We start from the raw sequence: 287817 nt of genomic DNA, 5'->3' as shown, positions 1-287817 counted from the left end.
TATGTTTGTTAAGTACCAAAAGTTCCATTTAGATAGATTGAGGTACGTTTTTACATAGAGTCACAATAGTTAGACCCACATTTCCTTTTTTTTTTTTTTTTTTTTAGTATCAGCCTCCCACATCTGTACAAAAATTAATAATACAGTAATACATAGGTTGTGTACTGTATATATACAGGAAATTTCCCTTTAAATCTAAGAGCCTGTAATAAACTGGAGACAGAAGAGGAGCTCATTATAAATTAGAAGCAAATAATTGCTCTTGGGAATTCACTATTGTATCAACATGAAACTTTTTTGTTTTGCTATTGGGCATAAAGATTACATAATAATTGAAATCTTTAACTCTTATTAAATTACCATATTTTCATTCTCATTTGATTATCTAAAAAGTTTTAGTTTATTACATATATATTAAAACTAAGCATCATTTTAATGCCGTTGCACTTAAAAAACGATGGTTTCCTCTAAAATTTTCTATATGCAATATACGTTCATTATTAGAATGTCAAATGAAATCATTGACATATATTTAAGAAAAATTATATATGAAAATAATTAGTTTTCTAGGCATATTTGCCAGAATGCTAATTGAAATGGCAAAATATCCAATGGGAACATTTTGAGTTTTTGGTAACGTGAATGTGATTTTATTTTTGAGTTGGGGACTTGGGGTGGCAACAAGTCAGATGAAGACATTTCCTCATGATATTTTAAAGTTGGAAAAGAAAGACTTCCAGATTGGAACTTCTAAAGTAAAACTTCCAAATTGACTTTTAACAAGGCACTCTGTGAAATTTTTAGTTTTTAATTTAATTTTACATGTGACTTCTTTTTTAAGAGCCACTTTTATTAACTTTAACTTAGATCCTTGTATGCTAAACATTCAATATTTCTGAACTTGGTTTTCCTATACCTAGTGGTAATGATGGCAAGTAATCAAGCCAACAGGAGCGTATTCATTAATTTCAGTGATCCTTGCAGGTTTGTAGAACATTCCTGCTTCAAGAGTCTTATTTTTGACACCATGTAGAAATAGTTCTTTATAATCTCATTACCAGTATTTGCTTATTCTGAATAGTTTTCACATTTTCTTTTCTTATGAAAAAATTTATTGTCAATCAGACTATGTAACATCCAAAGTAAAATTTTGTTGAAGGCTATCCTTGTCTTAATTATGTATAAAGTATAAATAATACACTAAGTTCTTTTGACATTTGTAGTAGCTTAAGTGTAAAATTATGTGTATTTTAATATACATACTCCAAGTAAAGTTTCACAGAGACAGCATGCTGAAGGTTGGCCGTGGCTCCCAAACTTGAGTGTGCATCCCGGAGGGCCTGCTGGTCCCACCCAGAGCTTCTACTTCAGTAGGTCTGTGTGGCCTGGGAATGTGCATTCCTAACACGTGTCCAGGTAACGTCTCTGCTGCTGTTCCCAGGGTCACACTTTGTGAATCATTACCCTGAGGCCAGAGCACTAACTTTGGGGTCAGATTCCCCGTTTCCCATTGGAGTTATCCGGGTGTGCCTGCGTTTCCTTAGCTGTGAGAGGGAGGTTCATGCTGCCTCCCTGGGACTGTGAGAGACGAGAGTCAAGTGGAAGCGCCCAGCTCCGCGTGCCCGCTTCCTTGGTAAATGCTGGGCCCCTGGATCACCCTCCCTTCACTGTCCTCAAGGGGAAAGTGAGGTGCTGAGCTCATTGTCTTCTCAGGCCCTCTCCGCGCTCGAATTCTGTGATGCTGACAGTTCTCCAGTTCAAGAGGAATGCCAACCGCCACCTGTGTCCCAGGTGCTTCATGGAGAGAGTAGTGACAACGGTGATGCCGCATCGACCGTGGTTCCGTGTTTGCTTCTCTTAGGCCCTGGCATCTAGGCTAAGGGAGGTTTTCAGCTGGGTGTAGAAAGCAGCACTGCGCAGTGGGCATTCAGGACAGGTCTCTGGAGGCCGCGGCTGTCCGATGAAGTGGCTAACTTTTCCAAGTGACTGGCCTTATGAGAGTCTCCACTGCGCTGCCTCTTAGAACACATGTTCCAAACACGTAGTTTTCATTAACTGCTTGATTTTCAGACAGCATTCAACAAGCTGCAAAACAAATCCAAACGAATTGCGAACATGATTTTTATAGCATGTAAACTCGGTTTTATTTAAAAATGGTCGCTAGGTCTTCACTATTGTGAACTTGCAGCCTTAAAATTTGAGGACGCTAAAATACTATTAGAGTTTCTCATCTTTTAATTCCATCTTGTTAAAATAATTGCCACAAGGGTCCCCTGGCCTTTCCCTCGCTATCTAACTCTTCTGTGCTGTAAATATGGAGAAGAGTACATACCGTAAGAAGTGTATGTAACTAATTGGCTTGAATAAAACATTTGAATTCATCAAAATGGCCTTAAACTGCTGACCGCTGAGTGCCAGCAGAACGAGCCCGGGGGCCTGGGTGGGGTGGCTTTCCCCACACGTTGGGTCCTGTAGCTGCATTTGAAATATCTATTCCTAAAAACCTCAGCAAAAATAGGTTAAAAAAAATGCAGACAAGACACTGACAACGTTAAGTTCTTTTATTAGTACAACATGATAATAAAATAAATGCCAGGATTCAATGCAGGATAAAGTTCAACTGGTATAATCTAAAGTGGGTCTCAATATCCAGATTAGTGTTAGTGGTTAGGCAGAAATACTTATGTGGGATCAGCTAGAGACAGGGTTGGGCAAAAGTGGGTTTATAGTTGTTTGTATGGAAAATAATAAAAAATAATACAAGAATAAACTTTCACGTACTCACAACTATAAACCTTCTGCCCCTGTATATTTAGTTTCCATTTCTTTATAGTCATTCTGGTAAATTCCTAAGTTTGTTTTGCATCTGAAATATTTCCTATATTAAAATTTTATTGTGTGTGTGTGTGTGTGTGTGTGTATATATATATATATATATATATATATATATATATATATATATATAATTTATCTTTATTGTTGAAAGTATTACAGGTGTCCCATTTTTCCCCCAATGATCCCTTCCACCTCCAATGATCCCTTCCACCTCGCTCCCACTCCTTCCCCATGCCTTCACCCTATTATTGTCTGTGTCCATGGGTTATGCATATATGCATATAACTTCTTTGGTTAATCTCTTCCCACCCCCCACCCCCCTCCCCTCTTCCCTCTGAGATATGATCGTCTGTTGCCTGCATCAATGTCTCTGGGTCTATTTTGTTCATGAGTTTGCTTTGTTCATTAGCTGCTTCTTAAAGAAGACCCTTCAACATTTCCTATAGTGCTGGTCTGGTGTGAAGCTCTTTATCTGACCTCCAGTTCTAAATGATAGCTTTGCTGGGTAGAGCAATCTTGGTTGTAGGTCCTTGATTTTCATCACTTTGAATATTTCTTGCCACTTCCTTCTGGCCTGCAAGGTTTCTGTTGAGAAATCAGCTGACAGTCGTATGGGTGCTCCCTTATAGGTAACTAACTGCTTTTCTCTTGCTGCTTTTAAGATTCTCTCTTTGTCTTTAACTTTGGCATTTTAATTATGATGTGTCTTGCTGTGGGCCTCTTTGGGTTCCTCTTGTTTGGGACCCTCTGTGCTTCCTGGACTTGTAAGTCTGTTTCTTTCCCCAGGTAGGGGAAGTTTTCTGTAATTATTTTTTCAAATAGGTTTTCAATTTCTTGCTGTCTTTCTTCTTCTCTGGCACCCCAGTAATACGAATGTTGGGCCTCTTGAAGTTTTCCCAGAGGCTCCTTATACTATCTTCGTATTTCTGGATTCTTTTTTCTTTTTGCTCTTCTGATTGCGTGTTTTTTGCTTCCTCATGTTCCAAATTGCTGATTTGATTCTCAGTGTCCTCTACTGTTGACTCCCTGTAAATTGTTCTTCCTATCAGTGTAGCCTTCATTTCTGATTGGTTCTTTATTATGTCATTGATGATCTCACTAGTTTTCTTAATAGTCAGATCCTTGAGCATCCTTATAACCGTTATTCTAAACTCTGTATCTGTTAGCTCGCTTGGCCCCTTTCATTTAGTTCCTTTCCTGGAGATTTCTTCTGTACTTCCTTTGTGACATGTTTCTTTGCCTCTGCATTTTGGCTGCTTCCTGGTGTTTGTTTCTATGTATTAAGTAGAGCTGCTATGTCTCCTGGAATCTGTAGAGTGCCTTTGTGTAGTAGGTGTCCTGTAGGGTCCAGTGGCTCAGCCTCCCCAGTCACCTGAGCTGGGCCTTCTAGGTGCTCCCCTGTGTGGGCTGTGTGCACTGTCCTGTTGTAGTTGAGCCTTGGTTGTTGTTGGCGTCCCTGGGAGGAACTGACCCCCAGGCCAATCAGCTGTGAGGACCAGCTGCAACTACAGCCAGAGAGCTGCTGTGCTGGAGACACCCCTATGGAGCAGGATTTACTTCAGTGGAGCTTTGGTGTTCACCAAGTGTGCTCCTTGAGTGTGTCACTCGTGGATGTGGTAGGGTTGTAATCCAACATGGTCACAGCTGACCACCGGGTGCACTGTTTCTGGGGCCTCCCAGGAGGTGCAAAGTCAGCCTCTGCCTGTGTCCTATCTAGGGCCACCCAGCATGAGCGACACAGCAAACCATAGATGGCTGATACTTGTGCTGGGCTTAGAGGTGTCCAGGAGAGGCCAAGCTGTGAGCCAGTGCAGGCTGCCGCTAGTGCCAGGCCTGGGACCACTTATCAAGAGGTATGGGGCGCACTGAGGCCAGCTGCTGCTTGTTTGAGAAATTTTAGAAAGGTCCTAAGCATAAGGCTAGAGAGGCCACTTGCATAGAAAAGCCCCTGAAAATGTCCTGGATGAGCCTGCAGGTGGGGAGGGGCGGGGCCTCCGGGAATCATGGGGCGGGGCCAAAGGCGTGAGTGAGGTTCAGAGAAGGCGCCTGCCCATTGGCTCTGTGGGGGAGGACTCGCCAAAGGAGCAAAGGCCTCTGCCAGCTCTTCTTCTGGGAGGAAGCCGCCCCTCCACCTCTCACCCTGATTCCAGGCAGGTTAGTTCCTCCCCGTGTCCCAGGTCCTTTCAGGCTGCTGCCCGGCGCTGGGCTCAGAGGGAGCATCTGAGTGAGTCCTTGCGCGGGCCCTTTAAGAGGAGCTACTGGGGCTCCCACAGTCTCTGCGACCCTCAGCGACAGTCCTCGCTGGTTTCACAGCCTGAAGTTGTGGGGATGTCTCTTCCCAGCCCTGGAGCCCTGGGTTGGGGGCCCGATGTGGGGCTGAGACCCCTCGCTCCTCCGGGAAACCTCTGCCGCCAAGATTCCCTCCAGGGTTTACCCCGCAGCACCAGGTTTAGGCCCACGGCGAGTCTCAGATTCAGCCCCAATCCGCCCACGTCTCCTACCGTCTCGGTGCCTGTTCAGTTCCCTGGTTGTGGGGCTTCTGTGCAGCCAGATCTCAGGAGGATCTGAGTGATGGTGGTTCTGTATTTTAGTTGTAATTTTGATGTGGTTGTGGGAGGCGGCAGGGACCTCGGTTACCTTCGCCACCTTGTTGTCTCTAGTATATTCTTAATCCCCTTTGGCTAGTAAATTAAAGTGGAAGTTGTCAGAAGCCAGCATACTGTGATTTGTATTTTTACATAAAACAAGAATGTATAGTTTTGGTCAAGTTGCAGCATTGGATTTTTATCTGGTAGATCTATGTTGAGTAATCAGTACCTATGTGCAGATACTCCCAGGGAAGGAGCAGGTAGTATAGAAATCATTTCATATAATAGTTCAAATACCAGACCCAAAAGGCCAGAAGTAATGAAAGAGTACTTTAGAAAGATGAAATGTTTATGATAAATTAAGGAAATAGTCTTTTAGATATATTCTCCTTGGTGTGGATAATTTAATGCAGATTTTTACCTCAAGTTTGTTATTAAACCTGATCATTTAATTCCTCCATCTATTTAATAAAACGAATATTTTCAAACCCTGGAGTATTTAAAAGTTAAACATAAAATTAATTGTAATTTCTGCTTATGTTATTAATTCAGTTATAATTTGGGGCCAAAACTATCCCTGTTTTGGAGGCAGTTTGAAACATTTCTTATTTTTATACTACGTAATTTGGGAAAGATTATTTTATAGACTGTGGATAACCTAATGTAAAATATGCATGATTTATTTTAATTCATTATTTGTGTAAAATCATTTGTGTATTCTACTTATAAGTATGTATTTTCTATTTCAGTAAAAATACACTAAAAGCTCAGATCCATCTTTGTACAAGCAAGTACTTGATTTCTAAAGTTTCCTTTTATTAAAACATTTCTACTCATTTATTCTTTCATGCACCAATCTCTAAGATACATCTCTTGTTCTTGGTAAGTTAGATCTTCCTGTGGAACAACATGGTTCCGCTTAGACCAGACATGCTCAGCGAGTCGCATCTTAAGCACAATAAGATCTAAAACCAACATAAAAGGTGAAATTTTTGAATAGTCAAATTATTCTTGGGAAGGTTTCATGGAGGAGATCTACATCCCATCTCACGATAAGGCCCTTCCAACGAGTCTTCCTCGAAGTTGGAAAAGCTCACTCTTCTACTGAGTATTATAGTAGTTGGGGGTTCCACCAAGAAAAGAAAACTACTCTTGAGCACTTTAAGTAGAGGGAATTTAAAACTACTGATTGCTCAGTATTAAGAGCTGAGAGGACAAGCAAAAGACTGCTGTCACTCAGAAATTAGCAACAGCAGGAAGCCAGCACCATTCCTAGGCTGGCTGGAAAAAGGAACTAAGTGGGGCAAACCCAAGGCCAGGGTCATCCAGAGGAAACTGAACCATAGCAGAGAAGAGCGGGGGCTTTAGAGGCCATGCAGCTGGTGGCAAAGAGGGCAAATAATTACTTTGGCTTTTCTTTCTGCCATTGACGTGCATTGGCAGGACCTGACTGGAAGCCGGAGGCCCCAGCAGCTTGGGAGGTGTAGCCCTTGGGTGTCAACCCTGAGTGAGGGCAGAAGTCCAGCAGGTCCAGCATCGGCACAGGCACCGAGCTGCTGACTTGCATTTGGAGGCCAGATTGTGCAGAGAACCCATGTCCTTAGAGAACAGACTTGCAGAAGGCGAAGACGCCGCAGGACAAGGAATACTCTGGAAGCAAGACTGGTTTTGTCCATGTTAAGTGCACCCTAGAGAGACCTGGGGGAAGGCCTGCCCGGACTTCTGTTTCTCACCCGCATCCCTCCCCTACCACTTCCCACCGCCCGCCCTCCCCGGCTCCTCCTGCCCTCAAACTGGGCTGGTGGGAAATGTGAGCCAACAGTATTGCTTTTTAAAAATCAAACCAAAATAGAACATGAAAAAATGGTTAGTGCCTGACAGGAAGAGAGCTAACGCATTCAGGATACTGCCTTCGTGGAAGTGTCGGGAAAGGGTGTAAGAACAGGAATTTCTTCGTTTCTTAAAAGACTTATCAAAGACAAAAAATAAATCTTAAGAAGATAGTGTTCTCAAAACCTCTATTTAAAATTTCATCTACCTAATTATTTAGAAAAGTCACTTAATCGTATGCCATCCCTTACCTTTAGAGAAAAAAAATAAATGTAGACCAGTTCACTAATTATAGGATCATTGCTTTACAACTGGAAGCATCTCTACAGAATATCGAGGGACTGAATCAGGGTGACCCTGTGTCCCACTTTGCTAAGGACAGTCCCAGTTTACATTTGCTGTCCTGGTGTAATTATTAATAGTGCCTCCTTTCATTCAAAACTGTCACAGTTTAGATAAAAAGTTATATGACCACACGGCCACCCTAATATACCTGTTTCTGACAACTCGGCCACTGACAGAGTTCACACTCTCTGGATCCCGATCTATTGTTCGTCGCACTGGGCCTGTGTGCTTGCTTCAAGGAAGCCATGCTGGCCAGCGTGACGCTGGGGGCTCCCGACCAGGGTGTTGAGTCCTACCCTGGATTCATTTCCCCCCTGGAATAAAATGCGAGGGTTCTTCATGGGGGTAAGCGAAGAACCAGGTCACTCAGACCAATTATCCACTAGATTATCGGCCCAAATTTCCTTCCTAAGGCCATAAACCAATTATTAGGAGGAAGTAGATTTTTTAACAAAAATTTATTTTTATTTTTCCAGCTCTGTTGAGATGTAATTGACAAAATGAATTGTAATATATTTAAATCATACAGTGTGGTGATTTGATAGTCTTACTCACTGCGAAAAGAGTCCCACTGTCAAGGTAATTAACACGTCCATCACCTCACGTAGTTGCCTTTTTTTTTTCTGTTGAGAACTTTTAGGATCTCTCATCAAATTTCAATTATTCAATAAGTTATCAACTCTAGTCACCCTGCTGTACTTCAGATCCTTGGAACTTGTTCATCTTATAAATGAAAGTTTGTACCTTGTACCAACTTCTACCCATTTGCCCCACTCCCTAGCCCTTAACAACCACTAGTCTACTCTGTTTCTAATAGTTTGACTTTCTTCTTTTTAGATTCCACATATAAGTGATACCATATAGTAATTGTCTTCCTTCTGTCTGGCTTATTGCACTTAGCATAATACCCTTTAGGCTCATCCATTTCAAAACTGGCAGGATTTTCTTCTGTTTTAAGTCTGAATAATATTCATACACACGCATCTTTATCGATTCATCCATCACCAGACATTTAGGTTGCTTTCACACCTTGGCTATTGCAAATAATGCTACGATGAACGTGGGAGTACAGATACTTCTTTGAAATAGTGATTTTATTGCTTTAGATCTAATTCCAGAAGTAAAATTGCTGATTCATATGGTAATTATATTTTTAATTCCTTACTGTTTTCCAGAGTGGCTGTATCAGCTTACATTCCCACCAACGGCCCTCTTTTTCTCCACACACTCACCAGCTTTTATCTTTTGTCTTTTCGATAATAGTCATCCTAACAGGTGCAAGGTGAGATTTCACTGTGCCTTTAATTTGCATTTCCCTGATGATTAGTAATGTCGAACATCTTTCATGTACCTATTGGCCATTTATATGTCTCCTTTGGAAAAAGGCTTATTCAGGTCTTTTGCCTGTTTTTAAATTGGGTTGTTTTTGTTTTGTTTTTATTATTGAGTCTTACTAGTTCCTTATGTATTGTGGATGTTAACTCCTTATGATTTGAAGATGTTTTCTCAGTTGCTTTTACATTTTGCTGTGGTTTCCTTTGCTGTGCAGAAGCTATTTAGTTTGATGTCCTTTTTGCTTATTTTTGGTTTTGTTGCCTTTTGGTATCAAACCAAAAAGTCATTGTCAAGGCCAATGTCAAGGAGCTTATCCCTATGTTTTCTTTTAGAAGTTTTGCAGTTTCAGTTCTCATGTTCAAGTCCTTCATCGATTTCCAGCTGATTTTTCTTAAGTGTTGTAAGATAGCGGTCCAATTTCATTCTTTTGCAAGTGGACATCCGGTGTTCCCAGCAGCACTGGGACTGTCCTTTCCCTATTGTGTGTTCTTGATGATTTTGTCAAAAATGGATTGACCATGTGGATGGGTTTACTTCTGGGCTCCCTATTCTGTTTCATTACCTGCGTGCCTGCTTTTATGCCGAGACATGCTGTTTGGATCACTGCCGCTTGGTGATACTGTTTGAAATCAGGAAACGTGATGCCTCCTGCTCGTCTCGCTCAAGATTGTTTTGGCTGTTTGGAGGTTTTTGTGGTTCCATATAAGTTTAAGGATTGTTTTTTCTGTTTCTGAGAAGAATGCCATTGGAATTTGGATAGAGAGTGTATTGAATCAGGAGGTCATTTGGGGCAGTGTGGACAATTACTTCTTCCAGTCCATGAATACAGAATATCTTTTAATTTATTGTGTCTTCAGTTTCTCTCATCAGTATCTTGTAGTTTCCAGTGTACAGGTCATTCACCTCTTTGGTTAAATTTATTTCTAAGTATTTTAGGAATACTTTAGGAATTTCGATGCTATTGTAAATGGAATTACTTAATTTCTTTTTTCAGTATTTTGTTGTTAGTGTTTAGGAACACATCTGATTTTTATACATTGCTGCCTTGTTTAATATGCTCCTGTGAAACTCCTGAATGCTGAGCCCTGTTGGCTGTCAGAGATGGGGGGCGGTGGGCCTGTCCCTTATGTAGCAGCCATAAAAGTCGGGCACTAGATATGTGGTTCCCCTTTGCTCTTCAAAGAGAAACTGGGAGTTTGGGGTTCCCTCTCCATTGTAAGGTGCTGTGCTGGGGTGGGGTTTATGGTGAGAGTGTGTCTCAGCCTTTCCTACCCATTTTGGTGTATTTTCTCAATCATTAATGTGCAGAGCACATTGAGTTTGGGAGTCACTGAACTAGGTCTGGACTTCACACAGAAGGAATTGACTCACGTGCAGCTATATCTTTAGTGTGTCCAAAGGGGAAGGGAAAGTCATGAGCCTCCTATCCAGCCACCCTGGCAGTGTCCTTGGCATGACATTCTTAAGTGGCAAATAGCTATTCCTCTGGGCCGCGCAGGCCTTCCTCTTGTTTGAGCACCCCTATTTGAATCTTGCTGAGCACCACGAATACTTGGTTTTAAATTGGCAGTGAAGAAAAACACTTAAAATCAACTCTGGCCACATCAACCCAAATCACCTGCTAAGGAAATCTAAAATATATAATGGATGCCGCTTCCATATTAAGGAAAAAGCCTTAACAGGTAAGTCACTGTACATTCAAACAGAAAATAGCAGGTAACCATGCTTTTGTTAAATGACCAACTACTGCATCACCTCTCAGTGTCTTGAATTCCAGAAACATAATCAAGATGGTGAGTCCTAAAATATATATATATATATATATATATATATATATATATATATATATATATATATATGACTTTAGTGGGTTCATTTTAAAATTGCTGTAATGAGGGAGCAGTTTTCACTCCCTGGAACAGAAAACATTTCTGATACAGACCCGCAAAGAATGCAAATAGTTAGGCCTCTGTAAGGAGTAAGAAAACACATGCACATAGGAAAGGAAAGAACACAAGGAACGTGCTCAGTGAGCAGCGTGAAAATGTGATCAGGGGCTCTCTAAACATCAACTATGGAAGTTCTGTAAATGTGATGGAGAGAAAAAGAAGACTCACCTTGACCAACAGCATCAGCTGGACCTGAAAAAATCCCAGAAGTTCAACTAAGTGCATTGAGGCCCTTCACCAGTTAAAACGGCATGACTGTGAGACCTTTCGTTTGGGTGCGTTTAATTCAGAGCTGTAGTGCTAGCCCCACTCTCCTGGACAGTGCTGAGAAACCACTCAGTCCTGGATGTACTTGTGTGAAACTGAATTTACAGCTCAGATAACTTTCTCTTGACACCCATCTCAGGTGGGTTATTTAAGTATACCTGCCCGAAACTACTTCTCAGTTCAAGTCCCGCTGGATCCTAGTGTCCCATGAGAGTAACTTACTGGGGCTCCTAATACAAACAAAATAAAACATGGAAATAGAAGCTGATTCCATAGTCAAATAAACTGGGAAACACACTCACATGCTCCTGTTTCACTATAGGGTCACATGAAACACTAATATCCTATATAAACAACTTCCTAAAGGGAATGAGGTCCGATTTTCAGTTTTTTTCAAACATATAAGCACTGATCTCCCCCCCAAGGCCTTGCTGTTTTGCTAAACATCCATATATGTGGAGACGCTTTTGTTGCACAAAATATGCTTTAAAAAATGCTGATATCGAAGATGGCAAACGGCTGACAAAAGGCCAGGAATCTTTATGCATTTCTGTGTCATTTGGAGTTTGGGGGAGAAGAAATGTGTCGTCTCCTGAGCTAATGAAGAGGCTGAATGGATGTCATGTTTTCCTGGCACAGATGGCCGATTTCAGGCGCGCTGGCAAGCAACTCCACAGCCCTAACAAATACAAAGTACCTTTACCTTCAGCTTGTAGTAAAATATGACGCATCCCTAGATTGGTAAGCAGCTCAAAAATATCTCCTATTCCTTTAAAATTAGATTCAGAAAAACCTGAAAGCTTTGCGACTACTGCCAAAATGTTCCAATGTTTCAGAGGGTGTTAGGTTAGAGGAAGTTGGGAGAGGGTGGGAAAGGAGGCAGGTGCTTGTCACCAAAAATAAGGCTCTATTTGCAACGAGCATTTGTAGGGGCAGCACTTTGTTATTAGTAAGTGTATTTTTAAAATTGGAATATTTTGTTGAATTTGTTTTTTAATTCTAATCAGAGGATATTTTTTGCGTTGCTTTTCAGAGAGCGTGAAGGGGGCAGGGGGAGGGGGAGAGAGAGAGACAGACAGACAGACACATCGATTGCTTGTCTCCCAAACATGCCCTGACCAGAGCCAGGGATCCAGCCTGCAACCGAGGTACATGCCCTTGGCTGAAATTGAACGTGGGACCCTTCAGTCTGCAGGCTGACATTCTAGCCACTGAGCCAAACCGGCTAGGGCTTGTTGAATTTTAATTATAAGCAAAGTACATTTTCCTAAATGTAAGAATATCTATCAGCCAATTTGAGCCGTAGTTGTAAAAATTACTGCCCTTAGCATATGGAATGTAACAGTGGGAACAATAACTTTATGATACATTATTTTTCTTTGCTGAAGACCTGTTGGGCTTAGCAAGGGAGATAAAGGGATGAAAATCTTGACTGGGGGTGGTGGTTTTGTTTCTTTGCTTGTTTTTTGCAGATGATTACAAGACACACACACAGGTAAATTAAACTTTCAGCTCTCTTTTGTTCAGCAGGAACCTTAGCTACTGGAAATAATTCTACTTGCATCTTAATTTTGCTTCCTCAACAAGTATGTTAAGCATTCTTTATTTTTTCTGTCAGGAGTGGGATTCGAACCCCTGCCTCCATGGGAGATGTGAAGCATTCTGTAAAAACCTACCCTTAAAAACATCATAAATATATTACACAGCAGCTCTCTAACTGAGCACTAATTCAACCCAACAATACTCGTATGGACGCCTACTGTTCGTATTTCAGTGCATACCCTCAAGAGTAAGATTCCCTTTCATCTCAAGGAGTTAATGATCTTTGGCGGGGGGGGGGGGGGATAAGAAAATCATTTGAAAACAACAAAACTAAGCAAGTTACAGCGGTTGCCATTAGAGAGGGTTGAAAGGAAAGGGTGTCCCAGCCACCGAGGGCCGAGGAAGGCTTTCCACAGAAAGGGGCATTCGACGTGGGCCCTGCAGGCTGAGTCGGATTTTGAGAGGCGTGGTTGGTGGGCAGGAACTGGAAAGCAAAGAACAGCATAGAGTTTGAAAAATCTGTGAGTGTTTGAGGAAAAGCAAGTCCAGTTTGGCAGGAAGCTGGGAGTAAGCGTTTGGGAGTCATGGGAAACAGAGTTAGAAAAGCAAATTGTGACATACTTTGTATCAGACCCAGGAACAAAGGAGTCTCCAATCAGGACTATACAGCGAGCCATTGGTCACGTTTCCTTTCCACTGGGGCTGCGGCAGCTCCGCTCCACCAGGCCCGGGCGGAGAAGCAGCCCCTCGGAGGGGCCGTGGGTTCTGGCCGTGGGCAGAACTGCAGTAGCTCTCACACTGTCTGTGAAAGCAGCAGGTATCTCTTCCACTCAGGTTTCTTTTGCAAAAGCAAGTCATGTGGCCAACCCCGCCATCAGCAGGGTGGGGCTATAAAGGAAGGGACAGCAGCTATTTTGAACAATTTACCAAAACCTTTGAAAACCAGTAGGAATCTCTTGCACTTAATTCTTTAGATGGTTGGGGGCGATGCCAAGTTTCTAGACAAGAGTGTATGGTTTGATTTTTTTAAAAAATCAGGGTGAATTGTAGTGTGTGCATCAGTATGTGCTTGTATGTGTGTGTGTGTGTGTGTGTGCGTGTGTGTACATAAGAATTCTCAAGGGTGCTTGTTATAAATGTAGGTTCCGGGATTCCAGGGGGTCTGATTCAGGCTGCCCAGGAATCTGCACTTTTAGCAAGCAGCCACTTGAGTCATAGTATGTAGATGGGCCACAGACCTCATTTTTAAAAACCCTGGATTAAGGAAAGAATGGAGAGTGAGCAGGTGCTAATTTACCTGCAACTAATTTACCACATAAGTTAGTTTTAGCATTAGGCCAGCAGGGGGCGCTATGGCAGCACAGACGCTGGTGGCTTGGGCTCCGCTTCCTAGAATCTGTGACGCTAGGTCTAGTTGAAGGGGATTGTTAACCCAACCTACGGGGCAGTGTTTGGGGAGCTTCATTTATTACTTTCATAGCTGTGAACCTTCATAGAAAGAACTGTTAAGGTTTCTCTTTAATTATTAAGGCATGTAGTTTTTTTTTAACTGCCAGTTCCTATAGTCAAAAGAAATTAATTTGTAGAGTTTAAGGGAATCATTACCCATTTATTGATTTCAATTGAGGCATAGAGTGGAGATTAGAAGAGAGGAGAAGACAGAAAAGAGGAAAGTGCATCCGTAGCGAGACTACAGAGGGGCTCTCCGGGACACAGGACGGGGGCATTGTATGTTTTGTTAGATGCTGTCAGGTTGTCTTCCAGAAAGACTGGGCCAGCTTTACTTCTGCAGCAATAATGCATGAGGGTCTTATTTCTTAACACTTCTGAAAAACCAGCACATACGTAAGCTTTTTAATAATTGCTACTTGACAGGAAAAATATGGAATTTTGAGGTAGTTTCAACTTGCATTTTTCTCTTGTGGGAGGATGGGTACTTTTTCATATTTAAATCTTTTTTTTTTTTCTGTGAACTATATTTTCCTGATTTTCCCCCAACGGGTTACTGGTATTTTACTTATTGATTGATAGAAGCTCTTTTTATGAGGCCAATCACAGATTTAGTTAACAATAGAATAAAGAAATTGTGCTTTTCGGTAGAAGAATGAATGAATGATGACTGATGAGTGATAATGGCCTTCAAAGCAATCCCTCCCCTACTTGCACACTCAATCCACTAATCACATAACTTACTGGCATCTGTCTCATCACCTTCAGGCAGTCTGCTGTGTAGAACTGTTTGCCTCGAAAGTGCCAAATTTCTTTCATTTTATAGTTCATTTCAACGTGGAGAAAAGCCAGAAGTCAAGTGGTGATGAATCAGGTGAATGTGGTGTTTGGCACATTTTTACTGGTCTTCAATTACCAAATGGCAGGTGGTGCTCTCCGATTCTTAGTGCTTCTAATGGACCATTTTCAAAAAATGTCCTGGCTGTGCTAGACCGTGAGGACTGTCAAGATTCAACAGGCTCGGGTGAGAGTAATCATGAGTCCAACCATTGATACCTGACTGCTACCAGGCTTCACTCCTTAGTAATTATGTTTGTTTTGTAACAAATTCATATACCACACAATTCACCCATTTAGAGAGTAAAATTCAATGGTTTTTAGCACAGTCACAGAATTGGGCAACCATCACCACAGCCAATTTTAGAACTTTTTCATCACTCCCAATTTCACCCACCTCCTTCACTGTGACCCAGTCTCCCCCACTCCCCAGCCCTGAGCAACCACTAATCTACTTTCTGTCTCTACATGTTTGCCTGTTGGGGACATTTCATATAAATGGAACCATATAATATGTGGCAGTTTGTGACTGGCATCTTTCATTTAACATAAGGTTTTTAAGGTTCAGCCATGCTGTAGTGTATCTGCACTTTATTTTTTTCTATGGCCAAATAATATTCCATCCTATAGATATGCCACGTTTTGTTTATCCTTAATCAGTTGATGGACAATTCAGTTGTTTCTTTCTTTGGCTATTATAAATAGTACTCATAAATATTTATGTACAAGCCCGGCCGGGCATGGCTCTGCGGTTGAGCGTCAACCTAGGATCCAGGTGATCGGGGTTCGATTCCCGGTCAGGGCACATGCCCGGGTTGTGGACTCGATCAGTGACTCTCTCATCATTGATGTTTCTGTCTCTCTCTCTCCCTCTCCTTTCCTCTCTCTGAAATCAATAAAGGTATATTAAAAAATATATATTTATGTACAAGTTCTTTTGTGGACACCTGTTTTCATTTCTCTTGGGTATATACCTGGAAGTGGAACTGTCAGGTCGAATGGTAACTGTGTTTAACTGCCGACTGTTTCCTGCAGCAGCTGCACCATTGTCCACTGTGACCAGCCATGTAGGAGCGTCCCAGTTTCTCTATATCCCCACCAACATGTGTTATTCTTTTTTTATTTTTTTTGTCATTAAAGCCATCTTGGTAGGTACAAGTGGTAGTTCATTGTGTTTTTTGTTTTTGATTTTTTTAGGGGTCTATGATCTAATTTTTATTGTGGTAAAATATGCATAAGAAAATGTACCCCTGTGACCACGTTAAGTGCACAGTTCCGGGCAATAAGGGCATTGAGCACATTCCCATTGGTGTGCCTCAGTGTGCCTTAGGCTCTCACCCCCATGGCTAAACGTTGAGCATCTTTCCCAGGCTTGTTGGCCGTTTGTATATCTTCCTTGCGGAAATGCCTGTGCAAGTTTTTAGCTCAGTTTTAAATTGGGTTTTCTTTCTTGTTGAATTGTAACAATTCTTTATATATTCTGGATAATTGATCCTTATCAAATATAAGGTTAGCAAATATTGTCTCCCATTCTACAGTTTATCTTTCTACTTCTTTTATAAAGCTTTCTCTGATAGATCGAAGTTTTAAATTTTGATGGAATTAAATTTATTTACTTTTTCACTTGGTGCTTGTGTGTTTGGTATCAAGTCTAGGAATCCACTGCTAAATCTAAGATCGTGAAACTTTTCTCATGTGTTCTTCTAAGAGGTTTATGGTCTGGCTCTTACATTTAGGTCTTTGCTTCATTTTGAGTTAGTTTTTTAGATGGTGTGAGGTAAGGGTACATCTTTTTATTGCACTTGTTTTTTTTATGCAAAGCATTGTGAATAGCACAGTTGTCTACCAATAGAGACTATTAAATAAGTTGTGGAACAAAGGGAGTACTATGAGGCCATGAAAGAGAATGGCACTAACTATGTGCTGATTTGGAACAAAAAATATTGTTCAACAAAAAAAACACACCCCAAGGTTTAGAACAGAATATTTGGAACGATAAGTATCTATATACATATTTCTGGTCTAGGTAGGAAGAAGCTCTGCAAGGATTCATAAGAAATCAGGAATAGTAGATTCCTGCGGGGAGGGTGGACACTGGGTGCACAAGTCAAGCGAGGGAGAGTTTTCCTGTGTACATCTGATTTACTGTGGTTAAAAGAGAAATGTATCACCAAATAATTGGGTAACTATATGTTAAAATTTAAAAAGTACTTTCTGAAGAAAAAGGTGGGGTTGGGGTAACAAAGCCACACTTTCCTGTGTATTGAGCATATTTTCCCCCCAGTTGAAACCCAAGTATTTTCTTAACTGACTTTCTCATGACTACTAACCTGCTACATGCAGTCACACCGTAGCTGACTGAGGTGAGGGCTGTGGTTTGTGACCATGCACCAGAGCAGCAGACTGGTCCCCGAGGTGCTGAACTCCAGGCCCTGACCCCATTCACACAGTAATGAGCCAGCGTCCCTCGGAAGGCTCACTCGTTCAGGATTCTAACGGGAAAGGCTGTCTCGAACCCTCTCCCCGAAGGAACATAGACCTGTGTGAGCACCGTGCCAATTGTCAATTGTTTTACAGATGTGGGCACTGACGCTGACTTACTTACACTCTCACCCCTAGGCGACTGGGAGTGAGTGTCCTTGAGAAGAGTGACCCTCCCTAGCACATCCCTAGCTGTTCTTTAGCCTGGAAAAACCAGACAGAGCTCAGCACCTCACGGCTGGCGGGCCACCCAGGCTGGCTCCAATGGCAATTTTGAAAAGTTTGCTCCTGTCTTTAAACGCTGCTAAAGTTCTCTCTTGGCAGCTTTTTTCTCCACCCTTTGAAAACCAGTCGCGGTTGTGGCCTGATCTGCTGAGAGTGCTCACGTCTTCGGTGTAAAATTCCCCAGTGAAAGTACCCCTCCTTTCTGGCTCCCGCGGGCAGCCCGGCAACGGGAGCAAAACTGGCCCCAGACACGTGCACTTGGCAGGAAACCTGAAAACCCCCGGGGGCCCGCGCCTCTGAGCCCGGCCGGGGTGCGCGGGGCCCGAGGGGGACCCGCACTCACCTGCGACGCTGGGGCACCCGCGCGGGCCTGGCCTTCTCGAAGCAAATGCCGCACGTCCAGAAGCCGGAGGCGCAGGGCCAAGGAGGTGACCCGCGTTCCTTCGCTTTTTATCCCCCGTGGAGTATGAGCCAAAAATACCGTCTCCGTAAGTGGGGCACGGCGAAGAATCCCAGTCCTCAGAGACGTGGTTGAGGAGGGGGAGGTACGGGGGAAAGACAATATCAGTAATAAAAGCAAACTTGGGAAAGCAAAAGAAGTCCCGCAAAGGAAAGAAACTGGTCTTGGAAACAGAGTAGCAAGTATATTATAAATATAATAAAACCACGCGGTGCTTTTCTAACTCTGGATAAAGATGTTTTCAGAAAGACAAACTCCAGGACGAAACTGATGGAATTCAATTTATTTTTTTCATTTGTTGCTTGTGTGACAACAAATGGAAAGCTCTCAACAAATTACCGGGTTATTTGAAAGACCTGGGGCGGGCGAGTCCAGGTGCAACTGGAAGCTGAGAGGAAAGCCCTGGCTGAGCCCGGAGGTGCTGGCCACATGGCAGGAGCACCGGGTACCTCCATGCCCCGAGGAGTGGCAGGGAGGGCACAGGGGGGGGCTTTGAAGTCCTGGCCTGCTGCTGCCAGGACCCCGTTTCTCCTCTAACGGTGCAGGAGCTATGAGGGGAAAGGGCCACGCGGGCCAGCTGGCTGTTTGAAGCTGCACGTTGAAAATGGGGAGCGAGCTGTGGGCGGAGGTGGGACAGACAGACACCCACGGCGCTGCTCCTGTCCCGTGGTTGGCAGAGGACTCCGCAGGCATCGCTTCCACTCCACCTGGAGGTAGAGTCAGACCTTGTACTTTATTGTATGAAAAGGGCCCAATCACTAGGCTTTCACGGTGGGGTCAGTTCTGCGGGCTGCGTTTGAAAACTTGGAGGCAGTTGGAAACATTTCTTCACCCGGATCCCCAGAAGTCACTGAAACGCAGCCAGCTCTCCCGGCAGAGGTAAGCTTGCCTTTTCATTTTTGCAGAAGGCTTAAAGGGGAGATTAAAGGAACTCCAGTTTAACCCTCCACTCATTGCTGGCTTCCTCTTATCATTAGTAAGAAACCAGCAGCCTCTAAAAATCTCCAAATAGGTGAGCTCGCCTCTGCCAACGGGACGCTCAGTTCTTTGTTGGAAAGTGCTCTGGTTTGATGTGTTTCCTTGTATTTCACTGATATTTACTCCTTAAAAGCTTGGTGTTGCCCCTCTGAGCAAGGCCAACTCTTTCTCAGGATAACCCTTCAGAGGGGAACCTGGCTTTCATCGCGTGTCCACCCTGGGAGCTCTTTGCAGTCTGCACACGTCGTGCCTTTTCCCAGGCTTGTGGCCCCATCTGCATGCTGGTCTTCAAGCTGCCAACCTCACCTGCAGCCTGGCTGTACCTTGCTGCGAGATGTATCCAAAGGCAGCTTTCACTTTGCCAGTCACCTGTTGAATCACCACAGGGTCCCTGTTTTATTAAAACCAATTTCAAGCCGAGGCTTTCCCCCCACCAGCCCTAATTGGTCTATGGAACCTTGCACCTCTGTTTCCCAGCGAAGCCGTCTGCTTTGGTAAGGCCAGCCTTGGCCATGGTCCCCTCACTCACTTTGCCCACCTATGCTTCCAACTTAGGCTGCCTGGTGCTTTCTTATCTGGCAAGCTTTAGGATGGCGTCTCCAAAATCATAATTCTCGGTGGCTTTAAAGTTTCAACTTCTCCGTAAAGCCCGCCCTGGACAATGCTGGCTTTCGATGATGTGACATATATTTTGAATTCTTTCTGATAAGTGAATGTTGCAGGTTAGGTCCCCCGGGAAACAAACTGTAATGGAGGTTCGCGTCCAGGAGTTTATGGGGAGTATCCTCAGACACCCCCCAGGAGGAAATAAGAGAAACAAGATTGGATGGAGGGAAATTTGAACTGTGATGCAGTTTCAACAGAGGCTTTAGTCAAATTGCAGGACCTGTGGTGGGTCTTCAGGGTTGTCCCCATGAGGCAGGAGCCGGCCTTTACATCCCTGCGTGGACCAGTCACTGGATGTGGGCTGCCCCGGGGAGGGATACAGCCTCGAGCAGACAGCTTCATTCTGCTGAGGACAGTTCCTGGGGAGGGACTCTCTTGAGTCCTCAACAGGCAAAACTTTCAGCCCCTGAGAAAATGAGTGTGTTGGTGCTGAGGCAGAACCGAGGTGGCAGGCAGAGCACCTCCACAACATGCAGTTAATAACAGCCTAGCTTGCGCTTGCCTAGGTGCGCAAGAGTTCAGGCCATTCTGATGTGCCCTCCTCCCTGGTAAGAGCCACTGTTCTAGCCTTTTGGGGTGGCTCAAGGTGCCAAGGGTTGGGGTGGTCTTCATTATTAACACAGCAGCGCATATTGAGGGAGGACAGGTGGGTGTGGGTCAAAACAGCTGAAGACAGTTAAAAATGAAAGTGATGTTACTATTGCGTGCAGTTTGGGTATAGTTTTTATCTTAAAAATTAGGAAATTCCTATAATTTGATTATGAGAAAAAAATACCTGAATGTAGTCCAATTGATTACAGGCTTTGGAGAGTTGATCAGTTTAATTTTATTAGTAGTACTACTGTGTATGTTATATTTATTGGCATACTCCATACAGAAAGATACACAGACCCTAGGGGCACAGCTTGATAAACTTTCCCCTGGTGAAGACACATACGTCCAGCACCCAGACTGAGGCGGAGAACCTTACCATACCCTAGAAGTCCCCATGTGTTCCCTGCCAGCCCCCAGTCTCTGAGAAGGGCAACCTCTCCTGACCTCGCCGCGATTAGCCAGCTCGTTCTTGGCGTCTGTGCCAGTGGACTGCAGTGTGGAATAAGCTGTGGCTGGCTTCGTTTCCTCAACACTGTGTTTGTGAGAGTCATCCCTGTTGTTATCTGCAGTTATCCATTCCCTCCCTTGATTGCGTAGTGTTTCCAGTTTGAAGCTATTATGAACAGTGAGGCTATGGGCACCCCTTCCCCCCATCACCATTTACCCCCCGCCCCCTTCTTCCACCTCCATCACCTGCCACCCCCACCCCTCAATCACCACACTTGCCCGTGAGCTATGGACATTCCTGTGCCTCTGTTTCAGCCAACATGTGCAGATGCTTCTGCTGGGGCCATACCTAGGGGCGGAACTGCTGGACTCTACCTAGACATACGTTTAGTTTTAATAGGCATTGCCAGTCTTCCAAAGTGGTTGGACCAACTTATAATCAACCAGCATCTCTAATTGCTTCCCATCCTTACCACCACGTGCTTTCATCTGTCTCTTTCATTTTAGCTATTCTGGTGGATGATCATAATTTTGAGTTCTCCTGATAACTAACGAAGCTGAGCATTCTTTTAATGCTTACTGGGCATTACCCCCCAAAGACTGCTAAAGTCTTTTGCCCATTTTTCTATTGGGTTGTTTGAGCAAAGGCTTCTTTATGGTGAGATGTCATCAATGTATATTTATACATAAATAAAGATATAAATATATATAAATATATTAAATACACAAAGTATATATATTTATATGTAAAGCTGTTCATGATATAATAAGGGAAAAATTAAGATTTATAATGGTTATAATGCAGCTAGATTATAAAAAATAATTATATTTTTTATTTGTAATTATATAAACTTGAAGAATAATAGTCTAAAATATGAACCAAATCTCTCTCTGGTTGGGAAGATTATGGATCATTTTAACTTTCGACTTTATTTTTACCCTCATTTGTTTTTGTCTAAATTTGTTTTGATAATAAGCACGGATTACTTTTATAATGAAAAACAATGAAGCTGTTTTCACTTGAAAAGAACAATCAAAACCCAAAATGAAACAAAATCTTGCAAGCATGTGCTGATTTGGCTCAGTCCTCAGCCTCTTCCCATCTGGGACACTGAGTGGCCCTGAAGGAAAGTGTCCTCTCTGGGCGTTCTGCAAAGTCTGTGTGAGGGGAGAGCGTAAAAGTGAAGAATAGCTTCTATTGCAGAACAGCCATGGCTCGCGCACCCTGCGGGGCCGGGATGATCCTGCCGTAAAGACTGAGCTAATTACTGAAATTGCCTTTCTTTGTGGGAGGGATCCTTCAGTGCCGTTGACTGGGTTTATTTGGTCTGATTGCTGGAGTCCTGCTGGCAGCTGGGATGAGGGAAGCACATTATCACAGGCGCAAATGTGATGTCTTTGTTTACACTTCTTGATGCAAACGGTTGCTTCCAGCCTTATGTAAGCCTGAACACAGAGTTCGACCGAAAATCCGAGCGCTGGGAGCCTCGCCACCCCTACCTTCCGTTCCCATTTTGTTTTGTTAATCCTACTAAGCATAAACCAAAACCGACCGACCTGCTAACTTACAGCTTTAAAATTTTTTTTGAAACAATTTCAAATGTCTAGAAAATTTAGGAGTATAGTACAAAAATTTCCCCCCAACCATTTGAGGGTAAATGGCCCACGTGACTCTCCATCACGCCAAATATTTTCAGAGTTCCTACAAAGAAGGGCATTCTCTATATAACCACAATACAAACATTAAAATTAGAAAATTAACATCGCCAGGTTAATACCATCCAAATCCAGGTTTCTTCAATCGTCCCAATAATGTCCTTTATGGCACAGCCTTGGGATTGGGCCCTAACTTCACATTGTTCAAAAGTCAACTGTGTTTCCAAATAATAAAGTTTGAAAACATGATAGATTTTGACCTTCTGCCTAACCCCTTAAAGCGAACTTTTTAAAGGTAAGATGCACCAAGGAATGTCTCGGTTTTGTCGTTATTACGTGTTGTATTTTAAAGTACGCAATACATTAGTAAGATTTTTTTAAATGAAGACAATATAAAGCCATGCAGAGCAAGTTCCTCACCTCCCTGTCTCCCGATAGGTAACTATCAATAATTCCCTGGTTTTCCTAAGGAAGAAATTTTGAAGGAAGCAGAGGACTTCAGTAAAATTATGGAAAAGTCTGAAAATTAAAAGAGGGGAGCAAAGAGGAAAGTAGAAAGGCCGGGGGCGGGAGACCGTGGTGGAAGTGCAGGGAGAAGATCCAAAGGCAGAGGAGAGGAATTTTATGTGGGGCTTGGCTGGCATTCTCTGGGTGCCGTCCCTGTCCCAAGAGGATTATCTGTCCCACATCCTTGTGTCCACCCTGCTTCCCCATGCAGAGCCTGACCTTGTTTATTGGACAGCTACTCGGGCCCTCAAGAGCACACACAGTCTCTGCCTGTGGCCCCCCTCCCTGTGGGGGCCATATAGGGGAGGAGAGACCCAGGGGTGACAAGAGCAACTGGCCAACAGCTGATCAGATTTTAAAGAGGTACAGATTTTCAATATATTTGCTAAAAACCTTTTGATGGTGTCTTTCAAAGAGCAAAAGTTTAAAAATCTGTGGTAGTGGAATTTATCAATATTTTCTTTTATGGATCATGATTTTGGTGTCAAATCTTAGAACTTTTTGCTGAACCCAAGGCCACAAAGATTTTCTCCTATGTTTTCTTTTTAGAAGTTTTATAGTTTTAGCTCTCCATTGAGGCGTATGGTCCATTTTAAGTTAATTTTTATGCGTAATGTAAAGTAGGGTCTAAATTCATTTATTTGCATATGTACATTCAATTGTATTAGCACTATTTGTTGAAAAAACTCTTTTCCTCAGTGGATTGTCCTGTCATCTTGGTTGAAAATAAATCATCCGTTAACTTAAGGGTGTATTTCTATAGTCTTCTTCTGTTCCAGTGATCAATGTGGCCATCTGTATACTAATATCACACGTTCTTCATTACTGTAGGTCTTCTGCATTTTCATATACATTTTAGGATTAATTTGTTCATTTTTCTTTACAAAAATTTTTTTTAATTTTTTCAATTACAGTTGACATACAATATTATATTAGTTTCAGGTGTACAACATAGTGATTAGACACTTACATAACTTATGAAGTGATCACCTGAATAAGCCTAGTACCCATCTAACACCACACATATTAACTTGCTAATTTCTACAAAAACAGTCCTGCTTGAATTTTGGAAAGGATTGCGTTTGGATCTATAGATCGATTTGGGTAGAATTGCCATTTTAAGAATACTGAGTTTTCCAACCTATGAACATGGTATGTTTCTCCATTTATTCAGATTTTTTAAAAGCACTGGTTTGAAGTTCTCAGTGTGTGACTCTTACACTTATTTTGTTAGTATTTCCCTAAGTATTTTATTCTTTCTATCACTATCGCAAGTGGACCCTTTTTCTTAATTTTATTTGTAGATTGGTTGTTTATAGCATATAGAAATTCTACTGATTTTGTGTATCTTGCTTGGTCTTGTATCCTGCAACCTTGATAAACTTATTATTTCTAGTTGATTTTTTGGTAGGTGCCACAAGATTTTCTACACACATCATCTGTGAAAAAGTGCAGTTTTCCTTCCTCCTGTTCAGTCTGGATGCCTTTTCTTATTCTAGCCTATTGGTGGGTAAAGGCTTCAGTAACATTTTGAACATAAGTAGTGAGAATGGACATCCTTGTCTTGTTCCTGAATTTAGGGGAAAACTTGCAGTCTTGCTGGCCAGTGTTGCTCAGTGGTGGTAACTATTTGATTCCGGGTCAGGGCACATGCCAGGGTTTCGGGCTCGATCCCCAGCAGGGGACGTGCGGGAGGCAGCCGATCAGTGACTCTCATCACTGATGTTTCTGTCTCTCTCCCCCTCTCCCTTCCTCTCTCTGAAATCAATAAAAAAAATAAAAAGCACTTTCAGTCTTTTACCATTGAGCATATCATATAGATGTTGGGTTTTTTAGAAGCTCTTTATCAAGTTAAGGAAGTTCTGGTTTTTGTCTACTTTGTGGGGCGTTTTTTTGTTTTGTTTTTGTTTTAAATATATCTTTATTGATTTCAGAGAGAGGAAGGGAGAGGGAGAGAGAGAGAAACATCAATGATGAGAGAGTCATTGATCGGCTGCCTCTTGCACACCCCAGATGAGACTGAGCCCACAACCCAGGCATGTGCCCTGACCGGGAATCGAACCCTGATCGCCTGGATCCTAGGTCGATGCTCAACCACTGAGCCACGCCCGGCCAGGCGGGATTTTTTTTTAATCATATGTTTTTCCTGTATCTGTTGAGATGATCATGTGGGTTTTGTCCTTTATTCTGTTAAAATGATATATAATATTAATTTATTTTCAGATGTAAAACCAATCTTGCTTTCCTGAGCTAATTCCCACTTGGTCACCATATGCAATTTAAAATATATATATTCAGTTTGCTAATGTTATTTTTTAAAAAAGAATTGTATCAGTTTTCATGAGGGTCTATAGTTTTCTTTACTGCTGATGTCTTCGTCTTTGGTATCTGGGTGCTAACACTGGCCTCATGGATGAGTTGGGGAGTGTGTGCCCCTCCCTATTATTATGGGTTGAATCGTTCCCCCCCCCCCCAAATTCATGTGTTGAAGGGCTAACCCCGCACCTCAGAGTGCGACCTTATTTGGAATAGGGTCTTTACAGAGGCGGCCAACTTCAGATGAGATCATTAGGGTGAGCCCTAATACAATGTGACCGGTGTCCTTATGAGAAGAGCAAATTTGGACACAGGCATAGAGGAAAGCCAATCTGAAGGTGGCACGGGGACAAAACGGCCACCTACAAGCCAAGGAGAGAGGCCTGGAACAGATCCTTCCTTCACAGCCTCGGAAAGAACCAGCCCTGCTGACCCCTAGACCTCAGCCTTGCGCCTCCAGAACTGAGACAGTACATTTCTGTAAAGCCATTCAGTTTGGGGAACTTTTTATGGCAGCCCTAGCAAACTAATACACAGATTTTTCAAAGGAGTTTGCGTAGGATTGGTAACATTTTTCCTTAAATATTTGATAAAATTTATCAGTAGAGTCGTCTGGACCAGTGTTATGTTTGTTTATTTATATCCTCACTTGAGGATATGTTTATTGATTTTAGAGAGAGAGGAAGGGAGAAAGAGAGAGAAAAAAAAATCAGTGTGAGAGAGAAAGAGCCATCAGTTGCCTCCGCACTCGCCCTGACCGGGCATCAGACCTGAAAGCTAGGTATGTGCCCTGACCAGGAATCGAACCCACAACGTTTTGGTGTTTGGGACAACACTCCAACCCACCGAGCCGCCTGGTCAGGGCAGGGCCTGTTTTCTACTTTGTGGGAAGATTTCTAATTTGTCATTGGTCTTTTCAGATTTTTAAATTCTTATTGAATCAGTTTTGGTAATTTTTGTCTTTCTAGGAATTTATTTTATCTAAAGTTGTATAACTTGCTGGGATTAAGTCATTCTTAATATTTCTTTAGAATTCTTTCAATTTATAGAAGTATTATATATCCCCTTTTCATTTCTAATTCTGGTTATTTATGTTTTATCTCTTTTATTTTGTCAGCCCAGTGAAAGTTTTATCAATTTTATTCATCTTCTTAAATAAACTTGATTTAGTTAATTTTTTTCTCTATTGTTTTTATTTTATTGATTTTCACTCTGACCTTTATTGTTTCCTTCTATGTACTTACTTTGGGTTTGATTTTTCTCTTTTTTTCCTACCTTCTTGAGGTGCAAGCTTGGCTGATTGATTATAGATCTTTCTTCCTTCTGATTTAGTCATTTAATGCTATAAATCTCTTCTAAGCACGCATTAGCCTCACTCATGCAGTTTAACATGTTTGATTTTGTTTTTGCTCTGTCTGAAGTATTTTCTAATTAACCCTGTGATTTTTTCTTTGACTCTTGGGTTATTTAGAAGTATGTTTTTTAAAATTTCGAGGGTTTTCCAAATTTTCTGTTGTGATTTCCAGTTTAGTTCGATCATTATTAGAGAATATATTTTGTATGATTTTAATCCTTTTAAATTTATTGAGATTTGTTTTATGATTTAATATGATCTATCCTGGAAAATGTTCCATGGGCACTTGAGACCATTGCGTAGCCTGCTAATGTTAGAGGAAGCATTCCAGTATATATGGTAGTCAGCCAGGCACAGTTGGTTGGTAGTTGTTCAAGCCTTTATATTCTTATTAATTTTATTTCTAGTTTACTTGCTGAGAGAAGAGACTTGAAATCTCCAACTATAATTACTAAGTTGTCTATTTCAATTCTGTCCACTTCATGCACTTAGCACTTTGTTATTAGGTGCCTCTGTATTTATAATTGTTACAGGTCCCTGATGTTTTGATCCTTTTATCATTACATGATGTCCCTTTTATCTCTAGTAATATTTCTTATCTTAAATTCCATTTTTTTCTAATATTAACATAGATACTTCAGTTTTTATGAAAACCGTTTGCCTGGTATATATATTTCTCCCATTTGTCTACTTTCCCATTTGTTTACTTGGAATCAAAAGTGTTTTTCTTCAAGACAACATATAGTTGCAACTTACTTTTTTATCCAGGCTGACTGAGATTGCCTTTTGATTGAAGTGTTTAATCCATTCACTTGTAATTTAATTATCGATGGGATTGGATTTATGTATGCCATTTGCTGTTTGTTTTCTGAATGTCTATGTCTTTTTTGTTTCTCTCTTCCTCTTTTGCTGCCTTTTTTTTGTGTGTTAAACACATATTTATAGTATGCCATTTTAATTCCTATGTTGTTTTATTAACTATTTTTAAAAATTAATTTTCTTAGTGGTGTCTAGATTATAATATATATCTAAGCGTATAGCCTGCTTCAGTTTAATAATGACAATTCCGGTAAAATATAGCAGCTTTGTTCCAATAGGGCTCTATTTCTTCCTCTCTCTTCTGTGCTATTATTGCCACATATATTGTATCTACATAAGTCATAAATCCAACAGTACAGCATTATAATTATTGCTCTATGCAATCACTTTTAAAGGAAATTCAGAGAAGAAAAGAGAGCAATACCTATTTATGCAGTCTTTTATGTTTACTCACATATTTATCATTTCCAGTGCTCTTCACTTCTTTCTATGAATTCAAGTTACTACCTGGTATCATTTTTTCTATTAGCCTGAAAGCCTTCCTTTAGTATTTCTTATGAGGCAGCCTTAAATGCTACAAATCCTCTCAGTTTTTGTTTATCTTTGACTTTATTTTGCCTTCATTTTTTAAAATAGTTTTGCTAGATATGTTGGTTAATACTCTTTTTTCTTTCAAGTCTTTGAATATGTCATTCTACTGCCTTCTGGCTCTATTTTTTCTGATGGAAAGTCCGCTGATATACAGGTTGCTGTTCTGTACATGACAGTAATTTTTCTCTACTGCATTTGAGATTTTTTCACTGTTTGGCTTTTAGCAATTCAACTCTGATGTGTGACTCTCTTTGTGTTTATTCTACTTAGGTTTGTTGGGCTCTTTGAACCTACCCATCAGTGTTTCTCAGCACATTTGGAAAGTTTTCAGGAATTATTACTTCAAATTTTTTTCTGCCCCCTTTTCTCTCTTCTCTCCTTCAGAACTCCCATTACATGTATGTTGATAGTCTTTATGTTATCCCAAGGGTCTCTGTGGGCCTGCCCATATTTGTTCAATCTGTTTCTCTTGTGTACTTCAGAAAGGATAGTTCCTTTTAATCTTCAAATTTATGGATTTTCTTTTCCTGTCATCTCAAATCTATTCTGAAGTCCATTTTTCATTTTGTTTGTGACATTTTTTCAACTCTAATTTTCATTAGGTGGTTCTTATAGTTTATATTTCTCTATTAAGTTCCCTATTTTCAGTGTTTTTGCATTTTTCTTTAAATTTTTAAATTTAATTTTCATTAATTCTTTGTGCATATTTATAATAAATGTATCAATGTAAGTACCTCCAAACCTGTAGAAATTTTTATGGAAGAGTTTATTAGAGCCAAACAGAAGACATGCCTGGAAGCAAGATCTCAACACTAAAAAAAAATGCCTCCTAGAATGACAGTTTACAGTTTCTTTTATGCACTTGGAATTAAGGAAGATCAAATAAAGGTGGGAGAAAACTAGGCGGGGATTGGATTACAGGACAGTTAACAAGATTATGTGCTCTCTTGAGGGTAGTGACACTTCAGGGGTCTGTAAAAGAGAATCACTCTGGCATTTCAAAGATAGATGCACAAGAACAATGGACAAGGCTTACCTAAGGCAAAGATAAACCTTTTACTAAAAAAGTTATCTGCCTGGGCTACCCACCTGACCTGCCCAGTTAGGAATTTGTGATCTGATCACTCTGTGAGGTTACCTTCCATCACTCAGCTGTAGGTTTTATTACAGAACTCCTTTTTTGTCCACAACTGCTTTGATGTGTTTATCTGCTACTTCCAACATCTGGGCACAGTCAGAAAAAAGCACAACTAATTTCTGCTTTTATTCCTGAATATGATCACACTTTTCTAATACTTTGTATGTTTCATAATTTTTGTTAAAAAATGGTATTTTCTTGAAACCCTAGACTCTGATGCTTACCCCTTAGGTTCTCTTTTCTTTTCTTTCTTTCTGTAACTTTCCTGTACTTAAACTGTAGAATCTGTCTCCTGTGTGGTATGTGGCCACTGATTTCTCTGCTCAGTTTTTTTACACTGATTTTATGTTTTTTAGTTTAACTTCCTAGGGGTCACTGCTATGTTTGCATAGCTTAGTGATCAACCAATGATTTAGGCAAAAGTTGTGCCCAAGTATCCTGAGTTGGTGAAAGTTCCACCCTTTGCTGATGGGTCTGTTTGTGGGTTGGGGGGTGCACTCAGAGTTCAGCCAGGTCTCAAGTCTGCCTCGGCTCTCACTTTCCTTTAGGCCTCTCAAGTCTCCCCTGCACATGTGTGTCATTTCCCAGTCAGCCTAGGATGTGTGGTGAGTTTATCAGGCCCTTCTATAGACTTCTCATGTCTAGGATCTCCCCCTTAAATTCCTACCTGGTCTTACAATTGCTCCAAATGGGACCACAACCTCACGTTTGCAGAACTACAGGTTTTTTCAATTCCTTTTGTACTGGCTTTGCTACTATAACTAACAATACTACCAATCAGAGTTTTTGCTCTCTGCCCCAAATCAAGTCTGCCCCCTGGCAACAAGGCTGCTGATTTTCTTAGCCAGCCCTGACCTAGTGGTAAAACCTACTGTCTTTGCCAAGTGAGGTGGGCTGGGGAATCAAAGCTTCCCAGGCCAGGAGCCTCAGACCTCTGCTGTTTGAGTAGTTTTTCATGAATAAACACTTTTCAGTTCATTGTTTTTGGGGGAGAGGATTTCTAGCCTTTTCAGGCCACCATAGCTAGAAGTTTCATCTCTAATATGTTTGTAGTTTTATTTTTTTATGTTTAAATCCTCCTGGATTTTAATTTTGTTTATAGTTTGAGATAGGGCACTAACTTTATTTTTTCTTCAAATGAATAGCAATTTTCCAAACCCCTGGCTGATTGAACCCATACCCAGTCTCTGTTGGTTTGTATATAATTTTTAAATGAGTCTAATGTTATTTGAGTATATGTATGTGTATGTCGGTGCAGCTATGGAGAAAATGCTATGTAGGTCCTCAAAATAAACTGAATATGCCAAGATAAGGTATACGAATCTGTGTGTAATAGATGGAATTCATCTGCAGAAAACTTCTCGGAAATTACAAATGTTTAGTCTGGTTTTGGTGCTGTTTCATGTCTGAAATTGACCTATTTATGACTCTTTGTACTTGGCTTTCACATCCGTCTACATCTTTTCCTGTATCTAACATCAGTCTGGCTTTTGGTTTTAGCTTTTCTACTATCTTGGTATACTTTTGACACCAGTGCAGGGCCCTTAGCACGAGTGAATCCAGCAACTTCATCTCAGCGAGCTGAGCTCTGGGCGATTTGCTCAAGCAGGGGAACGAGAGGGAACCTGGTCTTGGCGCTCAGGTGGCACGGGGCCTTCTCTACTCTTTGACCAGCATGTTCAGTGTTTCCATATATGCACTTCAAGTGTTTCTAAGGACCCAGAGCCTGTACTTGGAAATATTTTTTCTCAAGAAGGGACAGAAGGCTGGACTTACACTGGCACCTTCACTCTTCTTCATATAGGCATCTTTTGGTACCGATGGCTTCTACAAGAAGTGCCCTGTTCACTTCTTTGTCATGATTTTGCCTCACAGAGCCATCCTGAAGAGGCTAAAGGCTGTGAAAGAGTGGGTGGGTGGCTTTTGAAGTATTTGGCCTATAAGTTCCTGCCTCTTTTTTTTTTTTTTGGAATGACACTGGTCTTTGTTGCTGATGTGGATGAAAATGAGAGGTCGGTATCACTGTATAGTAAGATGGAATAAGGCTCCCTTGGCCTAACACACTGTTTCATCCCCAAAATACCAGGACAAAAAATTGTCAAAATCAAGCTGTAATAGAAGAGATCACCTAACTGCTTAAGTCTTCTCAGAAGTAATAAATATTATGATGAGACTTGTAAAGATGTTATTATATAATGACAGAGATATGATTTTTCAAAATCTCACCAGATTGTTACCTTAGACACCGTAGCATATGGTGCACAAATTATATATATATAGAATTTGTCTAGATTTGAGTACTGATTATATCACCAGTTCTGATTTTACACTAAGCCTGTCAAATACTTACACTATAACTTATGTAAGGAAAATCAACTTTTAGTAATGATTCTTCACTACAGGATATTCAGCAGATCACTATTGAATGAGGTAAGAGCCTCACCTCCTTCTGTAACAGTTCCTTGCTCACATTCTTTAGGATATTCTTAAGCACCATGGCTCAACATGAAGATGTGTCCTGATGGAAAATGGGCTTTGTCCCTTAGGCAGCTATATTTATCTCCACAGTAACTGGAAAAAATAGACGCAAAGCACACCATATATAACCTACACTACTAAATGATAGTTATCAATACCATCATCATACTTATTATATGATTACTTTTTGTGATATGGCTAATGTGAATTAATTTTTAAGGACATGAGCCCCCCTAAGTGAAACCTGATAGGGTCAGGTTTCTTACTCTGATCAGCTAAGGCCCAGACAGACTAATGCAGTCTCGCCTCATTTGACACTATCCTGGGAGAGAGCTCAGCCTACCTGAAGCACAGTTGAGTCTTCCTAGCTGTACTGTCATTGGACTCAGTTACTTAATGCTGTGACGTGTTCTGCGGGCACAGCGGGCTTCCCAAGGGGAGTGTCTGGATGCTGTATATTTGGGTTGGAAGACCATCTCTGGCTAATTACATGTGCAGCATTGCAGGGCGTAGCATACAGGCTTTGAGATTTGGACCCAGTCCCATCATTTTCTAGCTTGTGAATTTAGCAAGTTGTTTCATTTCTCAGAGAATCAAGTCTCTCATCTGTAAAACAGGGATGGTGATACCTTGCAGGATTTTTGTTAAAAGTGGGGATGACACATAGGGAGTACTCCATATACTATAAGTAATGCGTAATGCTATTGTTTAAACACGTAAGTGGCATCCATTAATGATTCCTATCATTAATGTGAAGGATTAAAGGGAAGTTTTATGTGAGGATTAAAGGGAAAGAGTATACGTGAAGGACCTAGTACATATCAGACCCTTAATGATTGGTAGACTTTTATGTAAATGCAGTTATTTACTGGGATCCTTTCAGTGGATCTCTCAATTTGGTGTTGAGACATTTTGTTCTTGGCTCTAGTGCTAATTAGCTGTGTGCTCTTGAGCAAAACACTCTGGGCCTCAGTTTCCTTGCTCAAAAATTAGATATTTAGATAAATGAGGAACCCAAGTGTCCCTAAAAGAGATACTGCTTTATGCCATATAAGGAAAGAGCTTTGGAATACAGGGAACATTGCGGAAACCCAGCTAACAGTAACATATTAGGGTCATTAACTTTGCATAGTGAACAAATTCATTACAATTGAAAATGGGAGCCAAGTGCTTTATGTGCAACCACTTTAATTCTCTGAGATTTATTCGCTGTGCACCTGAGTCCAGGAGAAAATTGCACTGAGCTCTTTGAGCTCCTTCAAAGGAGGTTTTTGATGGAGTCTTTCATGTTTTGCTTCCTTCTCACATCAAAACATTCAACATGCTTTACATGTACAAGCAGTCCCCTCCTGGTGTTGAGGAAGCCATGAGCACACCCCTTCAACCTTCCTTCTAATGACATTAGAGAGCAGTGTAAACCCACCTGCTGTTTCATTTCTTTATTTTAAAAAAACAAAACGACACAACTTTTTTTGCTGGTCAAAAGATTGAGTTTGCCTTGAAGGAAGCTTTTGTTTAAATTGAGAAGCTATTAATGACACCCTCTCCAAAGCATTTTTTCAAATTAAATACCGGCCTGGGTGGTGAATGAGAAAGCTGCTCTGCTTTGGGGATTTGGAAACAAATGCCATGACTGGCTTACTCAGATGCCTTACCCAGCACATACATTCTTCATGAGTCATTTGTTCATTTCGGGATGCCTAGTGCCTGGTACATAGCAGCTTCTGAAATGTTTGTTGAACAAATAAAGAAATAAAAGAAATATATTCTCATGGTCTCCAATGAGAATAGCACAAACTGTCTTGCATGTGTTCGTGGTAGGTCCTGTTTTTACTAGAAAGTAACTGGGCAGGGCGCCTGGGCTTTGGGGAATTGGGTTTGGGAGTAGTTAGGGAAGGGGAGAGATGGGCTTGGCACTTGGTGGGCCTCTTCCTTCAGATGAGGGGTGTGGATGGGGTGGTGTGGAGAAGAGGTTAAGAACCATTGCTGTGGGCTTTAGTATTCGGTCTCCAGCCTGCCTCAGGCCTGGTGGCCTCTCCATTAGTAGTGTGATATCGGGTATGTACATGCTGCGAGACCTGTGAGCCCTGCCTGAGCTATTGAAAAGAAGCAGCGGTTGCAAAAGGAAAAAGTCTGAGACTGAAAATACTTTTATATGATAAAATTCTCATTTAGGACTTGATTCCACTCTGTACTGGTGACTTTTCTAGAAGGGAAGACACCCCTTCCCTTCTAGGAGACCAGGAGCTTCATTGTATCCCTGGCCATGCGCATTGCTCATGGTGGGACGACAGAACCAGAGTCCAGGAGGCATGAAGTGGAAGGAAGGGTATTGGACTAGAAATCATGGCGCAGCTGGTAAGCTGCGTGACTTTAGGCAGATTGTTTAACCTCTCTGGGCCTCTGTCATATGTTTGAATGGTGAGGAGTTTGGATTAGGCGGTTTTTTAATTTAGCAGTGTACACTGTGCTGTGTGCCCAGTACTAGAGGCACAGGGTGAGGTCAAGTCACACACAGTCCTGGTTCTCATTCTGGCTGACACTGGCTGTAGGAGGGGTTAAGGCAGATGCCAGCAGGTAAAGAGAAGGAAATGACTAATATTGTTTGCTAGGCTTGGGAGCTGACATTTGAAGAGTAGAAATTCATGAGAAATTTATTAATTCTGTCACCATTCATTCATTCCTCAAATATTGGCCAGGTGTCTGCAGTATACAAGGAATGGAGAGTTAGCCGCGAAGAAAACAGACAAGATCTTTTCCTTCATTCAGTTTAATCCAAGGCGGTGGGGGGATGGGGGAGACATGGTAGGGGAGGTTGGAAAGAACACCTATTTGTATCCAATATTTTTAGTGAACATTTAGAATTGTCTCCTTTCACTCTCCCAATAAACCCACAATGTAGGTTGTATCCCTGTTGTACAATGTGAAAACTGAGGTCCACAGCAATGAAACCATTGGCCAAGCTCACACTAATAGGAAATCATAAGGACTCAAACACACCTCTGTGTTCAGCATCTATTTGTGATGCAATTTTGTGGGAGGTGAGGTTTCACAGGCCGCTGAGTGGACGCATGTTTTGTCTTCCCAGCATGCCTTCTTTGGTAACAGCTTACCTATTTTTCCTCGGACATCTAACCCCTGCCACTCTCAATCCATGCATTTGAATGGAGTTCTGGTCCCTCCCCTTAAGGGCTTCAGAGGCCAGAACCTGACTCAGGCTTCCTATCAGAGCGCACATCCTTCTGGGCACAGTGACTGCCCCAGGGCCTGGCACACATGACAAGCTGCTGGAACTGGAATCAACACCTGGGCTTTTGCTGGAAACACTGAAGAAAGAGTTGTGCTCTTTTCCCTTGGATTGTAAACCCAGAGGAGCTGATGGCCATATTTGCCCCCACATGGGGAGAGGGCACTGACAATGCAGCTAACAGAGGAAAACAGGCCACAGCAACATTTTCCAAACAGCATCTTTCGAGCCCTTGGATCTAATTCAGCCTGAAGAGAGCATTATTCCTGTACTTTTCAGTTCTGTGAGCTCATAGATTAGTTTTTTCCTTTTAAGGTGGTTTGGGTTACTGTCACTTGCAACCAAGAGTTCTAAAGAATATAGCCTCCAAGAGTGCATGGAAACTTTTAATTTCCCTTTCTCCCCAGTATGTTCTTCACAGCACTTGCAAAAGTCTCATCCATCTCACCTAAACTTTTGCTCTGGGAGGTTAGCAGGATGTGGTCTTTCGAGTGAGTCGTTTGCACGCTGCTGTGTTTCAGACCTCTGTCCCCAGGGTCATATATTTTTGCCCACTAAGCGACGCAGGCTTCACACACCCAGGTATGGATGGGGCAGCCCCCCTACTGAGCGTTAACCAACATCTCTCCCTCTGTCCACTCCAAGGCCTCTGTCACCCAGCTCTGGTTTCTTTTCTCCCATGCTCAGACCCCAGACACAGCTCCTTCTGACTTTGGGGATGTCACAGTGTGACCTCAGGGTTGGATGGAGGTTGAGGATGACCACGGGGGACAGTTCCTTCCCTGGGCCTACTTTCCAGCAATGTCCTTTGCAGGCTCTGAGCCCTAGAATCCCGTCCCTGGCCCACCTGCCTGATGCAACCCTGGTCATTACAGCCTGGGGAGCAAAGCAGCAGTCTTCACTCCCTTACCCAGCACAGCTTGGAAAGGACTCCTGTCACTTGTTAAAATGGTAATAATCAAGATTATTGCAATGAGGTCAACTCTGTTGTGATAGGAGAGAGAGACTGAGCTAAACTCTGAATAAAACAAGAACAAGTGGGGATTCATAGCCAATGAGCAGAGTGTTAAGGGTCAGTGGCTGGAAATTACTAAGAGGAGACATCAAGCATAGGGGGGTTCTTGCTAAACTCATCTAACAATATTCTTCCTAACGACAGGCCAAGGACTTAGACTTCAAAGGTGGGTGGTGAGGGACTTGATCAGATACCAGGGATTGGGGTATGTGTGAAGATTCAGTAGGGTTCTTTGCCAAGTTGGGTTTAGGCAGGACAAGGACAGGATCCAAAGAACAAGGCTTAGCTGAAAGAGGGTTGAGAGGAGCCTGATTTAACTTTGATCAAGGAGAGAGTTTTTGTCACAGCTTTGATCTTGGACACACAAAATGCTGAGGGACGTGCTCAGAGACACAGGCAACGATTGACTTCTAGAAGTGTTTGGGAGCAGAACATTAATGGGACCAGAGAGGAAGAGGACCCTGTAGTAAATGTCAAGGGTGCTCTAACTTATCTTCTTTGCTGGTCTCCTAGGAAACCCCCATTATTAACTTCTTTACCAAGGTCTAAAAGACCTCCATTAAAATGCAAATAAGATTTGCTAAGGACGTCCCAATGAGCCCTTTACCAACAATTAGCACCTTAGCTGCCGCTCCTTTCTTAGGTGGGAATTAGCCCTAAGAGAAGGGGACATAAGGCAGCTACATTTTCATGGGAGGAAGTAAGAAAATGATCTCCACCTGGGGTGAAGCTGGGAATGCAGACAAGGCAGGGAGCCAGAAGCAGTATGAGATTGTGGATTTCTGAAAAAGGGAATGACTTTTTAGGGGACACAGAAGAGAGATGAAGAGGGAACAACTCAGACCAATTTCACTGGCTTTCACTTTCACTTGGGGTTGAAATTGTCCACATTACGTAGTGCTGATATAGTAGGCAGTTACACAGGAATGAGCAGTGGAGGAAGATAGGCCAGGTACACAAAGTCACCAGGGTGGAAGGCCCCAGGTGCCTAGCAACAGGCAAAACTAGGGAAACAAGTATTGTAGGGTGGGACCCCAGGGTGACCTTTCCTCCTCTGGCACATTGCTGGTCATTCGGTTCAAACCCTCCCCTGACCTTTCCTCCCCTGGCATGTCTCCAGTCATGTGGTAGATCCCCTTAGAAAAGCCACAAGAGGTGCTGGAGAATAGCCTCGTATGACTCCCATACAAGCCCTTATATGACTACTCCCTTAAGCATTAAGCCCTCAGGACAGTGAGGTTCTGACTCACATCATATAATCTTAGGAACAAAGCCTCCAGTCTGTTAGCCACAGAGAGAGAGTTTTGGTCAAACTAGAGATAATATCTAGGTCTCAGTTGTGTTTTAGCTACAGGCTCAGAAAAGCAGCAAAACCAGATGAACTGATGCCATGGCTGACATCAGGACCAGCTGTAATGACTAATGACCCCCTACCCTAGCCCCAACCAATCAGTAGAGACCAAGACCCTGAAAGAACACACCTGGAAAGCTGATGAATATTCTATTGAGATCCTCCTCTGAGACCTTCCCTAAAATCCCAGTCTTTAGAGAAGCAGAAAAAAACCCTTTAAGACAAAGGACCCAGCTCATGCGCTCGCTCGTGCGCTCTCTCTCTCTCTCTCTCTCTCTCTCTCTCTCTCTCTCTCTCTCTCTCTCTCTCTCTCTCTCTCTCGTGCTGGTGCGCATATACCTTTCCTTCCCCTGTAACTTGTTTCCTGAGCCCATGCAGCCCAGCTGGCTCACTTCTTCTACCTCTGTGTCTTTCTAAACAAACTTTCACTTGTATTTGAGTTCTTGGCTCTGAATTCTTTCTTAGCCAATTTCAAGGACTAAGGTCTGACTTCGCCGGTAACATCTGGTGTCCTTCGTTAACAGTACCAGCCTTTCTTAAGGCATGACTGACCCACTCTGGGGTCAGTTTCTTTTAAAAAATACATATTTTCAAGTCCAAGGCCTCCTGCCCCCTTCCCCTCAACAGCTGTCTTCTTGGCCCATTCAGATTAACAAGGCTTATTTCCTGGCTGCCCAACCAATCGCCCTAACTTCATGATTTTTAGCTTTAAACAAAAGGTCTTCTGGAGGCCCCTGCATAGTTTACAGAAGAGAAGTATGTTTCATACATTCCAAGTTGACAGTTTTTTCCTCATCTGAGACATCTAAATTGGATCCTTCAATTGATTCTTAATTCTTTGAAGGCAGATCAAATATTTAATGCATAAAGCTGGCATGTTAATTTTATATCAAATTTATAATAGGGTTACTATGCTCTATATAACATCTTATAGAACATAGGGACCCTTTGGGTGATCAATATATTAGGTTCATTTATGACAGTTTTATAAGGATAGAAGCATAATTTTGTTCTTTTAACATTGTAGACATTTATAGTTACTTCACTGTATTTAGCTGGTCATATCTGTAATTTACTTGACATCAGTATCTTGTTCATCCAGATTGCTACCCTCTCTCTCCCCCTCCTCCACATCTGAATCTCCTGCGTCTGCCTGAATTCTGTTTTCTGGTTTTAGGGTGAAATCAGGGACTTCCTTGATAATTAGCCCAAATCAGAATCCCTTGAAATATGTGAGTATGGACACATTTTAAGCCATGGAAAGAAACTGAAAGGTTAAAGTTGGTGGTGCACAGGCAGGCTAAATAGCCACCTCAAACAGTGAATAAAGAAAAATTGAATTTATTTAGAGAAAAGGGGATGAGGGATGGGGATCTCTAAAGGGAAAGGTATAGAGTCAATGATGGCAGCACAAATAGACTTGGGACAGTGGAACAAGGAAGGGCATAGACGAACAGGAGAGCCCAGGCTGGGCTGCTCTGGCTCACTGGGAAGTCAGAGAAAAGGGGCCTTGGAGACAGGTTCAGGGGGTTAGCCCGAGATGGGCTGCTCTGGCTCACTGGGAAGTCAGAGAAAAGGGGCCTTGGGGACAGGTTCAGGGGGTTAGCCCGAGATGAGCTGCCCCTTCCCATTGCTCCCCTGGCTGCAAGTCTGGGGGTTGCCTCCGAGGGAAGAAAGGGGAAGGAAATGGCACTTTCGTGCTCCCCTAGGGGTAGAGGGAGCTTGCCCTGGGTCCTTTGTCCTGAGCTTATTTCCTTCTTTCTTGCAGGCAGGGATCTTAGGGGAGGTCTCAGGAGAGTGTCTCAATAGAATATTCATTGGCTTTCCAGGTGGCTCTTCCAGGGTCGTGGTCTCCACCAATTGGTCGGTGCCAGGGCAAGGGATTATTTGTCAATTAACTGGTCCTGAGGCAGCCAAGAGTGCCACTTGTCTGGTTTTACCTCTTTTCTGGGCCTAGAGCTGAACCACAACTGAGGCCTAGACGTTATCTTTAGGGAGGAAAAGGTCAGGGGGTCCAAACCGCATGACCAGCAATATGCTAGGGGAGGACAGGTTACCCTGGGACCAGGTTCTTGTTTTCCCAGTTTTGTCCCTTGCTGGGCATCTGGGGCTTCCTGACCTGGTGAATTTCTTCTGTACCTGGCCCATCGTCATTTCTCTGCTCATGTCTGTCTAAGGGAAACCAAGAAGCTAGTGGTTTTGAGACATCCTTAATGTCACAGGACATGAACAAGTTTTTAAATGCAGCTCAACCCTCAGCCTTTGGAATTTCCCCTCTCTGCCCAGAGCCGCAGTCAAGGAGAAGGCGGGGTTAGTCTGGAGGGCCACCTTCAGGTAGGGAGCACATATCTCTGTAAATGCCCCCTTTGAGCCCCTAGACTTCTTTTTTGGACTTGGCTTCCTCTGTTCTTTCTTGAAACAGCTGGTGGGTGTGTGCTTGCAAGAGGGAACAAACAAGCAGGCTTGGCTGAAACCTTAACATTAAAATGAACCCGCCCCAGGAGGTGGGCCGTTCTCTGTGTGGTCATCTCTGAATTTTGCTTGTTTTATTTTCTCATCATATTACCTCAGTGGGGGCCCACTTCCCTAAGATAGGGCATTAAGAATCCTTTGTTCATCCCTGAATGAGGATGGTCTGTGAATTTCCCTGGAAACACTGATACCATCACTTAAAATACGTTCATGCTGGAGTTTCCTGGCAGCAGTGGCATCTGAAATGGTGAAAGCCCTCTGGAGACTAAATTAGGGACTGATATTTAGCAGTGCAGAAAAATGCCAAAATAGGTTCTTCTGTTCCTCGAAGATTGGTTTCACAGGGAAGATTTTCATGGTGCCAGAAGCCACACGCTAGGCTCTAATTGAGCATAATTATTACCCTGCGTGCTGCAAAGTGCTGGACTTGAGGCCTCCTGTAGAATCTCATTAATTTTTTGATTGGGCTCTAAAAATTGGTGTCCCCGACAGGGCCAGAAAGAGTTGTGTTTAATCTGCCTGGTCTTTAAATGAAGAAATTGCTGCTGTCCAGTTGGCTGGTGCTTCCTCCTAACCCTGGGGCCTTGGCCGTGATCCAGGGCTTCAATGCACCTTCTTTGAATTCTGTGGGGGTGCCTGCTGGCCTTGGAAGAGTTCCACTCAAGGAAACTGGAGTGGACAATGGACAATTCATACAGATGATTTAAACGCACACCGCAGATACCACTGGAATACAATGTAAGCCTTTAGTAATTATTTGGTTATTTTAGGTGAGAGGCTTGGAAAAAACCTAAATTATTTGGGCAATTACTTTTTCCTTATAATTTGACACGTGCAATGGCCTGAACTTCAGAAATGCCACCCAGAAGCCTCTTGTGCCCCCAAGCTTCTGCTTTCCCCCTGACTTTATGTGGGAGACTGTGGGAATATGGCCATTCATCCCTAAGTAGACCCTCATAGGTTCCGTAAATTTCTCAAAGATAACTTAATCATGCCAAAATTGTCCCAGTTGATAGTCTTAAAAAATCTTTCTAAAATATTTGTGTCTGGTGTCCTGCCTGCCTAAATGCAATCCGTGGAGAAGTTAATTTTGCTGGTTAAGTTTGTCCAGGCTTTCAGGACCTTTGTCTTGATCAGTAAGTCTCATAGTTCAGGCTGCCACTGTGTAAAGGAATGAAAACTGGAATGAATGCATACTGTCCCCAGGACTTTTCTTGAAAGAGGCATGTTTTAATAATTAAGCCTAGATATTAGATTTTGTTTTCTATTAGAGCTCTCTCCTTCTCCTCTTAATAGAAATAATGCCAAATTTCTGTTAATTGAGCATCCCTATCATGTGCATCCCAGGGAATTTAAAGGTCCCTGAGTTTCAGGTGGTCCAGGAAGGTCCAATGGCTATGCAGCTCCAATGTCGTCTTGTACTGCGGGGGATTCATTCCTGTCACTTCTCACCACTTCAGGTAGAGGTTGGGGAGGAATTCTTCTTGCTAACTTGCAGATGTCATGTCTGCTATGCCAAGGACTCAGCGGGCTACTAAATCATTATTTTTATGGAAAAATCCATTCCAAGTTCCAGCTCTGAATTTGAGATGCTGGGAGCCCGTCTCTGACCCAGCTTCTCTGTTAGAATGGCAAGAAAAGTTTCCAGTGCATTCCATAGCATCCGTGCCACACCCCACCCTTCATCTTGTCTACTCCAGGACTGGCCATGCACCGGCTTTTCATGTCATGAAGGAGACTGAGGGTCTCTATTCAGTGGGCAACTCCACTCCCTCCGTGTACTGAAAATATTTTCCTCTGATATGTTATTGGTATTTAACACTATTTATGGTGACTTTTATCACTGAGTGGTTTTAAAATATGCAATCTAATAATTCAAAATTTTCATTTGCAGATTCTGTGTTCTTTCTTTAGGAAAGACTACCCCAGACTAGAATAATTAAAAGAGTAGAAGAGAATAAAAATAATTTGTTTCTGTATGTATTAGTTTTCTATTGCTATGTAACCACTAATATGGTAGATTTAAAGAACCCAGATTTATTACCCAGTTTCCCTGGATCAGGAGTTCTGATGGCTTAGCAGGGTCCTGGTCTCAGGGTCTCCCAGGGCTGCAATTAGATGTCGGCCAGGGCTGGGGTCTCCTCTGAGGCTGTGTTCGCTTCCAGCCGCCCATGGCAGAATTCATTTCCTTGCAGCTGTGGGACTCTTGGTGGCCTGATAATTCAAGGCCAGCAGGAGCATCTCTGACCTCTAGGTTCTCTGCTAGAGGCTCACCTGACTAGGCCAGACTTGCCCACGGTAATTTCCCTTTTGATTAACACCCTTAATTACATCTGTATAATTCCCTTTGCCTTTGCCACTTAACATCACCTCACCATAGGAGTGACATTCCTCATAGTCTGCAGGCCCCACTCACACTCAAGGGGAGGAAATTATACAGGGTTTGTACACCAGGAGGTGAGAATCTTGGGGGTAATCTTAGGATCTGTCTGCCACACTGCATTTTTATAGTTTTCAAATGAATGCTTAGAACTTAGATCATTGGTATATAGAAGTAAGCACATACAAGAATTCCTGTTATAACACAAAAACTTCATATTCTGCAATACCACACACTAAAAAGAATAGGACTTATGGAAAAAATTATGTCAGGGGAAGACCACTCAAAGCCTAAGCTACTTTGTAACTAGAACACTAAAAAGGCAGTAAGAATCCTAGTAAACCTACTAGCATAGTTTAAAAGGCAGTTTAAAAACTCAATAAAAAATAATACATTACAGTAAATATATAATTCTACCTAACAAAGAGAAAAAAATGAGTATAGCGCGGTAGAAGGGGGGTAAGAAAAGATTGGGGCTGCTAAATACAGTAATAATAAAAAGTATTCAAAGACTGGGGAAACCTTATAACACGTGTGTTACTAAACTAAGCCAAGAGGAGAGTGTGGGGTGAACAGGAATTGTGTGCAGAATTTTCTTCTCCAGATTGCGCATTCAGCTGTTTTAGCACATTTGTGGGCAGCTAAACTTTAACTTGCCAGGGAATGTTGACTTTGACAACGACTTCCACATTATACTGACATGATTTCTTTATTTACCAAGTGTTTGAGCTGGTTTGTTACAGAAACTCATGTTGTAGCAGAAGAAGCTGTAAATAATTTAATTTCTCCTCTATTGTTACTACACTATTTATTGAATAGTCTATCATTTCTCCTCTAGTAATTTTTTAAATGTTGGTTTTATTTGATCAAAGCATAGGTGTGCGTAGTCAAATAGTTAAAGACTGACTGCAATAAAATAGCCATTTCTGTGGGTCTGCCACCATTCCCTACTCCTTGAGGCAGCATTTCAAACTCTTCAGTGGATTCTTTTGAAATGCACTGCTGTATCTCTAAATAATATGCTTATATGGCTGTTTCTTCTTTTTTTTTTTTTTCCAGTGTTAGCCATGATCATTAACTCTCCATTAGGGAAGATTAAGATTTAGCTCATGTTCACTCCTCTGCCTTGCCCTATCCACCAAACCACCCATTCTTTCATCCCCCTAATGTAATTCTACTGCAGTTTTTGTTTGAGCTCCGTACAGGACGTGCACTGGTACGACTATGAAATGCTAATCATACCCAGTCTGCAAGGTAGCTGGAGATTCTTTTTCCTTTTTGGCCTAACATTTTGTATTGCCTAGAGTGAATAATTGAGTTTAAAAAACTTGTTTAGTTTTCATGTACATATTAATACTACCCTAAACTTTTCCCTGGGTATGTAAAACTCTTTGAATACATTCAAGTACATTAGACATTCTCTTAATTTAATCTTTTTAAAGAACCTGCTGTGGGTCCCTCTGACCTGCTTTATTCTGGATTGGCTACTTTTTAGCTTTGGCTGCTCTCTCTGAAGAGGTTTCCTTGAAGCTTCCCTTCATTGTCATCTTGGCTGTGTCAATCAGAACATGTTTTATTTATTTATTTAAAATATATCCTTATTGATTTCAGAGAGAGGAAAGGAGAGGGAGAAAGATAGAAACATCAATGATGAGAGAGTCATTGATCAGCTGCCTAGCCCACAACCTGGGCATGTGCCCTGACCTGGAATCGAATCCCGATCATCTGGATCCTAGGTCGATGCTTAACCGCTGAGCCATGCCCCACTGGGCCAGAACATGTTCTATTTTACCCAGACACTTGATTGATAGTTTGGCTGGCTATAGAATTTAAGGTTGGAAATATTTTTTTCTCAGAAGTATGAAAACTTTGACCCATTATCTTCTTGCTTTAAGCAATACAGTTGAGCAGTCTAATGTCATTCTGAATCTTATGTCCAAATCATTTCTATGAAACTAGTTGTTGAAATTTCTGGGAGCTTACAGGATCTTCTCTGTCTCTGGCATTCCAGGATTTTGTGATGCTGGTACCTTGCTGTGAAGTACCATTTTCAATCTCTATACTTGGCATTTGTTAAGTCCCTTCCATGTAGAAATACATGTCTTTCAGTTTCTAGAAAGCTTCTGGGATTATTTCTTGGATAATTTCCTTCCCTCCATTTCCTTTGTCCTCTCATTCTGGGAATTCACATTATTCAGATATTGGATCTGCTAGACTAGTCTTCTCGTTGCCTGTTTGCTCTCTTCTGGGATACTTTTCTCTGTGAGCTTCTTTTTACTCCTTAGCAACTGGTAATGAAGTATACGTTGGGCTTGACTCCTCAACAGTCATCCCCCTTCCCTCATCTGTGTAGTAGCACAGATTGAGCCCTGTGATAGTTATTGGTGTTGTTTTCAAATATTTCTGGCTCTCTCTCCTTCTGGCCACTTAGCCTCCTTGTAATTGGGTGGGGGAGTATGCTCAGTCCTGGCTAATATGTTGTAAATGGAAATGCTGTGTGTTATTCAGGAGAATTGAATTGCTAGTGCTACACTTTCCAGAACTCTCTTTTCCTCCAGTATAGTGATCAGTAGTGGCTGCTCCTTCCATCCAGGTCCCAGAGCAGATGACGCCTAGCAGAGCCCCAAGTGGACCATAATGGACCAGATCAAAGCATAAAGACATCGGGAGTATTTCTTACCAGAGTAAAACTAACCTGTTCTGAAACAACTTCAGCTCCAAAGGAAGGGCCTGGAATTTCCATCCCACTTGCCAATGATTTGTTCATGAATGTGGGCCCAAGGCAACCAGCAATCCTCTGGTCATCTGTTTTCCTAAATTGGCTCCTTCAGACTAATGGAACAGAGTTTATTTGACAGTTGAGGGAGAAGAACTCCTCCCTTTCTCTCTCTCTCTCTCCCTCTAGTCCATCTATTGAGAACACAGATGTGATGATGAGGAGACTCATCCTTAAAAGTTAAAATTCAGCCAGGAGACAAAAGGGTCTTGGATCCTTGATGAGCCCGTTGAGCAACTGGCTCAACCACCTCTGGAGTCTGCCCCATGCTCTTGACTCTAGTTGTGAAGGGAGCCATTTCGCTTTAGCCATTTTGAGGTTGGTCTTTTCTTACTTACAGTCCAAAACATTCTAATGAATATGTGAATAATAACACCTTCAAAGTTGAAGGAGAGCTAATTAAGATAAAATGCAGGTAGTAAGCATTCAATGTATTAATTTATATTAATCTATTTCTTTATCCTGTGCCTCCTGTGTTTAAAAATTAGCCTTGTGCATTAAAGTCATTAAAGGAGAGACATTATAAAATAAAGTGAGCAAGTGATGCCACCCTCTCACATCTAATTCCTGTGAGTGGCTAGGTGTTATTTTTGTACTGTTCATTTATGATTATTTAATTACACTCACCCTGGTCCAAAAAGGATTTGAGGTAGCTATTTATTTGATTATCACAGCCTCAGAGTTTGGAAAGATCTGTTTAAAGTAAAACCACAAAGAAACCACTAGAGCAGTAACTATAGTAATGATTAAGGCCACCCTCCCACTTCCCAATTCTGTGCTTGGTTTGTAAACCCATGTCATGGATGCCCCTGTGACAGCGAGGAGACTTGCTAGCCCTGGGTCACAGCTAGGTGGAGGTGTGGTCTGACAATTAAGAGCAGGAGTCAGCAAACTGCAGCTCATGGGGCAAATCCAGCTGGGTGCCAGAGAACTAAGAATGGTTTTTATATTTTTAAAGAGCTGCAAAGACAAAAACAAACAAACAATAAAGACACAGCCTGTCTGTGGTAATAAAGCAAAAAATATTTATTCTCCAACCCTTTGCAGAAAAAGTTTGCTGACTCCTAGTTAAGGTCCAAAGCTAAAGAACCAGACAGGCCTGGGTTTGAATCCTGGTGAGTCCCCTGTCAAATTACTCAACGTCTCAGGCCTGTTTGCTCGTCTGTACAAAGAGGATAATGCTTCCAGCTTCTCAGGCTCGCTGTGAGGACTGAAGTTGGGTTTGCAGAATGCTGCTCAGAGAGGTAAATATTTTTAACATAAAGCTTACTTATCATTATGATGTTTAGTTGCGCAAAGCCTCCTGGTACCCCCAAGAGCAGACTGTTTCCACCCACGCGGAGCTGCACAGGCGTCATTGCCTCCTGTGTGTTGACGGTTCCCTGGCCTTTCTCCTCACTCCGCCCCTGGCTATAATCGGCCAGTCACTTGTGGCCTAGCATCCAATCAAACCATTTTGCCATTTCATACTCAGACACTCCATACTTTTCACACTCTCTGTCAAACCCATATATTTTCATTAAGAGTTGATGATAAACTCTGGCACTGAAAGTTTCACCAAGCCCATGATTAATGACCATGTGGTAGGGAGCTGAGTGGCTTTCATCAACAGCTCAGGCAAGAATCCTCTTGGGGAGATTTTGGGGCCTCTCAGCAGCACCTTCCAACACTTATCAACTTCACTGCCTGCCCAGAGCCATCTGGAGCAGGCCCCCCTCCAGGGACCAGTGAAAGGTAAACGCCTGGGTGTTGGTAACCTTCTCTGTCTTTTCAGTGCCGCGCTGGAGGTGAATATCCAGGCAGAAGGCAAGTTGTGATGGTAGACCAGAAGGCCTAGAAATTTGGTCACTTTATTTTTATTCAGTTCAGTGGTAGGATGAAAAATCTATGGGTTCATTTTTTCTTCCTTTTTTATTTTTGGTTCTTTTGTCTCCTTTTAAAGAATTCTGGCTGACACTCTGGAGTCTGTCTAGGATCCTTGCAGACAGGGCAGAGAGAGCCACTCTGGGAGGTCTGCTCCAGGAGCTGGGATGTGATGGGAGCTGGGAGAAGCCAGAGGGCCAGGATCCCACCCTGGGCAAGGAGGTCTTGTGGGGATGGGCATCTGTGGCCCTGTCTCATGGCACCGCAGCCTAGTGGACGCAGGATGTATCCATTCCTGGGAACTCCAGCTCCAAGCCCAGGCTCTAGAGATTCTGAGTGGTTGGGGGGATGCTCTTACCCTCTGCCAAGGCAGGAGAGACCTGGGAACACTTCAGGGAGCTCTGCCCATTCCCAAGTGAGAGATGGGGCCATTCTGACAGGAGGCTGGAGGCAAAAGGGAGTGGATGACACAGGGAATGTCATGGCCACACATTTGGAGAGGGAACCCAGCATCAAGACTGTGGAGGCAGCGATTGCCCATTTCTGCCGGTGTATGCGCAATAAAAGCTCAGAGAAGCTTCGAGGTGAGGAGTTTGGTGACCTCGTGCAGAGGAGATGACAATCTGTGAGCCTAGGAGCTGTTCTGCTCTGGTTTAGGAGGTGATTGTGTCACAGGGGAGGGAGTGCTTGTACCCTTCTCAGGACACCCCCTTGGTGCATTGATGTCATGGGGCCTCACCCCTCCTCCATGAGTGGGACTGCTTACATCACCTTTACCTCCATCTGAGGGTGAAGAGACCCTTGAGGGGCCGTCCTGGTCAGCCCAGCAGAGGGAAGCCAAGCCTGGCATTGGCCTTTGCTAATCGATGCAAATTGTGCACAGGTGGCCCAGGCTACTTAGTGATGGAAACTGACTGGGAGTTGGGGGTCATCAGGGGTGTCCCCTTTTATCCTTAAACTTCGGTTATTTTTCAAAGCCTTTCAAATGCATTGTTTTCCTTTTTCCTATTAGATTTTCTCTAATTTGAGTGCCAAGCCACCAACTTGTCAAAACAGTTGGCTATTTATTTTTGCCTTTATTTTCCACACATTCAAAGAGAAGGGAGAGGATCTACTTTTTGGGCACTGCTTCCAGGATGGCAGTAGACAGAATGAGAATGGAAGAGTCTCTTACTGCTCCATGGAGAAAGAGCCTCAGGATAAGAGGTACAGGGCAGCCCTGAGAGAAGGTAGCAGAGCCCCAAAACCCAAGCTGCTGTCAGAGGGGCCACCATCTGGCTCTGGGGAACCTGGGTCCATTGCTTCCCTCAAAGTTCTAAGACCTTAAGTTAGAGCTCACCTTTGTTTTTACCTTGCCCATCTTTAGGCTCCCCTGGGTTGCCCTTCCAAAGTCCCTTCTAGTGAGGGGTCGAAAGTTGACGACAAACAGAAAAGGAAGGAGTTAAAAAAATAATTTTTCTTGCCCTAGCCAGTTAGCTCAGTGGTAGAGCATCAGCCCTCGCACTAAAGGGTCCCCAGTTCCATTCTGGCCAAGGGCACCATGCAGGAGGCAACCGATCGATGTGTCTCTCTTACATCAATGTTTCTCTCACTTGCTCTGAAAAGCAATGGAAAAAATATACTCAGGTAACGATTAAAATAATAATAATATAATAATTTTTCTCGACTTCAAAATTGAAAAATCCTTCCCAGTTCTCATATCCTTTCCTCCCCTCTCCCATCCAAATTCCTTTTCCTCTACAGCCTACTGGAAGAATAATGTGCTTTTGGTTGCTTATGTACTAAACTGAGATTTTTTTTTTCTGTTAATCTTCACCCAAGGATATTTTTTCCCATTGATTTTTAGAGAGAGTGGAAGGGAGGAAGGGAGAGAGAGAGCAAAACTTCGATGTGAGAGAGACATATTGATTGGTTGTGCCCTGACCCAGGCTGGGGAACAAACCTGCAACCCAGGTACGTGCCCTTAATCAGGAATTGAACCCTGGACACTTCGGTGCACAGGCTTGTGCTCTAACCACTGAGCAACACCGGCCAGGGCCTCAGTCACTGAGATTTTTAAATGTTTCTGACACCAGGGGGAAGGGAGTCTGATTTGACCTAGGTTGTAAATGACCAGCAGTTTTGCTTTTGAACAAAAAGACAGATGTTCAGAAGTATACTCCTGGGGTGTTGACATTCCTTGGGCTACTTCTGATTTATACAACAGTGATGTTGGAATTAAATGAGAGAGTTGCAAAGAGGAACATTTGCTGGACATCTTTGGTCCCTTAGTGATAACTAGTCTTACCACTTCCTTCTGTGAAATGTAATAATGTTTGTCTTTGATGCAGAATTAGATTCTGTTCAAACATAGAACATCACATAGAGAACTTTTCTGGGAGGAAGGACGTGACCCACAATTCTAACACTCCTTTCTTGTGCTTCTCAAATACACTGAATTGGGCATCACATCATCTGTAGGGCTTGTTAAAGCAAAGATTGCTGGGGCCTGAGTGTTTGCATTTTTAGCAAATTCCCAGGTCTTTCTTATGCTGTGACTCAGGGACCACACTTTGAGAACCAGAGCATCAAGACAATTGTGGGTTTTCCATCTTAATTTCTTTCGTCAATAAAACCCATTAAGTGCTTTGTTCTCTTAACTGTTTCTGAAAATATTCCCAGAGGGCATATCATTTCCTTTCATTAATGTGAGAAATAGCAAATACCAAGTCCAGCATCTGCCTGGTGACTTTGCAGCTGTGGGCCAGGATGTGGCTGTCCCAAGAAGGCCTGGTTAGGGGACTTGGCCAGGATGGCTTCCAGAGCCTAAGAGAGTCTGTTGATTGTCTCCCCAGCCGCTGCTGGGATGTCCTGGCAATTCCTGACATTTCTCCTTGCTCGCCCAAAGCAACTTCCTTTGTTATCAGTTCCAGGGAAAATGGGGCCAGTGGATGGAGAGGGAGGTTGAGTCTTTGCCAGAGCCTCTGGATTGGAATTTTCCTGTCGTAACCGGTTACCTTAGGCTATGTTCTCCAGTGCTCCCTTAGTGGCAAATAAGAAAATACAAAGCTCAAATACTATAACCAAAAAAGGAGTCTGTACCCACTCAGGTAACTGGAAAGGCCAGGGGAGGACTCTCAAGCTGTTCTCAGATGAGATCTCTATGCACCTGTAAGCTCGACTGTCCATATTGGCACTGCCACCTGTCACCTGAGTGCCCATGTGAGCAGGGAACTGTTTTAGGCACTGGGGAGAGGGGTCCTATTTACATAGAAAAAGGGAGAGGAAAAGGAAAGAGAGTTCTTTGCCTTTTTATGTTTATCCCTTCACGTAAATGTTTTCCCCTCCTAATTCCCAACCGTCTGCAACCAGCCTGTGAATCCTTCGTCACCCGCCATCCATGAAGCCTTCCCGACTCCCTCAGGGAGCGGGCCTCGGTCTCTGACTGCCACCCAGTTTCCTCGTGGGAGGGGGGTAGGATGTTAAACATCTGGGTGCTAGCTCCCTGGCTTCTCTGGGCAAGTTACTTCTGCAGTCTGCGCCTTCGCTTTCTCATCATAAACGAACATAACGTGTCCACTCCTAGAGCTGTGACAGGGACAAATCTAACAATAGTAAAAGTGCCAGGATCGTGCCTGGCACAGAGGAAGCTCAACGAGTGTTTTCCTTTATTCCTTTGCTGCTTCTGCGCCTCTCCCCATTTCTACTTTGTCTTAATAGTCCTGGTAACAGAATCCTACAGCCCCCTTTTTCTAGGCTGGCCCTCTTTTTTTTCCCCATTGATTTTAGAGAGAGGGAGAGAGAGAGAGAAAGAGAGAGAGAGGAACATGGATTTGCTATTCCACTCCTTTATGCATCATTGGTTGATTCTTGTATGTGCTCTGACCGGGGATCAAACCCTCAACCTTGGCGTATCTGGACAATGCTCTAAGCAGCTGAGCCACCCAGCCAGGCAGGCTGGGCCTCTGACGACAGAAAATGCCCTGAGCCACAAATTGTAGAACTTCATGTTGGGTATATTTTAGTGCAATTTTTTTTAAAAAAATTTACAGTCACACTCTGGTTTGAGAAACACTATCTTAAAAAGGAATGGCTTACTCTACGGCAATCTCACTGCTGATTATTGCTCTGAAAGAGAATTTTCCTTATTACAACTGGGAAAGGAAACTTTAAAAAGATTGTCACTGAAAGCAAAACACAAAGTAGTTCTCTATCTGGAGGGCCATACACTGTCACTGAGAGAAAGTGGATGGCCACGGAAGGAAGTGCAAAGCGTCTTGGGAGAGCAGAGGGAAGCCAGGGGGCAATTATGGCAGAACAGGGGTTGTTAAAGGCTGTTAGTCTGGGAGACAAGAACAGCTCGACCTGAAGGTGTTTTTTAGAACTCAGAAAAAAGCAAAGGGGCGGAATCCAGAGCCGCCTCCCATCAGCCCTGTTCACTCCAACTTGTGTGAGGTGATTTCCATGTGGTGAACGTTAAGCCTCTGTGATATGTACATTCATTATCTGTGTGCATTTCCTATCTTACCAGCTTGACAATATTCTTGAGGGCTGGATCCATATCTGATTTAAACCAAAGCAAGACTCTCCCTTTCATTTTGTTTTGGTGATAAATTGTGATTGTGAATTGAAAGCTATGTCAACATTACATATTTGTCAGAGATTCTTTGCAGAATACATTTTTCAGATAGAACCTGAGGGGAAAAGATGGAAAAATGGCCAAGGGAGGCCTGTCAGAAGGAACTGGCAGAGGGAGTGAAGTTAGGGCCGGAGGCTGCTCCGAAGGCTGGGTCTAGGCACAGGAAGCCCGTGTGATTTGGAGAAGGGAGTGAAAGGCCGAGGTCGGGGGAGCACGGGCAGGCTAAATAGCCATCTCAGATGGCGAATAAAGAAAAATTGAATTTATTTAAGGAAAGGGGATGGAGGATTGGGAGATCCAAAGGGAGGGCTACACAGAACGGAGTCAAAGGGTCTTGGGTCCATGACAGCAGCAAAAATATACTCAGAACAGTGGATCAAGAAAGGGCACAGAGAGGCAACAGGAGAGCCCAGGCTGGGCTGCTCTGGCTCACTGGGAAGTCAGAGAGAGAAGGGGCCTTGGGGACAGCTTCAGGGGTAAGCCCTGGGCGAGCTGCTGCCGCCCATTGCTCCCCTGGTTGCAAACCTTGTGGGGTCCCTTAGAGCGTGCACTGGGTCCTTCATCCTGAGTGTATTTATCTCTCTTGCAGGTGGGAATCTTAGGGGAGGTCTCAGGGGTGTCTCAATAGATTATTCATCAGCTTTCAGGTGGCTCTTTCAGGGTCGTGGTCTCCACTGAGTGGTCGGTGCCAGGGCAGGGGGTCATTAGTCAATCAATGTATCTGGTCCTGAGACAGCCAACGGACCACTTGGCTGGTTTTGCTGCTTTTCTGGGCCTGGAGTTGAACCACAACCGAGGCCTCGATGTTATCTTTAGGGAGGAAATGCTCAGGGGGTCTAAGCTGCATGGCCAGCCATATGCAGGGGGAGGACAGGTTACCCTGGGGCCCAGGTTCTTGTTTTCCCAGTTTTGCCCCTCTCTAGGCACCTGGGGCTTCCTGGCCTGGTGGATTTCTGTACCTGGCCCATCTTCCTTGCTCTGCTCATGTCTGTCTGACAGTAAGTGGTATAAACATTCACTTCCAGGTGCAGTGCAGAGCGTTTCTTACTTGAATTTGTCAAAAACTAGACTTTCCTTGAAGCACAGGCAACAAAGAGGACTGTCAATATGAGTCTGTCATTTCCTCTCTTGTCAGGTACTTAGGAGTATCAGGAACCTGGGGGCCCATAATGCAGCCTGGCTTCTGTACCTGTTCTGAGATGTCTTAAAATCTGCTCTAACCAGTGTCCCCATAAGTGAGCTCTAGTAGCAACATCCGATGGACCTTTTCACTGCCTTAGGTCAGGGTATTGGTAAACTTCTTCTATAAAGGGCAACACAGTAAATATTCATGGCTTGTGGGTCATACAGTTTCTGTTGTAGTTACTCAGCTCTGCCATTATAGCATGAAATCAGCCATAGATGATATGTAAATAAATGAGCACAGCTATGTTCCAATAAAACTTTATTTATGGGTACTGAAATTTGAATTTTATATAACTTTCAGTTATGAAATCTTTAAAAAAAATTTAAGCATTAAAAAATGTAAAAACCATTTGTGACTCGTGGGGCATACAAAAACAGGCTGTGGGCTGGATTTGGCCTGCAGCCAGTCCCTGGCCCCACTTTTAAAACTCCCCAGCTTTCCCGGCAGGGCGTGGCTCGGCGGTTGAGCGTCGACCTAGGATCCAGGCAATCAGGGTTCGATTCCCAGTCAGGGCATATGCCTGGGCTGCGGGCTCGAGGCAGCTGATCAATGACTCTCTCATCATTGATGTTTCTCTCTCTCACTCTCCCTCTCCTTTCCTCTCTCTGAAATCAATAAAGATATATTTATAAAAAAATAAAAAAAATAAAAAAAATAAAACTCCCCAGCTCATCCTTCTGGGTAGCCAACATTGAGACCCCCTAGCCTACACTTTGAGTTTCTTGAACCATAGACCTAATTTATCATTGTATCTTCATTTGGAGGTAGGTGCTTGATAAAAGTTAAATGAATTTATCTTTGTGGATCCCCTTGGTCTCCTTGTTGATGGTGAATAAAGTAAGATAACTAGGGAGTGGGGCAGGTTATGGTTGTGGCTGGGATGCAGGGGAGGCAGAGGTGTTGTGGTAGGGCTTTGATCTCCACAGAGGTGTGGCATTCACCCTCCTTTCAAGACAACCTGCTGTGGGGAGGGTAGCTGGTGGACAGTCATCAGCTACTGCACTTTGGGTTCATGCTGAAGCCTTGTGTCCCCCCCCCCCCCCCAGCTGCTCCCAGCCGGTACTGAGCACGATGCAGCCTCTGAGCTGGGCTGTTGCTGCCTGGAGGCCCTCCCGGTGGGCAGTCTGCCCTGGGGCTCCGTTCCAGCCTGGCTGAGGCTTTCTCAGACCTGTGCTGCAGAGTGGCAGCCCCTGCCTGTCTCTGTTCATAGGTGTGAGACCTGCACGGTGGTCTGAAGGCGTCCCCAGCTCCATCTGCTCGCTCTCTCCTTTCCCCTTCCTAAGCATTTCCTTCCATAAATCTCAGAGGCCCCGGACTGATGCAAGGGACTCTCAGAAGGGACCCTTCGCGAAAAGTTGATAATTTCATTTTATGTCAAATTTAGGATTTCTTTTTTTTTCTTTTTCTTTTTTTGTTACCCTCTCCTTATTTCTCTGAGGATAGAATCAACGGGGTTGGCAAATGGCTATGCTGATTTTAATGAACTTAATGAAAGAATCACAGTCAATGTGATTCTTCCTGAGTTCTCAGTTATTCTTGGCTTGAGACTGGTGAGTCCTTAGGGAACTTTTATGTTAAACTCACAGCTCCAAGTGAAACTCATGCTCATTCCACTTCTTTGCACTAAAAGGGGTGGAGTTGCCATGTCCTCAAGGCGCGTGAGGAGCCTTCTGAGGAGGCCTGGGAGCTGTGCCGAGCGGGAAATCTTAAGATGCTCCAGCTGGGATCACTGAACAGGGATGAGAAGTGGGGTGAGCTGGGCAGAGTGGAGTGTCCCCAGCTTTTGTCTGTCTTCGTTGTCATCCTGTACAGTCTATTGTACAGAGAGTAGGTACTAGATTTAAAGTTCATTTGTGGGGGAAAACGAGGGACAGAAGACAGACAAATCGCCAGAATCCCTTGCCAAGTCCCTGAGGTCTGCTGCTAGAGTTCTGTCCCTGAAGGGGACTCATGGGGGACACCTGGCCTGAGGGAACTGGGGAGAAGGGCCAGTTGGGAGAAGCGCCTCCGCACACTGGATGGAGATGAGTGAGGCCACAGCTCAGCCCTCCCCCTCCCCAAGCACGCTCACTTAAATGCAGAGTGATGGCCTGTCTCCAGCTTCTGCTTTCCAGTGGGTGAGGGCTTCCAGCATGGCTGTTGCTGGGTTGGGCTCTGGGCTGGGTGGAGCTCGAAGAGGCCATCAGTAAGGATTGTTTGAGTCGGTCTGGGGAGATGGGATCTGGCGGGGTCTGGCCTGCGGCTGCTGGGACTGACCACACCAAGGTGCACCAGGGGTCACCAGCAGCTTCTGGCTTATGTGCTGCACATGCCTAGAAACCCCAGGAGGTGAGAGCCTCTTCTGACAGTATTAGTCAAAGTCCTTGGAAAGTGTTGATTGAGTTGGCCTGAATTTTGTGCCCAAAACTGTGTGAAAGAGACCTCACATGGAAGGGGCTTTTTAGCAAGGAAGGGGGAGTAATGTTTCTAGAAGTGTTATCGGAGAATTGCATGGGTGGAATTTCTCCGTTGCTAGTGGGAGTGGGGTTCTTATGATATCTTGAGAAAAATCATTTTCTAAGACTTGCACTGGAGAATGGGTGATTTTTATTTGTGTAGAGTTATGTCCCTTGGTTTCCAAATTCCAATTTCCCTTAAACCAGTCCTGGAAAAGGTGCAGCTAGGGCTTCAGCAGAGCTAGGAGCAAAGCCAGTGTCCAAAGTTTCTGTTGCATGGTGGAGTTGAGTCCAGCACAGCATCAGGCTAATTGCAGTCCATCAGTTCATTGTGTGTTGGGTCCCCATGGACACGAGCCATGTGACCAAATGCAGAGTGTGAGAGCACACTCCCTGAAACAAGAGTCCCGAGAGAGAGAGAACTCCCTTTGGGAGCTTATGTATCTCAGGTTTCTGGCCCTTGCAGTGGCCATGCCTATCCTGGCCAATGCCCTGTTCCCAAGCATGACTGACAGAGACCCACCCTCCCTACATCATTTAGACTTTCCCGGGCATGTGTCTATTCTTTCTTTGTCCAGTCCTTGCCCCCAGCATCTGCAGGGAACAGACCCGGAGGGTGTTAAACTGCAGCTCTCTGGCACAGATGGCCTGCCTGTATCACCTGGCCTTCTCTTTGCTCCTTTCCTGTTAATTAATTAATAGCTAGGTCAATTACAACAGTATCAGAAGGGGTAGAGGAAATAGCTGCCACTCTTCTTCCTATGTGACAGGCAGCGGGTCAAAGGCCAGGCCTGCTAATGAGATGAGAAAGCAAGCGCATTGGGGAGGTAGCTGTCCAAAGGTTAGGGAATCGGCCAGGGAAGAGAAGGCCTGTGGGAAGAGGGCAGAAGAGCTGATATAAACTAATAATAGCAAGTGCATACTGAATGCTGTATTGGGTGTGATGCTTTCACTTACAAACCACAAAAAATCTTACTCAACAAGTTCAAACAATAAAAAGGCGGGAAGCACAGAGGCTCCAGGCTGCTTATTTCGGCAGCGTGGCGAGTCGCCAGGACCAGGGCCTCTCCACCTTCCCACTTTGCCCTCTCACATTCTGGCCCCGGCTCAGGCTAGGCCACCTCACAGTCCCACCATGGCTACAGCAGCTAAGTGTCACCGCTGCATAACCAAATCCAGTGGCCTCCCTGCCTTGAGTCACTCCCCTTTTTAAAGTTGTGATAAAATACACCTAACATAAAATTTACCCTCTTAACCGACTCTGCAGCCCAGTGGTATTAAGTGCGTTCATATTGTTGTACAACTATCACCACCATCCATCTCCAGAACCCTTCATCCTGCAAAACTAAACGTGACGCCCATTAAACAATAGCTCTCCATTCCCGCTGTTAGAGAGCAAAATTCAACTGAGTGAATGTGAAGATCTAATTGGCTTTATTAAGATTCATGGATTGAGCAGCATCTCATCTAGCAGCTAGAAGGGCAATCTGACCAGCTGTACAAAATGGGTTTTACAGGCAGAAGGAGGGTGGGACAAGAAAGTTAAGAGAGTGGATTATCTCCGGCAAGGCCACCTTCCCTTAGGGAAGGCACAGGTCTTATCAGGCTGATGGCTTCACTAGAGCTGACCACTGAATTCCAGATTGATTGTTCTAAAATTCCATTCCTGGGAGAGGCTGAAACTGCAGTTGGGTGAGGTATTAAGCTTTGGGCTATTCACATGGCTAAGCAAAAGTGACTCCATTTTGGCTGTTGCTTTTTAACACCTCCTTTCCCCCAGCCCTGGGCAACCACCATTCTGTCTCAATAATTTCAACTACTCTAGGTACTCATATAAGTGGAATTGTGCAGTATTTGTTTTTGTTTCACCTATTTTTGTATGCTCTAGGAGTTAAGAATATTTTTACATTTGTACATGGTTATGTTTTAAATTGTTATAAAAGTACCTACATAATATCCTCAATTTTGCCTCTTGGCTTGTAAAGCCTAACATATTTAATCTTCTTTTTACAGAAAAGCTTGCCAATCCCTGGGCTAGATCAATGGCTTGCAATTTATTCTGTGGTGCCAACCTATCTCTGGTAGAGATAAAAGGGTGATGTGTCCCCTCTCAGCCCCTACCCTGGGCTCCAGCTTTGCCCAGAGTAGCTTGTTTGCTTTGCATAGTGGCTGACTACATCAGCCCTCATTGGAACACAGTGGTCCCCGCTAAAACTTCAGAAAGCCTCTGGGCTAGATGTTTTCTGAAGTTCCTCATGGATCCAACATCCCAGAGTCCTCCCTTTCTAGCACATTCAACTCAGAGAATTAGTCAAAGTTCATTTGAAGAGTTTTTAGTAATTGATGTTAAAAAAATTGGAAGTAATATATGAAATGGAGCAAATAGTAATTTGGCAAAAATAGGAAAAAAATCAGGATATGTCAGGACAAAATATGCTACTTTGACAAAAGAATTATTTTAAGCTGAATGCATTTGAGTTCTGGAAATCCCTTATCTACCTAAAGGCAGAGCCTCCCAAAAGAACTTAATTGCCATAAATTCCCTCCCAGGGAGCAACTCTAATCTCTTCTCAGAGAGAAGGGTCACTGCACCCAGACATTGTCACAAAACTATCATATCTCCCACCTATTCTCCTAAGGGCCCATTTATCTTTTAAAAAAGTCACCTGTGTTTCCGTAAGTGTCTTTTCTTCTCACCCCTTCTAAGAAGTCATCTGTTCCCCTGGAAGTGCTTCTCTGCCTGTCCCCATTCCCTTTTAAGATGATACTGTGGGGAGGAAAATCTCTTCCCTCTACCCTTCTAAACTGCCTGCGGGAGCCCCTGAACCTGTAGTTAGGCAGGCGTGAGTCGAGTAGGAACAATAGGCCAGACCCTGAAGGTCACCAGGGCGGGAAGCCCGGGGTGCCTAGCATTGGGCAAAACTAGGGTGGGACCTCATCCCCCAGGGTGACCTTCCTCCCCTAGGATATCACTGGTCATGTGGTAGACACTTTAGAGGAGGAACAAGGGGCCTCATATGACTCATACAAACCCTGGCATGACTAGTCCCTTAAACATTAAGCCCTCAGGACAAGAAGGTTCTGACCCCCCTCCTCCCAGCCCCCCAGCATAAAATAATCTTAAGAACAAAGCCTCAGGTCTGTTGACTACGGGGACAGTTGTGGTCAAACTAGAGATAACATCTAGGCCTCAGTTGTGTTTCAGCTCCAGGCCCAGCAAAGCAGCAAGGCCTGGTGAGGCAAAGCCATGGCTGACATCAGGACCAGCTTATATTAATCAAATGTGTCTGCTTTTCTCTTGTTAATCCATCTTTTGTTTTGTTAACGGTGAACAGCGCCAGATGTTAGACCTAGGTCCTTGAGTTTTGGCTAAGAAAGAAATCAGAGTCAAGACTCAAATACTAGCAACATTTTTATTTTGAAAGTCACAGGGGTAGAGCTGAGGCCTTTTTCTTGAGGGTTTTTATCTGGAGGTCCCAGGGAGGGTCTCAATAGAATATTCATCAGCTTTCCAGGTGTGTCCTTTCAGGATTGGGGTCTCTACTGATTGGTCAGCACGAGGGCTGGGGGTCATTAGTCATCACAGCTGGTCCTTATATCAGCCATGCATCTCCCAAACTGGTCTTGCTGCTTTTCTGGGCCTGGAGGTGAAATACACCTGAGGCCTAGGTGTTATCTTTAGGGGGTAAAGGTCAGGGGGAATCTAAATCACATGACCAGGGATATGCTAGGAGAGGAAAGGTTACCCTGGGAGCGAGGTTTCTGTTTTCCCAGTTTTGCCCCTTGCTAGGCACCCAGGGCTTTCCTTCCTGGGGACCTTCTGTACCTGGCCCATCGTCCTTGCTCTGCTCTTGTCTGACTGCCTATAACACCATCAGTATATAAACTCAAATCCCACTGCTCATTTGGGTACTCACTTCCTTCTTCCCGGTGTCTGTAATTCACAGGCCCCTGAGCACTGAACTTAAGAGGGTAAAGAAAAAGTTTCCCATCCTCATACAAATGCAAAGAGTATGCTGAAATATCAGTGGAGGTATTTTGAAAAATTCCCTACAACAGAAAGCATATTTTGACGAAAATCTTGAAAATTGCAAAGTATCTTTTTTAAAAAAAATATATCTTTATTGATTTCAGAGGGGGAGAGAGAGAGAAACATCAATGATGGGAGAGTAATCATTGATCAGCCGCCTCCTGCAAGTCCCGGACGAGGCGATGGGCCCGCAACCCGGGGAATGTGCCCTGACCGGGAATTGAACCGCCACCTCCTGGATCCTAGGTCGATGCTCAGCCACTGAGCCACGCCCGGCTGGGCGCAAAGTGTCTTTAAAGAGAGCTGAGAGCTGGGCCCTGGGCTAAAGTTTTGGTGCAGACATGTACCCCTGCCCCACCGCCATGGCTGGGTGCTCCATTTGTGCGCGGTACCTGGGAAGGGCTGGCACAGCTCAGGAAAGTGGGATTCAGGTTGTGAGAGGGATTATTCTCCTCCCTGCTAGGAAGTGAAAAAAATGTCACTTTTAAAAAGAAAATAGATTTTCAGATCCCAAGTATTTCTTTTCCCTTAAGGGCAAAACTTTCACTTTGTTGAGTCTCTTTGATTTTATTTATTCATTTACTTTCCTGAAATTTCTGACTCTTTTAGTAGGCTGACAAGGCCCACTGCCATTCATATTCAACTTATCTGCATAATAGTCTCATTTACAATTGACGACTGCATCAAGGGAGCTGTCCCTGGGCGGTCCTTTTGACTTCAGCCAGCAATGGAGCAGTTTGTGAGTTGCCAGGTAACGGACGATGGGAGGGACTGCCCCAGACTGTAAAACTCAGGCTTTCAAACATTTGAATGGCAGCAGTTCCACTCTTATCAGAGCAGTGGCATTATCCCAGAAGCTCCTCACAATAAACTTCTGTAGGAAATTAATTAAAGGAAGGTTTGATAGTTTTATTCCAAGGAATTCCAATGAAAGTAATTCTACATACATAATGCACAACTGGCTTTTCCACATAACTTCCCAATGAAACATTCAGACTATTTAGTACCAGTCTCATGAATCAGCAAGACCATCAGCTCCTCAGGAAGAAAGGACTGACTTTGCCAGAAGGGGAGGAAAGGAGATCGGCGTGAAGTGTTGGTCATAAGACTATTTAAATTGAAGATGAGGAAGCTTCGGGGTCACCCACTATCTTTCTTGAAGAAGGAGCACTTTTGGAAAAGAATGTGATAGGAGCTACTGTAAAAGAAAGATTATTTACTGGATACTTGTTACAATGGTAATGCAGGCTTTATTTAAAAAACTATTGCAATATGAGTCAACTCTTGCTATAGGGGACAGGGATTGAGCTCAACTCCGAATACAACAAGGACAGGTGGGATTTAGGGTCAAGGACCAGAATGAGGGGATTGCTGGGTGGAAAATAACTAAGAGGAGACATCAAGGGTAGGAGGATCTCTGTTAAACTGGCCCAACAGGATCCTTGCTAAAGACAGGCCAAGGAGAAGGCGCCATCATGGGAGTGGACATCCACCATAACAAAGGCCAAAAGGTTCAGTGCGAGGAGCCCAAGATCCAGGACATCTACCCAAGGCCGTTGATCAAGCTGTATGTGTTTCTGGCCAGATGAACCAACTCCACCTTCAACCACATGGTGCTGAAGAGGGTGTTCATGAGTCACAGCAACTAGTCACCTCTGTCCCTTTCCCGACGATCCAGAAGCTTTATCAAGCTTTCTGGCCAGGGGGGCAAAACCTCTGTGCTTGTAGGGACTATAACCAATGACGTGGTGCCTAGGAGGTGCCCAAACTGAAGGTGTGTGAACTTCGTATGAGCAGCTATACCCGGAGCCCCATCCTCAAGGACGGGGCAAGATCCTCACCTTCGACCAGCTGGCCCTGGACTCCCGAAAGGACTGTGGCACCGCCCTGCCTTCTGGTCCTTGTAAGGGCGGAGAGGTGTACAGACATTTCAGCAAGGTCCTGGGACCCCTCATAACCACACCAAACCCTACCTACCACCCAAGGGCCGGAAGTTCAAGCCGAGAGGCCAAAGGGCCAACTGCGGCTACAAAAACTAATCCCAGATCCTACCTTATTAAAAAGATTTTGGATGCTGGAGAAAAAAAAAGACAGGCCAAGGACTCAGACAGGATGGCAATGAGGAACTTTATCAGATATCAAGGGTTGGATGACTTAGCAGGATTCTTGCTAAAATTGGGCTCACCAAGAAAGGGCACGAAAGCCAAGGTTGAGGTCTAGTCAAGAAGAGGGTTCAGAGGACCCTAACTAAAGTTTGGTCAAGGAAAGCCTTTGCCATTCTCCTTGAGCAATTTTGTGACGAGCTGTAATAGAAAGTGGGCTCCAGCGGAAAGGGGAAGGTTAGCCTTAGGCACTGGGAAGAATTTTCAGTGAAACTTGTTACTTGTGAGAAGACAAGAACTAGTGACGACCGCAGAAGCCTCGGCTCCTGGGCAGCCTTTCAGACTTCGATGTCTCCTCTGCCTGGGTGGATTGCTGTGGGTGACTTCACATCTCTACGAAGTCGGGCTTGGAGCCTCAGATCAGTTATTGTGTGTCTTGTCTCCTAGAAGCACTGCCCCCAGTTCTTTTGCCCATCACAGGGAAGCTGGCTGAGCTGCCAGGGTCTCTACACCAGCAGAGGTATAGGAAAGCTCCAGGGAAAAGCAGGCCCTGACCCCAGGATTTCCCAACATTAGCATTTCATAGTAGTATTCCTGCTTGTCTGGCCTGTCCCATCCTTTGGTTTTGCAAATCTCCTATGCACTGGTTCTTTGTCATTTTTCCACCTACCTAGTTCTATCTTCCTGAGTCTAGTTTATTCAGTTGGTCTCTGCTGGTCCAGTATGGGACTGCCAGTACTTTTGTGAATATATGTCTGAAGCCGGCGAACTCTGAAAATCTGATGGGTTTCTTCTCAGAAGCCCACAAATGCCTGTATACCCTATTCCTACAATTCCCTTATCAACAAGGCACAAGAAGGGCATGAATTTGCCCTGATGAAATTGAATCTTTACTTGGAGAGATGCTACAGGTCACATAAAATCAAGCAGAAGGCAAGTGAACATCACATCTTTAACCTGGCTCTCTGAACCTGGCCTGAGAGCTATGGGGTTGGTGACTCTGCTGTTATGTGAGGCTGCTGCCATGTATTATTAATACGTTAAGCGTCAGACTAAAAACCCGCATTGGAAGTGAGCCTGGCCTGCTCCTTGAAGCCGTCTGTGTGGCCTCCAGCAGCAGAGGGGAATTGAGAGCAGCAGCAGCTCCACAGCCCGCGGAGCAGCTCTGGACTCCCTCAATCCGCCAGCGCACAGCTTGGAGAAACATTTCACAGCCCTGACCTTCTCTCTTCCAGAACGCCCTGCCTGGAGCTTGCCTCTCTGGTTCTGGCCCCTGGCCTGCCATGGACCTTCAGGAAGATGTACTCCAGACTACACAAGTGGCTCTAAGCTTCTGATCCCTGCTGATCCCTGCCCTTTCCCTCGGGTTCCTCTGTGCCTGTTGTGTATTTCTGAAATCATGTGATGTTTGTTCATAGCTCTTTCAACCTCTGGCTTGGATTTCTCTTGGTAAAGATGAATTCTCCTTCCTGTTTGGGAATTGAATGTTCAGTGCTTTAGCCTTCCTCCCCACCCCCCTTCTTACCCCAAACCTTTCAGAGAACGGAAGATGGCTGTTTCTCTAAGAAAATGTAGGAGTGGCTCTGTGTCATTTGGCCCCCTCTGTTTCCTGCGATCTTGACTTGAGGCCACCGACGGTCTGAACGTCTGGGGAGGGGTCGACATGGTACTGGTGTTCCCTGTGCTGAGGAGGCTGGAGGGGGAGTAGCCTTGTTGTTCGTCCTGCCCTGAGCACCTGCTCATAGTACATACTTTAGTTACCAAATCTATCATTAATTGATTCTACAAATGGCTTTGATTCACTCCATTTTGTTTCCTTCTAATTTCCTTGTAAGAATACTGGCTGAATGCTTTAGTCCTTCATGAAATTGGCTTCTGACACGGCACCTCTCACTTTCTCTGGCCCCGGTACTTGGTATCTGTGTTCCTTCCAGCTTCCATCTCCCTCAGCTCCATTTGTTAGTTCAGCTTTCTTCATGGTGGCGATCAGAGGGGCATCGTTTACCCTCTCCCTCCGTTTCCAACTTCCCCACTATGACTGGAAAAGGGAGTCCCTACTGGGTGGCACAGCCATGTCTCCCATGTGATAGTATTAAACTTTCCCCATTAACAGTCGATCCATGCCCAGTGTTGGGAATGTAACACAAATATATGAAGTATCGTGATAAATGAATTGGACCTAGATGGCTACAGTGTAGAACCAACTCTTGGAGTGTTCACATAGGGCATGCAGGAGGATATGCATTTAACACATCTGTGTCATGCTTCAGTCGAGAGAGAGACACAGGTGAAGAAATGGGTTGAGCTTGGCCATGCCTGAGGAAGGCATCCTCAGAAAATACTCTCACTTATCAGCAACTTCAGAGCTAAAGAAGCAGCAGAAGCCAAGGATCTCAGATGCTAGTGCTCATTTCTTTTCAAACTAGGGTAAGAGTTCAAACATTGGTTGGTAGCTAGGAGTATGCGTATCAGCCAACACTCACAATTGAGATCCCAGAAGTCAGCCTGCACGGTAGACCTGCTGCAAATTTAGAAATGCACGGGTATGTTTGGAAAGTCCAGCAGGTCTCACTTGCACAAAAGATGGAGGGGCCTTCTGGGAAGGAACTACCCTAAGTGAGAGTGGACAAGCATCCAACTGATCTAAAGACAATGGGTTAAGGAGGGAGGGAAGGAAGATTTTTTTTGGTCAAACTTTATTGGGATATAATTTACATGTGCTACAATTCACCCATTTAAAGTGTACAATTCAATGCTTTATAGTATATTCACACATTGTTTGCGGGTAGTTTTTATCGCGCGCTCTGCTACCAGTCAACGTAAAATGTATAAATACGTTTCCCACATACAATGTGTTCACAGAGGTCTATAACCATCACCATAATACAATTTAAAAGTTTTTCCTCACCCCCAAAAGAAAACATATACCCTTTAGCTACCATGCTACAATCTGCCCAGTTCTCCAGCCCTCGCTAACACTAACTCACTCTCTGCCTCTGGATTTGCCTATTCTGGACATTTCCTATAAATGCAACCAGACAACATGTGACCTTTTGTGTCTGGCTTCTTTTGCTTGAGATAATGTTTTCAAGGTTCATCCATGTTGTAGTTTGTATCAGCACTTCTTTTATGGCTGAGTAATATTCCATTGTAGGAATATAGCACAATTTGTTTATTCATTGGTAGATTAGGTCATCAATTTGTGTTTTTCTACTTTATTGGGCTACTATATATACTCATGTACAGATTTTTGTGTAGACGTGTTATTTCTCTTGGTATAGACTTAGGGGGGAAACTGCTGGATCATATGGTAACTAGGAGGAAGAATTTTGAGTAGAGCATGGTACATGCCCCTCAGGTGGTTCTCTTAGATTCATGCAGAGTCCTAGAAAGAGGAATGTCAAATACAACGTCAGTCCTTGCAAGCTGTGGTGGGCACCTGTTCCACAGGTAGAGGTCACTGACTGGAGGAGACTGGGGCATGAAGAAATGTTGGAGGACATAGCACTAGGAGGGATGTGAGCAGAAGGCACACAGTAGTTGCTCACATAGTGTGTCAGGCCAATGTAGCCCAGAGAGGCAACTGGAAAGCATGAAGCCCCAAGAGGCTGACAGCAAGTAAGGAGGCAATGGAGATGCCCTGGAGTGGCTGCAAGGACTGCCTGGGTCCATATGGGAAACACCCTCATGGGGTTTCCCAAATGTGGGGGAGGAACGTGAGTGGAGATATGTTCTCCTTGGAGCAAGGAGAGAGTTTATAGTTTCCATGAGTATAATCCTACAATAGAACTGTGCCTGTGTGTGTGTGTCTGTGTGTGTGTGTTGGGGGGTGTTGCTCGGAGGAATGGCGGTGTCCAGGCACAGGAGTGCAGCCTGGGCGGAGACCGCAGTGCTTCTGGCATGCCTGGAAACCACCAGAACTGAAGGGCCGTGAGAACAGGAGAGTGGTTGCTTTCATGGTAAACGTGATCACATTCCATCCTCTCCACCTCTAGGTTCTGACAATGTAATTCCCTAAACCTGGACATATCTCTAAGATTGGGGAGAGGCCTCAGAATGACAGAGGCAGAATTTCTCATCAGTTTTGCAGGAAAGTAATTAAGGATAGAACTTGTTCATTGATAGAAAATGAGAAGATGTTACATTTCTCACACTCTCAAGTTTATGAACTGAGATTCCCATCGGTTCCCGATCAAAAGAAGGGAACAAGTAATGTATTGCAGGGGACAATGAATAGATCTGCTCTGTTGGAGTGGAGTGTTCACGTAGAGAAAAGAGGCACTGAAGATGTAAAAGCAAATCAGAGCCTAATAGCGAAGGGCTTTGGATTCCGTGAAAGAATTTGGACTTTCTTCTGTTGCGGTGGGCAGGCATTTGAGCCTTCGGCCTGGGCAGGACCCAGAAGCTCTTCTCTTCTCTCCAGGAGTTGATACCTTGCCAGAGCTCCTGCGTTCTCAACGAGGGGACTCAGGACTGTGAGGTGACCACCTATTTTGGAATTCAAGCCTCATGGCCAAATAAGAACAGGAAAAATGCTCAACTTCATCAGCCATCAGTGAAATGCATATCAAAACCACAATGAGTCACCATTTTCTACCCACTAGGATGACTATAATGAAAGGACAGATAACAAATGTTGGCAAGGACACGGAGAAATTGGAGCCCTCATACATTGTTGGTGGGATGTAACATGTTGCAGCTGCTTGGAAAAGTTTGGTAGTTCCTCAAAAAGTGAATCAGAATTACCACATGCCCGGCCAGGCGTGGCTCAGCGGTTAAGCGTCGACTTAGGATCCAGGCGATCAGGGTTCGATTCCCGGTCAGGGCACATGCCCAGGTTGTGGGCTGTAGCCGATCAATGGCTCTCTCATCATTGATGTTTCTATCTCTCTCTCTCCCTCTCCTTTCCTCTCTCTGAAGTCAATAAAGATATAAAAAAAAAAAAATTAAAAAAAAAAAAAGAATTACCACATACCTCAGCAATTTCATTCCTTGATGACCACCTAACAGAAATGGAAACATAGGGCCACACAAAACCTTGTGCATGCGGTATTTATAGCAGCACTATTCATGACAGCCAAAAGTAGAGACAACCCAAGTGTTTATAAACTGATATATGTCAAAATATATATCCATACAATTGAATATTATTCATTCACAAAAATGAGTGAGGTACGACATGCCATGACATGGGTGAACCTTGAAATCATTAAGCTAAATGAAAGAAGCAGACACAAAAGGCCGCGTATTGCTTGGTGCTATTCATGTAAAATGTCCAGAATAGTCAAATCCAAAGAGAAAGTGGACTTGTGTTCTAGGAGCTGAGGGGAGGAGAGAATTGGGCTGACTGCTAATGAGTTCTTTTGGAAATGATGAAAATTCTGGAATATAATAGTGATGGTTGCACAACCTTGTGAATATATACTAAAATTCACTGAATTATACACCTTAGAAAATTTAAAAACAGTGTAATGGCCAGCAGAGACCTCATAATTCCTGCAGTCCGGATATCTGATAGACAAACCAATTGCTCTGGTTTGCCTGGGACTGAGGAGATGTCTGGGATGCGGGAGTCATCACTGAAACTAAGGAAGTCCAGGCAAACCAAGATGACCTGGTCACCGCGTGTGTACTCAGGCAGTGCTCAGGGGTAACAATGATGGTAGGCCAAGTTCACATTAGCATAGCAGTTTCTCAATCGCAATGCGTTTGGCCCTGATCACCCCCTCGAGAAGTAGCTGAGGCCGGCTTTACTTATTTCCTGTTTATAGACAAGGAACAGAGGCTTTTATGGGCTTAGAGCAGTGGTTTTCAACCGGTGTGCACAGGAAGTTTTAAAACATGCAACACCTGACGACTTAGGGGCACCGGCCTCTTTTCCCTTAGACTGTCAAATAAAAAAATGACAACAGCCAACACAATAGCTATCCAGTATGAATGAATTAAAATCAGACCTATTTTTTTGTCAGATTGGAAAACATATTTTTTGGTGTGCCGCAGAATTTTAGTAATTAAGTGTGCCATGGGACGAAAAAAGTTGAAAGTCGCTGGCTTAGAGGTAGGTTTGCCTAAGGTTGTATGGAAACTAAATGGCAGGGCTGGCAGTCAAGCCTGATTCTCTCAGTTCCAAGTTCAAGCTCCTTCCTACAGGTGGGTAGTTTCCACCCACAATGCCGAAACTACTGTATGCATTTTTCTTAAGTAGAACCATGCTCCAGGCACTGCATCAGTCACTTTCACATACGTGAAATGCTGCACAGCAGTCAGTGGGGAAATGTAGCATCTAAACCCCGGTTCCTGGGGCTTCACTATCCAAGTTCATGACCCTTCTCCTGCCTCTTCCCAACCCCAAGCCTCCCTCATCTGTGGAATTTAAGTTCCACATTGCTGAGAATATTTTTATTCTTTTGATCTGGTCAGCATGTGAAATGGTACAGACACTCTGGAATACAATTCAGCAGTTTCCTATAAGGCTAAACAGACACTTAACATACAGCCCAGCCTTCTTGCTCCTCAGGTAACTGAAAATATATGATGTCCACATAAAAACCTGTATGTGAGTGTTCACAGCAGCTTCGTTTGTAATAGCCAAGGCTGGGACCAATCCAAATGGAAATGATTAGAAAGCACTGTGGGACATCCATGCCCTGGAGTGAAAGGAGTGAACTATTGATATAAAACACTTGAATAAATCTCAAGGGCTGAGTGAAAAAAAAATTCAAAAGGTCACATGCTATAAGATTCCATTTATATGACATTCTCAAAGTGACAAAATAGAGAGGCGAAGAGCAGATTCATGCTTGCGGGGAATTAGGGATGGTGCGGGAAAGAGGGTGGTGTGACCAGAAGGAGAGAGTGTAAGGGAAAATTTTTAGGTGATGAAATAGTTCTGTCTCAGGAACCAGTGGTGTTACATGAATTTACACATATGATAAAGTGGCAGAGAACTTTTAAAAGAATTTCTACACACAAATTCACACATACACACACTTCTAAGGCTTAAGTTATTTTCTTTCCACAGTTTGAAAAATATTACTCAGAAGTCTTTTTTTCCTCTAGTGGTGTCAGTGAGAAGTGTGATATTGTAATAGACAGTTAGACAGACATGAGCAGAGCAAGGACAATGGGCCAGGTACAGAAAGTCACCAGGGGGAAAGCCCCAGGTGCCTAGCCACAGGCAGAACTGGGGAAAAAAGGACCTTACCCCCTAGCATATCACTGGTCATGTGGTTTAGACCCCCTGACGTTTCCTCCCAGGAGATAACATCTAGGCTTCAGTTGTATTTCAGCTCCAGGCCCAGAAAAGCAGCAGAACCACACAAGTGACACCAAGGCTGCCTCAGGACCAGCTGTATTGACTAATGACACCCTGCCCTGGTACTGACCAATCAGTGGAGGAGACGGCGACCCTGAAAGAGCCACCTGAAAAACTAGAATAGTCTGTTGAGACACTCCCCTGAAAGCTCCCCTAAGATTCCTGCCTGCAAGAGAGAGAGAAATACTCTCAATGCAAAGGACCCAAGTGTGCTCTCCCCAAGGGGGTCATGCCTGCGCCACTCCCTTCCCCCCTTCTTCCCTCTATGGGACCCCACAAGACTTGCAAGCAGGAGAGCAATGGGCAGCGGCTGCTCATCCTAAGCTAAATGCTCAACCTGTCTCCAAGGCCCCTTCCCTCTGACTTCCCAGTGAGCCAAAGCAGCCCAGCCTGGGCTCTCCTGTTCTTCCATGCCCTTCCTTGTTCCGCTGTCCTGAGTGTATTTTTGTTGCGGCCAATAAATTCTTGCTTTCTTTTCTACACTTTGTCTCTTGACAAAAATTTTTCCTTCAAGAAGACAAGAACCGAGATCTTCTTGTCTTGCAGGTAACAATATCAAGGTGATTTTTGTATCTTTGTAGGTAATCAGCTCTATTTTTAATCTTAAATTTCTCTCTAATGTGTCTAGTAGGTGTTGAATAATAAATAATTCATCTAGTGTTTGTCCTGGGTTCCTGGCTTGGAGCTTCTTAAATCCTTGGGATTTCCTGAGTAATAGGAGTCTCTCTGTTATGCTAATAAGGTGACTCCTGGTAGGCCCCTAGATAGTGTCAGGATGAAGGCTAGTCACCAGAAAGACCAATCATGTCATTAGGAAGTTAGAATTTTGAGCCAGCCTGACCTCCAGGAAGGGAAAAGGTCCTTGGAGATTGAGTTCAGTCCTGTGGCCAGCGATTTAATCAGTCTTGCCTACCTAACGATGCCCCAATAAAAACCCTGGATACCAAGCTCAGGGGAGCATCATGGCTGGTGAAGGAATCACTGTTTCAGGAGGGTGATGTGCCCGGTTCTGCAGGGAAAGGGCACAGAAGCTCTGTGTTCTGGACCTTCCCAGACCTCATTCTTTGCATTCCTTCATTTAGTTCCTCCTGACTTACATCTTTTATAATAAAATTATAATTATAATGATAGTACTTTCTTGAGTTCTGTGAGTCATTTTAGCAAATTGCAAAACCTGAGGGAAGTGTGGGACCCTCACATTTGTAGTTGGTCAGCCAGAAGTACGGTGGCCTGGGACCTCCTGAACTTGCAGTTGGTATCTGAAGTGCGAGCAATCTTGTGGGGGATTACTCTAAGTTCAGGAGGTCAGTGGGAAAACCAAATTGTGGATACTCCACTGGTGTCAAAGTAGTGAGATTTGCTTTACAATTTTTTCTGGCATTTACTTGACTTTTTTTTTCTAGTGATTTTCTACCTTTACTTCTGAGATATTCTTATTAATTATTCTTTCAATTATTTCCTGACCTGCATTCTAGGCACTGGGAACCACTCAGGAGGTTTATTTGGGGCAGTGTCCTTGGGTCAACACCTGGTGGGGAATGAAGGGAGTAGAATTGGGCAGAAGTTGAACTATGGTGCAGTCCCAGCAAAGGACTCAGCGGATCTCACTGAGCATAAGGATGGCATTTTAGATTTGTCCCTAGTTGAGGCAAGGGGATTGGCCTTTCTGCCCTGTATCTATAAATCACTGGCTCTAGGTTGCTCTCTGAAGGGTGTGTGACCTTGGATGAAGCAGCTCTCTTAACCCCAAAAATGGTCCTTGGAGAGGAACTAAACTGAGAGCTGTCTGTCACCTCAGGGAAATAATGAGGACATGTACACGTCACCTATTCAGTGGGGGAATTTGGGTCAGAGGTTGGCAAACTGCAACCCAGGAGTCAAATCTAGCCCACTGCCTGTTTTTGTAAACAAAGTTTACAAGGCGTCCTCCCCGTGTGTGTGTGTCTTTCTTCATAGTCTCCTCTCTGTCTGTGTTTTTCTCTGTGTCTCCTCTCTTATAAGGACCCCAGGCATCTTGGATTAGGGCCTACCCTAAAGCTTTCCCTGTAACTTGATTATATCTGCAAATGTTTTTCCCCAGTAAAGTCATATTCAACAGGTACTGTGATTTAGGGTTTTAACATGTCTTTTGGGGGGAAGACACAATTCAACTTATAACAACCAGAAAACATCACTTGCAATTTAAGGAAACTTCTGCATGATGAAACCTCACGTCCATGTTGCAGGTGTAGCAGAGAAGTAGCTCTTCCCATAGGCAGTGAGAGCTGAGCAGAAGGGAGGTGAGTCTTTTGTCTGTTGCTTCGGTGGCCAAAGGCCAGGAGATAGCAAATAGATTTTTTTCCAGTGCCTGACCACTGAAGCCTGAGAGTTGCTTAAGCTTATCTACTAACCACCTTGGCAGGCTTGTAAAACTTCTGCAACATCCTTCAAAAAAGTAAAGGAAGGAAGGAAAGAAGGAAGAAAGGAAGGAAATCCAGCAGCTAGCAAGCTGTCCATAGCACAGCCAATGACACTGTGTCAGCAGTGCTCTACGTGTCTCAGGAAGTCCTTAACGTCCTTCCACCAACACTTCCAATTATTTTCTAAAGTACCTTTATTCCCAGAGGATCCATTTTTTTGATGAAACATCACCTACGCCAAAAGTTAACCCCTGATGGATGCCGACTGAGAGGTATTTCTAGAGGTGCACTGCTCAATGTTTAAAAATCAGCTATCCATGAAGGAGAGGAGAGGAAAAGCTGCGATTTGTAGCTTTTACCAATTTATGTGGTGTAAATACTTCCACTATGGGGACTATTTCAAGCTATGTATGTGAAGTCCCTAAACACATAGTTGGGAAGAGATGTGTACAATCAGTTCTTGTGAGCTGGTATGAGTTTTAACTCCAGAATATCAATGAGCATCTCAATATAGGAAGAAAGGAATATGTTTTGGCACATCCAGGGAAGACTTTCAGGAGGAGGAAGGATCTGAATGAGCCTTGAAAGGTGGCTATGATTGGTGCTATCTTGATCACTACATATTCACATCAGTTTAGCAGTTTCCACTTGTCTCTCTCTGGGACTAGACTATGAGCTTCCTGAGGGCAGGAAAATGTGTCTCATTCATTGCAACATCTCTACAGTAAGCATTTCACAAGTATAGGTCAAATGAATAAATGAATGAATGAAGGGGGCAGGACATTTCAGGAAGGAGGAACATTCATGGTGTGGGCAGGATGCAGGAGGAAGGAATGAATGCACAGGAGGTTTGGGGTTAGTCAGCAGTCCATTCTTGATGGAACAGTGTTGGGATATGTGTTGTTCCAGTTACTATGGCTATATCAAAACCACCCCCAAAATGCAATGACTTAAAGCATTAACATATTTATTTTGATCATGAATCTAAAATTCAAACAGGATTCAGCTGGGTCAGCTCATTTCTGCTGCTCTGGGCATCGACTAGGGTGGCTTGAAGGCTGGAGGTTGTGATCATGAAGGATTACTCACTCATCTGTCTGACCATTGGGCTGGGAGACTCAAACAGCTGGGGATTGAAATAGCTATATGTATATGTATGTGTGTATATATATATATATACACACACACATTGGTTTGAACTGTACAGGTCCACTTATACACAGATGTTTTTTGATAAATACCTGTACTGTTTTTGATCTGCAGTTGGAAATCCATGGATGCAGAGGGCCAGCCGTATGCATTGATCTATACCATTTTATATAGGGGATTTAAGCATCCTCAAATTTTGGTTTTGTATGTGTATGTCAACAAATATTCTGAGGATATCAAGGGAGAAAAATTTGGGGGGAGTCAAAAGTTATATACAGATTTTTGACTGCACAGGGGGATTAACACCCCTAACCCCTATGTTGTTTACATTCCCCGTATATATATATGCTGGATCTGTCACACATGGTAGATGTAAGATTGGAAAGTTGGGTGAAGGCAGATTGGAACTGGTCTTGAATGTCATGCTAAAGAGTTTGTTATTCTTTTCCCGGAGCCATTCCCATACTGGTTGCTGATATTCTCCTCAGTTTCACATGTGTAGGTTCATCATCCCCAGCAACCCTGTGAGACTAACAGGTAGTAGCAATTGCATCTTTTGTATTAAAAAGAAAATCTTCCTAAATTGCCACGGTTTTGCATTTGATGGCTCCTCGGTACATGGGATCCACGTGCCTGTATGCCCAAGCGAGCAATGATGGCAAATCAGACCAGACCGGCCATGCTTCTTGCCTGTCCCCTGGCTGTCACAAACCCACATGTGTCAGCACACCTAGGCTGGCGATAATGAGGTGCCCATGATGGTGTATATTGGAAACAACACTGAGTAGCAAAATTGTCAGAGCTCATCTAGCCTGATTCTGGGCTATTGCCCAAGAGCTCAAAGAAGAGACCAAACCTACAATGTTCATTCTTGCAGAACATGTTACACCTCACACTGATTCCATCTGCCAAGGATGCTGGATCCAGACCAAATGAAAGTTTCCTAGTCGTGGACCCCAAACCACTAGTTGCTTCCCTTCAAAGCCTTGGTCTCTGTCTATAGGGTGTCCGTCCAGCCTGTTAGAAGGGGGACAGGTAAGGACATAATTGGCTTTGGTGACTTTACTCTGAGGAGTGCAGAAGACCTGCCACTTGAGTTTTGGATTAGTGTCCTCTGTCCCTGTTCTCCATTCTTTGTTGACTTCTGTCTTTGCAACAGTGAGTAATTTGTTTATTGCTGTAAAACAGTCATTGGAAGGAATCACATGAGAGTGTTCTTCATATTTGTCAAACCACAGCCATTCCCTAATGGAGAGGAGATGGTTGTAAGAACAGGAGGAAGGCATTATAAATAATACAAAGACTCTCCTTTCATTCCCAACTTGAAGTGGGATTGTGTTCAAAAGTCTGAAACTAAGAACAAACATTATCTCATAGAATAACCGGCCAGCCAGGCTCATCACAAATGCACTTGTCATCTATAATGGAAGCTGAGGGAGGAAGGTGGACATCACCAGCAGGCGGGTTAGCCCCGCTCGGGCACTTGAGGCAGCTACCCGAGGCTGACCCTGCCTCCACAGCTTTTTTCTTTCTGTACTTTTGAACCCAGCTGGCAGGTTCCTTATAAGCTGCAAGCTCTAATGGCAAAGGTGATGGGGCCTGACAGCTGGGAGCATGGTGTGAATGGCACTAAGTATAATCATTTGTAGGAGAAGGCCTGCCTGCCCTTTTAAAAATAAGAAACTGTGGCATGAGTAGCCAAACTCAGTTCAGGAAATTAGTGTGTTTTTCATCTGTTTGCTTGTTTGTTTTTTTAATGCACTGAAGGGGTTCACAGTGAAACCTATATTGAGAGGAGGGGCAGCTGGGAGGGCGCTGCTTGCTCTGAAGCCTGTCAAGTAGCTGACTACCTGCATCAACACACACGGATGCTGATGCAACTAAGGTCATGCTTGCAATTCCTCTTAGAGTGGCCATTCCATTTTAAACTTAGGAAAAGCATCCTAAGGCCACAAAATGTGTGTTTATGCTGGTCTGTTGTCACTCAATTGCCACCGTTCTGCAAACCACTCGAAGCTCATGTGTAGTGAAGATAAAATTGAAGTGTGTAGAGTCTCTGTTGTTGAGTAAATTTGCTGTGCTGTGTGGCCTGTTTGAAAATAGGGAGTTCTACCGGGTGAATATCGGGTTATTGTGAAGGTTCCCTGTGTCAGACATGCACCCTATTTCAGAGACTAGGAATCTTGTATCTCCCGTGAGGACAGATGCCACCTTTAAGTATCTGTAGCACTTACGGCTGCCACCATTAACTTGGCAATTGCTCTTATGACATCTAACAATTTACATGCTCCTGCCTTGAGTTGCAGACAAAGCCCCACGGAGGAGTGGCTGTCTGACTGCCTTGTATTTCTATTCCCCACAGTGCTTTCCAGAAAGGATATGCTGAACCAGTATCTGCTGATTTGATTTGAGTGGAATTCAGTAAGATGGACTCAGCACTCAGGCAATTCTAGCTCACCAATAATGGTCCCTGGAGGGTTTAGAATGTGCTTCAGGACCTTGCAGGGCCCTGGGCTCATCAGTATGAACAGCAGCAGCTAATGGCCTGTGGACATACCATTAATGATGATTAACTCCCGCCTCGCACTTTCCCCGTGCCTGGCATTGCTCTATTATGCCGGCTGGTCTTGCAAAGAACCCTTTGAAGTATATGTTGTTATTTATGCTCCAGTTGACACATGAGGAAACTGGAGCCCAGAGAGATTAAGAAAGGTGCCCAAGGTTAGTTGCACAGCTAGGGAGCAGCAGATCCAAACCCAGGCAGCCAGCTGCAGAGTCATGTTTAAATCCACTGCACTTTATTGCCCCTTTGACAAGAGCTAATACATATAGAGGGACATAGTACTTGCCAGACACGTTTTATGTAAACTTATTTAATCTTCACAACAAACCTAGGAGATGCATATTTTTATATGCATTTTTCAGGTGAAGAATCTGAGAAGCAAAGAAGCTGCGTGGAAGGGCCCAGATGCAAACCCAAGGCTTCTGGCTTCTGAGTCTATCGCTTTAATCCTCAGCTGCAGCATTCTCCGGAGAGTCAGTGGGCGAGTAGGGTGTCAATCCTGGATCCATTTGTATAGGTTTAGATAGTAAGACATACACTTAGACACAGTCTAAGGTGGATCATAGACTAACTTATAAGAAGATATCACTGGAATTTCCATCAAGGCTGAAAACCACTATATTCCTGAACAATCACTGGGGCAGGGGACACGTAGGGTTTCTTCTTAAGTTGGCTGGGAACATAGTGCCGGGCAAGAGAGATGGTATGTTCTTTGCTTGGAGTATTTTAAGGTAAGGAGATCAAGGCCCAGGGGTATTTGTTTCTTCATAGGGTTGGCTAGGAGAATCAGAGAAAGCTGAGGCACTGCTGCTTCCCTGTACTCTGAGCATGTGCTGTGCAGGGCATGCTATGTGCAGGGCATGCACTGTGTAGGGCATATGATGTGCTGGGCATGTGATGTGCAGGACATGTGATATGTGGGGTTTTTGATGTGCAGGGCATGCAACTGGCAGCAGCCCAGGTGGCAGGCATTTGGTTCACACCACCTGCATCAAGTATGTAAAGACATAGGTAGGTTAGGGAGAAACAGGAGTGAGCACACGACACTGGTCTTCCCGTGGGTGTCCTGGGCTGAGTGGCTGCTTTGCTCTCAGAGGCTGTCCACCTCCTAGGATGGAGAGCCTATCTGGTAACAGGGAATTCCCCTAAAAATGAGCAGTTCATTTCAGTAAGCTCAAAATTTCAAAGCTAAACGAAGAAAAAAAGATATGTGCCAAACTAAAACTGTAACTCATCAGCTTATCCAAACCAATGGGACACTTCTGTTTCTGAATCACTTCTAGATGGAGAAAGAAACCTAATACATAAAACATTTTTTAAAAGAAGAACGTGATTTCCCAGAAGAAATCTGGAGCCTCTCAGTGAGGGTTCAGAGTAATAATCGGGGTGGGACAGCATGCCCCGGGAAGGACCAGCAACCCTCTCTATTTGTGAAGCTGAAGCCTCCATAAAGACAAGCCATTCTCTCACAGGGCTTCCCTCAGCCTTATCATTGTCATCCAGGAAGCTGGATCCTACAGTTGTTTGTCAAATAACATTCCAGGGGTGAAGGAAGGAAGAAAGAGGGAGGGAGGGAGGGAGGGAGGGAGGGAGGGAGGGAGGGAGGGAGGGAGGGAGGGGGGAGGGAGGGAGGGAGGGGAAGGGAGAAAGTCTCTAGGTTACATGTCAGTGACTCATCAGGGTCCAATTCGTCATTGGTATTACACTTATCTCCACAGTAAGTACTGCAAGAATGTGGACAATCAGGCTGCAGGCTCCTGGCCAAGGGTCAAGTCCTGAGCAGATTAGCACTTGATGGGTAAATTATAGACATGTAAATAGAAATAATAACACTCAGCTTGCAGGGCTATATTTGTTGTTAATCTTCACCCAAGGATATTTTTTCCATTGGTTTTTTTAGAGAGAGAGGGGAAAGGAGGAGAAGAGACAGAGAGAAACATCGATGTGAGAGAGACACATTGATTGATTGCCTCCCACATGCACCCCAACTGGGGCTGGGGATCGAGCCTGCAACCGAGGTACGTGCCTTGGCCAGAATCTAACCCGGGACCTTTCAGTCCTCAGGCCAGTGCTCTAACCACTGAGCCAAACAGGCTAGGGCCTTGCAGGGCTATTTTGGGCATTGAACAAGCATGACGTCTGGGCACAGTAGGTGTTTAATAGTGAGAGCTGTTACTATTGTCACTGTAAGAGTGACCTGGCTGCAGCATAGTCATCCCAGTGGGCAAATACCAGGGTTGACTCGGCTGATTCAACTGGCTATGTGGGTATTCCTCCCATTTATTTATTTATTCATTTATTCATTTATTTTTTGCTAAAGCCTTAACTCCCAATGTGACAGTTGTTCTTCCTTTTTAAAAAGATGGTTTTACAATATTATGAAACATAACAGGAATAAAGGTCCATAAGACATTAATAACTGCCTAGTGAAAACCATAAGGCAAAACATCAGGTAACTGCTATCCCAGGTTAATTATTACCCAGGTTAAGAAATAGAACATGGTTAGCCTTCAGAAGTTCCCACCTCCATCTCATGGGTCCTTTCCACAAGAGGTGACCTCCATCCTTTCATGGAAAGGACATCTTTGCTTTATAAAGAAATAGTTTTAAGTAAATAAATAGTTTTATTATATATCATCATATAACATATATATTCCCATATTATATATATATCCCCAAATATTATTGTTTTGTCTGTTTTTAAGTGTTTTGTAAATGGACTTAGATTCTTTTGTGTCTTGCTTCTTTCATGCATCATTATGGTTTAAGATTCAATCACATTGTTTTTGTAGCAGTGGACTCTATATGAATATGCTGTATTCTGTTAATCTGTTTTCCTGTAGATAGGCAGTTTGGTGTTTTTTAAGTTGGGGTAGCTACTTAAAATGTTGTTATACACATTCTTATATGGCTCATCAGGGTCATTAGGGTGACATGAACTGTAGGTTACATACCTAGGAGAGGAATTGCTGGGTCACAGGATGTGTGTATATCTAATTTTAGAATTTTAGTAGACACTGCCAACCTCTTTTCCAAAGTGGTTGCACCAATTTACTCTTCCATCTGCAATGTATGAGAGTCCCCATCACTCTACAGCTTCATGGACAGATGGTATTGGTCGTCTTTGAATGTTAGTCAGTCTGGTAGGTGTGTAGTTTTATGTAATTGTGGTTTTAGTTTGCATTTTCACGACGTCTAAAAAGGTCGGGTAGCTTTTCATTGTTTATTGTCCATCTGGACTCCTCTTTTGTGAAGTGCCTGCTTATCTCTTCAGCTCAATTTTAAGGTTTTGCTTTTGGTTTTTGGTTTTAGACAGAGAGGAAGGGGAAGAGAGAGAGACAGAAAGAGACACATAGAGAGACAGAGAGGCAGAGAGAGATCTATGTGAAAGAGAAACATGGATGGGTTGCTTTCTGCATGCGTCCTGACTAGGGATCAAACTCAAAACCTGGACATGTGCCCTGATCAGGAATTGAACCCATGACCCTTGAATCCATGGGACCATGCTCCAACCAGCTGAGCCTCACCACCAGGGCTCTTTGGCTCATTTTAAAAATTGGGTTGTCCATCTTTATTTTCTTCAATGAATTTTATCCAAATGAATACTTGATTAATCACAAGTGGCATTTATTGAGAAGAGTGGTGTTCTGAAGCTTAAAGGAGTGGATTGTTAAAATTTCAGGAGTTTTATGAGCAGATTGCTAAAGTGTAGGTGGCTTGAAATCAGTCATGGTGGTAGTATTTGCACCATGGATATCAGTAAATGTTATAAATCAGCATTGTCTCCTCTCCCCACATCCCCACCCCTGAGAGACAGTCAATCACTACACCAATGAAAAAGATGGTATCTGATGCCCTGCCCCACAGTGCCGTCTCTCTCATGAATCCTGTCTATATGCGTGTGGGTTCCTTTCTATGCTATCTCTGGATCATTCATATCTGGAAGAACAAATCCTCTCACCTCTTAAGAGTATCTTGCTCACTCTTAGCTCTTGACATTTTTTGGTACATTTTAGAATCAACTTGCCTAGTTTTTATGGTATTTGTGGTCTTTAAATGTTAGTCAATCTGGTACATGTATAGTTGCATTTAATTGTGGTTTTAGTTTGCATTTCCTCAACTACTAAAAAGGTTGGGTAGCTTTTCATTGTTTATTGTCCATCTGGACTCCTGGTTTGTGAAGCGCCTGCTTATCTCTTTGGCTTGTTTTTTAAATTGGGTTGACTGTCTTTTTTCTTAGGAAATTTTTTTTCTTAGAAAAATCTGTTGAAATTTGAAATGAAGGCATTACAGGGACTCTATAGATCAATTTTGGGAATAAATACATATTTTATCTAATTTGAGTTTGTTGTGGAAATTACTCATTACTGTGTGATAACAATTTCATGTATTTTCTGTGAGTTTATTTGACATTTACCTTTGCCTACTGTTTCTTGCCTTACAGAACATTTTCATGTTTATGAAATAAAGTTTATCAACCTTTTCCTTTGTAGCTTCCAGGATTTATAAGATTTAAAATCCAGTTTAATTTTTAAAATTCTCTAGTGTTTTATTCTATCATTTAGTGATCTCCTTATTCTATCATTTGATGATTTGTATTATACAGTATGGAGATAAGTATCCAACTTCTTTTTAAAGATGGCTAACCTATTGTTACAATACCAATTATTGAACAACTCATGTTTCCCTGCTGATTTGAAATGTCACCAGTAACATAAATGAAATTCTTATAAGTAGTGGGTTTGTTATTGGATTTTCTCTTTTGTTTCATTGTCTATTTGTTTGTAGTATTACTGTCTCATAGAAATATCATGTGAGCCACAAATGCAAGTCATATATAATTTAGAATATTCTATTAGGCACATTTTAAAAAGTAAAAAGAGAGAGCGGTAAAATTATTTTTAATAATATATTTTATTTAACCCACTATAGCCAAATATCATCATTTCAATGTGAAATCAATATATAAAAATTCTTTCATTTACATTGTTTTTTCATACAAAGACATTGAAATGTGGTGTGCGTTATACTGACAACACTCAGTTTGGACTAGCTATATTTCAAGAATAACTAGCCACACGTGGCTAGCAGCCACTATATTATATGTCTCAGGCCAATACTTTTGTTAAGGCAGGTCCAGAGTAGCCTTAGCTCTGCAACTGGTTTAGTCCTACTACTAAGGACTGGCCCTTCCAGAACTGGCTCAATGAGATCTCTTCACTCATTGGTTAGACCTTCAACAATGTCCCAGCCCTATATAACTTGGAGAATAGTTTGGCTTACAGCCCCCCAACAGTTCTTTCTTTCCTCAGTAGTGTACTTTGCCCAGCTCCTGGAGCCTCACCTCCACATGTCCACTAGAATTCAGCCAAAGGCTCAAGAGATCTTCTGTACAGATTCCTGAACTCTTTCTCTGCATAGCTCCCTCCTTTCCAGCGCTGTGCTCTGTAAAGTTCAGCAACATTTGCCTCCTGACTGCCAATCTGTCTCCTCAACTTGGCAAGATCACTGTGCTTGCTTGGAGTCCCCTCCCAGCAAAGATCTGGAAAGTGGCCGCAGGCGGCAAGTCTGAGTGATGCTAGGGCTCGCCTCACTAGCTTCTCTTCTCTGAGGACCACAGTTGTGCTGCTGGGGGGGTGGGGGTGGGTAGAGGTGGCCGCCAGGCTGCTCTAATTATTCTTAATGACCAGAAGAAATTCTACCTACAAAAAAAGTTTTGGTGTTTATTTATTAGTTCTACTGTTTAGCTCTTTCATAATTACTTTGGCCTTTATTAATCTCTTATTGTTTTACTTAATTTTATTCTTTTGTAACTTCCTTTATTTGTATTCTTTCTTGTTTATTAGAATAGATATTTGGGGCTATGAACCTTTTCTGAGGATTCCTTTGCTATTTCCCATAAATTCTGATAGGCGGTGTTTTTGTGGCCATTATTCTTGAGATATTTTGCAATTTTGTTTTTCTCTTTGACCAAGGATTGTTCCAGAGATTTAAAAACTTTTTGAGATGGTAAAGCTTTTCTGCTTCTGTTATTAATTTTTAGTTATTTGGAATTATAAGGTTATGTAAACTGTTTAGAATTTTAAAAAAATATTGGTTTTCTTTGTAGCTTAATGCATAGTCATTGTGATTTTACCACAAACCTTTATAAACAAGGTATAATTTTTTTTAAGGTATAAGTTGTTGATTAACTTAAAATGAGTGTTAACAATTTGTGCACACAAAATAAATTAAAATTTACAAAAATACAGTATATACGTATGTGTAAGTGTGTATTTTTAAATTTTCTTTTACATTGGGTGCCAGTGTAGATTTATTTTTAAAATGAGATTCAGTGCTAAAAAGTGTATGAAAGCTTCTAACCTCAATGACCTTGAAGGTCACCTGGAATGTGTAAAATGTTAAGATAAATTTGTGTAGGCCCTAGTGTGACCCCTGAGTAGAGCTGAAATCAAAGGCTACCTAAAGTATTCTTTCCTCTTACTTTTCATTCCTTTTCTTTCTTTCCTCTATACGATATGCTAATTAAAAATCTAGATTACACAGACCCAGGCCTGGTGTTATACCAGTCTGTTATCAACAAATGAGAGTACATTAAATAGTTTTTAATTAGTCTTAGGAAAAGCAAAGGTGAAATGAAAATTTAATTCTTATGGACCTTTGTTCAAAATGCATTTTCCATCTCTACACTAAGGAGTGAATTTTAATTAGCTTGATTCTCACTGTTTGGCCATGCATTTGTAATTTTTGTCCACACTTTGGGGAAAAAAACTGATGAAAGAAATTGGACAATAATGGGAATCTTGTCCGAGCAGAACAAATTGGAACTATCAAATATATTGCGGGATAACACACGCTGAAGTTAGGGAGAGAAGCATCAGGGCTGGTGGCTTAAAATAATTCCTCTCCCCAAAATGCCACTGTCTAGCCTGGCAGAGGGATACAGCCCAGAGTGGAAAGTGCCTGAGTGCCAGGGGACCTGGGTTGGACCTGCCTCTGACCCTTTATGCTAGGTCATTTAATTCCCCTGATCCTCAGTTTCTGCATCTGTAAAATGGGATAATAATGTGCACCTTGCAGCCTTCTGAGGATTGAAAGAAATGAATTATGTGAAAATGCCTGGCATATAATAGGGGCTCAGCCAATGACCAAGAGGATTGCAAAGGAAGGATATATGGCCGAGCTAAGAAATACTTAGGTTTTCTGCTTATTTCCTGTTGAAAAGAAAGAAGCGGGCAGGGGCCAATTAGTGTGTGCATGTATGCTCAAGGGGGGGGGGGAGGCGGGCTGGGGTGTGTATCTTCCTAGACACCTTCTTCTCAGTAGCTCAGGACAGTAAACAACCAAGGTCTTTTGCAGAGGAGTCCATTCAGGACTCTAACCTGCAGGTGTGCAGCCCTGGGAGTCCATGATTTCCCCATGAGCTTTGTGGGACAGCTAGAAGGCTCCTGAGGTCCTTTAAGTAAGCACACTGCAGCAGTAAGAAAGTGACTTAGGAGTTTTCCAGCCAGCAAGTAGGTCAGATAGCACACATGAGCATGGGGAAGGGCCCTTGGCAAAACATCATTAGGTGCTATGGAGAGGCGTCAGAGAGTGAGGTGATGTAGTTCTTGGCCTTGGAGCTTATAATTTAACAGAGAGAGCCAACAGAGAAAAAAGCCCCCCTTTTGCCCCCCAGACAGTGTCAAAATCAAATATTTCCTGAAGTCCTCAGATCATGTGGCTATTGTTGGGGTCAGAAAATACAGTTCCGCTATCTTTATGTGCATCATTCAGGACTCATTTTCTGAGCATCTACTGTGCTCCCAGAAGTCCCTCCCTGTTAGTACAGACTCAGGGCTTCACAGATTTGGGTTACTTTCAAGTCTCTCACTCTTTATGGCCTTGGGAAAGCACCTATTCTCTGGACACTCCAGAGCCTTCATCCTTAAACTGGACATCACAGGGGGTGGTTGGCTAATTTAAGGATGTTTTTAGCACAGAGCCAGTGCAAGGCCCTTAGGATGGCCAAGCAAGGGGATCTGCTGTCTTCCTTCAAGGCGGTGGTTCTCCACTGAGGCCACTTTGCTCTCTCAGAAGGCATTTGGCAATGTCTGGAGACATTCTGGCTATACCTATGGGGGGAGGGGAATGCATGTGTTAAACATTCTACGATGCCTAAGATTACACCCCCCCCCCCCCCATTTCCTTTGATTTTGGAATTAGAAGACCAACATGGGCCCGCTAGAGGTTTTCCTCTCTCTCAGAAGAGAGGGAAAGTGCCATGATCCTTAATGCCACTTTCGCTCTGTGGCCCGTCCCCACTGCCCGGCAGCCCCCTCTGCGGTCCACACCCTGGCTGCGCGCGCCCCGAGGCCACGCTCCCCCCCGCGGCGTCCCGGCGGGTTGCGGCGCCCTGGTCCCCTGCGCGCCCCCAGTTAAAGCCTCCGGCCGCCTGCCTGGCGAGGGGCCTGAGCAGCGAGTGAAACCGAAAGGCGCCCGGCGCCCCTCCGGTGCCTCCGCGGGGCCGCGCTTGGGGAGGCTTCGGGAAAGGCAGGACGTTCAGGGGGATCCTATGAGCCTGCTTGGGGCCGACTTCCGGAAAGTTCGGCTCCAGGCAGCGCACCCCAACCATTCATTGCAAAAAGCCCGGGACCCCGAAGGCAGAGGCGAGGCACCGAGGAGGCGGGCGCCTGGTGCCTCCTCCCTGGGTGACCGGGCGAACGGGCTCGTGATGCAGGCGGGAGCCGGGGTCCAGTGGCCCCTAACCTTTGAAGGCACCCCAGAGCAGCTGTGGCAGTTGGGGTAGGGCAGCAGAGGGGAAGTTTGTCTTTCCCAGCCGCGGTCAGGGACTCCCAGTGCGGGAGCGCGCGCCCACCGCCCGGGCTGCGCCCCCGGGGATGCCCGTCCCGCAGCTGGCCGCCGCCGTCTCCGCGGGGGCCGCGTGGGCGGAGGGGGAGGTGGGGCCTCGGCCGGCCGGAGCCCAGAGCCAAGATCTGATTTCGGGACCATGCCCGCGAGCTGAGTCAAACCCCGCCGCCGGGCTGTGCCTGCACCGGCCGCGGAGCGCAGTCCGCGGTGGTTAATGATTGACCGCCGAAGACCCGGCCTCCGCCAGCGCCCGGGAGGGTGCACCTGGGGGGCGGGGCGGGCGCGCCCGGCGGCCAGAGGGGCGCGGAGGCTGCGGGGCAGAGCGCCCCGCACACAGGAGCAGGCGGGCGCGCGGGGGCTGCGGGGCGGGCTCCTGGCCGGGTAAGAACCTGCTTCCTCCGCTCTCCCCGCCTCACTCTCACAGGAGTCCCCAGACTCCACCCCGGGCGCTCCCGGTCACTGCTAGGCTGGGCTGCTCCGGGAAGTTTCCATGAAAGCACCTGAAGCACCGAGTTACCTTCGCCAGGTGAGCGCGGGCGCGAGCAAGCCCTGCTGGGTGCCGCCGAGACCCGAGCGCTGCGCTGCGCAGCGAGGCTGAGAAGGCCCTGGACGGGCGGCGGCGTGGCTTCCTTCCCCATGGCTTCCCCCCCCATGGCTTCCCCCGGAGGCCCGGGCGGCGACTGCTCCCACATTATTGACCACAGCCACATCCCCGAATTCGAGGTGGCCACCTGGATCAAAATCACCCTCATCCTGGTGAACCTGGTCATCTTCGTGGTGGGCATTCTGGGGAACAGTGTCACCATTCGGGTCACCCAGGTGCTGCAGAAGAAGGGCTACTTGCAGAAGCAGGTGACGGACCACATGGTGAGCCTGGCCTGCTCGGACATCCTGGTCTTCCTCATTGGCATGCCCATGGAGTTCTACAGCATCATCTGGAACCCCCTGACCACGCCCAGCTACACCCTGTCCTGCAAGCTGCACAATTTCCTCTTCGAGACCTGCAGCTACGCGACCCTGCTGCACGTGCTGACGCTCAGCTTCGAGCGCTACGTCGCCATCTGCCACCCGTTCCGCTACAAGGCCGTGTCCGGGCCCTGCCAGGTGAAGCTGCTCATTGGCTTCGTCTGGGTCACCTCCACCCTGGTGGCGCTGCCTCTGCTCTTTGCCATGGGGGTTGAGTACCCCCTGCTGCACGTGCACAACCACCGGGGTCCCTCCTGCAACCTCTCGCTCACCCGCCACCACCAGCAACCCGAGACCTCCAACATGTCCATCTGCACCAGCCTCTCCAGCCGCTGGACCGTGTTCCAGTCCAGCATCTTCGGCGCCTTCGTGGTCTACCTCGTGGTCCTGGTGGCCGTGGCCTTCATGTGCTGGAACATGATGCGGGTGCTCAGCAGGAGCAAGCAGGGCACGCTGGCCGCCAAGGGGCAGCAGGCCCAGCTGCGGAAGTCGGAGAGCGAGGAGAGCAGGGCGGCCAGGAGGCAGACCATCCTGTTCCTGAGTGAGTCCCGGGGGAGGCCAGCCTGGGAGCAGCCCCCCCCCCCCCCCACTCCCTGTGGTCTTCACTGGAAATCTTGTCTTAAAAGTGTACACTTAAGTTTTTGAGGCTGCAGAGGCATTGATCTGAGCCTCTGGATGTGTTTACTGTGTGTTTGGGGGATTAAGATTATGGTGAAAAGAGCACTGGATCTGGAGTCAGAAGGACTGGGGATGTCCCAGAAGAGCACCTCTGGGATCTGCAGCCAGTCACAAAGTATCTTGGGTAAAATGGGTCTGATAATACTGAGACATGTGAGGGTCAAATTAGGTAATGCAGGAGAGGTGAAAGTCCTTTGAGAAAGACCAAGTTCTGCAGAGATAAGGAGCGCATTCGTATCTTGTCCCTCTTTCCCCTGGAGAACCTTTCTCAGGCAGTTAGATTGTCTTCCTAGTTTTCTTCTTTGGAGAAGCAAGACTGTCAGGAAAACACTCTCCAGGCTGCTACTTTGTTCCCAGAGGTGATCTCCTACCTGGTCTTAAGAAACTGGGGCTCTCAGACCAGCTCTCCCAGGGTGCGGCTTGAGTTTCTGCTGTGGTGGGTCTGTTCTTTATGGGAGCAGAGAAGCGCCGCAGGGCCACTCGCTGGTGAGCCTGACCCAGAAAATCTATCTGGGATTTGGTGGGTCGTCCAGAACACACAATTCCCATGCATAGAAAGCTCTTGTTTTCCAAACATTTGTTGTGATGCAGATATTTAAAGTCAGACCCTTCTGTCAGGAAAGAAGAAGCCTCCCATCTGCAAACCCCCAAGCCTGCAAGAGGGGCCTGGTGGCTGCCCTCTGGGAGCTGGGGCTTTAATGGAGACACATAAAGTTTGTGCTGGCAAAGGTTTAAAAAAATACTTTTTAGCAGAAACAAGAAAAGATGTGGGTGTGTAAGTGAAGGGGGAGTTGATGTAACAAATGTTTCTCCTCGGGCCTCTCCCCTGTTCAGTGTGGCGCCAGGAGGAGTAAATCATGGCTCTGTTTGCTTTGCTGTGGGAAACTAGAGTAACAGGTTCCAGGACCAGGAGTTAGACACGAAAGAAAATTTGAAGGCCATTGAAGAGAATGGAAAGAACCTGATCTTGTCCCCCCGCTGCCTCTGTTTTCTGGCGTGTCCCTACAGCTAACTTGACTTGTGCGAAATGAAAGGAGGGAGTTTGCAAGTTTTGGATGCCTGCTCTGCATCAGGGGCTGTGCTGGGTGACTTACATTTCCATTTCATAGAATTTGAGGCTTAGAGAAGAGAAGACCTAATTTAAATGCACGTAAATGCAGCTCCAGATTTTCACCTTGCTTCTCAGGGCAGGGAAATGACTGGTGAGGGGAAAATGAAACCAAGCAGGACTTTGCCAAGGAAGGTGCTACCTAGATTGGACTGGTGGTGTTGCTGCCTTCTAGGGCCAGCCTCTCTGGAAGTTCAGTGGGTAACTTTGGGGACTTGTGAAGGGCACCCAACCCAACTCAATCTCTCCCACTCACTGGCTGCTGCCCAAAATATTCCAGGAAGGAATGAACATTGCATTTGCTTAAAGCTTCAACATCTGTTGAAAGGCTAGCTCTCCCTTCCCCCAAACACCCTTAGGCATATCTTAAACTTTTAGCAGTAATTTATACTTGAGTGTGAATGAATTTCCTCCCTCTCTCCCTCCCTCCCTCCCTCCCTCCCTCCCTCCCTCCCTCCCTCCCTCCCTCCCTCCCTCCTTCCTTCCTTCCTTCCTTCCTTCCTTCCTTCCTTCCTTCCTTCCTTCCTTCCTTCTCCCCCCCCCCTTTTTTTTTTAGTTCAGGGCACTATCTCTTACTCTAATTAAGAATATTAAGGCTGCATTTGACTAAGGTAAAATAATTGATTTATCTTTGTTCTCTATTGTACCAATCTCTGATTTTTTATATTTCTCTGAATGAACATCTCTTCTCTTCCCAGGGGCGACTGTTCCAAGTTAAAGTCAGTCTCCACTTTGTAGCACAAAATCTGAATGCTTTTCATTTAGAGGTGAACAGGACCTTGAAGATATCTCATGCAGTTAGTAATTGTCTGGAAAGAGTTTGTTCCCGCTGCTGCTCTCTTTCCTTCCGTCTAGTACTCTCCCTCTTTCTTATAACAACTGTGTATTCATTCATCACCCACTGTGTTCCCCGCATAAAGATTGTTGAATGGCAATCAGGTGCTCAACGTGCAATAATGTCTTGGGAAATTTTGCTCTTTGTATTTAGACCATTTCCTCTGCAGTAGGTTTTCAAAGCAGTCCTTGCAAATGTGCCCCTCTCCCAATGAATTTAAAGAGCTTTTAAAGATAGGAACCTCACTAATTAACTCAAGTTAGGAAATAAATTAATGGAGTGAAGAGGAAGAAATCATGGCCTGCGTCCTTCAGATTAATACAATGCAATTTACTTTGCGGGTTTCATAAAATGTAAGCTTTGGGGCATTTATAACCAGAACAAATGAACATATAAATTGTTTACAAATCGCTGAATTTAATGTAGTGAGTTAGCTGTCTTTTTAGCATTTCAGTTAACAGATGTATCAAGTTAAAACAAATATTTGCTCATTTCAGACATTTTGCATTTAATGTGAAATGTAAATGATGACATAGCACAAGATGCCTTTGGAGTTCCTGAGGCAATAAAAAAAACAATTAAGGATTTCCTTCCTTGTTAAAAATGCTAACTTCTGCATAACAGAAGTGAAATTCATAAATCTACCCCAGATGAGGAAGTCTCTGTAGAAAATATTAATTTTCCATTCTACATCTTTTGCAATTGTGTCTCAGTCTAGTGGAGGTGCTGGGCTGGTGGAAATGAAACAAATTGGGGACCCTGGGGGAGAGAGATGCTGCAGTGCCTCCTAGCTCTCAATTAATTTTCAGGAGAAAACAAAAATAATGTAACAGTGTACATTTCTGGAAAAGTGGGTCTCTTCATGCCTCTTGTCAGCTCAGTGAGAACTTAGTGCTTGACTCACTACCTTTTTGCAAGGTGATGGCTGGCATGGCCTTGGCAGCACTCATCTGATGCGGGACAGAGGCTGTTGGTCTAAATTCCTGCCCCTTCTGGAGGAGAGGAACTGGTGTATTTGGAAGGGGAAAGAACTGAGATGTTGACAGTGATTCCTCTTGTATCTGAGAACAATCAGTACCTGAAGAAAACACTCTTAAAGTTAGTTCCTTGAAATGGAGTCCAACGTTTTATGTGAAAAGAGGTTGGTTTGGATTTCACTGTGAAAAACAAAAGTGAAAATTATGAAAAGAAATTTGTCTTATATTTTATCAAACAGGTTATAATTATATTGTAATTCTTATAAAAATTTTCAGAATGAAGTGAGTGTGGCTTTTTGGAGGACATAATTTTTCTGACAAACTGTATGATGGCCTTTGTGTCTGATTTTCTCAGCAAGATTATATAGAGGGCTCTCCCAAGGCCTTCTGTTAACTCTTTGCTATTTAAATCGCCCTCATTGAGTCACCTGTTCCGTCATCATTCTTGTCACTTTCTCATTCTTTCAGGATTCACTGGTCTAATTTGGCCAGAACTCCATTTGTCAGTGGCTTGATATCTGATTTCCTGTGTTTCTCCTGCTCCCCTCTCATTGCCTTCATGAAATTCTGTACCCTGTATGCAGGCCAAGCCCCTCAAATAAAATTAATTCAAAAATCAATCTCTATACCCTAGTGTATATCTGCTGATTACATGGAAATGTATGCCAGGTGCCAAAAATAGTTTTTAAATAGTTGTTTTCTCGTGTAGTTTAAATGCTGGCCTTAAAATCATGCCTATGTCATTAATTTTCTTAGCAAAGGCTTTTTCTGTGGTATAAAGGGATATGCCAACTCAGTCTCTCAGGGAAATATTACCAAAATTAGTCATTTTTTAAGTGTAAGATATTATATTGACTCAAATGTTTGGCTATTTCAGGAAAAGGTTTTGCCTCAAATATTTAGGCTCTCGCCTCTATTCTCTCCCTCCCTTTATTAGTGTAGATGTGCCTGTAATAAATGGCATTTCATGCTTATTTTTCTATTTGTGACATCTGTCATACATTGCAGTGTCCTGTGATCAGCCTGGCAGACAAATGTAATAATGCTGCTTTATTTTTATAATCAGGCTGTCTCAAAGATTTCATTTCTCTGCTGCAGAGATGCATGGTTCTTGTGGAAGGAAATATTGGAATCCCGGTCCCTGTTCATTAGCGAGCCTGTTCATCTGTCTCAGCGGGGGGCTGCCAAAGTGTAGCGAGGCAGCAGAGCCTCAGCTGAGCAAAGCATTCAGCTTATTAATACTACAACCACTCAGAATGAAAGCCATTTGTGCTCTGAGACAGGACAGAGGAAGAATGTTGAATTGGGAGGCAAGGAACCCCATCCTGCACCAGTAGATAAGGTCCTCTGATCCACCACTTAGATGCCACGATCATCTCTCACTGCCTTTTCCTCCTGCCTGGTCTGCAACTCTGGGACAATCCAACTGACTCCTTGGCTACTCACTGAGCACTGGAGAGAAGACTGGTCATCGTTGCTGCTTTAAGTTCCTGTAAACAGATAAATGTTCAGCCTCACCTGGGCCCTGCTCTGTAGTGGGCACCCTACTTTTCCAACACCTTCAAAGAGCTCAAGCTCCTGGAATGCCTTTTCTACTTTGCTCCCAGAAATCTACTTTCTAGGTGAGGGACCTTGGCCTAACATGTCATCACTGGAGGAATGTTCGCCTCTACTCTTGCTCAGTCTAGGCTGTTCTTCATGCTGAAGCTACTGGGATCTCATTGATGGCCTACCTACAATGCCTTCAAATTCAAGTCCATCAATGGCTTCCCATGGCTCTATGTCAAGGACCAAACTTAACAAACTTAACATAAGGCCCCTCCTGGTTGGCGGCCTCTCCTACTGTATCAAGTGCACTTCTCTTGTATTAGCCTGCTTGGACTGAGTGGCTTAAACAACAGGTATTTATTTTCTCATAGTTCTGGAAGCTAGAAATCTGAGATTAAGCTGCTGGGAGGGTTGGTCTTCCTTGGTTGGCCTCCTTCCTGAGTCCTCACATAGCCCTTTCTCTGTGTGCCTTCAAAGAGAGGACTAGCTCTCTGGTATCTCTTCCTTTTCTTACAAGGACACCAGTCCTGTTGGGTTAGGGCCCACCCTCATGAGCTCATTGAATCTTAATTATCTCCCTGAAACCCCTATCTTCAAATAGTGTCTCATTGGGAGCTTTAACATATGAATGGGTGAGGGGGGCACAGTTCAGTCCATAATACCCTTTAATTGCTCTGTACCACTGGTCCCCTCAATTCCTCCAGCGGTCTATGGCCCAGGTCACTCCTACCCCCTGGCCTTACTACATGCTGTTTCCTCTGCCTAGAATGCTTTTCTGTCTTACTCCATGCTCTTCCTGCCCCCACCAGTCCCTTCAAGTTGACATCTTTAGATCTCCCCTGGGAAGCTGGCTCATCCTTCCTCCCTTGGAACAAGACTCACAGTTATAATTTTACATTTAATTGTGAGATTATTCAATTGATGTCTCTCTTCCTTCTAGTTACTTGAGGGTAGGAACTATCCCTAATTTTGCTCCCTAACACTGTACCTCCCTCCTAGCACAGTGCCTGGCACAAAGCAGATGTTCAGTGAATATTTGTTGACTGAATAAATAAATGAATGAGACTCAGTCTGGAATTGGGAAACAATGTTCTGTTTTCCATTGGGTATGCATTCCTAGAGAAGTTTATCATTCCTCAAAAATGTTCCGGTTAGTTTGAACCTAAAGATGCTTTTTTTTTGAAAGGGATCTGAGTTCTCCCAAGCCTCTAAAAAGTCAAGCCATCATGGAAGACACTTAAAATTTTATCTCCTGTGAGCAAAGTAACAGTCTGTGTTAACTGGTCCCTGAATATTAGCTTTTACCACATGTACCTGCCAGAAGTAACCATGAAATGAAGGCGACTAGGGTGGTGGTTAGCAATCCCTTTAAACCCCGTTTAACAGGCTGTTAATGCAGTGGGACAACTTTAAAAATTATTTCTTAGCTGGACTTTTTGCCACTTGTTAGGAAGGGGGTACTCAGGAAAGAGCATGCAGTAAGTGCAATATTTTGAAAATATTTAAACAATATGTTTTGATTTCCCCCTTAAATTGCATTTACTTACAGCCCACAAGTCTGAGGCATGAGGTTTGTCACCTCAAGGAAGAAAAAAAGCAGATACTGCCTAGTATAGAGGATTGGTATGAATAAAGAAGCTGGATTTCTTGACCTGTTCAGCTAGGCAGTTGTCATGAAAGCTTGGGCTTTGTGAAGGGTGAAAAAGAATTGCTCACCTCTGTCGCTGTCCCTTTAAGGCATCACCAGCCCAGCCTGGTGGACTAGGACAGCCACCATGAGGCCAGTTCAGACAAGGCCAAAGCTAAGATGTTTAAAATTTCTCTTTGGATGCCACTGAAGGGTTTTAAGGAGTAAAGCAGCACAGTTAAATTTTTGGTGCTCTCCCTGGGGTGACAGTATTTGTTGCACTGCAGTTTGAGTCAAAATTCAGGCCTGGTCATGTTCCCAGAGTGAAAAAGAAAGAATTCTTCGTTGAGATGCAGTCCTGGTGGAGCAGCTGATGCCAGTTAGTTCTTCCAGCCGTTAGACCTCTGGCTCTTGGTTTTCCCAAGTCTTGCTGTTGTTGCAGCCTGCTGCGGCCAGAGAGTGACTCTGCTACTGATAGCATTGTAATTACCTAGTTATTAATAATAGGAAAGGAGCAAAGAGGGGAAGCCAGACATTATAGGCATGTTATTTGGGCAGCTTCACTGGGAAGCTGCAATTTCACACTCCCCAGGGGACCACCAGTCCATTCCCCACAGATCACTGGGGGAAGGGGTCCAACAAAGGGGAAATAGACACATGCCCAGTGTAGCTGGGGTGACATGGGGAAGGTACATGCCTGTCAGTCACACCTCAAAACAGAGATCATTGGCCAGAATGGTCTTGGCCACTGCAAGCCTGCGGAAATTTGGGAATACATAATCCCCTAAACCAAGGAATTCTGTCTCGGCTCTTGTGACTCTTGGCTCATGGGGCTCTCTTGTTCCTGCTTCCTTGCATTCACCCATATGGCCCATAGCCATGAGGACCCCAAATGCAATGGACTGCTGGACTGCAGCGGGAAACACAAACTAAGCTAGCCTCATGAGGTACTGGACTGCTCCAACATAGAACAGAAACTCTCACACTGGCCGTAAATGTAGCCCTATTAAAGCCACTGCTATACTTCTTTTATGGCAGGACTGGAGGAGAAGGGACTTTAGAAACTCCGGGATATAATCCCATGCAAATAAAAATCACTCATTCTCCTGTGCGAGTCTCAGAAAATTCTTTTTCTTTGGATATCACAAGAATTCCACTCCCATGAGCAACAGGTGGGGGTGAGGACCACTCCACACTGGTAACACTTCCTTGCAGCCCCTCATGTTTTCCTAGCAGACAGGCCCCAGCTGCCCCAACATTGCTTAGGACAGGAGGCAGCTCTGGGAGCTGAGCTGGGTCACGGCAGCTCTAACTTATCTCTATTGTGCAATGGCTTGCTTGCTCCTCAATAACAATTTCAGGTTCCCACCTCTTTCCTGAAGGCTTCCTACTCTGATCTTCCCAGGAATGATGAGCTGTTTTAGTCATCTCTCAGCTGGGGGCACAGCTGTTGTCTCCCTGATGATCGTGGAGATCCCTGGGATCAGGGACCTTGCACGCTCACATTTCTTCAGCCTCCCCCACTCGGCTGGGGTCACAGCTGTGCATTGCTCTGTAGGGTCAGGGATTGAAATCCCTGACAGTGGCTGCTGCTCCTGGAAAGGAGGGAAACCACACAAACGCTAATCCTCAGGAAGTCACTTCAGCTCTCCTGCCTTTCCTCTCCTCTATAGGCAGGATTCTGAGATGGTTCCTGAAATTCCTGAACCCTGGTGCACACACACCTGCTCCTGCTTCTCAATCGAATACTAATCGAGATGTTGCAGTGAGGGGATTTTTACAGAAGTAATTTAGGTACCAAGTCAGTTGACCTTAAAAGAGGGAGATTTTCTGTGTGGGCTTAGTCAAGTCACATGACCCTTTAAATCTGGGTCTAGAGATTTAAAGACATGAGGAAAGTCAGAGATTCAACACATAAGAGGGGTTTCATGGGAGAGAAATTCTCTATTGCTGGTTTTGAAGATTGAGGGGACCAATGGCAGGGAATGTAGCTCCCAGAGCTGAGAGCCAGCAAAGGAATGATGACCTGAATGAGCTGAGAGGTGGATTTCCCCCTAAAGCCTCAACACCTTGAGGCCCTGAGCAGAGATCTCAGCCCTGCTGTGCCTGGAGTCTTAATCTACAGAGCTGTGAGCTAATAAATAGGTTATTTTAAGCCACTAAATTAGTATTCATTTGTTAAGCAGCAATGGAAAACAGACATACTCTCTGAACTCTGATAAGGGGCCTCCAAGGTAAATACACTTCCTGTCTTAGTTATATCTCCCTAGACAGGCCCAATCTCCAGAACCTTCTCTTTGGAAAGTTCTACCTTCTAAGAACTGCACCCATGGACCAACCATTTCTTGATTCACCAACCGTTTATTGAGCATCTGTTAAGTGCTTGGTGATTAGGAAGTTTACCAAGCTCCAGGGCAACATAGAATTTTCACTGGACTTTTAGACTCTTGTTTGGGTAATTCAAAATTTGTGGGTTTGTGTGCCATCAGCTGGATTTTTGGAACCCTGTGTACCTCGGTTTTCAAGAGGAAGACCAGAATGGACTGAGTTAGCTATTATGCTTTTGATAGCTTTTCCCCCTCGTAGCCTGGCACTTAGTAGGTGCTCAATAAATGTTTGGTGAATCAATGAATGGACAGCTTTACTGCTTCCCGGATCCTTCCAACTCCAGTGCTGAAAGCAAGTCCGAATAAGAGAGATGTCTCGGGCTTTACCATTTTCTGATGTTAAGGTTTCTGCCAATTGAGAAACTTGACAAAATTTCCTGTTTACACTTACTGTGTGTAAGAGCTACTCTGGCAGCCAGAGACTTTTTCGACATCTCATCACACTGCTTTACACATCTCAAGGGTGGCGGTACATGGAGAGCAGTGGCGTTACCAGAATCTGACAGACAGGGATCAGGAGAGAAAGAAGGCTGCGGCGTCCGATTGCTATTGTACTTGTTGAATGTCTCACTGGTTATGAAACCAAAGGCAGCGAAATGGGAGTCGGGCCCAGTTGGCAGCAATGAGGTTCATTGAGTTTGTAGAGAAAAGCCATCCTGTTTCTCCAGTGAAGGGGAAAAGGAATCCGGCTTACCTTAGAGATGAAGCACTGCACACGACATTTGAACAGAGTTGGAGTCACTTGGTCCCTGGCTTTACATGTTGTTTTTCTTTGGAAGATGTGATACACTCAGCAGACACAAGACTTTCTGGGAAATGTGTGGGCCTACCTTCTATGTGCAGAAATTCGTAAGGATTAAGTATCACGTTAAAATGACAGCTGCATATTTTATATATTTAAAGGGCAGCTGATGGTTTGTCAGTTTCTCAAGTTCAAGTTTGTCTTGACAGGAGGCAAATGGGAGGCCTTGATGATTGAAGGTTGCCTTCCAGAGGGGGAAGGAGAGTTAAGTAGAAGCAGGCTGTTCTCCTTGGGCCTGGGGTTTTTCTTATTAATGAATCTTTCGAAGGTCCGCTTTCTCCAGGAAGCCTTCCTGGACTGGCTTTATCCTGCTCTAATCACTTCAGCAGGCCTTAGCATTTTATTTTTGGTGCTTCATTCATCAAGTGTTTATGAAAGCTTAAAATGTGCATTACTGTAGAGATGAAGATGCTGTTTCTCCTCTTCAAGGAGTTTAATATTTCTCTATTTGGGGCATCAAAGTATAGAAGTGGAGCCTTCTAGAAGGAATCCTAAAAAATACCCTTGATGAAGAGTGGGGAATGTCGGCTGTTGATGAGGTAGACTGGTTCTGGGCTCCAGAACTGTGAATGAGGTGGTTAGCTGGACGTCACCCATCCCAGAGATGTTGTCTCCCATTTTGATATTCACAGTGTGGCCCATGGAGCACCTTGGGAAAGAGCAAAATGCAGAGCATTGGGCCAGGCCCCGCACCTATGGCCTTGGAGCCCGCACTGCAACAGGCCCTGTTAGTCCTGTGCCCCTTACGAGTGTGGGGAGCGCTAATGGGCACCCTTTCATTAGGAGGGGACTCTTTAACTCGGCAGAACAGAGAAGGGTGGATGGGGAGTGACCTGACTCACCGTGTGCAGTAAGGGCTGCGGAGAGCTTGCGGCGTAGCGGTAACAGGTGGGCATTTGCTCCATGACATTTGGGCACAGGAAACTCCACATTGCTTTTTTTCAAAAAGAAACTTAAACCTGGCTCCAGCCACCATCTGCAGAGTGGTAAAATTCGGTCTCAGTGAAGTTTAGGGGAGGCTTCCCCTGCTCACATATGTAAATTCAAGGGGGGCTCATGAGGTGCCAGAAACTGAGGCATTTGGCCTTTCCTTCGCATTCAAAGTAGTTGTTTTGTTCAGAGTGCACCCTGTTGCGCCTTCTGCTCCAGAATTTGGCTGCCAAGGATTTGTCAGAGAGCTGGGACCAGCCAGCTAAGAGCCAGCCTGTCCCTCACCATCACAAGGGCAGAGTCATGTCCATATTCCAGAACTGTTCGAGGTCATCACCCATTGAGATCTGAGCTGGGATCTGCCCCCAAAGTCCACGTTCTTTCCCTGAGCAGAGAGATGGGCTCTTAAAAGAGAATGTGCTCCAGCTGGGGCCTAGTCATGGGTGGTAAGGGGTGAGGAGGGAAGAGACCATGATGCCAAGTCTGGTGTGCGATTGTCTCATTTTTAGGCTGCCTGGAAGCTTTCGGGCACCTCTCTTATGTTAGGGGACTTTTCTTCTCTTTGAGTCCTGCTTTCTCAAGGTGGTGGTGAGAATCCCTTGCTTTCCCAGAATCCCTTGCAGCCTGGGTGCCACACGTGACCTGGGCTGCATCAGTCATCCTCTCTGGCATGAGATTCTCATTTGGAAGAGAGTGATGGGAAGAGCAGCAGCCACATGGAGCCTCTGGGGACAGGGTCAGTGTGTGACAAAGTGGCATTGAGAGACAGCAATGACAGGAGAGCTAGGGGCAGTGTCCTCGGCCAGGTGTTGGCAGTGTCTCTGCAGTAGGGCCTCTCTGGCATAGTCTGGTGGGATAGTCCCATGTGAGTCTTGGCTGCACACACAGCTTTCTAGCCCTCCCAAGTATTATGTGAAAAACGAAAACAATAGTAACCTCATTTCCAGTTTATTTGGAATGAATGGGCTTTGTTGTTTATATTAGGAACGCTGTATGTCACCTAATGGGTAATAGGGCATTTGGACTGGAGTGGGGGACCCAGAGGGAAGCCGTAGATAGTGAATCTAGATTGGGAAGTGGGCTGGGTCAAGTATGGAGGAAGTTGGTAGCTAATCTAAAGGATTCGGACCACATATTGGAAGCAGTGAGGAGCCATGGAAGGCTTTTGAGAAGAGGGTGGCCACCATGCGCATTGCAGGCGGGGGAGGCAGTGTGAGGAGCGCAGGCGTGAAAGGGGCTCTGAATCAACAGTGACTGGACAGGTTTGGCCATGAAAGGGCATGAAGGTGGTGGTGTTAACCCTGCCACACGCTGGAATTACCCGCGGTGTGTTAAACAGTGCGCCACTCCATTCATCCAGATCTTCAGGGCTGGGCCCTGGCATCTGTATTATTTAAGCTCTAGGTGGTTCCACTGTGGGGGAAGAGGGAGTTGGAAAGGCAGGCTGGGCCTGGATTTGCAGACCTTGAATTTGGTGGCTGTGCCCAGGTTCTTTGTAAGCCACAGAACCTGACCTTGACTTAAGAAGAAAACAGGAATTTTCTGAAAGTATAAAGTGTAGCTCACAGAGTCAGAGGGAAGGGTAAACACCCAGAGTGTTCGGGGACCCATGGACATCGTGCTTAGGCTCCACCGTCAAGGAGATAATAGCTTCAGGCATTCTCACATCTTTCTTGTCACTTCATTCAGGTCGGGTTCCCAGGCTCTTACTGGACGGGTTGAGGTGCAGCCACTCCCTGGTGAGGCTGAGAGCAGGGAAGCAAGATGGACAGTGTCAGCAAGACTCCATGGAATGGGAGGCCTGGTCCCCATAGGAGAATGGATGCTGTGCCCAGGAAAGTAGGTGACAAAGCCAGGAACAGAAACAGCAGACCCCCTGCAGGGGCCTGTGGAGCTTGGTAATTAGGTCCATCGTTACTGAATTTCTTCACTCCAGGCAGACTTTCCTCCCTCTCTGTTCTGGTGTGGTTCCCTCTCTGTATCTTCTTTCCCTTGCTGAGCCCTTGGTGATGTTCCCCGGGGATCAGGTCATCTTAGTGTGTGAGCCAGGTAGAGGGATGGGAGAGGGACCAGCAGCAGAGCCTCCCCCTTCTGAAGTGTAGCTTTTAGGAGGCTGGTTAATGCCAAATCCATGGAGTGTATATCCTGCCTGGGAACATGACTCATTCACCCAGGTCACTGACCACGTATTGGATTGTGGTTTTTCATCATCACAAAATCAGTTTCTGTTTGAACCTTGGCCTGGAGAACAAAGGTCTGTGGCCATGCCTCTGGGTCAGATGTGCCGTCTGCCTCCTTGGGCATTTTCCAGTTATGTCTTCATATGGTAGTAGTCTGGAGTCAAAACTCCTTGTTTCAGATATAAAATCCTGCATTTGATATCAAGGATATTTACATTCAAAATAGGGATTGAATGAGGTGCATTCAGTGCCTTCTGGAAAGTCAAAACATTCTTGAAAAAAGAAAACAGTCATTTGTGAAGAGTTTTGTTTAGACAGTGTTTGAGTTTCATGTTGAAACTCTGATTAGTCTTTGATTTTTATATCTGCTAGATTCTATCACTGGGGTGGTTGCAGGTAGGGAAGCAGGGCGGCTGCTCTCCAAGGCAGTTCCTCATAGGCTCTTCTCGTGGTGGTGACTCCTGAGTGGATGTCACATGCGCCAAGCCTTCCCCATGGGGCCTGACATGAGCTATATGCACAAGGATAGGCAGAGAGAGTATGACATGTGTGGGCTCCTCAGTGGATGGAGCTATAAGTATGTAAGGCCTCTGCCTTAAGTGGTGTGAGAGATGTCAAGAGCAGTGTATTAGTTTCCTGTGGCTGCTGTAACAAATTACCACAAACTTGGTGGCTTAAAACAATGGAAGTGCATGTATGTTCTCAGTTCTGGAGGCCAGAGGTCTGAAACCAGTTTCACTGGGCAGGAATCAGGTGTCAGCAGGATCACACACCCTCAAAAGGCTCTGAGGGAGAACCCCTCCCTTGCCTCTTATAGTTTCTGGTGGCCGCCAGCACTGCTTGGCTTGTGGCCACATTACTCCAAATTCCAAGGCCAGCATTTTCAAATCTCTCTCTGCTCTGTCTTCACATCACCTTCTCTATGTGTGTCAAGTCTCCCTTTGTCTCCCTCTTATAAGGACACCTCTGATGTAATTTAGGGCCCACACTGTTAATTCAGGATAATCTGTCTGTCTTGAGAACCTCAGCTTAATCACATGTGCAAAGACCCTTTTTTCTTATAAGGTAGCATTTACAGATTCTGGAGGTTGGGATCTGATATTTTGGGTGGACATTTTTCCGCCTACTATAGGTGGCAAAGAGATGCCAGGATGAATTCAACATGGTACGTATGTGAGCATTGTCTCTTGACTTAAAAGAAATGCTGTGGAACAGTACAAAAGGCACACGTTCCAATCCTCTTTCCATCACTTGGGCAAAGCAGTTCAGAACTTCAGTTGCGTTACCTGTACATTGGGCGTGCCCTGGCCCCCAAAGGTGGATGTGAGCTTCAATGGGAAGTGTGTGGAGGCCTCCAGTGCAGTGCCTGGCCTAAAGTAGGTCATTAATAAAATCTAGTTTCCTATGGTGACCTTGTCACGTTACAGGAAGAATTCTGGGTTAGGACTCAAGAGAATTTTGTTTTAGTTCTTGCTGGGCCACTGATGTATCATCTGGAGCCAATCTCAGCTTGTTTCTTCAAGGAAGCATGAAGGGGGTGCACTTGAGGGGTTTGTCTCAAAGTTTCCATAGAAATAACACCAAAGGGGACCTGGGTTCTAGTCTTAAGCACTCCATGGAGCAAAGCCTCTGATGTCTCCTCTTTATTTAAAAGTTGTGTTTCATTCCGTCATATATCATTGCCTGATGCAGTGTAAAAATGTTCCAAGTTCCTTTTCACAGAGTGAAAGTGGCAGCCCAGGGAGGGTGATTCTTCACGGAATATTCTCAGGTGGCCTTAGCTGTGTGCTCCTCCCAGATGGAGAGATTGAGGGTCAAAAGCTCCCTGAGATCCCTCTCTCCTGAATTGTTTGCTTAGGACTTTTTAAAAAATTATCTTAATTAAGCTTATTTATACTGAATTCTCTCTGCCCCCTCGCCTTTTACCTTTATTCTGTGAGAAAGTACTGGATGAACAAGAGTGGCTGCAGGCCTTGGCAGCCCCTTCTGGGTGGGAGCTTTTGATAAATGAACACGATGTTTCCTTCATGCACCTGTAAGGCCAGGGCATTATTGGCCGTGGCAATCGATAGATCAAAATGAATTTTGGGAAGAGTGTCATCAAACTGAGCTCTATTTCCCAAAACACAAAAAAGCTATGCTGGGGCGGGGGTGGGTGGAGAAGGAAGATGACTTTCATTCTGAAATAAACAAAGTTGATGGCTTAGACATCACTTACGTCCTGGTACTCAGTCTGAGATACAGGCGCCCGGTAAGCAGTTGTTCCCAGAATCCCTATTCCGGATTCCCATTAAGGCCACAGCTCTGAAATAGTGTTCTCTCCGTTTTGCTCATTTTAATAATAATGAGAACGTTAAAATGACATTTATTCTGCACTTGTCTGCGAGGCGTTCTGAGCACTCTAGAGACAGTGTCCCATCAATCCTCACACAAAGCAGTGGGCGCTGGAAGCAGGTAATATTTGTAAGCATATTAAGCTTAGCAGAGAGCCCCCAGGCTGGAAGAAGTTTTAGTGATAAAGGATAGTGCTGCCTGGAGGGCAGTAAAGAGGTTGAACCCTGGGTTCTGGGTGGGCTCTCTGCTTTGTTTATCTGTCCCTCTGCTTCAGTTTTCATCAGTCCAATGGATGCCGTGTGCACCCTCCCACCCTGCTGCAGGGTTATGTGGATGGCTGTGATTGCTAAGCACGGTATCTAACTCGTGGGGGTTTTTGAGTACTAAGAGCCTTTTATATGTTCTTGCATTGAATTCTCACACAATCCCTATGAGATGGGTATAGTTATTTAATCTATGAATAAAGTAATTGAAACACAGAGAGTTTAAGGGACTTGCCTAAGGTATCACAACAATTAAGTGGCAGAAATGGATTTGGCCCAGGCAGATGGGCTCCAGATCTTGAGGTATTACCATTCTGTTAGAGTCGCTTGAACTTAGACATTGCAACCCAGTACACACACGTGTGCACATGCACACGCACACACATGTACACACATGCACACAGCAAACCAAAGTTTCACCGAACAATATTCACGCATCCTTACCTTAGAATGTGAAATCCATTTTGGCCTTCTATTCATTTTATTAATAAAAATTCCAACCTGAGCCACTAACTTGATTTTTATGATCACTAATAATTCGTGACCCACAGTTTGAAAAGCTTTGCCCTACCCCATACTACTTCTTGGATGCTCATGGGAACGAGCTTGGGAAGAGAGGTGCAGGGAAGGTGTGTGAGGGGATTGGAGGGGATCAGAAAGTGCGAGGGGTGAAGGTTTGTGACTAAAGGGGTGTATCTGGGCCTGGGGGTGAGGGCGAGCAGCAGCTGCCTCACTCTCCTTTCTCGCCTTGTACCTAATGGTCTTTGGTGTCTTCTCGGCCCGCACATCTGGGCTTTACGTCTAAGTCAAACCCAGGTGTTTTCTGTGCTGCCCCGCAGTCCTCAGGCTCTGCCTGGGACAGCGACAGGGATGTTCTTGACTTCTCGCTGACCTGGGCCTTGGCCCCTGTGTGCAGGATCCCTGCTTCATGTCAGAGGCCTTACTCCATTCTGAGTCACTGGTTAGTCACTCTCCCTGCCCTCGGTCACATCCTGCACCCCGAGGGGAGGGAGTCTGCTCTCTGTCACCGTGAGGAATCCCCCCTTTCCTCTCCAGGCAGGTCCCTGCGCGGCCCTGAGCATGTGATGTTCAGTTGCTGTGACATGTGGCACAGCCGTGATTAGTGCCAGATGCCAAAATGCTGGGCTGCAGCCTGCGTCATTTATAACAACAGCCAAGAGAGTACTCCCCCGCGATGCAGCTCTCGGGTTCCCAGCGTAAATAACCCGGGGCCAGATCGCGAACGTGATTTCTCTTCGCGCTCTACCTGGCTGCTTCTAATAAACGCGCGGTGTGCAAGCTGGTGGCGATCAGCAGCTAGCCAGGGAAGCCACAGTCTAGTTAAGGCCTTCCTTTATTTAAAAAAAAAAAATCAAGAGAACACCAAAGGGGAGTAGCTACTTTTTTACTTGGTAGTAGTATCTTGAAGACAGGTTAATGTGCAGCTCACAGCGAAGGTCCTGTGGGTAGAAGCAGCCCTTCAGACACAGGGAGGCAGAGTCCCGAGAGGCTCCTGGCCAGTGGCGCTGGCGGACAGAGGACTTGAACAGCTCTGTTGACAATGCAGAGTTGTCCTGCGCTCGGCTCAGACGCGGCTCCACTGGACAACGTGGGGCTTTCTTACAGGAGATAGATGCCTTTCGGGAGGTTTGAGACTGGCCTTACTTTTTCCACAGTCAAAATGCTACCACTTACAAAGAGAACAGAAGGTTGAGAAGGAACATGCTGATTGAATGCCTTCCAGAAAAGGGATAATTTGGGGAGAAACATTTTAATTTGCTTCAGATGATCGTTTGGGGCTCACTCCTGAAGTGGCTGCATTCCTATACAGGCTGGGCTGGCTCCGAAGAGAACTGTGATTTAAAGAATCAGAGGGAACCAGAGTGTCCAGCCATTCTCCTGGGAACTCAAATGGGTCTCACAGCACACAGCCCAGAGGGGGCCAGGACCAGTTTTGTTTGCTTGGCCTGATTTGTTTGTTTACTTGAAGAATGTGACTACACTTAGATAACATGGGCCATGTTCAGCTCACCAGGTGTCCCACTTCCTGTGGGGCTGCACCTGCTGGCTTCTCACATTTGTCCTCAAAGGATGGGAGGAATTCAAGAGGTGTGATCCAGGTCTGGGGGCTGCACCAAAGCATGGCACCTGCTTCTGCCCTTCCTGCCCCATCATCTTGTGGCTACAGACACTGGCCACAGAGTCTGTGGATAGCAGGCAACTTTCGGAAGCTCGGCTCTGCTTCTAGGAAAACAGCCAGAGCCCCACTGCTAACAGCGGGTCCCAAACCCCAGCCTCCTCCCAGGGACAGAGCCAAGGCTCAGAGACAGTTTTCTGACAGTGGTTAATTGCAATGAGCACTAATGAGGCAGAAAGTTCTGAAAAACCTTTTCTGTCTGCCCACAATAGCCTGAGCTGTGGCTCTTAGCTAGACTGGGCCAACGGGGTGCTGAGTGCAGAACATGGTCTTTGGAACTGAACTTCTGGGCTCCAATCACCTTCCTGTCCCTTCTTGGGGGTGTGAGCTGAGAGGCACAGTGAGTTGGGTGATAGATTGATTGAGGAAAGGGAAATAGCAGCTGGGATGCCCTTGACATTAATTTGAGTTCCATGAGTGGGTAAGTAAATGCCAACCTGGTGTTTGGATTATTGGCTTGAGACACACAAGAAAGAGGTGCACCAGTTAACAAAGCTTAACAACCCCTGATGTCAGGGTCAGAGGGAAGGAGGGAAGGGATGGTGAGCACAGATAAAGCACTTCAGAGCATATTCTGGTTTGAAACTGTTTTAGTCTTTGGGATTTAAAGGAAATTAATGGTAGGATTTTCATTTAAAAAATAAAAAGAGACTAAAGTAGCTCAGTTGCAGCTGGCACCAGGCTGGTGTTAAACAAAAGCCTTCGAGGCTGGAAGTTTTTCTGAGAGTTTATTGAGGGATATGCTAGCCAGAGTAAGGACCAGGTGCTGGGATGTGTGGTCCAAACCACCAGCGTGGGGCTAGATGGAGAAGACATACGTGGCCTCCATCCTGGGACGGATGGGGCTCTTTCATGCAGTGAGTTTAGGGAAGAAAGATGAAAGCATTTTCATTGCTTATAGATAAAGGGGAGTGAGAAAAGCTGAAGCGGGGAAAGTAGGGGGATAGGTGTAAAGAAGTAATTGTTGCTTTTGGATTGGTTGTGGGCAGCAGCCTGGAAAGTTCATGTGTAAGCAGGATTCGGTGGCGGCTGGTTGGTGGTCAGCCATTCGTTTTATACAATTGCGGTTGCTGCCTGGAAATTGATTCAGAGTTTCAATGTATATTCAGCAATGTGGGCAGTCTTTTGTTGGTGTGGGCCTGTGGCTGCTTACTAATTAACTTCCCTTGTCTCTCCCTCCCACCCCTGGCCTGCTGTAATTAATTTAGGACATCTCAGAATTTTTCCCTTGTTGATGGAGCTGAGACTTACGTGCCCTGTGTGGGCAAACGTTTAGTGACTCAGGGGATCTGAGCGCGCTAGACTAGCGTTCCATCTGGCCTGCCTTCCCTTCCTCCAGAAGGACACCCTGCTGTCTGCTTTTTGTCTATGGGAATGAAGGCCTTAGCAAACAGAAATTACTATTTAAATTGTAATCTCAGGCAGGCTGCCCAAAAGCTCGTAAGAAACCTGCCTCGAGTGGCTATTACTGTTCTTCATTCCTTGATTCTTTATGAAAATAGGTGTAGTATTCCGGTTGCATGTGAGCCTCTGCTGCAGGTGCACAGGGAGGACCCCTCTGTGCTGCCTGGAGCTTCCAGCCCAGGACAAGAGAAGGGTAGAAAAGCAACTGGGAGGCAAGACCTGCGAGGCATGTGGTCGGGGCAGGCAGCTTTCTGCTTACAGATGTGCTGCATTCCAAAAGTTAGTTTACAAACTCTTGGTTTAGAAACTGGATTCATTTTCCTGCAGAGACCTTTCGTGCACGCCTGCATTTTCTCAGGCAGCCAATGTTTACTGAAGGGCCACCATGGAAGAACTGAGAATACCAGGAGTGATAAGGCTTTGAACGTCCCTCAAGTAGGAGCCGTCTGTACTTAGCGAACCAACGGGTGGTTAGTGCTGTACACTGGAAGGGGCTACGTAGGGGTGCAGGGGGGGCCCTCATACAGGGAGTTATTAGTACACCTGAATTACTCACTTTTTCTTCTTCATCAGCTCCAAGCTTCCGTTTCTTTAATTCAGCTGTTATGCTGGGTGTTAGGAGGAGAGCAACTTGTTTAAACGAATTTAAATTTACATGCAACTACGACTTGGGGTGGGGGGAATAGTAGTCCCCTGAAAGGAAATCTTTGATGATCTAAGACTGCTTCTCCAGGATTTGGCCCTAGAAGGAGGTTCTTCAGCAGAGGGATGTCTTGCCATGGGCTTTGACTCAACTTACGAATTTCACGTGCTTTTTGAGATTATTTGTTTCAGTCCCCATCACATTCCTCCGAGGCTGTTTCTCCTTAACGGGGGAGTTATCTTTTATTTGGGTTCTAAAGTCAGTGTAAAGGCAAAAAGTCTGTGTACTCACAGTTGCCCTTGAAAGTCAGAAAGGCAACACATTGGAGACCAAGTTACCCTCCTTTAGTCATTCTAACCAAACCATTTTCATTTTGTGCTGGAACAAGTCGCGACTGTTCAGTTGGAAAGCAGGTGAAGTAACTGGGTAGGAGAAACAGGAAAATATGAATCTTGAAGCGCGCTCAGTTGGTTGGGCATTGTCCTGTGCACCCAGAAGTTGCCGGTTTGATTCCTGGCTCAGGGCACATGCCTGGATTGTGGCCTCCATCTCTTGTAGGGGGCTTGCAGGAGGCAGCCAATAGATGTTTTGCTCTCACATCGATGTTTCTCTCTCCCTCTCCCTCTCTTTCTAAAAAATCAATAAAAAATCTTAAAAACAACAACCCTACACTCAGATTGGTGATGGCATATGTGCTTAGAGGCATGTGGTGGCTGGTACCTGTCAAGACAAGTGTAGATCTCATATCCCACCTCAGACTAACTCCATGTGGCATGAAATTCTGCAGTTTGGTCCTTATGTCTGCACCTGAGGGGTCCCAGTCCCGGGAAGATGCCTTAGAAGGCCCTGCAGGTCACAAATACACACAAAAACTCAATGAGCACACAGATGTTCTGCCACTCAAATCTCATTCTGTCCCCATAGCTGTAAACATCTGCTCTCTTGACTGGGATCAAAACGCTCAGGTCCCAGGGAATGCTCCCCACGTCTCTCCCCACTGTCCTTGAAACAAAAGGTAAGCGCGTCTGATTCTGTGAAGTTGTTGGGTTTCACCCCTGCAAACGCAGTCAGCTGCTGCTTCGGTGTGCAGGGAAGAGGTGAGTGGCAGAAGTGCTTAGGTAAGAGGGAAAAACAAATTAATTATCTTGTCAAGTTCTTCTTCTCAGATGGCAGAGATGTGTTAGATTCTCATCTAATGAATATTGGTTTCCCAGTGGTGCCAAGCGCCCATTTTCTTGCCTCTTTTCTGTTCCAATCTGTGGTTCTGGAGGGTTTGCATGGACTCCTAGCAGCTGCACATGGTAACTGAGGTGCATTTTTCAATATTAAACATTTTGTGTTGCTCTGAACTCTGTGTAGGTTTAGCTGATAATTGACGTTTTACACTGGCATCTAGAAAGGCACTCTGCTACAATTAGGGGTCGTCTTATTTTAAAATATTTAATAAGATTTAATTTAGATTAAAAAATAAATTAAAGCCAGCTTTATTTAAATAATCCCACTGTGAATTGGTTGGTATGAATTCAGTATAATTAATATTTTGCCTTCTAATTTTAATAGAAAATCTGAATTTTTATATTTACTGTAATTTAAATTTTTGAAAGTATGTTCTAATTTCATAGACTGAATACAATCACATTGCATTTTTTATCACTTAAATTACTATTCTCAATAGAATACACATTAAACACTTGATTTTTAACAACATAATTAACACGTTTTCTGTAAAAAAGGCCAGATAAATAAATTCCATGAAACAAATGTATAGTGACTTATGAATTATGTATGTTTTAATTGCAGCACTCATTCAGCATTGCTGGAGTATGACCAGAACACCCAGACATGTGTAGTAACCAATAGGTTTGTTTATCTCTGATATGTTACAACTTTCAGTCATATAAAAATCATAACTTTAAACACATTAAAGATCTTGTCTTTCCGAAGGTGTATTTGTCAAGGAAGGAGGCTAGGACACAACTTATTGAGTAATTTGGTAGCTTGATTTGTAACTTTTAAATATTTACATGGGCCTCCATTTATATTCTTGTACCGATGCCAAGTCAGAATAACCCAAACTGTTCAATTATCCAGCAAATTACTAGAATGTAGGGTTATGAAGTTTGTTCAAACTCAGTGATGGAATTAGGCCCCTAGCCTCATCCACTTGCTGGAGTCTGGATTATACCTTCTTGTGGAATTCAGAGAGAGGGTGTTTTGCAGCTGCTTTGCAAACTTGTTAGTCTGGTCATTATTTCAAAGCTGCCATCGATGAAGTGCCCAGAGCTATCAGCCAGGATGCTGTGGGGGAGAAAATGGCTCAGTTTCTCCAGTTTCCTCTGGCTTTGCTGTAATTTAGTTAAGGGTAGCAGGGGTCCTTCCGGATTAGAATAAACTGAGACCACCACAAAGGATCCGGTGAACAAATGTTGAGTCAGTCCTCATTACAGGAAAACAAACCTTTGAGTGGGTGACATCCCGTTGACCGAGAACCCGATGACTTGCACATACAGAGCTCTAGGTCACATTTCTGAGGTCCATCTAGCTACTCTAGGAACCTCACTCCCCATCCCCTTCTTTTTAAAATGGGATGGCAATATTACAATTTTTTGTTTTTATTGTGATATATTAGCTTACACACACACTATTGCATTATTGCAGTCAGCATGTGCATCTATTATTTATAGCCTGCTTTCTTATTTTAAGCGTCATGTCGTATTTTTTTCTGTGTTTCCATAGTCCCCATCATTTCCATTTTTAGAATCTGGATAATACAGTGGGATGATTTTAAATGCCTTTTTGAGAGCAAAAGAAGGGACTAGTTTATACCCCTTAGAGAGCTTTGAGTTTTTATTAGTTCTGTGGCATCCAAATCACTCCCAAAAATCCCTGCTGATTTCAGCTTGGCAAGGAAATGATGTAGTAATCAAAAGTTTAATTAATACATGTATTAGAGTTAGCGTATTTATTTTAGATCCAGTTTTATGATATAATAGTCTTAACTTTGATGGATGAATCCCCCATATAATTGATGTATATTAGAGGTATGGGCCTGTTTTCTACATCTTTTCTTTCATTGTTTTATGAGGCTTTTAAATTGTATACAGAAATTTATCATCTTTGCTTTTATGACAGATTTTTGGCCCTACCTGTAATTTATTTTTCACTAATTTGTTCTCAGAGAACGACTTTGAAATGTAACTCTCCAATAAACACTCCCCCTACGAGGATATGAGGTTTGCTCTGTGATGATGTGCCTTCTGGAAACATCTAGGTTAAAAAGTAGCCACGGCCTGTATCTGTACCAGGTACCGGTCAAGGGAAGGCCCCCAGTACTGAAAGACAGTGGTCCAGGGCAGCCTCGGGAGGAGACGGGGTGGTCTGGGGTAGCTCACAGCCTCAAGCATTCATTCAGTTGTAGGGATCAGCACAGCCATGGTGGGGTGTTGCTTTGAGGAAGGGGGCTGTGCAGTTATAACTCACGCGAGAAGCGTGTGGGCAAGTATTGAAATAATAGGGAAGGCACAGTTACTGGATTAAAGCAGATTTTTAAATCAAATTCTGAAAAATCTATTAATTGGTGTAGAGACCTCTAGAGTGAAGCAATACATACATCTTTATTGGGACTCTGTACCGAGTGCCCAGCAGAGGGCTGACATACTGCTGTTCTCTATGTGCTGGTATGCGCTGGGCCTCTGAGATCCTAATAGATTAAGAAATGGCCTCTACCTTCTCTTTTCTTCTAGTGTAATGGGATAGACAGACAGACACATAAACCAGATGTTACAATTCAGAACAAAACGTGCTAGCCCAGAGTCATGGAGAGGGGCCACGGAGGCTCTCGTTCATTCAGCACATCTACTGTGCACCAGGCATTGTGATGGGTGACAGGGATACAGGAGAGAAAAACATGGGTAAAAATCCCTCCTTGTGGAACTAACAGGCCACTGATGCCAGAAATTCCCCAGAGAAATTATTTTGTGGCCTCTGCCCGGGCATTGGAAGACTTCCTGGAGGAGATGCTGCCAAAGCTAAGTTTAAAGGGAAGTTGGAGTCAGGAGCAGGAATGAAGGTGGGTGGGGGCAGGAATGGAGTGGGGGGTTAGAAATGAAGAGGGGAGAAATGGAGGCGGAATGAAAGTTGGTAATGGTGGTGGGATGGGGGCAGAGGAGGAAGAGTGGGGTAGAGTAGAAGATAGGGAGTTGAGGTTGGGTGGGGCAGGGAAGGAAGGAGGGGGGGTCTGGGAAGACAGGGAGGTGGAGTGTTGTGGAGAGAGAGGGGGGTTTTCTAGTACAGTGTGTGTAATGGAACTGAGATACAAAGCAGCCTGGTGAGGCCTGAAGGTGTGTTTCATTTATAAGGAAAGAGATGACGGGTCCTGGACCCAAGGGGCATATGATGGTGTTGGGCAGACAAGGTAAATGCATAAAACAGACAAAGTCCTGCACAGCCTAGTCAAAGGAGGTGTTGAACTTCGCAACTCTGGTTGTAAATTGTTCACTGGCAGGATCTGAGTAGCCGGTCTGTTGCAGGAACCTCCAACCTGGTCTCTGCACTCAGCCCTCACCCCTGCCTGCCCCTGCAAGCATTCATTAAATGTCTCCTGGTGCCTCCTAAGACCTGAGCACAGAAGATTCTGCCCATACAGAGATAAAGATAATTTAGTCCGGCCGGGCGTGGCTTAGCGGTTGAGTGTCGACCTAGGATGAGGCGATCGGGGTTCGATTCCCGGTCAGGGTACATGCCCGGGTTGCGGGCTCGATCAATGACTCTCTCATCATTGATGTTTCTATCTCTCTCTCTCCCTCTCCTTTCCTCTCTCTGAAATAAAAAAAATATATATTTAAAAAAAAAGATAATTTAAAGACAAACTTTTTTATTCTAGGGCCTCCTAACTATTAGGAGACAAAGGAAGTTTGTACAATATCCAGGAGTTAACAGCTTTTTCAGATGCAGAAGCCAGACCTGAGTGGAGCCTGGAGCTGACTAATGTTTCCAGTAGGGCTTTGTTACTGACAGTGGGCCATTTTCACTTTCTAATGCTTCAGGCATTTCCTTTGTCCTGGACTGTGATCATTTTTGCTGAAGCCCACTTCCCACTCTCTTGCTTATGGAGATCCTCAGCTGCTGGTGTGACCACAGTCCAGGGTGACAAACTTCTCAAAAGGTTTGTAGTATAATAACTAACTGAATATGTGTCCCAGTTAGACTGCAGGCTGCTTGAGGACAGGAGACCTCTTTCATAGCCTTAACAGGCATGTTGCAAGCTGTCCAAATGATTTTTGCAGAATTGAGGTAGAGAGGGATTCTTTAAAAATCTTTAGAATATCAGAGCTTGGCTTTTTTGATAAAGCGATTAACCCTTCAATTTGTTTTTGAATGCCTACTGTTTAGATATCACTAGCACAGTGCAATCTGTCAATAAGACAAAGCTGAGTTTCTTGTTTGTGGGATAAGGGAGAATAGTCCCTCCTCAGCTTTGGTGTGCCCAAGAGTGAAAGTCATGGTTGGAACTTGCTGAGAAGTGGAAGTTTGGCATGAGGCAGGTCTAGATGTTTCAAAGGCGGGACTTGGTAAGAATGGGTGAGGATCCTATCATAGCAGTTTAGGGTTGGTGGGAACAGCAAGGCAAGGATCTTTGAGGTACAGAATCCAAATCATTTTAGGGCATGAGCGGTCTGTTGATGAAGGCTTTCGAAGGAAGAGTTGATGGGTCCTTCAGGGAGTTCCTGTAATGAACAGTCAAGTTGCCTGTCTGAGCAAGAGTCTCCTGGAATAGCAGGACCATGACTATAATGATGGAACAGTAAAGCCATGCTCTTGTAGACAGTAAGCTGTATGTCCAGTGGGTAGCTTTGCATCTCACTTGTTAGCCAAGCAGGAGGAAAAGGGTGGCAGGAAGACAGAAAGACAGGAGAGGCTTTCCCTAAAGTTTTCCTTGGGAGTCTGGATTTTTGCTTAGGCAAAGGACGGCTCGGTCCCTGAAAATGCACTCCATGGATGAGGTTTGTTGACAGGTTGCTGGGTGCTGACCCTGGGGGCTGTCACATGCACGTGGTATCCTGACTTCCCATCCTCACAGCTGTGCGGGTCCTGCTGCCATTCAGTGGTGCAGTGAGCCTCTGTCTTCCCTTGTTCCAGAGTCCCATCTTTCTCTTGACATTTCTGCTTCTGGAGGATGTTTACTATGCAGGGACCCACTAGATGAAAATGCCTAGTAACTTCAACACACTTTATTTCACATTTCATTAGGCCAGAAAACGGCATGCTCTTCCATTTCAAGCTGACTGCCACCGACTCACCTCTGAGTGCACTGTGAGAATCATTCCTTTTTTTAATCATGCGGCAAAATCTCGCCCAGGGAATCTGAAATTGATTTTTCTCCCCTCTGTCCAGACAGTGCAGCCGCAGACACCTTTTTGGTACCCTCCATGGTGAGATGGAAGGTAGGTCCTTTGTTATATGGGGTGATGCAAATTCAGGAAAAAATAAGTTTACCTCTTCCAGCCAGCTCTCTGCAAACCCCTGCAAGGCTGCTTGCAAAATGCAGCTTTTCAAATCCTACCCCAGATGGTATTAAACTCTCTACTTGCAGTCCAAGTTGAGCAGTAAATGGTCAAAATAAGCGATTGGCCTTCTGAGTAATAGCAGGTGGGAAGTGACTGCAGCCAGAGCTGCCATCAGCACATGCAGGGTCTCTGCAAAATGCTTTCCTCCCCAACCTGAAATCTGGCCCCAGTGCTCCCTTCCTTAATGGAGCTATTTGAATTTCCATTTGGTTATCTTGGGTTCAAGGGCTTCTCATCAGCTCCTCTTTTGTTATTTTTACTTTTCAAAAGCATGCCACTTCAGTTCTCATCATCTTTGTTCCTCAGTTGTGCTGAGAGCGAGCGTGTTTTTAATGAAGCGCTCATCTTCTTTTTAAAAGTGCTGTTCAGTGGGCCTAGATAATTGGCATTTATTATCATTTTCTGTCTGCCTTCAGCCTAGAATATAAAGGACTCTTGGAATTATTTTCTCTCCTCCTAGAGGCCCATTTCCCCTATATTTCCCACTTCTCTTCCTAAACCTCCTAGCATTCCCTAGTCTAATCCTATAGAGAGGCCCTTCATAATCTCTAAGGCAGCAGTGGCTGGGCTGGGTCAGGTAGCCTGGAAAAGAGAGAAAGCGGCCCAGGGAGAAAGGATCAGTGGTAGAATTTTGTCTGTCTCCTTGCTGTAGGGGGCTGTGTGGCATGAAGCCATCAGCACTCCCCCTGCCCTTTGTCAGTCTCAGCACCCTTGTTCAGGGCCCAGGTCCTGGCCTGGTTAAGGAAGGCCTGATGTGCCCGCCTCTGGGACAGAGACTGGCAGGAGTGTGCTGTTTGGTGGGTGTCTAGATGGAGCTCCCCAGGTTGTAACTGCCTGCGGGGGCCTCCACTCATCAGCATAGAATTCCTGCCAAGCAGATGGCCGGGAATGTTGCGTTTTCTGCATCCATCCCCTGCGGTGTGTTTCACAGAATCCCAGTGTCAGTGAGGCTGGCCGCTGGCTTTCTGCTCGCCCCGCTTTGTAATGGGCATTTGGTTACAGGAGCTCAGCGGGGGTTTGTACGTTTTGTGACATGTTAACTTTGTGAACTTCCACATGCTTATCTATTATTATTACCTATGCCTGGCATGCATAGAGTGCCTGGCACGGTGCCAGGCTCTTGCCGGCCTCTCTGTAATTGTGTATTCACCCCCCACCCCCCCACTTCCTTTGCCTACAGGCTGCTGATGCCCATGCAGGCTGCTGGGTGCTGGTAGGTACCCAGGGAATAGATGCTGAACTGAGTGCGGCCGGAGAGGAGAGAAAGCCTCCCGCGTTGCCTTGAACTCCTTCCCTCTGCCAGCCAGCTGAGCTAACATAAGATCAATAACAGCCAGCCATTTCCTTCTAATTGGTATCTCCAATTCCGAGGCTTCAAATAGCTCCAGCAGACTGTAGGGTTCAGTTTTCAGCTTGCTTATAAAACACGGGGACCAATTTAGTGAAGGGTGCCTCAGTGCTCCTTAGCAGCCCGACTCGGTTTGCCATATGTGCTGCGTTTCTCTGGTTTTCAGCCCAGATTTCAGCCTTTTCTTGTGCTCGTAGGTGGAGCCAAAAGCAAAGGTATGGTAAGGCCAAGACGGCTTGGTCAGAGATGGTCAGGACCTAGGCGGAGGCCACCAGGAGGCTGTTTTTCAGAGGGGGGCCCAGGGAGGCATGGGAGGTGAGCTGAGATGGTCACTGTGGAGGGGGGTGCATGTGTACACGTGTGCATGCACGTGTGTAAGGACTCAAATGTATAGCAGTGAGTAAAACACCCCCTGCATGTGAGGACAGAAACCAGGCTGCGTAGATTCTGGCCTGACCGGCTCGGACACTTGCCAGCTCCTCCTCTGCCTGCATATCTTTGCTGTTCCGTCTTCCTGGAAGGCTTTGCCCTCTGATCCTCACCAGGCTCACCTCCCTTCGTTTCTGGCCTCTGACCTTCTCACCACTACCCTCCCATTATGCTCTGTCCTCACTGAGCTTTATTTTTCTTCATAGTATCACCACTTCTTGGCATCATATCACATAGCTGTTTATATGCCTCCCCCTTAAATGCCTGTACGTTCCCTGAGCAGGAACCTGATCACTTTGCTCATTGCCCTGTTCTCAGCAATGACACCTCTTAGGTACTGAGTGAGTGTTTGTTGAACGGATGAATGAGTGGGTAGGTAAATATTTCCAGTGCCTGGGGCAGGAAGCGGCTGGGTGAGAGGTTATTACACGAGATGGGCTTGTCAGCAGGCGGAGGGCAAGGAACGCTGGTGGATTAACCCTCTCTCGGAGTCTCCGTGTGCTGTTCTTCCTCCCCTCTCATCCCCATGCCGTCTCAGTGCTTATACTATTTTTCTTAGGACTTACCTTTGTGCCATTAAATAAATATTTTATCAGCTTTGAAGGATACCTTTTTACCTCAGATACAGAGGATACTAAACGGCAGCTTCTTCCCTTTTCCCCTGTTAGTTATGTTAGATCTACACTGTCAGGGTTTATAAAGTTTATAGCCCCCCCACCCTTTTTAAATCATAAATCCCAATTTGTTTTAGCCTTAGTCCTACATTTAAACAGATCCAGTGTTCCTCCCAAGGCCTTTGCTATTTTCTTCTTTTTTATGAGTTTTTAAAAAGTTTTTATTGAATTTATTGGGGTGACATTGGTTAATAAAATTATATAGGTTTCAGGGGTGCAGTTCTATAGCTCATCATCTGTATATTGTATTATGTGTTCACCACCCAGAGTCGAGTCTCCTTCTACCACCATTTATTCCCCCCTGTGCTCCCCTCCACCTCCCCCAGCCCCCTTGCCCTCTGGTGATCACCATACTATTATCTGTGCCTTGCTACTATTTTCCATTCATCTCTTGGGTAGGATTAAAGTTCTTCTTTTAACTGTTTCTTCATGGGAACAAAATGCATTAAATTCTTGCATGTTGGTTCCTTACTGTTATAATGAATGATAGTTTTTTGGATATAAAATTCTTGAGTCACACTTTGATTTTGAAGACTAGCTACCGAACTCCCTGCTAGCCGTAAATGATACAGTGCTGAAGCCTGAGGCCAATCTCTTCATCATGAGTGAGGGTGCCTGGCTGCCCAATGGTTTTCCTTTATTTTTGAAGCCTTATAAATGTATCCGATCATGTTTGTCAATTTTTTTCCTAGATACTCTGTGATCTTCAATGTACTTAAGTCTTCTTTTATTTGGAGGAAGATTTATTAAATCACATGTATAAATACCCTTTTAAGCTTTTGACAGTCTTTTAAAAAAATCTATCATTTTCTCTTTAGTCCTTTTAAGCTCTTTATTTATTTCCATTCCATTTTTTCTCACTATTTTTTTCTTTCTGTGTTCTTAGGAGTGTCTTGTTTTCCTTATGCTGCTTTTAATTTTCCCTGTATTTCTATAATGATTTTTTAAAAAATTTCACTTCTTTCTAGATTCCTGGTAGCTTATGTTTCAAAGTCTTCTGTCTTACCACATTTTCCATGAGCTCTTATATATCTGCTGTTTGTGTTTGTGTGTGTGTGAGGTGAATGTGTGTGAGTGTTATTTCTTCATTAATTTTTAAAAAATTCAAGGCAAAGTATTTAGTCATTTTTTTGGTATCTACTCCATGGCAATGCTTTTCTGGCAAATAGGCTTTGCCATTATATTTCCTGTTCTTTTTCTTATTTTTCTTGCAATATTTTTTTTATAGACCTGATACTAGTTCCCTTTTGATGATTTAGTTTATAATTAGTTGAAATTTTCCCCCAGACCACTTACTTACATTTCGTAGGAGGTTTGTATAGGGAAGAGAGCAGTGTCCAAGGAGGAAGTTTCCTTCATGCCCGTGTCCGTGTGTCCTTTGAGCCCTCACCGCAGTCATAGCTGCTACTAAAGATTGTCAGTTGCGGAGCTGGTCACAAGGCCAGGTGTCTCCCCTCCCTGGCCCCGTAGCAGGGCTTTCCGCACACTTGACATGTCTGTGTGGCTTCTTACAGCCCATCCTCATTTGCTCCTTGGAACAACACTTGGCCCAGGCTCAAGCTGACAGCATTTTGCAACCTATTTCCATTGTTCAAAACAAGGGACTTGGATTGTTTGGATTGTCTTCCTCTGGGTGTGCCCCTCACCCTGGGGGGTTCCTTTCTTGCTCCTTCGGAGATGGCAGCCCTGGGGTACCCTCCCTCTGCAGCTCCATGTCTCCCCGGTTCATCAAAGGTAGAATTTGTGTCGTGTCTCTGTGTCATGGTCGTTGTTGAGAAGGGAAGGATGAATGCCAGTTGTGTGCCAGCCACCACGTCCAGCAGGGAGGGCCTCGGCCCTTTCTGAGCAGTCCCTTTCTTCATTGGCACAAGTCTGCTTGTCCACACTTTCCCTTCCCCAAGAACCAGCCGTTTTCCTCTCCCCTTCTGGTCCTTCCCTGCTTTCCAAGTGAGATCACATTCTCTGTCCCCAGGAAACCTCCCTGTGGCCGCCTGCCTCTAAACCCCACTCTGCTGGCAGTCCACACCGAGTGCAGCATCTACTGCCTTGCATCGCACCGTCTTTCTATACGTATGTACCCTTCAGTAATTAATTACAGGGCGCTTGGGCCCTGGTCTGGACTGTGTGCACTTTGTGCCCTCTCTAGTACTCACACAAGTGATTCTGTGGGGTAGGTGCTACGTGCATGCTCGTGGATCGTCCCCTTACTCTTCGCTGTGATATTTGGAATTCTTGCATTGTGCCACATGGACTCTCAGTTTGTATATTTCCTTCCTGGGCATCTTCTTACTGACCTAGATAGCTATGTATTTGGCATGTGTGATATATGATATACACTCAGTCATGAGGACTTTATAACACATACACTGTCTCTGATAAACAACTATGGCAAGCACTCTCCTTGAACTTAGATGGCATTGGTCAGTGTCATCAGAAATAGCTTTAACTTTTAGTCATCTAGAGGATCATGTAAGTCAGTGCTCCTTTTAAAACCAGGCTCCCTAGGTAGAGCCTTTGTCATGATGTCATGATGTTTCTTGGTCACATTGCAAAGTGTCCGACCTAAAAGTAAAAGGGACATACCAGGTCAGTGATTCCCATAGGGGCTCTCAACCCTCCTTAAGTAGAGGTGTTTCAAAACCTGGAATTGTCAGGTAGGTAGTTTGAAAAACAAATGAACAAAACAAACAAAAACCCTCCATGTAATCCTGATAAAACCTCTTAGAGCTACTTCTCCCCATTTCCACCCCCATTCTCAGGCTGATTTAGTCCAATGCCTGTGCTTCAGCTGAAGGAAGCAGCACAGAGAAGGAAGCGACTTGTTCAAGGTGACACATTCCCTGTGTGTTTTCCCAGCTTGCTTTGTGGCTTTTGCCCTTCATATAATAATCCACACACCACAGATGGACACCTCCTCCGATGGATGGATCTGATATATCTCAAGGTCATCTCATGTTAAAGTCAGGCTTCGAGTCTGGGCTGGGCTGAGTGGAGGGAGAAGACAGACACTATTTTAGGAAAAATGGAGCAATTGCAGCAGAGTGGAGAATGTGCATTTGACACCAGTCGATGAGTCTGCGCTCAGGCTGAGATGCTCAAATATGATAAAGGGGTAGGAAAGCATGAATGGAAATTTTGAAACAGAGCCGCCTCTTTGAGCTCAGCCAGTTAGAGACTCAATGGAAGAAACTGTTGCTTCTCCAAATAAGAAAAAAGGGAAAGGTTAATTCCCTATTTCTGGGGAGGTATGCTCAAAACACGATAGATTTGAAAACTCTGCCAATAATTTCTTTCTCTGTCTTTTTCTTCTTCTTCTTTCTTACTTTTAACTTCTCTGCTGCTGAAATACTAGTCTTTTAAATTTTATTTAATATCAGTAAGGCATCTATATCACTGTAACCTCAGATGTGAAAGAGATGCATGACTACAGAGCACAGCCAGCTCTGGGTAGGGGCTTGTTCTGGGTTAAGGCTTTGGGTGTATAGGTCAGCAAAGCCAAGAAGAGGCTGCCAGGGACATCCTGGAACTCACTGGCACCGGCTGTGCATACCTGGCAGGGGAATGGGCTGGAGAGAGGGATGGCGCATCTGAGAGGTTGGCCTGTACTGGGTTTTGGGAAGGGGAGCTGGGATGACGAGGAGCGGAGTGGGGGCTGACCCTGCCAAGAAAATCCCAGAACCATCTGGCTCCTTTGCTGACTCTTGCCCTGAAATAATAATGTAGGACCCTTGGGGGCATTATTCTCATTCTGCAGATGAAGGAAATGAGATGCTGATAAATGGAGTGGCTTGACTACAGCTCCAAAGTGGCTCTGGACAGAGCTCCATCCAGAGCCTTAACTCTGGGCTCACCTCACAGTCCTTTCTGCAGCGTATCAGTGCTCTCTCCTTCTCTGTGGATTTACTACGTCCTTGCTAAATGCCTGATATCATGCTAGAGGTAATGCCATGGAAAAAGTTGTTACCACATTAATTCCAGCCTAAGAGGCGTTTACCTAAAATATTAGTAAGTACATTTTCGATTTTGAAAGTGACGTGCCACATTGCAGAACATTTTAAAAATAGCAAGAACAAGAAACATTAAAATAATCTCAGCCAGCTAACACAACTGCTATAATTATTTTGGTCTATGGCCTTCTGGTCATTTTCCTCATACATTTAGCTTTTTAGAAAATCCAGTGAAAACTGTATTGCACATATAATTTCATTTTTTGCTGTTTTTACATAGCTTTTTGTTGTAAGTAATTTACCCCATAACCACTTTCATGGCAGTAGGATATTTGCAAAGGGCTTAATCACAAAGTGTTTACTAACCATCATATTAAAGCATTTTGCCTTATTAATTCAATAAATGTCTGTTAAGCTCCCTGTGCTCAGGCTCTCCTGGCAGCCATTGCCCTGGCGATAGTCATGTTGACGTGCCAAGGGATTTGGAACATTTGGAACCATGTTAGTGGGAGCCCCACACATGTATGGGAGCTCCAGACTTTTTTCTGGTCCTTCTTACATTTAGTGGGCCACCTGATGGCACAACCACAGTCACACTGGCTGGGGCCAAAGTGCAGGGCAGCCAGGTCATCATAGGTCCATCCACCAGTTTCTTCTGTGATTTGTCCCTGTGACTATTTTAATCAACTCGTACTCACCTCCTTGGTGAGGGAGGGATTCCTGGAACTAAATGGATGAGAGCAGCAGCAGTTTATAGCCACCTGCACTCACAGCCTGGGAGGGGAGGACACTATATGCCACTTAGGGCCACGCAGGGGTTGCACCCAGGAACAGAAGGCCAACCAGGGGCTGCGGGAGGCAGACTCCATAGTACAGTCATTCTCCTGTATCGGGGGGCATACATTCCAAGACCCCCAGTGGAAACCTGAAACTGCGGATAGTAGCAAACCCTATATGCATATGCTTTTCTCCTATACATAAATACTTTTCCTTTAAAGAAAGTCCTTTATGGCTTCTCTTTGGCATATCCGAATTGCCAGCATCACTGCTCTTGCACTTGGGGATGTTATTAAATAAAATACTTGAACGCAAGCACAGCGATACCACAACAATGGCTCTGATAGCGGAGAGGGCTACTGATCGACTAAAGGACCGGAGGCATCTCAGCGTGCAGATGCTAGACAGAGCGATGATTCCTGTCTCAGGAGGGACAGTGTGTGAGCTTATCACATTACTCAGAATGACGCACAATTTAAAACTTTTGAATGGTTTATTCCTGGAATTTTCTATTTAATATATATATATTTAAATATGATTTATTGATTTCAGAGAGAGAAAGGGAGAGGGAGAGAGAGAGAAACGTCAGTGATGAGAGAGTCATTGATCTGCTGCCTCCTGCACGCCCCCTACTGGGGATCGAGCCCAAAACCCAGGCATGTGCCCTGACTGGGAATTGAACCCCGATCGCCTGGTTCATGGGTTGATGGTCAACCACTAAGCCACGCTGCCAGGTATTTTTGGACTGTGGTTGACCGTGGGTAACTAAAACCACAGGAAGTGAAACTCTCTATAAGGATGACTGACCGTATGAATAGAGTGGGATGTGTTTGGCTGTTCTTGTGGGAGGATGTGAGTGGCTGGTTTGAGTAATTTTTCAGCTGGCACAGAACTGAGACCCACGACTCAGGGATAAGCAGGGACTGCGCCTGGTCTGTTTGATAAAGAGGACTGTTTGGTGAGAGAAAGCATCTGTATTGAGCCATAATTTTAGGTCTCACACCACCTGACAAAGACGGCTCCCCTCCCTTTCAGCCCCTCCGCTTTCTCCGACTCTTCTCATCTATGTCTGTCTGTCTGTTTTCATACTTCGGTCTTGCCTGACTTACTTTAAGAGGCTGTGTGATACGTGGTTAATAGTATAGACTCTGAGACAGGCAGCCTGGCGTAGCCATGTATTAGTTGGGTGGTGTTAGGCAAATCACTTCCCCTCTCTGTGCATTGTTTTTCTCATTTATGAAATGGAGATGATATTAAGAAAGCTACTTACCTCATAGGGATTGTGAGGAGTAAAAGTAAATGTATGTGAAGCTTTTAGAACAGCGCCTGATGCATGCTAAGTACTAATATTTTGATTCTCTTTACTTGGGTTCAGCCTATAAGTTTAGTTGGGTAAAGTTTATATCAATAGTGTCACTCTACATTTTCATCTTTTTTCCTTTTTTTTCCTCCAAGGCTAAAGTTAGCATAGACTCTTTTTGAGAAAAGTACTCTGTTCACTCATTCATCATTGGTAAATTCATTCACTCATTCATCCTTTCAGCCAACAGTAGTTTAGGAGCCCCTGCTGTTCCAGGCACTGTTCCAGGTGATGGAACCCCTGGGAGGACAGGACAGACAAACACCTCAGGAGCTGAGGCTTACAACCTATTGTGGGGGTGGCTGGGGCAGAAAATAGGAAAAAAACTGGAAATATAATTATGACTGGTAATAAATGCCCTGAAGGAAGACAAAAAAATGGAAGGAAGACCATCTGAGGGTCAACTTAGTTTCCTTAGGCCATGCAGCTGGGAGAAGGTAGGGCTTCTCTTTTATTATGGGGGTGGTCCGAGGTTCCCAGAGGACCATAGATTCCCGGTTTCTTCTCTTGTTTGGTGACAGTGACAAGATTTATTAATACTGCCTTCCAAAGAGTATGTTTTCTTTGCCTTCTCTGCTTTCCCTTCCCCCATGCCTCTCCCACCCTGCCATCGAGGGTGTTGTCTTATTAACTGAGTTTATGCATCAGTTGTGGTCTAGAATATGGAAAATAGGGAGAGGCAGGGGCAGAGAGGTAAAAAGAGGAGTAGGACCTACTTTGGGAAGTTAAACTTGGTGTATAAAGTAAGAAGCTTTGCAGGAGTGCAGAGAGACTCAAGAAAAACAACCCCCACTGTTATCAGTTATTTAGGGCTATATAACAAAGCACTTCACAATTTACTAGCTTAGAACAATGATCTATTATTTGTCATGATCCTGTTGGTTGCTAGTTAATTGCTCTGCTGTTTTTTGCCAGGGCTCTCATTCAGCTACAGGACTGGCAGGGCTGGGAGAAGCCAAATGGGCTCATGCGTCGGGAAGCTGGTGCTGGCTGCAACCTGGGACACCTTTTCTCTCCTCCTTCAAGGAGCCAGACCAGCTTCCTATATATGGTGGTCTCAGGAAAGCTCAGAATGGTGAAGGCAGAAATTACAAGACTTCTTGAATCCATACAGTGTCACTTCTGCCACAACCTACTGGTTAAAGGAACTCACAAGGCCAACCCAGTTTCTACCTGGTGAGATAGCTGTTAAATAAAAAATGACATAGTTCTTGTTATTGAGGCCTTGGTAAGCATACCTTACCAAGTGAGCATACCTAGGAGAGTTTAGGACTTAGAACTTAACAGTGATGGGTTTCCTTTCTTACCTTGCCCTTAATAGCTGTGTGCCTCAGGTAGGTTAACTAATATCTCTGATTCTTAATGACATAAACTCAGAGCAGTTGTGCAAGTAGGATGAAATGTTGTATATAATGTATCTAAATTGGTGCCTAGCGTAAGGTAAATGCTTCTTAAATTTGCATCCTTTTCAGGTGACGGGAATCTAAGTGATATATTTTTCTTTTTGCTTAATATGTATAATATTGGCCAAATTTTCCGTAACAAACAAGTATTTTCTTCATTATGAGAAAAAGATTTCAAAAGAAAAGCTTAAAGTTGAAAACCCACTTCCTTGCCATGGCTGACATGTTGTTTCTTGAGCTGCACTTTTCTTAGTTCACTCATGCTTAGCATGCTTTTGAACTTGGATCTCTAAGCAGTCATTGTACATTAACATCAAGAAGGGCTTTGAATGATCGATTTCTTAACTGAGTGACCAAAGAAAGATTTGTCACTGCCATAGGTAAAGTACCTCAAATATTTTCTCAATTTTTCAGTAATTATAATTTGAATGGGTTTTTCATTTAGAATCATTTTCTCTTAGCGTGGTCACCTCCAGGGCATTTAAAAAGAGGGGGGAAAGCCTATTCTTTCTGTAGGATGGTCCTTTTTTCCAACTTTGTTTTCCTTGTGATTTAGCTTTTGTTTTCTTTCCAGCTAGTAATAAAACACACTTTGCAGGAAAGGCCAGGGAGGGCTCCATCAAGCTTTGTAGTGCTGAGGACCATTCATGGGGCCAAAGTCAATTGGGTTCTGTGGAGTCAGCTAAGAAAATATCTGGGGTGCTGGGCTTCTAGGCTGCTCCTCTCCTGCAGGGTAAGTATAAAGAGAGCAGCATAACTCCCAGGTTGATAGGCCTGAGCACTTTTTAGGAAACTCAAACACATAGGTAGAGTGAAGCTAGTGAGAACTCCTACTGTGTGCAAGCTAGTTGCTGAGTCTTCTTTGGTATTCTCTCCAAGTCTGCAAAACTTTAGATGAAGAATGACTGGTAAAGGATTTCAGAGCTTTTTATTTCACTGAAAACTTTTAGACTGCAGAGGATGGTATTTGTACTCAGGACAGCGCTTGCCCTCTCAATTAGTTCCTTGATCTAGTAACCCCTGACTTGCTCTATTATTAATATTTTAAATATGTAGGCGTTCTCTCTCATATATTAGGCTATGAACTAACTCTGCCGGCATGGCAAGGCTGCCCAGTACCTTCATGTTTTGCATTTTTTAATGTCTTGAAAAGTACTTGTCAAAAATAGTGCTTAAGTATGTTTATTAATTGACATTGATGCCCAAATAGGAGCTATAGGAGCTGAGTGGGGAAATACTAAGCAACAGCAAACATGACAAGAAATTTTCTCCAACCTTTTTTGGAGCCAAGTGGAGCCATTATAGCATCTCAGTCTTTATGGGAAGCCCAAGAGGAATGAGTCAGTCCATAGGTGAATATTAAGCACAGCTCATACTTAGCAGGACATTGGCCACTGTGGAACATTCAAAAGCTTCGTAGTCGAACTGGTGAGATATGGGTACTTCCCATGAAACTGTAACAGATAATAAAGGCAGTGTATTATTTGGCACTAAGCTGTATGGTACTAAAGTCAGTGAAGACAGGGAATATAGTGGTTCAGAACAGTAAGGAAGGTTTCCTGCAGAAGGCTAGAATAAAGCTGGGGTCCAAGGGTCAGGCATGTTTACATTGATTAACTCTTCATACTCCTTTAGAGTGAATCTGCTTCTATTGCTCTTAAGCCTCAGAGAATTTCCCAGGAGAATTTAGATGATTTACCAAGTAGCCCTGAGCTAATAAAATCTAGCTTTAAATTCCACCCCTTTCTCACCAGCCTTACATATCTTGTAGTATGCTTCCCATTTCTCAAAGCCTTAGCTCCTGGTATATTCTTCTTAGAAGTCCTGTCCCCCAACACTCAGTCTAATTCTTGGCATAATGGGGGATTCTTTTATGTCCTAACTAAAGCCAGTCCTTGAACAAGCCCCACAAAAATTAACAATCTCAAAATTTAAATTATAGCCAGCCAACATTTATCAAGTAGCTATGGTTTTTTTATTTGTATATAACCCAAATGCAGCAGTGAATAGTTTCATGCCCTCAAAAGAGTTTACCTTCTAGATTAGAAGAAAAAAATAGCTATATTGCAAGATGTGAGAGAAGCTGTAATAAAAAAGGACAAGATTAACCCAGTGGGGTAAGGCTTCATGGAGGTAGTAGGAATGGGGTGAGTCCATAAGGAGCATGTGGAATTTACAAATATGGAAATGCAGGATGAGGGCAGGAGTGGGGTTGGACATTCTCTCCAGAGGGCATGTTGTGAATGGAGACACAGAGTTGACCGGAGTAGGGTATAGTTCAGGTTTGGTTGAGGCTAGGGATGGGAATGGGTGTCATAGCTTTTAAGACTGAAATGATAAATGGAGTTTGAAATATGAGGTTGGGGGCTCTCGTTGGGGCAGGGAAGATGCTGGCAGAATTTTGAGCAGAAAAGGGACATTAACTTTAGGCTTGTTCTGGCATGTGTTAGGCTTGTGTGTGGAGTAGAAGAGGGGGAGCCTTGTGAATTGAGGGTGGGAGATGACTGGCATGTGGAGGACAGGTCCGGGCTCCTTCTATCTGGCAGTAATCTGGGAAGATCATAATGAACACTACGGTAGTGCCAATGGGCCTGGAAGGGAGGGGTTGGATAGATGAGAGAGAGAAGGCAGGGAGACCTTTCCTTGTCTTTCTTCCTCCCCAGCTAGGCTAACACCATTGCTCAGGCAGTCATTTCAGGATTGGAGGAATCTAATGCTTTTGCTCACAAAGAGAATGCTGCTCTTGAGATTTGACAATGAGGGCAAGAGTCTACTTGGCTGGGAAGTTGTTGAGTTGATTGAAAGGCCTTGGGGAGCATGTCAAGGACTGTGGGTGTCTCAGCTGCTCAGTTCTCCCTGCACATCTCCTCTAGGTGGTACCTCCCCCTCACCCCATCCATCGCCCTGTAGATGCAAGGGAAAGGGTCGTCTCCCATTTTTATCTTGGAGCACTTTACAGCCACTACTGACAGAGCCTATTCAGGCTAAAATGAGTGGCTGGGGGCAACTCATACATAATTTCCCTCTATTTAGTGACTTCCAACACTATGGGGTCCGCATGATTTCTGTTCATTTAATTAAAGGTTATATTGGCAAATTGTTATCCTCGGGAGTGTGGGTGTGCTGGGAGTGCTTTTGGAATACATTACAGGGTAATTCCCTTTGCCCTTTATTGCCTCTGCAGGCCATGTGAAATTGAATCGCAAATATCACATTTTAGAAACAGGCAGAGAGACTGAGGCCTGTGCTTCTTTTGGCTTTAATAAGAGTGAGCATGTGTATGTAAACGACCCTGTGGTTATACAGGCAAGGTGGAGGAGGCAGAGCTGAATAACTAATGGGAGCGATTTCTCCTCAGACACTGAGTTCAGCAGCTTTCACTCCCACAGGGAGCGTCTGGATCCAGTAGCTGGATCTGCCTTTGAAACATCCAGAGGGCCCATTACTGTTAATGGCACCTCTTCTGAGCACCAGCTAGAGACGAGCCCCATTTACATGCAGACTAGAGGAAAGTCAGTCGATTCCACTTTCCCTTTCCAATCTCCCTCTCCAGAGGCGGCTGCAAATCCCCAAGTTCTTGTGCAAGAGGAAAATGTCAACAGGTAGACACTGTGAGGCAAAGTTACTCCTTTGCAGAGCAGATGACAAGCTTCTGTAAAGCTACGAGGACGCCAGGTTGTTAAGGATTGGGAAGTGATGGGATGGGTGCGAGCTGAAGGCAAGCTGCTGGTCACCAGCTCCTGATCTATCAGTCAAGATATACAGCAATTCCAGAAGTTTATGTCTGCTCTACGGGCCACTTTTTCCTTCACGCAAAGTGGAAGGCCGAGTGCACGCTTGCACCTTTGCCTCCTGGAGGCCCTCCCGCTAGTTGTAATGCAGCAGCAGTCCATTTCCTTTGCCAGCATTTCCTGAAATGCCCTTGTGAACCAGGCTGAGTCCATCTTCCATCAGTAGATCATAGAGAGGCACCCACGAGGCCATAGATGTGGATTGGGAAAAACATGTTGGCCCCACAGAAGTAAGGGACATGGTAGTCACCTGACCATGGAATTTACCTTTTTCATGCAGTTTACTTGCACTTGCTAAATTTGCTTGAGTCTGGTACCAAAGCACCACTTTAACCATATAGAGAGGATTTCTACCACACTAGCTTAGGCTTAAACTCTATGGATATAGGAATGTTTAACTCACTAGGTGTTTTAAATTCAGATGCTAGTTTCTTTTAAGACCCAGTAGCACACAAAGAGCTGTTTTTCAGAGTAGTTCATTGCTGCAGAGGACATGGTCTTGCTTAAGTCTGTAGGTCTGCACTGAAAAACTGATATTCCAACTGGCCCAGAATTTATATCTACCACAGATCCCTCCAGTACCATCCAGTTTGCTGTAACTTATAGATCAAATGGTGGGGCACCTTGTGCCATAGCCTGAACCTATGCAAAGTCTTCTCTTTCTCTGGCAGCCTTTTGATAAATAAATTGGAGGAGTTTTTCCAACTGTGCTAAAAGTTACATTAAAATCGAAAGAATTCCAAGTACTGTGCTGCTTTCATGGTATCAGGTTTTACAAGGTACAACAATTTCTCCTTTATTTTAGAGGGATGCCCAGGAACCTCCCCAAGCTTTTGGAAGCTCTAGAAATGTGACTCACTTGGCAGGCCCCAAGTATTTGTGGAGTTTATCTCCCACATTCCAACACATGTGTGTCCACTTATTGAAATCTCTAAAGTACCTGCTACTTTCTACTCCTCATTGCAACTAGTAGGATATCATCGAAATAGTGGACCAACGTATTGTTCTGCTGTATGTCAAGATAGTCTGCAGAATGTCAAGTTCCCTGAGTACTAGATTACCACAAGAGAATTAACAGAGCCCTAAAGCGACTACAGTGAAGGCGTACTATGGTTAAAAGTATTGTTGATTCTATCACTAATGATTATCGAAAGAAAAAAGCATTCATCAACTCAATAGCAACATACTAAGTAGTGGAGTCCATGTCGATCTGTTTTAATAAAGGTATTACATGTAGCCCGTCGCTGCTATTGGGGCTAGTGCTCGGTTAATTTTGCAGTAGCTTATGGGACATCTAGTGTGATCCACCTGGATTCTGCAGAGGCCCGTCAGGTGAATTGGGAGATAGCATGTGGGCCACTATCCCTGCCTTTTTAAAGTCTTAATTGTGGTATTAATGATTTCAGTTCCTTTAGGAATGTAGTATGATTTCTAATTTATTATCTTGGCTAAAGGGGGCAGTCTCGGGGGCTATATTTGAGTGGTATTACCATAATGGCTCTTACTCCATAGTGAGGGAGCAAATGCAATGGTCTTATGTATCTATCTGACTTACTCATTAGTGACTGAGGAAATAACCAGTGTGAATCAGTGGACTTGTCAGGCGCACTGTGACTCAGGCTATAACCGTGCTTATCCATGGCTGTGGACAGCTTTTACTCTGACCAGAGGAGCATGGTGGCATGCTTTAGATCCTTTGGTATTAGTGTCAGCTCAGACCCTGTATTTCACAGTTTTTGAAATTTCTGGATTTTCCCCTTTCTCAAAGGTTAAGTTACCCTAGAAAGTGATTAGAAGTCTCTTTAGGGGAGGAATTAGGCATATTTTCTGCATATACTTACACTGGCGTTGCAGAATTCTTCCTCAAGGGCACCTAGGCTCCTCTTCAACCTGCCTCCTTCCTTCTACCTCTGACACCGCCAGACTGATTTAATCTTGTGGTGGAGTCTCAGGTTTTGCAGTAAATCTATTTTAACTGTTCCCCCTCTCTGAATGCTCTGACCCTTCTTCAGAACTATCCAGGGAAGTTGCAATATCCGCACCCAATTGCAGGCTTTCAGGATACCCATGTTTCCAGTAGTCGTCTCAGCATTGTGTTAGGATTGGCTTCAGGTGACCTCATCAGCTCCCTGAATCCCAAGTTTGAAGTGAGTGCCCTCATGTCAATCACTGTCCCTTCTCTCTCCTTTCTCTCTGCCCTGTGGTCTATCACCCTCAAGAGTCACTTCTGCACATATGCAAAGTCCTGCAATTCCTTTGGTGTGTAGTCTATTACATCACAGAATAGGGCCTGGATATCTCTGCTCACACTGTGGTATGTCCTGTCCTGGTTACTGGACCAGCGGCCATGAGGAGTAGTGTGATCAGATCCCAAGGACAACACATGCCATTCTGCCATTTCAGGTGAGGTGAGTCCATGGTCTGTAGGCAAGCTGATAGGGAGAAGGGAGAGAGCGCTTTTCCCCTGGCAATGGGAGAGGCTTCTTCTGCTGGCCCAGAGGGTCCAAGATTCCCAGGCTTAAACACAAAATTGTCCCCGCCCCAGGTTTCATAGTCTCACTCTTACCCATTTGACACAGGAAACAAGTTAAGGCTGCACATTTGACCTCCTCTGCAAATAAGTCACATGTAAAAATCACATCCTGGGCTTGATTTTCAGCACAGACTGCCCTGCAGTTATAAGAGGTAAGAGTCTCTTTTAAAATGACATAGAATCTTAACACTTTCGAATCGTGCCTGAAGCTGGCAATTAGATGGCCTGATTTAATTCTTTTTGCCAGGCCTCAAATGCCTTCCAGAAGATCTACTTCATGCCACCACCTTTTTTGTCACCATTACCCCCTGTTAATCCAAGGTTGCAGCTGCTTGGCCTTCCAGTGTCTTCCACTTGACCTGCACCTCTCTCAACCAACAGCAAGCAGAAGCTTTGCTAACTGGGATGTCACCATATGCCAGGGATTACTACGATTGCTACCACCAGCAATAGGCCGTTCTTTTTTCAGACAGGAGGGTGTTGAGAACTCTGGAGAGTAAGATTGTTGTACTCTAGTACCGAGCCAGCAACTTAGCTGATGCAGTGTCATGGATGCTGGAAAGCGGAGCCCTTTTTCTTTGACCCAGTAGGGCCAGGTTTTCTGTGAGAGGCTCATGGAGCATTCTCTCCCAACAGTGGGCATTCCAACTCCAAAGGCTTAGACCGAGAGTCTCCAGGTCCCACGCTTTTTTAGCTCAAGGTCCCTAGAAAACAAAACCTGAAGCAAAGTTTGTGCTGTAATATTTGATTGAGGAATATCCTGGGGCACTGAGAATGGGGGGAAAGGAAGTGAGGTAGGAACGGAAGGGAAGCATATGGTGCTTTACCAAGCTGGCCGCAACATCACAAACAACACAAACACATGCAAAGTGATCCATTTCCAACTGTGTAGGATGGGCTGTTATGCCTTAGAACAGTCATCTGTGGGCAAAAGGAGGGAGAGACTGAATCTGCCAGTTTCTTCCCGCAGAGACACTCGTTGCCCTCCCCTTCCCAGCTGTGCCCCCAGTCGCTTGGGCGGCCTCTGGGGAAGCGAGGTCCAGTGGCCCACGTCTGAGTCTGGATGTGGGGGGAAGATTCAGGTCGCTTCTCCTCCTGCGCTGCCTCTGGTCCTCCAGTTTTCCACTTCAGTTTCGCGTGGACCCAGAAGGAATGATAATACCTGCACTGCCTACTTTGAAAGGTTGCTGTAAGAGAGAAAAAATGTTGAAAAAGTGCTACAGAAAAGCTAGTTATTATTTATTTGTAGATTTCTTAACCTTGGGAATGAAGAGGGAGAGGAAGGACTTGAACCGGCCTTTGCAGCAAAGGCAGAGGCACATAGTTGAGGGCACAGGGAGGGCTTCTCAGGCACAGCATTTAGCAGGAGCCACACAGAGGTGGGAGATGGTATAAAACAGGGTCAACAAGCCTGGCAAGGGCCAGATCTGGCTCTCCACCTCTTTTTGTAATAAAGTTTTATTGGAACATAGCCATACTCATTTGTTTATGCTGTTTTTATACTACAATGGCAGAACTGACTAGTCGCAATAGAGACCATATGGCTAATGAAGCTTAAAATATTTACTCTCTGGCCCTTTATAAACCCCTGATACAAAAGAAAATCCCAAGAATAATACAGTGCATGTAATTAATATATGAGGATTGCCTTTCTCCTTTCACCTTTCACCTTTCTTGTCTCACAAAGAATTGATGTCATAATGGCCACTTAATAAATGCTAATTAGAGTTCTCACGCTTTATAAGGGTATTTGATACCATTTTTTGATTTACCAATCAGAGATTTACCAATCAGAGAGTTAACCCCAACATGTTTACAAATTTCAAACGATGACCATAACCTACAAAGAACAGGAGGCAGTTCTTCTGTCCCCCTTGCATAACCATATTAACAATTGAGACACTGTCTCGTACATAACTGAGTATAAACCAAGTATTTGAAATATGACTGTTCTAGAAAACCTGAATTAGTTGAAATGCAGCTTAATAGTGACTCTTAAAAAACGAACTGTGGAACACGAAGACTGTGTTTCCACAGGCACCAAGCACAAGTCTGAAACATTTCCTAGGCTCCTTGAGGAGGGGAATCACAGCTTATGTGAACTGGAATCCCCAATCCCTAGAAAAGTGCCTGGTAAATAGGAATTTAATAAAGGCTTGCTGAATAAATGAGGTGCCTGGAATAGTGCCTGGCACAGGGCAGGTTCTTGGTAACTGTTGAATAACCTGGCAAAGTTGTCCACTCATTCAAACAAAGGAGAGTTTTTAGGCCGTAGAGCACAGACCATTGCTAGGCCCAGGCTGAAGCTCTCTGTGGGATGCACACAAATGATTTAAAATCTACATGTAATTTATTTGTCAGTGTTGTATAAGCATTGGTTGGCCTCCAGTACTGGGGGAGCTACCCAATCAATGCTATCTAGCAAGAGCAGCAGCATGGCAAAGATGGAGAGCTCAGTTGGGAAGGACCTCGAGGCAATGCTGCCTTAAGGGCAATTAACTGGCGCCTGACATCTTCCAGTAAATCTAAATGAAATGCATTCTTGTGAATTCTAATTTCAAGTGAGTTTAATTGAACTTGAGAGGGAGGCTACCATTTAGTGAGTAAAATGAAAATGAAGTAATTGAATATTTTTCCAGGATTGTATTTGAAATGTGCTTCATCAAATGTTCAGAACCTAAATGACCAGCTGTATGTGGTTAATATTTGGAAAGAAAGGAGGAGTATTTAAATATCAGCTTGTAGCCACTAGGAGGTTAAATGCAACAGCCGGCTGGTTGTACAATGACTAGATGTAGGCTATACTTGGCATTCAAAACATTTTTTAAAGTTGAAAGTTGATTAATATGACCAGGAGAATTAGGATGAGTCTGGATGACTGAAAAACAAAAACCGGTATCTTCCCCCCTTCCCATCTCCCCTTCTCCCAACACAAAAAAAATGAGAGCAGCACTATTGATTTGAAATTGTAGACATTTTGATGGGCTTAACCAACTGACTGCATATGAAAATGTTGAGTCATTTTTTCAAAAACTGTATTGAAGGGCCACAGTATTCCAGGCACTGTGAGAGACAGATGATTGAACAGGACCCAGTCTATGGCCTTCAGGAACTTTCTGTTCATCAAGTGAGGTGAGACCAGAGAAGAAATCAGTATAGGAAGGGTAAATGTGATACATACCATAAGAACAAACGCTGAATGCTGAAGGAGCATCAAGGTCTGACTGTGAAAACAAAGGACACCCTTTAGAGAGGATGGTATTTGAGCTATAAATATTTGCAGGAGGAAATGAAAGCATGGGGCCTGTTTGGAAGATGGTGAAGCATTTAATGGGGCTGATGTGGAAGGTTTGTGGAAGGAGATAATATGAAATGAGATGGAGGTGGTGCAATTATGGAAGTTCCTGAGTGGTGTTGTACTTTATTCATTTGGCATTCCTTATTTCTAAGAAGAGATAAAGAATGAAAGTACAGGTGTAATGCTCAGCATCACTAATCATAAGAGAAAAGCAACTCGAAACCACAGTAACACCTTGCAGCCATGAGGATGGCTACTATAAAAACAATAGGAAATAACAAGTGTTGGCGAGTATGTGGAGAAATTGGAACCCTGAGGACTGTTGGTGTGAAAGTAAAATAGTGCAACCAGTATAAAAAACACTGTGGCACTTCCTCAAAAATATTAAAAATAGAATTACCATATGGTCCAGCAACACCTCTCCTGGGTATATGTCCAACAGAATTGAAAACAGGGCCTTGAAGAGATATCTATACTCCCATGTTTACAGCATCACTACACAATAGCCACGAGGTGGAAGCAACCGAATGGCCATCAGTGGATAAACCAAATGTGGCATATGCATACAATGGACTGTCATTCAGCTTTTAAAGGGAAGGAAATTCTGTCACATTCTACAATTTGGAAGAACCTTGAGGACATTCCGCTAAGTAAAACAAGCCAGTCCCAAAAGGACAGATACTGTATGAATCCACTTATATGAGGTATCTAATGTAGTCAGATTCATAGAAACAGAAAGTAGAGTGGCAGTCATCAGGGGTTGGGGCAGGGGAGGAAAAGGGAGTTGTTTAATGGAAGAGATTTTGAGATTTGCTAGGTGAAAAATTTCTGGAGATTTCACAACAATGTGAATATACTTAACACTGTTGAACTGTACACCTAAAAATGGTTAAGAATGTAAATTTCATATTATGTATTTTTAACCACAACAAAAAATAGAGAATGCAGGTGTAGCAGTGTGGTGTGAGTTGGGTTGGGGTTGGAATGGAGAGGAAATGGGAAATCAATTTAGAGGTTATTGCCTTAAGGGACAGGGACAGGAGCAGGGAGAGGAGTTATCAGGGTGGAATTAGCAAGGTTTGGCACTTGCTGGATGCTGGATTGAGGGAGCAGGAGCCAGAGATGCCTTGGAGGTTTCCAACCTGTGCTAATAGGGAAGTGATGGAGCCTTTCCCAGAAAGTGACTTATGTGGGGAGGTAAGGACTTGGTACTGGATTAACTCTGACTGCAGCCTTGTGAGGGCTCCGGCTGGAGCCGATCTGATTGTTCTGTGTTTTACAGAGTGCTTAGAAGCTTTGTTTTGTTTGTTTTACATTTTCTCTCATTTGTCCAGGTGTTTGACCCTTGGCTTCTTAGCTGGCCTTGCTCAGTGGTTTATTCCTAACTTGTCAAATTAAGGATGGGATGCACATTGTGGAATGTGGGTCTCCGATGGACTCTTGCAGCTCATTCCTCAATAAGGGGTTGAATGTTCTCAGGAGTTGTGAAAATTAGGGAGGTGTGAGGCTGCCTTTACTGAAAAATGCTCTTTTTCTCTTAAAATTTTTTTCTTCATTTCTTTTGTTAGAACTTTATTTCTAAGCTGGTCAAATGGACACAAGGCCCTTGAGTTTTTCGAAGGCATCTCGTGCATCTGAGCAGGAAGCAGCCTCAGGTGTGAGCTTATTTCTTCACAGGGACCAGGGCTTTACAAATGTATTCATGTCAGTGCTTCATAAGGTCACCACCTCCAGAGTCCCGGAGTGGCGGCAGCAGCAGATTTGTAATTCCAAACCCATGTTTCCACAGCCAAGAGAATCCTCTTAAGGATGGAAAAGGAGAGCCATGAAATACCCTGTTTTACCCCGCCATGGATTGGTCAACAGACGTAATCACCGATCTGAGCATTGCAAAGGGTCTTTTAATGTTTGCCATATGGGGGGCAGGGAGGAGGGAAAGAAACATTTGGGGATATTTTCAAAGGCCAGAATCTGGGATTGCATTAGGATGCTATTTTATGGGCTTGATTGTGTCACCTAGGCCAGGAAGAATTTTTATTACTGATATTTGTGGACAAATGGTGGCAAATGCTGGAGTGAGGCTCGGTTTTATCTAACACATTGGGTAAATATTTCAGCCCTGAAAGGCTCCAGTTCTTAGAAAATTCACCTTGGGCTATGTAGAAACAGGTTACATTCTGAGACAAGAGTTTTTAAAACAATTTTTGACTGTAGGAAATTGTAAATAACTTTTTCTTTGAAATAGCAAATGGAATACATGTTTATATACATTATAGAAATTTTAGAAAATATAGATGAACAAAAATGGCCCAAATTCCCACCACCCAGGAACAACAGCTGTTACCATCCTATCATCTGTCCAGTGTTGTGGAGGTCCTGTCTGTGTGTGTGACTGTGTGTACGTTTTTAGAGCAACCATGCTGTGCATGTTAGTTTGCAGTCTGACTTTTTCAGTTAATATGTCAGGTACGTCTTTCCATATGACTACATTTTCTCTTCTAATATATTTTTTAAAGGTTGCATAGTTTTTATTTTACAAATCCTCCCTGCTGGACATTTAGGTTGATTCCATTTTGCACCTACTGGTTTACACCTATTATCTTCGGCTTAACGATTAATAACATTTCCTTTTTATCTCAAAAGAGTCTTTAAGAAAAACTCTGAAAACAGTGTTATAACTTAATGTTTGTAAATGTCCATTAATGTTTCTTTTGCGTAAACCCCTTAAAAATAGACTGTCAAACGGCATATATTTTAAAGGCATCTGACGTTCATCAACAGATTGCCCTTTGGAAATGTCAGAAAGCACTTATCACTTTGGCCAGTATTAATCTGCTCACTAAACATAATGCATGTTTCTAAATATGTACTTTCTGTTGACTTCGCTCAGTCATTTTGAACTTTAGCGAGCAGGAAGACAAGGGTAGTGTAGAGCGTGAGGTGTTGGGAGTGGACGGGAAGGGAGGAAGGGTAGAGACCTTTGGAGGTACTGGGAGAATATGGAGGCTATAGTCCTGCAGCTAACTGGTGGTCAACAAACTGTCACTGCCTTGGTGTCATAGTAAGGGCAGCTCCATTTACTGAACATTTTCAATAAAGTACTTACTTCTCAAAGCAACTCTGCAAATATTACTTTACTGAAGAGAGAACTGAGGCTCAGAGATGCTGAATGAGCACATACAGCTAGGAAGCTGCAGAACTGGAAGCTGAGCCCAGGCGTGTCTACCTCCAACACCCGGCTTCCTTCCTTGGGCCATCCTTGCGCTCAGGGTTCTCTAATTTCCCCCGTATCCTGGACTTCATCATTGTTTTGTTTGTCTGTGTGTTTGTTTTCATGAAACATTAGAGATGGAGATGGTGAAGGGTTGATGAAGGGAGCCCGTAGTCCAAACTCCCTGCGCTGGAAAGTCACTGTCCACAGTCCTTTCTTGGCAAACTTGGGGAACCCGTTTGCTGTTAAGGGCTACCGGAATTTTCTTATAGATTGCTAGCATTTAACAACTTTCTTGTTAATTCTTTTTGTTGTTGTTAATTCTTTAGTAGTCTAACCAAGAGGCACGATGACAGGGAGAAAACGTGCTGAGGTCATTGTTTGACTCCCTTTCATTGAACAGTGAAGTTTTTCACCTGTTAGAGGACAAATGGAGATTCTCTGCTCCTTTGAGAATCCCCTTTCTAATCAGAGTATTGGATAATAATGGTAGAAGAGATAACAGATGCCATCAAAAGAAAAAGCCAGGCTTGCATTTGACAATCATAAGCAGGCATTTGTTAGAGTCACACTTGACAGGTTGAGGATTTTAAAGCAGAGCATTAGTTAGATAATAGAATGAATTTATATGAGGAGTAATATAACACTGACTTATTTCATTGCTTTTTGATGGAATATCTCTCATGGAAAATTATCCCCCACTTACAGTAATTATCGAGTTAAATATTGTGTTACAGAGGAGCCACTGAGTTATGAGGTGAGAAAGTGGTCGCAATGGTCCCTGATATGGGGCAAGTTGAAGGGAAACACTGAAATGAAAGGCAGGGTGTCTTTGGATGCAGTTCCTGTGCAATAGCCTTCACCCCACCACTCAACCTTGGATGAGTATATGATACAGTGGTGTCCCAGCCGCAGCTGCCTTCCCCGGCCTTCCTGACGACCTTATCAGGCCGTGCTTCCCTGCGGGTTAAAGCTGTAATTGCAGAATCTGGGCCAAGGGAGGCTGCTTATTTAAACCTGCAATACTGGCACGCAGAGCGACAAGGCCACGGTAAAAAGAAGCCGAACTTCTCTCTAGACCGGACAGTGACTTGCAGACCCTTCTCTCAGTGTTGTTCATTTCCCCTAAACGGGTCTTCATTGGCCTCCGACAGTGACCCAAGTGGGGGCCAGTGCTCAGCCCCTTTTCTTGCCCTTTTGTCTCTATTTGCAGCCTTGCAATTAACTGATTAGGTCCAGACCTTAATATCTGACCACTGTCTTCTCCCTCTTAGCCTTATGGACTCAAGGAATTTTTATTCACTTATCTTGTCCCAATATTCACAGGTTTTAATATTCTAGGTGTGTCTGTTTGAGGCCTTTAATTCCTCATTAACATGATGTCTCTGGTATGCCTTTCCCTCCCCAGGATCCAAAAGTCACAGATAAATCTTTTTTTTTTTTTTTTAAGAAGTTACCGTGTTTTCTTGGGTGAGAGATGGATTGGAGCCCAGGCTTCAGGTTGCACAGCTACACAGTACCTGCTGGGGCAGGCAGGTGGTTCCAGTGAATGCCAGGCTGGGCTCTAGAACGAGGCAGGGTCTTTCATGCATGGCATGCATTCATTTCTAGTGGTCATTTTACTAAGTTATCTATCTCTGAACTAAATGCATCTCAGCTTTTATTCTCCTACCTTTATTGAGATACCAGCTTTCTCCTGCTGTTCATGTACAACATCCTTATAGCAGATTTGACAAGCTATACCATATTTTCACATTTACCTGTGTATTTTGGTTATCTATTGCTGTGTAACAGACCACCCTGAAACTTAGAGCCTTAAAACAACCATGATTTGTTGTTTCTCATGATTCTACAACTTGGGAAGCCTTGGCTGGCGATTTGTCTGCCCCATCATAGTGCCACTTAGCTGCACTTAGCTAGTGGCTGGGCAAGGCTGGAGGCCCAAGAAGGTTTCACTCAGGTGTCTGGTGCCTGAGGGCTCCTCCATATGTCTTCTACCAACCAGCTCGGCGATCCTCACAGCATGGTAGTCTCACTATAGTTGGGTTTCTTAGAGGTGGACAGCTCCCGAGAGCACAGAAGTGGAAATTGCCAGCCCTTCTTAAGGCACAGTGTCACTTCCAACATGATATTGATCAAAGTAAGTAAAAGGCTGGGCCAGATTCAAGGGGAGGGGACAGGCTCTAGGTCCGGAAAGGAGAGGGCTTGAGGACAAGAAACTGGGTGCCATCTTTGTAGACTACTACACAATGTATTGATTTACTCTTCTGCTCAAAATCTTTGGAAACACCAATATTTTGATACTGAACAATACGTTTGGGTGCCAGTGAACATACGTTTTCAAAGCTCCCGATTTTATTACTCCAGATCCCTTAGTAGTAGTAGTTTCCTGTCAGTTGGGGGCCAGAATAGTTATAACAGTGCCAGTTTCTCCTTCTCTTGCTTTAACAGAATTGAACCACGTCCACATGTCCTGTAACAGGAATATTTACAGTGTGTTTAGCGACTGTTTAACATAACCTACAGACTTATCTTATGCACAACATTTAGCTCTGTAAGAACATCTCAACGTGGCGCATGGCTGCACAGCGTAGCAAAGGCCCCAGCTTGCCCCACTTTGAACATGAATTCTTTCAAGTATGAGCTGTATAACCTTGAATAATTTTCTGAAGCTCTTCTTGACTCCATTTCTTTATATATAAAATAAAGGAAACAGTACAACCATATAGACTTATTATAAAGATTAAATGTAGTCAGAGCAGTTGTAGACACCTAAGTAGCATACAGGATATGCCAGCTATTGTTGTTGCTATGACACAGGTTGATCAGCACTGGGCATTTAGAGCAGGATGTATGTGAGACAGTGAAGCAGCCAAGGTACAAGGTCAGCTCTCATCTGTCGGTGGAATCCCGTGGGTTCTGGCCCACACCTTTGTCCCATCCTCTTGCCCCATCCAGCACATGTGATAGGAGAAGTCCATTGGTATTGCTCAGTTCTGGGCTCATGGCTATATGGCTCATGTCAGTCTTTTGGTGTTGCCCCGGAGCCCGCTAACAGGTTGGTACATGTGTCTCAAAAAGATGTCTGACCCGCAGCCACTGTGGCCTTATTTTACTCCAGCACCGGGTTGCTCTTCAAACTTTTCCCCATTGGAATCACCAAAGGCTCCAAACTGAGCCCAAATTCACCACTGAGAGTTCTAGCCTTGCTTTCTCTCCCAGGGTGGATGGCACATAGAGGTTACTGCAAAATTCTCAGAGTGGAGGTGGTTGGGAATGTGCTCTCCCGTGAATTCAAATAGTTCATCAGCTGCTCTCTTGTTAGTTGGTGAATCAGAGTGTAGGAGTTTTTCCTGACCTTGATAGGAATATCTTTACTCAGCTCTGTACGCTTAGCCCCAAGGAATTAAATACAGAATGTAGGCCCCGGATCCTGCCTGGGTTAATGACCCATCTTCAGTCCCTTAGGCAACTCTCTAAAGCTAAAAGTGTACTTTTTTGTGCAGTTTCACCTTCACTCTTGAGCACCGCTGTGTTGCCCTAGCTCCAGGCATGTGGCTGGCTCCAGAGGCCCATATTCCAGTGAATGTGCTTGTGGCCACTTGTAGGATGTTAACATGTCCCCGGGGCTTCATGGTAAAGATAATTCTGCTTCTCCCTTATCCAGCTGCTTAGCAGACTAGAAACCCTGATGACAATTTTTCTGTTTAAAAGAGGTAAAAAAAAAAAAAAATACTGGCTAAAGCATTTAAAAATATTTCAAAAGGCATTGATGAACTGGCAAAAATAAGAACATTAGAGGCCACAAACTAAATGAAAGTGGGTATCAGAGAGGTATTGTGACCCCTTGTGGCCTTTTGCCAGATTAGGTGAACTTGACTATTGGTTGGTCTAGCCATGGGAGACAGACAAAAAAAAGCTCCAAACGGGAAGTCCACCAGGTCTGTCTAAAATGGGAGGTCTAACATGAAACTCCGACTTTCCCAACCTACATGAGTTTAGGACCCAAAGAGCCCTAGCCTCAGAGTAAGGGTAAGGTAGAAATAAGGCTCAGGGGATGGCAGAGAACATAGGCTGCCAGCCCTTGATTCTGAATGGAAGGGGAATATTCTCCCACAAGTGGTCATACCCCTGAATGTCCTCACATAGGTTTGTAGCCTGAACTCACACTGTATGGGTTGTTTGCAAAAACCCAGGTAGAAACTGAGTTATAAGTAGAAGTCCAGGTTGGTTTGTGCCTCAGGCACCTGGCAAAAGGGAACATATCTCTGGAGAAACTCACCTGTAACCTAAGCCTCAGGGCATTCTCAGACAATGTTCTGGGAGGAAATGAGCTTATACTCTGAAAACAAATAATAAAACCCTAAGAGTAAGAGCCTGAAAAACAACAAACAGCTGTAGCATATCCATAGTGATTTCAGACATTGGCATTTATCAAATACAGATTATAAAATAAGTTTAAAGCAATAAAGTGACTTAGAAAATGAGAAAGGAGCATGAGATTTTAAATGATCAGGCAGATTTGACAAAGGACCAAATAAAAATTTTTGAGGTGAAAATTATGAGTCCAGACTTAACTATTATAGTTAACAGGTTTAACAGCCAATTAGATCTAGCTGAAAAGAAGATTAGTGAGCTGGAATAAATTTAAAGAAATTGTTCAGAATCAGGAAACCCACTAAATCTAAACAAGGTCAAATATAAAAAAATTCAGACCTAGATACATGCCAGTGAAAATGTAATATCAAAGACAAATATAATAAAACTGGAGAAATAAAAAGGTATATAACTTTCTAAAAATCAGCGCATTTTTATGTCCTAATTGCTTTCCATATGCGCCAGCAGGGAAAATGAATGGTAAGTAGATAAATTACTCCTTTCTTCTGGACTTTCTTGGTTGCGTGGTTATAGTCTTAATTTTCCCAGAGGACTTTTCCATGAACATTTTAAAGAGCGCCATGGACTTCCCTGTGGCTAATCGCTGTGATCTGCATGTATTGAGTGAGGGAATGAACTTGGTGTGGGTGTGGGATGGACAGGAAAAAAGGACATATTTAATTGATCAATAACCACTAAATAAGAGTACTGTTACCGGGTAGATCCAATCTCTGTCCCTTTTCCTATATATGTGTACTATAAAGCAAGAAATCTTGCCATGTTAGGAGTGCTGTATATTTCGTCAGCTTTTAATACAAATGGGAACCTAATCTGTAACTCGAAGCTGAAAAGCTACTTCAGAGGGTAGAAGAGGCTCAGACCCAAATTCCCTCTGGGCACAGGCCCAAGAGCTTGAAAGCAGAGGGTGAGCTCTGATGCGAGTCTGTGCTGAGCTGTACTTCTCAGCAGGTGGTCCTCTGGGCACCTGCCTGTTTCCCTCTTCTCTGTTCTGCCTGTCCCACCCACTCAGCAAGGCGCCCTGCTCTGCAAAACCCAGCTCATCGAGGGTACAAAGACCTTCCCTTCAGCTGAGAAGAGCCAAAGGAATGGGAGAGAGAGGAGGGGAAGTGGCAGGTTGGAGGGAAGGAGGCGGCCTGTTAATACACATGTACTTTCCTTTGCTTCACCCTAGCACTGGGGACAGTGGGAGATGGGAAGGGAGTTGGAGAGGAGGTTGCTATAAGGAAAACCCCACTAAGAATGAGATACCCTTTTTAATATAAAGAAATAGAATTTTTAGGCCAAATCTTGTTCCTTCTTGGGGATCTCTAATCAGCAGCTCTGAATTTAGACTGAGGGGGTTATTCAATATTTAACATATATTTAATGGATTCCATTATATTCCAGGCACTGTACCAGACAGTGTTGGGAGGGGAGGGTATAATAGTGGAAAGGACGGACAAACATCCCAGTCTTACAGAGCTGACAGCCTAGTGCGGGGGTGGGAGGGGCAGGGAGCAGACCAAACACCAGTAGAATATAGAGTTGGCCAGTGGCTGGTAAAGGCCATAGAGAAGAACAGAGCAGGGAAAAAGACAGGGGCAGGAGGGCGGAAGCAGCCGAGGGTGGCTGTTTTAAGGATGTTCGGGGGCAAGGTGACACGAGTAGAGGCCTGCAAGAGGTGAGGGAGCGCGAGTCTCAAGGTAGTGAGTGGACAGAAGCCCACGCAGCCCCTCCTCAGCTGAGAAGCTGCTGCCCTGGGGAGTCCTGCACATCGCCTGGGGTAGAAAGAGTGGAGATGAACGGAGAGGGCTGGCCACAAAAGGCTCTGTGGATGGCCACGACCACGTAGACCTGGCCAGAGAGCTGGATTCATAACTGGCACCCGCTCAAGTGTGAACCACAATTGGAAGGAACTGCTCTAATTTTCGAACCTTGAACCAAGCTGAGCCCCAAATTAATCTTTTATTTCCCTCTGAACTGAGCAGTGAACCAAGGATTTTTCAAAAACAGTAACACCCAGTAGCCAGTTTGAACCACAACCAAGCCTATTCATTTTCTAAAAGTATTGAGCTGGAACAGTATGGGAATATTAAAGTATCTTTGAAACGACACCAGAATTGAACTGATCATTCACACGTGCCCGGTGAGAGATGAGAAAACATCTTTCAGGAGGGACAGTCTGCGTGTGTTAGATGTCTGGTTTCAGATCTGCCCTCATCATGACTAAGTTATCCTGCCTGTGATCTCTTTTTTCAACTGAGATCTTGGGCTTACTTTTTATGTGTAACTTTTCATTTGTACATTTTGCTTGCCTACTTATTCAACACTTTCTTAACAATAGGAGCTGCCTTTTGTATTGCCCAGGGATCTTAGCACAGACAGGTGAGTGGGTGTGTATGTGGTGGGGAAGGAGGGGGGAGCTAATGGCATGAAATGACTAAGCTGGAAATTTATTTTGAAAGCTAGTGGAGACCACGGAAAGATTTTGAGGTGAGCTCTGATCGTGGTTTTGAAAGATCACACTGGGGCAGCAGTGTGGAGAAGGGGGCGGGATGGAGGCAGAAAGGTTACTGAGGAAGTGGTGGAAGTCATTTGGTGAGAAGTGACAAAAAGCAGTGGTGGGGTGTGAGCCTGAAGGAAGTCAGAAACTGTCTGGGTTCAAATCCTGGCTTCACATTTCCTTGCTGTGTGACCTGAGGCAAGTCACGCAACTTCTCTGTGCCTCATTCCCCTCCCCTGTGGAGTGTGGAGGCTGATAATGCTCTCTGCATCATGTGCTTGGAAAGTTTGTGTGACATGTTATGTGTCAAGTATAGAGCACTTAGCAGAGACACAATAGGAGGAACTCAGTGAATTGTCACTAGTGAGCATGGGGAGAAAGTAATAAATAGGAGATATATGTAGAAGGTAGAATCTACAGGATTAGATATGGGAAAGACTGAGAGGCATTAAGGATGAGCCTGAGGTTTCTGATTTGGGCGTTTAAGTAGGCAGTGGCCCCATGAGGAACCAGGCAGGGAAGGCAAAATTTGAACATGTTGGGTGGGAGGTGCCTTGACCTCACAGGTCTGAGTATTAGCAGAGCAGTATAGGGTGTCACTAGAGACAGACATGGGAGTCATTTGCAGGGACCGTGGGCGAGTTGAATTCACCAGGGGGAGGATGTATAGTGAGAAGACAGCATTCAGGGCAGGTCGATATTTAAGAAGCAAATAAAAGAATACGAGGCTACAGAACTGATGGAGAAAGGGTGGGTGAAGAGGTAGGAGGGAAACCAGGAGCAAACAGGGGCCACAGAGGCCAAAGGAGGGAATTCTAAGTAGGGAATGATTAATAGTAACAAACGCACCAACACTTCCAAAAAAAAAAAAGACTGTTTCTAAGTGGCAGTGTGGCTACGCTGGCCCCATGGCTTGTGTGGCTTCTCTAGAAAGGGGTGCAGGGAAAGCAGGGTACAGGGGGCTGAGAGCTGCTGGCAGGTGCGGGAGTAGAGAAAGCACAGGTAGGCAACTCTTTCAAGAATCTGGGTCATGAAGAGGAGGGACAAGATCCAAGCCCCCATAGAGTAGCTTTCCCTGAGTGAGGTTTTGGATTCTCTGGCCAGACCAGGGGATGTCGCAGAAATGGTCCAAGTCTTCCTTGGCTAATGCCTCTCGTCCTTCTGAGGGAGACCTTCCCCTGAACATCCCAGTCCCGCTATTGAACCGCTATGACATGAGCATGTTTATTGTCTCTTTTCTGGTAAAACCCAAGGTCCATGAAGGCAGGCATCTTTCCAGCTGTTCCTTTCTGTTTCCCTCTCACTAAGTAGCGCCTGGCTATATGTTGGCATTAACTCCTGCACATCACACAGGGGCCCTGCTAGGAGCCCCAGAGGAGAAGCTCCCCTCGGATTTTAATTCCAGGCCTGATTGGCCTGAGCAGTGTCATTGTTTTCACCACAGCCACTATACTCTGCCTGTTTCATGCTCCCTCTGATTGTGCTCCTCTCTGCAGTCTCCAGAAAACTGGTTTGGATTCACATCCTGTGTTAGCAGATGATAGAATATATTCAGGCTCATGTTTTTGTGTGAATTCAGTCAACATACCCCTAGCTTCAGCTTAGTTTTCCTTGCTTTATTTTCCATTTTTAGGATTTCCTCATTTTCTAATATTTTTCTTATCCTGAATGCATTTTCCTAAGTTTCTTTAAATATTTTTTGAAGCAGAGTGAGCGCTCACAGCAGTAATGGGACAGATGGGATGGTAACTAAAGGGGCTGTGTGGAATTTGAGATTTAAGAGCAGTGAAATTGGGGAGAGGCTGACATTACAGGTAATGGGAGGGGGTGATTCACAGTTCTTTTGGGTTTCCAGGAGATTTCAGCCTTGTTGGAGACATATCACAGACCCTGGGAAGGGAGTAATAATATAACAAGGCCAGACAGCTTATGCCACCATAAATGGTTCAGGCAAGGAGGGGTAGGGGTGTCAGAGATCATCGTTTATGGTTGGCATGTTCTAGAAGCTTCATAGAGGACTTGGGACAATTGAGCCTTGAAGAGGAATAGGACCTAGTTAGTACAGTTAAGTCTCATCTTTGTCGAGAAAGTTGAGAATGGCAGTCGCCCCTGAGCCAGGTGGCCAGACATCTGGATCAGCCCATGCTGGCAAGGAGGCATCAGCTGGAATTAAGACTGCTGTGGCCTGTACAGGTCAGTTTGTGGAGCTTCTTGTGGAAGCCCCCGAGTGGGGGTCCCTTCAAGGTCAGGACAGGACAGGACCTGTTCTCCTTGCTTGGCTGCGTGACCTGCCTTTTCCTGGCCCAGCTCTCTGGATAATAAGCGTGCTTGTTCTGCCCACTCTGATCTTCTGTCTTTGCTGACCTCAGTGTGAGTGGAGAGGCCAGGCTGTGTTGAAATTCTGCTTAATGCGCACACGGCACACCTTGCTTGCAGACTCATCAGCCGGCAATAAATGGAACTTCTTGACAGTTTTAAATTTCCTGCCAGGGAGCAGCTGGTGAGTGTTCCTCTGGAGGAGCAGACTTGGAGAAGTGTTATCAGTATCTGGCTAGAGAATGTTTTCCCTCTCTCCTCCCTTCCCCACACTTCCCCTCCTTTCCTCTCCCTACCTATCCCCTCCCCTGCCCAGGTCTGTTGTCTTATTTTTAAAGACTTTTTTTCCTCTTGGGTCCCTAGCCACTGAAAATTAATTTAGGGACAAGGCTTTCTCTGCACAGCCTGCTGAGTTACTCATTACTGTCTTTAAGATTCAAAAAGCAACCTTCTTTCCCAAGGTTCTTTTAATGAGCCATTTCAGCTTCAGACTTCCAATTTTCACCCCTGCCAGACAACAGCCTTGGGAAGGCCTGGGAAACCAGTCTCACTTCCAGAGACTTACAGCTACTGGGCTGTGGGAGCAATATAATTATCCCCCACCAGTGGTCCATGAAAATGCAGGTGGTGGTAGAGTCCTGCGGCTGTCTTGCTGCCATTTTCCCCCTTGCTGAAACATTTGGGTTTGCACCCCTTCATTTCAGAAAACAAGGGTGAGGCCTGGCCCAGCGTGTTTCCCAGTCTCCCCTGCCAGACAGGTCAATATCAGAGAACAGCGCTGTAAATTCCCTGTAAGGAATCCACAATTACTTGTAGTGTATCTAGGCGCATGAAGACACATGTTAGCCTCCGGCAGCAAAATGCATTAATCAGAACTCCTTTTGCTGCTGCAGGAAGCACAAGTCCAAGAACGAAACAAAAAATCAGTTACCTGAAAACACAGGCAGCAGCCTGAGAAATACCCCAGTGGTCATTTTATTGGTGATCACCAACAAGGCAGCTAAACAGGTGCAGCTGTCCTCAGGAGGGAGGCCTTAGGCCTGAGCCAAGCTCAGGCATCCCCTCTACCAAACCCTGTTTGCTTTCTCCCTACTTGGCCCCGCTCCACCTCTGTTTGAGATTAGGAGTGTTTCCAACACGCCGTGCAAATCTCTGCAGATTCGATGTGAGCTCCTGTCAGCTCTGCTCTGCCTGGTGTGCTGGGCTGCCTTGCGGGGGGCGGCCCCTGGAGCACAGCAGCCTGGCCAGCAGCCCTGCCAGGGGCCATCAGCAGCCTCAGGAGTCAGAGCAGGAGCTCCCACAGCTCGGGGGTCGAGAGTGGTCCCGGGCTCCTCGGGCGGGGAATAGCACACGGCAACGTCAGCGGCAGGAGGGGAAGAACGGACGGCCACCGATTTTCAAAGTATCTCTTAGGTTTCTAAATTTTACCTTCGTTTCTGTGCAGCCACGTTGAAAATTTGCTATTCTGATGGGAACAATTACTTGATGTCCTCACTGGTGCGTCTCTTTCAAAGCTGGTCTTACAAGCCAGGGATCACTGCTGAGATGTTCCAGAGGAGTTCATCCTCTGTACGAGTGGTCAGATGCGGACAGGCCTGTGTATAGCTGCACTTTCAGAGTGGTGGCATCACAGGGTCAACATCTCATTTGCATACGAATTCCCAATAGTCAATATGTGGCGTCTGAGATAGACAACCTCAAGCAATTGGACATTTTTCCTGAGGTTGTCATGGGGCCTTCTCCTCTCCTTCCCTCTGAGGTCTTTCTCTCCCCTCGTCACTCACCTCTATTGCCTGTTCTTTGTAGGTTGAATGTGAGAGAAAGAGTGAGTTCTGGTTAGATGGGAGGGACCCAAAGAAAAAGGTGTGGGCAACTGGAAGTGAATTTTAAGAACTCATGTGACTACTGCCGCCTTCGAACAGAACTCTTCTTCTTTTTTTTTAATATGTTTTACTTGATTTTAGAGAGGAAGGGAGAGGAAGAGAGAGAGAGAAACATCCTCCTGCACGCCCCCTACCCGAGATCAAGCCCACAACCCAGGCATGTGCCCTGACAGGGAATTGAACTGGTGACCTTTTGGTGCATGGGACAATACTCAACCAGTGAGCCACACCGGTCAGGGCCAGAACTCTTCTTAAACCAGCCCCGATAGAGAGCAGAGGGGTCCTTCATTGGAATCTGGAATCTTACCTTTCTTGCCCATGTATCATTATGCAAACTGTAAAACTATAAATGTTAGAGTTCTTTTATGTAATTGTCATAACTAATTAAGAGTCATAATTATTTCCCATTTTGGGGCAAAGCTCTTTCTAACACTCTACTTAGTCTGCCACAGTCTGGAGAACATATGAATAGATTCCTGCTGCCACTCACCCTGAAGCTGCTCAGACAAGTCTTAACTCCAGCATTTAGAGTGTCTGCCCTAATGACTCACTAATGGTTACTGAGAAACAGGTGCTCTCTGCAAATGTCTGAAAGAGAAAGGGGTGGTTTGAAGGGCTCAGCAGGAATATAGTAATAAAGATTTCTCTACACACTGGTGAAAGGCACAGCTCTTACCTGGAAAACGCCCTGTATTCTGAGTCCCTGAAATAGGCTCCTGTCTGCCTTTGTCATTAGAGCAGCATCATTTAAGCTCTCTTCAATTACAGGTGACGGTTCTGTTAGCTTTTAACATTAAATGAATGCAAGATTCTTTAGCAACTGAGAGTCTAAAGCTATCACTCATTTCCTCTTGCCATGGCAACTAAATATGCATTTTCTGTGTCTCCTGATTGGCAACCAAATGTCCCTCAGTGGAACTTTGGCTTCTATTACCTGTGAAAGAAAGAGCAAGCCATTCCCTACTGGTGTCAGTTGGTTCCAACTTGGGCTCTGGTTCCAGAAACTCTCGATTGCCTATCTGGGTGCTCAAGTGCTCCGTGGGCTGGAAGCCCTCCAGAGGCCGCTTAACTGACCCTGGCTAGCCTCAGAATGCTCTTCCTGCAGGCCTCCCAATTTTTCCAGAGAAGAGCCTGTCTTTCCCGACTGGCCCTGCCAGAAATCCTCCTCATACTGGCGGCAGGACTCTCATCTGTCTCAGTGTCAGCTCTCACAATGGCATTTTGTGGGCACATTTTTGTTGTGTTCCGACACATTTGGTGGCTCCCTGTCACACCCATAAAATTCTGGCATAATTTAAAAAATAGGTGTAGTTATTGGATTCATTTGTTGAAATGTTTAAAATAATGTTTCCTTGGTATATAAGGAAAACAATCCAAGTGCTCCAAGGGCCCCCCAAAGTGAAACTTTTTGTACACTGCCTGCCTATACTTTAGTGAGATCACTTCAAATACCTCTCCAAATTCAGGGAAATACTGTCCAGCTCTTTCATGTGATTTATTTACATGTAGACATGAAATACAAGTGAATAACTAAGGAAGAATATTATGCAGTACTCAGCAAAATGTGAAAAGGCATGAGGCAGACCCAAGAGTTTTCCACTGGGTAACACCTTGAAAGAGAGAAGAGCAACCGAGACAGGTAAGGACAGAATGCCTGTCATGCTGCTGGTGGGCGTAGGCCTCCGCAGTGATAGGCGAGCACTCACATGTGTTTTCTCCCCTGATTGATTTAGATGTAGGTGCTGAGGGTTGCAAAGGATAAGAATTTGTTCGAATACATGGCACAGCTGAAAAGCCCCGGGTCAGAGTTTGAAGCCCAGCATATGCAATGCTATTCTGACACTATCTGGAACTAGGTCAGATCTCACAGGTGAGAGGCACAGGGCCCTATAGCCCTGTTCTCACTTCCGACCCCAGACAAATGCTTGGAGGGTCCCAGGCCAACCATCTCTGACCAATTGGCTACAAATTTTGGTGTTCCTATGACCTCCTCAGGTTCAATAATTTGCTAGAATAACTGGTAGAACTCAGGAAAGCTCTATATGATACAATTTAATTTTAAAGAATACAAATCAGGATTAGGCAGAAGAAGTGATGCATAAGGCAAGGCCTGGGAGGGTCCCGAAGGCGATGTTTCCATGTCCTCATGTCCTCAGAATGTGTCATCCTCCTGGTACAGTTAACCAGGAACCTCCACTGAGCTTTGAGTCCTGAGTTTTTATTGACATTTTATTATGCAGACATGAATCACTGGCCACATGATTGAATTCCATCTCCCCGCCCCACCCCAGCCGAGTACACACACATACATACACACACACTCACTTACACACTTTTTCCCAGTAAGGCCAGGCTGATATCACCAGACACTAAGCCCCAATCCTCCAATGGTGGGTCAGCCTGGCCAGCCCCCATCTGGAAACTATCAGCTGTCCAACTATCAGGGCCCATCCTAAGCCACCTCATTAGTATAAACTCAGGTGTGGTCTGCTTCCTTATGTGGGAGCAGACACTCCTATTACTTAGGAGAATCCCAAGGGTTCAGAGGCTCTCTCTCAGGAGGCAGGCACAAAGGCCAGCCAAGTTCCTTATCACAACAGAGTCTGATTTCAGAGGCTCATCACACTCCAGAAGACTGAGCTCCTCTCCCTTCCTGGTCCTCCATCAAGCTTCTGCTGTATGTCTCTCAGCTAGACACAGGCTTTTGCTTGAGGTCTTGCCTGAGCCCTGGCCCTGTGGATAAGTAGAAGGGCTTCCCTCTGAGAATCACAGGCTGAATGTTCAGGGCCTTATCCAGTTTCCTAAGGAGAGAATGCAGATTTCCCCTGCTAAGACAGGAAGCCACCCCTTTGGACTACAAACATTTTCACACATTTAAATGGAACCAACAAGTCACAGGGGCTTTTCCTAGAGACCAAACAAAGCATCTTGTTAAGAGCAGTAAAAATCACATTTATATGCCACTGGGCTCTCACCTGCTGTCAGTGGCTAGGGGTCCATGAGGGGTCTCTGGTTCACCATTTTAGGCAGAAATGTTGAAGGGGGATGGGGGTCACAGATAGCCTGGACAGAGAAATGCCTGCTCACACCTTATGCTCCCACTGCCCACCCATCCATACTCCTTGGGCCATGGGGCCTAGAGCTCCTGGGGTGCATGCAGGGTGCAGGGTGCTGAGACTAGCCATTAAGTTCACAGGCTCCTCAGCTTCTTGGGAAAGAGGAGACAGACATGGAGAGAGGGGGTCTCCAGAAATCCGGAGTGCCTGGGCTGGGCAGGGAGGAGGTAGGGATCAGAAACTTCTGGGGAGGGTCAGAGACATCAGAAACCAGAGAGAACTGTTTCCCAAATCTTTCCTTATGGCTCCACCTTCTCCGGAGTGCAGTTTATCCCCTGACAGCCCGGGAGGCAGGCTGATTCCCATCCCACTGTGATGGTAATGAGCAGCTTAATGTGTGTGCCTGACTGTACAAAAAACCTCAAACTTTCTGATTGTTAAAATAATCTATGCACACCAGAGAGAGAGTGGAGAGTACAGAACAGCAAACAACCCCTAACTACAGCCTATTCTGTAACGCAAGATAACCACTTGATGAATTTGATATTTTTTCATCTAAAACCAATGCCATCCTAACCCCAAACAACACACACACACACACACACACACACACACATATGTGCACATACACACTCGTGTAAGCACACGCACTGTCTATGCACACACTGTACATGCACGCACACCTTCAAGTATGTTTACACTCATGTACACACAACACTCACACATGTCCCCTCCTATTTCATAGCTTATTGTCTCAGCTTGGTGACCAAATAGATTCAAACCTGGAGACGTGCTTGTAAGTAGGATTTGAAGAATTTTATTTACGTTGTATTGTAACTATGTTCTCATTCCTAATCATTCTTTGAAAACAAAATTCTGGATAGTCATGACCTCGAGCAAGTTTTGCAACTGCTCTGATTCTCAGGTTTTTGTCTGTGCCTAGGCATAGCGAGCCCCCCTCACAGAACTAGCTGATGGAAGGTCCCAGTGGCATGAAAGCTGAGGAGGTGAGGGCACCCTGGGTGGTGCGGCAGGTCCTCCATCACCATTTGTTCCCTCTCTCTGACTCTGTCCCCTTTGGCTCTGACAGTTTAGCCAGCTCCACCTTGACTTATCTGACTGTAGACCCTTGCCCAAGTCCTGAAGCATCCGGATGGAAAATGCTGGGCAAAGCACAGAGAAAAGGGGGCCCGTGTGTGGCTGGTGGGAGAGGCTCTCGGGAGGCTGCTTGCCGTGGGTGCTGGGTGCAAGGAGGGGCGCCCAGGAGGGTGGGAGAGAGGTGTTTCCCAGCAGGTCACTTTAACTTGTAGAAATCCGTCTATCCCCCGTGTTTGGCTGAGAGGTGCTGTGGGGCCTTGGCGTGGATGAAACGAGTGGGCCCCGTTGTGCTGTCTGGGCGCACAGCCCTGAGGTTGCCTGAGTTTTCGCTCCCTGTGAGCTGGGGGGCGGAGGCTGGGCTACAGCGCTAAAGGCCTTTTGTTCTTGGCTTTATTGTGTTTACTTTACTACCACAAATAGATGTGATAAAATGGATAAGGAACATTGATGTTGAAAGATCTGAAATGAATGAAGAGCATAAACATGATGATGTTCTTCAAATGCGCCTCTGGATGATCTTTATCTGCTCGTGCCTGCACTCCTGTGCTCATCGCGAGGCCTCGGTGCGCTGCGGTGGCTCGCTGACTCCAAAAGCCATTGTGAGAGAAAGAAAAGAGAGCGGCGATTAGGTCCAATTTGGCTTTTCATTTGTTCAGAGTAAAGAGTTTCTTTACCCCAAATGTGTTGTCTGCCGATATGCTTTACAAAAACTAAAAAATAAGCCTCCTTTATCTCATCCTGTAAAAGGAAAACACCAAAATTATAAAAATTAATGAGTTTCCTTTTGCAGTGCACATTGTAAGAGTTCCCCACGTGGCATCGTGAAGACAGGGCTTGTCTGTTTCAGATACGGCGACTCATTTTAATATCTGCTCAGCCCCTGAACCAAACCTGATATATTATATATAACATTTTGGGATTTATTGTCAACAAATCACAATTTTCTTACATAATTAATCTAGAGTAAATTAAACTGTGTGCATCACTTGATAAATGGAAATAAATACAAATTTAACTATATATTATGAATATTATATAACATAATATAACAATTTAAATATAATTAAAAATAAAATTTATTATGCATTATTTAATACTATACTGATCTGAATGAAATATTTTAAACTTAAAATCAGTTCTGTGTGATATTCAACGCAGAATGACAAAATAGTGTTGAAAATTCTGGAGGCGTTTGGTCAGACCATGCAGTACTGCTAGCAGGCTCCTGAGTCAGAGCATGAGGTATTGAAGGAGGGCTCCAGGACTCCTTGACAAGCTTGTGGACTGCCCACCCACAGCAGCGTTACACATGGGGTGGAGGTGGTGATTAATTTTTCCTAAAGTAGCCGTGTTAGGGTTGGGGGCCAATTGCTGTCTTGGCTATTAACAGGCAGCACAAAGCAAAGTGCTTACTATGTATGTGCCCGGCGTCATTAATCAAGCATGTCTTAGCATTAGCTGATTAACCCTCCCAGCCACTCTATGAGGTGAGTACCATTACTAATGCTATCCCCATTTTACAGATAAGGAAACTGAGATATAGCAGTCCAAGCAAAGTGCTGACTTGAACCTAGCCTGTTTGGCTCCAGATGATGAAGCACTGTGCCATGTGCTTATCACAAAGCACACAGACTCGTGGTTGACTTCTCATGGTGTGTAGCTTGTATTTCTTCATTGTCATGTCTGTGGTTCTGCACATATAAACCCTGCAGGAATAGCTGAGCGGTAAGGAAATTGAAGGCATACAGATATTTGGATAAGTAGTAAGCCGTTTGCTGGGCTCAGCACACTTCCCACACCCAGCAGGGGGGAGGTGGGAGGGATTCTGGAAGACATGCTCATACAGAGACAAGGACACCCACAAGGCTGAGGGTGGGCCTGGCTCCCCCTTTCTGGCATTCTCTGATGTCCCCTCAACACCCCTAGTTCTTTCCATATGGATGTGTTCTGGCTGTCCTGGGTAGTTGTGGTTTGTCTTTGTGAAACTATCTCAGGCAGAGCAGAGGTTGGGGACTCCAGCTTAGGTTGGAATCTCTACTCAGCTCTTTATCAGCTGTGTGACCTTAGGCAAGTGACCTGACCTCTCTGAGCCTTTGTGATCTCTTCTATCCTCTGGAGTTAATAGTAGCTTTCGCCTGATGGGGTTGTTGTGAAGACAGAGTGAAGTTAAGATTATAAAGTACCTGCCAGTGACTGGAAGAGTAATTACAGAGAGCACTGTCGTATACTTGTGCACATGCACTGAAGTGCTTGCTGTCTCTCTCTGATGTGTACATACACAGTACACACACGTACACAACACACATGCATATACTCATCTATGGATGGATGATGCATGCATGTACTTCTCCTTTTACCTGTCTGGGTGCCTAATAAACAGATGTGCCAATTAATATTTTCATTATTTATTGTTACATAACAAACCACCTTAAATCATAATGGCTTGAAACAACCACTGCTTTATTATCTCTCAAGATGCTGTGGGTTGACTGGGCTCAGCAGGGTTGTTCTGCTCCACATGAAGTCAGCTGGGGCTGCACTCACCAGGGTTTCAGTGGGGCTCATTCTGTCCAGGGTGGCTTAGCCACATGGCTGCAGCTAGATGTGGCCTCCATGTGGCCCGTGGCTGCGTCCCAAGAAGAATCATCTCAGGAGTCAGCACTCCCCAAAATCCCAGCTGAATGCTGCAAGACTTCCCAAGACTCAGCCTCGGAAGTCAGACAGCTCTGACTGCGTTGGTCAAGCAAGTCACTAATTACCCTGGAAGCAAGGGGACAGGCATCCCACCTCTCTCTCTGGTTGAGGTTCTCTCACTGCATTTCTGGAGAAAGGGACAGCTTGGATGAGTACAGGTTCCCCTACAATGAGCTGGAATTGTTTACATCCCTCCCACTTAGCCCCTCCTTGACGTATGGCTCCAGGTCTTTGATACCCACCTGGTTTCTTCCTTCCAGCTATGCCTCCCTGTGTCCCTCACAGTCCCTCGACCCATAGAGACAGGCCTCAGGCTTTGAAGGCTCACCTCTACCCCAGCAGCTCTTCTCAGAGCCTAGCAGGCAAGGGTAGACAGGAATCTTCTCCACACTGGGGAGAGCCTACAGTCTCGCTGTCTAAGCTGGGTTCTAGATATAGTAAATAAATGCCAGAGAAATTTAGAGAAGTCTTTGTTTCTTGACAGTATCTGGCAGTCAAGATTAATGACTCAGCTGAAAACATAGAAATCCTATTTTGGTGACAGAAAAACCCAAACAACTCTTTCTCTCTGAGTTCTTGCTATAATAGTTCTAATACTCCAGCTCCATCTCCCATGGCCCCTTGCACCCCCAGCCCTACAGAGCAGAATGGCTACCTCTGGCTGCTTGAAAATTCTTTCAAGAAAACGCAAAATGAAAAGTGTAGCACACCCTAAACATGTTCCATAAATAGGAGCTGGTCATGGTGGTCATCCCATCAGATCATTCATTTACTTCTTGGTGGCAGGGATCAGCTCTGGTTACTCTGATATTAATCCCCCACGTGACTTTGGCAAACCACCATTGAAAGGTGGTCTTCTGCTAAGGTCTCTACCACATATATCCCAAGGTCCCTTCCAGCCTGCCGTTCCTCATTCTGTGACTGTTACCTGGTCACAGTGACTACCTATGGACAGTGGGTGAGCAAATGGGAGCTACTTACCACCTGCCACTTAGCAGAGCTCTTCTTTTACTTATTTATTGACTGACGATCTCTCCAACTGGAATGTAACCTCCCAAGGGCTAGGACTGTTACTGCTGTATCCCCAGCAGCTAAAACAGTGCCTGGTGCATAGCGTACACTCAGTAAATGTTTGTTGAATATTGAGCTCCTGTTGACTACCTCCCACTGGTCTTCCCCAGGCACCTGTGTTATGTGTGCCTTGGTTTCTATTTCCTGGGGCCAGCCCAGCCCACAGACAATCACTCCCGTGCCCACCCTTTGCTCACCAGGCATTCAGGGGGAGTGAAATTTTCAGCGTCATTGTCACTGGCTACTCTTTACAGGCCTTCTTAGCAAGATGTGCACCTTGTGCTGGGGTTGAGGTAGAGTCTCCAAGGAAAGTGACACATTTTTTAGCTAACTCAGAGTATCTCAGCAGATGGCTCATCTCTGGGGAATGAGAAGTTCTGCGCAGTCGTTGGTAGCAGAAGGATGCCTTGACTGGTCCAGAATATGGAATCCTGCCTCAGGCTGCAGGTGAGCCTCAGAGGAGGCCGTGGGTATCCATTTCAGGGCAGGAAACTACCTAAAAATGATAGAGAGTGTTTTGGGGAATAGAAGGTACAGATGATCATTTCCTTTTCTGAATACTTTCCCACCACAAGCATAGAATATAGAATGTCAGTGCTGGGGGCTCGTTCAAGGCCAAGCAGGTCGGAAATTCTCTAGTCAAACTCCAGGTTGAATGTCCTCCCATCGGTACCTACAGTTACTTCCTAGAAAAAAGCCAGTGCGGGTTGTGGGTGATTTGCATTCTGTTTCCACATGTCACTCTGATCTCCTCCCTCCACTGACCTGCAATGGGCCAATGTGACATAACCCTCGCACACTTCTGGGGCACCTTAGTGCAGCACCTGGCACAGGTGGACACACAGTGAATGTTTGTGGACTGAGTGAGTGAATGAAGAAAAGAGAAGCAGTGGGAGGAGGGAGGGAGAACTATTTTATATGGATGATGGCAGTGCTGTTTTAGAAGTCCATGGTTAATTAACTGTGTAATGAGATCAATGCAGCAGTTAAAAAAAATGCTGACACTTTCTATGTACTAATATGAAGAAATTTCCAGTATACTAAATGTAAGAAGCAAAGTCATCCTGTCATGTGTACTAGATTATTTTTGTGAAAAAAAAGGAAGAAAAAATAAGACTATATATTTACATTTTAAGTTACAGATGTGGCTCAAATTATATTAGTATCAGACAGTGGTCTAGACCACAGAATTTGCTCCAAAGGCAGCCGTCAAGGATGAGTTGGCAGAGGAAGCCCATCTCGGTGTACCTCTGACAACTCATTAGATGTTGGTCATCCAGAAGACAGTGTCATAGAAGCAAAAGAATCTGAAAGAATATGCAAGACCCTTATAAAAATTAGTTACCTTTTTGGGATGTGGGGAGACAAGGAGACAGTAAAGGAAACTTTTTAGCATATGATATATACCTAGATATCATATATACATATAAATATATGTAATATATACATATGTTATACTTATGATATAGTATACATACATATTTCATGCCTTTTATAACTTTCACACCCAGAAAATGTATTACTCTTTCAAAAAATGTGTTTGTGTCCCTCACGTCAGGGAGCATTCTAGTTGAATTTCCTGTCTAGTGTCCAGTGTAGCCTGTGACTGGAGCTCTCCCTTGATCATGACAAAACTGATTTTAAAATAGAATCTGATCCTTCGAATTCTGGCCAAATCTATCTCATCTGAGTCGTTGCCCTCCATTTGTGAGAGAGATAATAGAAAATGGCTTGGCTTGGAGGAGATGCTGAGATACTTTTCAGTAGGAGTGAGTTGTGTTACTGATCTCCAAATTTGTGAGCAGTTTTTACCTTAAATATGTTTAGTTTTACAAGAAAACGTCTTTAATTGTGGAAAGAATTAGTGAAATTCAGGTATGGAATTGGTGAAATTCAGGCCTCACTTTCTGCTAAGATGGCAAGTCAAAAATTGGCCTCGATTTTAATGCCTTCTCTGTATCGCTCCTTGAACAAGAATCTGTTTCTATGGGTGAAACTTTGGGTAAAGAAAGTCAAATACATATGTGTGTATGTGGACTATATGTCCATAGGAGCTTTTTAAAATTCTTTTGCTATGCTTGGGGAGGAATGATAAATCATTATTGCACTATAAATGTATTGGCATAAGTGGCTTATATTCTTAACTCGAATCACAATTGGTAATTTCCTGAGTCATTATAATCAGGCTTTAACATATTAACTCGGTGACTTGATCAATGTCCTACTGAGAAAATACGTTACGACCTAGCACATGGCCGTCTGTTATAATGTTCTCGGTCAATAATCATCATTTTTACTGTAATTACTGGGAGCTGGCTTCTCCTCCGTGTAGAGAGTTGTGAATGCAGCAGCATGAGGCTGTTCGGGATCAAGGTGTCACCCATAATAGCACATTTACCTGGATTTATGTCCCTCTCCAATTAGGGTACAATCAGCTCAAATTAATTTAGCTCGCAGCTGCTAATGAGCAACAGCAAAATCAGCTCACTATAAAAATTGTTATTGAATTTTATTTCTTTCAACTCGATGCACCTCGGTGCACAGGGAGACAATACCAGCTTGGGGTCTGGGGGTGAGAGACCTCAGGGCTGTCCGTGGGCTTCATGACAGCTCTGTCCCCTGGTTGAGCAACATCTAATGAGTTGTTAGAGGTCCACTGAGATGGGCTTCCCCTGCCAACTCATCCTTGACTGCTGCCTTTTGAGTGAATTATGTGGTCTAGACTGCTGTCTGATATAAATATAATTCAAGCCACATCTGTAACTTAAAAATTTCCAGTAGCCACATTTAAAAGGGTTATATTAATTTTGGTATAGTTTATTTAACTCAAGATATCCAAAATATTATTTCAGTGTGCGAAAAATATAAAAAATATTAATGAGCTAGTTCACATTCTTTTTTGGTACTATACCTTCAATAGCTGGTGTGTATTTTACCTTTGCAGCTTTCTTCAATTCAGTGCAGCCTCAGTGTGAATGAGCAATAGCTTCCTGTGGCTGGTGGCTGCCACGTTGGACAGGGCAGGTCTGGACCAAATTTCTTCAGTTCTAACAAGATTTTACTTCCCTTTTTAGGGTTTGCAGGTTGGGGGCAGGTGGGCATGGGCTCTGGGTGCTCACTGGCAATAAAGAACATGCAAAACATACAAGCAGGAGAAAATACATTTTCTTTTTGCTGTTAGTCCTGCAAGTCATTGGCCAATTTACAAGCTTGATGAGTTAGCTTACAGCGCCTGTCACCATCACCTTCCACACTAATAAAGGCAGAGCAGAACTGCATAAATATCCTCTCTCCTCATTATCAGAGCTCGGCTTTACCAATTGTGGCCTCATAAAGAAAGAAGGGTTTTCTTATAATGTTATTATTTGTTGTCATGAAAAATGCATTTTTTTGAAGCCCGGCTCTAGCATTATTGTGTTGATATCAGACAACACGAAGCATATTGTCAAATATATGTTTGAGGACCAAGGAGCCGCTGAATATTTTATTTCAGTGCATTGTTTCTGAAGATAGCACTGACTTAAATCAAGGAAAGGATTTTAATTGTTTGATATTATAAAAGTTTAATAGGAACTCGAAGGCGTAATGCAAGGACACCGTTTGTCACTGAACTTGGTTGCCGGGATCTAGGACACCTGTGATGTGAGGCTGGAACGCTGTTACTGTCATCACTAGGAGACCCTCACACTCTAATAAATGGGATGGGAGGGGACGGGGGAGGGGAGGAAGAGGCCTGGCCGGTCCATTGATGTTCACAGCCACGAACTGAGCTGCTCAGCAGCACAGGAGGCCCGCGGACACCACTGTGACAGTTTCAAGACTGCTGTTCCCACCCTCCTTCCTCCAGACTGAGTAGGTTGCTCCAGATTCCTGCCCGGCTTGCCCGTTTCCAGTCATGCCCTCCTCAAATGCATCTCCCACACAGCCCTCAGGGAGCTCTGTCTAAATGCAGACTGGAGCCCATCGCTCCCTGCTGAAAATACTTCAGTGGCTCCCCATTGCCCCCAGGATGGAGACCGTGTATTTCTTGACAGCGGTGCGCAGGCCATCCTGTGGCCTGGCCACTGCTGACTTCCCTTCCTCTCTCCTCCCCTCCCTGCTTGCTTCCCTCTGACTTTTAGTTGCTGTCCCTGCATCTCTGTGGGTGCAGGTCCCTCTAACTGAACGCTCTCTCCCATTCCCCTCCTCAGATCCCTTCCTCATCAAGAATTTTAGCCCAGCTCCTTGATAAGACTCTATTTAGGTTCCACGTTCTCCAGAAAGCGCGTCCAAGCTCCCCCCACTCCACCGAAGGCAGGTTCAGCGCCGTGATACCTCAGCACATTTTCACGCATCCCTCCTGATGCCTCTCTGCGCGTGGTCTGCCCTCTGAATGAGACCTGGCCTCATTTGTGAGTCCTTTGTGCCAGGCTTGGTACCTGATGTGCAGCAGGTGCTAAGTGCGTCTGCTGGAGGGCTGGGCCAGTCCCGTGAGACAAAGGGTCTGGGCCTCTCCTCTCTGCTGGCACATGAGGCCTGGTGGCTCAGTCAGCTCTGGGGGAGGGTTAGCTGTCCCCCTTAAGAGGGGACTGGTGACAGGGCTGAGAAGTCAGCCCAATGCCTGCTTTACACAGAGTCCTGACCGCATATAACGCAGGGCAATGAAAATGCATTTGGTTCAGTGTGATGAGGTCTCAGGACCCCACCGGGAATGTAGTGTTTGGGGATGGAGAGGAGTGAGGGAGCTGGAGAGATGACGCCTGAGAGGTCAGGAGCTTATTTCTGTCTTGATGGCAATGGGAGCCATCAGAGGGTTTTAGCAGGGAGTGGGAGGGTCAGGTTTACCGGACCAAGGCTTTTGGAGCCCACCCTCCACTGCACTTGTGTATCTCTGCCAGTCTCTGATGGGGCAGGGATAGGGACTTGTATCGCCTTACATTAGGAGTAAAAGGAACTTGAGCGAACAGGGCCTTGAGATTGGGGATTTTGTGTCTCTCATCTAATAAGAATCCTGGAAATGGGCCATTCAAGGGGACCACCGTGTTATCTAGCAGCATCTGTCCTTCTCTGCCATTCTTAGCACGTCGCTGGTGTTCCCAAGGTCACAGGATGGCTTTACCTTTCAAGCAGGAACAAGGGAGAAAGGTGAAGTTCAAAGGGCAAAGAGAAACGCTGCCAAGTCTCTTTCTTGACATCCGATGGCACTTTATTGTCTGGGTTGTATGGAATGGGCACAGTTGCATGGGCATCATTAGCTGTAAAGGAGTCTGGAAAATGTTGCCCCAACAAAATGGGGTTCTGCTAATAAAGAAGGAAAGAATGGATACTGGATGGGCAACTGGACTTATTTCCCTGACTTCGCAGTATCTTCTTCCACCTTCTTCATAGCACTGAGCACTCCAGAACTGCCTTGCTGGTCTGTTTACTTGTTGGTCGGCTGTGTCCACCACTAGAAGGTAGGCTCCGTGCTGAAAGGGGACTGACTCATCGCTCTTGCTCGGTCCTGCCCACTTTGCCTCTGACTCATCCCATAGAGGTGGGTCTCTTGTACCTCCACACCTCCAGATTCAGAGTAAAAGTCCTTAACTCGAATCCCCACTGGAGTACCTGGAAGCATCTCCCAGAAGGTCAAGGTCTTTCTGACATTTTGCACACAGTTGACTTCACCTGGCTGATTGCCTATCTCCATTTATGGGGCCTTTATCTATTTTTGCTCTTACTGAACAAATTAGCCAACACGACACTGGATGCTGATTAGCAGTTTGTATAGCAATTTTTTAAAAATTGGAAGAATTCCATTGTTTGCCCTTTAATTCTTAATTTACATTCCTAATGTACTGTGTCTTCGTTTATATGATGGGATTTCTCCTCCTATGTACGTCTGTAATGAAACAAAGGCTTCTTCCCACCCTCAAATAATTACGAATATTGATCAGCTACTCAAGTCATTGTCACTTCATAATTCGAGCTGAGAATATTCATTGCTGTTTCTCTCTTTTGTGCGAAGTTAATAGTTGCTGGTGTAAATGTGGCTTAAAATTCGGAGTGGGTCCTGATACTGCAGAGCCTTCCCGTGGCCCGCATGCTGGGGATGCAGAGTCCCTGCCCATTTGGGGGACACCCTTAGGCTTCAGTCAGCCAGTGATGTAAATGGTCAACTCACACGTCGTCACCTGTAGCCGTTCTCCAGGCTCCGTGCTAACCTGCGCTTCTGCACCGAGTTCTTCCTCTATAACGAGGTCGCTCATTTATGTGTCCAATGGAGCTTCTGGAGGGGAGAGACTTGATCCTGTCCATCTCTGTCTCCCTAGAGCCCCCGAGAGGGCGGTGGGCATGAATAAATGATCGTGAAGTACTGAGCTGTTATAAAAGCCAGCATGTGAGTGTCCTCTGTGTGACAGCACTGTTCTAATTGCTTTAAATACATGAATGCATTTAAGTTTTACAACTACCCCACGGTGCAGGTACTGCTTCCCTGATTTAATGGGTGAGGGAGCTAAACTGGAGGAGACATCTAGTAGCCTGCCTAAGGTTACCCAGCCAGTACAGGGTATGGTCCAAGGCATGTGACACCAGAGCCATCTGCCCACACCCTGCCCTGCACTGCTTTCTGGCATAAGTGGAAACTACCACTTATATATGTGATATTTGGGCCAGGAAGCAGGTTTTTCTCTGTCTGACTCGGGGGTCTACAAGTGGGGGAGACAAACCCACAACTCCTGGACCCCAACAGCCACCTGAGAATAGAAAGAACTGCAGATTTCAGGAAGCTGACTTGATATGGGCCTTTCAAAATACATTTTTAAAATCTTTATTGTTGAGAGTATTACAGATGTTCCCTTTCTTCCTCCACCAGCCCCCTCTACCAGTTCCTGCCCCACCCCCAGGCTTTCACAGCACTATTGTCTGTGACCCCGGGCTATGCATATATGCATATAAATTCTTTGGTTAATCTCTTCCCACCCCCCACCTTTTTTCCTCCAAGATTCCTCAGTCTGTTCTGTGCTTGAGGACTGCCTAGTAGATGCCATGTCAGGATGTTAGGGAGAAAGAATCCCCTTGCTTCCCTGATGCCTGTGTCTGTGGCTACCAGTAGCCCTAGGAAAGGAAGATCTACCCTCTGTATGGCACAGGGCCCTCCCTGAAATAGGGCCAATGGGTAGGGGACTGGCCTGGGGGGCATGTGGCTCTGCCACCACCTACACACATGACAAATCAGTCTGAGCCATGGTTACTCTGTAAACTGCAGGTGCCCCTAGGTGCTGGGAGGGAGCATGGCAGAGTGCTCTTGCCAGAATCTCACAGATCAGATTTTTTTTTTAAAGAGAAGGGACTGAAATTAGGTCTTCACCTATTTATTTTGCCAAGTAAGAATATTAAAAAGGGGAAAAGATAAAAGAAAAAGACATCTCTTGCCACCATTCTTTGATTAAAGCATTTTTAACTCCCTAGAACATAGATGGGATGATCTTAGAGCAAAAGGAACAGCCCATTACAGCGAGTTCAGATGGTTAACATAACAGAAAACTCATGTGGCTTTTGTTTTGCTCACTGCAGCTTGGACCTGTGGTGGTTCTGTCGGCCATCCCCGAGGGCCAGCTTTTGGGAACTAGTAATGTAGAAAAAAGAAGTGCCTAGTGCTGGCCCTGCGGCCCACTGCTTGTGTGACCTCAGCAATTTATCTAGCACCCCTGAGCTTTAGTTTCCTCCTCTAGAGTTTGGTGGCTGTTTTCCAGGGGCTTTGTGACACTTCAAGGAGGTGCATGTTGAGCACCCACTACCTGGAGGAGGGGGTCAGACCACACTTAGAGCTTTTAGAGCCATGATTCTCAAGGAGGGATTCCCAACAGGCAGCATCAGCATCACCTGGGAACGTTCCAGAAATGAAGAATGTTGGGCCCTACCCTGGACCTGCTGCAGCCCAAACTATGGAGGTGGAGCCCAGCAATCTAGATTGTAAGCAGCCCTCCAGGTGGTTCTGATGCTCCCTAAAGCTCAGGAGCCACCGCTGTGGAGCACGCTGACATCTCTGTAGCGGTGGGAGCCGCTGTGGTGGTGCTGGAGAGGGCCCTGAGCTGGCCTGGTAATTACCCAGCTCAAGCTGCACTTTGTTCACCAATCCATTCCCCCGGGAACGAGGCTTTACCTGGACATGTTAATCATGAGTCATCTGCCTGACTGTCCTGGTTAGATTTCTCATGGGAGATCCTGGCAGCAGTGCCCTCCTTCCAGCCCAGCAGTAGGGCATTGCTCTGGCTGTGCCTGGCTCTGTGTGCCAGCAGCTGGGACAGGCTGTACCCTGCTCTCTGTTGCCGGCTCGCCCCTCTCCGAGTGTCTCCCATTGCCTCGCTGGCCAGGGCTTGGACGTAGGTGATGTGGCTGGTCTGCCGTTCTGCACACTGCTCTCCTCGGCTGCACCAGGAAGCTGTCAGAATCTGTGCCCAGGTTCAGTTTTGACTGGGTCATGCTCCCAATCAAAATGGTCCCCTCACAAGGCACCTGCAGAATAAATCCAGGGTCTTATTCTAGAACACAAGGGCCTCCAAAATCTAGTGCCACTAAATGAATTAAAAAAAATTTAAAGATATAGAAAGCACAGGGGATAGTATAACACGTACTCAAACTGACACGTTAATGGGCTGCCAGATTTTTTAATCTGTGTATGTGTGTGTGTATGCGTGTGTGTGTAGAGAAATATTACAGATAAGGTCTCCTTTCCCCTCTTCCCCCTCACTCCTTAAAACCTTTAGGGAATTTTCCTCTGCAAGTCACCGTCACACAGCCTGCAGCTGAGCCATCTGGACCCGGGGGGGCTCGCCGTGGAAGCTGGCGCTCCCCTGTCTCCCTGCCGTCTCCTGGATGGGCCCCCTGACTGGGTGCCCTCCCCTCCATCAGCTGCCCGGCTGTGCTTGCTCAGACCCCGGCTGCCCTTTGAGCCCCAGTGCAAATGCCACACCCTCCGTAACACTCTGGGATCTTCTCGCCACGTCTCTCATGCTCCCCACTCCCACCTCAGCTGGGGGTAACTTCTCTCTAAATTCCCATGGTCAGAGCACAGGGTTGAGGGCTCAGCGCAGCCATCAGCTGAGGGTGGCATCTCTGACACTCTGTCCTCATCTGTAAACGGGGATTATGATGTCTTCCCACAGCCTTGCTGAGAGAGAGGGTGTGGCCGCAGTCAGGGGTTTTATACATGAGCACAGGTAGGAGGGCTTTGTCACCGTCTGCGGTGTGGCCTGCACATGTCTGAGCTGCCTGGGTGCAGAGCGATCCCTGTTTGAGTCATCTGATGGCCACAGGCCTGGAAGCTAGGAACACAGGACAGAGGAGGGAGTGGGGTTGTAAATACGGAGGTTGTTTCTGCCCCATCTCATCATAGGATGGAGAAGTTGAACTTCCCCTTGGCTGTCAGACCCGTAGCAAGTGCTCACTCTGTTCCAGGCCCAGTTCTAGCTCGTGGTGGCGGCACAAGAGGTTTCAGACATGAGAGCAAGGCCAGTCGGAGACAGAGGCCTGTGTGTGACAAAACGCACATGTTCCTTCATGTTGTTCACTCATTGTCTGAGGGGCAGCAGGATGGGGAGGCTGACGGTGCTTGAACGGGGAGGGCGTGCGCTGCCTGGGAGCCCTGAGATAAATGCTCCAGAAAGCAGGCACCGAGCATCTCCCAGCATCTGGCCTGGAAACCTCTTCAGTGACATCTTGACAAACCGCCTTTGCAGGAAAACTGACCAAATATGAGCAAAACAGGTCCACAGTCCCAGACCCAAAAAGTTCTGAAAACTGGAAACTTGCATAACTTATTTGGCAATAAAACCTGGACCAACCTGATAGAGGTTATTTATAGCATTTATCAAACTGAGTGTGAAAATTCTGCCTTTTGCTGCAGAAGTGTGTGTGTGTGTGTGTGTGTGTGTGAGTGATTTCAGAACACTTTCCCAGAACCTGCAGGGGTAATTTGTAGCCTTCAGTAGATGCACTACTACCTTTCTAAACCCTGAGAGATTTCAAATTCCTAAACAAATCTGGTTGCCCCCAGCATTTTAGCCAAGAATGGTGGACCTATACAGACCTCAGCAGGGAGGGGTCCTCCCGCTGTCCACCCTGCCCCTGTAGGATCCCAGGCATATGGTTTCCTTCCACCTGGGGCAGGCCTGCCAGTTTCTTTGAAATTCAGGCAGAACCTGCAGCCATAGCCCAGAGCAATCCTTTCCTCATTCCAGAAGTGTGTTTTCCTTAGTGTTGGAAACACAGCGTAGATGACAGGAAAGAGGCTTCAGCATCGTCTGCAGGGTTCTCTCCGCTGCATTAGATGGCTGCCCCACCATCAGGGGTTAATACCCCAGGCTGCTCACCCCACTCAATACCTGCACGCTCTGGGCTTTCTCTCCTGCCTCCCCATACCATAGTATGTGAGGAAAATGCCCCATTTCCTTGGGGTCCTACTAGGTGCTAAAGTCCTAACTAAATGGTGCTCAGGTATTAATGGGTGGCATGGGCTCTGGGTTTTGTATCTGGATGCCATTTATACTTTAGCCAGGAGACTTTGGGCTTTAACCCAGAGGTTTGATTATTGCAGGGTTTTCAAATAATGTTATAGACAGGGAAAATATTTGGGGGCAGAGGAGTTGTTCCGATTACTTAGTATTACTTAATAAACTGGCCCCAAACCCAAGCAGGGGCTTAACGCAGCCACTTTATTCTGCTCAGGAATATAGGGAGTGTTTGGCTGGGTGGTTTGTCTCTGACCCATGTGAGTTTAGCTCGGTGGCTATATTCTGTTGGTCCCAGTGATCACCGGGCCTGCCCAACTTCAAGGATGGAGGAAATCAGCCCCCACTTTCTGATGAAGAGCAGCAGGATCCCACGACAGGCACACGGGGGATGGGAGCTGCCCAACCACTTTTGGAAAATTACAGTTGGCACAGGAGGCTTCCAGGCAGGTCAGATGCCCACATGGAGGAATCTGCGATTCCATCCAGTCCAAAGAATTATGATGGAGGGAACTCGTGGTGCAGAGAAGCGAAAACAATATTTTTAAAAAACATATGTATAGGTCAAGGGAAAGGAAGTTGGTGTTAGGACCAAGGAAACCCGTGTGCCCACCTCTCACCTATATCACCCACCCTCATCCCCCACACCTCTTGTACCCCCATCCTCAGGGTGCTGAGAACTCCTCTAAGACATGCAGAAAATTTTTTCTTCTACTGCAAAATATAAAGGTTATTATTTAGTATTCAGGCCTGCTAAAGCTGCTGGCCAGAGCATTAGCTGTGAGAACAGGAAGGCAGCCCGAGCCCCAGGCCCTGGAGAACTGAGGAAAGGGGAGAGGCACTTCTGGTGGAGGGAGGTGGTTGGGAAGGAGGCCTGACTGTGCCCATCTTCTGGGGCCCTGAGGGGGCACATACCGCTGGGCCCGGCATCTGCTGGCACCTCAGCTTCCCTCTTTGGCATACTGTCCTCCCTCCTATAGAAGATGCCATCTGCCACATGGGCATCAGGATTGCAGATGTGTGTGTGTGTGTGTGTGTGTGTGTGTGAGCTGGAGGCTTAAGCATTGTGTTCCAGCAACTCGGAGAGATTGACAGGCAGGGAAGACATCCACCAGGGAGCACTTTTATATCAGCATGTTAAACCAGCACTCATCCGGACACCTGGGCCTGTGGGCTTGTAATTTTATCGCAGCCTCTGCCCATCACTGCCAGTGTGCTATTAAAGGCAATCTCGCTGCCACTGCTGTGAAATGCCAGCTGCGAGCTGCCAGTTTCCTGCTGACCAGTGACTGGGGCTCGGGCCTCCTTCTGCTCCGAGTGTGCTGTGAAACTGAAACAGACTTGGGACTCGATTCTTTTCTCCCAGTGAGCTGTCTTTGAAAGGACAGGCTTCAATCCGACTGGTGACACTCACACAGGTGCTTGGTGGCTTCTCTCAGGTGACCATCCTGATGTGGCTGCCTCTGCCCCCCCTTCACTCTGTAAACTGGGGTCAGTTAAGGAGATGTGGGCTTTTCCTATAGCAAGCTTAAGCCTGAGTTGGGATAATAGGCCTTCTGGAAAATTAAAACCATATTCCAAGTTCCCAGAGCAAAAGAAACACATTCTGGATATTCCATAGTTTTCCATCATCCACACCACTGACTCCTCCATCATTGGCGGCATTCAACATCATTGGAAAGTGGAGGAAAAAGACCTAGGTGGGCCAGTCCTGTGGACTGACAACCCAGGGCACAGGGCAAGGAGCAGGAGTGTGGGTGACCCCAGAAGGAAACTAGGTAGGGGTGGCAGGGGGATTTGGAGTGCGGTGTGGGCAGAGGGCTTGAAGATTTCATCCCATGGATTGCCACGGCCATCTGTGCAGGAGGCAGGGGCAGTGGGACATGTTTTTCCTACCCTAGGCTTTGGTGTCCTCATCAGCAAAGCGCAGATAATAGAAATATCTTCCTTATAGGGTAGATCGGAAGATTCAACGAGACAATATGTGCAAAGCACCAAGAACAGTGCCTGGAACAAAGGAAGTACTAAGCGGTCACTGTCACTCTGCTGTTACTGTTTGATAGGGGAGTAGCAAGGTGTGATTAACCAGAGCGGGGCGTGGTGGCAAAGAAAGTCTGCTGGGCCACCTGCACTTGGGCAGCGTTGGGTCCTAATCCCATAATCACCAGTAGCCAGCACATGACCACATTCTTTAATCTCTCTGAGCCTCGGTTTCTTCTCCCGAAACACAAGAAGGTTGGAGTAACTAGTTGGTAGGCCCCCTCCTGCTAGAAATGTTATGAACCTTCTGTGAAAATGCGAGATCAAGTAGGGTTCCTCTCACGGACCAGAAAGGGAAGGAACCTTTGCAGACAGGGATGGGAGGGGAGATTGGAAAGCCAGGGGCCGGCGGGGATTCCAGAGGCATCTGCGTATCTCTGGAGTTCTGCATGAGTGGTCTGGGGCCAGGTGGCCCTGTGTGGGGGTGGCCAGAGTGGCTGTGTTTTACAGGGTGTGTGTGGGCAAGGGAACAGGGTAGCTGCCGGGGAGGTATCCTCAAGTACAAGCTGTCACTACAGACTGGACAGTTGTTCCGAGATGCTTTTGAAGTGACCTTGATTCACCTGGTCAGGTTGCCTCCTCTCACGGAGCATTGAGTGCTCTGTGGGCCCATGTCCTCCCTCCTGCAGCCCCAGGGAATGAGCTGATGCATTATTCCTCTTGCACGTTGTATCTCTGAGACCCCAGGGCTAGACTGAGAGATGGCCCCTCAGGCAAAAGGTAATGGACATGTCGGGTCGGATCTTGTAATCCAGGTAGGAGGCGGCCAGAATGGGAATTCCAGGGTCAGAGAGGTCGTTGGTGCCCGGCTTGGCCTAGAGAGGCCTCATGAGAGGCGGGAGCGGAGGGGGCTTCTTGGCTGGAGGGGCCTATGGCTTTTCCAGCCTACTGCCTTGTTACCCAGATCGGAAAACTGAACCCTGAATATGGAGAAGATGCATAAATCTGCATCTTATGAGGTGTGTGTGTGTACGTGTAAGGGCTGTGGGTATAGAAACAACAAAGTTAATCCAGGAGTGAGGAGTTGTATACGCAGGGTGGTCTGGTCTCTTCTACTCTACATCCCTGTCCTGCTCTTCCCACCCCCTGTTCAGCCCTTTTTCTCCATTAAAACATAAAAAACAAAAACCACAACCACCTCCCCCGCCCCCCTAGAAACAAAACCCCCTAGGGACACCAGGCTCCCATTTGGCCTCACCTACTCTACTAGAGAAGTATGGGCTGTGGGTGGAGACTGTCCCTCAATATCCATCCCCGCTCCTTCCTTTTGTTAGAGTTGGCCTCTACATTTTCCAGCCTCCCTCACAGCTCAGTGAGGCAAGCGACTGAGTCCCAGACAGGTGGACTTCAGTGGGCAGCAGTGATGTGTGCAGCTAAGGGCCCATCCTTAAAAGGAAGCTGCTTGGGCTTGCTTGCCTTTTCCCACATCATTCTATTTTCCCACGCTGGCTGCACCCCCCAGAAGGGTGGTGGAAGTCCAGCTTCCACCTTGTGCATGAGATGATGTCATGAGGATGGTGAGCTTGACTGACCACCTGGAGCAGAGTCACTTGAACCTCTGAGTCACCTGTCTGCTCAGACTTTTTCAAGAGAGAAATACAAACCTTCCTATTACTTGGTCTTAGGTTATGTCTTAGCAATGAAATAAATATCTTTACTACAGAGATGTTGCAGGCATTGGGGTGGGTAGCAAGTAGGGAAGAGGAATTTGTGATGGGTCTTAGTGCTGGTATTTAATGTTTAGCATGGTCCAAAGTCTGGGTCCTAGCCCCTGATCTGCCAGCCCGGAAGCCTGGGACAGGGGTGGCAGTGGTCATTTCACCTCTCGTATCTCTGCCCTTCACCTGTGACATGGCAGGGCCTGCCCTCCAGGACTGACATTCTCCAACTCTCTAACTTTGGATCCACACCAGTTACTTTTCAGTTGACAGCCCTTTACTCCCTTTCCCGGCGAGGCTGACAAATCAGCCAGGCAGTCCATGCGAGGCAGCTGCTTTACAAACTCCGAGTAGCTGGTCATTTGTAATTGGGAGTGTGATGTGATTGAAGGGCCCCCATCCATAACCATGCTCAGACTCCACTGCTCCCCATGGGGCTCGAAAACACACTATGAGAGTTTATTTCTGGACTTAGTCATTCGAGTCTTTGTAAGTCTCTCGCTAAAAAATAAGTCCTTTGTTCACACTTACCATTCACTCTCCAAACACGTATTAATGCTGAAAGTGAACGTATCTGGCCCTGCTCTAGATACCAGAGACTCAGAGTTGAATAATGCTCAGGCTGCCCTAAAACCACCTCAGAATCCATGTGTGTGTGCATGTGTGCATGTGCAGAAAGCATCTTGACAATGCTCCAGCCTCAGTGAGCCCACTATGAGGATCAGCAGGTCCAGGTGCCTCCGGCATTTCTAACAAGCTCCCAGGGGATGCGGGTGAGGCTGGTCCAGGACCACACTCTGCATAACAAGGGACAGTGAGACCTGTGTCAACTATTGTCACCCAGGGCTGAGGGCTCACCTGAGAGGGAATGACTGAGTTTTCCAGGCCAGAGGCTGGAGGATTTGGGGAAGGTTTCCCCAGAGGTTTCATATTCATGGAGACCTGGAAGGATGACTATAAATAATAGGTAAGAAGAATAGTTTATCAGACTTCTTACATTTTCCCCCCCATCAGCATTAACAAGGCATAGCCAAGAGTCATTTTTGGTTGGGAGTTGGCACGTGGGGAAAAGTGGAAGACATTTGTAGCAACAGTTCTCAAACTTGAGTGAGCATCAGAACCGCTGGGGGCTTATGAAACCGGGTTACTGAGCCCCATCCTAGAGTTTCTAATTCAGGGGCCTGGACTGGAACCCAGGAATTTGCATTTGTGTTAAGTCCCCAGTGGGGGAGCTCCCTGTGGGTGGGGGTGATTACTGGGCATATGAGGGGGCCCAGCAGGCAGAGAAACTCAGAGAAATCTGACAGGGGTTGCTGGAAGGGGTTTTGTTAATTCTTGGTCTGGCACAGCTGGTGGGGACAAAGCACTGAGAACTGACCGCGGAGTTGTACGCTGCTAGAGAGCTGCGGAATGTGTAACCATCTGCCGTGTATTCCTGACATCCACACGTGGAGATGTCATCACAGGCAATATTACCTTTCTTACCCCTCCCTGCTCTTTGTGAAGCATGTCACCTTCCAGGAGTCTGGCTGTAAAAATGAAGACCCCGTCCATTCCCACCCAGCCTCGGTGGTCAGTGGCACCTTGGGGGCTCATTGACAGCTCAGGGGGCTCTGGAGCTTGGGCAGAGCTGTCATTTTGAGAGGCTTTGAGATGGGTTGGTTTGCAGGATACAGCAGAAAGAGGCATCATATACAAATATCATATGAAAGTGAGGGAGGGAGGGAGTGACTGGCTGACATTTTGTTTGCCCCAGAATCCTCTGAGGAAGAAAAAAAACCATTAGTGCTTGAATTAATGTTAATTCAATGAAATATTTTCATAAAGTGATCCTCGGAGCAGCAAGACGATGTGTTTCGTATTTTTCACTGCCTCTGGCAAGTCACACTAATGGAGGGTCACTGGGGTTGCAGAATGAGGAATGCCCTAATTGCATTATAAGGGATGTTTGCCCATTGGCTCAGATGGAATCGTCTCCTAACGCAGTCCTTTGGGGAGAGTGCCCTTTCTGCTGGGGGGTGGGAGGACAGGGAATTGAAAAGTAATTGAAATTTGCAAATGGCATTTCCTTGGGCCCTAAACAAAATGGGGTGCATACCTCCAGCAGGGGGCAGCAGTGCACAAACATCAGTTCTGGTCATGTGAATCCAGAGCTTGGAGTTGTCTGAAATAGCAAAGCAGTGAGGGCTGCTGGGGTGACATATAGAAGGTTTCTAGAGCTGGCAACACTGGGTCTGACGCACCCACCCATCCGCCACCAGCAAACCTTTGATGTTTCTCAGTATGCTGAGGAGTCAATAAATGTTTAGGTCTGCTGGGTTTTAATTCTGGAAATATTCTTTTAATCTTTTGGCTGCTTTGTGTAATTTAGAATTTCTGCCTTCTGACTGCAAATTATAAGTAAACTAGGATTAAGAAGTCAGCTTTACAATACCGTAAGTCAGTTGATAGATATTTAAAAATTGTAATGCAGTCCATCTCCTTCCTTGGGTTGAAATTTTATTAGAGCTGTAATTGACATGACACCCTCACACCAACTTTGGTAACTTGCTTGTTGATATCCATTTTAAAGTGAGGGAATGAGACTGACAAAATGCAAGAAAACAACTTTCAAAGAATAGTCAGTTCCTCCCTCCCCTTAATTTAGGGATAAAAAAGAGACCTATTAGTTTGTCCATTCCTAAGACTGGGCATGTGGCCCAGAACATATTTTTTCAGCAATTTATCAAGTTTGCTTGTAAATGACTTTGATGATAGATGGCTTTGCCTACCTAGCTGGGCTGGAAAATTCTGTAGCCCAGCACACTTCTCCTTCGGGAAGCTATTCTCATCTTGCATATTTCCCCTACCACCCTCTGCTATTATCCCCACCACAAGGTTAATGTAATCCTGTTTTTTTTGTTTTTTTTTAATATGTCTTTATTGATTTCAGAAAGAGGAAGGGAGAGGGAGAGAGATAGAAACATCAATGATGAGAGAGTCATTGATCGGCTGCCTCCTGCGCGCCCCTTACTGGGGATCGAGCCCGCAACCCGGGCATGTGCCCTGACTGGGAATCGAACCCCGATCTCCTAGATCCTAGGTTGATGCTCAACCGCTGAGCCACGCTGGCCGGGCAATCCTGTTGTTCTTAAATGAACCACCTAAGTCTTCCTCTTCCCTCTTCCTGTTGTTCTCCTCACTGTTTAAACCCTTCAAAGATGTCATAGCTGGAAAGTATTTCAATCATCGCGTCTCCTTTCAGCCAGCCAGTGTGCTCTCTGCAGCTTGTGCTGAAGTGCAGTTTTTCACAGCATTGTTTTTTAGTTTAAATAACATGCGGTGCACAATTGCTAAAGGTCTTCTGGAACATTCCACTTGGGGTCTTGCCATTAAATAATACTTTGATAGAACCACTAATTCAACTTTCCATAGGAGGAGATGCTATTGCCTCCCAGCACTAATTGGCTATAAATTTAGCTAAAGGTTCGTTTGCCTTGGGAGTTCGACCATCTTCTCTGAGCTTAGAGAAGTTCCCTGTATCAGATATTTAATGGATAGACTTAGTGAATAAATATGTATTTATTTGTAAGTGCATCATTCCAGTCAGGTGAAAGGAATTTAACGATGCTAAGCCAGCAAATATCATTTTTCTTGTTTCTCACACTACCTGGCCACATGTCAGCTCCTCAATTTACCAGCTCTTGCATATATTACTCAACCTTACTGAGTCTCAGTTTCCTCAATGGCAAGATAGGGAAAGCAAAATCTACTGTGGAGGTTTGTTTTAAGCATCAAATAAAAGCTGTACCGGTGTTTAGCAGAACATAGAGTAAGTCCCAAGACATGCAGTGAGTTTTTGCTGCTGTTACTGCTACTCCTATCCTTAGGCAGTTGAAATCCCTGTCTGGCTTCTCTTCGAAGCTCCTGCCTGCCTGTGCATTCTCATTTCTCAACACACATTACTTAGGAATGTCTATTCTGAGCCCAGCCTAGGTCAGATCCCCCTGTGAGTCACTGCCATCGAGATAGCTGTGTGTGTCTGCGTGTGTGTATCTCCCCTTCTGAGCGCTCATCCCAAATGTAATTAAATGGTGGATTATACATATTGATAGGCGTAACTCCCTGGTGATGTTTTAGTCTTGGATTGGGGGTGGGTTTCCAGATTCAGTAAATAAATGCCTTGCAAGTTGCATTTATGAAATTTTGGAGTATATATTAAATATTGTATTCTAAAAAACAAAACACAAACCCAAACCATGGATATTGTAATTAACTGTTTCCTGTCTCTATCCTCAGTTAGAAGGTGAGCTTGATGAGGCCAGAGGTGGAGTCTCTCTCAGTCATCCCTGTAGGACCAGTGTCGGAATAGTATCCTGCCATTAACAAGTGGTTGAACGAACACATGGGTGGATGAATGAATGAACTCGAATCCTTCATTCTGGTCAAGTAGGCTCTTCACTCTCTCATGAGCACGTCACGTTCAGCCCTTCTCCTGTATCACCATCCTCAAATCAAGTGCTCTTTCCTTCCAAATTCTCTCTCTTTTTTCAAATCTCAGAGCAGCTAAAGTCTCCTATTCTCTCCTGAATAGCCATGGCAAGTGTACCTTCATATCCCAACCTAGCCTGGGCATGTCCCTCCGGCAGGCATCGGGGCTTTCCCTCTCAGCGGAGCCTAGGTTGCCACACCCAGAAATGGACCTTCAGCAAGCTGTGAGTCTACCTGGACTGTCAGAGGCGAAATCCTTGGTCCAGGGAAAGGTCTCATCATTTTTGGTGCCCAGAACATGTCTCACCTGGAGCCCGTGTGTGGTGGGCATTCAGCAGGGGGTTACTCTGTTGATTAGGACTGTGTGTTTTCCAAGCTTTGCCCTTCATAGAAGTAGGTTTCTTTAAGAGCCCAGTGTCCATTTGACTATTTAACACATCTGAAAAGCAGCAGGACCATATCCCCACCTGGTCCTCTCACTTTGTGGGCTATGTTCTTAATAAGAGCTTCAGAATGACTTTTGAAGTCACCTGCCCTCGGAATTTCATGTAGCAAATGGTCCAGAACTTCATTTCTTTTTTAGTTAACTTAGATCGATGCCAGGAAATCAGTGTTCTCTCTGTGATGCTCACCAACAGCCTATTTAATAATCCATTTTACATTTTTAAGGAGGACTTAGGTCAGCAAGAGCTGCCTGCGCCTTCTGAAATCAGCCTGTCCTTCCTAGAACTGGCGCATCTGCTCCACTCCTGTCCCCTGGCTTCTCCGGGAGCCCATGGGAGTGACTAACAGGCTCTCTGAAGTGTTTCTTGAATATTTCTCCACACACCCCAGATCTAATTTTGCCGGTCTGACCCCCGATCACGTTGCCATAGCTTGGTAGTTTCCTAATATATCCTGCCTTGATGAAGACTTCGGTTGCTTTCTGGAACCCTGGTCTACAGGGTCCAATCTGCATACTCTCCTCATCGCTGGGGAAGATGAAAGCCCATTTGAAATTTCAACACTTTGTTTTGTTAGCTGTTCATTGTGCTACGTTTTGCCCAATCGACGGGTCTGTCCCTTTGTTCTGTTTGCTCCAGGTATCATTAGAGCTCCCTTTGTTGTCTTCGTTTCTCATAACCCTCAGTGGATTTTGGGCTTTTACCTGGATGTGAGTCTTAGAAGACCTTGACATGCTTTTAAAATTCGTCCTGACTTTCACGTCTCTCTGTCCATCCTTTGCCCTTGCCTTTCAGACACCTGAGCTGAAGAGAGAGGCTTCTGCAGAGCTTTGCTGGTTCCTTTAAAGGTCCCCCCTCTCCTCTTCCTTTCTTCCTGGCTCAAGAGTGGCAGTGTGGTCAGAATTATGTTTTACAAGCAGGAAATTCTAATTACCACACAGTGGCAGCTGGAGCAGCTTATCTGTACAGTCCTCCAAGTGCTTCAAAAGCAGCTGCTAAGAGGGTGATGATTGTGTCAGCAAACATGCTATTAATTTTCTCTCCAGGTGGGCTTGTGTGGGGCCAGGAGAACAATCGGGTATGTTCATGTTTCACTAGGAGGAAAAATAAGGAAGGAATCAGGAGAATCAGGTGCAGGAGGCATCGCTAGAGCCGTGCCAGGCTCTCTCCAAGCATTAGTGGCCCTTGGCCCTTCCCAGTGGACACAGGTGGCTGGTGGGGTTTGCACTGGGCTTTCTTGCCAACCTTTTCAAAGACTACTTGCAGGTGCCGGCAGTGGCCGATCACTGGCCTCCAGCCCGTGGAGTCAGGAACATCGCTCAGTCCTCCATTCACCAGAGTCTCACCCATGCCTGTCACCCAAGGGGAGCAGTTAGATGCATGTTGAATTCTATTGCCATGGTTGCGCCCTGGCGTCTCGAAACTTCACTCACTTTCTCACATACTGGATGTTCTTCCTCCTTTCCCTCTTTTCTCCACTCTTGGTTCTCTGTGCTCTATTTTTAATTCCTATAAGGCCAGATGCTTCTCTGGGCTTACTTATCTCCAGAATAAGGGTCTCCCAGAGTGAGCAAACTTGCACCTTGGCAAGACCGATGGCCCTCCATCTAAGACCCCTCCTCCTGTTTCCCCATCTCAGACTCTCTTTGTCTCTACTTCTGTACCTACCACTGTCCTCCCAAATCAGGATCTAGTTTCAGAGGAGAGATGCTCCTTAAGTCCTCTATCAGGAACCACTCCAGGGTGCATATGTTTTGTATTATTTCTTCATCATTAAAGCTAAAATATTTCTTCCTCATTGAAGCATAAAGAGCTAGGTGGAAATAAATGTCACAGGAATGACAGTTAGAAAATCCCCATTTTGCAATCCCTGGCAAAGTAATTGATTCAGGCAATGATTATCAGGGGATGGAACCATTAGTTAAATGTTGATGGGGGACTCGACAAGGGAAGAAGTCAGGCTATCTCCTCCCAAGTCCGCTCATTAATGATAGCATCACTAAGCAAGGGACAGCCAGTCCTTATGTGCCTCCTGAAATACATGCCATTCAGCACCACGTGAGAAGTAGGCTTGGTAAAATAAGTGGAACCTGGAATTAATCAAGCTGCAACACTAAGTTCCATTTACTAGACATTCAGGGAACAGAGGAACAAATAAAAGACACCACAAGGAAGCAGGCTGACAAATTCAGAATATCAGCCATTCTACAGGGTGTCCTCCAAAAATATATACACACTTTAACAGCTAGTAGCTCAATTTTGAAAATGAAATGTATTTTAATAAACACTGCCTTTATAATTATTCAGAGCATGTGTATACATTTTTTTGGTATACCCTATATATTGGTCACTGCAACAGTCAAAGGCATAAAACTTCAGAGACATAACAACAAAATGTAACCAAATATAATGCGGTTCCTTGTCTGGGTCCTGATGTGAGCAGGCCAATTATGAGGTAGACAGCTGGGGACACTTGGAATTACTGCTAGTTTTGTTAAACAGGTTAATTTAGAGTCAGGGTGAAGAGTGTTTGGGAGTTTGTTGTACTATCCTGCTATTTTTCAGTATATTTACTTTTTATATTTATATTTATTTATAAAAATATAAAATGTAGATTTAAAAATGAAGCAAGCTGGTCAATTTACTTTCTCAGAGTGTCTGATGTAAAATGACCAAAATGAGTTATCTTGCCTGATTTATATCCCTCCGGGTTTAATAAATTAGTCTGGTTTCTAAGTTTAAAAAGGGAGGGAGGGGGGATTATTATTAGTATAGTGGTTGGAATTTTACAGTGAGCTGTTTATTTAACATTCCCTTGGTTTTACAATGGAACCTACAGACCATACATTTTCTGGCACAGATGCACTTGGTAGGAATAGAGTATCTGAAGACTCGGAGGGCCTGAGCTCCATTCCCCCCCTTCCCTGCAAGCTGGCCATGTAACCATGTAGCGGTGGTGAGAACAGGCCTTCCTTTAAAGGCCTCCTGAGGGGGAAGCACAGCTCCTCCCAGAACCACGAGGATTAGCGCCTCGCCATCAGGGAAGCCTTGAGAACACAGGCCCCGAGCAACCCTCCCCGCCTTATCCTGTGCACAGTGGAGAGGAGGCAGCCCCTCTCTCCCAGATCCCTCTACTTCCCAAAGGACTGGCATGAACCCTCTGGCCCTCGGTGTCCCCTGATCTCTTTGCCTTATTAATCATGTGGGGGGTCCTTCTCCGTGGCCCCCTGCTTTCCTGGTCTATTCAGAGCTGGGGGGCTGCCTGTGTTGAGAACAAGGCGTGAGTTTCCTGATGGGCTCCCACCAGCCTCACACCTTCTGGCCTCTATCTTTGGACCTGCCCTTTCCCGACTACCAGGCTCCGTCAGCCTCCTGGAGGGCCCCGCACCCCCGCCTCCACTCTGCTCATCTGGACGGTACAACGCACTGCAGGCCTCGGTAGTTTGGATCCTCTACTTCCAGAGTCCACGGTGCGGTGAAACCATCCAGAAAGTAAAGAAATCTATAAACACAAACCCTTTTGGCCGTGAGAAGGTGGCTTCTGGTCCCCTTCAAGGAGTGCCTGCAGCATCTGGGAGGAGAGCCGAGGTGGGTCCCAGGTGGGGGGCAGATGGCCTGCGGGGAGCAGGGCAGCCTGGGGGGGGGTGTCTGCAGAACGCCAGCTTTCCCCACAGGGGCTGAGACTTTGAGGAAGTGAGAGCAGGCGGGCGGGAGCATGGCAAGGAGAGGAGACGGGTGAGGCGGGGAGGGGTTAGACTGCAGCAGCCTCCCCTGTGAGCAGCCGGAGTTGGGCAGCCTGGACTCCGCAACCCCTGGCGGCGCCTTAGGGACAGGAGGTGCCCTGACTTCCCTCCCTCCGTCTCCCGCATGCAGTTAAGTGGCCTTCTCCGGGCTTACATTGCCACGTGCGTATAGGTGCTCCTCGATTTATGATGGGTTACATCTCAGTAAACCCATTGTAAGTTGAAAATATCGTAAGTTGAAAGGTATTTAGTACACCTGACCTACCAAACCTTGTACGTAAGACTAGCCAGTTTTTACTGAATGTGCATCACTTTAGCACCATTGTAAAGTCAAAAAATCCTAAGTGAAACCATCATAAGTAGGGGAGCTTCTGTATATCTCTGCTGCCCTTATAACCGTGAAGCACAGTATTCTCTTCTCTGTCTTCCACTCGACCACAGGCTCCTGAGGTCAGGAGCTGCCCCTCTGATGTGTGATCAGCGGGCACTCAGACGGTGCCTGGTCGGTGCCCGCATCTCTGCCCGGCAGCTTCCACAGGCTCAGTGCATGACTGCGGGTCTGTGCGAGTTGATGAAGGAGAGAAAGAAAAGACATCAAGGTACGCTCCTGAAAGCCCACCGAATTATTCAGCCCAGCTGTCTAGTTCAGAATTTACAAAAAGAACAAAACAAGCTAAGCCATGGGATAAAACAGCACCGCAGCCTGGACGTTAATGACTATGCAGGTGGCATCACAAGGCGAAGTCCTCAGAACCATCTCTTGTAGATAACGTCCCTTCAGTGAAAGATCAAGGACAAGGCACAAAAAGGCCGTGCTAATTTCAGAAAGAGAAGCAGATAACTAGCTAACATGAGAAGGGCGGCTGTAGGGAAATGTTCCATCAGCCCGGCGTGGCTCAGCGGTTCGGGAAGAGGGCCGGCCTGGCCGAGGCGTTGGATGCCCGGCAGCAGCACTGGACGTGGGACTTCCCTCCTGGAAGACACGTAGACTCTGCGCTGCATCTGTGGTTTGCAGGGCACGAAGCTGCCACTGCCTTTGTTCCAGTGCACAATGAGCAAATATAGGTGGATTTGTCCTTTCAAACTTATGCATTAGAGTGTCAACTATCATGAATGGAAAGCAGCTAGCAAATCAGGAGGTCACAGAAAAATTGTACGAGTTTTTAAGATAATTTATTTCAGTTCACAGTTTGCATAGAATGTCAAATCTGAAGGGGACCCAGGACAACTCAGTCTAACTCCTTCCTTGTATAGATGAGAAGCGAAGCCCATAGAACAATGACTTGCCTAAGAAAATGATGTTAGTGGTAGCTAGAGCTTGGGTTTATGGCTGCCGATTCATGTATCTGTGCCTGATCCATTATCCCAAGAACGTTTCCATCCAGAACATTTTTATGCTGCTGATTAAGCTGGATTGGGTTGGTGAATTTTACCAACATTTGTCCTAGATTTTACCAAGAATAATTTTGGAAAGGTGGCTTTGTTAAATCATTTAAATATTAAAATATCCACTGTACCAGTTTCCTCTGGTTTCAGTGGCAGAAGAGCACCTACGGTGTGTTGTTGGGTTAAGCTGTGGTTGTAAGATGTTGCCATCAGTATTATTTAGGAATGCTTTTGACTGCGAGAAAAAAAACTTGCCCACATTGCTTGAATGAACATGAGTTCATTTTTATGACATCACGAGAAGTCTAGATACAGGAGGCTCTGCCTTTGGTTCAGCACTTCATTGATGTCAGGACTAATGTCCGATTCTCTTGGCTTTCCCCTCATGGTACCAAAAAGACTGCTGCAGTTCCAGCCATCACATCCACATTTGATGCAAGAAAAAAGAGGAAGGAGTAGAGCCAACTGTATCTTCCTTTACTAAGGGAGAAGACACTTTCCCAGAAATGCCCAAGAGGACTTCTGTTGGGATCTCAGTGGCCAGAATTGAGCCATGATGCAGAGAAACTGGAAAAGTGGGGGACAGTATGGCCCTAATTGGCTAGACCAGTCATGGTGCATTCCCTGGGGCTGGATTCCTAACCAGGTTTTCTAATGCTAAGGAAGAAAAGGGCAATAGCTGTATTCTGTATCACCCCAAAATTGTCAAGGTCTGTCACAGCACATGATACTTACAGAGTACAAGCTTGATGGGCAGTGGGGTTGTGTGTTTTTTTTTAGTGTCTGATTCTGCGATCTTTTTATACCTTTAGTGAAAGATTATTTTAGTACTAAAGGCTTATCTGAGGATAACAAAGCAATTCCATTGTCATATTTATAGAGCTCAACATGTGGAAACAACAAATGTCTGGAAGACCTTTCCCCCACAGTATAGTTCAACTTCTAAACCCAGGTTAAAGGAGAAATTTTATGAAAAGTCTGTCAATAGTAAATACTAGGCCGGTCTTTAACTCTCATTATACAAAAGCATAATTTTGTTAATGTTGCTTTTTGTCCAGATATTTTACCACAACTATGTGCTGGGTTCTCTTGTAGGCATTTGGGATACTCAATGAACAAATAAAACATTCTAGACAAAAGAATGGATAAAGCAAATGGAAATATATGTGCAATCGAATACTATTCAGCCTTAAGAAGAAAGAAATTCTGTAATGTGCACAGGGATGAACCTTGAGGACATTATGCAAAGTGAAATAAAGCAGCCCACAGAAAGACAAATACTGCATGATTCCATTTATGTGAGATATCTAAAATAGTCAAATTCAGAGAGTCAAAGAGTGGAATGGTGTTGCCAGAGGCTGGGAGGAGAGGGAGATGTGAACATACGAAGCAATGGGCATAATGTTTCATTCAAGCGATATAAATCCGTTTTATAGATCTTGTGCAGCATTATACCTGGAGTCAAAAATAACACTGTCACTAAAAACATTTGACCAGAGGGTAAATCTCATGTTAAGTATTCTTACCACAATAAAGTAAAACTTACAAAGGAAAAGACAAAAATTCTGTCCTTATGGAGTTTACATTTGGGGGTGCAGGACCCAGAAGGCACTGGTTGCTACAGCAGATAGCATACCATTCTGGAGGGCGAGGGGCCCCTGGAGATGAGGCAGCTTCTGCTCCTGCTTCCCTCATTCCCACAGCTGGAGGGAGGCCTTCCCTCCTGCCCAGGGCTAGGACACTGCTGCGCTTTACCAGCCCTTGGGAGAAAGACATGGTCAAAATGCCAGCCAGATAGAACATCTCTGGGTGGACACGTGAGAAACTGGCAGCAGCGGAGCCTCCCGGGAAGAGAACTGGTGGCTAGCTGGGGACCCTGGCTTTCAAACATTTTGGATTTTGTGCAAGGAATATGGATCACCTGAAAATATTATGTCACATAGCTGACACCAAAGATTTTTCTGAAGGCAGTGCGTGTTCTTTGTAGGCCACGTGCTGGATTCCTCACGGCTCAGGCTCTGAGTCAGACAGTTCACTGCTCTGCCCCGTATTAGCTGCGTGACCTCGCTTATCTGCACCAGGAAAATGGGCCAACCGTGAGTTTGCAATGAGAAGCGAATGAGCAGATTTACAGAGACTCCTGAAACCAGAAGTTGGTTTTGTCTGTTGGCCCCCTAGGTAGGCTGAAGTTGGTCACTGACATGTGGCTGTGAGTCCCCAGCTGTCTGCACTGACAGCTAAGGGGACATCTTGCATACCCTTTATATCTGCTTTTCACAGCCATCACCTTACCTCATCAACAACAATCACTTACTGTTCACTCGGCTTAAAAAGCTGAGGCAGGATACAGTATATTGAGAAAGAGGGCAGACTGAAAGGCCTTTCTGGGGTTTAGAGGGGCTGAAAAACTTGACTTTGCAGCCTAACTTGTATTTCAAAGGATCTGCATGAGCATTTCCCCCCCTTAGACTTGTGATGTCTTAATAATAATAATACTTTAAAAAAATTTACTTTTACTGAATATGTATCTTATCTCCTTCAAGCACTTTTAGTAGAGTGTATCGGTTATCTATTGCTGTGTAACAAATGACCCAAAATGTACTGTCTTCACTCTCACTGCTTCTGACAGTCAGTAATTTAAGAGGAGCTTGGTTGGATGGCTATGGCCCAGGGTCCCTTGTGATATTGCAATCCTGTGTCAGTTGGGGCTGCAGTCATCTGAAGGCCTGAGTGGGGCTGGAGGACTCAGTCACACGGCTATTGGCATCTGAGTTCTATTCTCATGGGCTTCTCAGTAGAGCTACTTGACTGTCTTCATAGCATTGCTGCTGGTTCCCCCAGATTAAGCGACCCAAGGGGCAAAGATGGAAGCGGCAATGCCCTTTATGACTTCGCTTCAGAAGTCACACATTGGCATTTCTGAGCACTCTGTTGGTCACACAGACCACTGGTGACTCAATATGGGAGGAGACTAAATAAGGGCAAGATACCAGGTGTACCCTGAAGCCATCTTGAAGGCCGACTATAACACATGTTATATATACAAAGCTACTAAGTGCGTGATATGAGTGTGCACAATGCACATACAATATATTCATGGTAAAAGCCAAAAATTTACTTACTTTTAGAGGAGCGGGTACTCTGGTTCAGTGTCTCAAGCTTGGGTGTGCATTCAAATCACCTGCAGGACTATTTAACACACAAATTGCTGGGCCCCCGCCCCAGAGTTTCCTCTTCAGTAGATCTGGGGTGAGCTGAGAGAACTGCATTCTAAGTTCACAGCTGATTAGGATGCTCCTGATTCAGGGCCACAGTTGGAGAACCACTCCTAACTTTATGTAGAGATGCTAGTGGCTCTTTAAGAAAACTGCTTCAATGCAAATACATCCTTGGCCTCTTAGAGCTGAATACCAAATGGTTAAATTCCTTAAGCCTATTGTCTTAAAGCCAAGGTTCATTGAATGGGACAGATAAGGTAAATGTAAAAATCAGAGAAAAGGCAGTATATGGGCAGCTCTAAGCCATGATGTGCTCGCAAACTGACTCTCTTAAAAAAAAAAAGGAAAAGCTTTGATTTGTAACTTTTGCCGGTTTCCATTGTCAGTGCTCCCACCGAGGCCAACGATTGCCAGATTCCCAGTGTTTCACAGCCAACTTTCCTTAGCTGATACATACCAGCTCCAGCACATAGTGTGTCTAAGCCAGTTCTTTTCCTTGTCATGTGTGATTTGAGAAAGCTGCAGCCCAAGTGGTGGTGGCCAGGCGATTCCAACCGCCGGTCCTTTCTATGCTAAGGCAGTCAAGCACCGGGCCTGATTTTCTTCCTGCCTAGTGTTTGATACTTTCGAGGTAGCTAAAGTGACAGGATACAGTGGTGCAGACAGCTCTGTGGCATAGGCAAATGCCCAATGGGAATTTTCTTTTCACATTCTACCCCCTCAGCACATAGCGCCCCACCTTGTATGGTCCGTTCTGATGACAACTCCAGGCTCAACTCAACCTCATAGAGACTAGTCCTCACCAAAGCCCTCTCTGGACTTCCCTCCCTTTGAAAACTCCCCTCTCCCAAAGCTCTTTTTCTCAGGGTGGGTGACAGAAGCTACTTTAGTGAAACTCATATTTGAGCTGCCAGGATGCCCATTAAGGGTAGAATGTCTAAGGGCCTATAGAAATCGCATAGAAAATTCATTTGCAATTCACCCTTTAGGGGGCTGGTGCCGTCTATTTACCACCTGGAACTGTTGTTTAGATTTGAAATTGCTACTTAACCTGTAAGCTTCTTGAGGGCACTCCTTTTTGTGTGTGTTCCTCATAGCATCTATCACAGGGCCTTGGGTAAAATAAACACTTAATAAACATTTAATGAGTTCCAAATTGAAATTCTCGCCCTTGCAGAAAACACTGTCATTCTAACAGAGAGCTTCAGTTGCCTTAATGCCAAAGTCTGAGTAATTTGGGAATTTTAATTACCATGAGAGAGATAGGGAATATCACTTTTTGGTAGGAAGGCCTTTTGGGGTTTCCCATAATGCTGCTTTTTTGTTATGTAAAGGACACATTCTTAGGAAAAAAGGACACATGGCAATTTAGTGCAATTTGAAAAAAAGGGATGGCTTTCAAGGTAGGCAGAACATGACCCCATGGGAGTGCCATCCTTAGCAGCCTTAGCAGTGATCACATTCTGGGAAATTTTCTTAGCTCTCTGAACCTCAGTTACCTGGTCTGTAAAGTGAGACTAATAATAACCACTTTGCAGGTCTTTGGTGAAGATGAAGTGAGATAATCTGTGAACGGTGCTAGAATGGAGCCTCCGGGGGAGCAGACACGCGTTAACCCTCTCGCTTCCTCATTCGGAGGAAATTGGCGTTCCTATTCCGGATGCACCCAAGTCCCCAGGATTCAGAATCTCTTGACAGTCTCATTTTTTGGTGGCATGTGCTTTTCTTTCTTTTCTTTTTTTTTCTCTGAATTTCTAAATTTTTGCAATTTCTAAGACAACATTAGTGACACGGAAATGAAAATCCGTTCCCACACAGTGTGACTGGCAGGTCCTACTGAGCTGCAGGTGGTGGGTGGGGGGTAGAGAGGGAAGCATTTTGAATATTTGCATTTCTAGAAATGTTTAGAGGGAAAAAGGAGCTATTTCTTCAGGGCCCAACCTGATTAATAAGGTGATGGGTTTGAGATCAAAGGGGGGTGGATTTCATTGTTTTTTCTCTGCTTCGGAGGCTCCTGGGTGCCCGGTAAATTTAGCAGTATACCAGGGATTAGGCAGTAGTGATGGGCAGTGAATCCAGGGCTGGAAAAGACAACTCCTGGTGACAGGGGCAGACCTGGAAGGAGGAAGTAAACATTTAGCAGGGTGCTCTGCAGGCTACCCCACAATTAATACATTTCTTGGTCTAATTTAGCTGTGAATGGTAATAGCAAAATAGTTCCCATTTAATTGATTAGACACACATTTATTGAGCATCAACTATGTGCCAAGCCCCAGAGGGATAAAGGAGGCCAAGGACCTGATTTTCATACTCAGGAACCTAGAATAGATGAAAAGGCCTTTAATGTTTGTAAGTTATCAACCTTCCTCGGTGTATTAGGAAACCTTCCTAGATGTACTCAGAAATAAGTGAAGGGGTTTCTACATCTGGAAAGTTAAGTGATGGGTCAGCTCCCGATGGGGTGAAATACTGCATTTGTTTTTCCTTTTTAAAAAAATAATATGTTTTTATTGATTTCAGAGAGAGGAAGGGAGAGGGAGAGAGAGATAGAAGCATCAATGATGAGAGAGAGCCCACTGGGGATCGAGCCCACAACCCGGGCATGTGCCCTGACCAGGAATCAAACCCTGACCTCCTGGTTCATGGGTTGACACTCAACCACTGAGCCACGCCAGCAGGGCAGAATACTGCATTTCTTTATAGCTGCCTGGGGAAAGAGCCTGCCCAAGGTTGGGGCCTGAGATCTGAGCATTCTGGGCATGTAGGGTAATTTGAAAGAGTGAGATATGGCTCTTTGAATTTTTATAGAAAACAAATGCAATGCTTTCCTAAGTATGGGGGCAGTATCAGGCAAATGCAAGGTGAGGAATTTGGGCATTACATTGTGGCCCTATTTATTTTTTAAACAGGCATGTCTTTGCATGTGCAGAAGAAAATGGTCATAGTGCATGGGTTAGGACCCTGAGCTGTTTCATTCAGTGTATGCACAGCCACCTTGTGGAGTGCTGGCTTCACACCAGGCACCGTGGTGGTTGCTGAGGACAGATGACAGCAGCAGGGCGGCACCCAGACGGAGTCTTTGGAAACACATTCAAGGCAGCAAAGAGTTCTTCCTATCGGGGTCTTGGTGGGAATCAGAGAGAAGGTAAGATTAACACAGAGGATCAGAGGAGGAGAACTGGAGGGAAGGAATGGGAGACCAGCGTTCCAAGCAGAGAGAACAGCACATACATTTCACGGCATATCCGAAAGGCAACAAGAACCGTAGTTGGGAGACCAGAGCAGCGTCCCCACAGTGGCACTGTGCATTTTAGTCACTGGGCGATCTTGGTACAGGAGGCCTGTGGTGAGACCTGAGATAATACATTCCTAACAAGGTCAGGCTGCTGGCTGTAAGCTCCTTTGCGTAGGGAGGTGGTGGAACATGGTGTGTAGGAGAAAAAATGGGGGTGGGATGGAGGAAGGGGTGAAGGGCAAGGGCAAGGGCCTGTCAGCTTGGGCTGATTGCTGCCCCCCGGTGGGTTATAGCATCTGTGCCACCCTGCTGCCTGGCACCCTGCTGCCCCTTTCTCAGTGCCAACAGCAGTGACACTAAATTTTTACTCCTTTCCTGAAATCTCCCACCCTCGCCTGCCATCGTGGCCTCAGCTGAGTCTTGCCTTCTAATTCACTGAGAAAAGAGAGGTTATCGGGTGGAATTTTCTTAAGGTATGCCCCCCCCCCAGCCTGCCGGCCTCTTCCCGGGTGTGCCCGCTCCCTTCACTCCTCTCCCCCCTGCCCGCCGCCGCCCTCCCTTCCCTCTGGCCTCCCGTGGGCCCTCTGTTCGTCCACCTCGCTCCTCTTTCAGGAATCTGCACCTCTTCCCTCCCAGCTCCCTTCCTTCTACAGCAGACATGCTCAGGCCTCTCCTTTCTTGCTCCAGCCCCCCTGAGAAAATGGCCTTGATCCCGAGGCCCCTTGTCGCTACCGTCTGACGTCTCAGCTTCCCCCACAGCTTGATTTCTTCAAAGAGCAAGTCCACACTCGCCGTTCCTCTGCTCCTCCCTGCACACTGCTACCCCTGGCTTCTGCTTTCCCCGCTCCACGGACGCGGCTGGTGGGGAGCTGGCTGGGGCCTCCCACGTGTCCAGTCCAGGAATCTCAGTCCTGGTCCTATTTGTCCCTCTCAGCTCTCTGCCGTGTTGACACTGGAGCCCTGACGCCGTGGCTGTGTCTTCGTGGCTCTCCAGATCATGACTCCTGGGTTCTTTTTTGGCCCTTCTCAGCCTGATTTCCTGGCTCCCCTTCCTCTGTCGTCTTTATCAGGTAAAACTCCCCAGGATTCTGGTCTCAGTTTTATTCTCGCCTAACCCTAAACAGCCCCTCGGGCATATCACTCACACCTTGGACTGATCCACGCTTTCTGTGTTGACAGGGATCAGCCCTGATCTCTGCCTGGTAGTCGTATCTACACAGGTGCCTCATATTTTCCAAACGAATTCTTTCTCTTCTCTCCTAAACCTACTTTTCCTCCTGAGTCTCACTCTAGCTGGATCTTATGCCTGCGCCCCTCTTCTCACAAACCGCAACTTGGGAGTTATGCTTGACTCCTCTCCTTGCCCCGTCTAGTCTGCCATCAGCAGTGGCCCTGTCCTCTGCCCCGTCCGCCCCTGCCTGAGGACATGAGAGGGCTCCATTTCACTCCCATAATTACTGCCTTTGCCTCCCCCGACATCTCTGCAGAGACGCGAGAGACCTATGGCTTCCCACCCCAGCCACACATCAGAATGGCTTGGAGAATTTAACAATCCTGACGTCTGGGACACCCCCAAACCAATTACACTAGAATTTCAGGAGGCGGGAACAAAGCCACCCTCCATGCTGCCACGGGAGTGTTTTTCTTTAAACTCAAATTAGACGACATTTGGTCCCCTGTTCAAAATTCTTTCAATGACTTTCCATTGCCTTTGGAAAAACTATAAACAAGCTTCTTTTGGTGTGTAATACAGGCCCTTACATGACTGGCCCTGCCTAATTCTCCAGCCTCACCTTGTGTGGGTTTGTGGGTCCATCCAAGCACTGTTCCCAGGCCATGGGACCCACAGCCTCGGGCTCTTTCAAGGCTCTCCGCCGGTGCACAGACTCAGCCCTCTGTCCAGAATGCAGGCTGGCCTCCTCCCCCATGCCTGGCCAACTCCTCCCTCTGTGCCTCAAGATGCTATTCAGGTGTCATCACTTACAAAAAGCCTCTGCGACCCCTCAGACTGGGTTAAGTGTTCCTTCTCGGAGCCTCCTAATGCTTCCTCACTGCAGCCCCTTTCTCCTGCTTCCACTACTGGAGTGAGCCCCCTCATGGTAGGACTGTCTCCTGCTAACCCAGCACTGAACCCAGCACCCAGTGGGCCCTCAGTATATGTACAACAAATTCATCCATCTCTCCCTACATCTCTCACATAATAAAAAGCTCATGCAACTAAACAGAAAAACAGAGTTGAAAGCTCATCGAATTGTGTGGGCAAAAGACTTCAAAGTGTATGCTGTTTAGATATTTCTCATCACACAAATGTGAACATAACAGGTGAACATAACGGGTAAAATGCTCGCCCTGAAAGAACAGCAATATTCCACAGAGGCCTGGCAGAACAGTGCCCTCCGACCCCGCAGATATAAAATGGGTCCCACTGTAGTGAGTGCCAGTGTTCACTCTGGTTCCAGAGCTGAGGTTAAGACTGAGCTGTTGTACAAAGGAGACTCTGACTATAGGATGCAAACGCAACCACACCACCGGGCCAGAACCCAGGGCTTGCAAACAGACCAAGTGTTTAGAGGGGATGATTATACTTACACATTACTGTTAATTTTACCAAAGATCTGTCTGCCACAGGACTCTTTCCAACTGATGCTTCCCTTGAGCTCTTAAAGTCGGCCTCCAGCTCACAAACGTCCAGGCACGTGAAGCTGCTCAGGTGCACATACTTCACATAGCAAGTGGGCTGGACCTGCCTCTCCCTTGTGAGGGTGGGTGTGAGAATCATCTGGAGCACCACTAATCAAGCAGGCAGGGGCTCAGGCTCACCCAGAGGGCACCGGCCTGGCCCCTCTTCCCAGGTTCTCCAGGAGATTTGGATCCCTGCCAAGGATTTGGTGAGGGTGACCCCCATCTGGCTGCGGTCAGCCCCACCCTTCAACTCAGTGCTTTTCAACCCTGCTGCATAGTAGGATACCCCCAGGGGACTTTTAGAAATCCCAGTGTGCAGGCCTTACCCCAGGTCAATTAGACGAGCATCTCTGGGAGTGGGACTCTGGTCCTGGGAGTTTGCAAAGCTCTTGGAGGATCCTAATGGATAGCCAGGAGTGGGGGTGGGGGATGCTGATCACACCTCTAGGTTACCGGTTCTCACACTTGGCTGCACGTCGGAATCACCTGGGGTGCCTCACCAAGTCCCTGATGCCTGGGTCCCTCCTCCAGACACCACTGTGACTGGTGTGGGATGCAGCCTGGCGTGCACACAGGATTTGTAAGGGCTCTTGGTGATTCTAACCGACAGCTAAGTGTCAGAGCCACGCCTGCAACTCATCCCCCCACAGCTCCTAAAAGAGCCCATTTTACCTTGGAAAAAAGCAACCATTGTCATGAGGAGATGAGAAACCCGACCTGTCAGGAACATAATTATCCTCCTGGCTGACCTGAAGTGGCCGAGGTGGCGTTCCCCTCGGAAAAACAGTTATCCATCCTGGAGGGAAAGCAGCAGCCTTAGTTAATTTACAGATTAAACTCGTTGACATGGAAGCCCCAGCTGCCTGTGCCACCAGCTGAGCATCCCTGAGTCCCCGGCTGCCTGAGTGACCCCAGTTGCCCCCATAGGTGTCCATCCCTCCCTGGAAACATGCAGAGCAGCATCACTAATAATAAACGGATATGATGAGTGGACTCAATTATTGTAAATTTCAGGGTCATTGCTAATGGCATTTCCCTCCCTTCTCCTTTTATCCCGTGTTCAAAATAATTTCCTCTTTATGCTTCTCTATTAACAGATGTCAAACATGAGTTGTGCCCTGTCCTGGGTAGGTGGGCTACAGACCACCTCCCTCCACCACACCTCCTCTTTGTGGCTTGTGTCAGGTTGGTAGCTACCAGCACCATCTTCAAAAAAGACATTGTGTTGTCCACAAAGGTTCAGGTGGTGCCAGTCTCCATCCAGACTTACTAAGTAAACAGGTCGGGCAGATACTCCCCAACAACTGCATGATTCATGAGGAGGATTCTCATATGAGTTCTCATATGAAACTTTTTTATAAAAACAAAGATACTCGTTGGTTTATTTGGATCTTGAATTTAGGACAATGGTTGGGCTACACCGTGGAATCACCCGGGGAGCTTTAAAAAGGATTGATGCTTCTGACTGTCCCATAGATACTCTGATTGAATGGTGTGAGGATTGACCCCTGGGACAGTGGGATTTTTAGACGCTTCCCAGGTGATTCCAGGGTTCAGCCAAGGTTGGTACTACTGATACTTGTTAATAAGAGAGACTGAAAAAGAGAGGTGAAGGACACCCATAGAGAAACATCTCTCAGGTTACAACGTTCCTAAGGACTCCATGAACCAACAGAGGCATTTGTCCCATTTAGGTTTTTTATGAGCACTTGCAGTTGGATGAGTTTTCTAGGAGACAAAAAGCAAGGTTGGGCCACAGATAAATTTCAAAACCTGGAGAGTCTCTTCAGTGTCCCTTCCTCTCTTCTGGAGTATTCTCCTGGGCTGTTGTCCCACTGCTCCCACTGTCTCCTCCCTCTTCCACGGCTCAGCATCCTTGTTACTGTGTTGTTTGGGTACCATAGATGCAGCTGGAAAAAATCAGTACTATGGTGAAGATGGGCCTGAGTAGAGTGGGGGATACACAGGATGTTGTGAGATACACAGGTGTGTGAGATCCTAAAGGAGTTTAGGATAAACACTGGGGCCCCCACACTGTGCTACCCTCCCAGGTAAACACTCCGTGATCATAGCCTATGCTTGTATTTTCCCTCAGCTCTCCCTCTAAGATCCTTTCCTTTCCATAAACATTCTCTTGTCCTGTGCTCATTCCTTTTGAGTCCTGCCGATGGGACTAGCTGTGACAGCCATAATCGATGACCTACCCAGCCCCAGTCCCATCTGCCACCTTTCCTGCCAGCAGAACCCAGAATTTCCTCTGGCATCTGGCCCAGTGATGAAACTTGATTAGTCCAAACTGTGGTTTTCCATCTTGGCTGTACATTAAAAACACCTGAGGCCGTTTAAAAATGTCGATACTTGGGCCCTGTTCTCAGAAGTTCTGATTTAATTGGTCTGGAGTGGGTACTTGAAGCTCCCAGGTGATTAAAATGTGCAGCCAGGATTGAGGATCATTGGTCTAGAACAATCCTGGTGTTTCCATTCTCCTTGTTAGTGGTCGACTCAGGATTGGGCAGATGATGCCATTTTGGCCAATGAAACGTGAGAACGCGCGGATGGGGGTGGGATTTAGACAAAGGTTTCCCACCTTTAGGAAGGGCTGTTCCTTCTTTCTCCTTCATGGTCCCTGGAGTCTTGGGCCAGGCTGCGATGCCTGGAGCTGCTGCAGCTCTCTCTGTTGCCTGTGAGTGCGCATGCCAGAGGGCAGACTTCCATGAGAGAATTGCAGAGAGCAGTGCTGAAAAGAATCTAGGTCTTAATGTCCCTGAGCTGCTAAACCAGTCAAACTGGGAAGCCCCCTCCTCCAGGCTTCTTGCTTTGTAAGGCGGCCTGATCCGCTGGCTTTGCAGCTGGGCCAAGCCCCTCATGGCCCCAGGCCTGAGGCTCCAGGGAGGCCTTGAGAGTCTGCCCTGCTCAACCTCCACAGCGGTGGCTGTAAAGCTCCTCGGACTTGGAAGAAGCCTCTCACTCCTCACGGAGGAGCCTTCAAGAATCGGTGAGTGCTGTGTGCGGCGAGTGAAGACGGTGGGAGTGTTGCTGGTTACGCAGATTGGGGCCTGAACCCTGGGAACTGATCGTGTGAGTTGAGTCGCTCACGCTCTGCGTGCCTTGGTTTTATTATCTCTATGACGAGGTGAACATCTGCCTCAAAGTGCTGTTACAGTTCATTTCACGGATTTAGCGCAGTACCTGGCATGTTGCAAGTTTTTACTGTTAGTGAGTGGGAGTTTTTACTATTTTTGATCTATCCGCTCTATGCTGCAAGGAGCAGGAGTTGAAATAACTGAAAAGAGTGAGAAGAGAGATGGTTGATTTTCGCAGGCCTGACTACTGCGTTAACAGGTTAGAAAGACTGAACGAGTGTTTCCTTGAGTCCCCTCCTCCTGGAATCCACCTAAGTTGAGCTTGATTTGCTAACGCAGCACAGACGCTGTTTTCCTGTAACTGAGCTCTCCCAGCTCCGCCAGCTGATGGGCTTGATTGATGCTTAAAGCCCACAGCTCCCTGCTGCTGGTTGTACAAGGCAGTGGCTGAGCTGGGGGTCACCTCTTCCCTGGGACTGTACCCTCTTTGGGGCAGGAGCTGTGACGGTAAGAGGGGGCTCTCCAGCTTTGGGGCTGAGCCCTGGAATCCAGTGGCACCTAGATTCAGAGTGCTGACCACAGTGTGTCCCACCTTCCCCTACAACCGACTGCCCACCCCATCTGTCCTGGAAATAGGGCTGGGGATGTAGGTATCAGGCCACAGTCTCCATTCGGTTCTAAGGGGCTTAACTGGGGCTCCCCAGTTAAGCCTCAGTGCCCGCGCCTCCCCACCCAGCCCTTTTCCTTCCCCCGGGCCTGTGGCCCACCCTAGTGTCCTCCCTTCCCTGGGCTTCTCCTGGGCCTGGCTCGGCGACGTTAGCTCCGCGCCCCGGCTGTCCTGCTCCCTCTTCAGCCCCCGGTGCTGCCATTTCCATGAGCACCGCACTTCTCCCGTTCTGGAATGTTCCCCGCTGCTCATTTGTATGTGTTTCCGTCATTTGTGTCTTACTGGTATATTCCCTCCGACGTCTCTACTTCAAACCCGTGTTTACTTCCAACATTTTCCCCTCCTGCCTCTCTGGAGGTCTTGCTGTATCACTTCATCACCCATCCCTTCTTGCCAGAACTTTCAGTCTCTTTCTCAGCACTTACTCTTTTTCATTCATTTTTAAATATGTTCAGGTTTCTATCTTTTTGTTTTTTAAAGGACCCCTTCCTCCTCTTCTCTGGCCTCTCCTTTCCTCCACAGACAGAGCTGTCCAGACCCTGCCTCCCCTTCCCCTCCTCGCACCCCTTCCTATCCTGGCAGTGTGGTGGCTCCTCTCCCTGCTGAAACTGCCTCCCCCAGGGCACAGTGACCCCCCCCTCCCCCCGGGGCTCAGTCCAGGAATTCAATTCCCTGAGTCAGTGCAGGGGGATGGGTGTGGCTCTGGGGTATCTGCCTTGGTTAGAACTTAGGGCCCCCACTTAGGAGAGGCCGACCTTGGCTGAATTCCTTACTTTTGAGGTAGGGCTGTTTTCCCAGAGCCTGATTATAATCATGGTGCGCATTTAGGGCAAGTACCACAGGGGGACCTGCTCAGCGCTCTGGTTACTGTGGCCTTGGTGAGTGGCAGCTCAGGATGTTAGCTGAATGAGCAAATTCATCCCAAATAATCTTTACCAGGTACTTTACTTTCTCATTTCCATGCTCTCCCCCATTCTGCTCACCAGCTCTCTGGTTTATTTTCTGATTAGGAAATGATTAAACAAAGGCTGTCATCTAGTGTTCAAACTTGAGCTACCTTCTGACTTGACGTCTTGCATGGACAGTTTGAATCTATCCTATGACTGAGCAGGAGAGGTGCTTTCAAAGTGTCTGTTCATAGGAGAATCACATCTTCATTTGATGTTTAAATTCAGGACGGTTAAATTAATATCACTCTGCAGTGATAAAGCTGATCATTCTGGCTGTGATCAGGTAAAAAATAATTTTTAAAAATTCTATAACCTGGACCCTCCTTGGCAATTTGTGAGAGAACACTGGGGATAAAAATAAAACAAAATCTATCAAAGGTCCTAGAATGAAGGTCTTTGCATGGGAAGGAAAACTACTCTGTAAAAATAAGCAGGTAGACTGGGCAATTAAAATCAAACTGTTGGGCATCTTAATTGAAGTTTCATTACTCCTGGCCTTGTAAGTAAGTGACTGTAAACCAGAAGGGAAGTGGGGAGCAGGATCTTCATCTGTGGATGATAGGGGTTGCTGGAGGCCTACTAAGTGTACTGCCTGGGATAGTGGAGTGGGGACCACACTTATGCAGTAGGAACAGAGGCCTGGTTTTCAAACAGCTCCATTCTCTTTGAGAAGATTATAGAACCCCATAAAAAACAGAACATTTGATGCAAGACTATAATTAGTGCTAAATGGTGGCACAGATGTTAAGTGCTAGCAGAGCCCAGATGACAAGATCTCTGAGTCCTAGAGTAGCCTGCAAATCCTGGGGAGGATGACAGATTCCAGCTGTCCTGAGGAATGGGCTAAGCCTGTCACCCAGGCTGGACAAGCCAAAAAACTCCTACAAAAAAAATGTGAGGGGTGGTGTGCAGGTATCTTAGAGTTACAAACAGTCCATCTGTGGTGTGGGGTGCTCCCAGGGAAGGGTTGGCTATCAGTACCTTCCTAGCCTCTCCCAGCCAGAACTTGTCCCGTAAATCTCTGCAGGATGCTCAGATGTACTCCTTTCCTCAGCCTCCCTGGGTACCCTGGGGTGCAGGCTACTCTGGTGGCCTTTTCAGATCTTCCAACCTAGGCAGGCTCTACTGCCCCTTCTTCCAGCTTCCCCAAGCCATGCTGGTTATCCATGTCAACACCTCTTTCTCTTAACACCCTGGTGATTATAAGTCCCTTCTCCCTAGGACTCTAGGACAAGTTCCTGGGGGGCTTAAAGTTCAAGGAGAGTCATCACTGGTGCGCAATTTGTTCTTCTCTCCCGGCCCCCAGGCCTAACTATCCAGGTGAAGCTTGGGCACCATATTTGCTCCATAGCTAGTTGTTTTTCCTGAGAGCTTTTATTAGTCAAAGCTTTTGGGGCTGGAAGAGAGAAAAGACTCATTCTAAGATAAATTTAAAATAGGAGTTCACGTATGGCTGAATCCAGGTGGTCTCAGGTGCCCATAGGAGGCCGCCCTGTTCCATCAGTCCTCTTCGGCCTTTTTGAGAATGGCCACCAGCAGCAGGCTTCCCCTCTGCCAGCTGGCCATCCTGCCTCAACAGCCCTCCTCCCCACACTCCTAGGGGAGAAATCATAGAACTGACTGTGATTGGTCTGCCTTGGATCATCGACTCAACCCTGAATCATGTTGGCCAAGGAAATGAGATGCCGTTGTTGACCAGGACTGGGTCGCCTGCCCAGTGCAGGTGAACTCAGGACCAGGCATTTCCCTAAATGAAAGATGTGTGTCTGTCACTGGAAGGGAGAATGCGGATCAGGCCCAAACTGGTGTCCTATAACAGGAGTGAAGTGGTGGCCCTTTCTCCCGGTGGCCACCAGCTGCTGTGTCCAGTCATTGCTCCCCCACCGACAACTTGTGAGGCTGTTGATCTAACTCTTACACCCACTCACCCTTCAGAGATGCTCAGAGCCAGGCCTGAGGTTTCCAGATAGGAGCTGCACTCTAGCTAAGGCACAGGCATAGGCACAGATTGTGTTGGGAAAATTGGGAAATAAGGTTATTTTCAACAATGTTGGAAGACTCCCCGAAGCCTCCCTTTTCTCTTTCCTCTGGTTCTCCCACCCCCGTGGCAGAAGCTGACCAGGGGAGCTTTTGTGATCACCCAGTTCACTGGTGGTTTCTCATTTAGTTGAGCGACACCTTGGATTCCCAAATAAGAAAAGCAGTCAGGAAGGTTTCAGAGTGAAGTGGAGAGAGGGAGGGAGAAGGAGACAGGGCCAGGCATTTGCAAGCAGAACATCCGCACAAAGACAGAGTGCCAGCCGCCCGGCAAGGCTGGCAGACAGGGCCTCCCACAGGCAGCGTGACAAGAAGGGAATCAGAGCCGCTTGCCACTTTCACTGAGGCAGACACGGGAGCCCAAATGGAAGCGATGCCAGGAGGCTAAATTGCTTTTTGCTCTTCCTTTAACTTCAAGATCCATTCCCTTGGGCCCCTCCCGTCTGATGGACTGATTGACAGGCTCAGTGGGCAAGGAAAGGCTTCCCATCCAAGATTGGAGCTGTGCTGGGGGAGTCTCTGAAGCTAACTGGGTGGGGGTGTCAGCTGCCACTGATCCAGGGTGCAGGGAGAGAACAGAATTACCTTTCCCCGGGGGGCTTTCTGGAGCCGAGAGAAAAACCAAACGGTAACAAAAAGCCTCTTGAACTTCAATTTAACATCTTGGGAGCCCCGGCAAAAGTTAATTAAATACCAGGTTTTAATTATTCTTCAAAGTATTTATTGCTTTTGTGCAATCAAGGAATTCAGAACTAGAGAGCTTTAAAATTTTAATTGGCATAATTTTGTACATTCGTTTTACGTGTTGATATTTTTATTATATCTGAACTTTGTAGACCACTGCCGTTACCAAGTCATCATAAATGGCTGTGTAATTTTGCAGGGTCAGCATACACCACATTGCATCTCACATGTCTTTCTCTGGCCAGTTTGGTTGTCCCAATAGTTTATAAGTTGTCCCAGTTTATGCATAGGGCTGAGTTTATTTATTCTTGCCAGCATCAAGTGTTATTTTAAAAATCTGTTGTCAATTTGATAGGCAAAATAGCCTCTCATTCACATGTCTTTGATTACTAATCGGGATAAATATTGTTTTGAATGTTTATTAGTCATTTGTATTTCAACTTCTGAAAATCGTCTTTATGCTCTTGCAGATTTTTCTTAATGGTGAACAGGATGCTTATATTAATATATTTAAAAATATGTTTGCATATGAAGGATATTATAATCCTTTAGTTTTATATCTAACATTTTATTTTGTTCTTTGCATTTAAAGCTTTTGTAAAAGACATATCTGTTGTTTAATAAATAATTTAGTTTTGAAGGGTAGTACATTCATATGGTTCCATATTGGACAGGACTAGAGAGTATTCAGGAATGTGTCCCCTCTACCATGTCGTTCCCGTCACCTAGTTCCCCTCCTGAAATCACTCATTGTTACCAATATGTAGATGTTCTTCTACACATTACAAATTTATAAGTAAATTCTACATTCCTGTTTCCTTTTTGCACAAATAATAAAGTAATATCTGTACTCGTTTCTGCAACTTGTTTTTTCTAATTTTCTAATTCCATTTTCTATCAGCACATAAAGAGCTTCCTTATTTTTTATGGCAGTATAGTATTCCATTGAATGAGTTTTGATCATGTTTTTACCTACAAAAATTTTGAAGGGTTTTATAGTCAGATCTAATAGTCTTTCGTTTGTAATTTTATCCATTGATTTTTTTTTTTTTTTTTATGCTTAAATTTTTTGCTCCACTCTGTAATCATTGAAACACTCATCTGTGCTTTCTTCCTGTGAGGTTTTAAATTAGACTTAAGATAAATGTAGATTCACATGCAGTTGTAAGAGATAATACAGAGAGCTCTCTGGTCACCTTTGCCCAGTTTCTCTCGATGGTAACATCTTGAAAAACTATAAGGTACCACAACTAGGATTTGACATTAATCCAGTGAAGACAGAGCATTCCTATCACCTCAAGGATCCCTCTTGCTGCTCTTCTGTGGCCATACCCACTTCTCTCCCACTCTCCCTGTCTTTAATCCCTGGCAACCACTAATCTGTTCTCCATTTCTGTAGTGTTGTCATTTCCAGAGTGTTATATAAATGGAATCATACAGTATGTGACTTTTGGGGATTGGTTTTTTCGCTCAGCGTAATTCTCTGAGACTCCCCCAGGTTGCTTTGTGTATCAATAGCGTGTTCCTTTTCTTCCTGAACAGTATTCCACTGTGTGGCTGTGTCACAGTTTGGTTAACCATTCTCCCATCGAAAGATACCTGAGTATTTTCTACTCTGAATAAGGCTGCTGTAAACATTCATAGGCAGGTTTTTGTGTGAACATAGCTTTCATTTCTCTGAGATAAATGCCCAAGAGTTCAATGGCTGTAGTTGCATGGTTACTTTTTAAATAAACTATTAAACTGTTTTCCAGAGCGACTCTACCATTTTACATTCCAGCCAGCAACATATATGATCTAGTTTCCCGCATCCTCACCAGCATTTGATGCGGTCATCACTGTTGAGTTTTAGACATACTGATAGATATGCAGCGATATCTCACTGTGGTTTAATTTGCATTTCCCTAAGGGCTAATGATATTGAACCTCTTTTATGTGTTTGTTGTGATCTGTATACCCTCCTCATATCTTTTGCCCATTTTCTAATTGGATTTTTTTTTCTTTTACTGTTGAGTTTTAAGAGTTCTTTATGTATACTACATACTAGGCCTTTACTGGACATGTGGCTTATAACAATTTTCTCTCAGTTTTTTCCTTTTATGGATTGTGGTTTTGGGTCAAGATTAAATCTAGCCCTAGATCTTGAAGATTTTCTTTTATTTTTTTCTAAAAATTTTGTAGTTTAGCACTTCACAGTTAAGTCTGTGATCTATTTGAGTTACTTTTACGTAAGGTGTGAGGTTTATGACAAAGTATTTTGAGTTTTTTGTTTGTTTGTTTGTTTGGGCCTATGATCTCCAATTCTTCCAGCACCATTTGTCAAAAGGATATCTTTTCCCATTGAATTGTTTTTCACACCATTCAATGTGCAAAAATCAGTTGGGCATTGTGTGTGGGTCTATTTCTGTTTTCTCTGTTCTGTTCTATTGACTATATGACTATACCTTTGTCAATACTACACAGTATTGATTATTGTAGCTCTGTAAGTCTTGAAATAAGGTAGGTGGATTCCTCCCACATCATTGTTTTTCAAAATTGTTTTAAGATATCCTAGTCCCTTTGCCCCTTATAAATATTAGAATCATCTTGTCTATATCAGTGATTTTCAGCCGGTGTGCCACAAGAATTTTTAAAACATGTAATACCTGACTATTTAGTCAGGGGGCACTGATCTCCTTTCCCTTAGATTGTCAAATAAAAAATAACAACAGCCAACACAGCAATAGCTGTCCAGTGTGAATACCCTGTCTTGAACCATAAATATATAGGTCATATAATAGAGCTGTATCTTATTGGTCACATCACATAATAAGGTTGTGTCTAATTGGATAATTCTTGGTACCAGAATTCCTTATATACAAGTATAGGCACCTGATTTTTTAAAAAGTCACTTTGGAGCAAAAGATATAGTTACTATTTTTAATTTTATTTCCCAGTAAATCAATCAAAATTATACCTACTTTTTGTCAGTTGGCAAAAATATATTTATTTTACATATACCTATAAAATACATATATAAATTTTATAGATATGTATATGTTGCAGCATTTTAGTAATCGGTTTATGTGTGCCAGAAGATGGAAAAGAATGAAAATCACTGGTTTATATCAACAAAATTTTTGTGGAGATTTTAAAAACAATTGCATTAAATCTGTGTATCAGTGTGAGGAGAATTGACATCTGTATTATGTTGAGTTTTGCAATCTATGAACACAGTATGTCTCTCCATTTATTTAGATCATCTTTGATTTATCAGCACATTGTGTAGTTTTCAGCATGCAAGTTGAATACGTGTTTTGTTAGATTTGTATCTAAGTATTTCTCTGAGTGGTTTTAAATGGTACTATCTTTTAAATTTTGGTTTTTCGTTGTGTGTAGAAGAGTATTGATTTTTATGTGTTGCTCTTGTATCCTGTGACTTTGCTGAACTCCTGTATTTGTTGTAGACTGTTTTTTGTGTGGATGCCTTGGAATTTTCTATATAAGCAACCATGTCATCTGCAAATAGGGACAGTTTCTTTTCTTCATTTCCAGTCTGTATCTCTTTTATTTCCTTGCCTTGCATTATTGCCCTGGTTAGAATTTGCAGCACTGAGTTGAATAAGGGTGGTGAGAACAGACATCCTTCTAAACAGACATTCCCTCTCAATGTCTCCTGTTTTAGAGGGAGAGAATGCAGTTCTTCACCATTAAGTATAATGCTAGCTATAGGAGTTTCTTTCTTTCCTTCCTTCCTTCCTTCCTTCCTTCCTTCCTTCCTTCCTTCCTTCCTTCCTTCCTTCCTCCCTCCCTCCCTCCCTCCCTCCCTCCCTCCCTCCCTCCCTCCCTCCCTCCCTCTCTCTCTCTCTCTCTTTCTTTCTTTCTTTCTTTCTCTCTTTTATCAAGTTAGGAAGCTCCTCTCTATTTCTATTTTCCAAGAATAATTGTTTTTTAATCTTGAATCGGTGTTAGATTTTGTCACATTCTTTTTCTGCATAAAATGATATGATCATGTGATTTTTCTTCTTTAGCTTGTGGATATAGTAGATTACATTGATTTTTAAATATTGAATCAATCTTATTTATGGAATAAACCTTACTGGTCATACTGTATAAATTTTTTTTTAAATGTATTTTTATTGATTTCAGAGAGAGGAAGGAAGAGGGAGAGAGAGATAGAAACATCAATGATGAGGGCAGATCATTGATTGGCTGCCTCCTGCATGCTCCCTACTGGAGATTGAGCCTGAAACTCCGGGCATGTGCCCTGACCAAAAATCTAACCATGACCTTCTGGTTCATAGGTTGAGGCTGAACTACTGAGCCACTCCAGCCAGGCCATACTATATAAATTTTTAAAATATATTGCTGAAATCTATTTGCCAATTTTTTGTTAATGATCTTTACATCTATGACTGATATTGGCCTTTAGTTTTCTGTTTTTGTTCTGTCTTTTTCTGATTTTGGTATTAGGGCAAACAGTAGCATCACAAAATGAACTGTGAAGTGTTCCTCCCCCTGTTCTCTGGAAGAGATTGTGTGAATTTCTGTTAATTCTTCTTTAAACATTTGGTAGAATTCTCCAGTGAAATGATCTGAACTTATAGATTTATTTTGTGGGGAGTTTTTAAAATTAAGACTTCAACTTCCTTAATAGTTATAGGGCTATTCAAATAATCTGTTTAATTCTGGGTGAGTTATTGTACAATTTCTTGAGGAATTGGTCTATTTTGTCTCAAGTTGTTAAATGTACTGTGTAGAGGTATTTGTAGTATTCTCTATTACTTCTTTAATGTCTGCAGGGTCTGTAGTAATTTCCCATTTCATTCCAGATACTGGTAATTTGTCTTCCTTTTTTGTTGTTGTTGTTAATCTTGCTAGAGATTCTTCAACTTTATTGATCACAGAGCCAGCTCTCTGTTTCATTTATTTTCTCTATTGTGTTTCTGCTTTCAATTGCATTTATTTCTGCTCATATTATTTATTATTTCTTCCCTCTTGCTTGCCATAGGTTTACTTTGCTCTTTTTTTTAGGTTCTTGAGGTAGAAGCTTAGATCATTAGAGACTTTCCTTTTTTTAAAGTATGTGTTTAGTGCTATAAATTTCCCCCTCAGAACTGCTTTAGCTGTGTCCCACAGATTTTGATATGCTGTCTTTTCATTTTCATTCAGTTCAATGCATTTTTTTATTTCTCTTGACACTTTCTCTTTGGTCCATGGATTATTTGGAAGAGTTGTTTGGTTTCCAAATGTATGGAGAGTTTTCTGTTATCCTTCTGTTACTCATTTCTAGTTTGAGCTCATTATGATCTTAGAAACTGCATAATTTAAATTCTTCTAAATTTGTTGAAGTTTGTTTTTTAGGCCCAGGATATAGGTTATTTTTGCTTTATGTCCTGTGGGAACCTGAAAGTGTATTCTGCTGTCGGGTGGAATGGTCTGTTGGTTAATGGTGTTGAGTTCTGTATCCTGATAATTTTCTCTAATTCTATTATTTGTTGAGAGAGGAGTGTTGAAGACTCCAACTATAATTCTGGATTTATATATTTTTCTTTTCTGTGTTACCAGTTTTTGCTTTGTGTTAGCTGCTGGTCTTTGGCAGACATTTAAATTATATTAGGATATGGTCTACTACACTTAGTTGACTAAAAACTGAATTTTCATTGTTGTATTTCTGAGCAAATTGAGAAATTATGTAATTTTCCTCCTTTGATTTATACCAGAATAAGGCTTCTTCAGCATGAAGTGCGTTTCATTTTTTTAATTGTTAACATTCAAAGTTCCAAGAGGGAATGAAGTGGCTGGGTTCTCAGTGAAGAGACCTAAGGGTTATGTAATGTTGGGATAATTGGTTGTAAAATGCCTGAAGTCTCAGTCTACTACTCAAAGGTTGGCTTAATTAATAGTAGGGTAAAAAAAGAAAAAACTACTGTTAATTCAGAGCTTTTGGAAATTGTGAGTTTTTCCAAAGGCTGTGTTAGCAAGATGAATAAAAATATGAGCTTTAGAGGCAAAGTTTGGGCTTTGAGTCCTGTAGTTGGTTAACCTTATCTGGGTAGTTTTAGTATGATTGTGTAAAGTCTAATGGTTTCCTCATTTACAAAATGGGAGTGAAACTTCTTAAGATTGTTTTAAGGATCAGGTGGGCAACTTAGTGCTGGTACTCACTAAATGTTTGTTTCGATTGTCTCAGGACAAGGGAGAGCACTGATGAGTTTGGCTTTACTTCCAGTCCTGAAAAGTTTCCTACAATAGGAACAATTTCCTTTCAGTTGACGCAAATGCGTTCTATCGGTCCTAGGGACACAACAGGAAAAGTATAGATGATTGAGAAATAGTCGATTTTACCCATTTATGGGTCAGAAACATCCTCTTTAGAAAGTGAAAATATGTTTACTTGTGTATTTAATCCCACTGATCGGCCATTGTGCAGAGAATCTGCATATTTCATGAGGTGCACCTTAGTTGTGGAGAGGTTCAGCCATGTCCCCAGCCAAGTTCAGACCCAGATGCAGTGTGGGTGTCAAATCCAGCTTTGTGATTATTCCTTCTTGATCAAGCACACTGAAAATTAACAGCAAAACTGACTTCTCTTTTACGGTGGTGTAAAGATTTTTAGAACCCCAACAACATTACTGTGTCATTGGTTTAGAAGGGGCAAAAAGGATGGCGGTGAAAACCTCAGGTAAACCTCTGAGGCAAAGCAGTTTTCATGAAGACTTACCAAGTACCTTAGTTTTGCAGTGACTTTCTCTCTCTGCGGGTTTTATTTTGTTAAATCATTTGGATTTGACAGGAGACCGGAGCAAGAAAGGCCAGTTGGCAGGAAACCTTTAAATCCTCTATTAGGTATTTCTTTCCGTTTGACACAGTACCCAGTTGGGAGTCTTCATAAGGAAAGTAGTGACTTTTTTTATGGGGGAACAATCTTGGTTAAATTTAGCAAGACATCTTTAAATCCTCTATTAGGTATTTCTTTCCGTTTGACACAATACCCAGTTGCGAGTCTTCATAAGGAAAGTGGTGACTTTCTTTAGGGAGGAACAATCTTAGTTAAATTTAGCAAAACACCCAATAGGTTCAGGGTTTCCAGGAGCCATGAGATGGCTTTGTAATAAGGCCTTACAGACACTGTTAAATATTACATGGGGACAAAAGTATTTCCTTTGGCTGGTGACCTCATTATCTTTCCTACATCTCACACTCGCTCTCCACCTCAGAGATCAAGAAGCTGGAATCAAGTGCTGGGGCAGACACGACCCCACAGCGCCCAGGCCTTGACTCCCGACACTCACAGAAAATGCAGCTGGATCACTAGGCAGTGAGGCCCGTGGGCAAGATAGATCGACTCTCCAAGTAATTGGAGGAGGCGACAATATTTAAAGAAACCAAACTGTTTTTCACAGCTGCCCTCTTCAGGGAAAGAATTATCACCACTGAGGAGCTTTTCGGTGGCTAATGAAGTGTGGTGGTCCCAGGGCCCATGTTCCTGCGGGAGTGATTCATTTTTACACCAGTTATCCAAATAAGAATGCACGTGGCATGAGCTCCAGTTTTACTGAGTTCTCATACGCCTGGCATTATTTACTGCAGGTGTTTCAGAAAACTAACAGCTTCAAACCAGCTGAGGCGGATGGCTCAGTGGTTGGGAGACAAGCTGCTGATCGGCTTTGCCTGCTGCTACTGGTGTCACCTGGCGGACATCTGAGCAGGTGATTAAGTGACAGGTGGGCTGGGCACGGGCCAGCTGGCCCATCTTCAGGCCTGTTATGCATCATCTTCAGGTGGCCTGACTTGGTGTGAGCCAAAGCTACAGATGGGGTGTGAGGAGGGGGAGGGGTGAGGAGGGGAGTGAGGGGGAGTGAGGGTTAAGGGTGAAGGCTGAGGAGGAGGGGGGGAGGGGGGAGAGAAAGGGTGCTTCGGCTCCCTGCTGTCACCTGCTTTGGGAAAGAAACCTGCAGGAAGGAGGCTGGGCCGCAGGTTCTGAATAAAACCGTGTTCCTGCCTGAGTCAGAGGGACTTAGTGTTGGAGGTCCTAGTGAGCTATAGCGTATCGATTCACGACTCTACAGAGAAGAAACTGCAGGATATCATTCGTAAGTGATTTGCAACTCGCTTTCTAGGCAGGCTTTATCTCCATTCTGCAAGGGGCCTAGTCTTGTCTCAGAGCTGCTCATGGGAGCCAGGGGTGAGTGCTGGCCCTGTGCTCCAGCTCAGGCCAGGGCAGGGAAGACAATGTAGACCAGGTGGCAGGATGTGGCCAGCCCCCCTCAGAGCGCCCAGAGCCCAGGGGTATCAGTGGTGGTGAAGGTGAAGGTGGTGCAGCTGGCTGGGACTCCCAGCTGGAGCCGGGGGTGTGGCTGGTGGACGGTCCTCCCAGACTCTGGCAGCCGGGCCGGGCTTCCACACCTTTCTCAGACCCACTGCTTAAAGCAGTGAGTTTCCATCTGTGGGCTGCAATCCATTAGCAAGTTGTGCCATCGATTTAGCGGTTCACAAGCCCTGGAAAAGAGAGAAACCGAGTGAGGAGAGAATTCTTCACGAGTAGAGCACACCGTCTCCTCAGGTGGACTCCGGTGTGCCAGGCGTTTGCTCACTGGGTAAAATATAAAACATATTCCTTTACTGCAGATCAAAAAGTTTTAAAGCTATGGAACTTTCTTCCTAGCAGTCACTACTTCCTACATGACATCCCCCCAACATATGTACATCCCTCAAAAAGAAGTGTTTCCAACCCCCGAAGTTGGGCACATTTAATCTGCCTTAAAATAAAGAAATGAGCCCTGGCCAGTATGGCTGGGTTGGTTGGAGCATCGTCTCTTACACTGAAAGGTCTCGGGTTCGATTCCTGGTCAGTGCACACACCCAGGCCAAGGGTTTAATCCCTAGTCAGGGCGAGTACCGGAGACAGCTGATGGATGTTTCTCTCTCACACCTCTCTTTCTCTCCCTCTCTCTATTAAAAAATCCATGGAAACGTCCTCAGGTGAGGATTTAAAAAAACAAAGAAAGAGGCAGTTGTAAGAACATTAGTCAACTGGGAAGGTCCATGCCCTGTGGTGGCCTCTGAGTTCAGAAGGGCCGAATGCTTCTGAGGAAGGGAATGGTGGAGGCCAGAGAGGGTTTGAAACATTTCAGTTACCACTGCGTGTAGCAAACCACCCCCAAACTTAGTGACTAATTAGGTACAGCCCACTTATTATACTGATGAATTGTGTTGTTAAGAATCGGGACAGGGCACAGCAGAAGGGGCTGGTCTCTGTTCCTTTGTGTCGGAGAAGGCTTCAGACTGGAAGACTTGACCCTGACCCTGGGAGCTGGAATGGCCTGGAGGTGTCTCCACTCCACATCCAGCAGTTAATGCTCCCAGTCACTAGGATGCCTCTCCCTGCAGGTGGAGACGGTGGCCCTTTCTGACCTAGCCGCAGAGGTCACGTCTGCTGTATTCTAAGAGACAAGCCACTGAGGGAAACGACATACCTCCCACCTTCCCAGTCAGAGAGTGACAAAGGATTTTTTGAAAAGTTTTAAAATGCCACAGATAGTTTTGTTGTTTTTTGGGGGGGGTGTGGGTGTGTGTGTTTACTTTAGTGTCCTTTGAAGGAAAGACTGTACTTGAACATGAAGGGACAGTGGCCTTCAGGACAAGGTCAGAGGGCAGATGGCCTGTGTGCAGAAGGAAAAGGGAGGCCCTGGGGCAGGAGAGTTGCTGTCAGAACAATTTGTCTTTGAAATGTTAGAGGGAAGGCTGGCATCCCCTGAAAGGCCTGAGCATTACTCCCTGGGGCAAACAGACTGTCAGAAAGCATTAAGCAAATTACTAGACAAACCATTGAAGAACACCCACTGCTGAGCCGGAGGTGCCTAGGGGACACCTAGGGCTTGCCCCCTTCATAGAGAAGCCCGGGATGTACTCGGAGGGGAGGAACGTGGGCCTGGGGTATTCTGCCCCATTCCCAGGGAAGCCCCGTGGGCTGGGTCTGCCCCAGGAAGGGAGGGCTGGCCAGGTTCATGGTTACATTTCAGAAGGGCAGATAAAAGGACAGGGGATTCATCCACTGCTGCAGGCTTCTAAGAAAGAATGCCCTGTTTGGAGAAGTAGACAGGCTCCCAGGCAAATGAGGCTCTCGGAGCAATTTAGTCGGAAATGGGGTGCCTATTACATGATTGCCAAACACTGTTTGCTCTTCCTCACTGGGATAATCCGCCCGATCCAGCTGCATTCATTTGGATAATCTGCGAAATCAAAATCATGTTTATGGACTTTTAACAGTGGGAGAGAGAATTCCTAGGGACTGATTTCCACGGGTCTCAGAAACCTCAACAGCCTGGGTTTGGGGGCAGGGCGGCCACTGAGGAGGCTGTTCTGTCCTGTCGCCCACCATCCGCTGGCTGGGTGCTGGGCCAGGAAGGCCATTCATAGACTCCCTGAGAGGACTCCACACAAAAATACACCGATGTTTCTGCACTGCTTTGGCATCCAGGCACTCTTTAATATACAGGAGCTCCTATATAAATAAGTAAAAAACCCAGGTGTTCTCTAGACTTTCCAGACAAACGATGCCACCCCACTGCTTTTCCCCAGGCACTTCAGGGCTCTCCTGGCACCCTTGGGGAGGAGTCCCATGTTCCCTGCCCTCAGCCAGGCTCCCTGGGGCTCTGTCCCTGGGCCTTCCCCTAACTCCCATTCCCTCCCCCTCTCCTCCCAAAACGTTTGGGATCTCCTAGAGCCCTAGGAGGGGAGTCACCCTTGACTCTCAGGGAGTCCTTGGCCCTCAGCCCCTTTCTGACTGAGGCAGACCCCCCCTCCCCCCGCTACATGAACCAGTGCAGGGGTTTATTTCCCTCTGGGGCTCAGTGTGATTGATGTGAGTTGCACTCGCACACATTTTCCTAACTTCCTGGGAAGTGGCCTTCTCTGTGCGGGTCTGGGTCCAAGGATCAGGTCATGACTGCTGGGTTGCTTCAGGATGCCTCGCCTGCTCCTCAGGAGGGCTCCATCCCCTCCTTCCCCTGCTCCAGGCTGGACACACAGGATGCATGGGGTGGGGGGGCTGTTTGCTCCAGACTAGGAAACATTTCCTTGGCACTCCTGTGCTATGCAAGGTGGGGGTTCCTGGGTTGTGCTTCTTTGCTTCTATTTTGGGGTGGGAGCAGGGACAGAAGAGAGAAATCAGGCTCTTGGATGGATTTTTTTTTTTAATGCCCCTCTCCGAGCATCCAATTCTGCAAAACTTCATTAACACGCCCGTTAGTGCTCTCCGATTCCGGCTGCTGCCGCTGGCGGGAGGCTGGAGCAAATCAGCTCGAGCTAATGCGTATGCTAATAGCGCTGGTGTAGCATTTGGTGCTGCTCAAAGACAGACAGTAAAGTGTCTGTTGTCTCCGCCAACACTTATAAAAAAAGAACAGGAGGGGAGGGAGCAACCAAAAAATAAAGCTGTCCACTTGCAACATTATAGTCAGTATTTATAGACGAGAGCAGTCTGTCGGTGATTCCGACCGCGCCGCGCCAGACGCAGACCCTGGCCCTGCATTATTCAGGGAGCCCCTCTGCAGGCCCGGCTGGTGTGGGGGCAAACAGGCATCTGAGTGGGCAAGAGCATGCTGGCTTGTAAAAGGGTGGCTCCTGCCCTGTCATCTCCTTGGGAGGGACTTCACATACCACCTGCTGTCCCAGTGTTTGGTGGCGCCCCCTACAGATTCACCCAGCCAAGGCACCTTAAGGGGTTCCCTGGAAATCCTCTGTGGCACTGAACAACTTAGCAACTTTTGCTCCTGCCTCCTTAGCGATCAGTCAGGTTGTTCCCACAGCAAGGCTGCTGGAATTGCCTTAAACATCACGTTCCATATTTAAACCACCTATATAAGCTTCGGGCTTATGATTAGAGATATTTCAGGGGATTTATTCAGACATTGGCTTCGTGATGTACAGAATGTAGGGTCTGGGAATGCATGTGGTACTCGCTGAAGCTGTAGATTTGTGACGATTGTTTGGGATTCTTGATTCATTTCCCCCCTCCCCCACCTGGTTTAAAGTGACTTTCAGCAATGTTTCCAGCTTCTTCGGGAAACAATGCTTGGTTTGGTTCTTTAGACTTTCTTTCAAGTTACCACCCATCAGGAGGACAGGAAATATCTGATATTATTAAATGCTTGTGGTAGAAAGTGGGATTTTAAAATTTGGGCGTCTCTCCAATTGTGTTAAGAGAAAGTTTGTACATTGAACCTGGCTTTCTGCTTGGCAGCATTGAAAGGTTGAAGATGTGTCCCTCTGTTAAAATGCTCCAGTTGTGCAGCGGGAATCACGCTTAGCAGCTTTGGTGCAGGAGGGATCGGGGTGGTCCAAGGCAACTCTAACCCAGGTCGATTGCTGAGGCATCTCACCAGCACTGTACCTGTTGAAGGTGGAAACTGTCAGGTGTTTCAGTGAAGTTGTGCCATCTTTTTAAATAGCTCTCTCCAAATAGAAAAAAGCCTGGAAACCACGGTTCTATATAGCACATTAGGAGACCTGCGGCTCTGTGGCCATTTCTTCAGTTATTGTTAGCAAACTCTGTTAAAACAGGCCCAGAACCAGGATACTGTTATACAACAGCGCCTCCCCTAGCTGGGGCCAATGTTAGGGTTAGGGGCCTTCATAAAAGTATAAATGTATATTATTGGGCCTTGAACTACCATGAAATAATTGGAAAAAAGGGGAACATCTTTGCTTTTCTGTTTAGGTTCGTCTTTAACAAATGTTAAAATAAGTTATTTTTTTCTGGCTATGCGGTTCCTGGTGATGGAACGTAGAGGGCAGGTTATTATGAGCATAAAGACTTGTGACAAAGTAATGAATGAAAACGAGCTTTTGTAAGGTTCGCAAGTTTTATGCTAGCGGTGCCAAGGTCCCTCACCCAGGGCTTTGATTTGAGTGTAATCATGAAGTATGGGATCTGGCATCCAATTGTAGGCTTCAGGGTTAGCCCAGGGAAGTAGATCTCGTGGCTGGAGAAGCTGGGAGATGGGGAGGAGGGGAGAGGTGGTGGTGATTATGAAGCAGAAGATGGTGGAGTTCATTAGGGCACGGAGTGGCTAGCAATCTTGGAACAAAGTCCTTTGGGGACTGGCTGGCTCCTGTCTGACCCCTTTTATAGGGAGGCCTCCTTCCACGCAGGCCTTTTCCCTCCTCAGCAAGCAGTGGGAGGAAAGGGTGACTAAAGGTAGACAGATTCTCTACTCTCAACCCTTCTGACACCAAATGTATGGGTTTTCCACACCAGGCAATTCTCCAGTCTCTCTAGACACTGGGTGTCCTACAATTTAATTCAGTTCTGACATTAACTACCCAGAGTTAGCACAAAACCCCCAGGTTAAAGGCTCAGTCCCACAGGCCCCTCCCCACCCACTTCAGACGCCACTCTAAAGTAGTGGGTTCCCAGGTTACTTCCACTTCTGTCCAACTCAGGGGTTCCCATGGCCACCTCCTCAGGTTTGATAACTTACTATAACAGTTCAGAGACTTTAGGGAAACACTATACTTATGTTTACCAGTTTATTACAAAGGATATTAAAAAGATACAAATTAACGGCCAGATGAAGGGGTACATAGGGCAAGGTGAGCAAGGGTCCCAAGCAAAGGAACTTAAGGCCCTGTGAAATGCACCACCCTCCCGCCATGTGGATACATTTACCAACCCAAAAGCTCTCTGATCCTCATTGTTGAGGGGTTTATGGGGGCTCCATTACATAGGCATGACTGATTAAACCATTGGCCATTGGTCATTAAGCCCTTCTAACCTTCCAGAGGTTGGTTGGAGATGGGAAGGGACCTCAAAGTTGTTAAACCTCTAATCACATAGCTGGTTCCTCTGGCTACAGGCCCCCACCCTCCAAGAGTTACCTTATTAGCATAACCCAGGTATTGTGGAAAGGGGCTTATTGTGAATAACAAAAGACGCTCCCTTACCTGTCACTCGGGATATTAATTACAAGGATTTTAGAAACTCTGTACCAGAAACCTGGAGGGAAACCCAATATATATCTTGTTATATCACAGTAGCAAAGTAGCCAGGGGTCTTATTACAGTTCCTACTGCTTCCAGACCAACTACCCCAAAATTTCCTGCTTAAACCAGCTACAAGCTTATTATGCTCATTGTTTCTGTGGGTCAGGATAGGGCACAGTGGGGATGTCTTGTCTCTGCTCTGTGGTGTCTGGGACCTCAACTAGCAAAATGTGGAGGTTGGAGGCTGTCTTGACAGCTGGAGGCTGGAATTAGCTGGAGGCTGCTCCACTCCCTCGCCTGGGACCTGAGCTGCTGGGACAAGTGACAATGCTACTGTCACTTGGCTTCTTCATAGTATGGTGGCTTCCAAGGAGTCAGACGTAAATCATTTTACATTGAGGTTCCCTGCTCCCAGCTGGAATGTCCAGTGAACAAGGCGGAGGCTCCATCATGCTTGTGTGGCTGTAGAAGTCACGAATTGTCACTAGCACCATACAGCTGGTCGAAGTCCAAGCCCACCCACAATGAAGGAGAGGAGATTGGACTCCATCTCTTGATGGGATGTAACAGTTACATTGCAGAAGAGCACCCAGGATGGGAGATGCTGTTGCAGCAACTATTGGAAGACACATCCGCCACGGGTAGAAAGATAGAGGAACCAAGTGATTAAGACCCAAGGGCATGCCTGGCACGTGCTTGCTCCAGCCTTACCTTAGAATACCTGTGACTTAGACTCTGTTTATGCAATGCCGAGGCAACCGAGTGGTCAGGCTGATGAAATTTTTAAAAAATCCATCAGGTTAGTCATTTGGGGTTGTGTAAGTCAAAGACAAATTGACTGAGAACTCTTCACCTTGCCTGCGACTGTGTTGTGTTAGGTAGGCCCAAGTAGTGAATCATGGCCAGTGTCTGCAACAAAAGCTTCGAGGGGCCTTTCCGGCAAGCGCTTCTTCCCCCTGCCCCTCTGCCTCCTTGGTTACTAACCAGTTACCTGGCAACCAAGTTTCCTCCACAGCAGCTTTGGAGCCAGGAGGCTCAGCCTTCCCTCCCCCAACTCTCATCTCCCATGGATCAGCAGGGACTGGATGCATAATGAGATTTTAATTGTCTCGTACTATCTGATCTTTTCTGCGTGCAGATCTAGGCAGAGATGTAATTTCAATTAATTTCGCTTATCTGATAAAATTTTCATATCCTTTAAGCTAATTTCATTGAACTAATAGGCACCATGCTCCTCTTTGAGTTCCAGCCTGGATGTTTTATCCAGAGCGGAGATCTCCAGTTCACTCCATCACATCAAAGGGCTTCTGGGCCATGTGTGCTCAAGTGGCAAGTGGCTTCTTTTCCTGGATGGAGCTAGTTATGGGAGCTATCCTTTCCTTTCCTTTCCTTTCCTTTCCTTTCCTTTCTTTTCCTTTTTTTTTTTTTTTTTAACTTGAGCTTTATCCAAACCCTATTTGTTTTTATTATTTATCTGATCAATATATCATTATTTCCTAAACAAAAGCTACCCCATTGCTTTAAGTATCAGACCCATAAAGATCAAAATTACACTTAACTTGAAGGAGTTCTTCCTTTGTTTTTTGCTTCTGCAGGATATGGGGCAGCTGTATTTCAGAAATGAGTTGGTGTCTTTGTTTTATTTATTTTTAATAGCTTATTGACTTTCAGAGAGAGGAAGGGAGGAGGAGAGAGAGAAACATCGATTGGCTGCCTCCCTGCATGCCCCCTACCAGGGATCAAGCCTGCAACTAGGGAATGTGCACTGATCAGGAATGGAGCCAGCGACCTCTTAGTGCATGGGAGGTCACCCAACCAACTGAGCCACACCGGCCAGGGCTGGGTCTCTGTTTTATTAAGGGAAGGGAGAAGGTGGGGAGGCACTGTAATTTAGTATGTGGTGGGAAAGGACTGATGTCATGTCTTCGTAATTCCTATGCCTGTGCTAGCTCTTGTGAAAATTCATTTGAACTGCAAATACCCCTTGTAAAAATTAAGCTACTCCCATTTTTTGTTCTCTTTCATATGATAGAACTAAACTACAAACTGAGTTTATCATTTTCCTTTGACATGGTACTGAGTTTGGACAAAACCAAGCAACATTTTGAAGCTGTTGAGGAACAGAAAGTCAAAATAAAAAATACTGAAAGGGAATGCTTAAACAAAGCATTCATCGGTTTTCATTGCTAGAAGTTTCTAGCTAACAAGTTTATTTCTTATCAAGAAGCGAAATCCAAGGAATAGGAATGAAAAGGAAATGCCTACGTAGACAGAATGAGAAAACAGAACTAGTGAGGTTGAAAATACACATATTTGAGTGTGTGCTCACACACACGGGTGATGGTCAGGCGCCCAGAGGCCCAGCCTGGGTTCCAGTCCAGAGTGCCACTGGTTAGCTGTGTGACCTTAGACAAGCACTCAGCCCGTTCCTACATGGGTGGGATGAAGAGTGAACCAGGACCTATGGCCCATTGATGTCCTCCAATCTTTGACTCAAAGCCATGTGAGTGGGTATTGCATTGGGACTGCAAGGGCAGGCACTGAGTTAGGGATTTACCAGAGGTCAAGAGATTGCAGAAAGTGAAACTTGCTTTGATGATGTCACCCAGGTCCAAGCACTGTTTCTCATCCTTGCTGTCAACAGAATGGGAGGGGCTTCATCTCTCAGGGATGGACTCACAAGAACCACCTGGACAGATAGGTGTATAAAAGCTCAAAGGCCAATTTGATTATAATGGAAGTGTAGAGGGAAAAACACATCTCGTATGTAGACCCATTGTTTATGTTCACAGATCAAGACATTCACAATAGATAAGCATAATGCAGGAAATCTCAATTGTACTCATCCATTCATCTTTTGAAAGACATCTTGGTCGTTTCTATTTTGGGACATAGATTTTCAATTCACTTGGTAAACAGGTAGAGGTGAAATTCCTGGGTCATATGGTAGGCGTATGCCCATGCCAACATGGGATTCGTTTATAGCCAAACTGTCTTCCAAGGTAGCTGCACCATTTTGCATTCCCACCAGCAATGAATGAGAACCTAAATTGTACTCAGTTTGCTTGCTGAACAGGGACTCATTTGTGCAATAAATCTTTGCTAAGGGTTCACCAAATGCCAAGGGGTACTGAGAGAAAATAGACAAAAATTTCTATCATCGTGGAGTTTATTGTCTAATTGGGTGGGGGGGGGAATAAGAAAATAAATGCTGCAAATGTTACATATATAGCATCCCATATGGGGATTAGTGCTAAAGACAAAATTAAAAATTGGGTGTACAGTTTTAAATAGGGTCATCAACAAGGGTTCATGGAGAAAGTGATGTCTGAGCAAAGACCAGAAAGAGGTGAGAGAGTGAGCCTCATGGGTATGTAGGGAAAGAGCGTTTCAGGTAGAAGTCATGAGAGGTAAAAAAACAACCGCCCTAGGGAGGGGCATGACTGGTATGTTCCCTGAGGCCTCAGCTGAGCAGGCAGGGGGAAAGGTGGTAGGAAGGTTGGTAGAGAAGCAGTGGCCAGGGGACCAGATCCTGGAGGGCTGTGGTGAAGACTTGGTATTTCTCTTGGAGTTGGATGGGGATCCATTGGAGGGAGTGAGCTGAGGAGTGACATGATCTAAGGCTTTAAAAGGATCTCTCTGGATATAGTTTTGAGAATAGCAGACACTAAGGGGCAAGAGGAGAAGTGAGGAGGATGGGTAGGAAATCACTGCAGTAATTCAGGCGAGAGACTTCAGCTTAGGCCGCAGGAAGCGGTGGAGATGGGGCAAGTCGTCAGATTATGGAGATACTCTGAAGTTGGAACCAACAGGATTCCTCAGCAAACTGGACGGGGGATGTGAGGGGAAAAGCAGTATCCAGATCCTGAACTTGGGCCAAACTTCAGAGAGGGCACGGTCCCCCACAAACGGTCCTCACCGCAGACCTCGGCTGGAAATTCACGGGTGCCCAGGGCTACCCTCTTTCGACCAACTGGCTGTGCTTTGGGGATTCCCGTGACCACTCTCAGGCTCGATAATTCACTAAAAACACTCACAGAACTCACCGAATGCTCTACACTCATGATTACAGTTTTATAATAGCAAAAGGACACAAGTTAGTGTTTCATTGGGTGAAGACTACATGGACTCCAAATGTAAATCTTCCTCAGGGACACGTCGCCCTCTCAGCCCACATGTAGGACAACACACAGAGAATCAGGGTCCAGAGTGTTTACTGGGGTTTCTTTATGTGGGTGTGATTGGCTGGGTCACTGCCCGCAGGACTCTTTTCTAGCTCTCTTCCCTCTCTCTGGAGGCCAGGCTGATTCACAGGTCTCACATCACATGGCTGGTCCTCCTGGTGTGCCCAGCGCCATCCTGAGATACAAAGATAACTCTTATCACTCCAGGAATTCCAGGGGTTTATAGGTTAAATCCCAGGAGCTGGGAATAAAACACAGCCAAATTCTTTATTACTCACAGGATAATGTCTAAGCTTTTTGACCTGAACAAGTGGAAGGATGGGATTGCCATTAACTGAGGTGGTTGGAGAATGAGAATCGTATGACCAGATGGGATCCACCATAGAGAGATACTTGAGACTCGAATCCTGGGACCCTGTGGCACTGGAGGGTGGACACTCTTCCCATCTGGTTCTTCTGGGGGCCATTTCTGTCCTCCTGTTTAACCATCCCTTTTGCCTAGAAAGTTATCCCTCCCATTTCTCCCAGGTCACCTTGATTGGATGTCTGAGTGTCCTCAAGCTCTTTACAGGTAATCTCTGGGTTGATTCTTTACAGGAATGGTGAATCACAGGCAGCATGGGTCTTGCTGGGTTAATAATCTGATGACCCTCTGGGGAACACTTCACACTCAGCCTGTGCTGCCTTCAAACTGCCCATAACCAGGCAGAGGGACTTGGTGACCCTGGCAAGTCATTTCAGTCCTCTGGGGTTATTTGGCACATTTTATAAATGGAATGCTGAATTTTATGATCTTTAGGTCCCTTTTGGTTAAAATGATCTCTAAGTCTACCTAGAGCCTGTGTCGATGCTGGTCCTGGGTGAGTGCCTGCACCTATGTGTCTCGCCTCCCAAACAGACAGTAACGTTTGTGTGGCCGGGATGTTAGCGGATTTCAGAGCAGAACAGGCCTGACCTGTGTGGTTCCATCTAGTATGTTTTTCCTATATCCCTCTGGCAATAGGAATTGGCACACAGTAAATGCTCCCTTAATATTTAATAGTAGAGAATTAAAACAATTTAAATCCCTTCTCTGCTCCGCATCCAAACCAAACAGTTTGGGCTCTGGGTTCAGAGTATTTCAGATTTTGAATAATCTGTATAATAGTATCAATTTTCATCATTTTTCTGTGTGTGTATGTGTATAATATATGGGGACACACATATATATAACAGAGAGAGAGAAACTTTTAAAGGTAAGATAGAAAGATTAATTCTGGACTCAGAGTGTCTGGCTGCGTTTCATCCCCAGTCACCAAACTACTGACTCTTTTGGGGGAATTAGTGTCACCAGTCTGTGCTTTGGTTTTTTCATCTGTAAAATCGATCTATTAGTACTTACGTCCTAGGATCGATAGGAGCATTAAACAGGTTACTGTTTGTAACGCACTTGCCACACTGGGAACAGTGTGTGGCCACAGTGAGAGCTATATGAGTGGTGGTTGCTGTGCTTGTTTGGGGTTGAATTTACTTTTAGGTCTGGGCAGTCAGGACCGGCCAGGTGGGCAGCAACACCTGTAGCACGAACCTCAAGCAGTGGGCACCTCCAGCTAAGGTCCCTAAGGGCCTGAATCTGCTTCATTCAAGTGGGAGATGAGTTTGCTTCCTGTCTGCTCAGAGCCACAGCCTGCGGCCTCTGCCCTGGAGCTCTGGGTGCCCGGCCATAGGTGAAGGTGTGGAGAAGACCCGGAGGACCGGAGCATCCCCCACTTACACCCCCACCCTAAAAATCACGCCAAGCGCAGCTCCTGCTAATTGTGAGCTCCAGTCATTAGGCACAAAGGTGTCTCATTCCTTCTTATGAATTAATTCCTTATGTGTGGGGAGAGCAGGAACCAGTTTAGTGCCCAGAAGCTTTACCCCTCATTATGGCCCAATTTTCACAGTGTGCAACTTTTTCTTGTGATAAAGGAAATTTCTGCTCCCACTGAGACCCCGAGCCATGAGAAGGGGCCCAGCCGCTCCGGTTTTCCTGCGGAGGTGAAACCGCCGGCACAGGCTTCTAATGAAGACGCGAGGAAACGTTCCCCTAACTGGGCTCCTGGGCTCCCTTGGCAGCCTCTTCTTTTGTTTTCAGAAAAGGAAAAAGATGCAGCTGCTGTAAGCATTCATTTTAGGGAGCCTCAGTGAACGCGGGGCTTTTCAAAGCAGCCAGATTATCCCACCCCCCACGGAGAAGCAATTCCTGGGGTCCTGGGAGCCCTGCTCCCTCTCCGGCGCCCGCTCCCCACACTGTGAGGAGGAGCATTTTGGGGCGCTAATTGCACGCGGGAAGGGGAAAGGCTGAGTGGGGCTTCGTGCAAGGCCTGGGCTTATTGCCCTCACTGAGGTCTTACTTAAATTGGTTCCACAGTGCTGGTCACTCGCATTTTGGGAACGGGTTGGGTTGCATGGTTGCTCGATTTCTTAGTTTCTGCTATGAAAATCCCCTCCGTCATCTCTTCTTTCTGTTGCCTGTGTTTCGGGGCTGGGTCCTCCTTCAGCTTTCTCTTTGCCCTTCCTCTGCCCCCCTCTCTGGTTTATAAAAGCCTCCAGCACGTTAGAAGCTCTCAATAAATATTGTTAGCTCTCCTTCCCTGCCGTCTGGATCTTTGCTTAGTTTATTGGTTTTCTCTCTCTTTGTTCTTTTATCTTGTTCCCTGCCCCCCCCCCATCATCTGAATTATCAGTCTGATACCACCCCTGCCACCTGCTTCCTGACACAGGTCTCTGACCCCCCCCCCCCCAACACATATACTTTTGATTTTAATCGCAACCTCCCTCTCCTCTCGCGCCTGTTCTTCTTGCCTCTCTATGGTCTCCAGCTCTGTTTTCAGTGTCTCTTGGCCTCAATGCTTCTTAACCTGGGCTTGGAACATTATAATCACAGGAGAAACATTGTAAAAAACCCTAATGACCAGGCTGAATCCTGGACCAGTGAAGTCGGGGCTTATGGAAAGGAAACTCGGGCATCAGTATATTTTGAAAGCTCCCCGGGTGATTTCCGTGCACGGCCCAGGCTGAGAGGCATTGCCTTGCTTCTGATTGGGTCACGGGTATTGTGCAAAGCCCGCTCCGAGTCGCCTGGCTTATTAAGGACGTCTCCAGGTACCGCAGTTGATGCGCTTCATTGCATTTGGTGAAGTGCATTTCCTCTCCTGCTAGTTTCCAGGGTGGGTCCTGTGGTCTCTTGCCCTTCCTTCAAGGGTGCAAAGAGCCCAGGTCAGAAATGAAGGAGAGGTGAGACCAGGCTTTGGTCAGGATGGGAGTAGCAGAGGGGCGTGGAAAGAGGCCCCAGAGACTGCACCCCTGGCCTTGTCTGATTTTATGTCCAAAGGCAGAGAAACAGTAAAGGCACAACCTGGACTAGAGCCTCTAGTTTCTGGAGACTTGAGTGGAAAATCGGCTTGGATTGGGGTCAGGCTCTGTCGAACAGGATAAACGCCCTTTTGGAATGTCGGCTGCCTTGCCTTGGCCGGTGTGTGTGTGTGGTGTCTTCACATAGAGAGTTAAGAGCATTTGCCTCACTTAAAGGACAATCCAGAAGAAAAGTCAAGCATTTGCTCAGGGGACTCTGAAGTCACTAGCACTTTGCCAGGGAGAAAAGGAAGCAATGGGCCCAGAAAAGCTCTTGGTAACCTGCCTGTAGGCTGATACTGCGGGGTTTCACCAGGCTGAGTGTGGACCCTGGTAAATACTCTAAAGGGACAGGCACTCGGCGCGTGATTATTCCTCCTGGGCGAGTTCACTGACTCTTTATAAATCAGTTGAGAAGTATCTGGTAGCTAGGGGGGAACGCAAGTCAAAACTGTAATATGATTGTGGAACTTTCCCTACCAGGTGACAGGACTGGGAGTTCCAAACACTATGGATCCACTAGGCAGAAATGTCCTCAAACTCAGTGTGGGAGAGAGACTGCCTGCCCCATGGGGCTCACATTGAAGAGCGTTGTCCCCCCGGCTGAAGCCCAGCCCCTTGCGCAGGGAGCGGCTTTGCTTCCTTTGACCTTCGACTTCGTCATTCTGTGCTGAGGGGACTGAGCCAGCACAGCCTGGCTGACTCAGATAACCCACCAGGGACACTTGCTGAGACTGACCAGCAGCAAGTTGGGGCTGCAGATGGCCCAGGGCAGCCTTCCCAAGGGCTGGGCACAGGGGCTTGGCAGGCTGCTCAGAGGCCGATGAAGAGCTGGTGGCAGTGCCTCTGGAGGCTGCGAATTCAGTCTCCTTGCAGACTCTGACCCGAACTTAGTTTCTGGGCACCTGCTGATGCATTCAGATGGATTTGAGGCCTACATTTCTAAGGCACTTATTAACATGTATTTATTCAAATAGTTTTCGCTGAGGGTGCTTTGGTGAAGCCTAGTGAATTATCAAGGGGGGTTAAAAAAAAGATGTGATCCCCACACCCCAGCCCCAGAGTTTGATTTGGTTGGTCTGGGGTGGTGGGTTTTTTAAAGCATTTGGTTGCTGCTGCTGTTTTTAAAGGTGAATTGGAGATGAGGATCCCGATGTGGCAGAAAACACATGGAAAGGGCCTAGGACAGCTGGGTTCTGGTGTTCCTGAGTTCAGGTTTGCATTCCCGAGTTCTAGATGCGCAACTATGGAAAGATCAGGCGACTCCTTTGTAAAGTGAGGGGCAGGCGAGACAGAAAACTTCAGCGAACATCAGAATTTCCAGGGAGCCTGGACATTAAGCTGAAGCTCAGAACTCAGCCCTAGCTGGACTACAGTTGCCTTTCATGGGGGCAGGGGGCGGGTAGATAGGCGTCACCACAATGCTGATCAGGTCAGTATTTGAGAACCACTGGACAGGCAGTCTCGGGGGTCCCTGCAAGCTGGCAAGTCTAGGGCCCAGTTGACTTTATATAATCAGCACCTTGCTGGTGTGGGGACCCAGACAGACATCTAGCAAGGTCCCTGTCCTCCAAGAACTAGTCCATAACGCGCACAGGTGGGGCCATCTGAGCACGGAAAGAGCAAGGGATGGGCGGCTAGAAGACGCTGTGGAAATGAAATGGAAAACACACCAAGGTCAGTCAGTAGGAAGTCAGGAAGGCTGAGGAGTGGTCTCACACCATTGTCATGACTATGGGAGATGGCTCACCTGGAGGACAAGGAGTTCTCCACTTCTACTGGGTCTAGTTATAATGGGAGCAGAGGGGGAGGCTCCTGCTTGGGGGGGGGTATGCCAGTCTTGAGAGGATTGTATTTTTAACAGGCTGCCAAGGGAGCTTGTGGCTTTTCTTCCCCATGGGACCTTAGAAATAAAACTTTTTAAAAAGTAGAGGAAAATATTTGTTTTTCCTTTATTTGTGAGGATGCTTCTGCTGACCTGTAGTCAGAAGAACCTAGTGAAATGTTTGGTTTGACGTGTTTCCAGGAGGGAGGATGGCTAGGATGTTTTTCCATCCTGTCCTCTCCTTGTCTGCCTTTGCAACACTTGTGTGAGGCAGACAGAGGTGGTATCTGTGGATGGGAGAGGATTGTTCTCTGCATGGGATGAAAGCTCTGCTTCTAGACTAGTCTCAACATCACAAGCTAAACTGTGGAATTGTGGGCAAGTCACTCCCCCCTTGGAGGTCTTGGTGTCCACATATGGAGAAAATGGAGTTGTGTTAGGTGGTCCCTGAGGTCCCTTCTAGTTCTGATAACCTACTCACTCAGACATAAATGAGCTACTTAGGGAGCATGTTTAATGCCCTATCATGGGCTAGACATGGGAGCAAGTTGTCAGAGTGGGGCCACTGTGAATTGCCCACCCCTCTGGAGTTCTCAGGACTCCAGGACCATCGTGTATGTTTGTGCAAGCTGGGCCCATTCAAGGGCTCAGGTGAGGTTGGAGTCAGTTTCAGTTCCCCTTGCCAAGCTGGGCATACCCTGGTGGCAATCTCACCAAGGAGGTGGCATTTGAGGTCATTCCTAATAACACTGTAGATCTATACACGGATGAAGTATGGACAAAAAGATGCTTCTTAGATACTGGGAGTGTCTGTCCATGAATGCAGTCCACCCATCCACATCAGCTCTCCATTCCACGGCTGAGTCTCCCCAGACAGGGGTATCCATACCTGTCTACACGTTGGAGGTTCCTGCTGTCTTAGCTAAACAGAAGCCCTATCAACAGATGATGAGAGAGGGTGTGACTGTGTGTGTGTGTGAAATGGGTTATTGAAATCCACTGAAATCAGGAGCCATTCATCAAGCGCTGGAAAAGTTGACATTCTTTCCAGCAAACTTTTTATGCCTACAGCCTTCCAAGCAGTCGAGGCCACTGATTCATGGCCAAGCACAGAGAAGACAATGGCATTTAGGCCTAATTTAAAATATATATATATATATATATATATATATATATATATATATATACACACACACACATATCTTTATTGATTTCAGAGAGAGGAAGAGAGAGGGAGAGAGACAGAAACATCAATGATGACAGTCATTGATCAGCTGCCTCCTGCACGCCCCACACTGGGGATCGAGCCCACAACCTGGGCATGTGCCCTGACTGGGAATCGAACCACAATCTCCTGGATCGTAGGTCGATGCTCAACTGCTGAGCCGCTTTGACCGGGCATAGGCCTGATTTTTAAACAATGCTTTATAGTGATGGCAGAGTGCTGGGCATGGGAAGGGGAGAGACAGAGAAAGACACACTCACACTTGCATGTGTGGTGCATGTGTAGGTTTGAATAATTTTACTTCAAAACCCAGCCTAGACTTGCCACCTTTCAGAACCTTTCCTAACCAGCCACACTGAGTCTGCATTCACCCTCTCTCTACTGTGTGAACTTCATAGCATTTGCAATTTTGCTTTTACTCTGAGCTTCAGGCTGTTCTCTGTGTGTGAAATAACATATCACACAGGAGAAGGTCAGGTCGGCTGTCTCATAGCTGTCAAGTGCTGTTGACCAGGCACATGGTTTCACCATTTGTGGCACTTCTGCCTCCTCTCTTTCCATAGCAAGCAGCCCATATCTGGGCACATGGTAGAGAACTCAACCCTTGCCAGAATTATTTAAAAGTAAATAAAGTGAACTCTTTGTTTGAACTACTGTACTCTAAGAACTGCCTATCAGAAGCTCTGGCTGTTGTTGAGGGCATTCATTATCACCAACAAAACCTTTGTGCTCTGAGCTATAAAGACATAAAAGACACTGGCCTTGGCATCACAGGAAGCTGAGCTCACAGTCCTGGGGAGAGAACACAACCCCCACACAAGAGGATCCAATTAAACCCAGCATACAGCTCCGAGCCTGGAGCTGCAGACATAAAGATGGTTATCACTCATCTCTTGAGAGGTATGCAATTTGATGGCAAGATAGACTTTGAACAACTATCCATAAATCAGAAGGGTAAATGTCTTTTATACACAAGGTTATATATAAAGTTTTGTGAACACATAGAGAAAAGGGGCCAAGTCTATCTGGGCTGCTTAAGGAAGGCCTCTCAGAGAAACGGTAATTTGCATTGGATTTTGCAGGATGACTAGGAGTCTGCTAGGCGGAGAAGCAGTAGAAGACAATTTTAGGCAGAGAGAATGAAACATAGACGAGACCTATAAAATTGCATGGTGTTTGGAAAGTGGAGAGCAGCTTACTGTGGCCAAAGCTGAGGATACATGTTTGGGTAGAGTGTGGAAGGCAAGAAATAGAAGTATATGATACTAATAAACATTTATCGATTGCTTACCAGGTACCAACACTTTACATGTTATTTGTTTAAGCATATTTCTTCATTTAATCTTTAAACCAAACATATGATGTAGGTGCTCTTTGCCTCATTTTACCTTTGGGGAAATTGGGGTACAGTGAGTGAGAAAATGTCCCAAGGTCACACGGATAGTAAGTGATGCAAGGCAGCCTGACACCAGCCCCTGTGCCCTTCTCTAACCAGGGGAACCTGTGCCCTTTATTAACTATGCTGTTAGTTGGTGAATCTTATAGGAGTTCTGAGGGTTCAATGGACAGGGTTAGGAAGACATGGCTTCAGAGAGAAGGCATCGGTAAATGAGCCACAGTTAGGGGGAGTCGGGTGGGGTAAGAGGAGGTAGGAAGACATTCCAGGCAAGGAAGGATGCTGTGATCAAGACACAGTGCAGGAATGAGTACGTTGCAGGCCGTTGCCCTGGCCCATTGGTCTGGTCAGTGACTCAGTTCTCAGCACATCCCCAATGAACGTCTCGCTGGAGGTCTCCAGAGCATCTCTGCTCTCTGGACAGGTCCAGGAAACTCAGGGCTGCTCATTTCTCTCTGGGCCCTTTCCTTTTCCTCACTAGGTAGGCGTAGTGGGGTATACAGAGGGAGACAGATGTCTATAGGAAACCTGCAGGCCAGTCTTCCCCTCTGCTGTGTGAGTTTTTCACAACACGTCCTCTACTGCATTGCTAGGTGGGCACTGGTGTTATTTGGCAGTGGGAGTTAACGAATGCAGCAGGGCCCGGCTCCCTCTTATGAATCCCTGAGGGGTGTTCAGCTGCTGAGCAGCAGAAGGTTACAGCTGCACACATTTAAATAAGAGAGACATCAGGCGGGGTAGCAGAGGCCAAGGGGAGATCGCTTCCCAAATGAAATTGAATTTTGTTGGAGTTAAGTTGAGATGCTGACTTGTCTTTTTACAAATATATTCATGGCCTCGGCTGCCACTTTCATTTAGGGGGCTTGTCATCTGAGCTGTGGCAGAGGAGCCGAGCCATGGCCTCCCTGGCCTGAGAATGCAAAGTCTCACCCTGAGGAGCTAGGGGTCCAGTGAGGTGGGAGAAGGTGGGGAGGAACAAGCAGCGGAGCCTCTTGTCTGCAACCTGCTGCTTCCTCTGTGGCTGCTCCCCTGACCTGGCCAAGTGACTGCAAAATCAGCATTGTTTAGGAAGAATACATGTTCTAGTCCCATAGACAAAGCTTGAAGGCCTGGTTAAGTCCCATCAATAGCTGTGTGGACATAGGGAGTTATTAAACCCCTCTTTGGTTCAGCTTCCCCCACTTGTATAATGGGCTTAAAAATAGTTTTGACCTTAGACTCATATAGAAGAGCTAACTGAAATAAAACATGCCAAATGCCCAGCTGGTAATGTCTTTAAAAAGGTAAACTTAGAAAAATTATGTATGGTAAATGAGCCCTAGAGCAGGGTGACTGGGAAGGTACTTGTACTTCATGATGACCTGTCTACCGCCATGATGACCTGTCTATCACCATTTCTGTGATTTCACCCTTGGGAATGGGATCCTTACCCTTAGGCATTGCCTCTTTGAGGCTTCTTTTTTAAAAACTATGTTTTTATTGATTTCAGAGAGGAAGAGAGAGAGAGAAACATCAGTGATGAGAGAGTAATGGACCGGCTGCCTCCTGCACGCCCCCTACTGGGGATCAAGCCTGCAACCCGGGCATGTGCCCTGACTGGGAATCGAACTGTGGCCTCTTGGTTTATAGTTCAGCGCTCAAACACCGAGCCACGCCAGCTGGGCTAAGGCTTCTTTTTAAATCACATCTGCTTGTGAGTTCCTTACAGTAAGAATGCAGTGGGGACATGAGCTGGGCCGGGCGAGAGAGGGCAGTGTGGATGGAGAAGTTGACAGTCTTTATAACCCTGCGGAGACAAGGCCCTGTGTCATAGCGTCAAAGGTGGGGGTCACCAGGTTAGGACTCAAGGTCAGAGGAGGCTGCCACTTTCTTTCCAAGGAAGTGATTTGCCACCATCAGGGAAAGACATTTGAGTGGGACCTTGCTCTGGTCTGACGTTTATTTTCCTCACTAAGTCCTTATCGGAGAAAGCTGTTGAAAAGCCGAGGAGATGTGGGTGAGAGCTTCCATGTGAGCATAAAAAGGAAGGGAGCATACCCATGTAAAACTAATTTGGGTCTCATTTTGTCTCTCAAGCATTAGCTTGCTCTGGGCTGTAGATTTCAGTGGGTGACAGTAATTGCAAAATTTGCAAGATGTTACTTGTTTTGTTTGGAAATTGTAGCTTGTCCTTTCTCCATTGCTAAGTTTCTGCATTCATTCACTCATTCATTCATTCATTCATTCATTCATTCATTCATTCATTCATTCATTCTTTCATCCGACATTGAATGACCGCCTGTGTAAAATGTACTGGGTTGACTTTAAAGTCAGCCTTGCTTTTCCCGAAGGAGTAGGAAGCCCAGCGTTAGAGGGAGGGGACTGGGGGGTAGCTCTAGGCTGCAGGGAATGGCCTGCGATTCCCTTTCTGATGGCCTCCGGAGCCCGCATGAGTGGGATTCGCCCTTTCACACTGATGCTCGTCCATAATTTAGGGAACCCTGAGGGAGGTTCTTTCCTGTAGTCCGTTATCCTTGAGGTCCAACATCAGCAAGAGGCAAATTTTATCTGGGGAAACAAGCTGCTCATCCAACGGAGATAACGACTGTGAGAAAAATTCCCCAGCGCTGGCCCTGTTGACTTAGGTTTCAAAGGAGAAGAATTTTAACAAAAAGTGCACTTTCCCTCGAGCGGCTGATGCAATGAAACAGCTGCAAAGCCCCGTTCAGCGTGGCATGTACTCAACCTTCAGAGGTAGCGGTTTGATTTTTAATTTTACGCTCTTGGCAGGCAATTGGGGTCTTTAATAGTATGGAGGCCAGAGGGAGGGTGTTTCGAAACAGTGAGGATCTTATCATAGTGTGCAATTAATGAATAATTATTAAAACCCAGAAATAACTGGAAGAGAAGGCAAGAGATGGCAGAGCAGTTCTCTGGTCCCAGGCCTATAATGAAACCTCCAGAGAGGAGAAATGTGATATCCAGTTACATGCAATTAAATCTACTTTTCCCCTCTGGCAGATCAGTGACTTAAGGAAAGGGGGGGGGGGGAAGGGTCATCACTTAAAAAGTGAAAGTCCTTTGTTGACAATGAAACATTTTCCAGTGTGATTTTCAGCATTTGAGTAGTAATTACACGTAAGATAAAATAATAATGACAGCAGTGCAACACCTGCTCCTTGAAATCAATTTCTGAGAGTGGGCAGCCGTGCTGGGCGTGCTGGAGGCGCCAGGGAGAACCGCTGCATTGCTGAACAGATTCCCTGCGTGCGCCGCACAGGCCCCGGCTGTCAGAGAGGCCCACACATGTCTCTGAACACATCCCGTGGCTTCTGTCATCCCCAGGCCCAATTTTGTCAGCTCCACGCTGTCAGGATCTCCTCTGTAGGTCTGAGTCCCACTGCTTCCTTTTTGCCTCAGCTCTGGAAAACCCTGTCATCTGTCAAATGGCTGTTTGCAGTTCAAATGCCAGCCTGCTGAGTGGCTCTGTCTTCGGCATTCGGGCTCGCTGGCCACCGCTAAGCAGGTGCACACAGCTGCTGCAGCCCCGAGCCCCTCAAGAAAACCTGTCTCACATGCAGGCAGCAAACACAGACAGCGCATCTGTTCATTTCTCGGCCCTGCTGGGCTTCCCAGAGCACCTGGGGTCAGCTCACCTTTAAGCAGCCATTAGCTCCCTTGCAGTCAAGCTGGGCCCAGTGCCAGAGGGGAGCGGGTGGAATCGATGGGCACTTGAGATGGCATTTTCCTGGCGTGAGGTCACTCATTACCGACAGCCTCAGTGCAGAGCTGGGTTTTCATGATTGATCTCTCGATGGTGTTTCTGGAGGCCCACCAGCACGATGGGGCCAAATAGGCCTTCAAAATAAATAAGTAAATAAATAGATGGGTAAACAAATAAATAGGGGTAGGGGATGCTCTTTAGAGAGTGGTGAAAGAGAATGTTTTCCAGTGTGCGACATTGTGCAAAGGCACCTGGAATGTTTGAAATTCAGCTGTGGGGGGGTGTGTGGCAGCAGAGAGTGGGTTCTGCAGTCCGCCTGTGGGCCCTTAGGGACAGATTAGGTGTGCTGTCCTCTCCAGATGACAGGAATGGGGCTGGAAGGGAAAGGGAAGGGTCATTTTCCCCCACAACTCTTGTTGGCCAGGCACAGTCCCTGGTCAGAATACGAAGAGCTGCTCTTGAATGAGCAGGTTCTATGTGCCAGGGGCTGTGTTCCATGCCTCATGGAAAACTTGGAAAACAGAGGTATCAACCCAGTTGTTCCATACACGTGGGAGAACTGAGCCAGAGAGGCAGAGCTGTTTGTTTACAGTCATACAGTGGGAACAAGGTGTGTAGCTGGACTTGGAACCTGGGGCTAGTTGAACTTCTGAGTCGGTGTTCTTGCTCACTCCTGTAAAAGGCTTCTCAGGCAGAAATGCCGCCTGCCCCTCCCAGCCTTTGTCCCGCAGGGAGCTCCTGGTGCATTAAATGCAAGCTGGCTCTGGGCCTCTCACAGTGAGTGCAGTTGCCCCTCTTCATCCCTGGTCAGACTCGCTGCAGCCCCCTCCTGGCTGGGGCCCCATCACTGTGCTCTGCCACTGACATACTCAAGTCCGTTGGGTCCCTGTTCCCTCCCCCGCCACCCTGACGCCACAGCTTCTAGCCAGGTCTCAGAGGCATCTCTGTTATGTCCTAGTTGTAGAATATTTCTCCAGACACTTCAGCCACGCTCTAGCCAGACTGACTGTACAGCTTTGTAATTCAGTGCAAGCCCTGCTCCCTTCTTCCCCATGCCCTCCCTCCCCCACTCTACCTTCACCTCTGCCTGGTCCCTGCCTCTTCGTTCCTCAAGACTCGGCTTAAACATCCCTTTCCTGGAAATCCTTCCTTGATTTTGCAAGTGTCTGCCAGTGATTCTTTCATAACTCTCATTGCATTCAAGGTAACGATGTGGTTATTTGCCTCCCTCCCTCACTGGATTCACCGGGCCACTGAATGAATGGGAATACTGGGCCCTTTGGGTCAGGGAGCCTCTGTCAGGTCCACACAGAGACTCGAAATACTTATCTGCTCCTTGTGGTTTGTTCTCTCCTTTGTTCAGTGCTAAGTGATCCAGAACAGCCTGGGCTTCGGTCTTCAGTACTAAAGCTGTCAATTCACATAGTGTTCTAGACATTGTCATCACGCAGGGACGTTCTGTGCCAGTTAAGATGACATTAACTGCTGTAACAGCTCCAAATGTATCGGGTCTGATGGCTTGGTAGAAGTTTCTCTCTCCCTCATGTAAAATTCAGAGCGGATGTGCCTGATTGGAGGCCTCCCCAAGTGATGATTCAGAAACCCAGGATTCTCCCATCATGGGGCTCTGCCATAGTCAACACCAGGCCCCATGGCTCATCTGAGTCAGGAGGGCAAAGGGCAAAGGGCACAGAATAGCAGGTATGGGAAACGGGGCCAGGACTGGGGGGCTGTGCCGCGGCTTCTGCCTTCATTCCATTGGCCAGAGCACACGGACGTGCCTCCTCTCCAGGGAGGCTGAGAGATATAGATCCCTGCGGACCAGTGTCTGCCACAGTTTACTTTACTACAGCACAGTCTTCAGGACTTTGAAGCACCCACTTTCTTCCATGTCTACCCCTTCTTAATTCCTCATGGGAGAACATGTCACTTCCAGCTTCCTCCACCAGGGGCTGCATCCATGACTGCCAGTTATTTGCAACTAAAAGGCTGCAGAAGGACTGGCTTCTAGATTTATTGGGCCTCTTCACTTGGCTGTGAAAGATTCCCAAGCACGCCAGGTGGTGAAGATTGATTGCCAAGTTGGCAAGTTGAGGTTTAATTCAGGTAAAGCACTCTTTCCCATTTCTCTCCTCCAGAAACAGTCTATCACTTGATTTAGATTTTATTTATTTTTTTATGTATTGGTGAGAGAGAGAGAGAGAGAGGTTTGTTGTTCCACTTATTTATGCATTCATTGGTTGATTCTTTTATGTGCCCTGACCAGGGATTGAACCCACAACCTTGGCATATCAGGACGGTGCTCTCTAACCAACTGAATGTGCTACCCAGCCAGGGCAGTTTTTATTTCAAGTGACAGAGCAAGTGCAAGTTTAGGTGAGAAATCATTAACACTGGGAGAAGGCTAAGCCATTTGCACATCTCAGCCTGACTCAGTTAAGCTTCTCTATCTATCTCTTGTGGTTGTTATGACCAATTTTCTTCTAGGAAATTGCTCTCAAGGCTGCCTGAATAACCACTGTACTGATGTGCGAAACGGGAGCTTCTTCTAAGGCATGGCCTTCCTTTAAGGCATCCAAGGAACTTGATCGGATAACGCCATTCTACCCTCAGAACATCTGGACTCCCAGTGCCCTCGGCATGTGGGCCTGAATTATACAGTACCAGTTATTGAGATTCACTTGCATTTGTTGTGAAGTAATTTCCTTCCCTGGGCACCTACACGTAGGAAACATCTTGACTTTCCCTTCCTCAAGAGCAGTTAATGACGTGTTTAATTTGAGGCATTGGCCTTTATCATGCTGAATCCAGCCAGTGCCCCTGTAACCCACACTCAGCTGCTCATCTACACACATACTTACATTGCAGAAGTATCAGCCTAAGGGCAAGCAAGTGGGTGAGTTCAGGGGGCATTTCCCTTTGCCCGAAGCTCATCCTGCTCCTGGTTGCTCTAGTTTCTCCATGCACCTAGGGTTGCAGTACCCTGCATCGATTTTCCTAAATTGCCATGTTAAGTGCTGGGATCTCTGGCCACGTGTTTTCTTTTTCTTTTTTTTTCTCTAAGAAGCAAGACCCAAATAGCCTGTCTATGTTTCTGAGCTCTCCTTCCTTCCTAGAATCAAATTAAAGCTTGCTCCCGATCTCAGGAGTTTCCCCTGGGCCCATGCATCAATTTCCTCTCTGATTCCTGCTCCTTTGACCCCCGCCCCCAACACACACACACACGCAGGCACACAAGTCTTGGTTGATTTGTTCTTTGCTGAGAGGAGAGGTGAATGTTTAATTTTCAGACCCTGTGGTTTTAATCAGATCCTGTTTTAATCAGTGCCTGCGAAGAAATCTTTGCTACTCTAAGGCGTGGGGTGTTCTCTTCCTTCTAAAAGCTATCTTTCACGCTTAGATCTTCAGTCCTTATGGAACTGATTTTTATGTATGGTTTCAGGTTAGGCACAGAATTTATTTTTGCCATTCGAAGATCTAATAGATCAAGTACCGCGTATTGAAAAGTCCATTCTTTACCTGCTGCTCTAAAGTCTCGCTTTGTGATATAAATCAGGTGACCGTACATGTGAAGTGTATTCCTGGATCATCTGTTCTGTTTTGTTGGCCAGTTTGTCTGTTCTTGTGCTAATATCACACAGTCCTAAGTATTATAACTTTATAATAGGTCATCATATCTGGTAGTATAAGTACTTTACCTTTGTTCCTCACCTCCAAGATAATACCTTGACTATTTTTAGCCCTTTGTATTTCTATATAAATTTTAGAATCAGCTTGTAAATAGATACAAAATAACTGCCAGGATTTTGATTGATGTAAAATTGATTTGGAGGGAATCTCTATCTTTATAACAATGAGTTTCCTAATCCATGAACATGGGATAAGCTTTTTTTTTAAATTTCTGTCATTAATGTTTTGTTTTTAATGTAGAGGTTTTGCTGATATTTTTTAGATTTATTCCTAGATACCTGTTTTGTTTTTGTTTTTAATGCTATTGCAAATTGTATCATTTTAAAATTGACTTTGTATCTAGGGATTTGTGAAATTCACTTAGTTTTAACAGATTCTCTGTAGATATTTTTGGATTTTTGTGTACACAGTCATGTAGTCTGTAAATAATAAGTTTCAATTCTTCGTTAATCATTTTGCTTTTTTTTTTTCTTGTCTTGTTGCACTGCTACCTGCTCCAGTTTTTTCACACTCTAAATAGACGCTTGTGCAAGGATAACAAACATGTCTGTAAAACTTCTTTAAAACTCCTCACTGTGTAAGATTTTCTGTGTGCTACATCTACCCAGACAGCCTTCCCTGCTGCCTTTTTGCTTAGGTGAAACTCAGGCACCTTTTAGGTCTCAGTTTAAACTTCTTCAGGAAGATTTCACTAATTCCTCTGAGACTGGGTGCAGGGAGTGGGAATTGCCTACTATTGAGGTGATTAAGCACAGCTCTTAGGGCATGAGGCTGAAATTGCTTGTTTATGAGTGTCTCCCCGCTGAACTATAAGCCCTTCAAGGGCAGAGACTCTACAATGTTCGTATCACCATTATTTACACAGTGCCTGACATACCATATCCATCACGTAAATGTTAGCTTATCAACGTCCATGTACTAATTGTCTTCACTCTCCTTCTTCTCATCTAGATACTGAATCATGGCCCTCATCATTACCAGGTCCATTAAAGTTGCTGAGTTAACTGTCTTTTCCACTAGACTATGATGCCCTCAAGGGTAAAAATCTTTTATGTTTGTGTATCTAGTGTTTCACACAGTGTCTGCCTCTTAATGGGCACCCAACAGAGGCATGAAAGAGTGAATAAGTGAATGAATAAGTGAATTGGTTGGTTGATGAGTGGTCCTTGCTATATGAAACTAGGTCCATACAGAAGGACTTGGGTGGCAACTTGTGGTACTCATACTACAGAATGATCAGCCTAAGGCCAAAACTAAAACCTTGGTTCAGCATGAATTTCCCTTTGCCCAGAAGCTACTCTGCTGACCATTCTCTCATTTCTCTCCATCCATCCAGAATTGCAGTGTCCAGGGTGGCTTTCTTAAATCGCCATCATAAGCTCCAGAAATCTCAGGCTAGGTACTTTTCTTGCTCTAAGAATCAAGACCACTTTTCTTAATTTTTTATTACAGTCCTTTTTGGCATTATTTTTCCCCCCAGAATTGAGGTTTGCTTTTCATCTTGACTCCTCTCCCTAGGCCCATGCATCTACCTCTTCCCGGCCCTGAATCTCATCGTTTGCCCCTCTCCCCAACCCAGTCTGTTGCTTCGCTATTTCGAAACTTAAGATATAAATTCTTAAGTTTTCAGACACTATGAATTTAATCATATCTGCAGGGACCTGGGAGAGAGTTTGGGAAAGACCTATTTTTCATGCTCTGTCATCAGGCCCTGTGGTAACTCAGCCCAGAGGTCACAACCCAGAGACCTGCATTGCACGTATTTGAAAACAGGATGAAGCTCTGGAGGGTACTTCTTCAGAATCCCTCATCTCAACAGACAGGTGACTTTCCTTCCTTCAGCTTTCCCTGGAGGCCTGCCCCTTCTTTGGTGTTATCTTCAACTTGCATGCTTTCTAGAAGGCCTCATTGCATATTGCCTTCCCAACTGAAAACTCAGTTCTACCCCCTGAGACAGGCCAGGCAGCAGGGCAGCTCCTGACAGAGTCTGCTTTATGGGAGAGCGGGCCTGGGTGTGTTAAAGCCAGCTGACTAGAGAATTGCAGGGAGAGGGGTTGGGCCAATGAACCAGTGAGATCAGGGCTTTGTAAATGCAAGCTCTTGCTCCAGGCCTGGTAAATCACTAACTGCAACTTCACTCACCCCTAGAGAAAAACATCCATCCAGCTAGGGGTTTCAGTTGGTTGCTTCTCCTTGAGGCAATATCTCTATTTAATTCAAATCCTGCTTGTTAGATGTTCACTTCTAAACGATTCTTTTGACCTGGACCAGGGCCATGGTAAGGCAAGCTAGGCACCTAGGATGGAATTATTTTTTTAAATATGTTTTTATTGATTTTAGAGAGAGGAAGGGAGAGGGGGAGAGAGAGATAGAAACATCAATGGTGAGAGAGTCATTGATCAGCGGCCTCCTGCAAGTCCTCCACTGGGGGTTGAGCCCGCAACCCAGGCATGTGCCCTGATTGGGAATCGAACCAGAATCTCCTGGATCATAAGTCGATGCTCAGTGCTGAGCCATGCTGTCCATGCTAAGGTGGAAAATTTAAGGAAATACTCTTAAGTGTTGAGCCTGTAATTGCACGGCCCTGAGAGGGGTTGCCTCCTTAAATTTTGTGCCCTAAGCGTCTCATATGTCTAGCCCCAGTCCTAGCCCTGGTTTTGATCCAATTGTTTCAAGCAGGTGATCCTTCAATGCAGATTAAGTAAGTATGGTGAAATTCACAGAAATGCAGAGAGCCCCCTCCTGTCCAAAACCTTCCCTTTGATCTTTCTGCTGAGCCCTGAAATGTTTTGAGTGTCCTTCCCTGCCCCCACAAGAGCTACTATTGGTTGAGAGTTGGGTATATGCGGTGTTCTGAGCTAGGTCTGCTCTTGGTTATTATTTATAATTCTCTCAGCAACCCTCTGAGGGTAGTGATATTCCAATTTTGCAGATGAGAAACAGGCAATTGGAGGTTATTCTTTGCCCAGCCAGGAAGAGGCAGAGCAGGGTTTGGCTTAGATCTGTCTGCTCCCCCAGCATTCTGTACTCACTGAGCTGCCCTCACACGCAAGGGGCGTCTCCCAAGCAGGGTGGGGTTATTGAGTTTCTCAGTGGCAGAGGGTTGAGTGTAGAGGAAGGCAAGGGGAGAGAGTGCCCAGAGGCTCAAGAAAGGAGTATAGAGAGGAGATTCTGGAGGTAATGCCAAGGGAAGGTCGCAGAAGCCCCACCCTCCAATTCGACCTCTTTGCAGCAGGCTTCAGATGTGACCCTGGCTCTAAGCCTGGGCCAGAGGGGACTGTACTCGCCTGAGCTGAACCCCCTGGATTCCTCTGGCAGTGGGCAGCCCAGCCCACCCGTTCGCACCTCCCCTCTGCCTGGCACTCTAGTCTCAGCGCCGAGCCCATGTCCTCCCCTCCTGGACACCTTTTCCCCGTTTTCATCCAGCGAGATTCTGCATCTTCCTCAAGGCCCAGTGCCAGCATAGCCTCTCAGAAGCTCTCTTCAGCCTTTCTCTCCCCCTCGCCTTCTGCAGGAGGAGGTGGCTCTGCCCTGCCATGGTCCTTATTCTCCCGGCTGTGCAGGATCTCCTGCTGTAGGGTTGTCTCTGAGGGCAGTTTCTGATGAGGATGCGCTCCCGAGGGCTGGCTTCGTGCTGCTCTGCGGTGCCCCATGGGTGCCAGGCATAAATCTGGGATTTCTGTTAGCACCTTCCTACAGAATGTTGTTTTTTCCAATGAAGTTGTTTTAAAGAATCACAGCACATATAAGTATATGAAGTGGAAATTGAAATTCCTTCTCCTCTCCTGATTCCACTGCCCACCGTGTCCACTGTTGAATCTGATATGTACCCAAACACAAGTGCACGACAGACACATGGGTAGATTTTTAAAATTTTTCCCCCAGTAATACAGTCAAACTATGCATATGTTTTGTGGATTCCTTTTTCTGCTTAACAGTGCAAGCAGCTTTAGGTCGATTTCAGTGCACACACAGTTGTCTCAATTGTTCAACAGCTATGTGTAGATGAACCATAATTATTAAATAGCTTCTGTGATGGATATTTGGGTTATAATAATTTTTTCTGGTATGAACTTTCTTGTACTGAAATATTCGCACATTTGCGTAGATATTTTCATGACTTGGAGTCCTAACAGATGGTGGTTCTGGGGGAATAGTATGTGCCTTTGGATTCTAGAAGGTGTTACAAAGCTGCCTTCCAGGGGGCCGAGCAGGTTTTCTCTGTAAACCGTGAATGGGATGCTTCTCCCCCGCGTCCATACCCGAACCTCACCAATACTGCCTATTACCGACCTGTACACGTCTGCCATAGTGAAAGGTGAAATGAGATTTAATTGATGTTTTGAGTTACATTTCTTTCATCGATTGGTAAAGTGACTATTTTTTGATGTTTACGGCCATCAGTATTGCCTGTTCATGTCCTCTGTCTACCGCCCTTTTGGATTATTAGTCTTTTTCTATTACTTCTAAGAACTCTTTTCATGGTGGGTCAATTCAGTATTCATTTGTATTATGTATAGGAACTATTTTCCCCAGGTCATTTTTTAATTTGTTCTATGGGTTATTACTATTGTCAATAAAAGCCTTCTTATAAGTAAGTACTTTTAAAAAATTTAGATTTTCTTTACTGTAAAACAAGCATAAGCTTTGAACTTGGATCTGCGTTCAAACACAGGCCACACAGCTTACTCTGTGAATTTAACATAAATCCCTTGACTGCTCTGAGCCACAAGGTCCTCCCCTGCTATTTCCGAGTAATGCTGGAATTAAGTGAGACAATGGCAGAGACCAAGCATTGGCCAAAATGGGTGGAAGTACAGAGAACCACCTCCGGACATCAGAGGGAGGCTCTCTCCGGCCCAGTGCTGCCTCCCCCTCCCTCTGCTACATATTGCGGTTCTTCTCTAAAATGCTTCTCCTTAGTCTGTGGAAAAAGAAGGCATTCCCTGAGTCACATATCTGTTCCACCAGCCAGGCCACCTGCCACTTGACAGAGGTCACCCCAGATTCTCCCATTCCCATCCCTGAAACTCGCTGAACTCATCATTTCATCCTGAGATCAATTTGCTAGATTTTTATTTAGTTTTCAAGTTGTTCATTCCATCTTTCATGCAGACTAGTAATTTCAGGGGCTGTGTTATAATTTCAAGATGTTGTTTGAAAAGCATTACAAAACATTAAAGTACACTTAGCCTTGAATTGTCACTTAAGATTATTGCAGGAAATTAGGGCTTTCTGGATCATAAATGTGACAATAGATAGAGAACACAGCTTCTATTATGACTAAGTGAGGACACAGAATAAAGAAGTGTAAAGTACGCAGCCAGTTCCTGTGTGGGAGGCAAGGAACCCAAGGAAATTAGGGCCCCCACTGGTGGATGGAGAGCTGGCCTGGGCTGGGGCACTTGGCAGGGGGATGAATCATCCCCGATGGAGGGGCGCACAGAGCCCCCTTCCTACCTGAGTGGCATGCTGGTTGGGTTATGGGGGTTGGGAGCACAGACTCTGCAGTCTGCCTAGGTTTTCTGATCAACACTCACCCCACTCCCATCCTCCTCTGTCTTTCTTTGTTTATTTCTTTCTTTAGCATCACCCTAGCCCAGCTTTGCAATGACTTTAATGGTCAGCTTCACTTAATGCCAAGCGATCTGTCCATGGCCGCTGAGGTGCCCATGGAACCACGGGCCTTTAGAAAGTGGGAGGGAGGCCAAGGGTACCAACAGCCCCTGAAATTATAACACAGCCCCTGAAATTACTAGTCTGCATGAAAGATGGAGTTTCAGGGATGGGAATGGGAGAATCTGGGGTGACCTGTGGCAGGTGGCCTGGCTGGTGGACCAGCAATGTGGGGGCCAAGGGGGCCCTGCCTTTGTGTGTCTCTTTGGTTTGGGGCAGGAGTCCACCAGGAGCGCCTGTGGGGCTCCCTGGGCATCTGCAGGTGTTGCAGCGGAGGGATGCACTCCAGTGCCCTGACAGCCACCTCCCAGCTGGAGCGTCCACTGTGGGCGGCAGCTTCAGACTCAGGAGTCTGGCCTGGAACCTGGGCTTCCAGCCCGCAGGCCTGCTTACAGCATTTATGCCATTGCCCCTGCTCTCGGCTGCTGGCTGCTGCATCCAGCCAACTGTTTCTCCAGGGTGCTGGGTTCCTGATGTGGTTCTGCAGCTGGTACACTTTTTTTCTGGACTTGAGGCCAACTTAGCCTGCCTCAAGGTCACTGGAGGGCACACCTGAGCTCTCTAACATGCAGGGCTCAGGGCCTCCTTGCGGTGGGTTTGGGACACATGAAGCAGTGATTTCAGGCAGTGGGCTGGATGGCTGAGGAATCCAGTGAAAGATCTCGCAAGTGTGAGTAATGTCCCTGCAGCAGCTCTCTTCTGTGCTTGGTTAGTGTGACATGGAGCTGGTGTCTGGGCCACTGGCACCCCCATGCAGTCCAAGCAGGAAGGGGCAACTAACCTCCTCCCCTCCAGCCTCTAAGAGCTGAACCCTTGTGGCAGTCAGTGGCCCCATTTTACAGATGAGACAAAGGGTTTAAGAAACCCAGTCAGAGGTACCCAGACCAGAGGGAGAAGAGCTCAGTATGGGCTCAGGGCTCTGTCACTTTTGGATACCTAGCTGTTTAGTCACCTCAGTGCTGAGCCTGTCCTGCTGGAAACTCCAGCAGCCTCCAGTCCCCATGTCTTGCCCAAGTGAGACCAGGAGCTTCCAGGAACCCACTGGGTGGCCAGTGCCTTTTCTGGAGGGAGGGAGGGAGGGGTAATTCCTTCTCCCACCAGGAATGTGATCCACGACTCCCTTGCCATCACACAATGACGTTGGCCTTCTTGCCCTCTGATCCTTCCACTGGCTGTTCACAGGGAAGGGGGAAGCCATGGGTTTAGAATGAATGAATGACTGAACCATGCCCTGTCATTCTATCCCCTGACCAGGCCTGATGGAGCTTTGTCCCTGTCATCAGAGGACTGTGTCCTGCTGTCTACTTGAGTTCCCATGTCCTTTTAGTGCAGGGACAAGTTCTGCTCACTCTAGACTCTACCACATCAGTACCACTGATCTGCAGAGGAAACTGGGGGATTATACCTCGGGCCCTGCTCTGGGCCTTCTGAGCTAGCCGCCACCATGTCCTGGGGCCTTTGACACCCTTGAGCACTTGGCATCCAGGGGCCACTTGCCCAGCTGGACATTTCTAAACAGTTTCCCAGATGCTGGGAGTCAGTGGCCTGCTATCCTAGACAGTACCCCTCCCCTGACAACACAACTCCCTCCTGAGACAGGAGGTCCCAGCTCAGCTCCCTCCGCACTCGGTCCCAAGATGTCAGCTGCAGGACCTCAGATGAGGGAGCCCTTCACACTGGAGGTCTTCCCAGGATGCCCCCTGATGCTCTGGGCCCGGTTTCTCACACCTTTCGATGTATGACAGTCATGCAAGGGATGTTCTGAGGAGAGGGAAGGGACTCCACTATCCACTCAAGCATCTTCTCCCACCTCCCCCCCCACTGCAACTTTCTGAGACTATGAAGCTCAAAGGCAATGCTGTCCCCAGGCTCACTGCACACACTGCCCCATAGTGCCCAGAGTGCCCACACCCCACCTCACGGGAACCCCTGTAGCTCAGAGCCTCCTTTCCCCCTGGATGGGATCAGTTCTCTATCAGCCAGGGAAGGCCTGGCTTGAGGATTCCTGCTACCGCAGGGAGTCAGTCCTGCCCAACCCCCACCGTGTCTCCTGGGATCCAGACCCTCCCCTCACCCCGCTCCCTTTCTCTCTCTCTCTCTCTCTCCCTCCCCCTCCCTCCCTCTCCTTTTCTCCCTCCCCCTCTCCCTCTCCTCTCACCAGTGCACCCTCTTTAACTCATCAAACCACAGCCTTTGCAGTTTGGTAACAGCCACTCTCCGGGGAAATCTGGAAGACCCACTGTGTATGTCTGATGCGTGAGTGGTTTTCCTGTGGACCCAGAGCCCTTCTCTAGCTTCCTGGGAAGATTTCCAGGTTCCCGACTCAAGTCCCCAGCTGGCCCCCTCCCAGCTGGTCCCTGAGCTCAGGAGAATTCCCTTAGCTCATTACCGAAGTGTCTCAACGAGCAGGCTAGCAGGGAGAGAAGTGTGTCATCGCTGCCGCTGCAGATGGCTGTGACTTGGAGCTTACAGCTCTTCGTCTGCATCTAGAGCCGCCGGTGCCCAAGGGGGAGCAGACCAGGCCGAGAGGGCCGGCCGCACATTTGACGAAGTCCTGTTTTATTTTGTCTAATTGAGTCACGCAAAGGAGGCTGTGTTGCCATCACGTCGCCAGCTCTTTAGGGGACAGGCAGTCCCTGAGACGGGTCTATCACCTGGACACATGGCCCATCTACTCTAATATTTGCCAAGTTGCCATTCTGAGGTACAAATAGGGGCAGTTGGGGTGCAGCAGAAGGGGCACGGATGGTGGAGGCAGAGAGACCCAGGATTGAGCTCCTGGCTCCGCCCCCCTAGATGGTGTCTTGGACAAGTCTTTGTTCCTGAGTGGACTGAATGGTGCCCAGTTTCGCAGGTTACTGTGGGGACTGAACTCATAATCACCCGCACTGGGCTGTGGAAGAGTCCATGCAGGCAGCCTTGGGTTCCCCCATCCTAAATAGGAAAGCTTCTTGTCGTTCGCAGCCCTTTGCATGGGCTGCTGGTCATGTCACAGAGCTCAGGCTGGAGACGAAAGGGGCACGCATCGGGAGGGCCACTCCTCCTCCCAGTCTGCTCATGCTCTCCGGCTCCTTTGGTCCCCCAGGGGACAGGAGGACTCCTGGCTGGGAGACTCCTATGAGAGGCTTGCCCAGCACCCAGACGGCAACAGCTGCCGGTCAGGCGATAGGAAAGCCTCAGCACAGACTTGCGGTGACTTGTCAGGTGGAGGAACCCGGAACCCGGGAACCAGGCTCTAGACACTGGCAGGAAATCCCGAAGGGGGAGCAAGGGAGGGGCAAGCAAAGGGTGGTGGGAGTAGGGACAGCGGGGGACACGGGGGACACGGGGACAGTAAAGTTGTGTAGGGGCTGCTTCAAAAGGCAGGGACACAGTTAAAGCTCCTAGAGCAAGCTAAACTATTCCCTCCACACCTCTTCATGCCACCCTCCAAGGAGGAAGCCGGGCCCTGGTCTGGAAGTTGGGGCTCCAGGGCAGATTTAGTCCTGGCTCTGCCACTAACTGGCTGTGTGGCTTAGGGTAGACTTCCTAACTTCTCTGGACTTTGCTTTACTCCTTTATAAAATGAGAGGGTTGGATGATATGATCATTGTTGTCTCATCTAGCTTTAAAAATGTCTGGAATTAATCAACAAAAGTCCCATTGCTCTTACTGTTGTGATTTTTTTTTGTGTGTGTTTTTTTCCAGTCCTCACCTGAGGATATTTTTTCCATTGCTTTTCAGAGAGAGTGGAAGGGAGAGAGAGAGAGAAACATCAGTGTGAGAGAGACAAACCAATTGGCTGCCTCCAGCATGCGCCCTGACCGGGGCAGGGCTGGAGCCTGCAACCTAGGTACATGCCCTTGGCTGGAATCGAATCCGGGACCCTTCAGTCCACAGGCCGATGCTCTAACCACTGAGCCAAACCGGCCAGGGCTGTGATTTAAAGATGGGAAGCTAGCACAATTGCCTTAGGAAGGAGGCTTCATCTTTTCTTCTTCATCTAGGAAAGAGTCTAGAATGAAGGGAAAGCCAGAAGCAGCCTGGCAAGTGATGCTGGGATAGAGGAGCAGCCCCCTCCCCACCTCCACCCATGGCAGCCCGAGCCTCTTCTACCTCCCAGGAAAGTGCTTCATTCATACCTCAATACTGTGAGTGAAAGGAGCTAAGAATGACCAGCGTGACTCTGTTAGTGTGCCTGGGCCACCACAACAAAATACCACGGACTGGGGGGCTCAGACAACAGACATTTATTTTCTCACAATTTTAGAGGCCAGAAGTCCAAGATCAAGAGATCAGCAGGTTGGTTTCTTCTGAGGACTCCTTGGCTTGCAGATGGCTACCTTCTCACTGTGTCCTCTGTCTGTCTTGTCTGCATCCTGGTCATATTGGGATAGGGCCCATGCTAATGAACCATTTTAACTTAATCACCTCTTTAAAGACCCCGTCTCCAGGTACACTCACATTCTCAGGTACTGAGGGTTGGGGCTTCAACATATGAATTTGAGGGGAACATAATTCAACCCATAACAGTGACCATGACATTTATTGTCCATGCTGGAATACTTTAAAAAATTATTTTAAGTTTTTTTTGAAGTATAACATGCATACTGAAAAGTACACATATTTTAAGTTTACAGCTTGAACACATTCACATAAGCAGTTAAGAAATAGAGTATTATCAGTGCCCCCGAAATCTCCTTTGTCCCCTGCACCTATCCCCTCACCATACATTAGCCTTTCCTGATCTTGTATGTACAGAATCATATAGCATGTAAGTTCTTATGCCTGCCTTCTTCACTCAGCATTATGTTTGTGAGATTCACTCATATTGTAGGGTGCAGTCATATTGTGCTGATTCTCACAGCTGTATGTGGTATATAGTATCCTAGTGTGCAGATATTCCACAATTTATCTACATGTTCTGCCATTGAGGAGCTTTTGAGCAGTTTCCACTCTGGGACCGTTATAGACACAGGTTGCTATGAACTTTGGTGACATGTTCTGTGTCTTCAGGTGGATACACCTGGGGGTGTATACCTGGGAGTAGAGTTGTGGACTCACAGGCTATGCATATGTGCAGCTTTGTAGAAACTGCCAAATCCTTTTCCAAATAGTTGGACCAATTTACACTCCCTGCAGCAGTAATAGTATGAGCATTCCAGTTGCTCCATATCCTTGCCTGCACATGTTTTTTATTTAATGTATTTTTATTTTAGCTTGTGTGATATCACATTATAGTTTTAATTTATGTTTCCCTGAAGCTTCATGATGTGGAATATCTTTGCATGTGGATAGTCTCTTTTGTGAAGTGCCTGTTCAAGTCTTTTGCACATTTTTTTTTTTCTACTGAATTGTCTGCCTTTATCTCAGTGTTTTATAAGATATTTCATATATTGTCTGTGAATCCATTGATTCTGGAACAATTTTAAAATAAAAGGAAGGAACTAATGATAAATACGCTGGGACAAGAGTTGTAAACCAAGATCATCTTAGGCTATTTGAACAAACTCAAATTATCAGAGCACAGTGTGTTTCAGGTTCAACAAGATTTAAAGAGCAAATATGAGGGCACCAGGAACTCACGTAAGAAAAAATTTAAGAGCTTTTTGTAGAACACAGCCTTACAGAGCTCTTATTTCCCTCTTTTCCTGAATCTTTCTGCAGATGTTCACCTTCAGAGTACAGTATTGGGATGAATTTTTATTCCCAGCTGGTGCTAATCGAGCATTCAGCTTTCCCCCTGTCCATGATATGCCCTAGGTTTATTAAATTTCTGACATTTTATGATCCTCTTAGTCCAACCTCTAACTTTATTAATGAAGAGAAACAATCTTGAGTAGTTAAATGACATCCCCAAGGTCCCTCAGCTGGTTAATATGGAACTTGGACTAGAGTCTAAGTCTGTAGTGCTTTATTGAAAGGCATTTTGATAAGTACTCAATATTTAAATCAACCTATAAATGCCTTTGATTGTGTGCAAGGTCATTGTAAAATAATTGATATTTGTTGAAATATTGGGAGGTGGAAGGAAGACACTGACCTGGAAGTCAGAGACTCAGCCATTGATGTGTCAGGCTCGGTGCTCACCCTGTTTTCTCACTGACCAAAAAATAAGGCTCCACTGTAATGACCTTTGATGTCCCTTTTAATTCTAAGTTCTATACCTAAAAATACCTTGCAGGAGGGAAGTGAAAGGTTAGTTTTTTTTTTGTGATTTTTTTTTTTTTTTTTGCAACAGGAACAAGTAAATAAGTATAGATTTCCTATGAAAGGAAAGGATTGGGTTGCTTTAGTCAATAAAGAGGAAGGCGAGAAATCAGACGTCAAGAAGGTAAAGTCCCATTGGCCCCAGTGGTGGAGAGCAGCCACAGCTCTCACTCTCTTTTATTGCAAATGTGCACAAGAAAGTGTTTATTTACAGAAGGAGGGGTTCAGGTTATACTTGGAAGGCTGGGTGATGTTACCTTGGGAGACTTGGAGAATCTCTTCTGCAGGTCACTAAACTAAAGACATTTCTATAATTGGGATTATTATGGTTGGAAGTAAGAGAAAACCATATTCAAAGTGGCTTAAGCAAAATAAGTAAGAAAAGTATTTATTAGTTCATGTAAATTAAAAAATCCATGGGCAAATCTCCTTTCAGCCTGGCAGAATCCAGGCTCAGGTAATTCTGAAATCCCTCCCTCTCTCTCGCCATATCCTTTGCTTTGCTCTCCTTTGCTTTGGCATCAGTTTGAAGGGAGGCTCTCCCAGATTGGAGCAGTCATGGCCACAGGCTTACAGGCTTTTATTTGCCTAGTGTATCACCACCAGCAGAGTCTTTCTTTCCTAGTGGGTCCAGCGAAGGTCCCAGTTTGGTCTGACTGGGCCCCACGCTCATCACTAACTCAGCCCCACTGTGGCTCTGATTATCCACTCCTTCATTACCTAACTCCAGTTGGGGGGATGGAGAGGGGAGTCAGCCCCCAACCTGAACTTCAAGGATTGAGTCAGGGAAGGTGATTCCCCAAAGGACTACCATGGTGCTCTTACTGGAGGGAAGGAGGGTGAGTCTAATCCTGGGCAGACACAAACCTAATATCTTCCCCACCATCTGCGATACCATGATTTATAATAAGAAATACATATTTGGTCTTCATTCCCATTTCTGGCATGCAGCGCCTAAAAACCTTTAGAACTTCCTAGGTCCTGAGGGCAATCAGGGTGTCTTTTGTTATGTATAATAGGGTGACTTTTGGAGATCACTTCTGAATGGAGGTTGGTTGCCAGGAAAACCAACTGTGTGATTAGAGGGTTGGAAGTTTCAGTCCCACCCCAGACCTCTGGGAAGCGGAGAGAGGCTGCTAGAGATTGAGTCCAATCACCAATGGCCAATAATTTAATCAGTTATGCCTATGTAATAAAACCGCCATAAAAACCCAAAGGACTGGGTGTGGAGAGCTTCCAGGTTGGGGAACACGTAGACATGTGGGGAGAGTGCACCCCCGAGAGAACAGGGAGGCTCCACTCCTTCCCCCAGGCCTTGCCTTAAGCATCTCTTTCTTCTGCCTGTTCCCAAGTTACATCTTTTTATGATAAACTGGTCATCTAGTAGTAAAATGTTTCTCTCAGTTCTGTGATCCACTCTAGCAAATTAACTGAGCCCAAGGTGGGGATTGTTGGAACTTGCAATCTGTAGCCTGCATTTTAACAAGCTCTCAGGGGATGCCCTAGCCACACTCTGAGTAGCAAGGGTAAAGGCAGTTAGGTATCACTAAGGGCTTTACACAAAGGAGTGATTATAATCCCTTGAATTTGTGTACCTGGAAAGACTAAAAAGAGTATATCGCCTAATTTGTATAATATTCCTGTGATTTATAGCACCCATAATTTTTAGATGAGGATCCTGGAGTCCAGGGAAGTTAAACAACCAGAAGTTTATAGCCGGTAAGGGCCTCAGAAATTTAAATTGACCCTTCCTTTTCCAGGCAAGGAAACTCCTATGCCATCTCTGAGGCCGGTCCGGTCTGAAAGCCCAGGTTTTTGTGATTGGAATGTGTTGCTCAGTCATGCAGGTCCTTCAAGATAAGGGTTGGATGAAAATCTTCAGTCCATCCTGGGAAGGGTCCTAGGCTTCCTCCCTCTCTCAGCTAAGCTCGGGGGGGGGGGGGGGGGGTTGCGGGATGCCATTTCTGAAAGAGGGGGTTACAGGCATGGAGATGGGATGCTGGGGTGATGTACTTGAATTTGTAAACATCCTGGATTGGAAGATCCCAGATTTTAGGCTTTTTGTCTTCCACTCATTTACTTTGTAACTTGAACCAAATCAGGTCCAATGTAATGCACGTCACCCTTTTCATCAGTAAAAACAGGGCCAGCCACCCCCGTCATCTGTCTCACTACCTGGTTAGGAATGTCAAATTGTCAGGTCTTCCCACACATGTACATTTACCATGTGCCAGACACTGCAGACATAGAACAGAGCATATCCAGCCCCTAACCCCATGGGACACACATGTCTGAGAAGACTAAGATGAAAGACACACCTTCTAAGTTAAACATGTCCAAATGTACAAAGTATAGCCAATGAGTTTGGGGCAATGGGGCTTATAACATAGGGCTCCAACGTGAGGTCTCAGACAGCTTCCCGAAGGAAGAGGTATTTCAGCAAGGAAATGACAAATGAGCAGGACACAGCCAGGTGAGGAGAAGGGAGCCCCGGGGCAGGAGGGAGCTGGCAGGCTCCGGGGAGCAAGACAGGGTTAGAGGTGTTGAGACAGGGTCAGGTGTTCCGAGCAGACATGGTCATCAGGGAGGCTGGTGGGGGACACCCTGAAGGAAGGAGCTAGGCCAGACCTTGCAGCGCTTGTTATGGATTTGGGACTCTATTCTAAGGTCAGAATAAGCCATTGAAAGATTTTAAGCAAGGGGTGAAGTAAACTTTTTAATTTCATAAGATGATCCTGGTGTGAGAGGAGAATGGCTTGGGCAAGAGTAGTTAGAAGAAAACCAGTTAGGAAGCTTCTGCCTAGTCCAGATGTGAGATAATGGCAGCCCCAGCTTGGGGGTGGCAGTGGAGATGGGGAGGAGGAGACGGATTTTGGAAGTACAACTGGCAGGCTTGGGGACTGATTGATTGTGGGAGTGAGAGGGAGAAAGTAGAATAGGACGACGTGTAGGTTTCCAGCTAGAAAACGCAGTGGGTGATGGTTGAGTTTATTAAGATTGGGAGCGGTCGAGGGAGAGCAGGTGGGTTGGGTGGCTGGTTGTTAATTCAGTTTGGACATGTCCCATTACAGGCGCAGATAAGCCCTCTAAGCCGTGCTGTTGAGTAGACAGTTGGCTTTCGGAGTCTGGCTGTGGATATCTGCTGAGGCTGGCAACATTGGTTTGGGAATGGTGTGCCCCTAGGGATGGGATTTCAGGTTGGAGGTATGAAGGGGGTGCCCAGGGAGGGAGAGGGAGGAATGTAGAGACCCAAGACAGCGCCTGCAGGTGCTCTGCCACTTGGTGCTCAGCAAGTGAGGTAATAGGTAAGGAAAGCGATAGAAATTAAATCGGGATGCTAGGACTGTTGGGCTGGACTGAGGCACCACGTGTAATAACCTGCATCTCTGACAGTCACTGCTGCGCGTGGATGGGTGAGATTATAATTAATGTTCCTCAGAGTTCTTTTTGCCTCTAAAAAAAAAAATCCCACCAGGAGGAAATTATTTTTATCATGTCCTACAACTATTATTTCACTTTCAAATCATTAACAGGGAGGCATCGTCCTCTGATTGTTCTCATGCAAAACCCTTTCTCAGAAGCCTGATTCCATCTCTTCAACTTTCCTGAGCGCTTTACTGGTGTCAGCTGAGACCCTCGCTCTAAATCAAACGCAGCATGATCCGGGCTCCTGTGTGAGCCTCTTTTGGTATCTCTCCCATCAGCTGATTTTACTTTTTTGCCTCCTGTTCTGGCACTTGTCTATAGATTGTTGCAGGAATTTCTTTGCTAACTTATAAGATATGAGTAGATAATGGGGAGCTGAACTAATTTTTTAATTTACTTTGAGACCAAATTCTAGATTGTATTTATGGGGAGAGGAAGAGCAAGTCTGTAATGGGTGAGGAACAGTCCTCAACTCTGAGTCTAAAGGGATTTTCATAGGAAAGCATCCTTCCCCAGAGCTCTTCCTGTGCATGGAGTGGGTGTGGGGTAGAGGTTCTTGTCTCCCATAAAATAAATCCAATCAAAGGCAGACATTCTGCAGGAGTCGAGCCTGCCAGGCTGCTAGTCAAAGCTAGTTTGCTTCTCTGCATTCCATCAAGCTTCTCTGGTAGTAACAGGAGTTTACTGTGTTCGCCTTAAATGTGAAAAGGTCCTTTCAAGAGGGACACCTTCCCTTGTCGTAGAGATGTGTCAGAGGCAGTCTTTATTTCTTGACAGCAGTGATTCTGTTCTTCACAGTGACACTCACAGGGAATTTATTTCTGAGCTTGCGGCCATGTGAACTGAAATACCTTAATTTGAATTTGGGAACTCAGAAACCATTTGATTTTGGACCCTCTGAGGGGTCCTCAGCTGAGGGCCGGCAGCTGGGCAAGTGTGTCCAAAAGCATAGACTCTGGACCAGGCTGCGTGGGACTGATCTCTGACCCTGCCCTGTCATTTAGCCTAGCCATACCTCAAATTGCTTATCTGTATAACAGCAACGAAATGAAGCAGTGGCCATCTATGTGGGCCTTTTGTAAGGTTCAGGTAAGCAGGTGTCCATTAAATGCGTAGACCAGTGTCTGAAATACCCATGCACTGGGCTGATTTTAGCTGGTGACCTCCAGGCAGGGCAGCTGGTTGGATAGTACAGTGAACAGTACAAGGCGCCATTCATCTCAGTGCTTATGTGCGTGCGTCTCCTTTAGCTTTTCTTACGATAACTCCACGAGGTGGATACTGTTGTTTACCCATTTCACAGAAATGTAAGTGCATGGCCACAAGCTGGAAACAGCAAGGCTGAGACCCAGGTCTGCGTGACTACAGATTGCTGCCCTTACCCCGCCTCCCTACCCTGGCGCAGAGCCTGTGGTTACGTGGCCACAGGGCACTGGGTGAGAGTGTGGGTGTGTGCCCGAGGGCGGGGTGAGGAAGAGAAAGGGTCAAGGATTGGGGTCATCGGGAGTGATGGCCTTCTTAGTCTAATTGACCAGACGATCAGGCGGTTATGCCCCTTGCCATTGCCCCTGGAGAGGAATTGTGTGAGGACAGGGAGTTGGGGAGGGGCTCGGGGAGTGTGTCTTCCTGGGACTGGACATTTTTCCTTCTTGCAATCCTGCCTTCTGTCAATTGCTTCCTTTAATACAACCTCCACCTCTTGCTTTTCTGGCTTCTTTAACCCCCACATACCCAGGTGTGTGTTGGGGGGGTGGATAAATAAGTCAGGGCCTGAGGGTAGAGTGGTGGGAGCCCCATTTCCAGGTAGGGGCAAGAACAGTGGCCTGGAAACCAGATTTAAATTCTGGTCATCTCTCGGCTATTGATTAGCAGGATAATCCTGGTAAAGCCACAGAATCTCTCTGGGCCTTAGCTGTGAATTTAGGATTGGTGGATGTCCGACACCCTCTGGTTCTAGTCAGGCATCCCCTAGATCTCTGGCCTCTTGGAGCTGACTTGGTGGCAGTGAGGATGTTGGTGGGGAGGCGGCGATGGAGGTGGTGGCGATGATGGTGGAGGTCGAGATGATCATGGAGGTGCTGATGGTAGCACTTTATATCCATTATCTCATTTAATAACCCCAGCAGTTCTTGTCACCTCCATTTTACAAGTGGACCCTGAGCTTTAGAGAGTGAAGTTGATCATCCCTTGGTAGGTGAGTGGCCTGGAGCAGGTGAAGCAGGAGAGGCCAGGGAATACGTTATGGGAAAATCTGTGATAGGAAGTAGAGCAGGAGGGGAGTCCAGCAGGCCATAGTCATGTTCTGCTTGCCCCAGTCTCTCTCCCTCTACAACCAACTTGTATCCAAATGGCAAGTTAGGGTGACAATGGCAAGATTTTAGTCTCCTGAGGCCACACAGCTTACGGTGTAGAAACGCTCTCTTACCACCTTTAGCAAATGCTATTCTATGTGCTTTCTCTTCATTTCATTGTAAGTTTCCCCTTGGGCAGCAGACCCCAACCCATATGCTTTGGGGCTTGGCCTGTAGCTTCTCTGACAAAGACTTGTAGCATCTTCATGGGGAACTGGTTTAGAGGGCCTCTGAGGGGACTTATTTTGGGACATGTGAGTTTCTTCCCATGTCTCTTTGGTGAATGTGGCTTTTCTGTTTCTCTTGCTGACACTCACGTGTACTCTCTCTGTACTCCATGAGGCCATCTTGGAGAGAAACGGGAAAAGGAGAACTTGGGGCCTGGTATAGCACGGAGGGGTGGGAGACTCAACTTTGTGGCCTCTGAAGGCACTTTTAGACCCCGAGACTCCTCACCCCTGTCTAGATCAGTTGTTCTTGGGGGCTCTTGGGTTTCTTGGGCCTGGGGGTGCTGTTCTTGCTTGAATGAGAAAGTGATCCCTTCTTTCAATTTCCACTCTCTTCTCTTCCCCTCGGGATGGGGAACAGCAATGATCCAGGCAGAGGCCCTGCGTCAGGAGGGTTAGTACTGACCCCTCTGATCAGGGAAACTGACTTTGAATGGATTCTGTATGTGTTAGGTGAATGCATGAATATTAAATGCCCTCCTACCCAGCTCCTCACCTAGGACCTCTAATACCCTCTGCCCCTCCCTCCTACCCATGTTTATTACATGTAAAGATTTTCTGTCGTGCTGAGAATACAACAGTGAAGATGAAGTCCGCCTTCGTGGAGTTTGTGGTCTAGTTCACACTGTAGTGTTAAGATGACAGGGGTGAAGGTGCTGGCGAACTCATGGGAGGGAACTGGATGTAGCCTCTGGGGACAAGGAAGGTTTCCTGGAGGCAGTGACTAAGCAGAGACCTGTAGAGTAAGAGCTGCAGGGTGCTTGGCAGTTGGGGTGAGAGGAGCAGGGAAGGAGGGACAGAGGAGAGAGCAGAGGATGGGAAGACATGGTCTAGGCAGAGGCATCAGCCCAGAGGCCTGGGGAATAGAGACGAGACCTGGCTGCTTGCCCCGGCCGGGCCTGGCCTGCCCCAGTCGCAGGCGCTCAGCGCTGGTGCTCCGAGGGCCCCGAGTCCCGCAGAGGGAGCACAAGCAGGGACCTTGGGGAAGAGAGGCAGGAGCAAGATCTGCAGCATGTTTCCTGCCGCACACTCTGGAAATGCCCGTGTGGCCGCGGCTGCGTGTGCTTGGCCTGAGGGCCACCAGGTGATACTGAGCTCTGAGGGGAGCTCATGACCAGTGCCAACACCCCCAGATGGGAGGCCCTGTGCTTGGACTCCTGGGCTGTTTGAATTTGGGCACCTCTCCCGCTTCTCTGGGGATTCTGCTGGCTCACCAGATTTCTCTCTGAGGCCTTTTCAGTGCTACCATTCTGGGGTTTTCCCTGTCTCCCATTTGCAGGGAACTAAATTCTATTAGAAACTGCAGCCTCTTAGCATTAGTCAGTGTTTATTAGTGTCCTGGCCAGTGCTGGGGGGTCTGAGTTGATCCATTGGATGGGTGGCCCAGCCATCACACGGTCCGCAGCTTCCCTGCAGGCGTGGGGGTGCCGTGGCCCTCGTGACCACCACCCACCCACTCCTGTGCTGTGTGCTCCGAGGGAGAAGCATTTGGCTTCCCCTGTCCTGCTGAGGAACAGCTACGGGCTTCTGAAGCTGCATCACACATGGGGACGTGACGAGCAGTAGGTTTAGAAGACTGTTTACATAGGAAGCCCCACACGGGTGTGTACAATGAAGATCCACACAGAAAAATATTTATTTAACGGTTCCATTAATCATTTACCATGCAGCTGTTGAGGAACACAGGCACTAAACTACGACGGCAACCCTACCTGCTGCTTACTTTGAGTGCACGTGGCTATCCTACGGCTCCCAGACAGGGGAACTTGTTTTAGAAATTATGTCATTGTAGCAGTTTACAGTTTTTCTTATACTGAAGCTTGCAGAGCAGAGAGAGGGATGGAATGCAGAGCAAATTGCAGGCCATTTGGAATCCGGGTCTCTGGCCTCCACGTGGTGGCTGTGGCCACAGTGGAGAGCCCTTTCCTGGGCTCCATCAAATAGCTGAGGCAAGGACAGGACATCAAACCATCTGTCTTCTTGGACAGAAGCAGCCACCTGTGGCCTTTACATCATTTTAAAGCTGTGGCCTGCGCCCGTCTCTGAAAACCAAATCCCAGCAGTCCTTCTATCTTCTTCTATAGAAAACTTCTCAGTAGGAAAGAGGGCAATAAGGCAGATCAGTTTCAATGGCGGTCACTAAGCTGATGGGTCACGGGGAAGGTGACCGCAAGGTGTCCAGGCCAGCCCTGGCAGGGCCAGAGGGCACTGAGATGGCTTCCAGGGCAGATCCAACACCCATGCCCCTCACCTCCTGTCTGTGTGGCTTCCAGAGCCTCTATGCTTTCCTTGGGCAAACTCAGCAATGAGTGGTGACCACGTCCCAGGCAGCCACCTGATCACTGTTAAGGAACTTGCCTGTGGCTAATGCAGGCACCTTTTCAAAGTCACCCAAGAAATTAATAGAAAGGGAGAGGTGTGTGCTGGCATCATAGGCAAGGGCTGAATATGGCTTGGTTTATGGTGATCTTGGGAAAAGATGGGAGACGGGAATAAAAGCAGAGGAAAAAGAAGCCATTGGTTTACCAACTGGTGAAGCATGTAAAGAAAGAAGAGCCCTGCCGGTTTTGTTCAGTGGTTAGAGCATCGGCCCTCGGGCTGAAGGGTCCTGGGTTCGATTCTGGTCAAGGGCACATACCTTGGTTGCAGGGTTGCAGGTTCGAGCCCGGGCGCTGGTCAGGGCACGTGCAGGAGGCAACCAATCGATGTGTCTCTCACATCAATGTTTCTCTCCTTCTCTCTCCCTTCCACTCTCTCTGAAAAGCAATAGAAAGAATATCCTCAGGTGAGGATTCAAAACAAAAAGAAGAAACAGTGGGGAAAGGCAAGAAATAGGGAGAAGGGGGAAGGGAGGGAGCACAGGGACAGAGGAGAGAAAGGTGGGAGGCAGGACCAGGGAGGGCTGGCCGGGTGGTTGTCATTGAGAGGAACTAGAGGGAGCGGTTCTTACTGTCCCCTCAGACTGCAGACACTCGATGTGATGCTTTCAAAACAAGCACCTGACAGCAACAGGGCCTCCAAAACGCCCACGGCTTTGGGCTCTACCTCATTTAGTCAAGGGGTTCTCAGATTTGAGTATCAGAGTTGACCAGCGAGTTGTGAAGCCCAGGCTGCAGGGCCGCAGCTCAGGATGCCTTTTCAGTACGTCTGGGTTGGGGCCTGACATGCATTTCTAACAGGTTCCTAGATGAGGCTGATGCTACGGTTCCAGGAACCCTGCTTTGAGAACCACTGTCTTTGATGTTAGCGACTAAATCAAGGTCGGTGCTGATGTGAGGTCCTCATGTTCGACGAAGTCAGTGAGTGAGATCCATGTCTCAGCTGGCTGGCAGAAGCAGATTGGCAGACACCAAAAATATAAATCGAGAAAGTGCGAAAACCTTTTATTGGATGGACTTGTCTCTTCATGGCTCTTAATTCAACTGACCATATGCTGACTTTTACTGGCAATTGCTATTTAAATGTCACTTGACAAGCACATGCTGCTTACCCTACTGCATGCAGGTTCATTTATTGTCCACAAAACCTGATGGAGCCTTCTCTAACCGCCCTCCTTTCCCACCTCCTTTGCTCCCACCCCTTTGCTCTGGTCGAGCTGAGCCTCGCAGCACTCAGAAGGTAAGCCGTCGTAGCACTCCTCCGTCCCTTGCTCATGCCGTGTCTTTGGCTGCTGTTTCCCAGGCTACCCTTCCTCTCCTTTAATTTTTCTGAGTGTCCCACCCTGTGTGAAGGTCAGCGAGCCCTTGTCATTGCTGCCATTAGCTCTGTCCAGACTGCTCCCGTGAACCTTTGCAAGCAGTCACCAGGCTGCAGCTGGCCCGTCCTCCCCTGCTTTTTATCATCAGTGCCTAGAACAGGGTCTGTGATAGATTCCAGCCAACCAAAAAATATTTGCTGAGTGAATTTACAAAGTCCAGAGAACTTGCCCTGGGGGTTAGTGTCTAACTCTTGCTCACTATGGCCAGGATTAAAGAGAAGTTAGAATACTGGGACAGGAAGAAGATGGAGAAACTGTACTTATCACAGGAACCCTAAAGCATGCTCAGCACCCTCTTGGCACCCCCAAGGCTTGAATGATTCAGTAAAATGGGACTCCAACACCAGGTAGAAAAGCAGATCTTTAAATCACACAAAATATCTTTGCTCGGGGAAAGATCAAACGTCCAGATGGTTTCTGCTTAGTTCCAGCTAAGTACTCTTTTCTAGCAAGTGCTTATATAAGATACATGGATGGATGGACAGACAGACGGATGAATGGGCAGGTAGATGGATGGATAGTCCTTGTAGGTTCGGTCACCAAGTCATGACCTGTGGTCATATTTTGCTTTCTGAACATTCTTCAGCTCCCTTTGACTAGACTCAATAAAGGGTGGGGGTGGAGGACACTTGCGCCCCTGAGCTGTCACGTGCCTGTTCTCAAGGGACCTGGTTCTAAGACTGAGTCCAGACAGAATAGAGAAAATGTGCGAGTTTCACTGAGGCCTGAAATGGTCCTGCTTCTCACTGCTTTCTATGCTGTAAACAGTCAGCGCTTGAGCCTAAAACTGAAAAAAAACTGCACTTCAATGTGATAAGGCCTGTTTGTCAATTCAGGGTAGAACCAGTGCTGTGAGCAGGACAGCAAGTTCAGGACCATCCTGCCCGACCTTGAGGTTCCAAGTGAATCGCTTCGCCTCGGCTCCGACACCTGTGGGACAAGGGAGTTGTGCGGGGTCTCCTCCGTTTCCCGTTCTTGATGGCGCTGAGGGGTTTGGTGCACACTCAGAGCTGCCTTCATTTGAAAGGTTGGAGCCCGGTCAGGCGTGGGAATGCCCACGGGGCTCCGGCGGGCAGCTTACTGCACTTCTGAGAACGAATCGGAGCAGGCTGGCTCGACCGCTGCCCAAATGTCAGGCCCCGGGACGGGATGCTGTTGCACGTCTGCATTACTTGTTTTTTAAACAACCTTGCTCTGCCGAGAACAAATCTGTGTCACCATCTAATGGCTCTTGTCATTTTGGTGTAGTGATCAGAGAGGAAAAATGGAAGTACTTTATGTGAAAAAATATAAAACATGAAGGTATTTCTTAAGCCAGAGTGCAAGGCTGTCTGAAGTACAATACAGATCTATCAATAACTCAGTTATTACCTACTTTACATGACTGGGTTCAGGTCACTGATCTTCATTCAGGTTCACTCAAGTTATTTAACTGCAGGCTGCACATTACATCACACAGACCAAAGCGCTATAGATTTTTCCAAGTGTAATATACAGTCCAGATTGATTGCAGCCACATGCGAACTTAGTCAAGTCTTTAATATGCTCCATTAAGGCGTGAGTAACACTTTCAAGCTTTGTCTCAGCCACAGAGTAGCTGGGACTGGAGCCGGAACAGTTGCCAACAGCAAGAATAAAAACACCTTTGGATGTGATGTTTATTCTCAACAATGTGTCATGTAAAATAATGAACTCTCTTTTCAAATGTAAAAGTGAGCAATTACCTGCCCTTATAAAATGACAAATTTTACAAGGATGCTGGTTTGGTCTCCTTCCCCCCAGCAGAGGCTAACCTCCGTTACATTGCCCAGGGGCACACACGTCTCGTATGATCCTGGCTGTACCTATATGCTTCACGCTCCATTTTCCTAGAACAAAATTACCCTTCAAAGCCCAGGAGGAAAGATACCAGCCATTTCCCCGCCTCTAGGTGAGGCAGAGGAAGTATATTCCAACATCCTTGCCAGGTACTTGGCACAATCTCTGTTATTACGAAATGACTAGGCAAAGTTTAGAATAAGGAATGAAAACTAGAAACGTGTGCGTTCATCATCATCTAGGCTCTAGACCATGTGTAGGCCCCTCCTGTGGAAGGCTTTATGTGAAAGGACTGGATAAAACGTGTCTACGCCATGGCTGCGAATGTGTACTCGGAAATAAGGTCAGGACTGGACCTCAGCTGTATTGTCAGAATCTGAGGATGATAAATACAGGCTGGATAGGGGCTTCCTTGGTTTCGCAGGCCTCTCTGGGTATGTGGCTGGGAAGGGGGCAGTGGGGGAAATGGGACCAGGAGGCTATAGGGGGCCTTGCTATTTTGAGAAGGGGATACGAAGGATTCCTTTAGCCTGTGCTATAGCCACTAGCCACCTGTGGCTGCTCCTAATTGAAATGTAAGGGTAGAAGCCACACTGGGTTTCAAAGACTTAGTATTAAAAACACACATAAAACATCTCATAAATAACACTGGGTTGATTGTATGTTGAAAGTGCATGTGAAATGAATATATTGGTGGTATACTAGATGACAGAAGCTGATACTAACTTGATTTCCCCTGCCTCTTTTTACTTTTTGAATGTGGCTACTTGAAATTTTTAAATTACATGAGGCTTACGTTGTTTCTAGTTGGCAGTACCGCTTTACATGTACTTTCCATGGTAGAATCATGGCTTGTGTTTATGTATTTTTCAAACTGGGTATTTGAGAAACAAGTGTCTCTCTTGGATTTTGAAGTTCGGCAAGCATGTGTCCTAGATATAGCACATGGGCAGCTAATCTGAGACTCACCTTCATCTGTAAAGATAACTAATCTTACCAGGTTACCAGAAGTGAGGGGTGCATAGGAAATCAGCAGAGAGTGCTCAGCACCTGACTTAGGGGAAACTCACTAAATATTTGGCATTATTCTTGGTTATATCTCAAGACCTGTCCGATGCCTAATCTTTAAACCTGGTCCATTTCCAACTCAGCTCCTTCTCTCTCTTGGTCTCCATGTTTGCATTTGGAGTCATATCTACCTCCTTCCACAACCAGAAAGCCGAGATTTCCCTGGCCTGGTTCCCTATGTTCTGCCACTTGTTTGGACTAAGGTATTTCTCACTTACCTCCTTAAGCTCATTCTGATTTCTGAGCAAGAATTCCATCCTGGCTAAAACTACAAACCAGGCTACAGCTCTATCGGCCCCTGCCCCTTGTCTCATACCAGGATGTGGGGTCTGGTTTTTCACTGAACTCTGCGTCTTCTGATGGGATGGTCAGTCAAGGACATCTGATGCCAGGTGAAGGTCACAGAAGAACAAGGGTCATGCAAATAAGAGATGAACACAACAGGAGCAAACACAGGCCAGGAGAGCACTTTCATAACTTCTCTCTACCTGCCCCAGCCCCGCCGCCTTTTCTCACTCACTGTCTCCCGCTGGCTCTAAAAGCTGTGCCTGTGTTCAAGCCTGGCGAGTGCAGGTGGTTCTCAGCGCCTTTCCAGATTCCTACCACCTGGGTCCAACCTCCTACAGTGCAGCAGAGCGCTTATCCAAACCCCGTGCTGTTCCCATATTCTAGGAAATCAGCCCTCGGGTGAAGGTGGTCGGACTTGTCCTCTGAAATGCACTGGCAGGGAAGAGAAAGAGTTAAAACTTTGTGAGGACATAGCCCCCCAGGTGTGGCGAGTGTCCCAGCACCTTCAGAGGCGGTCCTTTCAGTCAGAGCTGCCTGAGATAAAAACAAGACGTGACTTAAGAACACACTTGGAATAGCACAGTGGCTGGAAGCACCATGCTTCTGAAAACAGTGAAAAAAAGTCCCCAGTTTCCTCTGAAAGTATTTATTTTTTAAATCAGAAAGATGTTGATTTGTGATCCCAGCCAGCAGCTGTGTAACTAGGTGGTTCAGAATAGACTCTTGACTTAAGGTGCTCTTTTCTGCCTTTTCATCATATCAACATGTAACTTTGCCTGCTTTATTTTTAGATTTACTGAGTGTTCTCAGGGTAGCAAATTCAAAGGAAAGGAATAAACAAATTGGGTTGTATTTCAAGCTGGGGCTGAGATTTGACAGGAGAAACCTTGGAAATTAACAGGGGAGCAGAGTTCCTAGAGCCCTCTTTGCCGACGCTGGGATTTATGGCAGTTTGTTATTGGGGGAGCTGGGTTACTTCAGTGCCAGAGAACACACCTAGGGTCACTCTGCCATAGGCCAAGGGATGCCCAGGTGTGTGCGTGCAGGAGGACACACCCTGGATCCATAAACATGGCTGTTTATCCTGAAGCATTTATTAATATTTACCGTCGATCAGAGGCAGGAAGGGACCATTGCCAATACCTGCTTCCCTGTGGTTTCCTAGAAAATTAGAGGGTTGAAAATGTGATTATTTTTCCTTATATGGATGAAGCATTTCTGGAAATCCAAAACGTAGCTTTAAGCTATCAGCTCTGCGCACTTCCATTCTGGTCCCTTGGCTACTCCCCTACCCCACCCCCTTCCCTGAGAGAAGAGAGCAAATGCGCTGCTGACTTCTGATCTGACATCTCTTGGGTTTTTTTTTTTTGGGGGGGGGGGGGTCACTGTACAATACATGCTCATGAAACTTGTGATATCAGTTGTCTGTGGCCTAATAGAATATTTTTCTGTCAGAAGTCACAGAAATAGTGGTGATTGTTTAAGCTGGAATGCAGATGTGTGCGCATGCAAACATACGCCCATGCAGTCAGCTTTTGCTCTGCAGTGAGGCCACTGGGTGATGTCTTTAGAGCCTGATCATTCCTGGGCTGTTGACACTGCAGCTCAGTGCCACACGGGCAATGAGCATCTACTGGCTGAACTTGAAGTTTCCATTCTGCTTGGATAATTGTCTTATTTAAAAACATAAGAAATAGAAGCACTGTTGCAGATATGAGCATTATAATTACAGGTTTGCAAACCTAGTAAATGAATGTAAACAAACAAACACCATTCTCAGTGACAGGCTAGTCTCCAGAAACTGAATGCAAGATCAGTGTCACTAAATAGGCTTCTTTGTTACCACTTCCATTTGTCTTGAAGATATCACTGGGTCTTCTTTATGGGGATGTTCTTTAAAATGCAAATGTTGTTTCATCTGATATGGCTATACTGTATACATGGATATATCTATTAAAAAAAAAAAGACATAACGAGATTAACGGGACTACATAAAATTCTTTCTGGATACATACACAACAATGAAAACAGTTTTTAAAATGAACAGGCATTAACAGGTATAAATAAAGTGTCTAAAGTATTTAATGGCCTTTAATACAGTCAACTACACCAGCCCTGAAACGGTGTTAAATTCTTTTTTGCAAAGCTGTCAAATGCAACACTGAAAAATTGGTATTTCCTGGCCAACGAGCACAGACTGGGGTGGGGTAAGTATTCCGTGGGTTTTTCTGATGTTCTCATGCTGGATTTTTGTCTCCCCCCGCTCAGGGCTGATCGTCGCGACCTTGGCCGTCTGCTGGATGCCTAACCAGGTGCGGCGGATCATGGCTGCCTCCAGGCCCAAGCACGACTGGACGAAGACCTACTTCCAGACGTACATGACCCTCCTGCCCTTCTCGGACACCTGCTTCTACCTGAGCTCGGTCATCAACCCGCTGCTGTACAACGTGTCCTCGCGGCAGTTCCGCGCGGCCTTCTGGCAGGTGCTGCTCTGCCGCCTGCGCCTGCAGCACGCCAACCAGGAGAGGCGCCTGCGGGGCCTGCGGGCCCCGGGCAGCGCCAGTGCCAGCGCCCGCTCCGCGCGCCCGCTGCTCTCTGCTCCCCGGCGCGGCGCCTCTGCCAGGACCAAGGTTTTCCTAAGCACTTTCCAGAGCCACACAGAAGCCACGCCGGAGCCTACGGCCCAGCACCTGAGCCTCGAGTCGCCAGAGCCCGAGGGGGAGACAAAACCAGCCGGTTCTGCAGCGGAGAACGGTTTCCAGGAGCATGAAGTGTGAATGTCAAGTAAGAGAACCTTGAGTGCGAACCAGCCCTCCCCCGATGACGGCAACATTCCCCACACACAGCAGTGACAAAACCACCTGCACCGGGTCGGGGACGGGCGTGGAAGCTAGGGCCCCGGGGAAGGCCGGCGCCCACGTCAGTGTCCTTGAGGGCTGGCTGCACTGCCGCGACTCTGGTTACAGGTGGGAACTTCCAATCCATCCCCTCCCTCCTCTTAAGTACACACTGAAAATTCAGTCGGACTGAATTTATTCAGAGCTTACGGAAATGTTTTACACTGAGCTCTTTCTTGGTTTGCAAAGGAACTAAAAGACAGAGAACGCAGGCTCCCTACCCAGAATCAAAGGACACCCAGAGATCTCACGGAGCGGGGGGCGAGGGTCAGGGCAACGCAGGCGGGCGGGCGGCTCACTCAGCAGCGCGCCAGGGTCAGGGCTGACTTGAGGAGCAGGATGGTGGTGGGGAGCCCTGGCCGGAGGGCCAAGGCCGAGCTGCTCCTTTTCTTGGGCCGGGGCCCGTTGCACAGAGGGGTGTTACAGCAACTGATGCACACTGAGTTCAGTTTCCCTGGGGAGCAGAAGGACTGGTACCCCGCCGAGGCGATGAGGCAGGCTGCCGAAGACGCGCAGGACTTGCGGTACATGATCCCTGCAACACAGACCCAAGGGAGTCGGTTAGCCTGCGCCCCCTGCGCTCTGATCCCAGCGTGTCATCCCTCCTCGCACAGCCCAAAGGCTTGGTGGGGCAGGAAGGTGCTTTGTTTCACTGAGCCTCCCAAAATACATGAGGGTCACTGTAAAGAAGGCAGTCATCATTTCACCATTTTTGACAGAACTGTCAAACTATTTGAGATGCAATGCTAGCAAATAAAGAGCTGTCAAACCAAAGTCCACTTTTTTTTTAAGTTAGAATTCACTGTGTACTACATACAGCTTTTTACTTTTGTTTGTTCAAACTATTTCATGCCACCACAAGCTGTGTGTCTAGGTCTAATTTCTATTATTACTTTATGAGGGACACAGAGATGGCTCTCAACTATGTATTTTATTAAATCATGGAATTTTCTAAATAAAAACCCTACTGAAGGGGCCCTGATTTTTCCCAGGTTGAGAGGATCCACAGGGTTAAGTGAGGGGTGGTCTGGCTGACGGTGTGTCCAAAAACGGCCTTATTCTCAGGCAAGCATTGCTCTTAGATCATATGGTCATTTGCCCAGGTAGTGCTTAACACCTGTGTGGGCACATAAAGGAGCTTCCTGAAAGGACTGGAGGGCCCAAGTGTCATGTCCAAATTGCAGCACAGCCATCAAATTGGGGTGTCTTTGGTAATCATACGACTTTGTAAAGCTGGAAGTTTACTCAATTCAGCTAAGCTTATTTGATTTCCTGTATGCCAGGCACTCTTCAGAGAGCTATGGTGTCCCAGACCATTTACTACCTGCAAGGGAGGCCCCCATGGCCATCCCCATTTTACAGATGGGATGCCTAAGGCAAGAGAGGTTTAGCTAACTGGCCCAAAGTCACACTACTAAAAAGTAGAGCAGCTGGGATTTGAATGTAGTATTCTGGCTCCATGTCATTAAGTCCATATTACTGTATAGCAAAGCAGAGAGTCAATAAATGACAAAATGGTTTGGTTTGTTTTCTTTTGGGGTGGGCTTTACTCTGAAGATAGCTTTTGGTGTATGTGTGGCTCTTTTGTATCACTTTTTTTTATTGAGAGATAATTTGACCAAAAATAATAAATATATGTAATGCTAAAGTTATACCTGGAAGTGAATGGTGTAGCCTCTTTGCTGCCCTGCACAGCTGAGGGGTACATTCCAGCAGTAGCCAGGGTGCCTTTCCCTCTGCCTCCCTGTAGGTGTATGTTTGCAGGTATTGCTTTGGGGCTCCCCTTTCCCCCTGAAGAATGGCTGCTTTTGGTGCTGGAGAAGCAGTAAAGACTTAAGCTGCCTTAAACTTTCAAGAAGGGGATAAAGAAATGCCTTAGATTTACACTAAAACATGTAGTTTTGTCATTTTTTCCCCTACATACGTTTGTATGGATTGATTTTCTACCACCACTAAAAAGGCCTGGAAGTAGCTGCTCTGGTAAGGTAATGCCCATGGACAAAGGAGGTACGCGGTGGGGAGAGAAGAGGCGCTGTTTAATTTCTAAGGAACATGCTACATAGCCTCTACATTTCCCATTCATTGCCCATTGCTGGAAATAAAGTTTTGCTCACTATCTCTTTATTCTTAAATATTAAAGCACTCTCTATCATTTGGCAGTTCAACTTCAGTAAACTTTTGCCTTTATTTTAAAAATTCAAAAATATTTACTGAATATATTTTTCACTGTAAAATATGTTTAGACTCCTTCCAGTCCCAGGTTCTCCTCAGAGGTATGCACTCATCAGTTTTGGATGCCTGTTTCTAAATAAAGTGTGTGCGTGCATGCACAAACATTTAACAGAATTACATCGTATATGCTATTCTATAATTTCCATTTTTACTTAATGACATGGCTGAGGATTAATTTTTAAGCCTAACAAAACGGCCATAAATGCATACATATCTATAATTACTTTAAATGTAAATGGACTAAATTCTCCAATCAAAAAGACAGGTGGTTAAATGGATTTAAAAAACAAGACCCATCCATATGCTGCCTACAGGAGGCTCACTTCAGATAACACACACAGATTATGAAGGGGTGGGAAAAGATATTCCATGCAAATAGAGCCAAAAGAAAGCGGGAGTAGCTATACTTTTGTCAGACAAAATCGACTTTAAAACAAAGGTTGTAATAAGAGACAAAAATTATGTATTACATAATGGTAAGGGGTCAGTCCAGCAAGAGAATATATAACATTTGAAAATATACACCCAATGTAGAAGCAGGTAAATATATAAAGCAGATATTAATAGAGCAAACGGGAGAAATAGACAGCAATACAATAGTTGTAGGGGACTTTAATACACCATTACATCAATGGATAGATCATCCAGACAGAAAATCAATAAGGAAACACTGACCTTAAAAACCATGTTAGACAAGATGGACTTAACAGATATATAAAAACATTCCACCCAAAAGCAACAGAATACACATTTTTCTTAAGTGCACATTCAACATTCTCCAGGATAGAACATGTGTGAGGACACAAAATGAATCTTAATAAATGTAAGATTGAAATCATATTAAGCATGTTTTCTGACTAAATGATATAAAACTAGAAATTGGTTACAAGAAAAAATGAAAATTCACCAATAGGTGGAAATTAAACAACATGCTATTGAACAACCAAACAGGTCAAAAAAGAACACATAAGAAAAACAAGAAAAAAATACCTTGAGACAAATGAAACTTAAGGAATGTGGGAAAAGCAGTTCTAAAAGGGAGGTTCATGGTGATAAATGCCTATCTCAAGAAACAAGAAAACCCTCAAACATACTTCAGAGAACTGCAAAGAGAAAAAAAAAAAGTCCAAAATCAGACAGTAATGAAACAAACTAAAAGACAATAGAAATGATCAATGAAACCAAGATATTTTGCATAAAAAATACAAACAAAATTGACAAACCTTTAGGTAGACTTACCGAGAAAGACTCAAATACAACCAGAAATGAAAAAAGAGACAAGAGATATTACAGAAATATAAAGGATCATAAAAGACTACTATGAACAATTATACTCCAACAATTGTACAAGCTAGAAGAAATGAAAAAATTCCTAGAAACATAACCTTCCAAGATTGAATCATGAAGAAATAGAAAATCTGAACAGACTAATTACTAGTAAGGGGATTGAATCAGTAACCAAAAACTTCCCAACAAACGAAAGTCCAGGACCAGACAGCTTCACAGGTGAAGTCTACCTAACATTCAAAAAAGAATTAATACCAATCCTTCCCAAACTCTTCCAAAAAATAGAACAGGAGGGAACATTTTTAAACTCATTTTACATGGCCAACATTACCCAGATACCAAAAACCAGACAAGAAAACCACAAGAAAAGAAAATTACAGTCCCATATTCTTGATGAACACAGCTATAAAAACCCTCAACAAAATATTAGCAAAGGAAATTCAACAATACATTAAAAGGATTAATACATCATGATCAAATGAGATTTATTACAGGGATGCAAGGATGGTTCAACCCCCACAAATCCATCCTTAACAAAATCAAGGATAAAATCATATCATGCCAATAGATGCTGAAAAATCATATGACAAAATTTAACATTCATTATGATAAAAACTCACCAACATGAGTACAGAGAGAACTTACCTCAACATAGTAAATATATGACAAGCCCACAGCTAACATCATACTCAACATTGAAAAGCTGAAAGCTTTTCTTCTAAGATCAGAAACAAAGCAAGAATGTCCACACTCGCTCGCCACTTTTATTCAACATAGTGTTGGAGGTACTAGTTAAAGTAATTAGCCAAGAAAATAAATAAAAGGCATCCAAATTGGAAAGGAAGAAGTAAAAATGTCACTATTTGTAGATGACATATTATATATCTATTAAAATCCTAAAGACTACACAAATGAAAAACTAAGTTAATTCAGTCAAGTTGCAGGGCACAAAATCAATATACAAAAATCTGTTACATTTCTATACACTAAAAATGAACTATCAGAAAGAGAAATCAAGAAAACAGTTCCATTTACAACTGCATGAAAAGGATTAAAATACCTAGAAATAAATTTATCCAAGGAGGTGAAATACCTGTATATTGACAACTATAAGACACTGATAAAATAAATTTAAGAAGATGCAAATAAATGGAAAGATATGGAAGAATTAATAGTCTTAAAATGTCCATACCACCCAAAGCAATCTATAGATTCAACACAATCACTATCAAAATTGCAATAATATTTTTCACAGAAACAGAGCAAACAATTCTAAAATTTGTATGGGACCACAAAAGACCCTAAAGAGCTAAAGGAACCTTGCTAAAGAAGAATAAAGCTGGAAATCACTCCCTGATTTCAAACTATATTACAAAACTATAGCAATCAAAACAGTATGGTATTGGCATAAAAACTGACAGATGAATAGAACTGAATGAAGAGCCCAGAAAAAAACCTAAGCATATGTTAAATTGATTTATGATAAAGTAGCCAGTAACTTGCAATGGGAAAAGGAAAGTCTCTTCAATAAACGGTGCTGGGAAAACTGGATGGCGATGTGAAAGAAAAATGAAACTGGACCACGATCTTGAATCATACCCAAAAGTTTACTCAAAATGGATTAAAGACTTGAATGTAAGACCTGAAGCCACAAAATTCCTTAAAGTATACACAGGCAGTAAGCTCCTTGACCTTGGTCTTGGCAATAACTTTATTTGACAACCAAAGCAAAGGCAACAAAAATGAAAAATAAACACTTGGGACTACATCAAATTAAAATATTTTTCACAGCAAAGGAAACTATTAACAAACTAAAAAGGCAACCTACTGAATTTGAGAAAATATTTTCAAATTAATATACCTGATAAAGGGCTAATACCCAAAATATAGAAGGAACTCATACAACTCAATAGCAAAAAAGAACCAGAACCAACCAAATAACAAAGATAACCCAAAACAAAAACATCAAATAAAAATGCAGAGTATTTGAACAGACATTTCAAAAAAAGATATACAATAGCCAAAAGGTACATGAAAAGATGCTCAACATCACTCATCATCAGGGAATTGCAAATTAAAACTAAATGAGATATCACCTCACACCTGTTAGAAATAAGTGTTGGCGAGGAAGTGGAGAAAACAGAACCCCTGTGCACTGTTGGTGGGAATGTAAATTGGTGCAGCCATGATAGAAAACAATATTGAGGTTCCAAGAAATTACAAATAGAACTACCACATGATCCAGCAAATTTCACTTGTGGGTATTTATCCAAAGAAAACAAAAACACTAATTTGGAAAAAAATAAATAAGTAAATATATATGTATGTATGTATGTATGTATGTATATATACATATACCCCTTGTGTTCACTGCAGCATTGCTTGCAATTAATGAATAAAGAAGTGGTACACATATACATTGGAACACTATACAGACATAAAATGGGATGAAATCTTGCCATTTGCAACAACATGGACCTTGCAGACATTATGCTAAAAGAAATAACTCAGACAGAGAAAGACAAATGCCATATTATCTCACTTATATGTGGAATAAGTCAACAGCAACAACCCAAGCTCACAGATACAGAGAACACACTGGTGGTTGCCAGAGGCACACGGTGACTAGTTAGTATTATATTGCATATTTGAAAGTAGCTAAGAGAGAAAATCTTAGAAGTCCTCATCACACGAAAAAAATTAAAACTATGTATGGTGATGGATGTTAACTAGACTTACTGTGGTTAGCATTTCACAATATATACATGTATCAAATTAAAAAAAGAAAGCAAAATATGGTGGACAATTCTTTCCTCTTTCCCTCCTACCTTCCTTTTATTATTTTTTTGATTATTTTTTAAAAATACATCTTTATTGATTTCAGAGAGAAGAAAGGCGAGAGAGAGAGAAACATCAATGATGAGAGAGTCATTGATCGGCTGCCTCCTGCACGCCCCCGACTGGGGATCTAGCCGCAACCCGGGCATGTGCCCTGACCGGGAATCGAACCCTGATCGCCTGGGTCGTAGGTCAACGCTCAACCGCTGAGCCACGGCTGGCCGGGCCCTCCTACCTTCCTTTTAAAACTATTTATCTAACCACGGAGTTCATGCTCCTTACTATATATACAATTTTAAGAACTCTATAAACATTAACTCATTTAATCATTGTAATAACTAGCAATAATGGCTCCATGGTGAGACAGGCAGAGAGGTTAAGTGATTTGGTTAGGGGCCATGCAGGTGATTATATGGTAGAGGATTTGAAATCAGGAATCCTGGCTTTAGAATCTCTGCTCTATGATACACACCCACTGGGGGAAAAATGGCAAAAATTACATACACATACATACATTTTGTATACCTACGTGTAAAATATTCCTGTAAGAGTACACAAGAGACAACATTGGTTGTCTCTGGGTAGGCATACTGGGTGGCCAGAGGACAGGGTACGAAAGAAAACTAGACCCTTTTTACCATCTGAAATCAGAACAATGCAGATGAAGAACTTTTTTAAAAACCCTCAAGTAAACAATGCCCCCGAAGAACCATTTTTATCAGGTGCCTTCTCTTTCCCTGTGCAGCTGTCCCTTCCCCGCTGTGTCCACCAGGGGGCCCCTGGGAACGAATGCATTCCTAAGAAGAGAGCTAGAGAGTTGCCCCAAAGCCCAAATCTCCGGGCCACAGGGCAGGGGCGCTTGTCTCTGTCAGTCTTTCCATTTTTCCTTTAACCCAGCTTCCACGAGCTCAGATCTGGGCCCAGGAGAGCAGGAGCTGCAGGTAAACCAGAAAGGATCCCCTCAGGAACTGCTGATGGAGTGTCAGAGCAATCTGGAAGGATAGCTAATAATTGAAAATATACAAATCCAACAGTTCCACTTCTTGCCATTTACCCTTCAAAACAAACACACATACTTTCATAGGTGCACATCCTTAATAGGAAAAGGGTACATTTATACTACGGGGTGTTAAGTGGCAGTTGAAACTATAGAGCTCTATATTGATCAGGCTCAATTTACTGATTATTAAATTATTCCTATATTGACGTGGTTCTTAATAAGTGGAACAATGAATTTCAAAATGATCTATAAATATACCATTTATGTAAGAAAAAAACACAAAGCAATACAGTATGTGCTGTTGCAGTATGTCTGTAGGTGTGTGTGCGTGCATGCACATGTGTGCGTGTGTGTGCGTGTGTGTGTGTGTACTTCTCTAATAAAATCAGAGAGGTCGGTCCAGAAGGCTCACACTTGAGCAGCGGTAGTCACTTTAGGGCTGGGCCACAGTCAGAAAGCACTTTAGATTTATTTGTGATATCTCAATGTTTTACAGTGGGAATGCATTCACGAATTCCAACAGTGATGATAAACTAAGAAAAAGCATAAACTGAACTCTGAGCCTTGCAGTACATAGCAGCACATGACACCAGGGTGGCACACGGGGACATCACTCCACCCAGAATGCAGCCCAGCTTCACGGCATTGGAGCTTTCCTGGGAACTCAGATGGGTTTGGACAAGGGTGTCACGGCTCTGTGAGACTTCAGCAGTGCTGTAGGCAGGAGGTGGTGTCTGGGCTGTACCAGGCCATGGATTTGCTTTTCCTGCTGCTTTATAGCTATTCTGGGACTCTCAGCAGCCACTCGCTGCCGGAGAAGGCAGTGTCCAAGAGCCAGAGTGAGAGACTTCCCCAAATAGTTGAGGGATGTTCCTTCCCTGCTTGACTTTTAATCATTTCTAATACACTTCTGATTTTACTCTTGTATCTTTATTAATAGAAGGCAGCTTTAGCAATTAGAAAAGTGCCTGGCACATAATAAGGACTCATTAAATATTTATTGAATGAATGAGTGAATGACTGGAGAAAGGGGAAAAGACAGAAGGACAGACCATTTGAAGGGGATCCTGAAGTCCCATGATAGTGGGTACTTCTCTGACTAGCTGCAACTGAAATTTTATTCCAAGGCTGGCGGGACCTGGGTAACAGAGGTTGTTACATAGAGCTAAAACCGGCCTCTAGTCTGGTTGATCCAGGCAGGGCTGTGAGAGGCTGGAACTCAGTGATGGGGATTCACACCCAGAGCCAGCAGGTTCCGCAGGTTAGGAAAGGCCATCCGTCTGCAGAGCTGGGCTAATCCCGCTTGCACAGCCACTCCGCCCCGCAGGGGCACAGAGACGCGTCCTGCCAGTGCCAAGTCACTTCTCACGGCTCTAATCTGCGGACTGGAAGTGCGCTTGTGGAACACCCCACCCTGTATCGCCACATTAATCAAGACACCCAGCGTTTAAAACTTTAATTCTCCTTAAGTCTTTAGAGAGGGGATGGCTTCCTGGGGCTCTTGGATTTAGATGGTGGCTACGCTCACTTAAAGCATACCACAAATTGTTCGCTTTGAGGAAGTCGCTGTATTAATCTGCCTTATTTAGGATGTGAATGATGGGCATGCTGAGGAATAAAGGAAAAGGTAAAAAAAAAAAAAATACAGGGTTACTTCCAGGGAAGCTCATTCCACTGCAGCGATTGTGCCTGTTCCCTGGGACCTGCGCTATTTGACTTTGAAGGAAATACTCTTCCAAGAATTATGCTGAAAACATAAAACATGGAAATAAGGAAGAGCAAATTGGGCCCTTTGTACCCTACACACTAGAATTAAGTATATATTTGGATTGAAATGCATCCAAATAAATGGTGTAAACACATTTCTGTTCCATAGTGTGTCCTTGTTTTATAGGCACTAGGAATGATCCTTTCAAGTCAAGTGAACCGTGTGTAAGGTGCTTGGTAAAGCACCTGGCACAAAGTAGGTTCTATGTAAGTGTTTGCTACTGCAGTTATCATCACATCATCATTTCATCACCATCATCTCATCATCACCATCTCATCTCAACATCATCTCATATCATGATCATCTCCATCATCACCTCCATCATATCATCTTCATCATCTGAACATCATCTCATATCATCTCCATCATATCTTCATCATCTCATATCATCATGATCATCTCATCAACATCTCAACATCATCATCTCATATCATCACCATCATCATCTGACCATGAGGCACTTCCTCATTTGCACCCTTAATTCACACAGGTAGCTACCTGTTGAGTTCATACACCTCATGGCACATCACTCAGAGGGGACAGTGACTTCAGTCCTAACTGAATGATTTGCTCTGACATTTAAAATGACTGGCTCCTCTTTCCCCAACAGCTGTTCACACTCTATCCCAGCTCCTCCTGGGCTGTATCTAGGCCATGTTTCAGCAGACATGGTAGCACTGTATTCAAATGGAGGAGGGCCAGAGGCAGGCCAGGAGGTGGGGCAGAAGGGAGAGCGAGGAAGAAAGAAGTGTTAGATGTGGATGCTGGATGGGCCCTGTCTTCTTCTTTGCAGCAAGCACTCCATCAGGTGTCGGGCTTGCTTTACAGGGTTGAATTATTGATCACACGAGGGGAAGAAGAAAGATGGTGTTTTCTTTCTTTGAGTCCAGCTCTCTTTGCTTGCTCCTAACATACCTGGGTCACTACAGATTGAGTGGGCAGGATAAAATGCATCTGAAACAGCTCTGCTTGAAGGCAGCTGGCCCAGCGGTGGTCTCAGCTCTGGAATCCCACATAACTGAGACCTATAGCATGGATCCAAGACTAGCATCATGGCCCTGCACCCTCAAGGCTGCCCTGGCTGGCAGCAGACAGACATGAGAACTTTTTAATGTCCTGAATCGCTGGTGCGATGCTATCCCTTTGGCCAAAACTCTATGTTACCAAGGTTCTTCACGAAGGGGCTGGGCTGGTCGTAGTGCACCCACCCACTCCCTGGGTAGGAACAGAAGCACTCCAGCAGGTGGGAGCTGCTCAAGTGTGGTTCTCAGACATCAGTCTGCAGAAGGATTACAGGGGCATTCCTTAAACACACAGGTTCCCAGGCCAGCCTCAGGTGATTGTGACACAGGGGGTCTGAACTTCCATGTTACCACCTTGGCAGGGAGAGAGCAAGTGCAGACCCTAAGTGCACACTGTAACTTGTCCAGGGAGCGGTCCTCTTGCTGCCTGCAAAGGCTTCATTCTGCATTACAACCCGGCTCCTGCTCTGCTCTGCAGCAGGACACCTCTGGCACCCTGATGATCCACAGTGTGGAGAGGGAGAGGCGAGCTGCTTTATTCTCCACCGCTATCCAAGCTCTCCTGTGACCACATCTGCTCCCTTCCAACCCACTGTCAGGCTTCACCTGTCCTATCAGACTGATCAGATGCTGTTCATTCCACATGCTGTCAACCATTTAGCTCATGTTTGAGGTGACCGAGTTCGAAGTCCAGGACACTCCTGGGATGATCACGGCAGTGCTAGTGTGGCCACTTCCCACTAAGGTGGTTTCCTCTCCTTGGTCCTTTAATATCCCACTGGGGTGACTTTTTCTGCTAAAAACCTACACCATATATGGTAAATTTCTATTCCAGGTGTTGGCACCCTTTTTTCTGTAATGGGTTAGATAGTAAATACTTTGGCCTTTGCAGGCCATGCAGTCTTGGTCACAATTACTGAACTGGATAGTCTATCAGAGAAGCTGCCATACCTTACATGTGGACATATGGGCACGGCTGTGCTCCTATAAAACAACATTGACTGGAACAGGCTGTATTAGTCAGCTCGGGCTGCCATAACAAAATACCCCTGACTCTGCATGGCTTAAACAGCAGAAATTTTCTCACAGTTCTGGAGCCTAGAAGTCTAAGATCAAAGTGCTGGCAAATTAGGTTTCTGTCTTTCTGGCTGGTAGACAGCTGTGTCCTCATGTGGTCCGTCTGGTGTCTCTCCCTCTCTTATGAGGACACCACTCCCACTGGACCAGGGACTCACTCTAAGCCTAATTACCTCTCAAAGGTCCACACCTCCAAATGCCATCACACTGGTGGTTAGGGCTTCAACATATAAATTTTGTGGGTACACAATTCATTTCATTACACAGGCCACAGTTTGCTGACCTCTATTCTATCAAAATCCAATCACCTTTACACTAAACAATCTTATCCCTCTGCCCACTCTTTCCTCTCCAGTTGGGTGACAGAAACAAGCTCCCAGCAGTCTGGAACATTTGCTTTTTGAAGAATACCAGCAAGGATCTGTCTGGGTGCCAGGGGTGTCAAAGCTACTCTACCAAAGTCCTTTGCTAATTTTACAGTGTTTGTAGAATCTTTTCTCCGTATTTTGAAATATTTTAACTGAACTGTTTCTTTAGAAGGTATGCTGTTCATAGCATGTGCAAGCCCTGCAGTTGGCCTGGGCTCCACAGGGGTGGAGAGCAGCAGCTACGCTCTAACAGGAGACAGCCACAGCATGAAGGGAAAGTGAGAAAAGAAAGCAGAGTTGGAGCCACTAACTGAATGCTGTTTCCAGCATGGGCTGGATGGAGGTCTGTTGAGTAAGACTTGCACTTAAGTGTCTTGCAGGGGTTATATTTAAAGCCAAAACCCTGCAGGAGAACTGGAGCAGACCCCACCCCCAGGTTCTACATGGTACAGCTGTCCCTAGGAGTCATCTCTCTCACATCCCTGTTGCAATTTCCTGGGTCCTTTCTTCAGTGACTCCATATAACCAGAAGCCACCTCATTTGTGTGAGGGCCTCTTTAGTTTCAGCAGGTCTTCTTTTCTGTAACATCCTGTTTGAACCATGGTGGATCCAGAGTGCTGCTTGGGCTCTGTTCTCTTATTTTCTGTTTCAAGAAGCAAGGCAGCCTCTTAAGGCACAGTATACAGCCATGTGCCCCATCACCATGATTCGGTCAACAATGGGCCGCATGGATGACGGTGGCCTCACAGGGTTACAACACAGCTGAGGAATTCCTATGCCCAGTGACGACACGGCCATTATAACGTCACAGCAAAACACATTACTTACGTGTTCACGGTGATGTACTGTAAACAGACCTATTGTGCCGTGAGTCATATAAAAGTATAGCACAAACAGTTATGTGCAGTAATAATACTTTAAAATGATAATAACTGACTTACTGGTTTATGTATTTACTACACTTTTCATCATTATTTTCGAGTGTACTCTTTCTACTTATAAAAAATAGTTCTCCCTAAAACAATATGCTGTGTTACGCTGGCAGCAGCCTCACACATCTCGTGTTTGCATCTCCTCCTGTGCTTGACTGAATCTCGGGTCGTTTTGCACAGGAACGTGCCGGGCAGCGGCTATGCCACGCAGCCCAGGCGTGGAGCAGGCTGTGCCACCTGGGTTTGTGTAAGGGCTCTCTATAATATTCACACAACAAAATCTCTTACCAATGCATTTCTCAGGACACGTCCCCACTGTTCAGTGGTACACGGCTGTAAACTCTGATGTGGTGACTTGTCCTCCCTGAGCTTTATGAGAATTCTCTAGATGTAGTTCTAGAGATGTTACGGTTTTCTAGGTCTTCTTAAAAACATCACACTTGAGAAGAGAAAAATTAATGATTTTGTTTCTTTCAGAAAACATCACTTTCAAATGAATTTACATTGTCCAAGAGCTCATTTGAGAGAGTGGTAACGTTACTCACTCGGAAGGTATTCCTTAGCATGAAGGGCTACTGTTCACGTCTTTATTTCTTGATCGATCAAAATGACACTTAGGCTCAAAAGTCCAATTCATAGTTGTCAGCAAACATAACATTAAAAATGATATTTAATCATAAGGTATGCAAAGGAAGTTTTAAGAATGAATTGAAACTGCTAGTGCTTTTACCGCTGAAAATGACCTGGTAAGAATTACTAACAGCGCTGGAGTGTCAAGAAAGACTGGGCTGAGTGCCAGAAGATCAAGGGCCTTTCATTAATTTCTTCCATCAAGTCCTGGGTCTGGAAGAAATCTCTTTTTTTTGGACCTTAGGTATAAGATTTACTGGTGACAAATACTACCAGTAAAGACCTGAGACTCCCTGCCAATTGAATCAGCTCAGGAGAGAACCCTACATACCAATGAGACCGAAACCAGAAAACCTGATTGACAAATTAAAGCAAGCAGCTCCTAACCAAAACGAGAAAAGCTAAAAAGAAAGGGAAAGGAAAGAAGAAAAACAAAAAGACACTGTGGGACACCTTACCACGACAATAACCTGTATAAACCTACTGAAGAACTCAGAGTCCCACAAATAAATCCCAGCTAGCAGGAAAAACATAATTAAGACCTTGATCCTCACGTACTGGCCTCAGTTTCCTTATCTCTGAAATGGGGTGGAAGAAGCTGAAACAGGGAATGTTCACAGTTTATTTTGCTTCTGAAATAATTCTTTACCCAATGCGAAGAACATGAACCCTAGATTCCAACAGGCCCAGGCTAGAAATCTTGCTGGAGAGAACTGAATAATGCATTTAACTTCTCTAAGCCTCAGTTTATCCTTCTGGAAAATGGAGAACATGCCCATGGAACAGAGTGAAAAAAGATTCAGGGTGAGAGTTAAGATGAACTTCCATGCAAAGCGCCTATGAGGACCAGCCCATAGTAGACCGGGGCTGGGGGGGGAGGGGGTGTTAAATATGAGCCTGGAAGTATTCGAAAAACAAGAAACTGTTCGAAAACATGAGGTTGAAAAAACACAGATGTCAACCTCCCAATGGACAGCTGGAGCAATTGGAGCAACAAAATATGTAACAACAGTGCTGGGTCAGAACGCATGGAATAAAGTGAGTATCCGTGAGTTCATCCTGACATACATCAGTGATTTAATAAATAAATGTTTGGAGGAGAAGGGACAGTGCTTCCTTACAGAAGAATTTCAAGTAATAAATACACCAGGAGTGAGGGAAATTGAAATTAAGATGAGAACACTACAGTTATAATTGGCAAGGGAGAGATCCACCAACAGATCCTGAAATTACCGAGCAACGTTTGAGGAGGAAACAGTAAATTTGTATAATAGTTTCAAATTATCTCCTTTACGTTACTTATTAATTAGAAAGAAAAAACATTACAGTGGAGAAGCCCAGCAGACACCATCTTAACTAAGTGATCAAAGTTAACATCACCAGTAATATGACATTAATGCCATGTACCCCTGGATAGGATGCCCTGGGAAGGGATGACACATCACTTCTGAGTGTTCTTATAACCTCAATCTGATCATGATGTGGACAAAAAAAGGGGTTCTATGGAAAGTAACCTCACAGAGTGATCTGGTCATAAATTCCTAGCAGGGCAGGTCATCGTCCACACCCCAGGAAAACACCATCTTTAGAAAAAGGCTTATGTCTCTACCTTAAAGTCCCTGTCCATTGTTTCTGTACCTCTCAGTTATCACATCTTTAAAATGCCCTTTCAGACCCCTCCTTCTAAATCCTGACCACCCTTTCAGTCCCCTCAAGAGAGCACTTAATCTTAACTACCTTGTAATCTAGGAAGCATTCATCTCAATCTATTGAGATCTTGCTTCCAGGTGCATCCTCTGTTTGGTTCAAACACAATTTATAAAAATTTTCTACAGGTTTAGATGTTTTTATGGTGACAGTGAGAAAACATCAGGCCAAACCAAACTGAGGGACAGTGTACACAAAGCAGACCTGTCCTTTTAAAAAATTTCAAGATCACAAAAGACAAGGAAAGATCGAGGAACTGGTAGAGATGAAAGGAAAGTAAGGAGACATGACAATGTGATGCAACGTGGGGTCCAGAAAAAGTAAAGCTGGAGAAATTCAAATACAAACCAGGGTTTAATTAATAGCATTGCACCAATGTTAATTTCTTATTTTTAAAATCCTTACCTGAGGACATGCAGAGAGAGAGAGAGAGAGGGGAGGGGGAGGCAGGGAGGGAAGCTAGGTAAAGGGTATATGGAAATTCTACTATTTTTGTACCTTTCCTGAAGTTTCAAATTATTTCAAAATAAAAAATTTTAATAAAAGCCATTGGTATGGATGAGAGACAAGTGTGTATCATTTCTCTATGTTTTCCCAAACAAATGCTTCAGTGAAACATGCCTGGCCATTGCTCATGCTGAAGACCAATGTCGTGAGTGTGTCTGAGACACAGCCCCAAACATCCGTGCTATTTCACTACTTCATTCATACCTCAAAGGCCCTGGGGACTCCTGAAATGGCTTTTTCAGTGTGATGGGCTCGAGGGGATAGTTTCCCCGATCTTGACACTTCCTTCCATAGGAAGGGACTCAAGTAGTGTAACTCCTGATTCTCTCGCCTCTCTATTCCCTCTTCTGTGGGGGAGGCAGAGTGACACATCTAATTGGTAGGTTTGGGAAGAACGAACTGGGCACGAGCTGGTCGGCCCACTTCCTCCTTGGGAGCGAGCAGCTCATAGCAAACAGGTGCTCGGCTCGGCTCGGCTCTGCTGCCCAGGGCTACACACTTCCCCTGCCTGGCCTGTCTGCGCCTGGCGAACCAGCTAACCTGAGGTGCTGATTTGGAAGCCTGTTTGATTTTCACCCCAATGTGATTCCCTCCAACCTAGTATTTCTTAGTAACAATGGTGACATTTTTTGCCTCATCTGCTTTGTTCCTTGTTTCGTTTCTTAATTTGCTCAGGACCCGGGTAAGAAAAAATACTGATAACCACTGGGCATTCTCTAGACCTCGCCAGGTCCCATCTGCTCCAGTTGGCAGTGTCCTGTAACTTCATTCTCAGGTGGTGGTCCTCTGTGGGGTTAGGGAGTATTTTCCTACTAATCTTCTATTCCAAATAGCCTCTGGACTTTGAGAATCATAAACAATAGCCACTGAGCACCGTTTTTGCTGGGCGAGTTGAGCTCTATGGGGTCAGAAAAAAGCTGGGGAGCATTGTGCCCACCTCACCCCCTGCTGATGTACACACAATTCTGGCCCATCCCAGAGAGTATGGGGCCGCGGTTCTCCTGGGATCTACTCGCTATACACGCTACTGAATAAGTAATTTTCCTGGTCCTCTCACTGTAGTCTCTGCCCCAATGGTCAATTAAAATAGAGGCATAAAGCGTGTGTTTCTTCCTCTTTATAGACCATCATGCATTTATATTTTCCAATCATTTTCTCTGCTGCTGCTCTCAGCGCTGGTACGAGATGGAAATTTCTAAACAGAGCCTTTAATAGTCCATTACTTTTCACCCCATGTTATGTAATTTAGTTTTAAAGTCGAACTTCCACGGCAAACTGCTACTTGTGTGAATACCCGTCTGGGAGTGAGACTAATCTTCCTCTGCTCGAAAAGTAACCAACATTTACTGCACCAGAGCTATGATTATATCACAGTAAATACCCCGCGCAGGACCGGGAACAGCTCCGCAAAGAAAAATGCTCGGAAACGGGTAATGGGAGTGAACTAGATGCATTTTCACTGAGCTTTGAAAGAAAGAAGGTGTCCGATCTGTTCCCATGTACTTTCTTTTCCTTAAAGAACACCCTGTGAGGGATTCTGACAGCCTCTGCGTTGTACGGGGAACGCGTGGGGAAGAGGCCTGTAAGGGTGCGGTGCAAGCCCCATCACGAGCCCCGTTTCTCAGGCAGAGAAAGAGGAGACCTGGCAGGTGGTTCTTTGTGTCCTGACTCTTAACTGCTTTGCCTTTGCCATGGATATGACTATTTTAAAAGCCAAAGCAGCCCCCTCCATTTGAGCTGCAGAGGGCTACATGCACCAAACAAGAATGCTAATGACTCCTATCTAGAAGTCCCTCCCCCTATGAGGGTGGTGGCAAGTTCTGCACTGCGCGCCCGCACTGACACTGAGCCATGGGCCGCCGCAGCCTGGCTGGCAGGCCAGAGACCCAGGGTAACGCTAAGGAGTCGCAATGACCCCCAAGAGTAAAAATAAAGGTGGCTGTTAAAACAACAGCCACAACAACAGAACAGACATGAAACGAGATTTCTCAAGAACATTCCTTTCCTCATAATAGGGATGTGTTGACTTCATTAGTCGGAAGTCTTCAATTACCCTTTCCCAAAGTTTTTTGCTGAGTTTAATTTGCAAGGCTGTTAAGCGCTGATGCCAAGTTAATTATGGCAAGCAAACAACCAAGCCATAACGCATGATGCCAATGGTCGGTTTTACTTTAGTTTCACATTAGGTTTGGGCTTCTCTTCTCATTTATAACTTTCTGAGCCAGGAAGCTTCCTGCACAGCCGCTTGCTTTTCCTCGGCCAGTGTCTCTGTCCCCCAGTTTGCCACAGGGGATTGAGGGAATAGATATTTATGACTTATTATCTCAGCATTAACAGTGCCCTTCAGTGATTTATGAAACTGCTCTTGCATTTTTAACCTTGAAGTCTTTTGGATTATTGCTCTAAAATGGTCAGACTAACACAGTGCAAAGACTCATAATCAGTTTCTTGCATACAACTCCACTCAAATGTAGGAAAAACAGAGCTCTTGGTGGCATAATGGCTCCAGATGAGATGAGTCAAGAATATCTAATCATTTAACCCAAAGCACCCTTGCATTTGTCACCATGAACATGGCATTCTCATCTATAGAAAATATCCTCACACTAAAATATAGTTATACTCACATCCCAGCATTTAGTGAACCAAAATTTTGAATGCCACGTACATCTTGAACTGAACTTTAGGACATCACTTGCTACTAGATATGTTTTTTTCCCTTTCAAATTGTGACAATGATTCATGATGAAGCATTCAGTGTTCGATTTAGGCAGCAGGGTGGGTGATATTCAGGACAGTGAATCATCCCTGTTCTTTCTCGAGGGGCCCCTGGAAGCACTGTGCCGGAATTTTCCCAGTTCCGTGCAGGGATTCCTCAAAAGGATTTGGCAGACACTGACAGTGGGCCACCCAGCAGCCGCCCTTTGCCTTCTTCCTTACAGCAAGTAGTGGCCACAAGACAACATTCTGAGCAAGGAAAGATAAACAGGATTTGCTTGGGGGACTTTGGGGGAGCTTTTGTTTTCTTATTAAAAGGAAAAGCTGAAGAAAAAAGCTCCTTGGTGCTGTCCCTTCCCTTTAACTTGAATAGAAGCAGCTACCTTGTGACCAAGAGGTGACCACCCTATAGACAAAAAGCCAATGTGCTTAGGAAAGTGTGAGGAAAACGGAGAGAACCTAGGTCTTTGATGACATCACTGAGCTATGAGAATAACCCCAAGACCCCCTACTCCTGGACTATCATGTTAGATAAACAATAAAATGTCTTTATTGTTTAAGTCCCTGTTACTTGCAGCAAAAACATTAAGTAACACAGAAACTGAAGCCTAGAGTGGAGGTAAGAATGTAAAGAAACTTGGCAGCTGGTTACTCCTCTTTTGACGCTGTGCCCCACAGGCTAAGGAAGGGGACAGGCCACCTGCACCTTGACGCCCAGGAGCCACCGCAGCCAGAGCTCCCGTGGCTTCACCATGAGACTGGCCTCTGGGTGTGATGAGGACACTAATGGTATTCAGTAAATGGGCAAGAATACAGGCAATGAGTTGGAGTCTGACCGTCCAGCGAAACAGTGCAAGGGCAAGACAGGCAATAGGAGCAAAAACAGACTTTCTTCCCCCACTTCCCTCTGGGTTGAGTCTGCCCAAACGAAAGAGTCTCCAAGTGCATTTGCAGAAAAGCCTGAACTGCCCTTGTTATGGGACAAATCCATCTGTATTCTTAACTTGCACCTCCTGTGCGGGAGAGGCCTGGGGCAGAGGTTTGCTGGGGGAGTACGGGGGCGTTGCTTTCTTCCTAAGGGAGTTCATGACCAAGGCAGGTCAGGGTTCCAATTAACTTAAACCATCAGCTGAGCTCTGGCCGGGCGGCTCAGTTGGTTGGAGTGTCATCCCGTACACCAAAAGGCTGAGGGTTCAATTCCCGGTCAGGGCGCATACCTAGGTTGTGGGTTTGATGCCCAGTCAGGGCGCATACAGGAGGCAACTGACGGATGCTTCTCTCTCACATCGATGTCTGTCTGTCCGTCTGTCTCTCTCCCCGCCTTCCTTTCCCTCCAAATCAATAAACATATGAAAAACACACACACACACAAAAGAACTGTCAGCTGATAGGACTGGCTGGGTGGTGACTGGTGTGTGTGCGTGTTTCCAGGAAACGCTCCTCTGCAAAAGCACAGGTAGATCAGTTTGAAAGCAAGCTGACAAACTGGAGAAGCTGGGTGGGTTCCACTTCAGAGCTGTTCTTTAAATGACAATTGTTACTAATAGGGATTATTTGGCTATTCACAGTTTAAGAAGCAAAAGGTATATTAAACTAATATACTAGAGATTTGAGCTCCCTCATTTCTGATATAATATTTTTAAATTGCTGATAAGTCTGTTTTAGCTTGAAACTATTTCTTCAAATATATTCACTCAGCAAATATTTATTGAGGGGCTGCATACCAGTAAGTGGGGGATCGTGTGTATGTGTGTGCGTGTGTGTGTGTGCATGTGTCAGAGAGAAGGAAGTAAAAAGAAAGTGGGAGTAGAGATTAAGAGAGAGAGACAGACAGACAGGCATAGTGTCCTTTCAGGAGTTGGTATACAGAAATGAAAACCATGAACTAACTCTGGTGAAGGAGGCCGCAGTTCAATTCGATTAGGAAAAGGTGCTCTAAAACACTGGAAGGATCGGGACCAGCAAACTGCTGGCTGGGGACCACCGAACACAGGACACTGTCGCGGCACCCTCTGTCATCCCGCCATCACACGAAGGTCAAGTCCAGCAATGCCTCCCAATGGCGCAGGTAAGCAGGGCCTCAGGTCCGGCTCAGGTTTCAGGGTTGTCTAGTGTCTTTGGAGTTTAACCCACTCTTAGAACAGATTCTCTGAAAGAGGCCGGGAAACCCAAATGGTTTCTAGAGTTTTCATAAGCAGTAAAACAGCGTCTGAAACCCACCGCCCAGTGTCACATCATAAGCAGCCTCTGCGGAGGGCACGCGAGCTGCACTACCCATTCGTATTCACGCTGAGCGCGGCCTGGCGCCACCGCCTCTGGCACTGTCTCCTGTCCCTCTGCTCTCTCGAACAAGCCCAAGAAATAGAAAAACATAAAAAGCTATTGTCCATGTCCATTGAGAAATGAAATGCACCGGACCAAGTAGCACGACTTCCTTAAAATAATACAACACTTCATCACTTTCGCATCTGGATCCCTCTTCTGCTTTGCAAAGTCATAAAGCTCGAATCAGCACCTTGATACATCACTGCTTTATTCTATTTAAATGCACTCTTTCAAAAAATGCAGCAATTTATTACAAGCTCTATGGTTTCACCTCACCTAAAGCACTTAATTTGGTTCATCTCCTGTTTTGCTTTGAACTGTTGGAGGCAATCAGAAAGATTGGAAGCAATTTATTAATATGATAACATGCCCTATAGCAGTAATTTTCAACCTTTTTCATCTCGCGGCGCTCATAAACTAATTACTAAAATTCTACAGCACATCAAAAAATATCTATTTTGCTGATCTGACAAAAAACAGGTATAATTTTGGTTCATTCACATGGGACAGCTATTGTGTTGGCTGTCATCATTTTTTTTTTTTTAAATATACCTTTATTGATTTCAGAGAGAGGAAAGGAGAGGGAGAGACAGAGATAGAAACACCAATGATGAGAGTCACTGATCGGCTAGCCCACAACCCGGGCATGTGCCCTGACCGGGAATTGAACCCCGATCGCCTGGATCCTAGGTTGACGCTCAACCGCTGAGCCAAGCCCGGCCGGGTGGCTGTCATCATTTTTGTATTTGACAATCTAAGGGAAAAGAGGTCAGTGCCCCTGACTTAATAGTCAGGTATTTCATGTTTTAGAAATTCTTGTGGCACACCAGTGTGCCTGTCGTGGCAAACCAGATGAAAATCACTGCCCTATAGCTCTGGCCTATGAAAACAGTCTCTGAATCACAGTGTAACCACAACCCACAGTTTACCACAGAAAGCAAGAATAAATGGCACATATCATAATTCTTTTGCTCAGTTGCAAGCTGACTGATTCATCAGATTTGACTGAGACTCCTATGTTACAGATGTGGCCTTTCTGTGGTGTGCCTGGGGAAGGAAACAGATGGTCTTTTACCTGCAATTGTCCTCCCCCGAAAATGTAACCCCTTCTACCACAATGAAAACCACAAGGCACAGGAGAATCAGCTTAGTTTTTAAGAAGAGAATAACAAAGATTTCCCACTTCTAGAGGAGTAAAGAGCTCTGCCCACATAAAGGGTAATAGTCAAGGATTTGGTTTGGGACAAAAAGGCTGGACTTGCGTACATTCACTGAGTACACTGCCGATGACCCGGCTGTGCCCGAATCATAGCTCCTTAACAAAAATCTCTCCCCAGAGCACCTCTCCGCCTCTTCCACCCTCAGCCTTCTCAAGGGAAGGAAGGAATGGACTGATCACGATGTTTAAGCTCTCAGGAAAGAAAACTCCTTTCTGCACCACAGTCTTTGCATCTGTGAAGTTATCAGTTAAGATCTCTCCTAGACCAAGAGGTGCATGATTCTCCTTTTTACTTTCAATATTATTTTGTATTGGTTTCTGGTGTACAGCACGGTGATCAGACAATCATGTACTTTACAGAGTGATTCCCCCGATATTCCCAGTTCCCCCCTGGCACCACACATAGTTATCAAAATGTTATTGACTATATTCTCTATGCTGTACTTTACGTATCCGTGACTATTCTGTAACCCCCAACCCCCTTCCCCTCTGGCAACCACCAGTCCGATCTCTGTGTCTATGAGTCTATTTCAATTTTGTCTGTCCGTTTATTTTGTTCTTAGATGCCACATGTAATTGAAATCATAGGGTATTTGTCTGTTTCTGACTGACTAGTCCATCCATGCTGCCACTAATGGTAAGATTTCATTCTTTTTTATGCCCAAGTAATATTCCATTGTATATATGTACCACTGCCTTTTTATCTACTTGTCTATTGATGGGCACAGAGTTGTTTCCACATCTTGCCTATTGTAAATGATTCTTGAGGGCTGTGGCCGATGGGTGAGGCCAGATGTGGGGATGGGTAGCTGGATCACTGGTTAAGAGCTTCAGGAATTAGGACTAATCCATCCAGGTACCCAAGGATTCTTGTGGTTCACATAAACCAATTCAAAATCCCTTCGCTGAAATGCACGCTAACTCTTTAATGGATGCCAGTGGACAGAGAGGCAATGGATGGAAGCTCAGTGCTTGGCACAAAGCAGATGCTTGATTAACACAAATTCCGTTCAGCTCACTGGAATGACTTGCTCCTGGCACAGGTTTTTAGTTCAACTCAACAAATTGTCTAATTAGTCAATGCAGTTCCAAGGTTCACAGCATGCTCCATCCCATCCCCATTCTCTGATTCAGGAATTTGCCAAACCTGAGTTTTTCTCTTCAGATTCCTGCATAAGCCAAACGAAAGATGCACCTCAGAATGGGAAGTGAAATGGATGAACCCTAAAAATGTTATCTTCAGTGAAAGAGCCAGTTACAAAGGCCATATACGTCTGATTCCACTCACATGAAATATCCAGCACAGGCAAATCCACAAACAGAAAGTACATTAGTGATTCCCATGTTAGTGACTGTTAACAGGTAAAGGATTTCTTTTTGCCCTAATGAAAATGTCCTGAAATTGGAAATATATCTGTAATTCAATTATACCCACAACTTTGTGCTTTTTTTAATTTTTAAATTTTTTCTTAATCCCACCCCCAAGCTTTCCCCATACCAGTGTCTGTGTCCATGGGTTATGCTTATAAACATATAAGTTCTTTGATTAATCTCTCTCCACCTACTCCCCCCTCCCCACCTTCCCTCTGAGATCCTTCAGTCTGTTCCATGCTTCTGTGTCTCTGGATCCATTTTGTTCATCAGTTTATTTTGTCTATTATATTCCACATATAAGTGAGATCATCTGGTACTTGTCTTTCCCTGACTGGCTTATTTCACTTAGCATAATACTTTCTAGTTCCCTCCATGCTGTCACAAAGGATAAAAGGTCCTTCCTCTTCACAGCTGCATAGTATTCCATGGTGTAAATGTGCGACAGCTTTTTTTTACCCACTCATCTACTGATGGGCACTTGGGCTGTTTCCAAATCTTAGCTACTGTCAATTGCGCTGCTATGAACATAGGGGTGCATAAGTTCTTTGTGATTGGTCTTTGGGGTTCCTTAGGATATATTCCTAGAAGTGGGATCACTGGGTCAGATGGCAGGTCAATTTTTAATCCTTTGAATGTATGAAAAACCACAGAAACATACACTTAAAAAGGGGGAATTTTACAGTATATAAGTTATAGCTCAACAAAATTGTTATTAAAAAGGGAAGAAAAAAAAAAAAGAATGTCATAATGATTGAAAAAGTCCTGGGGAAGGGAAAGGGTTTGAATTTCATCCCACTGGCTGTGTGGTCTTGGGCAAACTGCTGAACCTCTCTGCATCGCAGATTCACCAACCAGTAAGTGAGCCTATCATCTCACTGTGAGCCTTCTAGGCCAGCTAGGAGGATCCTGCTATCAGGAACTGAAGGTTGAACTCAAGGACTCCTTCAGCCTGAGAGAGGAGGTGGTGTGCAGAGTGACGTAGGTGGGCCTATCCCGGGCCAGCCTTCCCAGGCCGGGGTGGATGGAGCAGCTCCTGGCGAGCATTCTGGCAGGTTTCCCTCTTTAGGATTAATTCCTTCAGATGGTTATTTCTCACTGTCTTTGTGTATCTCACAAAAAACCAGATGGCCTGCTTCTGCATTTTCTAGGGGAGGAAGCTAAGCCCCTAGGACGTTATGTAACCTGTTCAAAGCTACCAAGCATGGAAAGCCGGGACCCGAGAGCTTTCTTCCCTGATGAAGCGGGGTACCCCTTCCATCTGAAAACTGAGAGCAGAGCCGGGGTGCTGAAGCCTTCCGCCTCCTGTGCTGACAAACCTTTGCCAGGTCTGTAAGAGCCTACGACAGTCAATCATTCCAGAAGTATGAAGGGGGGGGGGGCAGGGGAGAGGGAGAGAGGGGGAGAGGGAGGGAGGGACCCAGTAAGTAGACTGTAGATTCAGATCTTTTGGTGTCAGGAATACATAAGGGAAGCAGGTTTCCTTTGCAAAGTTCAAGGGAAACGGTGTGTTCTGTTTTCATCCTTCGTTTCGTTTTCCACTTGGGAAAAACCCCTGGCTTTGAAGCCTCTCATTAGGAAAATCATCAATGAGGGGAGCTTTCATGAGATGGTGGGGGGTGGAATTAGTGTTATGGGAGAGCCTGATCGGCCTTCAGACGGTTCATCCAGGGAGCCACGAGGTCATGTTTGGCTGCTTGTTCAGCTAGAAAGTTAACATAGACAAATGCTCCACTTACTGGAGAGCCCGAGGGACTAAAGACATTGAGGTTCGCCCTGCGAATACTGCCTCGGAAGCCAGCCGTGCCCTCCACGTGAAAGATGGGCGCTTCTCCAAACTAAGCGAGCACCTTGTTGGAAAATGCCTCGCCCCGGAGAGAAAGGTGTCCGTGTCCCCCAGAACGGAGGCAGGGATATTGAGTTCACTGCACACAATCTTCCCTGTGTAACCCGTAACTTTATTGAAGTTGACATGGAAACCTTTTTAGCAGGGCTGATGTTAATACTCGAGGATATCTTTCCTGACATCTGGATCTTTTTATTTCAAGGTTTTTTAACCTGTTGAAGTCTCTTGGCGAGGTTAAAATATGGCAATATTTTTGTTCTTTTGTTTTTCACTTTATTCTCAGAACATAGTCCATAGCCCATCTGACTGAGTCAAAATGGATATGAGGGTAAGAAAGTAAGGAACAGAAGTGGGGTGTCTAACAGGGAGAGGACAGGAGAGCACTGGGGGGAGAAGGAAAGGGAGAGACAGGGGACCCCAGAAAACGAACAGATATCAAGGGAATCCTAGCAAAGTTTTCCAGAAAAAGAATATGATAGAAAACACGTTCATGCCTATCATATAACAGGGATAATTAATGTTCTCAACATCTGCAAAGAAGGAGGCCTTAACATTATCATTTTTCTTACAAGAATTACATATGTGTGCATATGAATCTATGTAGATAGTCAGTCCCCAATGTATAATTCTTCAACTTTTGATGGCACAAAAGCGACATGCATTCCGCAAAAACCAAGTAGGCTAAGCTATGATTTTTGGTAGCTGATGTGTGTTAAATGCATTTTCAATGTAACAATATTTTTAACTTAAAATGAGTTATCTGAACATAACCCCATTGTAAGGTGAAGAGCATCTATCTGTATAGGCAAAAATGTAACAATATACACACAAACGTGTGTATGCAGGTAAACAGGGACTGTGATACAATATTCATTAGCAGAACTGACCCTTCCTCCTGCCAAGCCCACCCCAATGACAAACTAGAGCCTAATATTTTAAATTTGGAGAAATTAGCAGAGCACAGACTTAAGAAAACATAGGCCACTGTTATCTTTCCATTACTTTCCACTAAGAGTGGATGACTGATTATTTTAGTGACAAAAGGTCGTCACTTGCCATCCCTTATTTAGCTCATGAGACAATAAGGCATAAAACCAACCTATCCGAGGCATGGAGCTATCCCTGTCCAACTTAATGAGCAACTAAGTAATCAAGGAAAATCGCCATTGCTTATATAGCCATAATGCAGATGCAACATGGCATATAAATCAGTTAAGCCCTATATTGCAAAACAGACAAATAGATTAATGCATGTTGCAGAGGATGAGTGAAGAGATCGATTAGGTTACTGATTCAGACCATGAACTTTCTCTCAATATACTGCATTTAACTTTTAAATAAGGTTTAGGAGAACCTGTAACATTTTGCTCACTGACAGAGCTATATTTTACTAAGGACAGAAATTGGCTAGTCTATAAAAATTAAATTATGCCCCTTTCACTGTATCTAGTCAAGAGGAAAAACTCTAATTACAAGATTGCGCTGTCAAACAAATGCAAATTCACATTCTTTACACCCCGGTTGTAACAATTCAAATGGGTGGGGGGCTTCTATTCTGCAATGAAAATCAATATTTCAAACATTTTTTTCAGAGTGCAGTGTAAAGCAAGAGCAAAGGAAATGTCACTATCAAGGGTGCTGGAAAGTAGTGGCTAACTCATTAAGTGAGAATAAGCCATTCCTTATACAAACACTTAGATATCAGTTAATAAGGCCAATGGAAGGGCAGAACCAAAAGGTTCCTTCCTCACAGCTGTGCCTTATTGCTCCAGAAATGGCCAAGGGGATAGAGAGCAGTGGAAAGTAGTATCTCAGCACCTAATAGGAACACCACTCTGGGGAACAGGTAAAGGTTAATTTTAAATGTATTTCTCAACTGAAAATTAAATGTACCTGCCTCAAAACTCAAAGAGCTGAGTTTGCAGACTTAATCCAGAAAGGACTAACTGAAGGCCTGGCTGGGCATACTGCACTGCTGGTATTTTTTGGAAAGAGAATGTCTTTCATTACTGTTTAATGTCAAAACTGCTTGGTTCATTAAAATCTCTTAGTCCACTTAAAACTCTGGTTTTCCTGTAGTACTTATGAAAAATGCCACTCCACATAACACTCAAACTAAAACTCCTTTGGTGGGCTCTCACATTTTTTCAGTATCCACTTTGTGGCCTGTCCACTCAGCTTGTTCGCTAAGTGCGCTCAGGTGAACCTGGCAGACGTGCGAGCTGTCTGAGTCTTTAGCACTGGGCCTGGATTATCTTTTCAGGCAAACCTGGCAGCATATTTTACTATATAAGGTGCTGGCCCAGGAAGCAGGTGCCCTTTAGTAACAGCTGGCTGGTGGACTTAGATCAGACAGCTAACTTTTCTGGCCTGGTTTCCCTCCTCTATAACACTTAAAAGATGCTCCAGATCAGCAGTTCGTGACTTAGGGGCACCCCAGAGTCACTTGGGGAGCTTACAGAAGACCCGTTGTCAGGTATGCCACAGATTAGGGGACTGGCTTCTTGGGGGAGGAGAGGGGAGGAGAGGGGAGGGCCCAGGCATGTGGGTTTGAACAGAAGCCCCAGGAAGATTCCTACGTGCACCCTTAACTGTGAGCCACTGGGCCCATTCAGCTCTAACGCACAAAGATTCTCAGAAAAATGTATGTTACTAATCAAGCAAACAAACAAAAATTCTGACTTTGATTCCTAATACTGTCATTTAACAGGAGTTTCTTTCTTTCACCAGAGTGGAGAAGTTGACCCTGCAGTAGAATTGAACGCCTGTGGGTTGTGGCCTCGGGGAACCAAGGGACTCGAAAGAGGACTACCAGACGGTGCGAGGCACTCCACAAAAAGCACAAAGCCTGGAGGAAGAGGCTCAGGGCACACATGGGAAGCCAGCTCTTACTACTGTGGTGCTCTTGCCCCACTGTGGTAGCTTAATCAGTTTTAGGTTGGTTCTCTGTCGCTGCCAATAAGAGGAGAGTGAAGAGTCGCTTAATTGATTGGCCTCTAACAACTACATGGAGATGCAAAGGGAAGCGCTTTGAAGTATCAGGGGCCCGACCATTGTTCATTTGATGCAGGAACATGTATTTGGCTGCTTTCTTTTGAATTCCGGCTCTGAAATGCTGTTTCCGTGTGCACAGCACTTCCACCCTTGCCCTCCTAACTGGTCTTTCCTTTGCGCCCCTCAGCTGTTTGTGTTCCAGCCTTCAGAAGCGAGCCCACCTTCTCACTCCAGCCTCCGCCCGCCGGCAGCCTGGGAAACGTGGCCCAGGAACCTGGTTTGGGGACAAGGTGCTCACGCTCACCTTGACTGACCTAACAGCTTCAGGCCAGGCACTTAAACCCTCTGCGCTGAAGTTTTCCAGGGATAAGTGGGTGTTATGTGCCTGCTCCGCCCTTTCTACAGGGTGGTTTGGAGAAGACAATGAGGCCAATGAACACAGCAGATGTGTGGTACTCATCTCGGGTATACTTTTAGAGAGGAAGAAACGTCTCTTGGAAAAAGGACACCTCTTCTGGCTATAACTTGGTTCATATCTTTCTCTCTCCTTATCTCACCGCATCCCAGGTTATAATCACGGTACCCAGGTAGGCAGTGGTCTCGAGGATTCTGAAGAAGTTCCTCATGTGTCCACAGTACAGCCCCCCTTTTTCTGGCTTTAATCTACTGCCTGGAAGAAAGCTGCAAATATCTGAAAGTACCAAAGTGTTCAGAGTGATCCTGGCTCAAATCACAGCAGCCCCTTTGGCAGTCGGGCAGTACACTTTTGCTCAAGTACAGCTCTCAGGAATGAAACATGTGGAAAAGAACCAGCTGTCAAAATCATCTCTATCAATCTTGACTAAAGAATCATCACGAAGCTTGTTTTGTTTTACTTTTTCAATAGCCGGAATCCCATATGACAAAGCAATGCATGCTGCTTATCCTGGGACAGGTTATCCTTGAGAACAATTACGGTTTAGATTTCCCAGAAAAGGGATTTTTGGGGCAAGAACCCACACCTAGGCCAACAAGGACCTCCAGAGAACAGTCTGTAAAACCACATACACACCACATCATAGCACAGTGAGGAGCCATCTGCTCCCCAAGTAACTGTGTAGTTAGCAACATGGCATTTCCGGGCCCTTCCAGAGAAGGAACTACTTTCCCAAGGATCTGGCTTTAAAACTCTAGCCCCTGCTTTAACTTGCCGGTGGGTTAAGGAGGTCATTTAACTGATGATTGCCGGAGGGAAGAGGGATAGAACAAGGGAAAGCGGGGATAAATGGTGATGGAAGATTTGACTTTGGGTGGTAAACACACAATACAATATACAGATTATGTATTGTAGAATTGTATACCTGGAACCTGTATAATTTTATTAACTAATGTCTTCCCCTTCCCCTATAAATTCATTTTAAAAAAGGAGGTCATTTGACAGTGGACACCTTCACCAGGCTCTGTGGGCAGTGCAGTTCAGCAAACTGAAGAGGAGCAGGGCTTTGGTTCATTCAGTAGCATTTAGCATATGATGCTGTAGGGGACTCACTTTAGATGCACTATGGCTTCAGCAGCAAGGGCGTCTGGGAAATGCTAGACCCTGTTTAACTCTCTGTAGCCTCAGGCTTGGCTGAGTACTCAGGAAACTGGAATGCCCACCCAAAGATAAAAGTCAGGCCCCAGGAAGGAGGTTAATGAATGTACAGAGTGTGTTAACTGCCTGACGTTATGTTAACTTTCTGGTGAACTATGTGACTAACCACTATATGGTTTTACTGTTAACCCCCTATAAAAAGGAGACCCTATCTTGGGAGGGTGCGGATTTTTCCCTGCTGGCCACCACTGGCAGCAGCTGCCTTGCCCATGTATGTAAGCTTCTCCTATTAAGGCTCTTAATTATCTGAATAAGGTCCCTGTCAGTTCTTCAGAACTGATCCTGAATTGAGACCTTTGGGGCTCTTCCCCCAACAGATACTATTTCTCATTTTTCCAATATTCTGAAAATGGCAAATTTTGCTTCAGGGTTTGACCTTGGAATTGAAGGTACAGTTCCACCCATTTCCCCAAAGTTCCAGCTGCACTCTTAGGGCTTTGATTTCTGATAAGACTGCTGGGAGGAGCTGGGGAGTGAGTTCCATGTCCATGAGAAAACTCTGGTCACCTGGAGCAAGTGGGGAGGTTTCTACCCTTGCATTATGCCCAGGCCCTCTCATCAGCCAGCCAGCCACCAAGCTTGTGGGTCTGGGAACCACACTCCTTTGAAAGATCTTGGCAATTTGTGCCTGAAATGTGATGCATTAACTCTAAAATTAAATAAAGATCCTGTAGCGTTCTTCAAAGAAATACGGCGTGGCTCTATGACATAACACATTTTTCAAGCTCTGACCTCTGGGGACTTCAACTAGCTTCATATTTCAGCCTGACATTGCTCACAGGGTACTGTCTAGTTGTCCAGGCAGAGGCGGTTATCCATATATTTCCCAGCCTCCTGATCAGCTTTTTAGCAGAGGGAGGTGAGGGGAGTAAATAAAAAGAGGAGAGCCACTCATTAAATGCACTTCCCTGCCCTAGTCCCTGGAGGAGAAGCCCTGGTAATTAAGTCTAATGAGATTAAAGTAACTAGAAACTCTTCCTTTTCCCAGCACTGTAAAAGTAAATCTGTGAGAACCAGTGTGCATGCATTAAATCAAAGTCAGGGTCCCTTTTCCTGTAATTTAATGGCTCCCTCACTGACACGGGCCCGGCTGGCGGCGGGAGGAGAGGGCTGCCAGGCTCTTACCTGCACTCTGCTCCATCACTTCTTTCTGACACATGTCCTGAACGTTCACTGTGCAATTCACGATGAACTCCGGGGACGAGCAGTCGTTGTTCAGCTGGAATTCCTCACACTGGTAACACTGGATTTGCAGCGCAAAGCCTGCAGGACAGAGGCACTGGGGTTCAGATCCAGCCCCCCTATAAAGACCGCCCGGGGCCCCACGACCCTCCCCCGCCCACCCCGCCGCTGGGGGCCAGTGCTCCTGGCTGCAGGGTTTCAGAGCGAAGCCGACGCGGCTGAAGCCGGCAGGGGGCGGCGCGGGCACCCAGGGTCCCGAAAGATCAAGTGTTACTCTGCGAGCTACACCTGGACCCACGCTCGCGTAACAAAGAGCCGGTACAACGCCACACCTGGCCTTTCCACGTGGAAGCTGCAGGGAGGGGTATACAACCCGAGGGAGGCGTCGCTCCTGAGACCAGCGTCAGCTCCTAGGCACTCTACGCTGAAGGATTTGCCTAATTGTTAATTGGTTACAAATGACTTAATTAGTATTTTGGCATCACTCACGACTGCACTCGCAGACAGACGCCTTTTTAGTTTTACTTAATTTCTGGAGTCAGCATTCCCGTGCTGTGTGGCTCCGAGACTCCCTACGCGACCACCCGGGAACCCGGGAGGAAGTGCCGGACGCCAACTGCTACTGCGCCCCAAGTCCCCGGCCCTTCTCCGGACCGTCCCCGCAGCGGCAGCGGTGGCCGCAGCGACTAGGGAGGCGCGTGCGTGTATGCGCGCGCTCGGACCCCCGGCCGCGACCCTACAGCCCTCCCTTCCCGGCTAACCCTTTGGCTGCGTCCCCGGTCGGGGTCCCAGCTTCGCAGAGCTCGTTCGGAAGACGGTCGCATACTGGAAAGAAGGAGCGACACGTTTTTGCGTCTCTCATCGCTCCAGCCTGGCTGCTCCGCTGGGATCTACAAGCTTTTGTCTAGACCTAACTCTCCCCGCTCCCGCGCAGACAAGCGGGGTTCCCAAACTCGCCCCTCCCAGCCCCAGATCGGTCGCGCTCGGAGCGCAGCAACACAGCCCGGGCGCGCCCCGGCCGCAGGCTGCCCCGCGCACCGCTCACCTGTCGGCGGCGCCACTCCCACGGGTTGCTAGAGACGCCTGACAACTTGGCGGGGCTGGGGGCTATCTGTCTGTCCCTTTTCCTCGCGGAGGAGGCCCCTGCTGCGCTCGGACCCTCCCGCCTCCCCAGTCCTTCTTCCGACAGTGCAGCCCGAGCATCGAGCGTCTACAGCTCGAGTCCCGCAAATCCGCGGCTCCTGCCTCCCCTCCAGCAGCGCGGGACTTGGAGACTTTCCCATCTAACGCCTCTGGGCACCAGATGCCGCCGAACTCCAGCTGGGCAACCTCTGCGCAGCACTGGGCGCCCAGGGGACGCAGGGGCCGGCGGTAGAAGCGGTGCGCGCTCCTGGCGGGGCTGCCAGCCTCGTCGTCTTACCTTGAAGCAAGAAGAACCCGCAAAACGTTGCTGCGATGCCGAGGATCCACATCCTCCCGGAGCCGCGGGGCCGGGAGCGGGCAGGTGCCTCCGAGGCGGCGGCCGCGGCGGATACTGCGCGGGCCGCGGCGGCTGTGGCTGCCGAACCTCCCGTCGCCCGCGCCGCTGTCGCCGAGGCGCCCGTCGCCGCCGAGAGGAGCCGCAGGTGCCGCGAGCGGCGCCCGCATCGCCCGCGCCGGGGCTCCCGACTGCGGGTCGCCGTTCCCCTCGCTCGCTCTCTCGGGCAGAGCGCAGCGTCTCCGGAGTTGGCGGCTCAGACTGAAGGAACTGCTGGCGATCCGGGGCACCCAAAAAGTCTCGCCTCTTCTCCCCACCTCCCACTCCAGGCACCACGTGACGGCTGCCGAGTTGGGGTGGGGGTGGCGGGCGGGGAAGGCTGGGACTGTCTTTCCACGTCCCCACCCCCTTCCTGTCGCCCTCTTCTCCAGCCTCCGCACGTCCCTAGGACAGGGAGGCCGGGGGGAGAGAAGGAGTGTAGTTTTCCGTGGCGGGGAGGCTGGAAATCGGTGAAGCGTGAGAAGGGCGCAGCAGGTGCCGCGGGGACTGGCCAGAAGCTGACTGCGGGACCTGCGAGGCGGAGTCGGAAGGCTGCGTGCCGGGCGGGCCCTCCGCCGGCAGGTGCGCGCTCCCCACGGCCCCCGTGCCCCGGGGACTGTCCTGTTCCCCGCGGCGGGCGGCTTCCCTCCGGCAGGGTCCGGCCCACCCGGCTGGGGCTGGGGGCGCGCTCCTGCACACTGGCAAAGTAGACCCCTGCATGCGCCCCAGGGTGTCGCGCGCAGTTGCGCCTGCTCTTCGGAGTGGCCGCTGGGTCATTACCAGCCTTGGATTCAGCTGCGGCCGGGTGGGCGGGGTGCGGCGGGGCCCCTGCCCTGACTGGCGCGCTAGCGCCCCGCAGCCCGCCCTCCTTCCGTCTTCCTGCGCGCACCGCTGGAGGGTGCGGCGACGCTACCCCGGGAGATGGCCACCCCGGGAGATGGCCGCCCCGGGGACTACCCTCGCGACCCCCCACTAGAAAGCAAACTGGGACGGAGGTGGTCGCGCTCCTCTATCACCTTCCTCCAGAAGGCCGGGCAGCTCCATCCAGTTCTCAAAGCCGTGGGTCCTTAGAATGCGCTCCCGCGCCCGCTCCTGCACCGCGCCTTCCCAGCCCGGGACTCGGGCGCGGGGTGCTCCGGCCCCTTCCCTGCCCCCTTTCTT

At 45.6% G+C, this 287817-nt stretch overlaps 2 protein-coding genes and 1 pseudogene across 4 annotated transcripts; 2 read left to right on the top strand and 1 right to left on the bottom strand.

Annotated features, from left to right (window-relative positions):
* Positions 1-60535: 60535 nt before the first annotated feature.
* LOC308559921 (large ribosomal subunit protein eL18 pseudogene) lies at positions 60536-61099 on the top strand (annotated as a pseudogene). The gene has a single exon. The product of its transcript is annotated as a large ribosomal subunit protein eL18 pseudogene (transcript).
* Positions 61100-83734: 22635 nt separating this feature from the next.
* Positions 83735-254363, top strand: GPR39 (G protein-coupled receptor 39; the record flags this gene model as incomplete). The annotated part of the gene is made up of 2 exons (XM_081143544.1): positions 83735-84945; positions 253855-254363. The coding sequence occupies exons 1-2, from the start codon at positions 84075-84077 to the stop codon at positions 254361-254363; spliced, it is 1380 nt and encodes a 459-aa protein (XP_080999670.1). The 5' UTR covers positions 83735-84074.
* Positions 253294-287258, bottom strand: LYPD1 (LY6/PLAUR domain containing 1). Of its 2 annotated transcripts, XR_013999243.1 has the most exons (4): positions 286561-286951; positions 285084-285221; positions 254705-255018; positions 253294-253536 (listed from the first exon to the last, which is right to left on the bottom strand). XR_013999243.1 is itself a non-coding variant. In XM_081143546.1 (3 exons), the coding sequence occupies exons 1-3, from the start codon at positions 286610-286612 to the stop codon at positions 254783-254785; spliced, it is 426 nt and encodes a 141-aa protein (XP_080999672.1). In that variant the 5' UTR covers positions 286613-287258; the 3' UTR covers positions 253652-254782. The 2 variants fall into 2 exon arrangements, 1 of the variants encoding a protein (XP_080999672.1); XM_081143546.1 differs by lacking the exon at positions 253294-253536 and having other exon boundaries at positions 253652-255018; positions 286561-287258.
* Positions 287259-287817: the final 559 nt, after the last annotated feature.

The sequence above is a fragment of the Miniopterus schreibersii genome (genome assembly GCF_964146895.1).
Source record: "Miniopterus schreibersii genome assembly, chromosome: 7".
NCBI lineage: Eukaryota > Metazoa > Chordata > Mammalia > Chiroptera > Miniopteridae > Miniopterus > Miniopterus schreibersii.
The sequence above is the reverse complement of the archived record's forward strand: the minus strand, read 5'-3'. Positions and strand labels throughout refer to the sequence as shown.

Excerpts from the sequence above, each read along its gene's own strand:
- LYPD1 (XM_081143546.1), bottom strand. The coding sequence starts at position 286,612 with ATGTGGATCCTCGGCATCGCAGCAACGTTTTGCGGGTTCTTCTTGCTT. Across the intron at positions 285,222-286,560 it reads CGGGTTCTTCTTGCTTCAAG|GCTTTGCGCTGCAAATCCAG; the intron begins GTAAGACGACGA and ends TCTGTCCTGCAG. Across the intron at positions 255,019-285,083 it reads AGTGATGGAGCAGAGTGCAG|GGATCATGTACCGCAAGTCC; the intron begins GTAAGAGCCTGG and ends TCTGTGTTGCAG.